General features: G+C 39.4%; 1 protein-coding gene across 3 annotated transcripts; it reads right to left on the reverse strand.

The window, feature by feature from the left end:
* Nucleotides 1-23,643: 23,643 nt before the first annotated feature.
* CACHD1 (cache domain containing 1) lies at nucleotides 23,644-232,985 on the reverse strand. 3 transcript variants are annotated; one of them, XM_081057954.1, is made up of 28 exons: nucleotides 232,597-232,849; nucleotides 200,336-200,422; nucleotides 153,029-153,091; nucleotides 123,175-123,323; nucleotides 99,310-99,416; nucleotides 82,447-82,573; nucleotides 79,865-80,009; nucleotides 78,783-78,999; nucleotides 72,820-72,969; nucleotides 64,597-64,830; nucleotides 61,482-61,631; nucleotides 60,709-60,832; nucleotides 59,778-59,895; nucleotides 55,751-55,919; nucleotides 51,249-51,391; nucleotides 50,396-50,577; nucleotides 49,388-49,498; nucleotides 43,945-44,067; nucleotides 42,737-42,836; nucleotides 42,521-42,637; nucleotides 40,393-40,553; nucleotides 39,958-40,044; nucleotides 38,630-38,746; nucleotides 37,262-37,413; nucleotides 35,599-35,760; nucleotides 34,293-34,370; nucleotides 33,551-33,652; nucleotides 23,644-25,866 (listed from the first exon to the last, which is right to left on the reverse strand). In XM_081057954.1, exons 1-28 carry the CDS (start codon nucleotides 232,840-232,842, stop codon nucleotides 25,628-25,630), a joined length of 3,960 nt encoding a protein of 1,319 aa, XP_080914080.1. In that variant the 5' UTR covers nucleotides 232,843-232,849; the 3' UTR covers nucleotides 23,644-25,627. The 3 variants fall into 3 exon arrangements, with proteins under 3 accessions (XP_080914080.1, XP_080914079.1, XP_080914078.1); XM_081057953.1 differs by lacking the exon at nucleotides 200,336-200,422 and having other exon boundaries at nucleotides 232,597-232,985; XM_081057952.1 differs by lacking the exons at nucleotides 64,597-64,830; nucleotides 200,336-200,422.
* Nucleotides 232,986-288,358: the final 55,373 nt, after the last annotated feature.

Below are 288,358 nucleotides of genomic sequence, written 5' to 3' on the forward strand. Positions count from 1 at the left end.
GAACAGTTTCATGAAATTGTCAGAGGCTTAGGCTCTGACCATGCTCAACACGTGTCTTCCATGTTATAGTCCAAAATGTCTCCTTAAGTCAAGTCACTATGTCTACATTCAAAACACAAGGAGAAAGAGGGAAGAAGAGCATGTCCTTCCCACTTAAGGATTCACACCACACTTCTGATTGCATCTTATTAACCAGAATGTAGCCAGCCACATGATCAGACTTTCAGCTATGGGACTAGGACATAAAGCCTTTATTCTGGACAGCCCTGTGTCTAACTAAAATTTGAGGTTTATATTATTAGGGAAGAAAGAAAGAACAATTGGAGGATATTTAGCAATCTATATCATAGAGAGTGTCCTTCCCATTTGAATAATGCCCCTCCAAAATTTATGTCCACCCCGAACCTCAGCATGTGGATAAAATTGTCCTGAATTTAGGATGGGCCCTAAATCCAATGACTGGTGTCCTTATTCGGAGAGGAAAGGACACAGAGACACAGAAGAGAAGGCCACGTGAAGATAGAAGCAGAGACTGGAGTTATGCTGCATCAAGCCAAGGAACCCCAGGAATGAAGAGGAGCTGGAAAAGGCAAGGGAAAATGCTCCCCTCGAGCTTTCAGCAGATGGGTGGCACGGCCAACACCTTCGTTTCAGATTTCTAACCTCCAGAAGTGTGAGAGAATACATTTCTGTTGCTTCAAGTTTGACACTACAACAGTGAGTTAAATATTGCTTGTAGCTAGTATTGAAATTGAGGGCTATCAGCACAAAGCTATAATAATAATGGTAGTCTCATTTTAATTATAATAGCTATAGTAATTCAGAGGCAGGTTGGCTTTTAGCTTGTTAGTGTATCCATCCCACAGAATCTAGTGTCTCACTATTCTCATCGTAGAACCATGATTTTCAGCTCCAGAAGAAAGATGGAGATATACCATAAGCAATTGCCATCTATTTAGCACCTTGTATGTAGCAAGTACCCAACATACATGTTCTTACTCAATTCTTACAACTGTCCTATGTTGTTAATACTACGTCCATGTAACAGATGAGGACACAGAATAATGCAGGTTAAGTCCATGGTGTACATGTCCTCAAGGGCAGGGTCAATGCTTATGGACTCTCAGGTCTTTCTGACTCTCCAGTACAGGCTGTTTCCCAAAGAGGTGATAACGCTGGCGAGTACCTAATTCGCCTACTTAACAGAACGTGTTGTGCTAAAGGCCAGTTAATTTGCAGAGGGGATGAAGCTGTCCAGTGACTTTGAGTTCACTTTCAGGCATGACTTTCAGGTCAAAACAATTCAACTCAAATGAACTCAACGGATCTTTATGTGCCAGGCACTGAAGGGGATATAATGATTGGTAAGACAATCCTTCTTCTCAAGTTGTTTACAATCTTAACAGTGGCTAGAGACTGGAAATCTATAATAGGACTATGTGAATATCTTTGCACACTGGCTCTTCTACATGGTTCTATAACAGAATCTGCTGGGCATATGTTTAGAAATTCACATTTCTAGGCTCCACCCTAACCTATAGAATCGAAATATTTGAGAGTGGGCCCTAGGACTTGGCATTTCAAAAAAAAAAAAAAGCTCTGGTTGATTCTTATCTAGCCAGTCCAGCCCCCATTTTAGGAATAAATACTTTTCTGATATAGTACCTTAAATATTAGTGGTAACTGAAAACACTAGCTATATATGATTATATATCATTTTTCTTAGTAGTAATTATATACTACTTATATAGCTGAGTAGCTCAAATATAGGAGCACGATTTAAACAATTTCTACATATATTTATAGTGCCCCATCTGAAGAAAGGACAGCATTTCTTATTCCTCTGAAAAATAGGAAAACAGATTACAAAGGCATCATATAATCTTATTTACATGCTATCCAAAGCGTCGAGCAATGACCTTGCTCTATGACATCTGGGTATTTCACATGGACCAAGTCCTGAGGAAATGGAGTTCTTCACTTAAAACTTGTCTCTGGGGAATTCAGAATTTGAAGAGACAGAAGCAAACAAGGTACACTGACTGCTATCATAGCCAGGTTCTCCACACATAAAGAAGTCTGAATCACAAAGTTATAATTAGACATGAAGTTCTTGCCTATTATAATAATATCTATTCACAACGAATCCAATGCACTTGAATTCTACGTAACCTCTTCACTCCCCAGGCGCTTAGGTTAGTTTTCTTAAAAACTCTTTCCACTTAGCAGTGAATGGAATGCTCTGAAAATGCACTCTATTTAATAGGCACAACAGCTGCCAAACAGGCCTCCTGGCAAACTTATTTAAATTTTTAATCATTGAGGAAGATGAACACAGAAGGAAAGAGCTATATAAATTCTCCCACTAGTGTAGCAATAAAAATATCCAAACAGTACGGCAAAGACCAATTTAATCAATTTCCATTTTGTAGAAATAGGTTTTGCTGGGTACAGGGCACCACTTCTTTCTTAAGTCAAAAAATACTTCCAAGGCATATATATTCCATCAGGTATTACAGGTTATATACGCAGTGTAGTATTATTATTAAAGGTAATATGTTTTTCCCTTAAAAACCATTTTCCACTAATACAAAAACGATTAAACTAAAGCAGGGATTTGATTTGGGAAAACAATTCACTGAAGGAACAACGTGACTATGGATGAATAGTGGGGGAAAATAGGGTTTTTCCTCCATCAGTGAGAAAAAGCAAAGACATGTTAAAATATTGAAACAAATATATACTAACTTGATCTTTTAAAATTCTACCAATGAAAAAAATTCTGATTAATGTTTTAATATATTGAAAAAATGTATTTCAATAGGAGGCCGTTTCTGCCTTCAGCAAATATTGGTCATGCTCCATCTAACATCTAGATTCATGTAGGGGCTTTACTCCGTAATAGGATGTGTTTCTGAGAGGTACAGAGAATAGTTGTGAAGAGCACAGACTCTGGTTCTAGATTATATGGGTTCATATGCTTCCTCTGCCGTTCAGAGGCTGTGTGACATTGGTCATCATCCTTAACCTCTCTGTGCCTCAGCTTCCTCCTCTATAATAGGACAATGATAGCACGCACCCCATAGGGTCATTGTGAGAAATAAATGATCTACTACACGTGATGCCCTTAGCAGTGTCTAGCCCAGAGTGAACACTCAGTAAGTCTTAGCTGTCGTTACTATCCTAACTTATTGGAGGGTTTTTATCTCCTTCTTACTGTATTGGAAGAACAGGGCTCAGCATGTAATTGATAGGCTGCTACGTGGGCTGTATAAAATGCACCCAATAATAATGGGGTAATTCAACAATAAATATTTACTATCAGTTGGCACTGTTCTAGATAAACACCCAGAATACGTCAGTGAACAATAATAAAAATCTCTGCCCTTGTGGAGCTTATACTCTGGTAGGAGCGGATGAAAACTAAATAATAAATAATAAATGAGTACATTCTGCTCTATGTTAGAAGACGGTAAGTATTTGGTTTAATAAAAATAGAGCAGGATGTAGGGAATTTAGAGTTCAGGTAGAGTAGACCACTTGCATTGAGAAGGTGACATTTGAGCAAAGGCGTGAAAGGGATGAGAAGAGTTGACATGGCAGGGTTATCAGGAGGGAAAGTGTTCAGCAAAGGGACCGGCCTGTGTAAAGACCCTAAGAGCACAGAGCCTGCCTGGCATGTTCAAGCGACAGAGAGAGTTGTGGCTGGAGTAGAGTGAGTGAGACAGGGACCCTGGCCATGAAGGACACTAAAGACAACTGGGGGTGGGTGAGTGTATGCATGAGGGGACGGAGATTGTGTGGGGCCGTACAGACCACGTGAAAACTTGGAGTTTGACTCTGAGCGGGGTAGGGAGCAATTAAGGGTTTGGAGCTGAGCAGTGCCATCCTCTGGGCTGTTGCACACACTCTGACGGCTGCGTGGAGAGCAGGAGATAAAGGAGGAAACAGGGGGACCATGAATGGTTCCTGCAAGTCACCCAGAGAACACATGCTGGTGGCTGGACCAGAGAGCAGCGGAAATGATGAAAAGCGATCAGATCTGGATATGTTTTGAAAACAGTGCCAACCGAATTTCCTGATGAACTGGAAATAGAATGTGAAGGAAAGACATGACAGGTGACACCCAGATGTTTGACCTGAAGAACGAGAAGAATGGAGTAGTCATCGACTGATACAGAGAAAGACTTCACGTGGAGTCGATTGCAGGCAGTGGATGATGAGAAGCTCGCTGCATAATTATTGCAGAGTTATGAAATAATTTGAGATGTGCGAGATTTGCCACTACTATCTCACTTTCAGAGAAGGACATGTAGTTCATTTCAAAAGTTATTAATGACAAATTATCCGTAAACTTACTAAATTCACCCACAGGTATCTTAGTTAATTGAAAAAATTGTTTAAAAACATATGGTCGCTTTGGGAAAGTGACACTTTTCTTCTGAAAATTAGAAAAACTAATTTTTACAAACGTTTCCCTCATTACAAATATAATGCATATTCACTGCAAAACAAATTTGGAAAATACAGTAAATTAGAAAGTAGGGGAAAGTAATCTGTAGTTTTACCACTCAGAGAAAACTATTTACTAACAATTTGGTATGTCTTTCCTCTCTCTCTTCCTCATGAATTCATCGACATACCTAGTCATATATCCATATCTATATCTACACACATATTACGACAATGGTGTCATATTTGTACATGATTTTGTATTTTGCTTTGTTCCCATGCATATATATATATATATATATATATATATATATTATATTCTGTAGGCTCTTAACATTCTTTAATGTCTTCACATTCTCTCTCTTCATGGATAACCATAATTTCCTTGTATTGATCAATTTTCATCATGAATGAAGATCCTTCTCCCCAAAGCTGAGTGCTTGATCATCTTTTCTCCATCTGTCACTCTCAACCAGTCTCATGACTTTAGATATCTATATGCTGACAACTCATATTTATATACCAACACAGACCTCTCTCTCCTCTCTAGACTTGTAGACCCAATTGTCTCTTCATCATAGTCTTTTTGACCTTGGTTGATGGCAACATCGTCCTTCCAGTTGCTCACCCAAAACTTTGACATCATCCTTAACACTTTTCTTTCACACTTCACATCCACCTTAGCAGGAAATTCTGTTGACTCAGCCTTCAAACTCAGATCCCTTCTTGCCATCTTCACTGCTGTCATCTCTGTTTGAGTGCCCATTATCTCTTGCCTGGATTATTACAGTAGTTGTCTCAATGGGTTCCCTTCTTCCACCCTCACACTCCATTGTATATTCTCAACATGGGAGCCAGAGTTATCCTTCAAAAACCTATCATGGCTCCCTTTTGCACAAAACCTTCCAACAGCTCAATGTGTCAGAGTGAAACCCAAATTCTCAAAATGGAGCATTGGGCCTGCCACAATCTGCCTCCTATTTCTTACCTTTAACCTGCTCATTCCTCTAATCTTGTCAATCTTTCCCCACCCTCATTCACTTTGTTCCATCCACACTGTCCTAGCCTTGATGTTTCTTAAATAACCACCCAAGAGCCCATCTTAGGGCTGTTCATTGGCTGCACCTTCTGCCCAGAAGGCTCGTCCCTCAGATACCCACATGACACTTATCTCCTCCAAGTCTTTGATCAAATCTCACTTTCTCAGTGAGGTCCACCCTAACCACCCCATTCCTTTCATTTTTTTCCCCTTAGCACTCACCATGTTTTTACATCTATGTACTTTACAGTGTTTTTTTTCCTCTCTTCCCCACTAGAATATAAGCCCCCCAGTACAGAGATCTTTGTTTGCTCTGTTCACTATTATATCCAAGTTCCCAGCACACTGCCTGCCACATAGTGTGCTCAACAAACATATGTTGAATGAACAAACGCCACAGTTGCTATTTTGTATAACATTTTTACAATTGTTTCAGTTTTGCATTCACCATATTTTCAGTAGTATATGTACTAATATTTCTCTTGTCAGTGTTTATCCTGATAATATTTTTTCAATTTTGATTATCTGATGACAATACATGAGTTAAGTGCTGCTTTCAAATGTGTCAAGGATTTTGTTTTTATTCAGGTATGGTGAGGCCAACAGGTCAAGAGATGACCGCCATTGAAAAGCTAGTTTGATGGATGTTAACTAAACTTATTGACGTAATCATTTTGCAGTATGTACGTATATCAAATCATCACGTTGTATACCTAAAACTAATAGTGTTATATGTCAGTTACATTTCAATAAAACTAGGGAAAACATTATAGTTTGTTACTCACAGTTTCCAAGGATGGTGGTGGGGGGATGGGGGGAATCCACACCACGCGTGGCCTCTTGGGGGAAACACTAGCTAGCATTGGTCAGGAAACAGAAGGAATGTTGGGAAGCCATGAGCACCAGCCTTTGTTGTGGCTTCTGTAGAAAAGACAAAGCAAGGCAGGGTAAGCAGATTTAGGATGGGTTAGTTTGAGTAATTTCAGTGGGCTCTAGGCTCTAGGGGCAATCCCTCACTGCACCTGGCCCTACGCTGATTTAGGGCAGCAGCCTGGACTGCAGGAGCCTGATAAAAGGAGGAAGGTAGAGGTATCGACCTACATTTGATTGCTTTGTAATCTCTAGGAACTAGTGGACCCTGGGAGGGGCAATCCCTCCCCAGGTTCTCAAGGCCCCAAGATGTCAAAGCATTATAAAATACAGAAAACAAAAAACATGATTAATATAGGTACATGTTTAAAACTATTACTCAAGAAGCTTTCTGTTTTATTAGAGCCTTCTAATATGCTCTTCCCTTGCCTGAAACATTTTTCCTTTCCTTGTTCACATGACAGTTACTCATCCTTCAGATCCTAACTTGAAGGTCATTTATCAGGATGGCCATGCAGGAACAGAGCTTGTCCCTTTCATTCATCACTGTATCCCCCGTGCAAAGCACAGTACCTGGCATGTGGTAAAGGCTCAGTGAACTTCAAGATTCTAGAGAGGAATTTAACACTGATATTAACCCTCAAACTATACAGCTCTGTTTGAGTGAAAATGACAAGTCTATTTCCTAAAGAGTTAAAGCTAATGCATTTAAAATATTTGGGTGGCTGTGAATCACAAGAGTTTTCTTTTTCTTGCTTTTGGCCCTACTGGCTCTTCCCTTCAGGTTTATATAACATATATAAGCCATAGTTGTGTTAGAAGAGTTTTAAATTAGCAGTTGAATTTATCAATTAACAGCTTGACATTGTGATTTGAAGGTAGTACATTACACATTTTCCAGAGCCGTTTGAACCTCCTATTTAAATGTAGTAGGTCAGACAACTTCATAAAGACTTCACATTGTTAACAACATTCAATAATGCTGTCAAGGCAACTGGTCTTTCAACTTTGAAACATAGGCTCTTAGTTCCAAAATAAGATTTTGGAGTTGTTGGAAACTTTAGAAATTTGACCTGGTTTCATCATTTAAAAAAAAACCCAACTTTTACCTTTTTATATACCGTATATATTTTGTCCAATTGCGTTGGGAGAAAAGACTCAATTCAAGTGATTCTGCACTTTCTCCCTGCAATTCACCATGATGTTTAAAATAGAGAATGGGCTGGTGTCAGGTTGCATACTGTAGCTGCTCTGAAATGTCTGACACATTATGTCTGTAGTATGTCTACAATCATAAGTTGTAGAAAGTGCCGTTTGATTACATTTATACATCAATTTGTCTTCTTTTCCTTTGACGAGAAATTTCCTATATTTTCCAAATGAAGCTTGTTGCACCCAAGCAATTAAGGAGAGGTTTTCAGCTATGCCCAACCTTTAATTACAAGTGAATTTGAGTGCCAAATGAGTGGAATTTAACAAAAGATGTCATTTCCCAGCCCACATACATTTTTCCTGTAGAAGGAGGGAAAGGAGGCTCAGAAACGTTCTTTTCACTACCCCTCATACAATTTTTAAATAGAAATGTAGAACAAGTAAGAGTAAAGGCTTAGCAATACATCATTCATTCTTCCCAACTGTCAGTAAGCATGTGTCAAGCACCAGCCATATGCCCAATGCAGGGCTACTTGATGGAAACCTGAGTTGTGAAATGCAGCCCTTGCCCTCACAAGTAGTATCACTTTGAAGCTCTGTTAGGGAGCTTGGCTTCTCTCCTGATGCTCCCAAAGATATTTGTATTAGATAGACCTTTTGGTCTATCTAATACAAACAGAAACAGAAGCCCAGTCATTTCAGATTCTGCACAAAAGAGGAATTTCTTATAAGGCGTATGTTTATCTTACTGAATTTAAGGGTAGCACTGAGGACCTCAAGGAAGGGTGGGAAGTGGGATCACCTACCTCATGGGAATCTGACCACACTTGGTTGCTGTCTTTCCCCTCTCTCTTTGCATGTTGGCAACATTTTTTTTTCTCATCTGAAGTATGCTTTTCTCTCTTCCTTAGTCCACAAAGCTGAAAAAAATGTTCACCCTGAATCTCTCAAGTTTCTATCTCTTCCATTCAAAAAACACATGATTTGAGAATCATTTTTACCTCCAGATTTTCAGGAAATGTAATCTGTGGGCCTTGCTAGGGTCAGGTACCCACCTATGGAGCCACCGACTATAGCTAAGGGGAAAGGGTCATTCTGTACACGTGAATTCATGAACTTCTGGATTTAGAGTGGGAATTTGAGGACACTTCCCAGACAAGTTTCTGGCTGGACGAATAATACAATGTGTGTTCAAAATAACACTGTAAATTAACTTTCGTAAACCAAAAAAGTAATAGTCATTGTTAAAAGTTTGGAAAATAAAGAAAAAAAATTGTAAATATTTGTAATTATGACATTAAAAAATCCACTGTTAACATTTTAGCATATTTACTTTAACTTTTTGGTCTATGCAAGTGAATCTCTTTCTTTATATATTTAATATAGAAAGAATATGTACATATTTAAATCTGGCATGAAACACAATTTTGTATTTTTTTCTAAACATAGCACTGCATTTTATACATTTCCTCATGGAAATATATTCTTTAAAAACAATTTTAAACGACTGCAAGGTATTTCATTGCATAATTTAATCAATTCTCTACGATTTTCTCATTTCTAACTTTTCACTATTAAATAATAAGATATGATAATAAATATCCTGGTAAATAAATCTTGATATATTTACTTGGTATACTTCTATAGTTATCACTTTTAGTTATTAAGAAAGGGACAACAACATAGGGTTTAGGATATCTGTAGTATTAGGGAAGTATGCTGAAAAGTCAATTGAACAAATAGGCTTAGCACCACCCATTAGCAACATTTCTAATATAAACAAGAGGAATGTGAAATAGTTGAGTAATAATCGCCATCTACCCACTCATCTCCTTTTTTTCACCTCCATGTATAGCTTGGTAAATTGTTCCTTATTTTTTCCAGCTCTCCTGCCTTTCTCCTGGGCCCCTCGACACTCCCTACTTGTGTACTTATATTACATGTGCGCTGGGTGTTATCTTTGTGATAACAGGTATGACATATGTTAGAGATATTTCAGTGAGCTTGTGAGTTCCTGGAGAGTAAGGGCTGTGGATTTCTGTCCTTGGAAACCAATGAATACGTAAGTAATGACCTGATTGGTCAATTTCCTAATTTCCCACTGAACGCAAGAATCTTTTCTATAGGCTTTCCTTGAATACCTCCAGTGCTCTAGTCTGTGGAGGAAATGCAATGGAGTGAACTCACGATGTATTTATTCACGTATCCAATAAACATCTACCCAGTATCTATTACATGTTACTGAGGACTCATTTCTCTGGTAGTTCTTACACCGTACACCTGAATTTCTGTAGGTTCAGAACTCTGAATAATGACTATGGCCTCCAAACATAACGTTTTCCTCCCTCCCCCATATAATGTTTACTATTAAGGCATTTCACATACAAATCTAAATCTTTGGCTTTTCTTTTAAAAACTGGTAACCTGTATGACAAGAATGTTAAAGTTGGCTGTGGGGATCATTTAGATGCAGGGATTTATTAACCTCTTCAGGTTGTCAGATTTATTAATTCACAAATGCAGGGAACACCTCTTGAGTGTCTGTCTTGTGCCTGTAGGCTCTAGGAGGCATTTGACATTATGACCTCTGAACTAGACTACTTAATCTGGGTAGCTAGAAATAGTTGAAGCAGAATAGAGTGTGTGGCAGACACAATCCCCCGGAGAAGGAGCCTGTCAATTCATTAATGCATGAGGCTTATGAGATGGTGAGGAGAGGGGAGAAGAGCCCACCGTTCAGCTTAGGCCTAACACTTGGGCGGTTGTGGTCCAAAGCTCCCCTCAGTTTTCTAGTCTGGATGCTATTTCACTGTCTGCCTCCCTCAGGGACGGGTGGGGTCTCCAGGCTGTGTACACCATCCATCTCTAACCCAAAGGAGGAAACTACCAGACCACATCCCCCATCCATCTGGACCATATTGTAAAATTGTTCTATTTCCTCTCTCTGCCTTTTCTTCCAGCAGGAATAGGTTGGATTACAACCTACAGTTGACTGAGAAATGTCTGCACAAAGCCAAAATAGGCTGAATTTCAGTTTGCTTCATAGTATTACTGCTTGTGGCAGCGGCTGCTACTTTTAGATAATATTTATCACTGCTCTATAATGCCAGGAATTTTTCCTAATTCAACAATTCATTGAATCCTCATACCAATTCCCAAGTCATTTTTATTTTTATTTTTTTAGGGAGGGCACAGCTCACAGTGACCCACGTGGCGATCGAAACTGGCAAGCTTTGTGTTAGCAGCACCACGCTTGGTTAGCAGCTCTAACCAAGTAAGCTAACCAGTCACCCCAACTCCTAAGTATTTTACATTTTAAACCTTATCATTCATTTGGTTGAAAGTTGTTCTCGCTTGTTGGGAATCCCAGTCATCAGCCTGGGAGGAGGGTATCAGCCTCATTCCTTATTCACCTTTCCGGTATAGATCCCATTTTTACTGAAATTCCACATTAGCATCCCAGTTCCTATAAAATATGAAGAAAAGACTTAATCTAAAAAGGCCCTTTGGAGGCCAACAAACAATAGCTCTAAGGCTTCCTTTTCCTGTCAAGAGCTCATGCCTCTATACTTTGTTTCTTTGCCCTTTCCAACTTTTCCATAATTAAAAGGCTGAACTGGTATCCTTTTCCTATTCAGCTATTCTGCTTCCCATCTCTGTAAACTGATTCCTGAACACGAAACATATGCTGATCAGTTAGCCCAGGTAAATGACTCACAATTTCGCTCCTGCATCTCCATCGTGGGACTGGCCATGCAACCCTCACAATGCACATTCTCCACAGATAAAAACACCTGCCAACCATTCACATTTAACACACGAAACATATTCCTCTCCTTCTCAAACCATGCTCCTGTGTGTGGCCAGAGCTGTCTGGCCATTGTTGTGTGGAGTCTGAGCTGAGCTTGAGTGACATAGTCAAGGAGAGGATGGCAAAGATGGGAAACAGAGGATGAGTACGTTTGAGGAAGAGCTGATTAGTTTAATGTTGGGCAAAATGAAATTTTTTTTTTAAATTTATTGAGGTGACAATTGTTAGTGAAATTACATAGATTTCAGGTGTACAATTCTGTATTACATCATCTATAAACCCCATTGTGTGTTCACCACCCAGAGTCAGTTCTCCTTCCATCACCATATATTTGATCCCCCTTACCCTCATCTTCCACCCCCCTCCCCCTTACCCTCTGGTAACCACTAAACTATTGTCTGTGTCTGAGTTTTTGTTTCTCATTTGTTTGTCTTGTTCTTTTGTTGTTTTGGGTTTATATACCACATATCAGTGAAATCATATGGTTCTCTGCTTTTTCTGTCTGACTTACCAAAATGAAAATTTAAACAGTGCATCGAGACAGAAAGCTAGACATTTACTTTTGACAATTTTTTTGAGATCCTTTTTACATACATTGAAATGCACAACTGTGCAGTTTTAACAAATGGATTCATCCACATGACCCACCACCCCTCCATCATTCTAGTCCCCCTCACCAGTCTCCCCCACCCTCAGAAGAAACCACAGCTTTGATTTTTTTTTTTCTCGCTATACATTGGTTTTACCTGTTCTAGAACTTTATCTCAATGGACTCACTCAGAATGCCATTTTGTGTCTGGTTTCTTTTGTTTAGCCTACCGTCTGTGAGATCCATCCATGAAGTACGTATCAGTAGTTTGTTTCTTCTTATTGCTGAGGAGTGTCTTACTGTGGTGCACCTCACATCAAATTATTTTAATAATACAAACAGTATATGATTACATTTGTCTTGCAAAAACTTGAAACATTACAGATAAGAGCCCTCAGGGTTTTGGCCGCTGTTGCCCCTTCTCTCCACTGGGATCTGTTGGTGCAGGTCCTTTTAGTTGTTTTTCCCCTTCACATTCACATACATGTGTGTTACGGGTATCACATTATCTGTTTCTCTCTGTAACTTGCTGTTTTCACTCAGTGATAGGTCTTGTAGATACAACTATGTTTTTGCACAGAGATCCACCTTAGTTTTAAAGCTGCTGCATAGTATTTCATAACATAGATATTCTACATTTTAGTAATTACTGAGATGGTATCCAAACTTTCCATTTCAACAAATGCTTCAGTAAACATATTTGTCATGTTTCCTTGTGCACATAGGGGTTTCTGTAGGATAGATAGGAAGAAGTAGAATTTCTGAGTCAGTGTGAGCGTTTACATTTTGATAGATTTGCTGCAGAATCTATAGCAATTTGTGTGCCCTCACTAATGCTTAGAGTGTTTTAAAACTTTGAAATTTTTGGCAATCTAAAGGGGAAAAAATCTTACCTCATTTTAATCTGTATTTCATTAATTCTAGAAAGGTTGAATATTTTTCCGTCTGATTACTGGCTATTTGTTTTCTTTTCACTGAAGAGGAACTCTCAGTTTGATTATTTCTATTGGGTAATATCTCCTTTGCTTAATAGTTTTATGAGGTTATTAATTAGTATTAATAGGTTAGTTTTAATGTATATTATTACTGTCAGTGCCAAGCCTTTGTCTGTTCTATTTTTACAATTACATTTTTGTTGGATATTTTTGTAATACAGAGATTTTAAATGACACCAATCTTATGGTGTAATTAACCAAAGTAAATAACCGAAATTATGACTTCTGCTTTTTCAGGCCCCGTTGAAGGAAGTTTTCCTTACTTCAAGGTCATAAGCACAGGATTTTATTTCCTTCTGATAGTTTCATAGTTGACAGGTTGATTCTGATGTGCTTATGGGACATTCTGATGAGGCAGTTCCAAGCCCCTCCAGTCTTGTAGCTAAACTTATTCCTATCACATTAGGCATCTTGAATTTTCAACTGTCTTTCTAGTTCCAATTTGGGAGGGGGGGAAGGACTAAATAAAAAATAGGGAATTATCCCATTTTAGTACCTTTTGTTCCTTTTGAAATCCACCTTAAATTCTGGTCAGAAAAAAAAAATTCACTCAGTAAATATCTTTATGTGCCTGCTTGAGCTAGGCCCCAGGATGCAGGATGAAGGAAGATAGCTACCCCTGACTGCATCCTTCGTCGGGTGGGGAAGGCAGACATAAAACAAATCATTGTAAGTGTGATGACAGAGAAGGACACGTCTCATAGAGGCGCCTCATCATCCAGATGTCAGCTGAGGTCAAACTGTCCTTAGAGATTGAAATACAATTGGCTTGGAGTGCTTAGCCCATGTCCTGTAGGAAATCCAATGACCTCCCCAAGATTTCTGTGAATTCCTCAGGGCTTTTGTCACCGCTGGCTCTGAGGCTTTGCTTCACTCAGCTGTTTCATTTATCTCTCACGCCTGTGACTGTCCTCTGCTTCCTGCTGTGTCCTGTCCTGGCCTGTCAGCCCGTGGTTCATTCTCCTTGATTTTCCCTGAAGTCACTCATTCAAAGCTTGTGTTATGAAACTCCAGTGAAGCTGTGGGGAGAGCGGGGGTGTGCATGCAACAGCCAGACACACTGGGGCCTTGCACGACTTAACTGGTCACCTTTGTCTGTGGGGACCAGAGCTTTTATGTTTGCTGTTTTCTTTCTGCCTCACGACTCCCCACATATCTCCCAGCTTCTTGCTTTCCAAGTCCCTTCAGAAGCTCCATTTACCCTAGTTTATTATGCAGATCAATTTCACACAATAGTCTCCTCCTTTCTCAGCACAGAAAAACTGGCAGAAAATTCAGAGTTTCAGTTTTTTTTGCTCCCCCCACCCCCCCCTGCCGTAAATGGAAGGGGCCAGTATAAACACGGATTTTCCCATTAAGGATTATGCCACCCTCTCCATTAGAAGGCAGAAGCAGCCATAGTTAGTTTTAGGTTTAAATAACTTTTTTCCCCCAGCAGAGGAATGTAACAGTGGGAGCTAATGCTGCTTGGGTAGTCACGGAGGAAGTGGCATTGAAGCTGAGATCTAAGGAGGAACAGTAGGTATCCATGTGAAGGATGGAGCTGGGAAGGGTGGGTTTGGAAACAAAGTATTCCAGGTCGAGAGAGCAGCACATGCGAAGGTCCTGAGGTGGACTACAGGAAGGCTTATTCAAGAAATTAAGAGAAGACAGCAGGAATGAAGAGACTGGGAGTATAATGGGGTTAGGGAGATTTTATCCTAAGGGCAGAATGAGGCTGGGTGCAATGGCAAAATATTAAAACATGTTAAGCAAGTAACACATTTTAATTTTACGTTTTTAAAAAGATTGCTCTGCCACAATGAGATATTACTTCACACCCACTAGGATGACTATAATTTCTTTTTAAAAAGAAAAATAACAAATGTTGGCAAGGAAATAGAGAAATTGGAACTCTTGCACATTGCTGATGGGAATGTAAAATTCCGACTCTAAAAAACAGTTTGGCAGTTCTTCAAAATGGTAAACATAGAATTATCATATAACCAAGCAATTCAATTCCGAGGAACATACCCAAAGAAATTAAAAATTGGTATTCAAACAAATACTTGTATACAAATACTGAAAGCAACACTATACACAATTGACAAACAGTGAAAATAACCCAAATGTCCATTGAACGATGACTAGATAAACAAAATGTGGTATATCTGTACAATGGAATATTATTCAGTCACAAAAAGAAATCAAGTACAGATTTGTGTTATAATATCGTTGAACCTTAAAAACATTATGCTAAGTTAAAGAAGCCAGACACAAGAGGTCACATATTGTATTTACATGAAATATTCAGATTAGGTAAATCCATAGAGAAAGTAGATTGGTGGTTTCTAGGGGATAGAGAAAAGGGGAAATGGGGAGTGACTGCTTCATGGTAGAATTACCCTCTGGGGTGGCAAAAATCTTTTGGAAGAAGATGGAGGTGATGGTTGCATAACATTTGAATGTACTAAACGCCACTGGATTGTATGCTTCAAAATGGTTAATTTTATGGTACATGACATTCACCTCACTAAGAGTATTGGAACCTCCATGTAGAGAATGAGAGGACAAGAATGGGAGATGGGAGAAGAATGGGGACACAGCTATATCTGGTCCAGGTGAGAAATGATAGCAATGTGGAATAGGGTAGGGAAGATGGGCTCTCTGGTGCTGGATTCCCTGAGAAACATCGTGTGAAGAATCACACAAGCAACTGGACAGCGGGTCCGGATTTTAGAAAGAAAGAGGGAGCATGGAGAGTCAGGGTGCAGCCTTGTGAGGAGTGCTTCTACAGCTTTTAGCTGAAGTCACAGCAAAGGATGAGCTCATCGGGGCAGATGTACTACAAGGAGACAGCATGAGGAGGCTGGGGTGAGGTCTAGACTCCAAAATTAGAGGTAAAATTTTAGATTAAAAATCTAAAAATTGTTTTACAATGTTAAAATATTGGTCCAGAAAGATAGAGGAATATCTAACATTCATCTGAGGGGAAAGCAAGTTTCAGGGAGGACTGTGTTTGTAGGCTACAGGAAAATTGAGTTTGCTTTCGGCTCAAAAAGAAGGAGCCACTGACGGGAAGTGGTACTAAGGTATGCAATATTTGATGCATCTAGATCAAGAGTATATGGGTTGGCTCTGGGAAGGAGTAGAACCATTTCTTCCTCTGAGAACAGAGAAAAAGGATCATGTCTGAGAGCAATTTTGATGTGAAAGGTATAAAAGTTGTGGGACTTATACCCAAACACGAGGGTAGAATGTATGGCAGCTGCTGAGTGGCTGTGTCAGGACAGAGGTCAGGCAGGGCTGGAGAATGTGGAAACATTTGGGAACAGATATTGAGGAGAATGTAACAGAGAGTAAACTGGGTCTGCATAAAGGATTGCCAAGGAGCCCTGAAAGTCAAGAACATACTTTTGTAGGGGAGCCAAGCTTCTTGTTATGTAATTTATTTATTTATTTTTTTCCAAAAGTACTAGACCGAAGTGAGACTTCAGGCAGTAATCCTGGTGGGTATATTGTTACACAAAACACTTTAATCAAGCAGTACTGAGAAACAGACTGGGAATAGTGTGAAAGAAATACAAGACGCTTTATGAGAAGTAGGATTTGAAAACCTTTCATATGTAAGCTCCTTTTTCAAAAGAACTTTTATTTAAAATTATATTGGAAAAGTATGCATTTAAATTAGCCAACAAGAATTATTTTTGCACTTAGATGTGTGTATATGTCACATAAATTATTATAATAAAATATAGGTAGCATTTTAAAGGGCTATATACTGAAACTATGTTTTAGGATGTTGTTAAGAATTTTTATATCAGCAATAATATTAAAAATCTCCCAAATACGTAACACTGTATTAATTGTTAGTACAAGGTATAATAATCGTTGCACTCGGAAAACAAAAACAAAAAAACCTGAGCTCATGGATATATGAGGTGTGATAAAAAAATACGGTGAATGTTTAAATTATAAAACATTTATTACAGTAAGAGACACATTGCCACTAATCCCCTTTAGTATACTCTCCCTCCCTTCGAACACACTTATCCATTCATTCTTGCCACTTTCTGAAGCAGTTCTGGGACTTTTGTGAGTGTCTTTAGTTGCTCTGTGGTGGCTGCCTCGATGTCCCGAATCAATTCAAAATGTTTCCCTTTCATGGTCATTTTGACTTTGGGGAAGAGCCAGAAGTCGCATGGTGCCACATCCGATGAATAATGTGGATGAGGACACACCATAATGTTTTTATTCGACCGAAATTGCCTTACCAGAAGCGATGTGACCTGAAGCCTTTCTGTTGTGATCACAAAATATGGTGAATGCTGCTGCTGAGTGGCATGCAACGGAAAGGCAGGGATCTTCAATACAGGAAGCGGTGTGTCAAACCTTAGTAACAGTGTGTGACAAGTTTCAACTTGTTCAGTGCAGTCAGTTGGGTGTGAGCTATGGTTGAGAGAAGGTGTGTGTTCAAGTGTGCCGGAAATCATCCTCCATCATGACAATGCTCCATGTCACACATCGCTTCTGGTATAGGGCAATTTCTGTCAAATAAAAACATTATGGTGTGTCCTCATCCACCCTATTCACTGGATCTGGCACTGAACGACTTCTAGTTCTACTCCAAAGTCAAAATAATTCAGGACATCGAAGCAATCATGACAGCATAACTAAAGACACTCACGAAAGAGGACTTCCAGAACTGCTTCAGAAAGTGGCAAGAGCGATGGGATAAGTGTGTTCCAAGTGAGGCAGAGTATTTTGAGGATTAATGGCAATATGTGTTTTACTGTAATACATTTTTTAAATGTAAACATTCACCGTATTGTTTGATCATATCTCATAAAGAACAAATTTGTGGTTGCCTGAGACGGGAGCAAAGGGTAGGTGAAATGGGTGAAGGGGGTCAAAAGGTACAAATTTCTGGTTATAAAATGAGTAAGTCATTTGGATATAATGTATAGCATGCTGACTATAGTTAAAATACTGTGTTGCATATTTGAAAGTGGCTAAGAGAGTGGATCTTGAAAGTTCTCATCATGAGAAAAAAGTTTGTAAATATGTATGGTGAAGGATATTAACTGGACTTTACTGTGGTGATCATTTTGCAATATATACAAATATTGAATCATTCCCTTGTATGCCTGAAACTGTTATGTCAATTATACTTCAATTTAAAAAAGGTAGTGTACCCAATAGCCAAGATATGGAAACAACCGAAATGCCCATCGGTAGATGACTGGATTAAGAAGCTGTGGTACATTTATACAATGGAGTATTACGCAGCCATAAAGAAGAAAGAAATCTTATCATTTGCAGCAACATGGATGGATCTAGAGAACATTATGTTAAGTGAAATAAGTCAGAAAGAGAAAGACAAGTACCATATGATCTCACTTATATATGGAATCTAAAGAAAAGACTATGTGAATAAACTAATCAGAAACAGTTTTGGGGACACAAAGGAAAAACCGAGAGTTGTTAGATGGGTGTGGGGGGGGGGTTGGGGATAAGGGGAAAGGTGAAGGGATTTGGAAGCAGCTGGTAACCACAAGATGGCCTCAGGGTTTTTTTGAAAATTAATTTGGGGAAGGTATTCAATAATGTTGTAAAGATTTTGTTGGGTATCCGATGGACATGCGTCCTATTTGGGAGACCACCTCAGGGATACTGTGGATACCTGATCATGGCATTGTACACCAGAAGCTAAACATTAATGAATGCCAACTATAATTTTATATATATAATGTGATGGTTCAGTGTGAGGTCGGAGGGATAGTGGATGGGGGAGGGGGGGTCACAGTGTGAGGGATATAAATGATGAACGTCTAAGTATTACCTTGTCTTGTACACCTGAAACTAATAAATAAATTAAAAAAAAAAAAAGAATTGTCAGGGAGAAAGTCACTTTCCTTAAGCCTTCAAGATACATAATTAAAGCTACATGACACAGATAAAAAAAAAAAAAAAGGTAGTGTATTAATTTAGCAAATATTTTGGAGAAATCAATTTGCTTTCTCTACTACTTGAACTATTGTATTATTATATGTTGTAACTAATTAATAATGGCTACCATTGGCACTCTAAAAATTTAATCTTTTAACAAACATTTAAGGCCCTGTGTAGTATAAGGCATGAGCATTACAAAGATCAATAAGAAATAGCTCTAGCCCTTAGAAAACTCAAGTCTAGTCAAGGTTATAAAAGAGTTCATATGAAAATGCAGCCAACATCCAAGTGAAGATGACAAACTAGAAGCTCATGACTGTTGGTGCAGAAGTCAGAGCTCTAGAAGATTCTAGGGCCAGAGCTCACTTTTTTTTTTTTTTTTTATCAGGCATAGGAATGGGTAAGTGAGATTAAGGGAAGAAGTCATGGAAGAAGTATTTGAATTGAGAATTGCTAAGGTGAGAGGAGCAGTTATTTCTCTTAAGAGTATTAGAGAACATGCAAGTAAATAAAAAAAGCATGAGCATTCAGCCATAAGAAAGAAGGAAATCCTGCCATTTGCAATGACATGGATGGACCTTGAAGACATTATGCTAAGTGAAATCATCCAGACAGAGAAAGACAAATACTGCATGGTATCACTTATGTGTGAACTCAAAAAAAAAAAAAAAAAAAGCCAAATTCATAGAAACAAGAGAGAGTAGCAAAGCGGTTGCCAGGGGCCGTGGGGGTCGGGAAAAGAGGGAGAGTTGGTACAGGGTACAAACTTCCAGCTATAAGGTGAATAAGGTCTGAGGATCTAAAGTAAAACATGGTGACTATACCTGACAACAATATTGTATAACTGAAATTTGCTAAGAGAGAACTTAAGTGTTCTAAACAAATAAATAATGAAATGAGTGAATGAATGTATGTATGTATGTGTTAACTAAATGGGGAAATCGGGGGGGAACCCTTTCGCAACAAATGCATGTATCAAATCATCATGATGTATAATTTAAATTTTATAATTTTAGACGCCCATTATACCCCAATCAGGCTGGGGAAAAAGTAAAAACCACACATGCATGAACACGAAATGTTCTCCATAACCATAACGCTCTCCATAACCATCCAAGCTCTGCTGTTCTTGCTTCCAAAACACGTTTTCCACCATTCTGCTTTCCTCCATTTATACTGTTGTGATCCTTCATTTCTTACCTAGACTTTTGCAATGGTTTCCTACTCATATTTCCATTTTTGCTACCTTATGATCTATTTTCAACTCAGAAAGGTCTTTTAAAAATATAAGCTCGCCCTGTCCTTTTATTATTTGTTTCAGATATACAGAACAACAGTTTAGACATTTATATACCTCAAATAAGTATTTTTTTTACTTAATACAAAGTAATAACCTCAACAAGTCTATTACTCATTTGACACTGTACAGTTGTTAAAATATTGACTATATTCCCTATGCTATAGTATATGTCCTCATGATTACTTTTTAAATTATAGTTGACATTCAATATTATTTTATATTAGTTTCAGATGTACAGAGCAGCAGTTAGATATTTATATAATTTTAGGTGATCAGCCTGATAAGTCTAGTACCCATCTGTCCCTATACCTAGTTTTTACGTTATTGACTATATTCTCACACTGTATTTCACATTCCCATGACTATATTTTGACTACCAATTTGTACTTCCTAATCCCTTCACCTTTTTCACCCATTCCCCTAACAACCCCATCTAGCAACCATCAGTTTTTCCTCTTTATCTGTTTTGTTTGTACATTTATTCTGTTCTATAGCTTCCACATATAAGTGAAATCAGATGGCATTTGTCTTTCTCAGTCTGACTTACTTCACTTAGAATAATACCCTCTAGGTCCATCATGTTGCAAATGGTTTCATTATTTTTTATGGCAGAGTAACACCCCATTGTATAAACATACCATAACTTCTTTATCCAATTATCTATTGATGAGCATTTCGGCTGTTTCCATATCTTGGCTATTGGGACTAGCGCTGCAGTAAACTTAAGGGTGCATATATTTTCTCAAATTAGTGTTATGGATTTCTTTGGATAAATACCCAGAAGTGGAATTGCTGAGTCATAAGGTAGTTCTATTTTTAATTTTTTGAGAAAACTCCATGTTTTCCACAGTGGCTGCATCAATCCTACCAACAGTGCACAAGGGCTCCCTTTTCTCCACATCCTCGCCAACAGTTGTTGATTTATTGATGATGGCCATTCTGACAGGTGTGTTACCCTCTCCTTTCTTAAAAGATCCCATTGATGTCCCACTTTCTTCACCCTCCTCCTTTCTTCCATGGCCTATAAACTCCATCTTCCTATCTCTTCATTCTCACTAAATTTTACCTTCCCTTTGCTGGCCAATGCTCTAGACATGTTCTTTCCTATCTGAGTCACTGTATGTTCTATTCCCTCTGCCTGAAATGTTAGCCTACCCACTGTCCCCTTGCCCTGCTGTCTCGCTTTCTCATTCTTTAGTAGCAGCTTTAATATCACCCTTTCAGACACTTTCCATGAGCATCTAAAGCAGAGTCCTTCTTTGCCTACACTCCATCTTTATGGATTATTTTGTCCATCATACTTCCTTTGCCTTTGCAGCAGAGCTATATTTGAAATTGTACTGATAATTTTGTATTTGTTTGTTTAATGCCTATATCAGAAGCTTTCAGGTACAGATATTAAAATGCCAACTCAAATGGTCTCACGGACCATTTAAGGACCATCTTAAGGACCTTTTATTATCTCCCTAGTGGAAATCCAGGGTTTGGGTGGGATTCAGATTAGGTCACATGTTCTGCCTGTCATCAGGAGTAATGTCTTATGGTGGTCACCTTGAATCTAAGCTCATGACCCAAAACGTAAGATGGGTCATGTTGTAGGGTCATTGTTGTAGGATTAATGAGAAATACAACTGTAGGATTGAAGTCAACTCCTGGAATCACATTCACTGCTACACAAAGGAGGAAGAGTGGGATAAACACTGGGGAGTCAACCCTGTTGCCCACTTCCATCTGTATATTCAGTTAGAGAAGGGATCATTCTGCTTAATTCATTCCTGTGTACTCAGCTCCTAGCATAATACCTGACAGGTAGTAGTTCAATGAATATTTATTGAATAAATGAAGAATTGGAGAAAAAGAGTCTAGAAACCAGTCTAGAGATCACTGATTCAGTGGAGGATGTAGACAGTTTACAAACCAGTGCCCCCAAAAAGGAAAGGGCTAAAGGAATACAAGTGATATTTTTTACTTAAGACTTTGGACTTCACCATTGACCAGATGTGAAATGAGAGAAGGAGATGAAGAAATCCAAGACAGTTCTGAGCCTGGGATCAGAGACTTTGGTTTTAGTTGCTGGCTTCCTTGCTTTCAAATTCAGTGCTTTCCCATCTCAAGCAAGTACTGAAAAAGGGACTAAGGTGCACATTCTCAAATGGGGGAGATACTGCTCACAAAGGGGTGAAAATTGATTTTTGGGGTAGAAAAAGAAATCATGTACTACAGTAGTTTGTAGCCCAACTTGACCAAAATCTTATCCCCAAGTATTTAATTTCTCATTAGGGTGAATTTAAATTAAATTTTCTCCTGGGGGTAGGGGCAATACGGAACTGAAAAAAAAGGTTAAGAAACACAGAATTAAGGGATGAAGAAGACACCCTGTGAGCAGTTTAGGACTGAGGGAGGTTGGAGAAAAAAACAGAAAAATTTCAAATTTATAAACATCCATATATACACTGACACATACCTTAGCTATTAAACAGACCATCTAACTGCTATTATATGCAGTTATAAATAGTAGCCATAAAATGTATTTGTCAACTTGATTTTTCACCGAAAAATAAAAAATTCTGAATATGGCATTGTATTTCTGCCAGGAAAATCATCACTCCTCCGTCCAGAAATAGACCAAAAAGGACCCAGATGAGACTGGGCTGGTCTGGTTTGATTTGATTATTCTACCAGATATACATTTTTAAAATATGTAACCATTAGAGCAGTCCATTGCCACAGGGAAACAAGCTTAAGTAACCTTCCAGGATTTCTTTCCACGTACCAGTCACTCTGACATGCAAAATATACCTGAGTAAATTTGACAGAGTTTTTCAAATAAAAATATTAATGAGGTTTAGTTGAGCATTCGAATTAAATCAAGAAGTAGAGGAAAGAAAACGACATTTTCCAAAATTTCTAAAATAAACGTATCTGAAAAGCAGATAAAGATAATACCACGAGAACTGGTATGGGTCTGCACCCTCTTTTATTTGGGCCACAAATAGTAAATTCTCTTTTCTAGCTACATAAAACGACCGGTGACACCCTTAGCTCTTGGGGCTTGTCAGCGCTGACAAGCAATGTTGGTTGTCGGCATTAAGAGGCCTTAGTGACTGAGAAGGCATGGATAGGACCTCCCTTCAGGAGTTTAGGGGAGACTCATGTTTAACACAGTCATGGTATTGCTGAGGCAAAAGGCAACAATACTGGCTGGTCATCATGATAAAAAAATTTCCAAAAATATCGTTTTCCTTTTAAATAACAAGAACATGAACAACCAATGTTTAAACAACATTATATGCAACGCTTACAAACGAAGACAAAAGGGAACTTAGAAGGTCAAAACTTGAACCCAAACTTCACAAACCTGTGTTGTCCTACTCTATAGGAACTATAAAACACACACGTATGTTTTCTTATTCAGATATAAGCATTCAATCGTTTTCCCCTAAAGTTGAAGATAAGGGAGATCCTTCTCACAAAAGACACAAATGCATTTCTGTTATTATATTTGAGCGTGCGGTAACAGACTTTATTTTTAAGCACTAAATTTTGTGATTCTTTTCTTGAAAACACAAAGCCCGCCCTCCAACCCCGATCAAGAAGCTAGTGTCATTACACAATGATTCTCAACTTTGGAAAAATAAAAAAACCCAGTATCCCACGGAGAGGTTTAATTTTCTGGGAAGACAGGAAAGTCATCCATTCTTTCCAGCAGTTAGAGAATAACCGTTTATTCATTATTAATTACACAAATTTAGATGCTGAGGAAGGGAAGCTACATTCCACGCATTTTGAAATATTTGCTTTTAATTTTGTCCCATTACATTCTTAAATTTCTTTGCATATTCAGGATGGTTGGGAAGCTCCTGAAGTTGACTACAGCCTTGAAAGGAGGCCTACTTTCAATTTGGCAACGGATCTGCGAGGTTACAAAATGAATGCAATTTGCCTTGAGGCACAAGACGTGGTACATTAACAAATCACTACAACCACTAAAACTGTCCGTTCATACAGTTTATTCCACTAGACTGCAATTTTATACACAGTACGAAGGGGTTTCCTGATCGCACACATAGTTTACTTCCTGGACTGCTGAAGAACCAATTGTTTTTTTTACATTATATCATAATACCCTATCATTAAAACATTATTCAGTGAATTTTTTCCAACTACATATAAATGGAGATTTACCACACACACGGTGCAAGAATGTCTTTATAATATATCGGAATCACAAAATGTGAATCTAAAATACATCACTGTAATTAGAACACTACTTTAAAATCACAATGCCCCATGTTACATCAGCCAGATTTGATTATTCTCTGTATACATCACAAAGCAGTTCGGTGGATAACTTCTCGGATAACTGTCAGCAGCTTTGAACTACGATTTCAAAAGAAATCTTTAACATACAATCAAAATTTCGAATTTTAAAAACTTCTATGCAATAATCTGAGAATCAAAATGGGACATTTAAAAATTTATAGTCTCTGAAACAAGGAGAATAAATACAACCCTCTGTTAGCTGGAAGGCTGGGGTTGTAACATTAGGTTTCGTAGAAACCTAAGAAAAGTATTGCATGGGGAGTGGTAATGTGTTAAAAAGAAACATAAAATTTCTTTAAAATCTTCTTAGATTTCTCTGCCCCTCCCCGCCTCTGTCAAACACAGAGAAAGAATACTGCATTACAAATAAAGATGTGTTTCTGTGACATGATATTCTAAAGAAAATGGATGTAAACAAGTCAGAGAGAAAGATTTCTTCATTTTCCCATTTTTTGTGGAGTGGGGCAGTGGGGTAGTATCAGTTAAATAACAAATAGAACTCCTTAGTCAAAGAATCACTTCATCACACACAAAACAGCTAGGGATAATTGCTGAAACATTTCTCCTTTTCTTTCCCCCAAAGTTTGAGAATGTTTGAAAGTTCAATAAATAGTAGAAAAATAATCCTTTACTTAGAAATTTTGAGATGCCTCCTTTAGAGCTTACTATGAGTTCCGTACAGCAATTGTGGTAGCGAAGTACCGCTAAGAAACCAAGTGAAATCTCCAAAGCACGCGTTTCTATTGCGCTGTGCCACATCCCCCTTCTCCCATGGAGCACATTTTTCTCTCTTCCAGTTTAGGAGAGCCGAACGTTTCTGGCTCCTCGCAACATTCCTCTGGCTCAGCTCAACAAAAGTTCGCCATGTTTCGTCTCTATGTTTGGAGGTTTGCCTTCTGTTCCATTCCGTTAGGATTATGGCAGGTTCATTAATCAGGCTAATTTCCCCTCCATTCCAGAACCAGCCTCGCACCTTCCCAAGTGGGACTGTGTTGTTGTTTCTCTTGTTGTCAAAACATGTGAACAGGCAGGAAATGAGTTAAACCACTCGAGACACAGCCTGAACACAAGGGGTTTCTTGCTGTGGGTTGTAGGCTGGCTCTTTTCCCCTCCAGAACGTTCTGTAGCTCCCAGATCCCGTCTTCTCCCCAAGGTGAGGGCACTGTTAGCACTCAGCATCCACGGTGTGGACCGTCACGGCCGCCTGTAAGTGGTGGCTGTGATGGAGTGTGGGGTGGTGTAGGCGGTAGTGGTGGAACTTGTTACTGAGGAGGGCTGCGGTCTGAGGCGGGGTGTCCAGATCCAAGTCCTCATCATGGTTCCCCACATCGACCCCAGCCGACAGGGGGTCATTGTTGCACGGAGGGTTTTCACTGTCTTCCTGGGGGCTCATGGTACTGTAGCCTAGAAAACAAACAAAACAAATAAGCAACTGAGAGCTTCACGCTGAGGGCAGGAGACGTCACTTAAGATTTCTAGGGCACCCGTGTTCCTACCTTTGTGCTCGAAGGTGTAAACGCTTGCAGGCTGCCAGTGGACGGTGAAGTGGCTTATTTTTAAAAGAGGTCTTTTGTGGACTGTGTCTTTCTTAAAACAATTACACAATAAATACCTAATCATTGTAGACAACTGAGAATGTAGGATAAGAAAAAAATTATATACAAGAACCCTTTCCCCAGACCAACAAAACAAAAACAAAAATGAGCTCACATCCCATCTGAGCCATAGGTAACCACCAGTGGCATTTGGGGAACTATCCTCCTACATGTTACCCTGAGATAAGAGGAAGACTCTTTTTTTATTTTAAAAGAAAAAAAAAAAAAGGCAGCTTCAAGAAAAAGGTCCTAATAGGACTCACATTAGCTGAGGGAGGGTGGAGAAAGTGGGGCTTCCAAACACCTGAATGTGATGCCACAGTGAGAAGAAAAACAGCAGCCCCTGTTATCTGTACACAGGCTCCACCACGGCAGGCACTGATGCTATGTCATTCCTGCATACCAACAAGGCGTGTCTTTTAATATCCATTTTACAGGTGAGGAAAACGACGGTCAGACAGGTTAATGAACTTGCCTGACGTTCCAGTAATGAAACACTAACGCCACATCACACCCATAGCAACTGGCAAAGGAATCAACTATTCTCTGTGTGAGTTGGCTCACTGTACTTAAAGATTAATTTCTTCTGGTATTCTAAGTAATACATGTTTCAAAAGAAAATGCCCTTGCTGATCAAAGGATTCCATTCCAAGAACCCTGGCATGTTTTTAAATATTGCAAAAATCCCCTTTAAAATTTTTGAGAAGTGACAGCTCATTAATATTTCCGCTGCATCTACCGTTAGCATCAGACAGCACTCACCCGTGGGTAGTGCTAGTCACACTTATGGCTGCAAAATTGATGTGCTTGCATACAGCCAAGCAGGAATAGTTGGTGGGTGAAAAATGTACGCCCCATGCAAAAATGAGAAGGGCAATTTTCTGTCCTCAATGAAACATTTCTCAAGTGGCAGAATTATTTAAGTTGGCCCAACACAACAAATATTTACTGGGCAACTGCTAGGCACAAGACACCATGCTGGGGATTGCAGGAGACACCAAGACGAAAACCTGGTCCCTGCACAAGGAGCTCCAAAGGTAGTGCTTGAGAAATAAAACAAGTGTAAACATTGCTCCATTCAATTATTCATTTATTGAAGACCATTATGGGGCTGGAGGGGGAGACTATGAAACACGAATACGAGGGTCTCTTTTCCTTAAGGATTTCACAACCAAGTACGAGACAGATACTCATGCAGCTAGGCTTAACTGTAATGCAGATAAATGGTAAGGGCGATAATTGAGGTCTCACTGAAATCCAGAACAGGGAGTCACTACTTCTGGCTGGGCGAATGAGCAAGTTTCATAGAAGAACTCCTATTTTAGTCGGGCTTAAACGGATGAGTAGGAGGTTCATAAGTGGATATGAATAAAAGAACAGATGAGCACAGCTAGAGGTGTAGAAACCTAAGGTGATTCCTGTAGCATGTGTCTAGGATGAGTGCTAGCACGTAGCTAGAGAATAGGGCAGATCTTAAGGGCTACGCCAAAGCTTAGAGAATGAAGGGATAATACAAGATCCTGAGGCCCCCTCCACCCCCCCGCAAATGGCATGATCTTTTCTTTGTTTTAAAAAGGGAGTTCTTGTGGCAGTTTGGAAGATGAACAAAAACAGAGAGAGGGCGACGTTAGAAGGTTATTGCAACAGCCCAGATGAGAGATGAAGAATGAAAACTAGGGGTATGGGACTGGACTGATTTAAAAGATACCGCAGGGGTGGAAATAATAAAAGTTGGTAGCAATTAGATGTGGGCGGCTGTGGGAGTTGGGTGGTTAAAGGGAACTGTGACTCTGAGTCAGGATAAGACAGGGAGACTCAGAGATCCCAAGTCTCAGGGAAGAAAATGAATTTTGTGTTCGTACACTTTGATTTTCAGAGTCTGTGGGTCACAAATGTGGAGATCTCATGAGACGTCAGGGCAAAAGAGGGAGAATTCACTGATGTAGATGATGTCATTAGTGAGTACCTTCTGGGTACCAGGTACCAGGCTAGGGGTTCAACAGAAAAAGGGGTGAGGGGAGGCCCCAGTTCTTGATAAGCCCAGTCAAGACAGGGGAACACAGGTGCTAAAACAGAGGCCTCCCAAAAAGAATACCAAAGCCGACTAAATTGGCTTTAGGAGACTTGAGCTGATGACACTTAAGGTAGCCCTCACGGGGTTCATTAGGGAACGAAAGGGCTGGAGGAAAGGTGCCGCGGGAAGGGAGATGAGTATACGCAAAGACACAGTAGCCTGAAAGGCTCTAGTGGATTTGGGGAATGGTGAAAACTTGGTGTGTGGGAGACAGACAGACAGACAGACGTGGGAGATGTGGCTGGATAGGCAGGCTAAGACCAGATCGGCAAGGCTGGTTGAAGCTAGTTCGGACATAGTAACGGGTGGGAGGGAGGATGGCAATGATACAACCTGTGCTTTAAGGTGGTCCCTTGTGGCAATGAGGGGGCTGAACATGAGGAAAGGGGAGTCAGACGCTCAGAGGACGGGGCTGGAGCCTGAGCTCCAGGGGACAACAAGGACCTGAAGAGGGACAGTAACAGTGTTTAAGGTGAGCAGCCACTGGCTTCAAGAGGCTGTTCAAGAGCAGAGGATGCTGAATTTGGCGACTAAATGGATTTGCCTGGTACAGATGGCAGGGGAGGTAACATCTTCGGGGAAGGTCAGATTTCTAGGTTCAGAGGCTGGGGAACTTGTGATGCCTTCACTCAAGATTAAGAGATCGGGAGCCAGAATGAGTTTCTCAGCTTTGTGGTTTTGGCAGTGCTAAGTCTTAGAATGGAAGACTGCATGGTAGGTTCTTAACCTCAGTTACAAAGTGCTATGTCTGCTTAAACCACCGTATGCTCTACATATAAGGAACTAAAGTGGAAAACATGCTTTTAGCCAAACCTCAGTGCCTGTGTTGATTATTTTCGGCCAAGCTTTAGCGCTAGGCTGTCTTCATCTTGCCTCCAAATACTCCCAGATCGCCTCCTGTCTCTGTCCATTTATATGCACCCACAGAAACTGGTAATTCATTTTCACATCCATGATATAAAATTCATGGCGGTCCTTCTGCCTGGCTCACCTTCCCACCTTCCCTCATCTTGCTATTGTCCTTCATGCTTCAGTTTCAAGGTCTTTCCTGGGAAGAATTCCCAACCCCCCAGTCCTGCCAATCCACATGGGGTCCGGTAACCCTTCTGAGAGTTTAAATGACATTCTGTGCACTTCTCTATCTTAGATTTTACTAAATTATAATAAAACATAGGGCTGTCCTGTTATTAGCAAACCCTTTCCGAAAGCACAAAGACTTACTTATCTTTGTACTCCGAATATTCAATACGATGGCTCACACAAAGCAGGCACTTAATTAAACAAAAAATTACATACCACGTTCCCAAAACAAAGGCATTAAATAACTTTTTTAGTTATCTGTGGTGACATTCACCAGTCTTTATAATAATGAAGACGTTCTAGAATTCACTGAGCCCTGTCCAGGGATTCTGACTTAGGGTCCAGGGATACTCTGAGCCCGACTGGTCACAGGACCACAGAGGTGGTAATGGTGCAGCTGTCCCTGAGGCAACTTGGTGGCACCCTCTTTCCCCTGATGCTTTCTGATGAGAACCCCAGCAGAAGTCCATCCAAAATGAACCCCTCACTCTGGGCCATTCTGTTTAATTTGTTCAACTCCCTCTATAACTCACTCGGGCTTGCCCCTATCTCAGTAATTGATGAAAATCTGGAGGGAGGGAATAGGAAGTTGTGGAGAAGCAGGAGAGAGCCAAACACAAAATCCCCACTTAACAAATTAATTGAATGTTTACTCAGTGTGAGGCAATTCTGGTGAGTAGTGGGAACAGTGATGAATAAGACAGACTTAGTCGGTGACTCATGGAGGAGGAAGCATTAGTTGAAACACAAAGGATATTTACAAACACTGCCAAAGGAAAAATTTCGTTACTGTCCAAAGGAATATGCAGAAAAATCTGTGCAAAGACGATCTCAAGCAAAAAAATAGTCTTCAGGAAGGAGGTCAAGTGTCCATTAAGAATAGAAGGACCCAGATTAGGCTTTTGTTCTTTGATATTCTGCTTATATATTTAGCTGATGGTTCCTAAGAAAACTCTCCTGATGGTTAAGGATGTTAGGTCCCTCTGGGGACTCACTCACCACCCTGTGGTCACAGACAGTAACTGCAGGACAAAATCTGCACCGCTGTGCTAGGTAGTTTTTGACCAGATTCCTAAGGTTCAGCATTTGCCTTTTGAATTCTTTTTGAATTTGCTTCACTAGGGGTACATTTCCCTTTTACAAAGAAAACATATTGCTTAATATACATATGCATAAGTTTTCTAGTGAGATGGTAAGCAAAACATCGATTCACAAGGAACACATATATATTGGTTTTTAACTTGAAAATAAACAGGTAGATGATTAGGCAGAACATGATATTTTAAAGACAAATAATAGGCAAAACGGGTATATAATTAAAATTATAGGTAGTAACTGTTTTTAACCTGCACTTGTGACAATAACAGTTATTATTGTTGAAAACAATCATTCTAAGTAGTCTCAGAATATTGACAAAGGTAATAATACTACTTTTCAAAAACTACTCTTACTTTGAGTAGAGGTTTTCTTAAGATACAAAAATTAAACTTAGATTCCTTTGAAATACAAAACTGTTGGCCACATGAAATAGTTCTAAATAAAAAATGCAGCCTGAAAGTTTCCAAGTTTAGCCTGGTAACATTTAGTGTTAATTCTAGGAACAAATTTGAACATACCACGAAAGTCTAGCCTGTTCAGTACTTACATGCTTATCTATTTTATTCCTTTGAGTTTTCTGTTGTATATCGGACCCAAGGACTCTCATGGAAATTACCGTCACTGTGTAGCAAATCGGGGCGCTACAGTCCTACCAGTTCAAGGGACAGCACTGATGCCAATTTCCCCCTGGGGTCTTCCACAATTTACCTGCAGATAAAACAGGACTATCTCCTCATCTTCTTTGTTCCACTTCTTTAAGGAAGCTGTCATATTCGGCCTTTTATCAGTTTTATGAATATATGCATTCATTTACCGCTTCCTCCTAGACTGTGAATTCCTTGAGGGCACGGTGGGTATGGAGGTGGGGAGGTCAAGCCTGAGCTCATGCCTGCCACACATTATTTCATTGAATCCTTATAACTTTACCGGGCAGGAATTTCTAATCCTGTTTTAATAATTAGGAAACTGCGGTCCAAAGTAATTTTGCTAAGGTCTCACAACTTATAAAGAAGGGGAAAGGCGGGATTCCAAGGAAGCTCTGCTAGACTGTATGATATAAGCTCTTCTCCACCACACGGCTTCGCAGAAGTGATGTCTGCCATTCTCCAACCCTCCCCTGTGCCTAGCGAATAGCAGACACCGAAGCAGTAACCAAACAGGATGAGCGAGAAGCTGCTGACAGAACAATTAGATTAGATCCTTGTTTTAATGTGTACATGAGGTTTATCCTCTAGGCATTACAGGGACATTAACTTGATGCCACCAATTTAATGACCCATCACCTGGGTTCAGGGAGATGACAACATGTAGTTAAATGCTATTGATTTTTGTGGTGCATTTGGAATTATGTGGAATGGCAATGTTTTCCACTCCTTTTAGTGCTGCATTCTGTCTGCACGAAAAACTATTTTTTATTCCTTGGGGATAACAGGGATCCAATTATTGTGAAAAATGAAAGAAAGCAAGCCCTTAGCTAGACTCCTTGGCTTTCAGATACTGACACTGCACTGTTCCTTTTATCTAAGCTGTTGCTTCATATGCCATTTTACTAAGACAATGAGAGAGCTAATGGACCATCGTCAACGTCACTCAGAATTCCAATCTTGTATTGAAGCAATTTCTGTGTGTGTGTGTGGGGGGGGCATGTAAGGGAAGGGAAGGGAGAGAGGGAAAGAGAGAGAGAGAGAGAGAGAGAGAGAGAGAGAGAGAGAGAGAGAGAGAGAGAGAGAGAGAGAAAGGACTCAGTATTGCAGCTGAATAAGAAATTATGTCTGTTGAACTTTAGTAGCCTCAAACCTGTTTTGTTATTCAAAGGAGAAGAGGCACAGAACTGCCTGGCAGAATGCATTTATGAATGTTCAAAGGTTTTTAGGGAAAAAAGGCAGAAAGTCAAAGAAACTAAAAAATTTAAGTTCTGCTTTGACTCTCCATAGAAACCCAAAGTTTCTATTTAGTTGGCGGGAACAATGTCATTCAAAGACCAAATTAACTCTCTAATTTACAAATCAGAGCTTTAGCTTCTCCTGTTTTCCAAAGGGAGTCTGAATAGCTGACTGTCGTGTAAAAGGCTACATTGGTTGTTTCAACAAATATCCACTCCTGCTTTTTTTAGCACAGGTGTGGGAGCACTCTGAAGACATGTATTTTTTCTTTTTTCTTTTTTGTCTTTTCAGGGTAGATGTGAAGAAAGCAGAGTCAAAAGGCAAAAATGCATTATTTATGCATTTAAAAAACCCTGATTCTGGGAAGAAAATAAAGATTTCTGGAGAATTAGCTATATGAAAAATAAACAGAATTTACAATGTTAGGAAAAGTCTTACCACTCCTATTATGTTTTTGTGGAACTGTGGCAGTGATACTTAGAGAGCACAATACATCTGCTGTACTCTGTGACAACAAGCCATATGGACATTGGGAAAGTGAGAAGCTATGTAGTGGCCAAGTCTTTGGCACAGCATGTGGACTTTTAATTCGTAGCTCACTTGGCACTTGGCATCTCTTCACAATTCAGCCCTAAGCCCTCCTGAGCATCTTACAGGCACTTTATACAACTCCACGACTTTGTACACACTAGTCCTGCTATTTTTTTTTTTTTTTTTTTTTTAAGGAGGGCACAGCTCACAGTGGCCCATGCAGGGATGGAACCAGAAACCTTGGTGTTATTAGCACCTTGCTCTAACCAACCGAGCTAACTGGTCACCCCATTATCTTTTCTTTAAATATCCTTCAAGGCCCAGTGCAAATGTTGTCTCTTTAACGAAGCTTTCCCTGAGCCTCACAGGCAAGGCTAGAGGTCAGAGTGGAAAATGCCAGAGGCCAGCGTGGACTCTTGCCATGTCCTAAAAGTACATGGCTGGCAGAGTCCTTGATGACGCTGATATTAGCCAACTAACTACATGTGATAGCAGGACCTAGGAGGATGCCAACTTACTGAGAATCAAGTGGGGCAGGAAGCAGGTTCCATTTAGACAATCTGAATTCTTATTCATGGAGAAAACCTAGGAAGCAATCTGTGTGCCCAGAGGTCATCTCACATAAGCCCAGGAGTGCTGAGACATATGCAAAACTACCCTGGGTTCTTATAAAAATGTCATGTTGGAATGAGTCCTTTTGGAAAACTATGCCAAAATAATTCACTTGAGCACAGGACAGGAAAGAGAGAGCAGGATGGGTGTGAGCACCGGCCCACAGGAGTCTACCAGGTTTCTCAGGTTCTCACATACAGGAAGCTAGACCTTACCGTGATCACTTTCTGTTCCTGACCGACCCCAGTAGCGACGCCTCCTTTCTGGACTGTGTGCGTGTCGTTCGATGACTGCGGCTATAAATCGAGTATTGCTGACTGTGGAAGGCAAGGATGGTTAGTCACTCTTATGCCAGTATCATCATTGCAGCAATTAAATTTTGCAATGGCTGATTCACACATGGGGGGTTATTCTGTGGAGAGCTAGAATAGGTAAGATTTTTAAAAATTCTGAGGATTAGAGGAGTTGGTTTTAGAACTGGGGGAGAGGTCCCTAATTACATATCTCCAACACGCATCAAGAAGATATGCTCTAAGCAGTTGAAGGCTAAGGTATCTTAACACTAATGGAAATCCCTTTTGTTAAGGAAATACTCCCCCACCACCCCACTCCAAGTTGTACACATTAATTATGGGATTGAAAAAAAAATGCATACTTGATGAATCCCTTTCTAAAATCCTATGCTGGATAGTAATGAGCAGGAGAAAAAAAGGGAAGGGTGAAGTATTTTTGCCAAAGCACTTAATGCAAAAAAAAAGAACATCATGAAATCTTTTGAGATTTTCTAAAACAAAGTAAATACTTATACTTATGCCTAATGAAAATGGGCGGGGGAGAAGCCCATCATGTCAAAGCTTCTTAAATTTTAATACAAGCCAAAAGGACATAAGAAAGAATATTTATTCTGGATTAGCCTCCTGCTGACACATTCTGTAGCGAGGCAGCTTGAATACTCACTGATGCCTCTGTCTTCGTGGCTGTCGTCGTCCCTTTCATCTCTGTCATTCTCCAGGTTGGACATCCTCACTGACATTTCTACCATCATTAAAAAGAGAGAAACATGACTATTTAATCAAACAAAATCAACCACTTTAATATCCTGCAGAGTGCTTGTTTGATGGCTGGGTGACAGCATTCCATCAAGAATGAATCCTATCTTAGAAAAGAAAGAACTGATGTCCGATCTTTTTCTTTTCTTTTCTTTTTTTTGGTTTGGAGGAGGAAGCAGGAATCAGAGGGAGAATAAAAAGTAAATAATCAAGAGAGGCACTTGAAATTGATTTTTGAAGAGGAGAAAAGTTGTCTAGAGGCTAACAGATCTTGAATCCTCTACTAAAGTACACAAAACAGAAGGAAGGGGGTGTAAAACCTCGGCCGTATTGATAAAATGGTATTACACAATCTGATAAAGGTCAGGCATGAGGCAACACTGATGGCAGGCTCCCTCAGTCTAACCAACTCTTACAAAGAGGAAAGTGATTAGCCCTGTTGCTAAACCAGGCAGCATTATCCCATGATCTTCCCACCAGGATTGCAGCCTTGGTGAAACATGCTAAAATCTACCTGTCTTTACTGCTGCAAAGGTGACTAAATGGCCCCTGACCTATTCCAGGAAGAATGATGAGTTATCCTTATCTCCATAAAGCTGAGGTTAACACATCCCTGGGGGCTTTTGGGAAGGAGGGGGGCAATCATTAAATGGTTTTGTCCCTTGCAAAGGAACACAGATACCACCTTTTACTCTTGGTATGGAAGCCATGATTCCAGAGTAATCATTTTGTACCTGGCTTCATTTACCTTTCCTGTTTTAAGAGGTGTGACTATTCCTTTGCATATGGGTTCATTCATGATATATAGTTACCAGCCCCAATAGAACGGTTCACAGTGACCTGGGGTATCTTTGGTTTGCCAGTCTTTTTGGAGCAACAAAGGCCAACACTTGTAAGCTGAGTGAGTGAAGAACAAAACTTCGCACTCAGCATTCCAGCTCCTCTGGCTGGCCTATTCCAGAGGCAGGCTGTGGCGGCGAGCGCTGTGTAGGGAGAGGGAGGAGCCGGGGATCTTCTGGGGAATCAAAAGGGGCTAAAGGAGGAAAGCAGGCTTTTGGGACTTCTGAATCTCCACGGGAGCTGAAAAAGCAGCACTGGTTTTATTATTGTTGAGAGGCTTGCTTACACCACTGGCCACTGCCCTTCCAGCCTTGAAACAACTCGAGGAGGGCTGCTGCCTCCTGGAGGAGCTTTGGGATTCACGTCGAGCTCACCTTGGGCGGCAAGAGGAGACATATGCTGATGGCTGCGGCGGTGAATCTGATGGCGGTAGGCATACACAGCGAGGACCAGCACCATGATGCATCCCATGATGCCTCCAGCCACGGGGCCCACAGGGGCACTTTTAATCATGTTCAGTGTGATCACCTCGTCACCTTCATGAAAAGAAACACATGGACATGCCTTGTATAGAGTTCCCCAGTGTGGTAGGAGGTGGGGAGGGGGTGGACATGGGAAGGAGGAGAGCGGGAAGGGGTTTGGTGATGACAAGAACAGCTGCTTTAAGCTCTGAATTCCTCAAAGAAGCTCCGCCAGAATGTGGGGGCGTGGCTTCGTTGAATCCTGATTCTCAAATGAAATGCTGGTTGCTCAGCAGAGCAAGAACACAGTTAGCAAGCTCTGGTAAAAGAAATGAGTCACTGATGAAAATCACGTAAATACGTGGTGTCTGGTGCTGAAAGCTGAGCTCCCTGGGGTGTGGGAAAGTAGGAAAAGGAGTCACCTTGTAGAGAGGTGAGGGCAATGTGCACCTCTCTGGGGGTCATGTGACTGATTTCACTGATATAAATGGTTCCATTAATATGTGCTAAAAAGATCACATTTCAAAGCTTATGGGTTCCCTTTAAAACATCATTTGCACTTTTTTTAAAAAAACTTATTTATTTTTTTAAGTGTGTTTTTCCAGGACCCATCAGCTCCAAGTCAAGTAGTTGTTTCAATCCAGTTGTAGAGGGCGCAGCTCACAGTGGCCCACGCAGGGATCGAACCAGCAACCCTGGTGTTACAAGCATCGTGCTCCAACCAACTGAGCAACCGGCCGCCCCATTTGCACTTTTAGACAGAAAACTGTCGGTGGGCATAGAAAGTGGCTTCTTAGGTCAGGTCACATCCACAATGTCCCATCCTGGTTCAGTAGTAATATGGGAGCTCAGAACCCTTCCTTATATAACAGCTTTTCTTCTACAGACAGGCTAACGTGGGGAGATATTAAAAATCAAGGTTATTACTAAAGATTTAAATATTTGCTTCACCTGCCAGCTAAGCATTAGAAATTTGTGCTAAATCTGGAAAAACACTGAGAAAATCTCACTGAGGGACGCAGGTACTATTTTTGAGATCTTAAGGCCTGATCCCAGAGGCATTCTTTCCTACAGTGTTCGTGTCCCCCACCCTAAGCCACTCCAGCTGCACTGGGTAGCTCTGGCTTCTGATGACCCCAAGGCCCTAAATAATGATTTGTAGCCACAAGATTTCTGCCTTTGCAAAAGTTGTGAGGGAAGGTTGTAGCAGGAAATGGATGTGCAGTGGTTACTCCGCCCATCACCGGCCGTGTGCTTCTGACAGCTGGGATTCACATTCAGACAAACTCTAGAGTTCAGCCATGTGGAAATCAGGCCTGATAGTTCTCAGGACAAGCTTTATGGGAATGAATTCCAGGCTTGCAAAATTTGGCAGGACAGATAGCTGTTCCTTCTGCATGGAATATCTAGCCAGCTTTGAAGGTAATTATCTGCATTGGTTTTGTAACTAAAAACTACTGGCAAAAGAATCAGGGAAGGAGAGGAGGGGATCATTTAAAAAGATTTCTGTCCTAGTATATAGGCAGGAAAATATGTATTAAAGAGTCAAACTATTATGGGTTCTCAACAAACATACCTATTGCTCCCATGTCATCAACGTAGGGACTTTTGGCTCCCACAATCCCCCCAAAGCATTCTTTCTGGGGTGCACAGTAGGATTTGTCCAGGTGAGTCTTTCCATCGCTGTCCACCATGCACCATTCACAATCCAGCACACCAAAACAGTCCCTGCCAGAAAGACGATGCTGAGTGTTCTAGAAAGCAGTGTTGGCAGGGCAGAGCATGTGGGCTTGGGCATCAGACAGCTCTCAAGAGTTCCATTACTTACTAGAGCCATAACTCCTTGAGCGTTTAGTTTCCTTTCCTTATAAAATGAGAATAGCAATAGTCTGCCAGGGGATAGCTGCTTTATGTCCCTCAACAACTTGGAAATGAGAGAAATAAAACCCTCTGTGACTCAAACCATGAAACCCACATATCATGGATGAGTGCAGCATTATTCAAAATCATTGTAAAAGACCAAATGGCCCCACGCTTTGTTAGACTTAGGCCTACCATCGCCTATGTGTATGGTCATTAAAAAAAAAAAAAAAAAAAGTAAGAACGGAAAAAATAGTCAGATAATTTTGGGAAATACTAGATAAATTACACAGATTTTCTTACTGTCAGTTTCTTAGAACTTTTAATAAGTTAAGTGCACTATCACTCTCCAAGAGAATATATACAGTGTTTCTCAAACTTAACTGACTTTAGGTTCCTGTCTAACATCTCAATTTATGGGACCCTACCATTCCTTTGCCAAAATGCACACCAAAAGTAAAACTGACTGCCCCTTCTACTCACTAACTGTTTAATCAAATGGCAACCTGCAGCAACAATAAACAAATCACCCTGCTCCCACCCCTTTAGGCTACCATAATGTCTAGTCCCAAACACCCAAGGGAGGAGGGGGATGGAGCAGGGGACATGTAGTTTTCAGTTCTAAAAACTACCATGATGCAAGTGTATCTGCTTTCTGAGAAAAAACTGATAAGCTACAATGTGTATCATACATAGAGCCTGGATTGCTGGGTTCTGGTTCTAAAGCCCACGAGTACTTGCCCCTGGCCCTTCTTTCTTCATGCCATATCCCCTCATGCATTTATTTTCACATTTTATTTCAAGAATAACTTTCCCACCTACAGACAAGGCTTCCAACATATGGTACAAATGCTAAGTAACTACTACAAGTGAATATGGGATAACCTTAATCCTGGTAGATAAAAGGCTTATGGAAATCAGTTTCGGATCTGGAAAAGACACTACTTTTTAAAACACCCAGAATGGGAATGCTAAACATCAGCTGGAAAATATCAATGAGGTTGCTTGCTGGTCACTATTCTTTACCAAGTTCTGCTCCCAAAGCCATTATGTTGATGTAATGTGAGCACAGGGCACTGCTTACCCACTTTCCATCCTCTGACTGCACCTGCTGTTGACACACTGGTGAAGAGCATCTTGCAGACCAGGGTCAATTGCTGTGTATGTCACTGGCTCCTGATGGACCTCGCAGCTTGGGTTTCTAGTCAGGAGCAAGGTGGAGGTTAGGACCACGTATGTGCCAAGCTCACCATGCCCCTGGCCCCTACAAATCTGGATTTGAATCCTGGCTTTGCCACTTAGCTATATAAAACCTTGGGCCAATCACTGAACTACTCAGAGCTTCAATTCGTTCATCTTTATGTATAATAGAAAAAAAAATAAAAAAAATTAGGAAATCATAAATATTCAACAACACAGGAATATATACATACAATCAAAAGTGGATGTTGTCTCCCCTGACTCACCATTCTAAATGTTACTTTTCAGAGGTCACCACTGTTAACAGTTTAATGAGGGTCCTTTTAGACATTCTTTTCTATGCCTGACCAAACATATACAGTTGACCCTTGCACAACCTGGGTTTGAACTGTGCAGGCTGACTTTTCAATAAATACCTGTACTGTTTTCCTACTGAGGCTGGGGGTCCACAGATGCAGATACCTGACTGCATGCATCGATCTATCCCATTTTATATAGGGGACTTGAGCATTGGTGGATTTTAGTATCTGCAGGGGATCCTGGAACCAATCCCCTTCAGACACCAAGGGGCAATTAAGTTTTGGGGGAGTCAAAGTTATATACAGATTTTCTACTGCATGGGGGGTTGGCACCCTGAACCCCTGCTTTGTTTAAGGGTCATTTGTACTAGTATGTGTACATACAACATGCTTTCATCTAGAGAAGGGACTTACCACAATTTATTTAACTGGTCTTAAAAATTTGTCACTACTATAAATAATGCTATGGTATGTGTGAGCATGTGTGTGTGAAAGGTACCTCCATATTTATCACAGGGTTAATTTGAAAACTAAGTGACTTAATGTGCAGAAAGTATCTGATACACGGTAGGCACTCAGTTAATGCTTGCAACAGTCTCCTATTTTTTGTATGCAGCACACATACTATTAATACTTTCACAGCATTTAAATTTAAACCAGAAAGTGGACTTCGTTCTAAGGTACTGCAGAACTTGAAACCTGGCTCACTGAACAGTTACATCGGTAGAATGAATCATCCTCTTATGTCCCAAACCAAAACAAATCTACAAACAAGACTCCCAGTATATTAGTATAGTATGTATATACTATTCGATATATTATTATATTAATTATATATTATCATAAATATATATCATTTATATTATAAATATATATATCATTTATATTATAAATATACATAATTTATATTTACCGGTTCTCTGCATTTGTGAGGTTGCCAGTACACTCATTGACCTCTAGAGGGCATTCACAGGGACATTCACATTCGTTTTGTTCCATTCTGAAAAGCAAAAAGAAGGTTACTATGCATCGGGTCAATAACAAACTATATATTGTACACGTACCAGGGGGAAGCAAAATAAAGAAAAGCCGAGCTAGAAAAGTGACAGTTAAAAAGGAATCAAGACCAAAAGTTTAAAAATACAATTGGACTCAATCCATTGCTCTTTGGACAAGGATACTACAAACAACACAGTTCTAATTGCTTCTGTAACCAGGACTTTCCTTTTCTCCGGGACATACCCAGCACTTTGTTTATTTTGCAGATGCCACTTCAGAATGACTGGTATCAGTTAAAATATTCAACAGCCCCTGGTTGAATAGAAAATATGACCCCATGCATTTTTACCGGTGACAGTTGAGACAGAGCCGGTCCACCATGCTGCAAGCACAGAAGGCAAGAGAGTCACACGTTTCATTGACAATGCCGACAAATGCATTGGTGCCGGGGATCCTCGCAAGTCTGTATTTAGAACAGTGGCTGCCATGCACAAGGTTCGTCAAATCCCCCTGTCGACAATCGAAATGTCAAAAGTGACAGACAATAATGCGAAGATTCAGCCCTACTGTGGTGCAAACAACCTTTCAGCCAGTTGCTCAAAACAGCTTTTTACAATAAAACTTTATTTCTGATTACAAAAGTAGTACATAGTCACTGCTAAAGAATTGGAAGGCAAAAATGTTCATAATCCCATCAGTCACAGATAATGCTCATTTAACAGTTGTGTATATATTATTTATTCTCTTATCTATGCTTATACAGATAAAATTTGCACAGCTGTTTTTATAATCTGTTCTTTCCTTTTCAACACATAATAATATAACATCAAACGAAAATAAATGCAAGAAGCAATGAAAGACACAGTTCAGGTAAGGAATAACTTGGAATTTATTCAAAGGCAAACCCAAACAACCAGAAAACATGCATTCCCCCTCCTTGGATAACAAAACCTCTCTTCTTCTAGAATAAAATTATTTAAAAACCAAAGACTCTTTAAGAGGCCAGTTTCCTGCTTCCAGAATATTTAAACAATCCAATTAAAGCAAGCATCCTTTTCTTCATTCTATAACAAGGAAATGTGATAGCCACTTTCTTGAATTGCCAAATTTGTCACCCTATTAGGAAACCAAAGATTCAAAAGTGGCATTGTAACATTGAGTATGGTCGTTTTTCTGCACGTGTGCCATATATAGTAGGCCCATTATTTAATCCCCACTTGTTTCCATGTTATCCCCTATATGTGCAGCCTAACTTTGAGAATTATGGCACTGACAGGGTTCTTAGAGGTCTAGACAAGTTTTCTACTGTCTGGAAGATGCCTGCCTTTACAGTATAAGCAAAATATAGGTGTAGTATCCTATTAGCTCCAATACTCAGGAAAGCTCCAATTCCATTTTGGAATACTCAGGCCATTAAGAAATTATTCTAATTTATATTCCACTAAAGCTTGCATTTCTGAAAAATTTCTACCTGAATATCCTGGCTTTGTCTTCTGAAGACTCAGGAAATTGTGCAAATGATAGAAGATACATAAAGTAAGATATACAGAAGATACACAGAGTAAGAGTAAGTAATATGACAAGCTTACTTGGCAGCCTCCCTCTGATTACACTCAAGTGTGTCAATGTCTTCTTTAAAGAGAGCACTCCTCAGAGTGCTATGGGGTGTGGACAGAGTAATAACGACTGCCTCTGCTTTGAATACACTATCCTATTAATGCATTCATTTTTAAAATTCTTGGAGTCCCCTAGACAATTGTTTTTGCAACAGCTGTTTTTTGAGACTAAGTTTAAGATTTTAATTTAACCTAATACATCTTTAAAATTAATTTTTAATTATACATCGAGTGATTATAAATACCCATTCTAAATAAAAAGCTTACTTCTTTTTAATAACCTTTTGAATATTGGTTCTGACATTATCTCTTTTAGCTCTCTCCCAGCTAGAATTATTTACAAATTAAAAAGAAAAACCTTAAGATCTTTGACCATATCTAGGTAAGTGTACAGTACCTCAACTCATAGAGTATTCTAAGCTTAAGAGAAATAAAGTACTTTTGAATGATCTACATGAGAATTCCCTTCTAACAGGGTGGATGACCAAGAACTGACCTAAGCTGGCGTTAGGAATTTCAGGAGAGTGAATGAACTCTAGAAGACAGGAAGAGAGGAACACACGGTGCCATATATATTTATACAAGAGTGTGAGAACGGACTTCTGCAGACATTTCAAAGGGCTTTGATTGGGTGAGTCTAATAAAGCAAACAAAACCAAAACAAAACACCGAGTGTGAGACCTTAAAACATTCACTTCTCTGCTCTGGGCTTTCTAGTCTACAATTGTCACACTGGGGAGTTGGGCTAAGGTCCTGTCCTATTATAATTCTAAGGCAATCAAACAGCCAGGAGTAATCTTCAGATATTAACCATTATTCCACAGGGCAAAAGTATATGCGAGTATTAGGGGATCAACTTACCACAAGGCTAGTGTTGAATTTATAAAACCTCTGGACTGTTCTGTCACTGAAGCTGTTGCACAGGTTTTTCTTTACAAAGTTGGGGTGGTTCAGGATATCGTTTGCTACCAGAGGCTCCTAACAAGGCCAAGCAGAACAAAAGACATACCATGTAAGCCATGTAAGTAACGGGCTGTCGGCGGTTGGAGAACTGAGCTCTCAGCTTTGCGCCCATACCTTGTGGGTGATGTGCTGCTGTTCCACAGGTGCGTGTCCTTTGGGGTCAATGAGGGTTGGATGTGCCACCAGATAACCCCTGTCCTCCATTATGAAGCATCTGTACCAAAACAAGTGACATCCCTCAGTCATATGAGCCATTTTTCTATGTTTTCGGAGAGCGTTTGTCATGCTAGCCCTAAAACAAATTGCCTTTATCTCAGGTTCTCAAAAAACATCCATGGGCAACACAAAGGACTGCTGACGGTAGAAAGATACATTATTCTGGAGGTAGTAGATAACTTTGCATACAGCTTCAAGTGAGAGATTTATACCTGCCTCTGAGGTCATCTACATAGTTCACAGAGGATGTGACACCCAGTCCAAGTAAGATGGACTCGAAGGTCTTTGGCCAGGTATGTAAGTGGGAAGTTTAAGTTTATTCATTTTTCTGAGGAGGGAGATTCTGAAAGAAGTGGCCTTGAGTATAAAGGCACCAACTATAAGTATATCATAAAATTTCTTTCAATGATAAACATACATAAAATATGACATTCAGGGAACATACAAAAATATATTTGATGGAAATACTAAGTGAAGCCAGAACTGTTCGAATCAAGACTATTTTCTGTTCTATTTTACTTTACATTCGTCATAACAATTTGCTTTGAATCCTGCATCCCCCACTAAGGGCCAATGTGAAATGTAGCAGGGATATGAAGCATGGGCCATGAGACTGAAACAAGAAAGCTATTTTTAAAAGTGGCCTGCATTAAACCAAGGGAATGCCCTTGCTTTGAGCAGGTGTGTGCTTTTGAAATTCAGGTGGCAAAGACTCAGTTCCATGAGCCTCTTTCTGGGGAAATGTAAAAGGAGTAGTCGACGTGTCTGGAAAAATCTCACAAAGACTTTGGTATAATAACTAAGTTAACATACAAAGTACTACCCTGGAGAACCCTCTGGTCTTTTTAGCACCCAAGATAAGGGAAACCTCTAATTACTGACTTCTAAAGAAATAAGAGCTTGGAGAATTCTGTGCCAGAGTTATTCTCCTTGTTATGAGCCAAGTTTGTTTGCATAAATGACATACATCTTAGAAAAAGAAAAACAAAAATCTTCTTCACAGAACACCCAGGCCATGGACACAAATTCTGGTCCTGTAGAGATACCTGACATCAGGTTCTTTGTATTTTGCAGCTAGAAAGGAAATGGTGTCCCTGAAGGCTTACCTTATTTTGTTGCCGCCATCTTGGTTACAAACTGGTAATAAGTCCATCAGAACTTTGTGGAAGTATCTAAGTGTGAAGTCAATGCCCATCACAGCCACAGTGTGCCCAGAAGACAGCTGTGTACTTCACGTGAAAAAGATAAAAGAGAACAAGAAGCAAGTTTATTTAAAGGTAAAAGCTATGTTCAATCATAGGACATTGTATGGTATCAGAAATACATGCCTACTGTTCCTCCACACTGTCCACCCCATAAAGACAATTAACTACATGACTGATTTAGCATAACATGGAGATTTGAGAGAAAAAAGTGTAACCTAAAGGTAGAACTTTGTAAATAAGACCAGCCCAAAACATGGGCAGCTGTGGACTATGGTTAGTCTTGACTGTACATGTTCAGACAATGGTTGGACTATTCTTTGGCAAGAGTATGGGGATGGGAGGGAACAGGCATTAGGAGAAGGTTGAATACAGAGCTACTATGGTTCCTTCTAACAAAAAATCTTTAGACAAGGAACCTGAGTGACTCCCTTAATTATTTTCTTCATTTTATAGATAGGGAAATTGAGATCTCCTAAAGATTAAGTGACTAGAGTAAGGTCACAAAAAACTTAGTAAAAACAATGTCTAGTTTTCTTTCTATAACACGAAGGTTGGCTTTACCCAAAACACAGCTCATATTCTAGAATAAGACTCTTGGTTTACAGGCCAGTTCTTTCATAATTCTAAAGTGCTACTCTCAAAAAGAGGAGCACCCAGGAAGGCAAATTTGGAGTGTATCACATGGTTCTAACCTTTTAGCTCTGGAATCAAGCAGATCAAATCCTGGGTCAAATCCTGGTCCTGTTGGTTTCTACCTATGTGGCTCCTGGGATGCTACTTAACTTTTCTAAGCCTCAGTTTTCTCATCTGAAAATGGGATAAATAGTATCTACTTCATAAGGCTGTTAATGGGATAAAATGAGATGGTGTGCTTAGCAAGCTGCCAAACATATCAAAAACACCCAATAAGGTGTTTTAGGAAAAGTTACTCTAAGGAAAACAATAGGCTTAAAGCTCTGTCCTAGACCGAGTGAGCTCATTACTTATTCAGAGATATTGCTAGCTATATCAGAAGCATGGCACTCTCGGTTGGAACCTAGGTTCTCTTTAATCTTATGTTCATGGGCAGTTGGAAGGGCTTGAGTTACTTGACGAATGAACTCCTGTACTTTTGTGGTCAGGAATTTTCAGGGTTTACCCAACATGAGACATTCCAAGAGTTCATCACCATCTATGCAGTTGATCTCTTTATAAAGAAAATACCAAAAGAAAAATGGCGCTGGGATTGACAAAAACTTTAAAAATAGTAATTGGAAAGCTCAGAAGGAACTTCCCAAGGGAAAATCCTCTTTTGAGAAGTCAGAAATTAGACGTGAAATTAGCTTTGCCATGTAGACGACTGCTCCCTTCTGGTTCCTGTCAACATTGACACTTGTATCTCCTCAAACCCATCTCCACCCCCCTCCGAAAAAACAAACAAACAGACCACTAGAAAAAGGGACCATGACCTATAATGAAACTTCTATCAGAGCTTTGCTGTCAAAATTGTGTTTGGCATGGGATAGGGGAGGAACTTGTGGGATTACATTTGAGAGACGACTGCCTCCATAAGAGCCCCTATTGTTACTGAAGTCATTCAATCCCACCATAGGAGAAATCCAAGACTCTGCTACCTTACACGGGATTGATGCTTTGTAGCAAACAAGGTTTTGGTGAAGTATCAGTCAAAAGAAGTGTAAACATCTCTAGGTTGTCCAGGAAAGAGTGATGAGCCTAAACAATAGCCCTCATTATGATAATAATAATAATGGTTTCCATTTACTGAATAGTCACAATTTATAGGCACTTTGGTAGGCATTTCAGTACATCATTTTATTTATTTCTCACAGAAACCCTTTGAGTATTAGCATGTCTAGAAAAACCGAAGCTCGGGAAGATTACATATGTGGCCAAAGTCACACAGTGAATAACTAGTGGAAGCAGGAATTTAAACTCAGTCTCGTCAACTCCAAAGCACGTAGCGCTGGCTAACCATTGGGTGACACCACCTCCTTGGATCTGCACGGCACTCACGAGTTTCTAAGCAATTTTACACGATGAAATTTAATGCCCTGTAAAGACTCAGGAAGGAATTCTAGTGCCCATTTTATAAATGAAAAATTAGGTTTAAAATGATGAAAAGACTTAAACAAGATCGAGCACCTTTCATTTATGTTCATTTACTGGACATAGAGTCCAGTATGCAAACCTGGCTCTTTTACAACACTACAGCTGCCTCAGTGAAAAACACAACTCAGGTTTTTTGGGACAAGTTAATTTTGTTTCTAAACTTCCCCTGTTTGACTTCCATCTGCTCCAATATGATCAACATGCTGAAGTAAAAGCATGCACATTGCCCAGGTATGTCTAGCATTCATATTTTTACCTGCAGTTCAATAATGTACACTGTTACCATAGCAACTCAGAAAGATTAACATAGAAAAATCAAACCCAGGCTACATTTCTGAGTACAATAGACTATATACTGTTTGCAGCACTCTTCTGAGGTTTTCACTGTCAGAGAGTCCTTGGATCAGTCCTGTAATCCTGACTGTACTTCATCATCTCTACCAGCATTATCTTTCTCTAAAGAATGAACACCTGGATTCTTAGGCCACTAATAATGCTTATGGAAGAAGCACAGCACCGTCACTAAGAGTAACTGATAAGTGAGCTCTGAGTCAGAAAAGCCTCTCCCCTCCAGGGCTATCAGCCTGTCAGCCTTGGTTACTGAAAACCAAGGGTAAAGGAGGATGACTCGTAAGTGGAACATTAGCTTAAATGCTCTCTTCTGACTGATTAAAATGCCAGACATTTAAAGCATGAATAGCATAATAAAATAACTGCCATTTATATTTTGGATTTAACATGTCAAGTATGGTCCTAAGCATCTCTCAGTCTCCTTATAATATTCGACACGGGAATTATTACCTCTGTTGTACATATGAGGCTCATGGAACATAATAAAAATAAAAGTATTTAACATTTATTGAGCCCATACCATGTATTATTTAATATAATCCTTAAATAATCATTTGAGATAGAACCTAATATCTCTTTCATAGGTGAGGAAACCAAGGCAAAAAGGAACTTGTTTATAGTCACACAAACAGTAAATGGCAAATCTACTTTTTCAGAGTGGAATCCCATCTTAGGAGGGAGTTACGTTCTTAAGTTGGCACTCGAGGCCAAAAATCACTAGCAATTATTTGAAAAAACTGCCTTTGCAGAGCGCAGCTACCAATATATCCATGAAAGCTACAGTTGCTTTGGTTGAAAACCAGAAGTGGTGGTTGACTTGCATTCTAAACTATGCTGACTGAGAAATATTTGGCTTTAAATAATAAAGGCATGCTCAGCTAAGGAAAATGTTGAAATGATGAAGCCCATATATGGGCCCACATATTGATCAAGGCAAGAGCAGGTACTTATTCCTGGAATACACTCTCATTGAATGGACAGAATCCAGGATTTAAACAGCCATTTAACTCTTGTTAAACTCAAATAACTAAATTTGTGTAGGTTAAACACATTATAAAAACTAACCAGATAAGGAAACTGAACCCAGATTTCCCTAACCTGAAAGCCCATCATATTTCCATCAAGCTTCATTGTGACTGACACCATGAATATTTATTTATAAACAAAATGAAAATTTTTCCACCCATCCAAATTCCAACAAAAACATGTGTATATGCATATGTATGCGAGCATAAAAATCTGCACCTCTCTGTGGCAGCCTGCCCCCTCCCCAACAAAAAGAATACAGTATAGAAGGGAAAGCTACTGGCTCTTGATAATCAGTGGCCATGTGGGAAAAGCCTGATGGAATACCAGCGACTACGGATCATAGAACACACGGACTATCGTTTTCAACCTGCCTCTCAACTATATCTTTACATTTAAAAAAAAAATTATTGGGGAATATTGGGGAACAGTGTGTTTTTCCAGGACCCATCAGCTCCAAGTCTCATTGGTTTTTTTTTCAATCTAGTTGTGGAGTTGTTTTCAATCTAGTTGTAGAGGACGCAGCTCACTGACCCATGTGGGAATCGAACCGGCGACCTGGGTGTTATGAGCACTGTGCTCTAACCACTGAGCCAACTGGCTGGCCCCAACAATACCTTTAAGAGCCCATTCCAGCCCATTCAGTGACATCAAAGACCAAGGTGACTGCTGTCCCCTCAAAGAAACCACCTTTGTTTACTTTTTCTCAACTGATTAAACATGTAGGAGGGATGACAAGTCTAGCCATTCAGACAACAGTAGGGGTATGCCTGACAGTCTATAATGAAAACCATTGAAAAAAATCTGTTCTAAATGAGCGTGTACTTGTTTATATGTGAAACACTATATTATGGGAGCCAGCTGACAAAGCCAAGCAGATACAATATCTGCAAAGGCAGGGCCCTGCTTTGCATGGAGACACAGGTCATGATTGAAATTCCACACAGTATTGCTTTTCAATTCTTGTTCTCAATGAACCTGTGTTAGAAGAATCCTACTGAATGTCAATCATTTAATATATAATGAGTACCAGTGAAAAGCATAAAGTTAAGCAAGAAAATCTGTTTCTCATAAATTTTAAGGCATCATTACAGGTACCAGTCAAAACAGGGTTTTTCGTGGTTGCTAGGGAAAAACAGCTATTTGTATAATGAAGGGATTAAACGTGTTCCACGTGGTAGACTTGCCTCTGCACCCAACATTTCACTGACATTTGTAGCTTAAATACTAAAATTTCAAAAGCAGGAAATATAAAGCACTACAAATATATTTACAGTGATACCGACATTTTATACCAGTCCTGGAAAATCAAATAAATGCCTTTTTATTTTTCAAGAGGCAGTGCAAGGACAAAGTCAAAACAACACACGCTCCTATATGATTCAAAAGCGTTAGACCCAAATTCAAGAGGTAGTAACTTTGATGTCTCGATACTTTTTTCTTTCACTAAAAATGCTCCTTTCCTTTGGAAAACACTCTCTAGTAATGATAATTGTTAGGCTCCTACTGTTATTTCTTTGGTTTGAGACTGGCATTTCTACAAACTGCTCTACTGAATCTCACAGCTTTCTTTTTCTTCTTCAAAAGAATCATCATGGCTGCCAAACACAGGGCTAAGAGCTTTCATCAACTCAACCATGATGACCTTGTGAAGTAGCATTATCCGCATTTTACAGATGCCAGAAGGAAGCCCAGGGAATCCATGATGACACAGCCAGAGAAGATATTCAAACCCAGCTTGCCTCACTTCAAAGCTCATGCTTTTGCCATTAATCTTTACTGTCTATTATTCTATTCAAATTTTCAAAATACCCTTGCTGTGTTCAAAACAAAATGAATCAAATTAATTAAATGTTACCTGGATGAATGAATTGTATGACTGATGGTCACCACATAGCCAGCTCCTCCAACGTCTAAGTAAGGGCCAGTCAAAGAAATCAAACCCGGATTCGCTACTGCATGGAGATACCTAATGGAGACCAAAGACAGTCATGTTCTTTTAGGGTATGAGCAACAACTCTGTAAATTTCAAAGAAAAGTGAGCTCGTAACTCTAAAAAGTATTTGTTATAAATTGGGCCTATGTTACATTCAAATTCAAAAGGATTCCTGCCTCTCATGTCTGACTGTAGCATTGACACAAGAGGTCAAGAAAATCTAAAGTTCTCGTTTTAAAAAGATACTGAACTCAGTATATACCTGAGTTTCTAATGAGAGCTATAGTATAGATGTTGTAGAAGCTAACATAGAAGAAATGAATGAATGAAGTAGAAACAAATCCAATTTGGCAAATAAAAATGCCCCCTGGATTGGTGAGGGTAGAAGAGGCAGTAAAATAATGGCCAACTCATTAGTGACTTAGTTACCAAGTAGCACAAGACTAGAAACAGTGGTTTTATGCCCACGTCACGCCCCCTAGTATACCATCTGACCAGAGTTTGTTATTAAAAATCAGAGTAAAAAGAAAGCCCAGAAATAAAAAAAGATTTTGAATGTATACACATTTTTCATAGGTCATACATGAGCTGTAATTTGATGCCACAATCCTGGGCAGTGACATTAAGTATAGCCCCTATAGAAACATTGCACACAAGATAGGACTCAAGCAAACCATTAGGGATTGAAATGGCCGAGCATAAAGCCTTTCAGTCTCAAAATTTCAATGAATAGATAAAAGCACTGTACACAGAGGAAACCCACAAAGCTGTTGTTAATACATTTAAAAAAACTGTTCAAAAACATGTTATCACTGCCATCGAAAGCATCTTCTTTAATGTGACTGCCTGAAGTTGTTTTATTATATGTACTTATCATGTCTCTCCAGGATTTGGGGGGAACCGTTGATAATGGAAGCCCCTAAAACTTACCATTGTCTCCTAGTGGGATCAAATGCTTTGTCCATGAGGGAACCAGGATAAATTCTGAGGACGCCATTGGGTGTTGCTATGTAACGGCGGACAATGTAAGTGTTCAGGCTACTCATTTCCATTTGTGTCATCCATTCATCTGTGACGTGGCTGGTAGCCATTACTTCATTTCTGACAGAGAACTGGGAAACAAAGGAAGACATAGCAGGGATCCTTTAAGACTCACATGAAAAGAGAGTGGACTGCTGGCAGGGCTTCCCAAAGCTCTCTTGCAGAGAAGCCAAGCCCAATTACTTCTTAAAAATCTTTCCACAGCAGATAGATACAGCCAAACTTAGTGAAAACAAAAGCTTACTGAACTATAGTCAGTGTATGTGTGAATGTGTTATTTATTCAATTGTTCATCCTAGTTAGGCTTTCTATGTGTATACAGGAAAGACCCCACAGTGAAGCATCACACACATACACATACACACACGCAGCTAACTGTCTTCTCCTTAAACTTCATCATATTTATCTCAAAAGAAAATAGGGGCACTTTACTTCTTTCCCCTGGGAAAAACGGGGCGGGGTAAATTTCCCTGGTCTCTAAACCATACCCCCCACTTAGAAAATCCCTAAGTGCGTCTACGGCCTGAAAGAGATTCCTCATGTGCCTCACAGAGCTTCTTAATCCATCAGACAGGTCATCAGTGACCAGCCTCCCCTGGGCCACATACTCTGCCTTTCAGGCTCTCCAGCTGAGAGGCACAGATCCAGGGCTGGGCTTCCCACTTCAACGGTTCACTGCCAGGAGCCCCTTCCAGGCCTATGGAGGGGTACACCAGAAATGCGGCCCCACGCCAGCACTCACTTTGAGTCCTGGGTTAGCAATGAGGCGGGTATTGTCGCTGAGATAGGCTGTGTAGTGTTCCACCATGCGCTTTGTCTCAGGCTGGCTGAGGTGTTCGTAGGGGGAGGAAAAGCTGCCAGCAGACAGCATGACGGTTGGACTTTCTGAAAGAGAAGCAAACAAAGCAGGTCTGAGAACACTGAGACGTCCTCTCAAGCCCAAACAAAAGCATCCCGACGGCTCTGCCAATCTGTCAGTTACAGTGGTTTACAGTCTTCCGTAAGCAAAGCAAGCAACTCGACACTGAGCTACAAAGGAGAAAAGCCCCATTCTCTCCCTTCAGGGAGCTTACAGTCATGAGTGAGCCAGAAGAGAACACGTACACACATAAACGAATGCCCGGAATGGCAATTGTTCAGAATACCTTAGACCCACACGTAGTATCTTATATTTATTAGGATCGAGGCGGTAGCATATGACATGGAGCCAGACTGGGGTGAATCTGGGTTCCTCTATTCCTGGCTGTGTGATGTTGGGCAAGTTGTAATATATGTAATATCTAGAACATCTGCAAAGTGCAGGAAATAACTGCGCCAACCTTATAGAGTTATGGTGAGAATTATGTCTGCTAATATACGTAAAGCGAATGAGTTAATAAATGTAAAGCACATAGAACAGTGCTTGGCACGTGGCAAGTGCTCTAAGTGTGAACTATTATCGTTCGTATTAGTATTATCTAGGAAGAAGGGAAAATGGAACACTGGAGTCAGTGCAAAAATCAAATTTAAAAACTTATTCTCACAGACGGGGACAGTCAAACTGGGCATAAACAAAAGCTTTGTGGAAATACCATGGTTACTTCTACATAATTGTTGGTCCTATCTGAGAGGAAAATCCCAGTTCTCTACTTAAGACAGAAATCCTCCCAGGGAATTACATTATGAAACATGAACACTGCATCTTTGGCTCTGAAATGTTCTACTGTGCAATCATATTTTTTAAAGCTTGAGAAAGCACCGTCACAAGTCCTGTCTCATTTAAATGTGTGGGTCATTTTTCTATTCCTTTTGTAGTTCTCCCCCGTGGTATCTTAGTTCCTTGTGGCCTAGCTATCTCTGACAGTGTTGGACATGGTACTTAAAAACAAATTTGTAGGAAGTGTTATAGCCTAATAGGATAGGCATACCTTCCTCCAGAGAAGCGTGTTGTTTGATTCTGCCAGATGCCACAGTCCCAGATGAGGCAGGATGGTTAGGTGGAAACAGTTCTCAATAACTGGCCAAAGTGCTGCACTGTGGGACTTTGGTATTCAACTAGTCCTTGACTAACTAATGCTTGAGGTTCCTTAGACTACTCAGATGGCAGGAGTCTTACTTAAGTCAAGGGCTGATTTATTTCTATTCACCTTTACCCTTTAGATGTAGTCCGTTAGGACCTCTGCTACAAGCATGTGGGTGTATGGGTGGTTAAAGTGAGTGGTTTCGTTAGTCTCTACCTTTTTGGGGACATTGGATTTGATTTTCTGCCTCTCTCCCCAGCCCCAAGAAGCTGCCTAAAGAGCAGCTTAATTTCACAGTTGTTTCTCCTGGATTGGGAAATATGTGCATTGCAAAAGTGGCTTTCTGTGTTGGCTTTCTTCTCTAGGTTCTTATATTCTTCTAGACGTTGACTCAGTACCTAATTATCATGTTAGTTCTTTGATGATTTTCAAGAAGACATTTTCTAAAAAGTTTCCATCCACGATTTTCAGTTATCCTCAGTAGGATGGGTCAGAATTACCTAGTCTGTCATTATCAGATGGTATTGCTTTTAGTAATGCTTTGTCTCATTTATTTCTCATGATGTCATCAGGGGGTAACCTGGGAGATTATCATTGTATTCATACCAAGGAGAAGAAAACCAGAGGTTTAAAAGATTAAGTTGCCTAGCAGTGTGCTGTGGATTCGGGTGCCTGTGCAAGGATGTGCCAGAGAAAGAGGATTATCCCTGAACCCAAAGGGCTTAGGAAACAGTTGGAGGGACAAGGGGGCGGGAGGGACAGGGAGAGGGAAAGGGGGAGGGAGATGGGGATAGAGAGGGGGAGAGGGCGAGGGAGAACAAGAATATAAGTATAATACAATAAGAAAGTCAAAAGGCAACACATAATATTTCAGGGTCAAAAGAGTAGGGCCAGAGGTAAGAGGAGGAGAGACACCTTGGGGAGTAGGTCTTTCCTGTAGTGACAGAGACTGGGCATTTTAGAAAAGGCTACTGCAGTAAGATGAACTGAGGGGCAGAAAGAACCGAGCCCGACAGACGACCCAAGGTTTTCTGTCTCGGAGGTAGGCATGTATACGTACATACATGCCTAACTGCAATGGGTGGTAATGCTCTAAAAAAGTCCTCTTTGCCTCCTCGTGTACCAAGAAAGACAATGTCCCTCCTTCAGCTCTCTTAATATATAAGACCTGGCCTCAAAATCCCTATTATCAATGAAATTAGATGGAAATCACTTCTTTCCCTTTCCCTTTTTATTATATTTTAATTATCCTGCTTCACTTTCAATACCACCTGATACCAAACCGCCCTTGACGACCCCTCCACCTTGTCCTGGGAGGGGCTTTACTTCTAAGGCACAGTGGAAAGAGTGCCTAGTGAAAATCAGACACTGGCCTAAGTGTGACATAGGATCAGTCCAGTAGTCCTACGCAAAGTGTTGGAGTTGACAGACTCTACATTTTCTGAGCATCTCTATTAGGCAGCACTGTGCAACTGAAATACAATGCATTCCCCGAATGTAATATAAAATTTAATATGTAATGTAATAAAATATATAATAAAATGTAATGTTTCTAGTAGCCACATTTAGAAAAGTAAAAACAAATTAATTTAAATTAAGGTTAAATTAATTTGATCAGTATATTTTACGGACTCTAATATGACCCCAACACTATCACTTTAACATGTAATCCACATGAAAAAGTAAGTATTTTACTCTTACAGTGAACCTCAACTTGGACTAGCCACGTAGCCACATGTGGTTAGTGGCTACCATATTGGACAGTGTAGCTATGAGGGATTATCCAAAGGAAATAAAAATCTAGGCTTGAGCTTTTTTTCATCTGGAAAAAAAAAAACTGCTGCACTTCACTGTCTCAAATTTCAAAACAGTGACCTCATATTCACCAGCAGTAGTGTTTAGCTTGCTCCCATAGCACTTAAAAGAAATCATGCACATCTTAACTTTCCAGTAAGCGTTGCTTAAAAATGTGAATTAAAGGGTGTACATACTCTTTTGTAAAAAAACGAAAGACAAATCCAAAACCTAAATTAAAACAAACAAACAAATGTAAACTCCAGCCTTTTTTCATTGACCTCTCTGGTCTTCTCTAAGCTGTCTACACTGCTGGAACCTGTCCTAGAAGAGACTACTCAGTCCGCTTTGCTGATCTTATATCCAGACAGAAACCATATTGGATGAGGAACCCAAGCTCAAGTGCTCCCATTTGGAATAGAGTCTGGTGACTTCTATCCTTGATCCCTTCCTCCCTATGTCTCCTCTATTCAGTTTGCCAGCTATCTAATGATTCTTAGTTATTCACTTTTTTCAACCCTACGTATTCTCAACAGTGAAAAAGAGAACACCTGTTTTACAATACTGTGGGTAAACTGTGGTGTGTCAACAACATACACGGCAAATGCCTAGTATGGGCCTGGTACGTGGCGACATGCAACACAAGAGGGGGCATGGTGGCATGGGAGGGGCATGAATCGCATCTCAACCTTGCTGCTGCTGTGTTACCTTGGGACATCATGTATTTCCAATAAACCCAAATGTCCTCGTCCGTAATAGGTCACCTCAGAGGATGAATGTAAAATACCTGGTACGTAACAAATGTAAATTCCTTTGAATTATTTACCTATTTCCTAAGCTCTTTTGAAGATGGAGCCTACGATAGGTACAGATATGCTATACAGGTATGTAGGTAATGCTACAGGGATGGTACCCTGGGTCCCCTTTTACTACTCCTCCACCTCATCCCCATATCTGTTTCACTCTAATGGCCCACACCTGCGACTCTCTGATGGACTGTCTTTGGACTACGCAACCCTCTTTGCCTAGCACTAGCAGAAAGCTGAAAGTGACTACGGAATATGAAAGTCCAGCACCTTTCTGGAGTCTGGGCAAAGTCTGTGGTGTAATTTACACTACAGGATTAAGCTAAGGCTGGAGAGCTTTACCCACAATTAAACTCTTGCTGCCTTTCTCCTCCTTCCCGATCCTGTTTACCTGACTTCCTTGCTGGTTTCTTGTGAGAGCCCATTCTGAATAAATCATCAACACACAAATCCTTATCTCAGTGTCTGCTGGAGAACCTGACACAACTCAAGGCCTCAAATGGTTTGTTGTCACGTTTGTATCCCCAAACTGCCACTGCAGGCATTCCACATCTTTTTTTTTTTAAAAAAAATTCAAACTAATATTTATGGTGAGCTGCTACGAGTCAGACCACAAAGCAAACTGAGAAGTGCGAGGGCTTTACCTAGAGTGGCCAGCTGTTTGAAGTGGAGGCAAGCACTAGGCTGGCCCAGGAGGTCCAGCCGGTGGTACAACAGCTTGCTGCTGGGGACAGTGTTGAGGTTCTTCAGCTGTTTGACAGGTATTTCTGGTTGTATCACCACAATACAGAGAATAAAGGAAGTGTCTTGTACCTGGAAAAACCAATAAAGAGTTTCTAACACAGGAAATGAAGGTTTCTGGGGACAGTGATTTGGCCTACATTATCTTTTGCTGTCTTGTCATCTAGCCCTCAGAAAAATACTTGATGAGTGAGTGAAAAAGATAGAGATGGGGTGATAGACAGTATCTCTGACAAAAGATTACATTTTCTATTTTCCTTTCTGAGAGAGGAACTAAATGTATCTAACAGAAAATCACGGAGCCAATGAAAGGATGAGAAAAATCTAGTCCCTTTAAACACAGTGACCCCAGCCCTCTTTTGCTTATTTAAGCTAAGGGATACAAGCTGGAATGAGGCATGACAATACAACCCTTATTTCTGTTCGGGTTTGAAATGCATTTTACCATACGTCGTTGGTTTTGCAATCAATGTTCCAAGAATTGCCTATTTTAAAAGCCAATGTTGAATCCACACACACAGATCACATAGAATCTGGTTTATTCATTCTATTCCCAACTTTCTCTTCTCTTTGGTGGAGCTAACCAGGCTCTCCAACTCCTAACAAGGACAAAGTCCATGGCTCCCTTGCAAAGCCTGCCTGACTTGTCATTTCAGACCAGAGTAAGCAATGTGCTGTCACACAGCCTAATTAATTAAGCTCACATGTGGAAACAGGAGTACTTTCAAATTCACTTTGCTCTTAGAAATGAATGCTTGAATAAAACTTGGTAGGCAAATGTGTCCACCAAAGTATCAAAAGCCAAGTCAAGCTGCTTAGTTCTCGCTTCTTGACTTCAGAATACAACAGAACTAAACTTCTTAAGTCCTACATATTAGGAGATGGACAGACTCAATTTTTTAAAAGATGGCTGGCAAATAAATGAAGAGTGATAGCCAGCTAAGGCAGAACTAAAGCAGCTAAAAGAATTTACTTAACGATCAAGGAGAAATTTTTAACTGGGCAGGTTAGAGTTTAGTATGATTTAGGATTTATGAAGATGGTTGCAGAATCTTTTTAAAGGCAGGAAAAATTTGCATCTTTCTGGAATTGTTTTCAAGTACTGCTGCTGAGGATATTCAATTAGATTAGCAAATTTAATCCTCTTTCTCCACCCACCAAATTAGAATATGACAGGGTGCTCTGAAGTGGCATTTATTATTTCCCCTCTTCTCAGCTCAATAGTCATCCTTTGAGTTTGTTTCCTGGAACCAAAAGGACTGTTCCAAGGAGCCAAAAGACAAAAACTTTACCAGAATATAATTTTATAATTGGGTCTATCCTATAAGAGAAAAATAAAGTTACCCTAAGTACTGGACTTACCAGCGTGATCACTTCGTAAATTGTATAGATGTCTAATCACTATGTTGTACACCTGAAACTAATATTGTATGTCAACTATAATTAAAAAATAAATTAAAAGGTTACCCCAAGCTTCTAAAAAGAACACGTTGTAAATATTTGCATTTATAAATTGTTCTTAGCTAGAAAGGAAAACAGATTCCAATACATGTCTTTCTATTATGTTCTAACATGAAAAAAGTGGTCTCTGCCTTCAGGAACTACAATGTATCCATCTAGAAGAGCTCTCCATGACTGGGGAGTCGTTTTTTCAACTGATGTCCCATGGGAATCACGTTTTGAAGCGAACCATGGCTGTGTCATACAGGAACATTGTAACACATTCTGATAGTCAATACTTCCTTCCTTCACACCATGCAGTCTCCTCAAACATGCAAAGATAGATGTGGGTTACACAGTGACAGAGCAGTAATCTCTTAATGCTCCTAACATAATTCCTCACATTGCATTTAAATGAATTCAGCGAAATAATCCATCGATATCTACTAGTATGTGTATGGATGCAGCTTAACTAATTATTCTCAGCATAAAATAAATCTATTTGGATTATATTTAGTAGAGGAATCCATTTTATCCCTGAGGACAAGATGAATCCCCTTTCTCTAAAGTAACTAAAGAGAGCTTAAAAATGTTTCATCTTACTACTGGGTTACCAGGCCAGCCTTTTAAACTGGTATCTCATTATTTTATCACCTCTTAAATTTTTCACTTAATAGCGATATTCTCGATAATTTCAGAATTCTGAGAAAGCTACCGGTTCTATCTGAAGTAACTATATGATTACATCCATTTGGCTAAGCAGAGTAGCCAGAATTTACCAGTAGTATCACTGAAGAAAAACTACCTGAACAATACTTCTTTCCAAAATGTTAACATTGGGTTTATTTCCTGTACAAAGAGGGTCTTAACGCCTACATTTCCTTCTTTCTCTTTTAATGCCAACATATATTTATTTTCCCAGGATATAATTAAGTTGCTTTCAATCAGGATATACTGGAAGTAAACAATCTCCAATTTCAAATATAAAAAAGTATTTTTCAATCAAGTATTCTAGTGTGTCTGGCTCACCCTTTCTGATGTGAAAATTAAGCAATTCATCTTTACTTAAAAGCTGTATAAATCTAAAAAATAAGGGCAGATGGTGCAATCATTCTCAAAAATAAATCTTGAAAGTGAGCTGACTCAGAGAATTTCAAAATAGACATTGACCTTCCTCAAAACTGTATTATCAAACAATAAAATATCACCAGAATTAGGTTTGTGGATGTAAGTTTCTCAAACATTTTCTTGTACTGCTTTGTTTGCTTTTGTTTCCATTGTAGAAATCACGGTTGCCATAATGATGATTTAAGAACCAAACAAGGTCAGAGGAGAGTTATGTCTAAAACCCAGTGGGCTACTTCCAATTCCTATCATCCTTATGCCAGATACACTGTATTGAGCTGTTCAACTGTCTGCCTCCACACCTAGGCTGGATGCTCTATGAGGGTAGAGAGAGTATGTATCCTTCTTCTTTGTTCTCCTTAGCTCACAGTAAAAGTTCAGTAAGCAGTTTGTAAAGGGATGATTAAATGGATCCATTTGGAATCAACGGGTTAAACACCAGATATGGCCATCCAAAGGAATCTCAAGTATGACTGCATTTGAAACTCAGGGATTAAAATTCGATATAAAAATGAAAGTCTACTCTTCTTTTGGTCAATTATAATATCAAAGGCCCCATAACAGCATTGACTGTGTGCTCGGAAGAGGAAATAAAGGACAGACACATAAGTAATATGGACAGTGTGTGTTAGGTCCTATGTCTCCACGATTCTTTGTAGCTAACTATCTGAATGAAGCTAGTCAAAGAAAGCTGAAGGGGGTACCACAAGTTATGGAGAAACTGTCAGTCCGCTTGTGGTGACTCTGAATAACCCAAATTCTAATCTGAACGTTTCTTTTTCTTGGAATATGTCAGTAGAGGGCATGTATGTTTTCATAGCTCCTTTTTAATTCCCAACATTCACAATCTGAGTTTAAAATGATAACAAAACTAACCCGGACATAACCTAAATGTGTATCAATAGGGGATTGTTTAAAGAAATTGGGTTCATCTATATAATGCAATACTACACACCCAATGAAGGTGCATGTACATCACACACACACACACACACACACACACACACACACACACACACACACACACATACCTGAACACACATCTGTGTGTGAATAAAGATTTTTCTGTAAATTGAGCAAAGTGGTTACTTCTGGGGAACGGGAAGTCAAAGGTAGGAGGGAGGGAAGGGCATAGTTCACTGTCTACTTTACAGCCTTTTATATAGCTTGATTTATTCATCATGAACAATGGCTGGCTTTACAAACAAAAAAGAAAAAAAATTATAAAACATCTGTGGATCTATTCTTTCTCCAATCATTTTGAAACTGATGGGTAACACTATCCGACTGGCCTAGGTTCCCTAGGATTCCTGCACAAAGAAGAGCATGGTACTACTTAGGCAGAGGCGACTTCCCCTCACTCACCATCTTCCAGGCATAGCTGACATTGTAGGCCTCCTTCCCAGTTTCTCTCAGCTTGTTTATGTGCCAGGATAGGGATGAATTCACAGGCACTGCGATAATCTGGCTGCCCAGAGGGAGGCTGCATTGGCAAACAGAATGAAGTATTTCAGGTAAAAGATAAAATGAAGCACTTAATTAAAGGCTGGGAAGAAGCTGTGAGTCAATGGCGACCGCCTGATTCGGAAAAGCAATGAAGCGCATCGCTTTTGAAAGAGATAATGGGGGACTTTTCAATTTTGCAAAAGCTTTATGTCAGCTCTGCCTTAAAAAGCATTCCTTACTCCCTACCCCTATCCCTCCACCCCTACTTCTAATTCTTTCCAGAAACTAAGTTGTCTCAAATCACTCAGTTATTACTTGACAACCGAGGAACATAAAGACCCGTTTCTCTATAGGTTACCATCTGCCAGAATAATGTATCAAGGTTGGAAAACATCCAATCTGTTCTTTATTTCAAGAGGAAACGTTGTATATGACTGTGCTGTTGATATGGAATGAACACTGTTTTACCAAGCGATTTTTTGGCATGCTGTGGAGCTGGTCCTCTTAACTTTTTATTTTGCCAACATTTTTCAATTTGCTATAGCGGGAGTATTTTTTTAAATGAGATAATATATATCTGATTTTACAATTGAAGGCAATGTACACATAAAATTTGATTTATAAGACATTTCCCCCAAATAATAGTTCTAAGAGACCTCACCTGTTACTCAAAGTAAACATATTTTTGGCTACTATTCTTAAGGAATAAATTAGTGCATATACTTTTGATAATGTTACACTAATTTACATCCTTGTTTTATATCCTATAATCAACACTCATCTTGACCTCAAAGGATCCTAACTATTCTCAGGGAAAAACATAATACTACGACCCTCACTTTTTCCTTACCTTAAGATATTTTGCCGAACCAACTCAAATTTGGGGATATTTTCATAATGAATGATGTCAGTATGAAGAGGGGGTTCTGATAGTAAATATGGCCTGGTAAGAGATGGGTGCATAAGTGTATATCCTGAAATACAAAAAACAAAAATATAGGCTGTGGGAAATATGTTGCAGGAAATACTGAATCTAATACACATGCCTATCATTGGTTGAAATGCAGAATACTCTGGGATGGCTGCCCAATACTTAACTTCTCAGTATGTAACTCACCAGTCCAATAAAAACTGAACTTGTTTTATGTGTTCTTACATAAAATTCTTGAAGTGCAGAAAGATGTCTTAGATTATCAAACATCTGCGTAATCAAGAATATTCAGGATGTAGTGGTCATTTGGTCTTTGGTTTATAAAATGTTCAGATCTGTCACATAAACCTTAATGCTAGTAAATCTAAAGGTAACCATATAGATACACACACACACACACACAAAATCCAAAGGATCATAGTCTATGTGTCATTCTATCCTCAAGTCTAAGTTCCTAATGTTATAAATGACGGTTAACTACCCCTGAACACAACACAGAAACACATGCGTAATTTTTAGATTCATTCTGTCATCTTTATGCTGGTCTACAGCAATTAGTAGCCCTAGTCAACAGTGTTTCCTTATAAATATTATCATTTTCTACTTTGTTAGTATCAGAATATCTACAGGTTAGTTTTTTTCAGGTTATTAAAGAAACTACTCGTTCCCATGATGAATTTTTAGCAGATTACCTTTGTCGTCTATGAGAAAAGTATAGGAAGCCAAAGAATCTTGGTAATACGTCACGTCTTCAAGGATGTAAGCCAGGTTAACGTCCACACCTACAATTCCCAGAAGTAGGTTTCCAAAATAACAGGGTTTACTCACAGTCATTATCAAACCTATGGGTTAAAACAAAAAACAAAATCCAAAGGATGGCAGGGAAGGACAAAGGCTGGAAATGTGGTCTACTAAGTTGGGAAGGCTAGTATCAGCCATCTCAATTTCGCTTGGAAGAAAAGCTTCCTGTGGGATCCAGGAACCCACCACTGCCTTTGCAGACAGCATTAAGTGAGCGAGAGTGTGAGGGAAATAGAGTCTTTTGGGAGTCCAGATAGCTCAGTTAATTTAAATTGAGGCAACCTGTACATTTCCCATTGTTTTTCACCTAAAAGGACATGACATTCCAGATCAGTGCAAAACATCCGCAGCACGTAATACATTATTCTACTTCCTACAATAGGGAAAATTCAGCTGAACTTGAAAGATCGCTGGCCAAGGTATCTAAAAATCGGGGTTCTAGCCCAGCTGTGCCCCTTATGTATCATACCTATGACATTGGGCATAACTTCTCTGAGCCTTAATTTTCACATCTGTTTAAAGGACACTCTAGTAAGTGCGATACTGATTTCTAGAGGTTCTTAGCTAAAAAGAGATTATGGATAAAGGAAAGTTTATAAGGTACGATGTCATTAATGTATCCTATCCCAAAACAGGAAGGTGGAGAGAAAAAACTTGGAAAGGCACAGAATCTTATTATCTGATCACTTATTAACTCTGAGTAGCTAAAGGAGACACTAAGTTTCCAAAGGAATGTATTTCCTGTCACTTGGGCCAGGAATTTATAAACTTGTGTGTAAAGAGACAGATAGTAAATATTTAAGGTTTTGTGGGCCATGTAGTCTCTGTTGCACATACTTTTTTCTTTCTTTCTTTTTAAAACAAAGCTTAAGAAAGATGAAAACCATTCTTAGCTCACAGGCCATACAAAAAACCATAGGATACTTAAGGGAAGGGAAAAGCAAAAGGGAGGAAAACGGCCATAAGGAGAGAACGTGAACAGGGGTGAAGAGGGAGACAATGTGAGGCCCTGAGCATCAGGACACCTGGGCTTTCCTCCTCGTTTTGCTACTGAGTTGGGTTAAGTTGTGCCACTTCTCTGAATGACTCTCTTTCACGTGTCAGATGGAGAGCTGAGACAAAATGATCTTTAGGACCCCTAATAATTCTACAATCCTACGGCTCTAAATAAAACTCAAAATAAAATGATGGAGAGTTTCTCTCCATCGTGCTCTTGTATTTTCCTGTGCTTGATGGCACATTCATGTCTTAGAGGCATATCAGAAAGCCGTTCTTTGATAATATAAACACGCAGGCAAGGAATATGGATACTCTTTAAAAGATTTCTACAAAAAATGGGCTACTACACAGAGAATTGTGCATGATGTCCACTCAGAGTATTATCGAGTGGCTGTGATTGCCAAAGCTAATTAAACGCATCACAGGGTAGAAGGAAGTGGAGACAACAGTACAAAACTGAAAAGTTATGCCCAGTTACAAGGTAAGTAAGGTCTGGGGATGTCATATACAGCATGGAGACTGGAATTAACAATAATACTGCATTGTATATGTGAAAGTTGCTAGGAGAGACCTTAAAAGTTCTCATCACAAGAAAAAGATTGTACGTATGTGAGGTGATGGATGTTAATTAAGCTTATTGATCTTGCTTTCTCTTATCAGACTGAACCTTCTGCTTGTGGAGGGTGGGATGTGTCACTGCCTGACACAATGCTTGGCTGGCACTTAATAATATTGGCTAAATGCATAAAAGGTCACTGGCATTTAAGACTTGACATTTATTTCCCTACACACACACAAAATAACCTTATTTACCAGCGGGAGTTTCTATGCTATACACATCTGTGGGCTCTGTCAGACAGAGGAAGGATAAAAAAGTTGGTGTATAGCAGCAACTACCATATTTCTTCTTTCTAGAAAGAAACTACCTAATTTCTAGCAAAAAACACTTGCTATGTGCTTGTTACTTATTATACCTGAGTTTTCTCTGAATATCTGAATCTGTGAGGGTACGTAGGTAATGGAACATGGAAATAAAAATCTTATATGGTGACAGTGTCTGTCTAGCCGGTACTTAGCTGCTGTTTCAATCTTTTCTGTCAAGGAAGAAGAGGGGGAAAGATGTGAGACAATGAGAAGGGAAAGAAAAAGATTGTCCTTTTACTGAGCACATACTGTAGGCAAGACATTATTCTACATGCTTTACATATACTTAATGTTCCCAGCTGCCTTGAGGGAAATATTATTTTTCCCATTTTATACACCAAGAAATTTAATAACGTGAAGGTTAAACATGTTACCCAACATTGTATTATGGGTAACTTGTGATATTAGAATGATGATGATGGTAATAATAGTAATAAGAACAAAAGTAAAATAATATAGCAAAACAAAACAAAAAATAAACAAGAGCAATAATTGTTATTGAGAGGTATGCCAGGCACTAATAAATCTTATAATCCTAATAACCTGAAGGATTACACGAAAGATAGTTTTACCCTTTCAACAGATGACCAAATGGAATTAATGAGATGAAATAATTACCGAGGACAACTGAAGTGTCAGAGATTTGAAATCCTCTGTTATGCCACGCCTGTATTTGTTTGTGCCATGTTGCCTTGTTTTTGAGGTTACATCCTAAGCACTTCTAAACTTTATTTATCACCTATGCAAAGTTCCTCTTTAGTTCCAATTCACTAATTTTTGGATACTGGGGAATCCTCACAAAGCCTCCTCCGTAGATAGAACCATTACGTTGACTGAGGCTAGGGCAGTGAGGAAGAAATAGGGCTGGGGATTTCTGCTCTAGAACATAGTACTACCAGACCCATGGCAGTGGGCTATGCAACCCTTGGACCAGAGAAAGACATGTCCACTACTTTGTCTGCCCAGAACCTCTAATGCTCATTGTGCATGTATTTAACAACAGTTAAAAATTACTCTCTTGGTGGACTCATGCCTACTCCTTTTACCCTTCTTTTTACAGTAGGAGGTTTTTCCCCAACTCACCATCTCCCATCTCATCAGAGAAGGGGAGGCTAAAGACAGCTTCATCAATCATCCGGTTGGGAAGGTTGGTATAGAACCTGCCAACTGTAGTCTCCAGGTTACTCAGCTGGTTCAGCACCATCATGCTGCCCTTCACCACAGGCAAAGCTATCCGGTCCAGCACACCATACTTCCCTGAGTTCTGTTCAGCCAAATCTCTCAGAAAAGCCAGCTCTTTCAAACCAGTCACCCCGTCTGAAATGGAAAGCCAAGGGAAGTCAATGTAAAGCAAAATGGTCTCTATCCATATAATAACCTTGCCATTTAGATTTAATAAATGGCATGGATGAAGTCTTGTGATAAGTCTGCCAAATGATGATCCCTCTGCAAAAGGGGTCTTCGCAGAGACAGTCTGGACTCAGGACACAGATACCAGTTCTGGTTAAGGAACAAAGCCTGAGGCATGGTCTTCCTTAAGTCAAGAAGGCAAAGGGATCCTTCGAGACGCAATGATGAAAAACACATAAAGGAACCCCATTCGGCAAGGATGTGTTCTCCCCTAAAAGTTTAATTATAACATTTAAATTATTTTCCTGCATTTAATATTTGAAAGCAAGTCATGATTAACACGTCTGCGTTTAATTTAAATTAGTAGATAAAGTTGTAAGAGTTTTAAAGGACAGAGGTTTACCATTTGATTTCTTACCTCTTTGCTTGTTAAACACTTGTCAAAGTCTCAAGCAACTAAATGAAAGAATTATGAATTGCATTTAGTGTTGCCTCCAAATCCTCTGACTTTAAGCTCATTTTAATTACAAATGTTTTCATGCTTGATATTGTTAGGATAATACTGTATTTGATTTATTGAATGTATATTTTTTACGTTTAGAGGGTTTTAAAACTTTGTAAAAGCTTTAGTCATACTGGGATGTATTGTTCTACAACATCTGTAATCTATAGCACAAAAATAAATTTAATAAAGCCTTTTTAAATTTTTGGTTTGCTATTGTTGGAACACAGTCAAAAGGATTAGTAACTGATCCCATATGGGTACCACTGTAAACAAATTCAAATGATTTCAATCACTACTGAGATTCTACCAATGAGTTTTAAAAAGGCTTTGCCTCAAGTTCTTGAACTATTTAGTCGTTAAAAAAAAATCTGAAAAGTTTGTGGTTCACCTACCTTATATGACTCTATCATTTCTAAGTAGGGAACGCATACACTTCTAGCCTTGGAAGCCCATTTCTAAAGTCATGGCAGGATGTAATGGATGCAATTTATTTCTTAACACATTGTACTTAAATACCTTGGATTTTACTATGCTCATGCAATGCAAAAGGAAAGTCAGAACCAGATTAATGTTCCCTTTGCTCAACAGAGTTGAAATGGGGGAGGGGGATGTGTGCATGGCACACTCCAGAGGAAAAGACAAAACACAACGCATGATTGATCTCTGATCTTACATGCTCGAGAAACTCAAGTTCACAGAGGTGAATGATAAAAGGAAACAACCCAAGGTAATAAGTACATTTCCTTTCTTTGTCATGTACTACTTGTAAAATGTAAAAATAAAGTAATAAGCAGGAACTAGGCAAAGAAGAACAGTGTTGGACGGAAAGTTATCAAAGATTGGGTTTTTACTGGGGAATATTGAGGAACAGTATGTTTTTCCAGGACCCATCAGCTCCAAGTCAAGTAGTTGTCCTTCCATCTAGTTGTGGAGGGCGCAGCTCAGCTCCAAGTCCAGTTGCCATTTTCAATCTTTAGTTGCAGGGGGCGCAGCTCACCATCCCATGTGGGAATTGGACCGGCAACCTTCTTGTTAAGAACTCGTACTCTAACCAACTGAGCTATCGTGCCACCCCTCTGGCAGCTCAGCGGTAACTCGCTGTCTTTAATCTAATTGTGGAAGGCGCAGCTCACTGGCCCATGTGGGAATTGAACCGGTGACCCTGTTGTTAAGAGCTCGTGCTCTAATCAACTGAGCCTTCCGGCTGCCCCAAAGATCAGGTATTTTATGTCACAGCATCATGAAATGTTATGCAGGGTTGGCAATAGGGTCCATAGGGTTATGGTAAGACTTATGGTAAGAATGCTGGATAGTTCTGTCATCAACATGGTCATGCTGGAAACTACATTTCCCAGAATCCTCTTTCCTTTACGCTTCCAGGTTAAAGGTAGCCAAAAATGACGTGTTTTGAGGTTTCAGAGGCAAAGTGAGAAATGGTGAAATACAGACACAGAGGGACCAAAATGTTCCAGTGTGTCCTACTCTTCTCTGATCTGCATTCATTTCCCTTTCACAGGTGCTGGTTTTTTCATGAAGGGCAATCCCAGGCCCAATCCAGATGTTTCACTGAGAGCTCACAGGATAGCAGCCATGAAGATCCAACAACCTCCCATAGACTTCTACACGAGACCTCCTAAGTGGTCTTTAATGTTCCTAGCTTCCAGACATCCCTGCCAGCTCCAACTTGTTCACCCACACCAGAGCTGGTACTACACTTAGAGTTGTCAACTCCTCTTTTTGAATCTCGATTGTTCCAGTTTTCCCCACAATTATGTACATTCTAATTCTGATAATAAATTCATTATGTCAACATTCTCATAGCGGTCTTTCCTATTTGAAGCCTTATTGATAGAGTAAGGAAATATGGCAACCCTAGTGATTAATGCTGAGATAGCATTTGGAGAGAGCATAGTAACCAGAGGTTTTAAAGAATGGAATTTTCAGAAGCACAGCAAGGTATATAAGATACTCTGGTGGGAAGATTTAGGACCAGTGAAGAGATGGATGATAGCAAGGAAGCTTCTTTACTCAGCAGCATCTACATTAGCAGGCCTTCAAATCTAATGAAAAAGAAGTGATCACTTCATTTTATGTTTCCTTACTCCTGTACTATTGCATTTAACTCATATGTCTTGACTGTCTTTCTCAGTGAGTTATAAACTTCCTGATGACAGGGACTTCGTATAATATAGAACCTTAGTATATTGTAGGCTCAACAAATTTTATTTTCCTCCCTCCTTCCATTTCTCTTTCCTTCCTCTTAAGAGTGAAAGAAGCTAAACCTTACGAAAAAAGAGCAACTGGCACCAGAGATAACACTGAAAAGTATGTGTCCCAGACAGAAACAGGCCATCCCTGTCCAACTTGTTTGTGCCCAGTGCTCAGAATACAAAGAAAACTAAGGAATTACTCATGTCTGAGAAGCTCACATTCTTGTGGAAAGTGGAGGGAGAGGAGGAAAGAACAATACATATATGAGCAGATCACTTCAATGTAATGGGCAACATGCTTTACAGCAACGATCATAATATTCTGGGAGACATGGAATACTGAACAGAAAGCAGACCCTGAACCAGAGTGGAAGAGAAATACCTTTGATTCTGAACTGTACTAACAAAGGAAATCACACAAAATTTCATTTACTCCTTCAGTTGGCATGAAGGACATGTTATTTATCAGGTCCTATGTTAGGACCTTTAAATACATCATATCCTGTTTATTACCATAGCAACCCTATGGAAATTTTATTATTTTCATTTAACAGATGAAACAGAGGCATAAAGAGATTAAGGAACCTGCCACAAACCACATGGATAATAAATGGAGACTGGAACTTGGAATCTCTAGACCACACACTTAGTGTTCTTCCATGTATAGTCCACAAAACATCTGGAAAAGAATCACACTGGCCAGAAACAAGATGGTGGAGTAGATAAACACTGTGGTTGTCTCCTCCCAGACCACATCAAAAGTACAGCTAAACTACAGAACAACCATCACTGAGAACAGCTTGAAATCTAGCTGAAGTCCTAGATTTCTATACAGAATCTATACAGTCCTAGAATCTATACAGAAGTCCTATAACTAAGAACACACAGAAGAAGCCACATGGAGATTGGTAGGAGGAGCAAAGGTGCTGAATGGTCTATTTCTATACCTTCATGTGGCATTTAAAAATTGGGGGGTGTATCTTTGCTGCAGAGGTCTCCGCCTCACATCAGGTTCCCCAGTTTCTAGTCTTGGGGAAGAGAAGTCCCTGCAACTTCTGGCTGTGAAAACCAGAGGAAATTGTGGTTGAGACAGAGGGTTAGTGGAGTCCCAGGCATTCCTCTTATTAAAGGACCCAGGCATGGACTTACTCACAAATTGACTCACTTGCTCTGAGTTCAGTGCTGGGGCAACAGCTCGAAAGGTGACAGGGACTTACAAGGAGGAACTGAATTGTCTGGCTCCAGGTTGAGGGCTGGAGGGGCAGCTTTCTCTCAGACAGAGTGCTCACAGAAGCCACTGTTCCTTTGTTGAGCCCTCCTCCTTCCCAGCATGCAGACTTAGGTGGGCATCATATCTGAGTCTTCATCAACCTGGCTAACACCATTCACTGCACCCTGGTGATTTCCTGAGACCCTCCTCCACCCAACTTGTGGGCCCACCCAAGCTGCTTCCAGTGGCTTTTCCACATACATGGACTGTCTTGGCTCAGGCTGTGGACTTTCCTAAACTCTCTCAAAGGTTCACAAACCCCAAACAAGCAGCATCTGGCCTCAGCATGCCCTGTACCTCTTCTTAAGCAGACCCAAGCCTGGCACTAGTAGCAGCTGACCTCGGTTTGCAGCTTAGCCTTTCCCAGGCACCTCCAAGCCCAGCACAAGTGGCAAACATTTGAAGATCACTTCGTAGCTCATACCAACTAGCCCTGGGAAGGGCACAAGCAGTGGCTAACCTTGGCTTGGACCAGAGCCCCACCCAAGGGGCCCCAGCACCAACACATCCAGGGCACATCAGACCACAGCAGAGCACCATCCAACCACCTCCACAAATGACACACCCAAAGGGCAGACTTGGCAGGCACCAGAGGGCAACTAAAGTGAATCCTGCTCTGTAGAGTCAGTCTCTGCATAACAACTCCTCCACTGTAGGCATGGTCAGTTCTCACAGCCATTCAGCCAAAGGGTCAATCTCTCCCTCTGACAGGCCAATAGCAATCAAGGCCCAACTACAACAGGAGGGTGCATACAACCCACACAAGGGACACTCCTGGAGTATCTGGCTCAGGTGAGCTGGGAGACTGTTCTACTGGGGCCCATAGGACTCTATATAAGGCCACTCTATCAAATTGGGAGACACAGCAGCTCTACCTAATACATAGAAACAAACATAGGAGGGTAGCCAAAATGAGGAGACAAAGAGAAATATCCCAAATAAAAAAACAGAACAAAACTCCAGGAAAAGGAATAAACAAAATGGAGACAAGCAATCTACCAGATGCAGAGTTCAAAACATTGGTTATAAGGATGCTCAGTTATCTCAGTGAAAACTTTAACAAAAGGATAGGAAACATAAAAACGGAGACATAAAACATAAAAAAGAACCAGTCAGAAATGAAGAATATAATAACAGAAATGAAAAATACATTAGAGGGAACCAAAATAGACTAGATGAATCAGAGGCTCGAATCAGTGATTGGAAGATAAGGTAGCAGCAAACACCAAATCAGAACAGCAAAAAGAATCCAAAGAAATGAAGAAGGGTTTAAGGGGCCTTTGGGACAACATCAAGTGTACCAACATTTGCATCATTGGAGTATCAGAAGGAGAAGATAGAAAGCAAGGAATTGAAAACTTATTTGAAGAAATAATAACAGATAACTTCCCTAACCTGGTAAATGAAATAGGCATACAAGCCCAGGAAGTGCAGGAATCCCGAACAAGATGAACACAAAGAGGCTCAAGAAACATCATAATAAAAATGCCAAGGGGTTAAAGAAAAAGAGAGAATCTTAAAAGCAGCATGAGAAAAGCAGTTACCTACAAGGGAGCGCCCATAAGACTATCAGCTGATTTTTCAACAGAAACTTTGCAGGCCAGAAGGGATTGGCAGAAATATTAAAAGTGATGAAAATCAACGGCCTATAACCAAGATTACTCTACCTTGCAAGGCTATCATTTAAAACTGAAGGAGAAATAAAGACCTTCCCAGACAAAAAAAAAACACTAAAGGAGTTCATCACCACCAAACCAGTATTAAGAAATGTTAAAGGGATTTCTTTAAGAAAAAGAAGTAAATCAAAAGATTAAAAAATATGAATAATAAAATGACAAGTACATATCTATCAACAATTACTTTAAATATAAATGGATTAAATAGTCCAATCAAGATATAGGATGTCTAAATGGCTAAGAAACAAGACCTTTCTATATGCTGCCTATTAGAGACTCACTTCAGATTGAAAGACACACAGACTGAAAGTAAAGGAATGGAAAAAGATCGTTCATGAAAATAGAAACAAACAAACAAACAAATCTGGAGTAGCTATACTTATACCAGACAAAATAGACTTTAAAACAAAGGCTATAACGAGACAAAGGACCCAGAAATTCCACTTCTGGGTATTTATTGGAAGAAATCCAAAACACTCATTTGAAAAGACACATGCATCCATATGTTCATTGTAGCATTATTCATAATAGCCAAGATATGGAAGAAACCTAAGTGTCCATTAATAGATGAATAGATAAAGAAGTTGTACATACATGCAATGGAAGTTGTAGATATATTACTATAAAAGATACTAACATATCTTTTATAGATAAAGAAGTTGTACATATATTACTCAGCCATAAAAAAGAACGAAATCTTGCCATCTGAAACAACGATGTACCTAGAGAGTATTACACTAAATGAAATAAGACAGAGAAATACCAATGCCATATGATTTCACTTGTATGTTGAATCTAAAAAACAAAACAAATAAACAAATAAAACAGAAGCAAACTCATAGGTACAAAGAACATTATCATGGTTGCCTGAGGGGCGGGGTGTTGGGGAGATAGGTGAAAAAGGGGAAGGGATTAAAAAGTAGAAATTGGTAGTTACAAAATAGTCATGGGGATGTAAAGTAGAGCATAGGGAATACAGTCAATAATATTATCATAACTATGTACGCTGTCAGGTGGGTATTAGATTTATCGGAGTTATTACTTTGTAAACGATATGAATGTCTAATCACTATGTTGTACACTGAAACTAATATGACACTGTATGTCAATTGTAAATGAAAAATTAAAAAAAAAAATGATACCGGCTAGAACAAAGATTCCTGGACCTCGCCCAAAAAGGTCTGAATAAAAATCTGAGGGCACTGCTTGGAAGTCTACATTTAAAAAAATAATCTCCAAGTAATCCTTAGCACATTAAAATATGAGAACCATTGTCCTTAAAGGCACGTGGTTCTACATGGCAATCTGGAAATGGACAGAAGAAATAAAAGGCCACAGGTGGGAAGGGCTGCCGGATCAAGACATGGCTGGCTTCTTAAAAACAAGAAAATATAGCCACCTTGAGTAGAAGGCAAAGGGCCTGAAGGAGAAGATGGTTTGGGAAAAGAGCAATGCATTCACAGGTGCGGAGACAAGACTTAGCAGAGAGGCCAGGACACTGAGCTGTCGTTAGACTGGAGGACAGGTTGGAAAGCAGGAGGAAAAATATTGAGTATTTCCTCAGATTTGTCAATTTACTAAACACTGTCATATAGTGTCTCATTGTACAGCAACAAAATCAACCTTAATGAGTACCCTGGAAGTGCCACGTACTGTCTTCGGTGTTTAGTATAAATTAGAGCTAATCTTCACAATAACCCTGTCATGTAGATAAAATTAGGTTGGTGCAAAAGTAATTGCAGTTTTTGCAATTATTTTTAACCTTTTAAACCGCAATTATTTTTGCACCAAACTAATACTTATCTCCACTATACAGCTAAGGAAGTTGAGGTGGAGAAAGTAACAGAAGAGGCCTCAGGTGGTGATTCTGCCAGGAAGTCTGGTATTCACAGTCTTGGTTATACCGAAGAATCTAGCTCAGCAGCTTAGCTTCCTACAGCTTAAATCAATGAGATAACTTAGATAACCTCTATGCAGTATTAAAATCCAAGAATAGGAAGAAGAACTGAAAACAATGGAGTCATGCAGAATTATCTGCAAAACCACATAACTGGAGAAGGTTGAGAAATGAGCAGTTGGCTGGAAAGAGAGATGAAGAGAAAGGGACATCCTAACACATGCCCTGAATACCAACATTAGGCAGAGAAAGATAGGTTTGGGAAGTAAGCTGCTTAGTTGCCCCTCTTATACTCTTCATCAAAGCACACGGTTATGGTTCTTTTTTATTTTTTATTTTTGAAAGCAGCACGCACTTGAAACTTTCATCAGAAAGAAGAACCTCGAAACACTACCTACCATTCATGAGGGCGTAGGTGAGAATCATTACGGAGTTGTTCAGAAAGCTATTTTCTTCATTGATGACACGGAGAGTTGCCTTTTTATCTTCTTCTGAAGAGTCCTTTGATGTAATGCCAGCTGACAGGTAAATTATGACCATGTCTGTATCTAAACAAAAACATACAAATTGTTACATTGGATTCTGGCTAAAGGCAACAGTTCAGTTTCTTTTTCATTTCCCCTGGACTTTCCCGCCTCAAGGACCTGCCTGGCCCACTGTTCCTACTCTCACATTTGATGCTGAGGCTTTCATCTCCCTGCCTCTGCTTCTCTTCCATCCTGCTCCTTATGGGCATGGAGGCCTCATTTACCCAGTGGCAGGTAAAGAGATGTTCCTAATAAATTTACCAGGGAAAAGGAGATTTTCTTTAGGCACCCACAGTCGAGTTAATTTAGCCATCACAAATAGAAATCTCTTCTGCCTTTGGAAATGGAGAATTCAGAACCTGATTTAATCTTTTCCTCAGTGACTCAGAGTCTTCACCAAGAACATACATTTTGGAGGGACTAGGCTTTAAAAATGGTGGTTCTTCCAGAGGTTCTTGAGACATATACGATTATTTTCCCCGATACTAAGTAGCTCCAGAGACATTTTTAAAACTCACCAGTGTAGAAGAGCAATAGAATGAGGACACAGGAGCCAGGCTGCCTGTGTTCAACTCCCAGCTCTGACCCTTACAAGCCGTGTCTGGGTGATTCAGGCAGATTTCTTAGCCTTTTTATACCTGTTTCCTTGTCCATAACATGGGGATAATGATAGTACTTACTTCATAGGGTTGCTGTGGGGACTAACAGGTTAATTTAAGTAAAGAACGCAAGCAAAGGGTGATGGCAAATACAGGGTAAAAGAGAAAAGAAAGAAACCACAACTCATACAAATACAAAACAAGTACAAAACTCTCATACTAGTGGTGAAGTAGCACCTACCAGTAAAACTGATCCCAACTAGGGCTAATTTAATGGGCAGAGTAATAGTCATTCGAGCTCAGGGTAAAGAACTCCTTTCAGGTGGATTTACTCCAAAACGAAAGTGGGGGGTTTCACTGCACTAGAAACATAGACGCAGAGGCTATATGACAGTACTAACCGAGGGATGGAAGAAAGAGAGCTGGATTTTTCATTATTTTATTAATCTGAGATTCTTTGATTCAACATATCATATATATGTGTAAGACTTCCTGCACACAAGTTTATCTTTTTATTGAGAAATACATATTTATACAATGTTATATGCTTCTTTCTTCAGGTCCTGACTGTCACTTAATTGAGGTCGCCTTGTAGTTACTGTGGCAGGCAGTCTCTAGGCTGGTACCCCAACGATCCTACCTCCTGATATTTGCATCCTTGAACAGTAGTCTCCATTTGAGTGTGGGCGGGATTTAATGACTAGCTTCTGGTGAACAGAATGCAACAGAGGTGATGGGATGTCAAAAGACAGGTTAGGTTACAAAAAGATGGTGGCTTCCACCTTTGGCGCTCTCTCATTCCCAGGGAAGCCAGATAACATGTTGCGAGCTGTCCAACGGACAGGTAAGGAATGGAGGCCCTCAGAATCACGTCCCGATAACACCCATGGGAGCGAACTTGGGAATGAATCCTTCCTAAGTTGACCTCGGAGATGACAGCAGCCTTGGGAAACAGTTTGACTGCAACCTCATGAGACACATTTAGCCAGAGGCACCCAGCTATGCTGTGCCCAGACTCCTGACCTATAGAAACTGGGATAATAAATGTTTATTATTATACTGTAAGTCACTGAGTGTTAGAGTAATTTGTTACCCAGCAAGAGATCATGAATGCAGTTACCCTTTTAAAAATTATCCTCACAATGATGAGGATACAATGCTTGACGTTCCTTCAGTTTGTAAATTTCCATTTATAGTTAGTTTATGTTGTATCAATATTGTAGACAACTGAACTGAGCTTAATAAAATCTGACTCAAAGAAGTATGTGCAAAATTGCTCTCTTATTAACTACCAAGATTTAGTATACAAGCAAGTCTTAAAGCCAATTTTAATGCTTGAATAATTCTCTAATAAACACTAACTACAAATTTATATCGCACTATTTATTTATCAGAACATCAGGAAGTAAATGTTGATGAAAAACAAAAAAATCCATTATCTTAGGAATATCCCTGTCTTAAACTAGATGGCAATATTTTTCCAATGTTGTAAATACACATCTGCAAGTTATCATTTTAGGAGCCTAACCATCTCACTTGAAGCTTCAGACTGGAAAAAATATACAAATATTGCTTGACTCCCTAGTGGAGGGAATACAGATAGAACATGAGGCTGATCTAAAGTCTGAGACAAACCATTGCCCAATAGCAGAGGTACCAGCTGTGACAAATTCTTGGACACACCTGTAAGACTGACCTAAAAGAGAACCCTTTGTGTTTCTTACTTAGCTTTATGCTTCTGGATAAAATACGCTGTCACTGAGAGCTGGTTTTAGGGCACAGGCCCGTATTTGGAAAGCCAGAAGGCCTGCAGCCTACAGGCTCCTTTAGTAGACAAATGCATTTTGTTTCCATCCCAGCAATAAGATATACGTTTTGTAAATATCCTATCTCCACCCAGCCCCTGACTCCACTCCTGTCCTATCCTCAAGCAAAATTATTTTTCTATTCTTGGATTACCTGACCTGCCAAATTTGGTGTGATTTATTTATTTACGTATTAGGAGATTCCCTCTTTAAGGGAATGACTTGTGATTAATCATGTTAGGGATGACTAATTATAAGCACTTGGGGCACAGCAATGGCATCACATGTACCTGGAAGAAAGTGCAAGAGACTCTCCCTGTCAAGTCTCCATTTCTCAAGTCCCTGTCTAAGACCCCAGCAAATCTTGGGGTCAATATCAAAAGGGAAAGAGCAACTCAAGTTTGGGCTTTGCCCAGTGGCATTAGAGCTCCACTCCCAATCATCTTATTCCTTCTGCTATCAAGTGACGCACCAACCAGTTACAAACGCAGAACAAACAACCCAGATATACTGACGGTATCAGTTATAGATTTACCATTGGATTGAAACAGAGGCAGCTCCTGGATATAAGTTTTAGATTTTCTGATTAGTGCAAAGCGAATCAGTGCAAAGCTACAATGACTTATGACATGTAGCTTCTGTTAATATGGCTACTACTGTGGAGGCAGACACTTTACTTTCATGCACAGATTAATCCTCAAAACAATCCTGCAGTGTAGGTCTGACTCATTAGAATAACCCCACCCCACGGCCTTAAAACAGAGTAGATGCCAAATAACTGTCTGTGCAATGAACAGAAGTAGTGATGTATAGTACAAGCTCCTAGGAGGAAGATACAGACCCCTCACTGGGCTGTGGCCAAGGCTACAAATGGTCCTCAGCCACCTGGAGTTTGAGGTCAATTTAGGATGCCTGGTGTGTCTGCTGTAGGTTAGCTGGAGCTAGAAGCCTTGTAGGAAACCAAATATCGTAATAACCACAGCTATATTTAGTTAATATTTATGATGGAATCCTGGACCTTATTATCACCCCCAGTTTGCAGATGAGGAAACCAGGCCTGCAGAGATCAAATAATTTACACAAGTTCACAAGGTTAGGAAAATTTCGGAGTAGGATTTGAAACCACGTTGGTTGAAATCCAAAACCCACATACTTCACCACTATGCTACATTGCTTGAGAGCACCTCATATCTCTCCTTAATAAACTGGACAATGCTGATTCCTGAAGTATTTCTTCATGCAACACATTTGGATTCTTTCTTCTTCTAACTGCCAGGAGAAGCTGTAAAGTGGAGGCCTGTGAGCTAAACCTTAGAAACATCTTCCTTGCCATAAAAAAAAAAGACTCTTCTGAGCATTAAAAAAAAAAAGTACTACCAAAAGTTGTCCACGTCTGTGATGGTCACTCTTCTTGCCATGTTTTTGTCTGCCAATGTTAAGAAAAACAAAAAACCCAGAGGAGAAATTCTTCCCATCAAAGCAGCCTTCTGCGAACGTGCAGAGCAGGACGATTTGTAAGAGGTTTAGTGAGGTCTCTCCTCACCCTTTTAAGGCTAGAACAAATGTCAACATTTGAAAATCAAGGGATTTCACATAAAAATCCAGATTTCTGGCTTCTTTTGAAATGAAAGATTTGGCAACATAGGGCAGGAACCCCTGCCTGGCAACCGTCGGCTGCACAGAAGAGCAGCGGCCTCTGGATGGAGCATGCACTCTCTAGCTAACTACGCTCCACAACCAGTCCTCATTACCTTACCTCGGGCTTGCTTGGCTCACATTCACACTGTCTGATCACTGCCAGTCTCACATTTCTCTCCATTATTTAAATAGTGTAATAATCAAAATTGGACTTAAACTCTAAAGATCATTCGATGGTTGAAAAATCAAGGAGAAAGAACACTTTTGGTGAGGAATGCTGACAGGTAGATGGGAACTGGTAGAAGGCACCTACAGGTAAATGGCATGGGCCAACTGGCCAATTCATCTTGAACACTTGAGAGGTCAGCCTTGTCCATAGGCCTTATTGAATTGTGGGGAACTTTACACTCAGCCATACTCTAATATTAGTCTGTGAGTAGCTGGCACTTGCCAAGGCTGGTTGGCAAAATTCTAAGATGACCCCAATCACCAATGCCCTTGTAAAATCCCCTCCCCTCTTGAGTGTGAGCATGACTAGTAATTTGCTTCTAACCAATAGAATATGGCCAAGGTGATGGAGCAACTTTTCGGATCTAATTGAAATCTCTAACAAAGTCAATCACAAGGGAGAGCAGTCTGACTAAACCAAAAGGGAGAATGGGCCTGATTAGATCAGGTGAGACTTTCAAAAGAGGGTCCAAGCCTTCCCTCAAGCCAGGGGCTTGAAGAAGAGATGCCTTCCTGCTGACCTTGAAAAAGAAGCAAGTGGACATGAGTTTTACAGTTGCAAGGAAATTAATCCTGTCAACAACTGAGCTTGGAAGAGGACTCCAAACCTCACATGAGACCGTAGACCTGGCTGGCACCTGCACTGCAGCCTTGTGCAATCTTAAACAGAGAACCCAGCCAAGGTGTACCTGGACTCCTGACCCAGGAACACTGTGAGATCATAACAACAAACTGTGACACAACAATAGCCAGAAACATACAACTAATATACCATCTACCGTCATTAGTTGCATAAGTAGACTAGCTTCCTTCTTCCAAGGGCCCACCATGGGCCAGGAACTGTGCTTTGTATTTACCCATGCTGTCACAGTTTTAATGCAGACACACTGACAAGCTTGAAGATATAGTAAGTTTATCTCAATAGGATACATTCATTAAAAAAAAAACAACAACCTTACAAATAGATTTTTGAATATGAAAGGGAAAATGACACAGATTCCTGTTAGTAGTTTCGAGGCATTTGTCTTTTTTCAAATGTCCTTTCCTTTCCTTTTGCATACATCCTCATTCCAGATTTTCTTCAACACATGAAAATTAAATTAGAGTGCCTTTGTACAAGTGAAGGGCCAGGCTCATCTAAATGACAGCTGGTTAGAAGACGGAAGGATCAAGGCAAGAATGCCTGCTGCCTGTTTATGTGCACATGAGCCCAAGCAGACGTCCACTCTAAGTCTATGAGGAGGCAGGTTGACAATTAGCATCAAAAAGAATGTGGACATCCCCCTGGGAAATAAATGGGGCCATGTTCTTCATAAAGGGGCAGAAATGAGCAGTTCTGGGAGTGAAGAAATTGTGCAGACTGAGTACCTGTGCATTAGAAAAGGTGAGAAAAATATAGCAAGATCCTAGTATCAGACGACCGTTATGACAACCCAGGAAAAATTTTATCCAAGTCAATTTTTAAAAACTCCCTCTAGACACAGCCATGGGATCGATTTACCATATATTCCTATCATCATCTTTTATCTATTTGTCGGTAAGTCCTCTGCCGGAGTGCACTTACTTGCTTGGAACTTTGTGTTATTGTTTGTGCTTCGAATCAGCTGAAACGCCTTTTGAAATCCCACTGCGTGCTGGGTGGGACTGTCCAAAGACTTGACACTGCTAACGAAGGTGGACATCTTCCTTTTTGTCTCACTGGTGGCTGGAGACAGGAATATCTTATAGCACTGGTCAAGAGAGCAAGTCCTGACCGTGTCTGCCACAGTCAGCACAGAGATCTGGAGGAAAGAAAACGAAAACGTGTTAGCCGCCCACGTCCATGTATTTGTTTTTTATTTATTCCAAAAGAGCCCAAGGAGTGAGGATGCCTACAGATTCCTGACAGTTTAAAAATAAACGCCGGGAGGCATGCATGTATTAAATTTGGAAAGGATTAGCTAAGGATTGGTAAGACAGAAGGATCTCAGAATTTGGTTTTTGTTCCAAGATGAAATCAGCAGTAGGGTGCTCATATGCAACATTTAAAATATTTCATGCAGAGAAAAATATTAGCCAAGTACTAAGCACCTTGGTTTTCCAAATGGAGGTGGGGGTGAGGGGAAAGACATGGGGTGTGTGTTTTGAACAACTACATTAGTGAGGAAAACTTCAGGAGTTGGAAAAGTCACAATGATGAAGTAGAAAATGTCCACAGGCAATAGGTTATAATGAACTGTAAACGTACCTGTCTCTGAGGTGTCCTAGAGCTTAGTAAACCTCTAGTGGCCTTCCCTTCCCCCTTACCTCCCATCAGTCTTGAAAGAAAGTCCAGCCATCTTCCAACATCCAAGCCCTTGTCCTTTTGCTCCTTAGCATAACTTCCAGTGTTTATGCTAATCACAGTGATTATGCTAATCACAGCTAATGAGATGTCTTAACAGGAGGCATAAAGGAAGTGCAAGCTGGGTGGGGGTGGTTTGAAAAGATCTGGAGTCAGGGTTGGCGGCTGCTTCCTTGAATACTAGAATAAAAACTAAACTACTCTCTTTTCCTGAAGTCACTTTAAAGATGAATTTAAAAACATATATCATAAAACATACAGTGCTTTTAAAAAGACATTCAAGGAAGATCCAGTGCCATGCGGGTCACTGGGAGAATGCTTACCTTATCGTGTTCGTCAATGGCGCTGAGGATGACCTGGGCAGCATCCTTGGCGATCTGAAGCTGGGTGTCCGTGACGGAAGCCCCGTGGTCCAGGATCACTACTATGTGCTTTGACTGTGGCCGGACTGTAGAGACGTAGATAGGTCTAGAGAGGGGAAAAGAGCTCTGGAGTCAGTCCTGGTTTAAGTAAAATGCCTCAACCTAACAGAGCTGTGAACACTATAGATGGGCAGGCATATTGGTGTCTATGTTTTTCCAGGGATGCCACAAGGATGGACAGACCAGCACAGAAGGAGAAACGAGAGAGATGCATTAAACACAACACCTCAAGACAACAATGTGTGCCTGCAGAACAATGTGTGTCAACCAGGAGAAGGCTTTAAGAAGCAAATCCTTTAGAAGGCTGGCTTTCGGGGCACACTCAAAAGTCCACCCTCTCAGCTGCTCGTGATGACACTGCTCAATGTTACCTACCGTCCCGCTAAAGGAAATGGAACTGGTGGCCCCTTAAGCTGCAGAGACAGCACCAGAAGGAGGAAAGGATCAGCTCGCCAGTGCGGGGTCCTCCTGGGCAGACTTACAGTGTGGGGCTTTGCTTCAATTCAGGCGGCCTATAGTCTGTGAGCATTCTGAGCAGCTTTGAATAGCAGGTTTGGGTTCTCTCCCACAAGACAAAAGCAACTGCTAACAGGGCCCTTTTCCTTTCAGTGCTGAAGCAATTCACACAGGTCAGCCACCAAAAGGCCCCTTATCTGAGCATTTAAAACTGTGCCATCAAATTTGTCCAAGCATGTGATGGCCACTCTTCTTGCCAGGATTTTGTTTGCCAACATTAAGAAAAGGGGGAGGGGGTGGAGCTCCAAAGAAGAAATGCCTCCCAGCAAAAGCCGCCTTCTGCTAGTGTGCAGTGCAGGAAGGTTTGTGAGAAGAGGTTTAGTGAGGTCTCTATTCACAGTTTTAAAGCTGGAACAAATTAGGGGGAGCTAAAGAAAGCAAACCAGTCTCAAGAGAATGCTCTCCTTCACTGATGCCCCTAAAACACTAGATTTTTTTGTGTGAAATGTTAGGTGCTAGTTGAGTCACAAAAGCCTGGGCACAAATTAAAAAATATAGGTAAAGTACCAAAAAACCCCTCAAAATTGGGTCAAGTTTATACTAACTCTTCTCAAGCCCAAAGTTCTGCATTAATACTAGCGAACCACTAGTCGATACCTTTGAGCCAGGAGGGAAATGGGATAAAAAGAATCCAGGAACTATGGCTACAGAAATGAAAAAGGGAACAGAAAAGAAGTAAATCTAACTATCCCAACACTGACAACCATGTTAAATATTGAACTTTTCAGGTCCTCCAATCTAGGTGAATGGATTTAAAAAAAAAAAAGACACATCTTCTTTTGAACATAAATAATAAGCAGAATATGTGTTCACACTGTCCTAATAAGTTGTTAAAAATTGCTTTAACAGGATACCTAAATATAACATTTACGGTAGAGATGCATGAAACCTTCCAAGTGTAGATAAATGTTGATTTGTGACAAGGTCCTGCTTTTCTTCTGGGCTATATCCCTTACAGGTGATTCATTAAAAGCAGCATGGCCTCTAATCTCTCTTCTGAGAAGCAAATGAAAAATTAGATGGTTCCCTTATTAGATGATGTCCTTAGCCTTTCCTGAGAGATGAGCCAGACTAGAACCAAGATCATGGCTTCTGGTACCATCTCCAACACACAGGTCTTCACCAGGACATCTAGGGAGGGAACAGAAGAAACCACGCAAACGATACAAATGTCCTTCTAGGAAACGCACAGAAGTACTTCCTTGGGGAAAATCTTGGATGCAATTGAATGTGAAGATGAAGAGAAGCTAAACTGATGGTTAATTCAGACCCTGGAAAGTGAGTATCTTGCACTAGCTTCAGAAGTTCTAGCATCAAACATTTGACACTGCAAAAGGGAAATGGGGGGGTATTCAAAGGGAAAGTATCTTTGCCTAAGGGGTTCTGTAAATTGATAAGGCTTGTCATTCAAATGGTCTCACCATTACTGCTCTTCTGGCTAAGTGGTACAATCTCAAGTCATTTCATGTGTTAATGATGGATCTTTAATCCAATGTTTTCTTAACAACCTTCACACTTCCAGCAGTTGAGAATTGCATGTAAATTTCAAAACGATGGTCAAGCATATTATCACAGAAAGCAAAGGGGAGCATCACAAACTACTCTGAGACCTGCTACAAACTCCAGGGCTGCGTGCGCTTTAGAACAGGTATTACCACCTATGTCTTAAGCCCACGAGGTCTGAAGCTCAAAACAGTTTGGGTGCTTCAATCAGTTTTAATTTCTTTAATAAACATCTTGTTTTATTTAGCTTGTCAGAGAGTTGTAGAAAAGCTCTGGGTTTTATCATTTGCCCTTTGCTAGCATTTCCACCTTCACCTACGTTCAGGGGGAAATCATTACAGAACAAGTACAAGATTCTGAAAGCACAACCTAGAGGCAGAGCCATGTGTGTAAATGAGCAGTCTATATTTCATACAGATCATTCTTAATCTGTAATTAAAACTTTAGCGAGTAAGTCCACATACCTACTGCGATGCTCATAGCTGCCCTTACACCGGAACTTGTGTGCTGGGAAAACAGTGAAAATTCCTTCTTCCGAACTGAAATACTGCCACTTAATTCCAGGGTTGGATTTCAGGTTGTCTGCAAGAACTGGAGAAGGGGGGCGGAAATGAAATATAACTGCTAAATCCACAGGTGCACGCAGGCACCACTCCTCAGGCATCTGTTTTGCATAAAGTGCTTGTAGTATGAAGACGTCCTGCTAGATAGAAGGCTGTAAATTTTTTATTCAACATTTTCTTTTTCTCCCTTAAAAAATACCCCATGATAGAAAACTTAATGAATGTTTCAGTCAACTGAAGCTATTACTCGTAACATTGTATGGTGACACTATTTGTCCTGGATTATTTTTTCCAGCATGAATGCTTCATCGGCACTAATCCCGCCCCTCTGTTGAGCCAGTGTACAATTGCTGGCTTGGGGTACACTCTCTAACTTTGGAAAACAGTGACGTTTCTAGGCTAGTCCCCAGAGGGACGAGGCCTGTGACCCTGACCTTGCTTACTCCACAATGTAGGAAATAGCATAAGTGGTATTTGATAGGCCAGAAGCATAATCATTCACTAATAATTTTTGGAGTGATTCCAGCATGCCAGCACTGGGTTAGAGGCTTTCCTTTCTGTTTTCTCATTTAATCCATACAATAACCCTAGGATGAAGGTGGGATCATTATTCCCTACTTTGGAGTTGAGGAAATATGCATCGAGAGCTTTAGTGATTTGTCCAAAGCCTCATCAGTAAACAGCCCAATTGGGATTCAAGCCCGAGTCTCCTGGTTCCTGTGTTCTTCACATCACGCAGGACTGCCTCCTTTCCTGTGTGTACTGCATAGTCGCCAATGATCTGCAGCTGGAGTGACAGCCACCTCACTGTGTGCAATCCTGTCGCCAAACCTCCATGAATTCTCTTACCCTCTTTTCCCTGAATCAGAGTTCTTGCCCTTCTCTGATGTCCTTTCACTCTGTTCCACACCAACTAAGTTATGTATTACATACTTACTATGTGTAGGGTACTGCTTTACATGCTGCAAAATACACAAAGATGCCCAAAAAACAAACCCTGTTATAAAGACCAGTATACCAAAAGAATTACACACAGGGGAATGAATGGAGCAGAAGGCAATTCAATGGAGGAGGAATCTGAGCAAAGGTGAGAAGGAAAGAAAGGGTGAGGTGTTTGACAAAAACACATATAAAGCTCTGAATGCCACGCGGCCATCTTTTGGTCTGGCTCAGGGGTCGGCAAACTTCTGTAAAGGGCCAGATTGTCCAGGATTCTGACTTTGTAGATAATTGCAGTCACTATTGCAATCATTCATCTCTGCCATGGCGGTGTGAAAGCAGCCATGGATATCCATCCGTAAATGAACGTGTGGGTGGATGCCAATAAAAGTTTATTTACAAATATCCGTGGCAAGCTGAATTTGGTCAGTAGTCCTTCAATTTTAGCATTGGTCCTCCAACCATGCTGTGTCAAAGCCCTGCATGGAGGACTTAAAGCATATTTGGTACCTCATGCCTTCAGTCATCACCCTGCCCAACAAATACCAACGGGCTGCAGCACATTTTATCCTCACAAAAATCCTAGGAGTAAAAAATGATCCTTCCTAAGTTATAGATGTGGAAATAGGCACCGAGAGGTTTTTGACCTGTTTGAGGTTTCAGTGGACAAGAAAGGAGTCAAGCCAGTGTGTGACCACAACGAGTGTTTCCTTTCCATTCTCCACTCCGGACATCACGTGGACTCAGGCGACCATATTCTCTCCTGAGATGTACAGCTGATGTGAGTGCATGTAAACAGGGAAGAGGTTTTTTTCTCTGCCTCATCTCCTGGGGGTCTGAAGCCTTAACCTTGATCTCATATTAGCACTGTTCCCCAGGCAGCGGTGCCAATCCAGCAATAAAAAGGCAAACATTGCCTTTGGAAGTAAAGGAAAGCTCAATGACCTCATTTAAAAGTAACATCTGTAACAATAAACAGGCTACAATGAGACTATTAAAAGGGGAGCCAATGAGAGCAAGAATGTTTTTAAAATAAATCAGAATTCATAAAGTGCATGATACATTTAGTCTCAACCACAAAAGATCATTCTGGTTCCTTATAATCATTGCAGCACAAGAGCTTAAGTATCAGGCAAAGTTCCTCAAACTGTCCCACTGAGAACTCCTTTGGCATTTGATTAAAATTTATTCATTTTTTGGTACGAGCAGAAGATGATGGATACGATGGTAATGAGGACCCCAGAGCCCAGAAGCAATCTATCATTGCAGGCGGGCCCCTCGCGGACCTAGATGTAGAGGTGAATGAGAGCGCTATTATCCGTGCAGAAACCCAGAGGGGGATTCTCCATTCATGAGTCAGTTGGGTGTTCTGGTCACTGGAAAACTTGGGCTGGGGTCCTGAACACTCACTCTTTCCTCAGAAAGGCTGGACACTGTCCAGAAAAAGCTGGGCAAATGCCCAACCCGTCAGCCCATGATACACAGCATTAGGCTTTCAGCTATCAACGGGCAGGGCCTGTATCTGTCTGAACTGCTCTGTGCACCTACCTCAGACAGACATTATGTGAAGGAGGCAATACATGTTTTTTTCCTCACTGCAGCGTATCCCCAAGACAGAAGTTATCGTACCTCTGCATTCCTCCAGCATTTTACCTCTTCCCACCTTCTAGTTAGTATGATTGTTGTTACCAGGAACTTTTCACCCCTCCCTTCCCAGATTCTAAGATCCTTGAGGGTGAGATCTATCTCTGCGTCATCTCTGTATCCCGGAAGCAGAGTTTCTGAGTTCTTTTCACATCAAGGCACACTCTCTGTGAGAGCTGCAGGGTTGATATACGCAGTGCACAGGCTGGGAAGAGATGCATGGAAGTACCAGTTTTCAACTGTTTTTCAATACCTTTGTTTGATAAATTCTAAAATCTTACTTTCCCCTAATGCTAAATTCAATTAAAAATGAATTAAATATCATGACTACATAAATATAGAGCAATGATAATGCTAAATATATTTTACAGTGATAAATACCTCCTCCCAACACCAATACAACCTGTACAGAATAGACAGGTAAATGGAGAGATAAAAAGCCTGTTCGTCTCAAGATTTCATGGGACCATACATGTCAAAATGTATCAACTGTATATGTTAAACATGTAAATGTATTGGATGTCAGTTATACTCAACAAAGGCGATCTGATAATAAAATAGTGAAAACTCATTGAGCATCATATAAACCAGTTTTATACATGGAGTGCCGCTTTTCATAACTACACTATGACTTTGTTATTATACCCATTTCACAGATGCTAAACTAACTTGCTTAAAGCCACGACGGTAGAGTCATGATTTCATTTAGGTTTGTCTGCCTCTAAAGCCCTTGTTTTTTCTAGAACACTACAGTGATTTTACATGTCAATAAGTACAGGCTGAAATGACTTAGAAATCAACAGATTAAAAGTGTACGGCTGGGGTAGGGGGTGGCGGATGGCTCAGTTGGTTAGAGTGTGAGCTCTGAACAACAGGATTTCAGGTTCAATTCCCACATGGGCCAGAGAGCTGCGCCCTCCACAACTAAATTGAAGACAACGAGCTGCCGCTGAGCTGCCTGAGCGGCGGCTGGATGGTTCAGTTGGTTAGAGAGAGAGCTCTCAACAAGGTTGCCGATTCAATTTCCACATGGGATGCTGGGCTGAGCCCCCTGCAACTAAAGATTGAAAACGACAATTGGATTTGGAGCTGAGCTGCCCCCTCCACAACTAGATTGAAGGACAACGACTTGGAGCTAATGGGCCCTGGAAAACACACTGTTCCCCAATATTCCCCAATTAAAAAAAAAAGGGCACTGAGTATTTGAGAGGCAGAAAAAGCATATATATATATATATGCATATATATATATATATATGCATATATATATGCATATATATATATGCATATATATATATGCATATATATATATATATAAACATGTTGGTGTTTCTCAATCAAAATAATCGGTTGCATTATACAATGTAAATAAATATAATTAAGGAGACATGGCGAAAATAGGTAGTCCAATGTCATGGGGTTCACCACTGACCCCACAGGCTGGCTTAACTGGAAAATGGCACAAGCTACAGTTTAGAAGGCAGAGTCAACAGTAATTACAACACTCACGACTCTGAGCGACATCAAACAGCATATTTTAAATAACAGGAGTTTTTATTTCCCTGAGAAACTACATAGCTAAGATCAATCGTTTTGTAGGTGTCTTTTTCTTTCACTGTCCATTTGAGTAAGCATAAGTAAGCCATTTGGACACAGGCCCAATGCTATTTTTCACTTTCTTTTTAAAATTCAGTTTGGTACTTAGGAACTAGAAGGAAGACCCTGATAAATCGGAATGGACTTAAGAGATGGGTTTAAATCCCATCGCTAAGACCAGCAAGCTAAGCTCTCTAACTTTCAATTTACTCTCTATACAGCATCCTAAGGCATCTTTCTAAAATGGAAATCAAATCCCACCATTAACTTGCCTAAAACTCTTCAAAGGTTTCCCACTACACAACACCGAGTACCAAATCCAAGCTTGATAAGGGCCTTGGTACCATCTGGCTCCTTCCTCCTCTCCAATCTCACTTTTCCCCTCTTCAGCACACCACCCTGTACATCATGAGCTATTTCTTTCGGTTTCGCAAATGTGCCAAGCTGTTTGCACAAGGGGATCCTTAGGCCCAGAATAACTCTTTTTACCTTCTCAGAGAGGCCTTCCCTCAACTATTGTTCTCTCTGAGGGTACCCAGTGAGGATTTTCCTTCATATTGGTAATGTTTGGTGTATTTACTTTTGTAGCTATTTCATTCATGTCTTTTCACGCAGAGGCGCTCTAAGCTCCATGAAAGCAGGAGCCAAACCAGTTTGGTTCATCACATTTCCAGAGCCTGCCACATGCCTGGCTTTTAGGAAGCACTCAGTCAGTACTTGCTAAGTGAACCAGTGAATGATGATCTTGGTCCAGGCTCTTCATCTATGTGTCCCATGGGATTTCACAATTTCCTCATCTATAAAGTCATGGATGTGAACAAGGTGTTTCCATAGACCCTTAAGAAACCAAAAAAAAAGTGGTAAGAGGACAAAGCATGAAGGCCCACAGGAGGGAAGTACATGGATTTTCAACTAGAGAGAAAGAACAAACTTCCAACTGGCCTTGATTAAGTTTATACATATATATATATTTAAAAATGGAGGGGGGGGGTGGAGCATCTTCATTTCCTATTGACTTAGAAGCTGTAAGTCAGCACTATGAGATTATTAACAGTGATCCAAGACTAAACGAAACGTTCAATCAGTACCAGGAAAAACTCAGATGAGAATGATGGAGAAAACTTGATACTTGCCTTTAAAGAACGAAGAGCCACCTATGATGGCTCCTTGAGCTTCAAAGGCAAGCTCTAGCCCCTCCATCCCCCTCTGTGTAGCCTTCAACAAACTATTTCTCTCTCTTACAGTTCCTATGCTAATCCTAAGCAAAGACAAACACTTTCACAATGACCATGGGCTTACTTTTCTTTAACCGTAACACACAAACTGTTACCAGAAAAGCAGTTAAAAATGTGCCTTTCCCCTTTTCGGGCATTCTTTACTTTCCATGCTTTAAGTCTCGAGATCTGCCTGCATACAGTGTACCAACCTGTCTGTGGATAATTCTCACATATGGGCCCCAGATCCCATGGCCCCCACACATATTCCTTTCAATCTCACCATCTCCATCAGATGAGTTCTTATGTCATTCGCCTCTCCAGTCAAAACAAAGCCAACCATGTTCCCAAACTCCTTGCCTGCCCTCTTTAATGCTTAAACCACCAGGCCGATGAGAACGAGATGGATTACAAACCGCTTGTAGTTGGGTTATGACTTTTGTTTTTCTCAGCAATATTGTACACCAGGGGTAGGGATGAAAAGAAAATGCTCTGTAACAGAAAGTTTGTTGCCTCCCACCTCAAGGAGCGCTGGGCTTTCTGATGCCTAGCCCAACACTACCAAGCAAAACAAGCAAAGCTATCTACCTCCCACAGCTTGCCAAATACAAAATACAAGGGCTGTCCTAAATACACAAAGTTGCAGACATATAAAAACACACATACTTCCCCAACAGACCAGAAATTACATAGCACCTTTCAGTAATATTCTGTGTAATAGCAATCATTTTGTAGGGGAATAAAATAAATTAACATTCTGACGACTCCTAACAAAATTTCTGGCATTATACCCTATCACATCTTTCCAATTCTTACTCCTTGCTCACATCCTGCGTATCGCGTTACATGCGTTTAGGAGGGGCTATATTTCATGGACCCCCAGACACTGCTTATACTGCTCCAGAAGTGGTAAACATGTTGAGCATTTAATCATGTACGAGGCACTTTGCTAAGTCCTTCACATAGATTATCTCAGTTAATTTTTACAACAATCCTATGAGGCAGATTTTACTTATTATTCAGGAAATCAAGGCATATAGAGGTTAATTTACGCAAGTCTATAACAGCTACCAAGAGCCAGAATGTGAAGATTCACCAATGATATATTATTATTCCCATTTTATAGGTAAGGGTATTCTGACTCAGAAAGGGCAGAGTGACTTAAGTTCTGAGCCTCGAATGGGATCCAGAACATATAGCTCAGTGATTCTTCCATCAATTGATCATACTAGCTAACGCCCATTGCCAAAGTAAGATTAATGGTGGCTGACCCAGCTATCTCACTGCGTTTATTTTAGTCTAATACTAAGAAGTTGTCCTGAAATCTGACTCTGTTCCAAGCTCATGGCTCATCATGTCTGTCCTAGGCTAATTCTATAATGCAAAAATAACCAGTCTATTCTGTTCTTCCTTCAGTTAGACAGCCTGATCATGGGCTAGAGAATCCAGAGTAAACGGGGGCAATCCAAAATCAGTATACGATCTACTGCCCTACCCTCTTCCTTTCTAGTAGACCATTCCCAGAGGACCCAAAGGTTCAGGTGATCTCCAAACATTCATGGAAGGAGTAAGAGGACATAACCGAGATGGCATTCTCAAGCCTTGCTGTTCATCACAGCTTTTGAGACCTACAGATTCCCAAGGTTTACTAAGCCAACACCTGGTTCACTTGGTTGGGGTCAGAGGCCAAAGAATAGAATTTTTTTTTTTTTTAAGATTTTATTGGAGAAGGGGAACAGGACTTTATTGGGGAACAGTGGGTTATTTCTGGGACTTTACTAGGGAACAGTGTGTTTTTCCCAGGACCCACCGGCTCCAAGTCAAGTTGCTGTCCTTTCAATCTTAGTCGTGGAGAACGCAGCTCAGCAACAAGTCCAATTGCCGTTTCAATCTTTAGTTGTAAGGGGCTCAGCCCACCATCCTGTGCGGGAGTCAAACTGGCAACCTCGTTGTCGAGAGTACACGCTCTAACCAACTGAACCATCAGGCCATCCCTCAGGTCGCTCAGCAGCAGCTGGTTGTCTTCTCGCTAGTTGTGGAGGGCGCAGCTCACTGGCCTATGTGGGAATTGAACCGGCAACCCTGTTGCTCAGAGCTCATGCTCTAACCAAGTGAGCCATCCGGTCGCCCCAAGTATAGGTATTTTTGACAAAGCCTATACCAGGTGATTCTGATGATCACTCAGGTTTGGGACAACTGGTCCAAGACATTAAACTTCATTGTCCTGTCTGTTTCCTTGGTTGCACTTTCTTTCTATACTGTCTCTTTGCCTTCAGCATATAAACATTTTCAAGCTTCCCTAACTTAAAAAACAATCAGCAGCAATATAGTCACAAGAAGCGGAGTACAGCATAAGGAATAGAGACAGTGGAAATGTAATGGCTGTGTGTGATGTCAGAGGGGTAGTGGATTCGGGGAGGGGGGTTTCACTGTATGAGGGATATAAATGATAAATGTCTAACTATTACAGTGTTTTGTACACATGAAACTAGAAAAAAACAAACAATGATTAGCAGCAGCAACAACAATAAAACCCTTCCTATATCCTAAGTTATCACTGACCTCTCTCCTTTTTACAGCCGAGCAACTTAGAAGAGTGGTGTACACTGATTCTCCATTTCTTGCCATTCCATTCACCTAGCCATTCTGCGGATGCCACAGCCTCTCTCCACCACCTGCTCCCACTGTTGGATGACCTTTAATACTCTGCACCATTTTCTTCCTCTTCCTACACCTCCATCTACACTTCTATCCATTCTTTCCAAAGCTCTCTTGTCAACCCTGCTTCAAGTCTGTCAGATGGTTGACATTAAGCTAAAAACAAGTCAATTCAAAAACCAAACCAAACACCAAACCAAACTCTTCAGACTGAGGTATAAAAGACCTGTTAAAATCTGGCCTGGCGTTATCTTCCTGTTCTGTTAGTTACTCCCTCTTACACAGTGATCCATGTGGGCCGCACTTTCTACAGATTCTGAAATGGAAAACGTGCTTGCCACAAGCATATCTCCTGGATAATTAATTCTTATTGACTTTTAAGATTCAACTCAACCTCACAATGTGGGTCAAGTGCCCTGGTTTACCTTTCTTACGACAGCACTTAGCACTGCATTGCAACTGTACGTTACGTCTGTTGATTTTTCTCCTCCTCCCCACTCCCCTAAACACACACACACACACACCTTGGTTGTGAGTTCTCTGAGGGCAGGAACTCTGTCTTAATTATTTTTGCGTCTGCCATAGTACTCTGCTACCATACTGTTGTCACGGGAGAGAAGCTCTTTATGAGGGAGCGTGAGGAAGAAGTCAAGGTTGATTCTAGGTCTCAAGCTTCGGGGAAAAGAACAGTGAAGATGCTGTTAACTAATATATGGAACATGGGCCGAGGAGGAGATTTGGGTGAGAAGACAGAAGATTCTAAGTTTAGTTTTAGACATAAAAGCTTTGAACTGTCAGTAGGCAGAATACAACAATGGAGATATGTCTCTTCATCGGAAGCAGTCTCTGTAGGGAGACCACTGAACTGGGAGTCAGGACAATTGTGTCCTGTTTAGTCATGTCAATACCAATAATTTGTTGTTTGACTTCAGGCAGATCAGTTAATTTCCCTGGACCTGTTCCTCCTCTATCAAACGGAGTGGATACTTGTCCTTGGTATCCATGGTAAGAATAAGACAGGAATATAAAGTGGTTTATGAGGTACTAAGAAGCGATGGGTTGATTTTCTTGTCTACATTGTGCATTTGGACTCAGTATAGTTTCATGTGAATAATATTACCAACTGCATAGTCTGTGTCAGTCTATGTACCTGCGACATTTATGAGTGCTGATTTGCTGCTAAGCTAAAGAGTAACTAGTACTACCTTACAGTACATCACAACCACATTTTTTTCTTCACTAAGGTCCTTCAAAAGTCTTGGTTATAAAAAAATAAATAAATGAGAAAACAAAATTACAAAGAAAATCCTAGTTTATTTCATTCATTCAATAAGTACTTACTGTGTACCTGCTACTGGGCAGTAGGTACACAAAAAATAAATTAAAAGGAGCTGAGGGACAAGTAGATGTCCAATATAAGTTAATATTCTATAAAAGAATGAGACAGAGAGAAAATAAAGAAGAGGTGCTGCTGGGCCAACACAACTCTGAAGGGGCCCATAGCCTCTCAGCTCCCCTGGCGGTGGCCAAGGATCCCACTGAGTCTGTACCTCCGTCTGCTCCCATTGCTCAATTCTGCTTTATTTCGTTTCCTCACAGGCTGCTAATCTCCTGGTAAACTGCCAAATCTCTTGGAAGCTGCCTCCTGGTCAACCCAACAAGCTACAATAGACAAGGAAGTTTTACCTATGAGTCAGGAAAGGTGGCAAAGAAATTGGTCCCCGAGCAATATTTCACAAGTCAGAGAAAGCAGGAGTTGTGTTTTAGGATGAAACAATAACATGAACAAAAGCATGGGGGCATAACAGAGGCTGGTGATTTGAAGAAATGGAAGTTTTAGAGCTCAGAGGGCTCAAGGAAGAGCAAGAGGAGAAGACGGAGTGGAGAAGCCTCCACCTTTATCTCAGAGGTAAAGGGGCCATCAGAGGTTTTGGAAAAGTGCAGCTACAGAGCAGGTGTTTTCAACATACTCACAGTGTGCAGACTATACTGAAAGAGAGAGCAGAAGCAGAGAAACCTTTTGGGATGTTTCTACATGAATTAGTCTTCTAGAAAGGCAACAAAGATCTAAGTTTGTGGCATTTGCAGTGAAGGGGATTCAGGACACATCTGTGAAGTCCGGAATCGGAGCCATGCGTCCCCTTCAGTGAAGACAGGATGATGAGACTGACGTCACAAGTCAGTGTAACAGCAAGAAAAGGAACACACAGATGGAAAAAGGCGAGGAAAAGTGCCCAATGTAACCAGGATGGGGGCACCGACCATTGGGATAGTGAACTGAGACAGTGGAGTAAGATTAGAGGAAAGTCTATGTTTTGTTTGTTTAATTTTTGAGTTAGCTACAGAATAATCATAGAGAGATGTGCATCCTGAAGTTGATTACACAATAAATAAATTCAGAAATAGGACCCAGCCGGAGATAAAGAGCTGCAGCTCAGCAGCATGTGGTGAGGGCTGAGGTGCTGACTAAATTGCGAACATTCAGGGAAATAACACTTAGTGAACAGTGAGGACGTGTGGAGACATCTACGCTTTGGAACAACGGAGTCACAGAAAAGGAGCCTGAGGAGGAAACTAAAAAGGACTAAGCAGAGAAGTAAGAGGATAAATGGAAACCAAAGGACAGCAGTGTTTCAAAAGAGAAGTTTATATGTCAACTGCCACCCACCAGCCAAGCAAATCTATGCAAGGGCCATTTGAAATCTTTCAAGGGAACATGACAGTAAAAAAACTGGGACAATCTAAATGTTGAACTAGAGTAGATGGGTTAATTCAACAAGATTACATACTCATTACTACAATGATAGGGAAGAATATTTATTTACATATGCACTAAAGAGTGTTTAGGATACATTTGTTAAGTAAAAAAAATAAAGGCTGTATCCATTATGATCATATGTGTTCTAAGAGAGTATATATATATATATGAGAATACATGTGGCAAATGAAATATTTTGAAATCAGTATAACAGGGTTGTTGTAAGAAACTATGAGAAAGACTAGATTTTGAAGTAGCTCGCAGCACAGGAGTAGAACTGTAAGAGGAATTAAGGCGAAAAAAAGGGCCCTTTGTGTACTTAATTTTGTCTCTCTCTCTCTCTCACACACATACACACACACAATGTAAACTGAATCACACAACCCTGAGAAATGCAGATTTCTAAGTGACTGAATACTTTTTATATATATAAATAATTACACATCTTTTACGGCACTAATGCAACCATGGGGCAGGTAATTAGGCATAAAAACAAACTAGAAATTCCTAATTTGGTTGCTTTTTATTCTTTTATTTTAGGTTTTTTGGTAGACCATAGCATTTCATTAAATTGGTATTAGCATACTTAACTGATAATTTTCATGGTATTTTAAAGAAAAGAGAAAAGCCTACAGCACACAGTCATTCTTTGTCTTTCACAGAAGGAAGGGATGAAGCCACGAAATTAGCAGCACAACTTATGGCCTCCAGTGCCCACCTGTATGTACCTCCTGCACATTTACTGCCGTAATGTGACTTACAAATGCCCCCTACACCCCATGAATCCTGCTTCTCAGTGAAGACTGCAATGCGACCAAGATCGAAGTTTGCAAGTTCAAATGCTCTTTAAATCAAACACAATAGAGAAAGTCTAGATACCTTTTCTTTTCATAAGAAAGATGAACTCCCACTTCCACTCTCGCCTCAATTGCATAACTCAAGAGAGCAAGAGGCAACTTTCCTTGGACTCTTCAAATAAACTCTCTTTAGGGATCAGGCTACGCACAAGAAAATAGCTCAGCAGGAATTTTGAAGAAAAAAAAAGAGTGAGAAACTAGGGATAAAAGCAGGAAAGAATCTGTACAAAACATTACTAGCACCATCATATAACACATGCATTGTCAAACATTAGTTATTTGAATGGAGTCAGGGACAAAGACTCAATTTAGAAACTAGAGATCTGACAGGAGTGGTTTTAAGAAAAAGAATATACATGTGTGTTGGATGGATGGACATATGATCTAGTTTTGGATAAATGAACCTTAGAATCGTTTACAACTCATGTGAGTCTGTTTCCAGCTAGTCTGAAAGGCAATCTGAAACTGTGTTATCAATTAGGGACTCATTGATGGATTATACACATTCTGTAAGAGCCTAAGGCTGGACATCTTACAGATGTAAATATCAGACATGCGATAGCCTAGGAAGTATATTAATTCTGCTCTGAAAAGGGACATGAGCTAGAGAGTAGGAAAAGAAGGAGCGCTGAGGTCACCCTTCATCATCTATTGCTCCTCTCATGTTACAAATGATTGTTCAAGAATGTGGGCTTTGGGATACAGTCACTGCCTGGTTTGGAATGTCACAAAACTTCACATGCAAGCAAGTCCATTCTCACATACCCGAATACTACCAAATGCTGCTTGTAAAGCCAGTTATGTCAACTGTGCCGAGAACAACTCTTATTAGGTAGTATATGATACTTGAGACGCGCTCTTAGAAATAGCAAAGTTCAAGATTTGATCTTTAACTATATACCTCTGCCCTCACCATCTTCTTCCTCCTTACCTCCTGATTTTTCAAACAATCTCTCCCTCAACCAATAAATACTGAAGTAAAACAGCATTATTTCAGGATCTCTAATTATTTGTGTAGCTGAGTTCTAGTCTCAAAGCTCAGTCACAGAAGATAATCTTAGAATAATTAATAGGTCTTCAACCCCTCTTCTCATTCTTGGCTGATGCTCTTCTTTCTAATTCCCTGAGAAAACAGTCACTAAGGAAATGTCTCCAGTGCCTGACATTACGTTAATCATTATGGGCATCTTTACTCTTCCTCGTCCCTCTCTCTTCTTACTAAGGATGAATGGCTCTGTGCTTCTAGACCCATACTTGGAATCCCACCATCTTTTGCCTAATCAAGAAAATGGCTCTAGCAATGATCTCCCCTCGCTCCTGTGTCATCAGCTTCTCTTTATGGGACCACTCCTTTTGGCACATAACCTTGCTGTAATTTCTCTCAATTTAAAAATAGTCTCTTGACTCCACATGGCTTTCCTCCAGATTTCCTTTCAGCCAACCTTAGGAGGTCATGGAATCATTGTCTCCAACTCCTTTCTCCTCTGTTCTTAAGAGCTTGAACTGATGAGAATCAGCCTTTCATCCTACTCTACTATTCCACCAAACAACCCTTGTCAAATTTACCAACAATCTCTAAGTTGCTAAATCAAACAGTTGGTTAGCCTTCCTTATTGGACCTACTTGTCCCAGTTGATCTCTCCCTCCTTTGAACACTTTCTTCATTTGGTTTCAGGGAGATGGGTCTTTTGGTTCCCTTCCTACCAGATTGACTTCCTTCTCACATTCTTTTACTGCTTCCTCTTCATTTTCGTGACCTCTAAGCGGTAAAGTGCCCCACGACTCAGGTCCTGAAGTTCTTCTCTTTCTTACCTATAGTCCCTTGCTACATGATCTCATTGAGTCTCATGATTTAAGTATTAGTTATACTCGTATATAATGAATCTCAAATTTATATCTCCACTCTGGCCCATTCCCCAGACTTGTATATCCGACTGCCTATGAGGTATTTCCACTTGGATATTTAATATGCATCTCAAACTTAACTTTGCTAAAACTGAAATGTTGATTCCCTGCCTCCCATACAACCCTGCTGTTTCGCCAATATTCCTCATCATAGTAAATGGAAACTCTGTCCTTCTCCTTGATAAGGCCAAATATCTTCAAAGTCCTTCCTGACTTTTCTCTTACTCTCACACACTCTGCCCCTCCCCCATCCAATGAATCAGCAAATCCTATTGGTTCTACTTTTAAAGCATATTCAGAATCCAACCATTTCTCCCCATATCCATTGTTACTGCACTATTAATGACATCATCTGCCACCAGGGTTTTGGAGTAATCTCCTAAGTGGTCTCCCTGCTTCCATCTTTGCCTTGCTATAGTCAATTTTTGCCACAGCATCTGGTAAACCTTTTAAGCTAAGTTAAAGCACGTCACTTCTCTGCATAAACCCTTTCCTTCCCCAACACCTCATGCCTTTGTATCTCATTCAGTGCGAAAGCTAAAGTCCTCACAAGGGCCAGTCAAGGGAGGCTCTTGGTGATCTGGCCCCCAACTACCTTTCTGGCCCAGACTTCTATTATCCATCCTGTTCACTGAATCACAGTTATAGTGGCCAACTTGCTGTTTCTGAGCACACAGAGTATTTTCCCAACTGAAAGCCTTTGACTGGGACATACTTCTCCAGTTATCCTTATGGTTTAAAATCCCCTTATTCAGATCTCACTGGTGAGCCCTTATATAAAATAGTGAGTCTTTTTCTCCCTCCTGCTTCCCACTCCATCCACCCCTTGAGCCCAAAGTATCCCCTATGCCTTATCCTTATCCTCTTCCTCCGTAACACTCATCATCATCTAACATGCATATTTGTCCATTTATTTAAGATCTATCTATGTCCTCAGGTACCCAGAATATAAGCTTTTTGTTTTGTTTTCAGCTTATCAAATACAAGGGAGAATGTTTACTACATAGAGGATGCTTAATAAATATCTCTTGAATGAATTTTTATTGTGCTTATTCATTCCAGTTAGTAAGTGGGAGGCCACTGCCTGGGAAAATGGCTTCTGTATTCACTAAGAAAAAGGTGCAATAATACTTGAGCTAGAGCTCAACAATATTCGTATTACTAGAAACAATAAACAGATATGAAATAAGGCAATGAAAATAGAGCCATGGCTGCAGTAGCTTCCAGATTCTTCAAGTTTTGGCCCACTGAGGTGAGTGATCCTGGCTCCCAATGAAGCATGCCACCCTCGGTCTACCCCCACCTACCCTTCTTACTGTCTCAGTCACACAGCCAGGAGGGTAATGGAGCTTTGTCTAGAACCTCAACCTCAGACTGAGGATCTACTATTCAAGACTTGTGAAGAAAGGGACTGTCTACCAGAACGGAGTGAAAATAAATAAAAAAGTAGTCTATAATTCCTTCCTGTTTTAGTTTCCCCAATTATAAAAGCAATGCATGCTTAGTTTAAAATTAAGAAAATCAGTAAGGAACTAAAAATACCCCACTGTTCCATCACTAAAAGATAATTATTAACATTTATGAGTGAGCCCTAACAGATTTTACATATTTAAAGGGGGAATGCACTGATTTTTTCCTTATTAATTCAAATAGCCCACAAGTTAACATGTATTAAAAAATTTTAACTACATATAATGTTGGATTAGATTGTGTATTACTGAGATACATTTAAATGTGATCCTATTTGAATATTGCTATTTCAATCTCAAGTCTTTTTATCCAGAAACATGTCTTGTGTTGGCGTGAAAATTTGAAGCAAAGGGGATAAGTACTAAATTTGGGAACCAGAGACCTCAATTTCCAGCTTTTTGCTCTGTGCCAGCTATGGATACATCCATAATTTATTTGCTTTGCCCATTCTATGCCCTTCTGTACTTTCTTCAGTTACTTTTTTTATGAAAAATATTTTCTTTTCACTTCCTTTCTAGCAGCAAACCCCACCTGCTCCAGAAGGCCTCCAGATTTTCAGGCCAATGAAAATATGACTGACTCCATTATATATTGGTCTAGACAATATGTGCAGGGCAGAGTTTGGTTGAACCATTTAGCTAGCAGCTATAGTTTTATGATCTTTAAGCAACATAAAGCTTACAGTTCTATCTTTCCAGACCTAATAGGTTACCTAGTTTGTGTATACAATTCCCAAAGACTGAAGTTTTTCCCCTGGACTGAGACTGGATGGGGCTGTAGAAATAAATATGCTGATCCTCTGGCTTCTCTCTTGGGTTTTACATGTCTGCAAGAGACCTGGAATTTGGGAAATATAATTCTTCATGCTTAAGGATTATATCCTTCCTCTCTCCAGCAATAAGGGAAGTCTTAGGACCCTTCTGAATTTCAGATTGTTCTTTGGTAAAATCCGAGGATTGAGTCTGGTAGGTGATTTCCAAAGTCCCTTCTAGCTATGACAAAATGAAGCGTTTAGGTTCTGAGGTCCATCAATCAACATGTATGTAACAAGACAAAAACATAAAAAATATAAATTGGGACTTGAGGGCAAGAAAGTAGAGACACTACGTCACTTTGGAGTTTTATTTATATATATATGTGTGTGTGTGTATATATATATATATAGCTATATAAATATATACTGTAGCTATATAGCTATATATACACAGGTACTCGAGTAGTTATTACTACTGCATATAACTAAGTTCCACTGAGACCAGGAAGAAAGTTCAACCTTAATATAAAGCATCATGTCACTGTTTACTGATAGAAAAACTCCCTCATCGTTCTTCCAAAAATCTCCCTAAAATAAATTAAAAATTATAAATAGAGAATACAAATAAAATTCAACACTTCCCACTGCAAAGACATAACTGGGTCTCTAAGAACACCTTTAAAATAACAAATGTAAAACTCCTAGCCAACGAGATAATAGATTGAAGAGACCAGCAAGGTAGTTGGCATGTGCAATATACATAGCTCTACAGTAAATGATTAACACATAGCAGCTCAATTTTCTTCTTCCTTCCTCTCTTCTGAGTGTCACCTTTCCAGCAAGAAATAACCAATTTTAAGTCTATAATATTTTTCTTCAAAACTTAAAGGAAAATATTTAAAGCAATATATTTATTCAACTGGGACGTGGTGGAACAGTGTTCATCTTCATAAAACGCCAGATTACTGACCTGAATTTAAGTCTCGTCCTGGATTGAAGGCCCGGCTATTAACCGTAGTAGAAAGTCGATCGCAACTAATTGTTCTGGATACATTGGTGTTAAAGTTTCCATCGAATCTGAAAGAACAGGACAAAATTAGCCATATTTGTTTGGTGATTACTGAATTCAGGAAAACAGACGAACAAGAATAGTAATTCATACTGTATATAAAATAGGTCAGCTCACCAACAGTAAAATTGTGATTTAGATTTTAAACATAGAACAATCACCAGAATAATGTGGGAAAAACAATACTTGCATCTAGGAGGCTTTGGGAATCAAGTTCCATTCTAAGGAGATAAAGAAATAACCATTCTTCAAACCAACTTTTCTCCCAAAAAATTTGAGTCAGGTACTATTAATAAAATCACGCAGAAAATAGATTTGACAAAATTGAGACTAGAATTACAAAAATTCAGACTTGAGTTCTGATATTACATATGAAATAATTCTGTAAGTGATCCTATCAGAAAATCAATGACCGAGAACAAAAACAGACAGTAGTGAAGGAGAAAGAACGGCTGCGGAGTAGGAAAGCTCTAGATTTGAATTTCTGCTCTGTCACTATTAAATGTGTGTTCTTGTAGAAATTGTTTAATTTTTCTAAGCCTCAGTTTTCTTATCTGGAATAGAAGAAGAAAGAAAACTTATTCCCAAAGCTGTCCAAAAGGTTATAAATAATATACCAAAGCTATTTTCATGGTATATGACATACAGCTTGCATCTTCTAAATTGTAACGTAAAGAAGGCCAAGGTTTGTTTTGATTTCCACTGGTAGCACACGTACAACGCTAGTACTAGAGCTAGAACTATGTTAGTACTCTGGCTAGTAGCTGGTTAATAAATACTAGTGTAATCAAGGATTCATTTGCTGAAGCTAATCATAATCTGCAAGACAATAACAGGAAAATGTACCAACTCTTTCGTCACTAAGAGTATTTTTAAAAGGGAATTTAATCCAGAAGCAACAAAAGAGAAAAACAGTTAAACTTCTAAGTAACCTATTTAGGATTTCAGACAGAGGACTCATGACATTTCGAAGATTCCCCCCACCCCCAATTAATTCAATCTGAAATTAAGCTTTTTTAAAACTTGTGTTAAAATGTGCACCTTAGATGATAAATGCCATTAATGAAATTCCATTACCACAGGTATAGAAACTTTATCACCGAGGAGAAACCGTCCTAAAAATCAAGATCCACTTGATTTTTCACATGAACTTTGATTATCTGGTGATCACATCTCCTCATACATAAAAGCTACTAAATTGAACTGATTATATAAGGGAACTAGGTTTTCACATGGTGTGTTGGGTTCCAAAGCAAAAGTTCAAGTTTTGTTTTGAAACATATCCTCTCAAGAAAAGGAGGTAACTGGATTTTAAGAGACCGTTAGTCTAGCTTCTAACTCAGTACAGAATCAAAGCAACATTGTCACTTGTGCCTCCAAGGACACAGTTGCTTCACCAATGCGGTGGCTCTTCCTTGGACCTACTCCAATTTGTCTAGACGAGAAGACTTGTGCCTTGGAAGCCACAGATGGAGAGAAAAGAAGAGATTAATACATCAGCAGCTGCCTTTGGGCATGCTGGCAGAGCAACAAAATCTCACTGTCCCTCCTGTATTAGCATTTGAACATCAGTGAAGCCAGAGCAGCATTATACAACTGACTCCCTTGCTCCCCATGCTCTCGGTGCCACATTAAATCTATTCCCTCACATGTGTTTTAATAAGACCAGATAATATGTAGGCTTTGTGGGCTCTATGGTCTGTCACAACTACTAAACTCTGCCACTGTAGCATGAAAACAGGTGAAAGCAGAATTCATAAAAGAATGAATGTGGCTGTGTTCCAATAAAACTTTATTTTCAAAACTAGATGGTGTGCCAGACGTGTTTTACCATCTTTGGTCTAGACCAGCGCAGTCTAAGAGAATTGTCTGAGATGACGAAAATGTATTATTTTTGCACTATCCAATATGGTAGCCACACGTGGCTACTGAGCATTTGAAATGTGGCTAATATAACAGAAAGAGTCATTTTTCTATTTTTGTTTAATCTCAATTTAAGTGTAAACAGTCACTGACCAGTAGCTACCCTATTGGACAGTTTGAGTCTACACGGTTCTCCTGACATCCTTCAGATCTCTGTTCATTTATCACTTCCCCAGAAAGGCCTCGGCTAAGACTTCCCAATCTACGCCAAGTGCTCCCCTATCTTCTCTCAGAGTATGTGCCATACAGTTTTTAATTTATGACTTCACTTGTGTATATTTTATGGATGGATTTTTACAGATCAGGCTATATGAACAGACAAGACCCCCTTGAGGGCAGGCACTGTGTCTTGTTGATTTTGTTCACTGCTGTACATATAATGCTTTGCATTGTTCATGTCAAAAGCAGAGGCTCAGGTGAACCAATCTTCTATTAACATCCACGTTGCCAGTGTCTAGGTCTGTTCTGAACTCCCCAGAAGGCTCCAGAAGTCCTAGCAAGTGAGGACCATGACTCAGATGAATGGTTCCTAATTATTCAGAGTCTGGCCATGTCAGAATCACCTGGGATGCATATTTCTGGGATCAACCCTGGAAGGTCTGATTTAGTGAGTCTGGAGCGAAGCCCAGGAATCTGACTTGGACAGGCTCCTTCTGTTTGAGAAGCCCTCCAATCCTGCCATACAGATTCCTTTAGAAATAAAACAGTAGAATGACTTTCTGTGTCAACAGAGGTACTTTCCAATATGCATCAAAGAGATCGAGGACAGAGGATCTTCCAATTTCAATCAAAAGACCAGAGTAATTCTTAGATATCCCTGCAGCTCACATCTGAACTTTGCGGTACAAATTACAAACCCCTTTAGATCTACCCATTTCAGAGCTGAGAACAGTGACACCAAGGATCGCCCAGCAAGTCAGGGACCTAAGAGAGACTTGAACCCATCACCCAACTCCCTGTCCAATGATAAGCCACATAGCACACTGCTTAATTTAAGTGGCACATGCGGAATAACTTGCTAAAAGGGGCAACTCAACAGTTACCGAAAATTTCTCCCAGGAAAAATGTAAGGCTGGAAAGAGCCCCTGTGTCTTTGAATGGAGTCTCCACAGCCAGGACCTGTGCTCTCAGTCCCACCCCCCGAGACGGCCAAAGTCCAGGCTGAGCGTGCACAGATTCCTGGGGCTTTTGTGAAATGAAAGCCTGCTCCTAGGGACTGGGGAGACCAGGGAATTATTTTTATAGGTTGTTTTCTGTACTGAAAAGATCACCTCTAAGAATATTAAAGAAAACATTTTTATAACAATAAAAATGGAAGTGACTCATTAACAAAAGTAGGTTCTAAGTAAACATTTGTCAGTCATAAAAACGTTTCACAATGTAGTTCTTGTCATCAATAATCTACCCAACCTTTCTCCCCACCCCAATCTCTCAACCTGTAGTTCTAACCAGACCAGTCCCCTCAGCTGTTGGATCTCAATTGTGATGCTCGCCAGTGTCCACTGCATCCATTCTACAAAGCCCCGCTCTTTTCATCCTCCTCCCTGAAATTTCTCCTGTCAGTTCCAGCCTATGATGAGCCCTACCTCCTCCAAAATGACCAGTGCCGTTCTGAGTCTTCGTTCCATGCTTGGGTCTCTTTTCCTACTTTTATATTGTTTTGAAATCAGGCTTAACATAGTGTCATCATATTAGACACCGATTGACTGGTTTTAGATTCTGTTTATAGCAACAAATGACTAATCAATACAAATTTAAAAATAAGATTTATTACAAATAATGAGCAAACTATTTTACTTAGTTTGCCTTCTCCATGAAGGGTGAGATGCCAAGAGATTTTGTTATGGAAGCCTTATTGTATAAACCCTAACACACAGCACTTGAACCCCCAGTTCTCTCTAAAACCTTTCACATATTTGAGAAGCCTTAGCTCCCCCAATGGAACTGTAAGTTACTTGAGGGATTACATTTCTATCTCAGGTCTAGCACGTTGGTGGGAATGTGTACTCCATAAATTCTCCCTGCTGACTGACTAATGAAGAAGGGCAGAGAGCTAAGTTACTGGAAACCTCTGGGTATTTTACTCAATCATATTCACCAAACATCTATGATGAACGAGGCACTGTTACCCTGGCAAAGCGTGATTATGCCCTTGTCAGGAGCATAGACTTTAGAGGTACTGAGACGTGGACTGGAGTTTGGGTTTAAATTGCTTATTGCTATATAGTTCTTGCATATTACTTACATTTTCTAAGCCTCTGCTTTTCTCATCTATAAAATGGTGATAATAACAAGATGTATTTCATAAGGTAGTGAGTGTTAAGACTTAAATCAGAAGATGGTTCTTAACAGCCTAGTACATAACAAACATTTAATAAATAATAACTAACTACTATTGCTGTACTAGTAATGATAACAGTTAATAGCTACGAAGTGCTTATCATATGTCAAGTATATTTTAAGTGCTTTACATAGATTAACTCATCTAATCTTCTCAAACCCTGAGGCAAATATTATTATTATCTTCATTTGAAGACCAGGATACTGAGATATAGAAATTTTAAATTAAGGAGCCCCAGGTTGATAGCTGGGAATTAGCAGAACCAAGATGTGAACATTTACGCGCTCGAGCTCTCATTCATAATGAATACATTATACTGTATCTAAAAAAAAAAAAAAATCAAGAAAGAAAGAAATCATCAACATTATCTAGAACAGTTGAAGCAGAATTCAATTCTTTCAAAGGAAAGGATTTACCCTGAAAGACTGTAGGGCTTACAGGAAATCTTTGCTTAATAGAAACTGATAGTAGCTAAACATAAGGCTTCACAATGGATAGCTACGGAGAAAGAACTCTATGGACAAGATGACGAGGTAGAGCAAGAGGAAGAAGATATTAAAGGCAGGTGTTCTCTTAATTACAGATAACTTAGATTTTTTTTTTTTAAACAAATGTTCACCAATGGCAGATCTACGGAATTGGCCATTTTGGATCAATTTTTATTATTTCATTCTAGAAAAGCTTCAAGCTCCTTTCCCATTCAACACTGAAATCTGAGAGGTTTCAGGATAGAAGAGCGAGTCTATGCATTGTGGGCCTGGAACAGAGATGCAGCAGAGCTGGGGCCAGTTCATTCTGGTTTTCTCCTTTTCCTGGTACCAGCTTTCTCCTTTGAGAGGAAGACCCTGGCATTCTGATCATCTGAGGACCTTAAAGAAATGGCTTATGAACAACAAAGACAATATAAAACAGAAATAAAACCCAGAAAGAGGAAATGGCACCAAGTTCTGAAAAAAATCTCACTTGGGACAATGAATAGAGAATGCTTAATAACACAATGGACAATGGCCACAACTCAAGTTTTGTTGCAAATGTGGGCAAGGTATATAATACGGAAACCGCGCAGGGGAGCCTGGGCTGATGTGCAAACACACAGCCTTCCAGAGATCAAACTTGATCCCAAAATAAAACGTAATATACCCGAAGAAGTGCTTTTCCTGAAGCAATCTGCAGAATTTTCCTGATGTTTTAGAATTAAATAACCACCTTGCAGGGAGAACCTTAGCCAGAGGGCAATCTGACCTACCGGCTCGTCAGCTCAAGGACATCTGGGTTCTGAAAATTCAGTAGTTAAGGGATGAAAGCGATTGTTACCTCATTTCAGAATTTGAGTTCTTGCTTCCTGAGTAATCTGCATGCAGTGAATGCTGGTGATTTTAAGTTAATTTACTCCTCTCAGGCCCCCACAGTCTGATAGGTCAAGAATTCAGACATGCCAAGCACTCTCCTTCCTCCTACTTCTTGCTTGGTGGTATTCCTTAAGTGGCAACAGCCGCACAGGAATCTCAATTGTCTTGAGTTGCCTCACGCGTGCCGAACCACAGCCAGGGAGCAGGCGCTGCCCAGCTGAGCTCATGTAAAATGCCTAGAAATAAACCTCGCTCTGATTCTATTCCTGCCTATGCCGCGGATGTGCCAGTCGGGGAGGGAAGCAGGTGTCAACAGGGGCTTAAGACAGACAGGAGAACAGTGTGTCCTAAGCTAGCGAGCCAGCGAGGAGAAATAATTACAACAGCAAAAACCCTGTGATTATCTCTCCACCCTCCACTCACCCACACTCACTAGTGCCTGTTTCTCTTCTGAACTCTGCACTCTTACTGGACTCCAAACACAGGAGTAAAACTTGCTTAGCTATCCTTGTTACATTAGCTGCTTCTGGGCCCAAGAGGAATGGTTGCCTTGCCGAAGACAGGAACACATTTTATGAATGAGTGCTTTTCAGATAACAATTAACAACAACAACAACACAACACACACACACACACATGCCATTCACCCTGATTTGGAGACAGTAAGAAATGTAAAGTTCATGCTCATGATACTTTTTCAAAACACATTAGTCTTAGGGGCTACCTAAAAAAATTTTCATTGGGAAGTATATTAGCTGCCAGTCACATTGATATAATTCCAGGTTTATGGAAAGGTCAAGAACTGGTATAATATTTTCATTAAAAAATGAGCAGGCAATTCAAATTACCTTTATATCTGTGCTTTAAAAAAGTAATAACAATAAGAAGAATAATCCTCTCTAAATGTTCTGTAGACCTTCCCTCTGAAAAAAAGGAGATACTAGATTTATGATTGCTTTCTACACTTATTTTCATAAGATAAAACCAGTGCCTGAAATTCAGTTTCAAGAGAAATAACTCCATCTTTCCTGCCCCCTTAAGTTAAAAAAAAGCACAAAACAAAACTTCCTTCTGGATTTACTTTCATGAACAACTGATCGAAACTGCATCCCGAGGGAGAAAACAGAACTGTGACTCCCACTTTGATCTCTTCCCCATGGAGAAATTCACTCCCTGCCTGGCTTGCAAGATGTTCATTTGATTGACGTTTGCTCTGATGTGCAAACTGCTTTGAACTTCAGACATTTAATTCCCATCAGGCTGCAGTCATTTTTATTCTCCTTCAACAGGATTTACAAGCAGGAGATCAGCAAATGTAGAAGATAAAATAAATTTGCAGAAGCTTTGAATCTTACATCAAAACAGTGTTCAAGTGAGTTCCAATTGGATTTCATTCAGCCTCGATTCACAGTGTAAATCAACTTTTCAGTGGCGTCCCAGTTTAGAAAGAAAAAGATATAAAGGAGAGAGACATACACACCAGTTGGTATTTACTTCTTGAATCTCTTTCTTGGTCTTTGTTTAAATTTCCTATGGAAGGTGATTTGCCAGGCAAATCACTCAGAACTCTGGGTTTTCCTCAACATTGCCAGAGAAGGCTGTCCCATTTAGCACACAGCGCACAAAAACCATACCCACAGTTCCAAGGGTGATGGTGAAATGCAATATTATTCATGGACACATTTTTAAAATAATATTTTAAAAAGCAAATCCCTGTAGGTATCCCAGAAGAGCAAGGCTTAAACTGATAGTTGACTCGACTCCATGAACAAAGCCAATATGAGGACAGCTAATGGGGTAGCGAATATTTTTTACTGGTTTGCTTGTTTCTAATCACTGTTAAAATACTGAGACAGGTGCAAAAGGTTAAACAACAACAACAACAAAACCACCATTTCTTCTGGAAGCAAAACCTGGTATCAGAACAGAAGCTGTTGTGGAGCAAATGCTGGGAGGCTTCCAATAGAGTTCGGCACAAATCAGGCCCTTGCTTCCAGTGCTGCTAAACTCCAGGTTCCATTTTAAGAATAGCACACATCTTTCTGGGAGGCAAAGTCCCCTGACCAGTAGCTCTAGGAGCCTTTAAAAGATCTGGATACTGAGAAACACCCATACCTACCAGACCCTCCATTCCTAGTAAGAGCCCAACAGTGTCTGGTTTACTATGACACCACAGGGAGGGAGACATACCGCTTCACCACCATTCAATCAGGTTCCTGCTCATTCTTCCTGGGAAGTGTCTGTTCTCCAAATATTTGAGCAACACCAGTTGAAAAGAATTAAACAAGAACCCCCTTATCTTCCACTTAACCACCCATGAGAATAAAGTTAAACAAAGAAAGAGCTAAGATAAAAATCAAACATCTGTACTGGCAAATATTTAAACTCTGTTTGAATGGTGGAGGAAGGAGCTAAGAGGGGATCACTTCAAAAAGGAACGATCACGTTCATAAAGTAAATGATACTTGAACCACCCCCAACTGCGTTTACTTATTCGAACACCTCAATTAATGGGCAAACTGAAAAGCTGTCAAATAACGCGTAATCGTGTTCCAAGAAATGGTTTTGCCTTCCATCTCTGCAGAGATTGGAGAGATAAGTCACATTCTTTCTGTTCTTATCAGTAATAAGGATTAAACCTTCAGGGTTCAGCAACTCAGCCAGAGTGGAAACAAGGGCTGCTGTCAAATGCCCTTGGAAGGTAAGGCTTTCAGAGCAATAAAGCATCTCTCTTTCCATGAAAGTCTAGGTATCATACAAACCAGGCGTATTTCTTTTTCATCATTTCTCCACCACAACAGGTCACTGAGAGGAGGCCCTGCTGTGATCGTGTGTCTCACGTCTAGATTTCAAGTGGTGGTATTAATCCATTTAATCCACTTTCTCACACAAGTTTGGGAGATTGCACCAGTGACATGTGGGGGAATTGGGAACGGATCCACAATTACGTTAAACATTTACCCTTATCTTGCTCATCACCAGGTTGGGGCAGGGGTGGATGAAGAAGAAACAAGGGTACCTGGAAAAATACCAGGAGAGAACATGCAGGTGGACAGAGGCCAGGTGGGGTCCACAGGCTCCCTTTGTGCTGTTCCATAGCCCTTGTCCATCCTGCCACGTGACAGCTATATAACACCTTAGCACACTTTACAGTTATTTATGTATATACTTTTCTCCCTTGGTAGTTAATATGAAGAGAGAGATCCTTTCCTATGTTTATCCCCAGGGCACAGCCCTGGGAAGTGTACATGTTTACTAAATGTCCGCTGAATAAGTAAATGCAGAAAACCTAAGAGGCCAAGACTTGCCAGGACTAGAGACCAGAGATTGTAAATTTGTTTGTTTTCTTCCTGTACATACACTGAGTAGTTAGTAAATAGCAGACAACCGTGAGTGGTAGGACACAGACATCAAGGAATAGCACTAAGAACTGCAGCGTTAGCGGATGACCTTGAAGATTAACTGGTCCAATCTCTTAGGCACATACACACTGGGGGAAGAGACCTGCTCAAAGCTCCCTGTTCTGTAAAAGAAACATGAAATACAAGATGTAGAATGCTTATGGCTAATGTCTCCTCAAAAGAAATTATTGACCCAATATTAGTAAGTTAATCAAGCTGTGAGTGTGAAGATAAATTGTACATCATTATACCAAACAAGCCACGTCCCCTGAAAGACTATATAGACAGAATGCTTTTTAAATCTTGGCCTTCTTTGAAAACACTTTGATATTTTTGCACATTAAAACACTTAAAAAGCTCAAGGGAAATTTCTTGTCTTCTGCTACAATAGGGTCTATTTCTTAAGGCTGGCAGTTTCTTTTAGAGGCCAGATTTTTAAGGAGGGAGGGGAAGTAGGGAGGGAGGAAGGAAGTCATAGGACCATCTCTCCCTAAACTGCGTAAAAGCCACTGGTGAAATACATATTTTAAGCAGAGTGGCAGGTCTCCTGCCCTCCCTTCAGTGAAGGTCACATAAGGAAAATCCAGAAAGCAGGATTGTCAGCAGACCCAAATGCAGGTGCTTTCTGCTAGGAGGGTGATCATCAATAGTTCTATCTATCTATCTATCTATCTATCTATCTATCTATCTATCTATCCTCTCTCTCTCTCTCTCTCTCTCTCTCTCTCTCTCTCTCTCTTTCTCTATCTATCTATCTGGAAGATACAAATTGCAGGAACATGTTTTTTAAGACTTAGAAACAAACTAACCAGACTATGGGAGAATTATATTCAATCAACTGAGACCTTCAGAGGATCATACAATAGCCTTAAGTGAAATTCCAAGAAGGCATATATAGTTCAGCGTTTCCATTGGCAGATAAGCAATTCTAATTTTACTACTGGCCAAAATATTTTATCGTTAAAAGAAAAGATGATTTGGAGTCAGGAAACCTAGATTCCAAACCCAGCTCCCTTGAGGCCCGACACAACCTCTCTGAGCCGACTTCCTCACTGGCAAAATGGGGGTGGGGGGTGGGAGACGATAGTGTCTACCAAACCACGGTTGTTGAGAGAATCATATGAAGAATCTAATGTAAGTAAAATAATGTTTACAGAAGGAAAAGCATAAGAGAGTATTTTACTGAAGTATAAACATACATAACTCTTTTACATAAGCAATGTTAACTGAGTAGACTTTCTGAAATGTAAAGTTTTCTGCAAAATCTTTGTTAGATTTTGAGCTCAACTCAAGTCCTTCCGGTACCAATAGCCATAAAGATTGTACCTATAACGTTACGCCTGCCTGCAGGTAATCATAATTTTTAAAGGGATTGGAGATGAAAGTTTGAGATAAAGCAGGGAGAATGACTTGAAAAACAGATTCACCATACAGTACTTTAAAAGCAAAGCCACATCTTACTGGGGAGTGAACAGGACCTGCAATAAAATCAAACTCGGTTGTCAAGAATCAAGCTTGTCATATTATTTGACCTTGTGACACTAAAAGAACAAGAGTCATAAGTGCAAAAGTGCCTAAGTCCCAGTGCTTTATTTTTCAGAAAAACAGTAATTATCAAAAATAAAATGTATATACAGTTAAATGTTTTACATCATTTTTTCATGCGCACTACCTTAAAATAGGGCTGGGAAAATAGGAGTTGCCCACATGTAGGTCAGCTGTTATGTCTAGAAACATAATTTTATACAAAATCATTTATGCAGTAGCACATTAATACTATACATTTCAACTTTGCCCTCTCTCCTGAACTGCCATGCACAGAACATGGTTATGTGGGTGAAAATATTTGCGGGATGAAAATAAAATAATGCTACAGGTGAGATGCTAATCTCAACTGCTTGCCAAACACCTCCCAAGAATGATCCACATGCAATTCAAAATTAAAATCAGCAGGTTTATACTGAATTCGTCATCTTCCTCTTAAAAATCTTTTGCTCTGAATGTCACTCTTTAATTAATAGATTCCTGTCCAGAGATGTTCAATTTCAAATTTAGAACCATCTATTAGAATCTTCCTTCCCACCCAAATCTCTAGTAAAAACTAGTGGGTGGATTCCATGTAACCCACCACCACGCTGGACATCTTTTGCTTTCTACAATCCTTCCTTGAGGTGTCATTACTTTTCTCCTGGATTATTAGGATGGCCCAACTTGACAAGCAACATGCCTTTCCACCACAAGTGCAGTGTAATTTATCCTTCACTTGCCAACTAATTAGTCTGCTCAAATCACAGACCTGACCACAGACCTTGCTTTGAAACATACTGTTTACCGAGAGAAGTTTGTCCAGTCGATTACAGATTTGGAGTCCACCATAGTGCATCTCTTGTCCACAACTCCAGCTGTGAATTCCACCTCCCCACCCTCAATGCTTTGGGGGTGCTTGCTGTTTTTCCGGTCTGAAGCATCTTTCCCCCAGATTTATCTGCAGAAGTTCCACTCTTCACGGCCTCAACTGCCACTTCTCCATCCAGCCAGAGTGCTCAGAAGCCTCTGTTCATAATCTTTCTCGTTTAAAAGAGTCTTTAGATTTCTTCCATGACGCTTGATACAGTCTGCCTTAGCTGACTCTAAGTAAGTATGTCCTATGAGCCCCGGAAGGTACAAAGTGTTTTAGTCACCCATGTCTATCAGACAGTTTCTAGTACAATGTCTTACACATGAACTGCCTTGAACACGACACAGACAAGTTGAGTTGGAAATGATATGCAGTGGAACAGTGGTTTCCCGCCCCTCCCCCCACCCCCATCCGTGGTTTGCTTTCTGCGGTTTCTGTTACCTGTGGTCAACTGCAGTCTGAAAATATTAGATGGAAAAATTCCAGAGATAAACAACTCAATACATAATTCATAAGCTTTAAATGGCATGCCGTTCTGAGGACCATGATGACATCTGTGCCTTCTCATTCCTTCCCGCCTGGGACCGTAAAACATCCCTTTGTCCAGCATGTCTACGCTGTAGACGCTACCTGCCCAATATTCACTGAGTACCATCTCGGTTGTCAGATCACCTGCCTAGTCACCCTGATTTTACGTGATAAGGCTTCCCCAAGCACATGAGTAGTGACGCTGGCAAACTGGAGAAGCCCAAGAGAAGCCATAAAGTACTTCCTCTGAGTGAAAAAGGGAACGTTCTTGACTTAATAAGGAAAGAATAAACATTGTGCTGAGGTTGCTAAGATCTATGGTAAGAACGAATCTTCTCTCCTGGAAATTGTGAAGAAAGAAAAAGAAATTCGTGCTAGTTTGGCTATCATATCTCAAACTGCACAAGTGAGGACCACCGTGCAGGGTCAATGCTTAGTTAAGATAGAAAAGGCATTAAATTTGTAGGTGGAAGACGTGAACAGAAAATGTGTTCCGACTGACAATAGTGTGTGGCACCAGAAGGCACTGCGCCTGTCTACGAGACTTCAGCAAGGGATCCCTGAAACAAGCAACCATGTGCACATAGCTTTATTATAGTATATTGTTATAATCATACTGTTTTATTACTAGCTATTGCTGGTAATCTCTGAGGGTGCCGTATTTATACTTAAATTTTTATCGTATTAGGTTGGTGCAAAAGTAGTTGCGGTTCAAAAGGTTAAAAATAATTACAAAAACCGCAATTACTTTTGCACCAACCCAGTATGTATGTATAGGAAAAAACATAGTATATATAGGGTTTAGAACTACCCTTGGTTTCAGGCACCCACTGGGGGTCTTGGAATGTTTCCCCTGCAGATTACTGTATACGTAGGTATTTGGACATTTTGTGTTTTTAAATTCACTGTGCATACAATCAATTATTAATATTATAATAATAATTATTCATATCCACTATTATTAATGACAAAATCTGATAACTGAGATAACTAAGTCAATATCAACTTCCGTTTCCTATCAGGCCTTACAACAATGGAATAACTCTTATGAATGGGCATAAACATACTTGAATTTCTGCCTAGAAGTAAAGTAACTCAGTAATTCTGACTTCATCGTAACTACCAGTCCTCAAAAAGTAAAGACAAATCAGATTTGCTACCATGGAGTAACTCCTTCAGCAAATACGAGGTGTGATAGAAAAATACAGTGAATGTTTAAAAATAATTCATTACAGTAAAAGACATATTGCCATTATTCCCCCTTGCTTCAAACACACTAAACCCATTGTTCTTGCCACTGTCTGAAGCAGTTCTGGAAGTCCTCTTTCGTGAGTGTCTTTACTTCATCCTGCATCATTACAACACTTTGTGTCACACATCGCAATTTCTGTCAAATAAAAACATTATGGTGTGTCCTCATCTACCTTACTTATCGGATCTGGCACCGTGCGACTTCTGGCTCTTCCCCAAAGTCAAAACGAGCATGAAAGGAAAACGTTTTCACTCAATTCATACATTGAGACAGCCCTTCCAGTGCAACTAAAGATGCTCAGGAAAGAGGACTTCCAGAACTGCTTCCAAAAGTGGCAAGAATGATGGGATAAGTGTGTTCAAAGTGACGGGAAGTATTCCGAGGGGGATTAATGGCAATGTGTCTTTTATTTAAACATTTACTGTATTTGTGATCACACCTTGTATTTATTGAGGACCTGTTCAAGCAAGGTATTAAACACAAAGTTAAATCCGACAGAGTCCCTGAACTTAAATGTAACTAAGAAGAATGATGAGAAGCCAAACAAAGTGAAAATATGCCTTAGAACCTGGTATCAACCACTGCCGTAGTTACTCAGAATCTGCCTTAGAAACCTTTGATTCCTCCTTCTTCCAGCACCAAGCATAGTGGGTACCAACAGCCAAGTTCAGGCCCCTTCTTCCTCCTTCCGTATTTAAATGAAATCAGACTCGCTCTTTTAGTTGTTACACGGCTGACAAGTAAAATCCTCTTAAAGCTCATGTCTCATCATTTCATTCCCTTTCTCAAAAATCTTAAATTAATTATCTCATTCAAGCAACCAATATTTATTGGTGTCTACTACGTGTTAGACAGTAAAGACATAGAAGTAAGAGAAGGACATTGTCCTTTACTTCATTTACAGAGCCTAAAGTCTCCTGAATAAACCGAAATGCTTCTATCTAACATTTGGACGTCTCTGTGATCTGGTATTACTCCAACTTCTCAGCTGCCTCTTCCATCACTTGCTCCAGACTTCTCGTGTATGCTTCGCTGTTCCGGGCCATTTCCAGCCACTGAGTTTTCTTCATATTGACTCTTCTCTCTTGGAAACCACTTCCTCTATATCCTCATATATTCAAATTGTTTTACCACTTCACCAGTTAGCTGAACTGATGCTCCCATTGACCATTCCACAAATGATCATTCTTTGAATGAATGAATGAATGAATGAATGAATGAATGAGTGATTTAACCTCTTTAGGCCTTGCTGCATAATATTTTTCCCCCCTCCTAGGTAACTGTCAAAAAATGAAAGCAAATTCCCTCATGAACTCCAGAATGCCCAAATTTGGGCAGCAGAAAAAGGTGCCTATAATGACAAATGGCTCTAGTGAAAAACAAACCTTCTGAGAAAGCTGAGGGAGAAAGTTAACGAAGCTTGAGAGTTTGGTCTCTGGAGTATAGTTCAAACTGCTCATTTTACAATTGAGGAAACTGAGGACCAAAGAGGTTAAGTGAACAGCAAAGTGGCAGAGCTGAGGCCCATCTAGGCTTAGTACTATATTACCATGATAAAATCTGCATCATAACTGAACTTCAACTGAAAGGAAAACTATCTTTACTGCTTAAGGTTTTTTTTCCACTATGGTAGAGACTGAGTTGATTAAAAAAAAAAAAAGAATTAAAGAAGCTTGCCTTCTCTTAAAAATGAAAGAAAGCTCATGTTTGAGTTTGAATTAAACAAAAGAAAACACGAAAGCCTGACCTGAAGCTAAATCCCTAAAGAGAGCTTAGTACAGGAATTTGAACATTATGGGTCAGGATGTTAATCATCACAATTGAAAATAACTCTCTAAGTAACTTATTTCTGGCTCCATGATGTCGATAATACTTAAAGACCTTCAAATGTGAATACAGAAATTTGCGCAACATCTAAATGATGGCACCCAACGCACAACCAATTTAGATGGAAAAATGATTACTCAAATGCTAAGATTCCTTTCCAGGTAGCCCATCAACATGAGTTTTAACTGTTTTTAATAGAGGTATAATTGAGATATAACATCATATTAGTTTTTAGTGTACAACATAATGATTCGATGTTTGTACATGTTGCAAAACGCTCACTACAATAAGTCTAGGTAACACTCGTCACCATACATAGTTATAAAATTTTCCCTGTTATGAGGACTTTTAAGATCCACTCTCTTAGGAACTTTCAGATACGCAATATAGTATCGTTAACTACATTTGCCATGCTGTACATTACACCCCCATAACTTATTTTGTAACTGGAAATTTGTACTCTTTGACCCCCTTAACTCTTTTTGCTGCCCTTTACCCCCACTAACCTGTTCTTTGTATCTATGAGCTTGGTGTTTTGTTTTTTTTAAAGATTCCACATAAGTGAGATCATAAAGTATTTGTCTTTCTCCGTCTGACTTATTTCACTTAGCATAATGTCCTCAAAGTCTAACCACATTGTTGCAAATGGCAAGATTTCATTCTTTCTGTCTGAAATACACACACACACACACACACACACACACACACACACACACACACACACACTCCGCAACTTCTTTATCCATTCAGCCATCTATGGACACTTAGATTGTTTCCATATCTTGGCTATTGTAAATAACGCTGCAGTGAACATGGGGTGCAGATATCTTTTCGAGTTAAGTGTTTTTGTTTCCTTTGGATAAATACTCTAAAGTGGAATTGCTGGATCATATGGTAGTTCTAATTTTTTTAGGAACCGCCATACTGTTTTGCATCGTTGGTGCACCAATTTACATCCCCACCAACAGTGCACAAGGGTTCCCTTTCTCCATACCCTCGCCAACACTTGTTGTTTGTTGATTTATTGATGACAGCTATTCTGACAAGTATGAGGTTGACATCTCTTTGTGGTTTTGGTTTGCATTTCCCTGATGGTTAGTGATGTTGAACGTCTTTTCCTGTACCTGTTGACCATCTGTATGTCTTTGGGAAAATGTCTGTTCAGATCCTTTGCCCATTTTTTAATCAGATTGTTTGTTTTATTGCTACTCAGTTGTATGAGTTCCTTGTATATTTTTGGATATTAACCCCTTATCAGTTACACGACTTGCAAAAATTTTCTCCCATTCAGTAGGATGCGTTTTCATTTTGTTGATTTAGTTTGATGTAGTCCCACTTGTTTATTTTTGCTTTTGGAGTCAGATCCAAAAATTCTTGGCTGAGACTGATGTCAAGGAGCTTACTGTTTATGCTTTCTTCTAGGAATCTTACGGTTTCAGGTCTTACATTCAAGTCTTTAATCCATTTTGAGTTGATTTTTGTGTATGGTATAAGACAGTGGTCCAGTTTTCCCAACACCATTTATTTAAGAGATTGTGCCTTCCCCATCTTTTGTCCTTGACTCCTTGATCGTAAATGAATTGACCATATATGTATGGTTTATTCTGGGCTCTCTATTATGTTCCATTAATCTATGTATCTGTTTTTAAAATCATACTGTTTTGATTACTAGAGCTTTGTAATATAGTTTGAAATCAGGGAATGGAGGCCTCTAGCTCTGAAAGCTCCAAGGAAAGAGTCTAGCATCCTCCAGTCTAAATCGGAGTGTTAATAAAAATTTAACTTCAATGGTAGGTTTTTGCAGCCCAATTTTCTGTCCTTTCTTTGAGAGGGTGTGATGACTAATTTTAGTGTCAATTTGGTTGGGCCACGGTACCCAGATATTTGGTCAAATACCATTCTGGATGTTTCTTTGAAGGAATTTAGGGGATGAGATCAGTGGATGGGACTCATCCAATTAACTGAAGGACCTAACAGAAAAAAGACGGACCTCCCCCAAGCAAGGAACTCTGCCATCAGACTAAAACTGCAACTCTTCCCTTAGTCTCCAGCCTGCTGGGCTACCCTGCAGATTTTGGACTTGCACCTTCACAATCACGTGACCCAATTCCTTAAAATCAATCTCTCACTCTATTGGTTGTTTCTCTGAAGAACCGTGAGTAATACAGAGGGTTATGACAGTAGCTATTCATGAGAATTGTAATCAGGGGCCTGTGTCCTTCGTCAGAACCCATGCCAGTTGCTTTGCCGACAGCACAATACCCCCAACAGTCTGACTGATGAGACCTGGCTCCTGAATCATACAGTTCTAATGGGCACCAGCTGGGGATGCATTAAATTTGGGTTCTCAGAAAATGAGATGAGTACTATCTGCCTTCCCAGTGACTGTATCAACCTCTGTGGATGTCCCAACTCAAAGAGCAACTTGTAAAATAACAGGAATCCAATTTGACAATGGTTCCAAGAGTTTCTTCATTTTGGAGAATCAGTGAAGCTTTGAAAGTCTCCTCTGAAGAATGTGAAAGAAGTCTCTGTAGAGCTACTTCCAGGTGGCTGGCTTCAGAGAGCCTTGGAAACAGGTTGCTTACTTCCGCTACCTCCACCAGCGTATCACTTTGCTCATCACCAACTTGGTCTAGATGACTTCATGCCAATTCCTACCATGATTAGCCAACTAATAAGCATTAACTGAGTGAGATTAACAGCACTGAATCCCACTTAGAGACACACACACAAATAAAAATCTAGTTTTATCTTCCCAGTATTTCCTCCCATAGTTTACTTCTTCTTAAACAGTGACATCTGTTCCCTTCTTCTTAAATAGTGACATCAAAAAATAAAATATAAGAATGCTACCAGGCAGGAACATCTGTAGAAGAGATTGGGGAAGGGAGGAAATGGATTAAGACGTGTGGAAGAAAAAATTATTGATTGGTTTATGTAAAAGCCAAGGGTCAACAGGACTTGCTGACTATAAACAATAGCTTAAGACGCACACAGCAGAATTCCATCTCTGTGGCAAGCCAGATTTCCGGGGTAGATATTCTTAGTGTTATGCATAAAGGAACTATATTTTTTAAGCTTGAGAGACTGAGAATGCACATGGACAAGACATTTTCTTAAGTCAAATTTATTAACATTATAGTCCTTTTAGATCGTGAGTTACAAACTCCCATGCTGATGTGGGCCAAGCAGGAGATGAAAGTCAGGGGAATGGGTCGGGTATCATACAACATGGACTACTGGGAACTACGGTGCATGGAAGAATGCATGCCTGTCTTCCAAAGGGGAGCTGCTCTTCACAAAAGCTACTGCCCAGAGCAAAGGCAGAGAAACCCACGATTGCCAGATCTTCTGATTTCAGAGAAGACATAAATTTCGATTTTTAACATGTGTAAGTCTCTCAATCTTTAAATGGTGGCAAACAGATTTTAAACCTTAGAAATTTAAAAACCTTTAAAACTACAGACAAACACATCTGTAGGCCAGATATAGTCTGTGAGTGTACTTCTGCGTTTGTGTGTCTGTGCACTTCCTGTGGGAGTGCCCCAGTTCTTGTGCACCCTCATCAGCTGACCCGATACAAAACAAAGGGAGCTGTTCATTAAATTACATGAATAAATTAACTTGTTCTCAATATTCTGTTATTTTAAGTGGTACCATTGAAAATGAGTTTGTCTTAGATTAAGCCTTAACCTGTGTATTTTTTCCCCCATAGTAGAGAATCTTCAGATCATTCCTTCAGCAAACAATGACGGAATGCCTAATCGCTATGCAGGGCCCCGTACAAAATAATTAACTTCTGAGTAAGAATGGTAAGAGCTGACTGGTCTGAAAAGGCAAGTATCAAAATCATCTGAAAAATCAATTTTCTGCTGCTTTGCAGGTTCTCTCTGTTGTCATCATAGCATAACCTTCAGGGTGTACGCTGCAGAATGCTCTATAAAAGAATGCTTGAAAGCCCCTGTCATGAGGGTTCTCTGGTCCTGTTCCCCACACAAGAACGCAGGATATGGTGAAGCCAAAAAGGAACACCAACGGAGCCATAGGTAGGGGGTTCATGCCACTATTTCTCGCTGGCGGCTGGTGGGAGACACAGGAATCAGGCTCCACACGATGCACAATCAGCCATCTGCTTCTCTGCCAACCAACCGACCCCCTAGCATAGCCACGGCAGTTATATTAGTGGCCAATGGCTAACTGGTAACAGCTGATGGCCAACCAGACACAACAGATGGCCATCTGATTACAGTTGATGGCCATCTACTGCCTGAGCCAGCACCTTTCCACGTGAGGCTGAGAGCCTGGAAACTGCTCTCTGGACTCTGTCCCCAGAGCCTCTCCCTCTCCAGCACTGGGCACTTTATTTTTTTTAAATATGCATTAATAAGCCTTAGTGAGAAAACCCAAATATTGATTATAAATCAGTAGAAATGAAATTCTAGGCATAAAACAAAAAGTGCAAATTAGCCATTGGTTAAAATCACTTATACAAATATTGTCCTAGTACTAACTTTTCTTCAATACATTTGGAAAAGCAGCAAGGTCAAATAGGCCACAGGCACTTAAGATGAGAGTAATGAGTAGCTAGAGTGCCACAGGGCCAGGGCTGAGTTTTAGAAAATGTTTACAGCGCCCGTATGTTTAAGAATGGACAAGATCCAGATGTAAGACTGGAGATCCTTTATCTCCAGTCCAACTGCTTATGTTTACTGTAATGGCTGTATTAATACATATGCATGTGGCCAGATACTTTGCTTTGTAGAACTATAAAATCTTATAGTTTGGAAGGACTTTAGCCATACTCTTGAGTCCATTTTTCATAAACTTCAGTCATTACATTACTATATGTCGCCTTCAAAATTCTGGTCACATTCACTTCATATAATTTTTATTTAAATGAATTCATGTTTTAAAAAATTTAGGTATATTTATTTTCAAACAGAAGCTATGTGATTGCCCTAAAAGAAAAAACAGGATCCCCTGACATAGAGGATAATATTGAAACACATAATTATCAAACAAAAACGTTATGACCTAAAATCATCTCCCTACAATGACCCTGTGAGGTAGGTACCATCATTATTCTCATCTCACTGATACGGAAACTGAGGTGCAGAATGAAGTGACTTCCCAAGGTCAAATTGTGAGTGAAAGAGGGATGGTTCAAAAGCAAATCTGCCTGGCATTTAAAACACAAATTATTTTTAGTCATGCCCTTAAATTGCTTCCCAAGACTTGAAATTTTCCCTGTTGTAATTAACTCCAACATGAACTCCCTGTGATTCAAAATGTAGACATTTTTGGAGGGATTGGAATATAGTAAAGAGAGAACCGAAAATGTGTTTGGTAAAATACCACCACAGTTACAAAATACAGATGAGTGTCTTATGAGGGACTGGAACAAAGGCAGCTCAGTGTTCTTACCCTGGTTTCCCCCAATAACTTACTATTAACTCTTTCCATCTTTGAATCTTCATTAAAAAGGTCAGAGTATTATAATTTTAGAAAGTGTGATTGCTCAGCCAATGGCTAGAAAAGCATCAGCATAGAGTTCCCTCCAAAAATTCCTATACACATGCCCCTAGAAAGTGAGCTAAATTCTCAGACAAGAAGACCCAGTTAAGGGAATGGTAGTTGTCACTTGCCACCTTCTGCTGCAAACAGGTGTCATCAGGTATCTCTTTAATATGGTGCCAGAGGGAACCTGTCATTCGCTCATCTGTATATCTTCTGATTACCCAACTTTATAGTCAGGACGGCCCTGGTTTTACAAGATTCGTTCTAAATGGCAGTTCTCAACTTTGTCAACTACTAGGGAGGGGAGAAGACTGCATCACAGCTCCAGAGACCCCATTCAACATTCAATGCAGAAGTCTAACCTCTGAAGGTGGAATAGCCTCTCGTACTTACCTGACTACTCAGCATGTATGCATTCTTCTAGTACAGTCAAAGTCTCTTGGATGTCAACCTGAGAAATTCTTGGAGGGTAGAAACTACATTCTATGTTTTACTGTTCAACAAAAGGTAGACTACTGGTTTTTGCCAAATACCTGGATGTCCACCTCAGATCTCGGCCCTTATCTCAGCATATCAGAAATCACTGTCTTTACCCCAAAACACTTTAATGTATGGATGTATGTACGTATGGAGGGATGGATGGCCATTTTCACATGTGAGCAAATACTTTTCTACAGCATGGCTGCTCTTTTTCATCTCGATTTTATAATATGATATAATTTCCTTAACTAATCCCCCTATTGTTAAAAATTGAGGGTCTTTACAATCTCCTCTATTTTAAATGGCACTACAATGACTTTCTTTACATGTTTATCTTTATGAACATAGATATGCAGAAAGCCTAACCATTGAAGGCATATTTTCTTGTGATATTCCTACAAATGACCAGATCCAATAAGATGCATACTTCTGAAGTTCCTACAGTCTTTTGTGATGCCATCCACCTGGCATATTTCTCTGCTTTCAGGAACCACCACATCTCTGCTGTGTCACATTTTCCCCTAATTTCTAATTAAGTTCAATATTTGCCCCCCCCCACCCAATAATTTTTAAACTTCTTGAGAGTGGACATCCCTTTATTCATCCCCATATTCAAATCAATTAAGATTCCAACAAATAGTAATTAAACCCAATTGACAAGTGCTGGGGTATAAATGGATGAGGTGTAATCCCTGCCCAGAACAGCAGGGGAGGCAGACTCACCAACAAGTTCTATGCTATGAATAGGTGCATGAGACTTATTGTGGGAACAAAGAGGAGGGAGCAATGAATTCTTCCACAGGCAAAGGAAAATAAGTAGAGAAAAAAGAGGTAATAGAAAGATATAGAGAGAGGCAAATGGTTGAGTTATTACTTGAAACACTGATAGAAATTCAGCAGGTGAGCAAGTCATGAAGGAGACATAGGGGATAGATTCATTAATACACGCCAGTCAATTTTAGCTTTTGGTTTTATCTAGAGAAATAGGTTCACTTAAGAATTCACAAAGATCTCCAATCTTCTAAACCATGGTTTTTCAATCGCTGCACTGCTAACATTTTGAGCCAGATAATTCTTTGTTTGGGGGAGGGGCTAACTTGCATTATAGGGTGTGATCAACCTCTAATGTCAGAAGAAACTGTTCTCACCTTCCAACTGGGACAACTGAAAATGTTGCTAGACATTGCCAAGTGTCCCTTGGGGAAGGGAGGAATCACCCCTGGTGAAGCATAATTCTAGTTCTAAGGACATCTATCTTACTATACTATCTTTTTCTCTCTGTCCTGCAAAGGATTTTTTTCTTCAGTTCAAAACCCAATTGGACGCCAAATTTCTTTTTAGATAAGAGATAAGCTCGTCAAAACAACAACAACAACAACAACATCAAGTTACTGATGCCAACTATATACATAAAAGTATACCTCCTTTCATTAAACCTAACAAAAAATGAAATGTTCACTATGCTATGTGAGTATATAAATGCCACGGCTAGTATGTGTTCAGAACATTACAAAGTATTTTCGCATTGGATTCCACTGAATGTTCATGACATCCTGTGAAGTATTTATTATCTCTTAGAAGTGAAGACAGGGTGACTCAAAACCATCAACTATCCAAGATGATCTGAGTGTTATGTGCTGTAGGTAGGATTCATATCCAGATAATCTCATTCCAAATTGTATATAATTTCCATTTAATTTAGTAAACAACTACTACGAGCTTCTTTAGGCCACAGAGAGGGTAAGCCAGAGAGAAGGATCATGTTAACATCACATAGATGGAGAAATAAAATATCTTAAGAATGCTCCACTACCTACCTAGCCTGGCCCACCAAGAAACTCTAATAAGTATAACCTTGCTTGTGGAAGCAAAGCATCATTGAACCACTAAAAATAACTACGCTGCATCCATCCTTTGCATAGCCTCAAGTGCACTTATTGTGCAAAGAGAGGAGTAATTATGGCAACATACTAATTATGGCAACATTTACACTCATATAATTTTTAAATTATGGTAACACCTTTTACTCATTCAAAATCGCCCTAGAAAATTGGTATAATAAAGATTGTTATCCACTGATAGAAAATTGTGCATAAAAATACACATTAAGTAACTTGATTAAGATCACAGCTAATTAAAGGCCAAGTCAAACATAAAATTAAGTGTTCTTTCCACTACAATTTCCAGCATCACATGACCCTACAACTCTTCCAGATATAAATATCACTAGCCCAATAAATAAAAATATCCTCAACCATACAGATACTAATTCTGTTTCAGTATTATCTGAAGCACATTTCCCTCTGTAGTTCTAAATATGGAATCTACACTAATGTAAGAAATGGAAATTTTTGCTGCTCTTATTAAAGACAAAAGGCACTCCCTTAAATTAGGCAAATTACCAGAATCAGTGAGACTATCTTATTCATGACTTATTAGTTGACATATGACAAAATATTTCCAATTTTCTAGACTTAGCCAACACTAAAACAATATGTGATACGTCTGAACCTGAATTCCAGCATGACAAAAAGATGAGTGGGGTAGGGGGGGAGGTCCAGAAATTTTCTGGATATAGAATATTGATTCACACTTCTTTAAAAAGTACTTGTCTATATAATGATAAAGGGCTTATTTAAGATAAGAGTACTATACACTTTGCAATAAACAAACACAGGTATTTGGAATATAAATGGAAAGCTATTCAATTTCGGTTTAAAGAACAACAAAAAGTGTTAAAGTCTTACTCCATCATGGAAGGTGGGATAGTACAGCAGTCTTGAATTGCAGTGAGGGGAGAGGTCAGGTGAGCCGTGTAAGATGCTTCTACAACTTGCTTGTTTCGGTTGACCACATCCAAATAACGGTTGAACTTCTCTCGGATTTTTTTGGCTAGCTGTGGGACAATAGTGAGCAAAATCAATTGAAAGTCCAAGACAATAACCCACTGTACTTTTTCTAATAAGCTAATTAATTTGTGTCAAATACTATTATGTATTAAACTTCAGGTAAAACAAACAACACACATCCAAATCTTATTCCACCGTGTACATTGAGATTAAAAATTACCAAATGCCTGGAAGTCACAGAAACAATAAAATACTATTTTCTGTCTTATAATAGATGATGCATTAAGAACTTCTCATGTGTTCAAATTCAAGAAGTAGAACAGAACAGATCAAAAAAAAAAAACTTTGCAAAAGAAAAACAAAATCTATTGATATGATTGTCGGTATGACAGTGGTCATTAGGAATTACAGAGCAACAATATGATTGGAAGAAAAAAACCCCACTTCTCATTCTGGATTCACATAGATTTTCATGGGGAAAATACATGAAGGAAGGGAAATGACATTCACTGTCTCCTGTTACACAACTTCAGGGGACATCATTCACAATCTTCCATGGGAAGGGCAAATCCCTGGAGTGTGCAATGCAGACATCCATATACAAATATATACAATTAGAAATATACTCCTGTTTGGTCTGTTACACCTTTAAGATGGACAAATGTCTTTCTTAACTGCTGTGAATGGAACACTTCATCACGATTTACTTTCATGTGGGAATAACACAAGCAAATTGATAAGCATACTGCTTTTTCCTCCATTGTTCCCATCAAATATCACAGCTTAATTACAGATCTCCAAGGAAAACCGGGTTGTTTTTCTTTCCCTTAAACAGAATGTCACCCCAATGAAATGACTGATAGAATTACAGCTAATTGGTTTTGTGGAGCTATTCATTATCAGCACGCGAGAGGAAAACTACTCATCTCCTTTGGGTCATGCATCTCATGCAATTTAATAGCTTACAGGCTAAGATCATGGAACCAAATCAAAATATCTTCATTTGTTATTTTCAAGCCAATTTAAAAATTTGATTTTATTCCAATGATATTTGGGAACTTTCACGAGGGTCAATTAAGTAACTGAGGCTCTCAGCCTTGCTAAGTATTGCACACACTATAATGTTTAAAAAAATTTCTGCACATAAGAACATGAATGTAATCTTTAATTTGATAATGGGTTATCTAAATTCATTTCAGCATTTTCAAAGGAGGAATGTGTGTCTCAAAAATTAAGTCCATCTGCAATTTGACTCCTTGAGCTAGAGTTTTCACTGAAACAAAAAACGTATCTTTTTTCTCGTTGGGGTGTTTTTAAAATAAAATGTCCAGACACCGTTTAATTTCCCATCTTAATTTAGACCCCTAGCGATTTTGCCCCGCCTAGGGGACATTTGGCAAAGTTTGGATACAATTTCGGTTGTTACTACTTGGTGGAGAGTGCTACTGGCATCTAGTGGGTGGAGGCCAGGATACACAGGACAGCTTCCATAACCAAGAATTACACAGCCCCAAATGTCAATAGGGGCCCATTTGAGAAAACCTAGTGCAGAGAAAAATCAAAGATAATTATCCCAATTTGTAACTCAGCCAATTGGTCTCAAATTGTTCCTCTAGGTTAGTTCTCCAGTTACCCAAAATAGTACCTTAACGGGAAAAAAAAAATCTACCAAATTCCAGTATTTATGAATTTTTACTTTGTTCTTTGTTTTTCCTTTCCCAAAGTAATGTGAAAGAGGCCTGCAGTTTTTAAAAACATAGCTCAAATACAGAAATAGGACTCTTCACTCCTTATCAGGAGATGTGCTGACATGATTTTTAAACAGCAGTTTGCACTAACATAACAAGCCTTTTTTCCCAGACTCTAATCTTCAACGGGTAGTTGGGGATGAAAGACAGAGTAACAGGTTCCAGCTTAAAACCTAATGTACATTCCCATATGCCCAGCATTCCCCCTCATAATTCATATTACACTTTAATACTATTATGTATTTAACATCTGGTTATCCCACTAGACTGCATGCTCTGCAAGGGCAGGCACTACATATAAGTGCTTGTTCATCTCTTTATCTTCAGCACTGAGCTCACTGCTTGGTATTGTAGGTAGACAAAAAATATTTAATGAATTAATAAAGGTCAAAAATATTTGACCCCTGAGAGTTATTAATCATTTGGTCTAAGGATCAACAACCTCTTTAAAAAGCATGGGATGCTTATTTTACAAATATACAACAATACGTATTTCTGGAAACTTCATCAAGACGAGGTTGTATCTTTTCTCTTTAGGTTCTGAAATAAAATACCATTAATTTTTCACCTACAAGTATCAAGAGTGTAGTCTTTCATTGTCCTTAGGAACAAATATTCTGTAACAGTATAAAGATAAGATGTACTTGAGAGACATGAACTTCCAAATAATATCTTCACAAATTCACTTCTACAGTGAAAATGGAATTTGTAATCATTTCCTTTCTCTCCCATACATAGAAACACACACATACAAACGCATGAGAAATACCCATGTGTTTCTTCTATAGTTGGAGAATTCGAACTTTAAAGACAGTCAGATCTGGCTAATGATACTCCAATCTGGCCAAAGCCTATTTTTGTAGGAGATAGGAATGACTCTTACTCTTTTTTAAAATTTATTTTTAAAATGTATATACATGTGTGTTTTTTTAAATCTCAATTTTCTTTACTAGACTATGAGATTCTCAAGAGCAGGAACTAGCTCTGATTCCAGGTAGCTTTTTTTCCCCCAAAACATTTTTTTATTTAAGTGTGTTTTCCCAGGACCCATCAGCTCCTAGTCAAGTAGTTGTTTCAATCTAGTTGTGGAGGGCGCAGCTCACACTGGCCCATGTGAGGATCGAACCGGCAACCCTGGTGTTAAGAGCACTGCACTCTAACCAACTGAGCTAACCGGCCACCCCGACTCTTACATTCTTAAATGACTTTACTTTAAAAAGCCATTTTGATACTTAACTACAGGAAATTCAAATGTCAGTTCATAAATAAAGTTTTATTGAAACAGTCATTTGTTTACATATCATTTATGGCTGCTTTCATTATACAACAGCAGAGTTAAGTAGTTGCAATAGAGAAGACTGCATGGCCTGTTTTGCTATAGGTAGAAGTCAGAAGACCTAACATGTCCCTAGATAGGAGCCATAATTCCAGTAATTTTATAAAAATTTGCTGCCATTCTTTGCCACTCCTTCCCACTGCGAGGTGAGGCTTACGTTCCTTCTACTCCCACTTCTTGAATATGGGTAGGCTCATAATGGTTTCTCCCAGCAGAGTATGGAGAAAGCAACTCCATGTAACTTCTAAGGCTAGATCATGAAGGGCCCTGCAGCTTCCACCTGTCTCTTTTGGAATGCTCTCCGCTACCATGTTGTGAAGAAGTCCAAGACACAGAGACCATAGTTCAGTGCTTGGTTGGTAGCTCCAGTTGAGCAAGGCTTCGATTCAATCAGCTCAGGCTCCAGATATGAGTCAAGAAGTTTCCAGGTCAACCCAGCCCTGTCTTCCCCGATGAAGCCCCAGACATCAAAGAGCAGAGACAAGCGATCCTCGCAGGGCCTGGCCCAAAAGCCTCATCCATAACATCCATAGACAAAGATATAGCTGTTTATGCCACTAAATTTGGGGTGGTTTGTTATGCAGCAACAAGTAACTGGCACACCCAGGACAGGCTGAATTCCATCCTAAGGTAAACACTGAAGCTAAGCTAAACAAAGCTGCTCAGATCCATGCACTGAATCTAAATCATCAGAATTATCCAGATTAGAGTTTGTGGATTATACAACTGTTGCAGAGATTTCAGGATTCTTCTGAAAATCATAATAGCTACTGTATAGTGGTACTGACCGTATATAGAAGGCACCAGGACCCCACAATGTCGGTATTGCCATCTTGTAACAATGAGGTTACTTTGTGGTCTAAAGCGACAAAATAAGGGAAAGAACCCACTCACTTTTTTAAACTCAGAACTGTGATGTCTAGCCTGTGTATTCATCTGCTCAGCTATGGAGCTTCAGATATACCAAATTTAAAAGAAGTTGCCATGGCGGCTTAAAATGAAAAATATGACAAATCACAGCATGTAAGGAATGGAACTTCTGTTAATATAATCAGCCATGGCACAGAGCAGGAGCAAAGAGCCCTCACCACTGGGCTAGCCATGGAACTAAGTGTTCCTTGGAAAGATGTGTTTGGGGGGGGGGGGGCAAGAGAGGGGCTGGTATTGGGAGAGGGGCACTGCCAGAAGTGGGTGGTGGGGCCGTGGGCATGTCTGCCTTTGGCTTCCTGTTTAGGGTGGGCCGCAAACTGCATTCTTCATCAGTGGGGGCAGTACCTTGCAAGCAGAGCCCAGACACACACTGACAATTGAGAAAAGGTCTGAAATGCAAACTCTCTCCACTTGGACTCATACCTCTGTCAGAGAAACTCCTCAGCTTTCATGTTGTGACACCCCACCTTGCCATCCTTACAAAAACATAATAATTGTCAATAATTGTTGAGTGTTAACTCTTTGGGGGGAACTATTCTAAGCACCTTATACGCATATATCAACTTAATCTTTAAAGGAATCCTATAACGTATGCATTTCCATTTTCCAGAAGTGGACACTGAAGGTTAAATAACTTGCTCAAGGTCACAAAGCTAGTAAGTAGTAGAGCTGGGATCCAAACCCAATAGTACTCGAACTTCAGAAACGAAGCTTTCAACCTTGATGAAACACTGCTTCTCTTTGTAATATACACAGACTGACAACCTACTCCCACATTCCTTTTCAAACCCATTTAACAAATGCTGTGAAATTCTTAGCAGAACACCATAAGCCATACACAGTCTCAGTACTTTACAGTAAGAATTAGAGTTTTAAAAATTAATATGATTTTATTTAGAATTCTTCATAATTCCAATGAAAATCAAGACATCGAGGAAGTTGAGAACTGCTGAATTCTTCTACCACCAGTATAAAAAAGGGGTAGGGCCAAATTTAAAACAATATACTCAAAAAACGATGCCTACTGATTATTACCTGACTACTGTGGTATAAATTATATCAAACTACCTTAAATTATTCTAATTACTCCTGGGTGTTTGTTCCTTTGTTCACAACCTATGAATAGAAACAGAACAGAGTGGATGACTATTCCTGTCCTTCAGGAAGTGAATTTCAGAATTTCCTATTTTCCTTTGGATTTTCACCTGAGTTTATCTGCCATCACAGGGTTAAGATGAAATTGTAATTCCCATTTCACAAGTGAAGGAACTGAAAGGCATATGGAACTTTAGGGGCTCTTCATTCAAAGGGGGTGCCCTGGCCTCCCTGGACCCCACTGCCTGAGATGACCTCTCTGTGCCCTTCAGACAAGGCATGCGATAGTGACTCACTATGGAAACCTCAACTCATGCTCCACTGCGGGGTATTTTTTCTCACTCTCTAAAAGCAATCTCTTTTGGCATGTCAAATCCAGGTTGCTTGGCAAGCATAACAGAATCTATTAAAGATAGCCTACAGAGAGATTAAACCCTGAATGTATCCGTTAAACTGAAGAGGATCGGCTACTAGCTCGGACCCTTCCAAGAGGCCAGAGAGATTCTGGGTCTGTATCCTACCATGATCCCTGCAGACAGAAGAAAACAAAGGACATTCTCAACAAAAAGCTACAGGTGGACCCACAATCCTCCTCAGTGTAATTAAAAACATTTTTCTTTCCACAGCTAAGCTTTCATCTTTTATCCTTCTTTATCCTCTCCCCTTCAACCCCTAAGGGGTTCCTGAATGCTGATGAGACAACGGGACTAAAACCATCTTGTCATCTTTTGGGTCAATTCTTCGGCTAGCCAACATCCAGCCATGGGTCAAATGATCTGGAGGTAGCGTGCCGGTCCCCATGGGAACGGATTCTAATTTGTCATCATCTCCAGTGACAACGTTTCATCACAACATCAATGAATTTCTTTCTTGCTGAATTTCACTTCCCTTAATTTTCCCATAGACAGTTCTGTCATTTGCATACTTCCCGGGGGGGGGGGGGCTTCTTTTTAAAGCTTTTTACCTTGGCTTTATAGTTCTAAAGATTGGGGGAGGGGTGGGCACACGGTTAGAAAAAGGTAAAAGGAAACAAAAATGCAAAGGCATAGTACACACTTTATGTAGGTCTCCTTCTTGAAAGGAAGGGCCGGAAGGAGTTTTGAATGTTAGGGAAAGCTTTATTTAAAATACATAACAATGAAGCTGACAGGCACAGACAAGAAAGGTACCCTAGGGGACCCAAGATGCATAGCAAAATTCCTGTTGGATGTAGAAGACTTTAACACTGACATTCAAAAACCTTTGTGCCGTGATAAGAATTTAATAGCTGATCCCCTTGTCCTTCAATACCTGCCTTATTACTAAAGAATAAACCTTTTTGCTTGCCAGCAAGTTTCAGGATTTGGTTATTTAAATGTTACATAGAAATAATTTTCAGTACATGCAAGCATAAATATTTCACATCTCTGAACATCACACTACTGCCCTCCAAAGTTCAAGTAGAATACATTTTCATTGTTTCCTGGGGCAGGCTTTATTTGGGATATAAGAAATGTTCTGCTCTTGCTATTTGTATTCATAATGTTGTCATCTCCCAAACAGCTCGACCAATTATTAGCTGGGACTTTGGGCAAGTTCTCAGACTTCCGTTAGCCTCAGTTCCCTCATGAGTAAAACAGGAATAACACTCTTTTCAAAGGCTTATTGTGACGATCAAATGAAACAATGAATAAATGAGGCCCAGATGAACTACAGGCATTATTCTTATTTTCATACCCTCGTGCCTGGACCAGAAAGCACCTGTAGTAGTGATAGAGAAAATAACGTGGGGCTCTATATTTTCCAACAATAGAGCTATAAATAAAAGGAGAGGTACTACTTGAACATTAACATTAACCATTTTATTCACCTGACTCGTCCTCATGCTTAATTGTCCATAGGAAACTTGGCACAAGGTCTGGGAGAGGAGGGTATTTTTTTTTTCTTAGAGTAATAGCAAAATGGCAAAAGGGCGCTTCAACTTCAAAAAAGGGGGAGTCAAATAAATTTGAGTTAAATCCAGTTCTATCACTTACTAGCAAATTATTTCTCTAAACCTCAACTTAATTACCTCTAAACTGGGAATTAATAATAGTCACCTCATAATGTGGTTTGAGAACTAAGAGAAATAATGTTTGTAAAATACTTAGCAGAGTGTCTAACATATGGTAAGTCCCAAATAAATGGTAGTGGCTGTTATTTTACTATTGTAGTTTTGCAATTTACTATTATTGTCGTTATTGTTACTGTTTGGAGGACTTTGTGTATTGCCTCAGGTAGTCTGAATGGAGATCCCAGGAACTTACTTTCGGTGATTGGAAAGGCATCAGGATGGACGTGTTAACACGGGTCTATGACCTCACTAGGCTGTCAGTGCCTCTTCCAAAGCACTGTCATGTAAGTCAGATAATAACAGTCTTCAGTAGCTCGGGATTCTTCTGGAATCCTGTCTTTCTAATCCTAAGGACCCATAATGACTTCACTCTTGTGTCGCATTTTACCATTTTCAAAGCATTTATACATGACTTGTCTCATGTGTGCCGTCCAACAACCGTGGGACTAAGCAGAGCAGGTACTCAGGAAATCAAGGCTCAGTGGTGTGCCCCAACTCATGCTGAGTAAGTTCAGAAAACAAAGAGACCATTTCTTCTAATCCCCACTCTATTTTCTTTCTGCTACAAGCTCCCCCAAATGGCAGGAAAATGTGAACTCTCCCAGATCACATTACTTAAGTTCTACTCATTCGTCTCAGTAGCAGCCCAATTTTTGCCTCTTTGAAGGCTTCTCAGACCCTTCTTTTCCAAAATTGCCTGTAACTCACCATCAGAGCCACTCCTATCCTACTTCATATTCATCTTTCCTCCTTCAAGGATTCTATTTTCCCCGATAAAACCAATAAGAGAATATTTAGCATTTATTGACTGCTTACTATGTGCCGGGCATTTTGAAAGTGAAACTTTACATGTCTTTTAATCCTCACAACTCTTGGTCATGGTTACATAGATGGTGACGATAGATTATTCATGATAGAATAATTAGATCAAGTCCATGCTTTTGAACCATTGCATTATGCATTTTCATTTAATACAGTGCCTAGCATCTAGAAGAAACTTAAAAGGGATCATTACTGTGTTCATTTGCTCTCACACAATATACTATTGTTTGCCATATTCAAAAAATTTTCTTCCAGTTCTAGAAAAGGGCAGATAACCTATGAATATTGCTTGTATTTGGTTCAAGCCCAACAGAATTTCTGGGCTTGTCTATTACCCTCTTCTGACCTGCCTCCGGGGTAATACCAGCTGCTCTGGCGTAAGTCTTGCCAAAAAAGAGAACACCAGCTCACAAAAGGTATTCTTATGGCAATTGGCCAGAGTGTGATATGGCTGCTCATCCACTGCTCGTTTGGGCTTCATGAAATCACTCAGTAGAGCAGAGCCTGGGCATGTCAGGCAATGATGTAGAACAAGATAGATGAAGACTTAGCAATAGAATAGGGCCAGTCTGAATTTCCAATAGCCTGCAGAGGCTCCAGGGTTCTCTGACGGATGTGTGGGAATAGCACATCCAGCGGAGAAGCAGGGCAGCTGCTGACAGACAAACTGCAGGTGGACCAGGAAGATTTATGTGCAAGGCTGTCTGGGCTCCAGGGTCACATACCCCCAATCCTGCCCAATCCTGTGAGAGGTGAGGCCCCTGTGACTGAGCTGGGGAAGAGTGCAATGGAAAAAACAGAAGGCAAGTGCTGACATGCCAGAGAACCCGAGGAGGCTGAGCTCCGAGAAATGGTTGAGAGCGGCAGCTTCTCTCTTTAAGCAAATCGCAAGGTTTGCTTTAGAGGTTACAGTGAGGTTTGGTTTGGACAGCAGTTTGTATTAGGTATTCCAGGAGAGTCATGGAAACCCACACCCAAGCCTCCTGAAAGCCAAGGTTATCAACTCAAGGGCTCAATGGGCTCTTGCCCTGTTTTTCACCCCACTCTACCCTTAACAACCAGATCATAACAAAAGAAACAAAGGGAAGGGCAGGCTTCAACCCACTTCTCCTCACTTCACTCTGTAACAGGAGCCTCTGAGCTGAGGTTCCTTTAAAACAAAATAAGCGAGTGCTCAGGCCTTGAAAGTTTACAGACTGTTGCTTCACAAGGAAAAAGAAGTTCAACCTAGACTTGACCTTACAAAGAATCAAGAGGCTGAGAGAATTGGGGAGTGGGGGAGGAGCAGGAGCCACAGCATACAGAATAACCTCTACCATTTAATTCATAACTTTTGAGGATAGTTTGCATAAGATATTAATCAAGGAGGAAAGGGGGGAAAATACTCCGTGGGTTCGTGAACTTAGGAATTCTCTGGTGGCCTATGAAGGTCACACTCAATTGTGGAAAAAGGAAACCCAATCTCTTTACTCTTACCATGTAAAGCTCCTACTTAGAGTACAAATATCTGTACATAACCTATAAACACCAAGTGTAACTTAGAAGCATTCCAAGTAACAGGAGGCCACTAGAGGAACTAGAGGATCAGCCGAGAGATCTCTGGGAACATGCAATTGCTCTCTAGCCCAGACTATTTTCCCCACACCCAATGCAAATAATACCTCATATTGAACCCAGCTTACAACCTGGTTCAGAGCCTGGCATCCTGAAGGGACTCAGGCAATGTTTTCTGTTTAAATGAAGGATGAAACCTGGCCTAGCCTCCAGTTAGAGGCCAACTGACCAGAACGCTTTAGGGTTCTTTGCAGGCTCTTTGATACGATACTTATCAAATATTTGCCAATAAGTATATCCATTAGCTCAGCAATGAGGTAGAACGGTGACACTTAGTGGGGAAACAAAATTCTGCTGCCACTAACCACTTCGTTACCCTCAATCTGTCCAAGGACTTATTCAATCCAATTCCTGGGAAGACAATCTTGAGACACAATGGGAAAACAAAAACAAAAACAAAACTAGATGTCTCTATTTCTCCTTTCTTAATAACATGTTAACCTGACTTACCTTTCCAATGGAAGATAATACATACTGTGTCATTTTATGACTTCATTGATACGTAGTCCTTCTAATGGCAGTAGAGCTCAATAACAGTAAGTATGTCACTCCTAGCTCCCCATTGCAAAAAAAATACTAAGTCAGTTCAAGACAACGCCTAACGCACTAGTGTTTTCCATATTTGGATAACAAATTTTCACAATATAGATTCCCTTTAAAACTAAGGGAAAACAATAGTATAAGAGAAAGCATCTTGTAACACTTCATTTTTTCAGCTGTTGAAGACTGGCCCTGCACATCCATAATCATCTGAGTCTGGAGTGAACATGCTCTCTCCTGGTCTTACCTTCAAACAATGAAGCCAGCATGTAATGTGCTTATCTCAGTAGATAGAAAAGGCCCTTCTTGGCTTTAGTTTCAAGATACTTGAGTAGTCACAAAGCAACTCCTGAGATCTAGGGGCCTTTAGAATATGGGCTCATGGCTCTAAGTAATCCAGAGGTACAAGGTTTTTGTTTTTCTATAATTAAGAAAAAACAACAACACTCACACACATCAATTAGATGAGGTGCAAATGTTGGCTGCTAGCAGGAAATGCACTGCTATTAAGACTTGCTAGAAACAACAACAAAAAGTTATGTTTCCCATGTGGGTTCCAAACCAGAGGAATGAGGATATTTGCCTCAACCACAACAATTTTATTATATCCTCTTCTGAACTATTCTGTGTGTTCCCCTGCCAAGCTGCATCTGATATCATTCTCTAACTCACAGTTGGATTTAGCAAGGTCCTCTCATCCCCTATCTGATGACAGGGAGGATTGCAAACAGAAAAACCAGGGCACGGCTGCTCTCCATTGGCTGTTTGTTTGTGGAATTCACTGCTAACACCTTCCCCTCGAGGGTGGTGCCTGACGAGGGTGTCAGGGGATGTGATGTGACAGTGACACTTCTCCATGACTTTGCAGAAGAACCAGCATGCACTTCACGGCATAGAAAAGGACTAACAGCAACTTAAGTAACAACCAGTGGAAATGCCCAGGAACAGCTATTTCAGCATAATCCCTACCTGCCCAGAGTCTTCAAATATTAAAATAAATTGTAATTTTTGGTAAGCTTCCAATTTTATCATACCATGTGTTATTTCATGGGTCCAGATATTCAAAGTGTTTAGCCAACTCAAGAGTTCTTGCTATTAGCAGCAATTAATTTCTTCCTATCATGCCCACAAGTGTTTCCTATTGCATCGAGGAATGTATTAGCGATGAGCTGGTCTCTGGCTCTTAAGTTTCTTGCTAGATTTTAAAAATACACTCTGAGTTGAGTTTCTGTTTATGCATCTTGCCAGTGCAGATGATTTCAAGTTATTTTATTTTTCTAGTAGGAGAAGTAGTTTTGGGTGGAGGGTGGAGTTGAGGTTGGGAGTGGGGGTGCAGAGATTTGGAGAAATACTGGCTGCTACCTTTTCACCAGCATTTCTGGGTACTATGCAACCTTGAGATCTTGGAAATATGTGTACAATGAGCACGTTTCCATTTTTAGTGGAATGTTCATTTCTTATGATGAAGTCTTCCTGGCTTTTAGAATGACGACTCAATCTATTCCCTTCTAGTTAAATGAAGCTTTGAGTGTTTGAATAAAGCGCTCAGGCCCATACTTTTCAAGGGTCTGCTTCACTGAAAGAAGGCATTTGCCCACATATGGATTGCAGAGCTGTGTGAAAAGCTTAAGTCCCAGCTGGAGCAGGGAGAGACATCACGGTGGGAGCTTGCATGTCTTTTCCTGCCCTGCCCCAAAGGCCATCCCCGCCCCTCTGCTGGCTGCAGCCTCATCTCTCCAGCTGTGCCTGCCTGCAACACCCCCTTCTCCTCTGCCTTTGCCTATGGAAAAACAGTACCAGCCCCTTCGTTTGTTCCATCACAAACAGTGGGAACCCAGAGTGTGGAACTAAGGGAAGGAAGAAGTGGATTATTCTGAGTTTTTGCCAAAACAATAGAAAAATACCTATCACCAGACTGTTCAAGCCTAAAGTATTAGGGCATAGTGGTGATGGGAGACAGAGATTTCCATTTTCTGTCATTGGTATTAATGTATATATACAAATGTAAAAATGAACACTATTATAAATACTATAAATATGTGCATAGAATACAATTCATGTAGGTAAACAATAGATATATACTGCATTTCTATGTGTTCAAAGAGAGTACATTGCATAAAATGTATGAGCATATTGGAGGGGGGTGTGTGTGTGTGCGTCTGTGTGTGTGTGTGTGTGTGTGTAAGCAAGATTATCTCTGTTTATGTCAATGCTAGGCACATACGTTGGCTAATAATGTACCATATGTACCACTGAAGTCATCTGGTCTATATTTAGTACAGGAATTAAAGCTTTCATGCATGCATACACACATACTTTAACTTCCAAATACTATACACAAGCATGTCAACATATGCTGTATATTCTTTTCCCTTAAAATGTAAACAAGATAGTTAAATACTTTAAATTCCAAATTGATATTTCTTCAGCAGTGAGACAGGTAACTGTTATGTTGCTTTCTCCCTCCTGGTCCAAGTTGCTTTTTCCCCAGGAAGCTGGCTGAACAATTGTCCAAGTATCCTAATTATTGTCAAGGCTTCATATTGGGAGAGGACTGGGAGTTCTGAGAAGGAGCTAAGGGTTTGCTACATTCTTCTGGGAAACCGCACACGAACAAAAGCTTTACCAACCACAGTTCTATGTTAAGAATGCCAAAAAGTTATCAACTTGTACTTGACAGAAAGGAAACTCACTATGTTATACTTTAATCCCACATGCTAGCCCAACAGCTGCAACTTTTCACTCACTCCATTAGTTAAAAGTTCTTGAGTAGGAGGTACTTATTTACAAAAACAAGACCAAACAAAACAATACCAATAAATCAATAGCCCCACAGAAATTCCAAAATGACAGAAATTAGCACCAACTGCCTTAGGTTATATTAATAATGGAATAATGATGAATTGTGAAAAAGATAAGTCTTCCCGTTATATAAATCAAGGGCTTCATTTATTTTTATATCTTGTTTCTGTTCCTGTAGGATGATCCATTAGCATTAGAATGCCCTTCCTCGTAAAGCGCAAGCTGTATCTTTTTGATTTACTAGAGCTAGAACGCTTGTCTCTGACAGTACAGAAGGCACTCCCCACCATTGTTTTACCTATGTCAACTGAGCTTAAACTCCATCTTTTCCTCATTTAGCAGCTAAGTTTTCATCATAGTACTTACAATGTTTAGACATATTATTCAAATTACTTAGGTTGATGTGCAATACTCTCAGGAGAGAATAAACCACCTTCATTTGAAAAATTGAAAACATATAGAAAAATTGGCAGTGGGAAAAGTATGAAAAATAACATAGCACGGTGGTTAAGAACATGGGTTTTAGAGTTAGATCACATTGATTAAAATCTTGGTCCTAACGCCTAATTCAAGAATGATTTGGGGAATGGATTAAAGACTTAAATGTAAGGCCTGAAACCACAAAACACCTAGAAGAAAACATAGGCAGCAAACTCTTTCACATGGTCTTAGAACTATTTTTTTGGATATGTCTCCCTGGGCAGAAGCAACAAAAACAAAATAAATAAATGGGACTACATAAATTACCAAGCTTTTGCACAGTGACAGAAACTATCAACAAGAGGAAAAGGCAACCTATTGAATGGGAGAGGATACTGCAAATAATATATCTGATAAGGAGTTAATATCCAAAATATATAAAGAACTCATACAACTCAACTTCAAACAAACAAACAAACAAACAAATAAGCAAACTGATTTTAAAATGGGCACAGAATCTGAACACACATTTCTCCAAAGAAGACATACAGCTGGACAAGACAAATGAAAAGGTGCTCAACATCATTAATCATCAGGGAAATGCAAATCGAAACCACAATGAGACATCACTTCACAATTGTCAGAATGGCTATCATCAAAATGAAAACAAATAACAAGTGTTGGCAATGTGAAGAAAAGGGAACCCTGTGCACTGTTGGTGGGATTGTAAACTAGTGCAGCCACTACGGAAAGCAGTATGGTGATCCTTCAAAAACTTAAAAATAGAACTACCATATGACCCAGCAATTCTATTTCTGGATATTTATCCAAAGAAAATAAAAACAATGATTTTAAAAGATATATACACCCCTATGTTCATCGTAGCATTGTTTACAATAGCCAAGATATGGAAGCAACCTAGGGGTCCATTGATAGATTGATGGATAAAGAAGATGTGGAGTTTGTGTATGTGTGTCTGTGTGTGTGTGTGTGCGTGCGTGTGTGTGTGTGTGTCTGTGTGTATTACTCTGCCATAAAAACAAAAAATCTTGCCTAGAAAGCATATTAACTGATAAACCTAGATAATATTATGTTAACTGAAATAAGTCAGACATAGCCAAATACCATACGACTTCACTTACATGTGGAATCTAAAAAACAAACAACAAAACAGAAACAAACTCATAGATACAGAGATCAAACTGATAGTTGCCAGAGGGGAAGCAGGTGGGGGGTGGGCAGAAAAGAGAAAGGGGATTAAGAAGTACAAATTTCCAGTTATAAAGTAAGTCACAGGGTTGTAATGTACAGCATAGGGAATAGAGTCAATTATATCATAAAACCAATGGATGGTGACAGATGGTTTATTGTGTTGACCACTTCATTAGGTATACGAATGTGGAATCACTGTATTTTACACCTGAAACTAATATGCTATTGTATTATATGTTGACTATAATTAAAAATAAATTTAAAAATATTTTAAATGAAGGCATCTGAGCCTTCTAACTTTTAAAAAAATAACAGTTTTAGGAAATTACTTAATATATTTGAGCCTCAACTTCCTCAGCAATAAAACAAGGAGAGGAATTTGATTTATATCACAGGGTTGGGGTCAAAATTTAACAGGTTAACTCCCATGAAGCAGTATTTGTAAATTAACATGAACTATTGTCAAATAAACAATTTTTTACAAAATACAACACAATCTAAAACACACATATTTTGAACATAACAAAAGCATCACCACGCTAAGTGGGATCCACTGCCTATGTAGACCACCATCGTGCTGCTCCTAAATGCCAAGGAGGGCATTTCTGTGCTTCAGGACATTACCTGCAAGAGATTACCAAGATATACCAGGTGCCAAAAACATGTACGCACATTTTAAGAAAGGGAAACACCATTAAAACTGTAATACTCAATATATACCAATAACAAAAGATGACTACAAGTCACGTTTGACTTCTGCAGTTACAAGAGATGCTCAAAGTGGTTACCATCAGTGTCTAGACACTTCTGATTACGGCAAACTATTGCTCGAGCTTAAATAACATCTCTTAAAAAGTGTATACATTTTTTTGGCACCCCTGGTATATGAACACATGTCATCTGTGATTTAACTGCGTCTTTGGGATAAGCTCTTTGTTTCTCTTCTTACAATGCCAAGTTCATAGTGATTCCTCAACTAACGTTCGCTGACTTTGTCAACTGCCGATCACTTACCAGAGGTATCAGGGAATCTAATTTTTATTTTTGGAATAAGTGACAAATGCCAAAACTTTTCTCTCTGCTATAAAAATGTTGACTTAATATTTTCTTACGCCTTCCAAAGTTTAAGGAGTATCCTCTAAACACAATATTTTTGCATTTCTTTTAAGACGAATTCAAAGTCAACGTTGCATGATTTTTTTTGGAAAGCATCCTGACGTAGTATAATGGTTTATAAATCTTTCCTTTTTTAAAGTGATACACAATTTTTAAAAAAGATATCTCATACTAAACTCTGATATATTAATCAAGTAAGGTGAATTGCTGGAGAAGAGAATAAGGACAAAAAAAACAGAACCTGGTCCCTCTCTTATGTTCTACACCAGACTCTGTAATACTCGCTCCACCCGCCCATCCAATATCTTAGGAAACAAAAGTCTGAAAATATATAGAAGAGCATTGAATATAAATACACCTGAATTCAGGCGGCCCGGTGGCTTAGGCGGTTGGAGCTCCATGCTCCTAACTCCAAAGGCTGCCGGTTCGATTCCCACATGGGCTAGTGGGCTCTCAACCACAAAGTTGCCGCTTCAACTCCTTGAGTCCCACAAGGAATGGTGGGCTCCGCCCCCTGAAACTAAGATTGAACATGGCACCTTGAGCTGAGCTGCCACTGAGCTCTCAGATGGCTCAGTTGGTTGGAGCGTGCCCCTCTCAACCACAAGGTTGCTGGTTCAATTCTTCCAGTCCCGCAAAGGATGGTGGGCTGTGCCCCCTGCAACTAGCAACGGCAACTGGACCTGGAGCTGAGCTGCGCCCTCCACAACTAAGACTGAAAGGACAACAACTTGACTTGGAAAATAGTCCTGGAAGTACACACTCTTCCCCAATAAAGTCCTGTTCCCCTGCCCCCAAAAAATCTTTAAAAAAATAAACAAAAATAAATAAATACACCTGAATTCAAAATCAGATTCTCTAACCTCTTTGACTTTGGACAAAATATCTCTTTGTGCATAGTTTTCCTTGTCAGTAAACCTTGCAGAGCTGTTTTCCAGAATTAATTATTCATGCAGCAAATATATACTGCGTACCTACCATACACTACTTTAAGATACTTTTTCATGTTACTGGGAGCATGTCAAGCAATGAAACAGACAAAAATCTCTATTCACGTAGAGCCTATACTCTGTAAAAAAGATATACAATGAAAAAATAGATACATAAGTCCTAGCTGATCAATTATAAGGAAATTTTTAAAAGCAGAAAAGGAGGTAAGAAGTAAAGAGAAATAAAATTCACTGAGAAGTAACGTTGAGCCAAGACTGAAAGGATATAAGAAGGGAACAAGCAAGTGGCTAAAAGAGAAAAGATTTAGGGACCGTTCTTAATTAATATATATTCAATAAATGATGCTGATTATTATTGTAGCCAATACAATATAAAGAAAAAAAAGGCACAAAAGTAGGATTAAAATTTTTGTCTTGCCCACTTTAGCACTCCCGTAAGGTCTTATCCACTTATAATGATCTCTCTGGGATACAGTTGTCTCATATGGAAAATGGATTAATACCTGTACTTTTTACAATGTCATGAAGAGGATAAAATGAGAAAATATACAGGGAAACACTAAGAAAATCGATAAAGAATCACATAAATATGACAAATGTCACATCCCCTCTTCTGCTATCTTTCCAAAATGACAGATCACCATCCCGTCATATTAACAAGGCATTCTAAGATTTGATGGACCGTGCAGGAAGAGGGTTTTCTAAGATAAAAAGTAACTTCTCCTCTGGGGAGTCAGACTAAGAACCATAAGAGATGAAACAGACCTAGATAGATTTCCAATCAAGGAAACCTAAACACAAACCAAAACCAGCCAAACTTGCTGGGGCTCTGGTTTGAGAGAACAGTCATCTGTTTGCTCTGATCCTCGGTTGATTCATTACAAATTCCCGATCTGGGCAGCTTCAATACATCTCAACCTTTCTTTTGCCTTCCTACAGATTTAGTGTCTTTTATTTACCCATTCAACAAACATTTAATGAACACTTACAATAAACATAGAGCCAAGTGCAGATTTGGGTAAGGGGGTAAACTAAACCAGGACTCAACCTAAAGAAACCCCCTGGGGGACAGATGGGGGGGGGAAGGTTGGGGGCAAAGAAAGAATGGAATCCTTCTACACCACCTCCGGGATTCCTCTAGTCTGGACAAGTCTGAGCCTTGAACATATTCACTAGGTAATTGTAAACAAAATGAGAGCCTTCAGGCTACCACCACACTAGATTATACTTGGCAAGGTAACCCCAAAACAAATCCAGATACTGAAACTATGAATACTGAGAGGCAAGAGTTATCTGCAGTCATTTTTTTCAACAAATATTTACTAAATGCCTACCTAGTACCAGGCACAGAAGGCAGAATTCAAAAACAAAATTCTAAGTGCTCAGCCATTCCACAGCTCCTCTTCTTGTCTAATCATTGTCCCTTTTCTGCCTGTGGTCCATTGCACAGTTCAACAACATTAACTAAACTTTCCTATAGCAGAAAGTTTCTAGGAGTAGAAATACAGAAGTAATGCAGATGCAAAGTCAATACAAATCCCATGTCTAGTCTCACAGTTCTCAATTAGCATGGCTTCTATTTAAAGGTCCCATTAGTCCCTTCCAGGGTCTTTCTAGGATCATTCTCTTGGAAATTCTCCTTCTAAAGAGTTTACAGATCTTTCCTTCTAGGTGTTACTTACCTGAGAGGATTAAATAACAGACTAACAATAGCACTCCTCTAACTAGTGTACCGTTATAGTTATACTCTACCACCCTTTTGTATTCTGAAAGTTATACACAAAATAGTAAAAGCCTGCTCTGAGCCAACCACAAAATCTTTTAAACCATCTTGCAAAATGGACTATATTCACATTTTATAGATAAAATTTATGTAGATACTGAGTTAAATATCATGACAAGAGTCAATCAAACAGTTTTTCAAATCAAAGATGAAGCTCTTTCATCCTTGATCCTAAGCTACAGGGGACTGTCCAAAAAGAACGGAGGGAAGTTTCCTAACCTTTCTGGCCTTGTACCCATGGCCCCTGAGTTTCCTTTCAGCTTTACAATTCTAAAACATCATGATAGTTAGGACTGAGTCTTTACATTTTAGCATGTAAAGTGCCATCTCTCTAAGACTGATTCTCTATTCATAATCTCTTTGAAGAAAGAGCTATTTGATGTTTGGAGGCCACAGGAAATTGTTCTGCTACAGAGTATTTTTCTTCTCCTATGAATAAAGGGATATGATTTTGTACAAGATCTATAGCTTGCTTTTCAGATGGGTCCTAATCCATTGCTTTGAACTGGTCCAAATTCCTCATGACCAGGGCATCAAATTCATACTCAGATAAAAGAATAATTTGGACTATTATCAACTAATAAGCATCAATTTCTTATAAAACCAATATGCTTCTCCTTGACTATGTTCTAGTTAAGTGGTATTTGGTGAGATGAAACATTAAACTTTAACTCTTTCAAGTAGTATTGTCAGTATCAACAATTTATAAAAGTAATTAAGAAAAAGTAGACTTCTACCAGAATGTATTTTAAATGCTAGAGTGTTTTGAAATACCTTTGGGTGCATAAAAATTCTTAGATCCCTAAATTATACATGTGTGGGGTAAACTACATCTAAATAAACAACTGAGCTGAGGTTTGACCTACTGGTGTAGATACAAATTAGCAGCTAGTGTCCAATCAACTTAATTGCCTACTAAAACAAACAAAATGATCAACACTCCTCACAGGGATATAATGGAATCCAGAGATTTTCAGAATCTCCAAATTTTTTTACATAAAAGAAAAAGCAAAGAGTGACCAATTCTCAAGAGAAAAGATAATCAACTTCAAACATTTGCAGATGTTGGAATTAGCAGACAGCTATGCTCAAGGATACAACGGAAAATATGGTTGCAATGAATGAAAGAGAAAAAAATCTCAGTAGAAAAAAATAGAATCTCTTAAAAAGAAACAAATAGCTTAAAAATACAATATCAGAAAATTTAAAAATATTTTGGGAAAGGTCAACAGCAGAATGGAGATAATAGGAGTGAAATTAAATATATATCAATAAAAATGATCTAATCTGAAGGTTAGAGTGGGGAAAAATTAAAAGAATGTGAGAAAAAGGCATCATCTCAGCAACTTGTAGGAAAAAATAAAAATATCTAGCATATTTATAATTTGAGTCACAGAAAGGAGAGCAGAGAATGAGGTAGAAAAAATATTTGAAGAAATAATGGTCACGAAAGTCCCCAAGTTTGATGAAAGACATAATTTACAGATTCAGAAGGCTCAACAAACACCAACCAGGATAAATATGAAGACTCCTATGTCTAGGCAGTCATAATCAAATTGCCGACAACCAAAGATAAGGAAAAAAATCTTGAAAGCTGTCAAGGAACGGTGATGAAGTGATGGAACAACTTAACCCCTCATCAAAAACTATAAAGTACACAGTGAAACATCATTAAAGTGTTAAAAAATAAAAACAAAAATAAAACATGTCAATTCAGAATTCAGTATCAAGCAAAAACATCTTTTAAGAGAAAAGTGAAATAAGTCAAACAGAGAAAGACAAATATCGTGTGATCTCACTTACATGGGAAACCTAAATAGCAAAATAATTGAACAAACAAATCAGAAACAAATTCACAGATATAGAGAACAAATTGATGGTTGCCAGCTGGGAGGGGATTTGGGAGGCTGGAGTGAAAAAGTGAAGGGATTAAAAAAATTGTTTTTTAAAGAGAAAAGACAATATAGAGACATTTTCTGAGTAACATATCATGAAAAGCAAATAGAGTTTGTCACCAGGAAATCCGCATTGCTAGTAAACATTAAAGGGAGTCTTCAGAATCAATATCAGTTTGATAGCTTTAGAAAGAAATGAAGAACACTGGAAATGGTAAATACATAGGATTCATTTTCTTTTAATTAACTAATTAAATTCATGACAATTTAAAGCAAAAGCAATAGCACTCTTGAGCAGTTTGTAATATTTATAGATATAATAGATATAATAACTCTAGCAAAAAGAATAGTCATGGGAAAATGGACCTATAAGGTTGTGCAGGTTCTCTATTTTCCATAAAGTGATAAAATATTAACTCTAAATAGATTGGAATAAGTTAAGGGTGCATATTGTAATTTCTACAGAATACAGTTAAAATATGTAAAGAAATACAGCTAAAAATAAAATATATTGAAATAAAATTTTTTTAAAAATTAAAAAACCCAAAAGAGGGTAGGGAAGAAGGAACTAAAAAACTAAAAACAGAAGAGAAAGTGGAAAACAATAAAATGGTTGACCCAAATCCAACAATCAAATTCAATATTAATTGACTAAATAATCCTAATTAAAAGATAGAAATTGTCAGAATAACTAAAGAAAAGTCTTAACTAAATTCTAGCTACAAGAGACACTTTTTTTTTTTAGCAATAGAGACATTGGAAGTAAATGCTTATAAAAGATACACCATGCAAATAGCAGGCACAAAGGCTGGAGTGACTACATTAATATCAAGTAAAATAGATTTCAAAGACAGCATTATCATCAGAGATTTTAAAAAAATTCAAGTTTCATAATTTCACAAGTAAACTCATCAGGAAGACCTAACAATTTTAAATATGTACCTGCCCAACAATTAAGCCTCAAAATACACAAGATACAACTGAACAGAACTAAAGGGAAAATGGAATTAGACGACAAGATAAAAATCAGACCCAAAATAAATGATCTGAACTATCCCCCAGCTTAACCTAATAGATATATAAAGAACACAACAACTGATAACTACATAATATACATTCTTTTCAAGGTTAGCACAGTATAGTCACCAAGATGGATCATATTCTGGGTCATAAAACCCACGTATTCATAAATTAAGAAGTATTTAAATCATATAGAGTATATTTTCTGACTACAATGGAATTAAATTAGAAATCAGTAGTAATAAGATATTTAAGAAAACCTCACGTTTTGGAAATTGGACAACATACTTCAAAGTAATCCACAGGTCAACGAAGAAATCACAAAAGAAATTAGAAAACATTTAAAAACTAAATGATAACGAAAATATACGATATCAAATTCTGTGGGATGTAACTAAAGCAGTGCTTACAAGAAAGTTTATAGCTTTAAATACTTGTATTTGGTGGGGAAAAGTATAAAACTCAATGACCTAAAATTCCAATTTAAGAAGAAAAAAAGTGCAAAATTAACCTAAAATGCAAGAAAATAATAAAAAACATAAATCAGTGAAGAAGAAAAAAGAGAACATTGATGAAGTCAAGTTCAAGTTTAAAAAATTTGTTATCACTTTAGTATCGGATGGGTACTGTTGAATAACTATGATGTACACCTGAAACTAATATTGTATGTTAGCTATATTTTAATAAAAATCTTTAAAAAAAAATACCAAAACAAAGTGTTATCACCAATTTGTTTTCCCATTCGTTCTCTCTGTTATTCTCTGTCAGTCTAGTTTATCCATTTTATTGACATTTTTCCCTCAAAGAACCAGCATTTTGTTTCATTGATTTTTCTCTATTGTTCTTATGGCTGAGAGATATTAAAAGGATAATAAAATATTATCAGCACTTTTCCGCCAACAAATCTGACAACTTAGATGAAAAAGACAAATTTCTTGAAAAAGATCAATTTACCAAAATTAACACATGATGAAATGGAAAATCTGAAAACAAAGAATTTTTAAAAAGAAAACCAAATACTCCCCCGTCCACACACATACATAAAATCCCCAAACCTATAACTATTCAAGAAATTGGATGATCAAAAACCTGCCAACAAGGAAAACTCAAGGTCCAGATGGGGCTCTACTGAATTCTACAAACATCTGAAGAAGGAATACCACCAACCTTATACTCCTTCAGAAAGTGAAAGAGTGGGGAATATTTCCAAACTACTTTTATAAAGCCAATACTAAAACCAAACGATGATAAGGGATAAGAAGAAAAGTAGAAGGTAAAGGAAAAATCAAGAGTTTAGGGCTCAAGGAGGGCTGCAGTTTTAAATATGGTGGTTACTTCTTTCAGAAGGTAATATTTGAGGAAAGCCTTGAAGGAAGTGAGGGTCACAGAATAGTGCCAATGCAAAAGTCCTACGGCAGGAGTGTGCCAAGAAACAGCAAAGAGGCAAGTCTGGGAACCTTCAGGTCCAAGTCAGGAAAGTTCATCAAAGAAGATAGAAGGGGTCAACTATTCGTTATCAATGTTAACCAAATACAATATGGACCCCTGGATGTACCAAAGTGGAGGTCACTGTAGACCTTGAAGAGAGCAGTTGTGTGGGATTGGTAGGGCTGGAGAAGGTTTTAGAGAGAATGGGAGAACTGATGGATATGATCCTGAAGAGATACAAATGGAGACCATAGAAGAAAGGGGGACAACTGCTAGCAGGAATGCCCTTGGCCCAATGTCAGGTACATCTCATATATAAGTAGTTCTCTTACCAATTCTCCTATTTCAAAAGAATTCTGATGTTTTCTAAAATTAGCTGCTGCCTACAATCAATAGTTTATGAAATACTGCATTAATTATGAAAATATGCTTGCTATTTCTTTGAATAAAAATTACTAGAGCATTTGAGAAAAAGTTACAGCAAACTCTTAAAAGAATATGTCCCGGGTGATGGATTCCTTTAGGGATCCAACCAAGTGCCCCAAGAGGCTCTTTCTCCTTTTGTTTTTTTCTCCACTGCTTTGTGTTTTATGGACTATGTTTTGCTATCTCCTGGGGTTCTTGATCAAAAATTTATTTTTCTTGATTCAGGTTCAATTTTATGTGATGCTCTTATATACTCACACAACTTAATTTGTAAAGTATTAAAAAATGTAGTCTATAGGAGGTGTTCCACACAAGAATGTGTGCGTGGGATTTTTATTTTCCTGAGGCTGTTGCCATAGTTTTTTTGGCAGCGAAACTACATATACAGAACTAATTAAAGATTTGAAAAACACATTGTTAGGCAATTTAGAACTACACTCTAAAGGTTAATTTAAAAGAAATAATTAGAAAAGGCAAAGTCTATACCATAGAGAGTTTTGTGGTGAGAGTCAAGAATCACAAAATGTTTTTTATTAGTTTTAATTACTTTTCTCTGCTAACCAGAAGATATTAACAACACGTTAGATTTAATGTCAAGTTGTATAGTATGTACAAGTCAGATCCAACTCTCAATAAGATTTGATTAGTAAGGAGGAGGGCAGGAACCCATGGGACTCTAATTTTCATTACCCCAAAGGAGAAATGACAGATAGAAAACTCAAGTCAGGATCCCAGATACTACAAAATACACAAACACATGCATAAAGAAGTAGTTCCTTTTCAACTAAAGATTGTGAGCTCAAATGAAGAGGTCAGTAAATCTACTTTGAATAACTAGTCTGTTTTTTGGCTTATCAAACAAATCTTATAAGCCGGTGTGATTGTTATATTGCTAAGAGGCTAGTGTTCAGAATGAAAATCAGAAACTACTGTTAAGGGACTGAGTCCCTAAGCAAGAGGAGAGCCAGAAACCTGGGGGGAAAGTGCCTGAGAATGTGGGCATAATCTGGAGCCCTTGAGCTTCCTCTTTAATGGTAACACAGGACACTGGGCATAGAAGAGAAACCTCAGGGCTTGACCAAGATGGGAAATCTGACAGGAAACACTGTATAAAACTGTAACCCAAAGAGCTGTGTAATGGGGAAAGGCAGAGCGGACAGCTAGGTAACTAGAAAGACTCTAAAGATATCTGGAAATTTTAAAACTTATTTCTAAGTAACTAACAGATCAAAGAAGAAATGAATCAAAATTAGAATATACCTAAACCAAAACAATAAACATAATACATACATATCATGACTGGCCATTATTCCCATATTTTTCTGTATTTCTGGAGGCCAGTGTAGCAAGACACACAAAAGAAAGAAAAGGTATAAGAATTAGAAAGAGACTCAAAACTGTCTTCCTTACATATATGGTTATCTATACAGAAAAGCCAAAGGAATCTACAGGTAGATTATTAGAACTAATATGATAGTGTAAGAAGGTAAACTAGATATAAAATATATAAAACTCAAATTGCAACAGTTAGAAAAATGTAATTTTTGAAGATATTATAATATAAAAATATCTAGAAATAAATCCCACATGTATGGATATTCGGTATGTTCACAAATTACAAAACTATGCTAAAAAAACATTGTAGATTAATTACTAAGAGATACACGATGTTAGTAAAGCTATTCTCGACATAGTGATCTGTAAATTTGTTGTGATGCCAAATAAAATCCCAATAGGATTTTCTTTCAAAATTGTACAAGCTGATTCTAAAATTTCTATGTAAGAGCAACTGGTCAAAAGTTCTTACGTAACATCAAAGAGCTACAGATGCTCTCAAGAAAAATAAATGAAGGGATGTTGTTACCCTACCAGACATGATACTGACACAATGATAGATAAATTCACCAACAGAACCAACTCAAACTCGCACATACATGGAAACTTGACTAATGACAGAAAACACACTGAAAACAGATTGGGGAAAAAGACAAATTATTCAATAGATAGTGCTAGAATATTTGGAAATACATATGGGGAGAAAAAAAGAAATTAGGTACCTACTTCACATCCAACACTAACATCAATTTCAGGTGGACAAAACTCAAATAAAAAAGGCAAAAGTTTTAGAAGACAATATAGGAGAACACCTTTTATCATTGGGGTAGAAAAGAATTTCTTTAATAGAACATAAAAAGCAGAAACAAAAAGGAAAAGAGTGACTTATAAAAAACTGACTTAATTAAAATTAAAACTTCAATCTTTTAAAGGTATCAGGAAGAAAATAAAATGAAAAGCCACAAATTGGGAGAATATATTTATGAAACATAATCTGCAAGGGAATCTAATGTGGGAACCACTGGCCACGCATGGTGATTTTAATTAAAACTGAAATAAAATGTAAAATTTAATTACTCAGGGCTCTAGACACATTTCAGATGCTCAGTAGCCACATGCGGCAGGTGGCTGCTCAGTTAGTCCCGATACAGAATATCTCCATCATCATAGAATATTCGCTTGGACAGCACTGATCTAGAACATGGATAGAACCTTTAAACCTCAAAAATAAACAGGCAATCCAGTTTCTAAAAATGGACAAAGGACATTAGTAGACATTTGAGAGAACAACAAAAAAAACCCACAAAAATATATCATAAACATGTAAAAAAGTCATTTCAACCTCATTACTAATCAGAGTAAAACAAATTAAACTCATTAGATACCATTTCGGATACTCCTAATTGACAAAAAAATCAAAAATCAGTAATACCACTTTGGAAGAGGGTACAGACCAGCAAATTTCTAACATACTGTCTGCAGGAAGGTAACCCATGACAACCACCATGGAAGCAGTTTGGCTGAACACTCCGGCACTCAGCAATTCTACTCTCAAGAAGGGATTCTCCATCTGAATCCCTTCTCCCCACCCTCCCACCCTAGAGCATTTTGGAAATTGTATGCACATCCACACACCACCACCACCACCACCACCACCACCACCACCACCACCACCACCACCACCACCATCATCACCACCATTTAACTGGCAGAGGCCAAGGATATCTAAGTTCCTTTGATGAAAAGAATTACTTCATCTAAACTGTGTACCAGGAGATATAAACAAAAATAAAAAAACTAAACACTAGAAACAACCTAAACATCACCAACAAAAAAATAGATAAATTGCATTTAATGGAATACCACAGAACTGAAAATAAACATACTTCAGTTATAGATCTCAACATAGGTGATTCTAAGGAATATAACGCTGAATGAAAGTGGGAAGATATATGAATACAAACAATATACTTATAATTTATATAAAGAACAAAAACAAACTAATTTGGGGATATATATATATATATATATATATATATATATATATATATAAACAAATCAACAACACATACATACACAAAAGGTAAAAAAATCAGGGTAGGGTTATCTCTGGGAGAAGGAGGGAGATATACGCTTGGAAGGTCACACAGAGCTTTCTATGCACTAGTCATGCTTTATTTCTTTAGATGGGTAGTAGTAGGTTGAGATATCATTTTAATTTTTTACTATCTATGTATATGGTTTATATATTCTTACCGTTTGAAGAAAAGTTCAGAATTTTAAAAAATCCGGCTTAATTACATATTAACTAGAACCCTTGACCTTTCCGAAGTTGGTTAAAAAAATAGTAACTCCACCTATCTTACGGAGTGGTTCTCTGAAGTTCAAAGGAAATATTACGTGTGAAAGTGTGAGTAACTATGATGGGGAGGTTTTATACAATAGGAAATGTTAGGAGGTGAGCATTTGCTAAAGATTTCATCCTGGATACTGCCCAGGATCTCAGGGTCCGGAGTTCCTGGGCAGTTAGTTATTAGTCAAGTCAAGAAGGTATTACAAGTCTCTGTTTCCTCGCTATCAAATGGGGATAAATTCTGTCCAGTTCAACTCATAGGAGTACCATCATAGTGGAGTGACAGCAAAGTATTCAGTACAAATAAAATATGCAAATATAAGCTTTTAGTGTTGCTGTTGTTCTTAGAGTGACCAGAGGACTGAAAGGGAATGGAAATCATGTCAAAAAAAGAAGAAATTGGAGCGGCCGGTTAACTCAGTTGGTTAGAGCGTGGTGCTGTTAACAAGATTGCCGGTTCAATCCCCACATAGGCCACTGTGAGCTGCGCCCTCCACAACTAGATTGAAACAATTACTTGACTTGGAGCTGATGGGTCCTGGAAAAACACACTTAAAATAAATAAAAGTTAAAAAAAAAGAAACACGACAAAATTATTTAGGGCCTGTGTATTTTTAAACTTAGGCTAAATGATAATGACATGATAACTATCAAAATACTGGATATTTTGGACTATCAAAATACATCCAAATACTGGATATTTTGGACTATCAAAATACATCCAAATACTGGATGCAAAAGAGGCCTAAAATCCATTTGTTTAAGGTTCTTTCCAGAGGGTAGACTGGAGAAAAGTTAAAAATTAAAAGTACATTCTGGTTCAATATAAGAGAGAACTTGACCATCAGAGAGAGGAAACGCAGAACGGATTATGTGGTAATTCTCCTTCATTTGAATTATTCAGATAAAGACCGAGTTTAGCAGAGACTTCTATTTTGGATGAAAACACAAAATTTTAAAGTAAACTGTTAAAATAAAAGTACATGTAATATAACTTTGTGTCAAATTAATTTTGAAAATTAGCTCACTTAATAGTTATAGTTATGAGTCTACAGGTTACTTAATCATTTGGAGCTTCACTTTCCTTATTTATAATAAGGATAATATCTTCCTTTCAAGGTTATTTAGAAAAATCAATGCGATGACATATTGAAATTGCTTAGCACCAGTTTTCCCTAAGTACTCAAGCAGCAGCTATAATTTTAAAAAATCACTATTGAACGCTTCCAAACTTGTTCACAGCTAGATTAAAAAAAACAATAATATCAGTCCAAGAAAACAAAACAGCTTGCATGTTTGAAAACAGCTGAAGGAAGAATGTCTATCTGTTACTTAAAGGAAAGCAGCAAAACTGATATCCCTGGATCAGTTTCTTTAAAATGTTATCAAGTGGCCATGGGCCTCCCCAAAAGTTTCCTCAAACATGCTTTGTGTAGAAATCTTCCCTAGCCTCTCCCCCATCCCCAGAAAACCCTTTTAAATTTCATGATCCTAAAGTACTTTCCAGTTTGCTGTAATAAAAATAAGACAGGAATTATGAAGATAAGACTGACACAGCAAACAACTTCCTATTCATTATAATTTCAGGTCATTAGTTTTTAAAAAACAAAAGCTAAGAAAAAAAGAGTACATGCATAGCTGCTTACACCCTTTAAATTTCATGCGCAGAAACCAATAAAAAATTTTAATGTCTATAAACAGGAAATGCTGAACTTCAAGACTAAACCTCAGTCATTTATTATAAATAACTAACTTTCCTATATATAACTTCACTCCAGTGACACTTGCAAAGCTTTTTCCTCTTGTATGGCACGTCTGAAGTTCAGATCAAGTCAAGCTGTTTTCTGTGAATAAAATAAAGGCAGCATCCCAGAGAAGTTAAATTATTATGAGTTTTACTGTAGTTACTTTTTATTCTGTGGAAGTACTCTGCTACACTCTGGTTTTTAGCTTGGTCCTGTCTATTACTTAAGTTTCCAATCTAGCTTCAAATTACCAGTTGATGGTCACAAAGTGTAATGAAGTTGGTGGATTAGCTGAAATTAAAACCCAGAATCCTCTTTACCACCCTTCTTTTCAAGTGCAGATCAATTATTTATGTCCAAGTTCACCAACACTGTTTTACTTTAGGAAGCAGTCAATTTGAAGCCAGCTATAAATAAAGTGAATAGAATCTGGCCTCAGAACTTTTTGACCCCACAGAGCATGGAAAGAAGATGGGAGGAAAAAAGCAAAGGAAGAACACAGGAGGAAGAAAAAAATTTAAAAGGACAAATGAGACTAGCATTCACTGAACTGTTTCTATACCAGAACCTTCCACATAAGGATTTCACTTATACTCAGCTAATTTGACATTATTTCATTTATTTCTCACAATCTTTTAAGGCAGATATTATATTCCCTTTATTTAAGACTGAGAACCTGTAGCTCAAAAAGATTAAATTACTTCCTGGGAGTCACAGAGGAAATAGGAAAACCAGAATTTGACCTGTGGTTTCTCTGATTCCAAAACCTGGGCACTTTTTCCTATATCAGATGAAATAATCTCTAATATTTTTAAATTTGAGTGGTTTGGGAATTTCCAAAATAACAAAAAGGAATTAAATACTATTTCCAAAGTATAATATGTATAAAAGAAAACCATCCATATTTAGCTATTATTTCAACTGCCTGTAAGAACTTGAAGTGTGAAGTTGTCACTATTCTGTTTAAGATGTATATGAAATCATATACAGAGAACAGGAAACCTCACAGAGATTGCTGGGAAAGAGTAATGAAGCCACCTCCAAAAGCAAGACAAAGACAGAAAATGTCCAGGCCTAAATAACCTCTTACCTGCTGTACTTCACTTTCTCCATTTGAGATCTTCTCAGTGTAAACAAAGGAATTGAATATCCGCTGCAACAAAAAGAAAATGAACACACATTAGGTTTTCTAAATAAGACAGCCATTTTCTATGAGTGTGTGTGAATAATTTGTTTACAAGACAGAATCAAGCAGAAAAAGAAATTAATTAAAATACAGTTATTTTACACAGAGAAATCCAAACATCAGCCAAAGTCAATCACACTTACATAAGCAATACCCAGCACTTCCGTAGTGAAATAAACCAGATGTTACACTATATTTTTCATTTTCAAAAATACATTTAATTATAGATTTCCGGAGCCCATGCCATTTTATCCGACTGGTATAATCTGACAAAGTTGTGTTTCTCATTTAAATCCTGAACTCCCTGAATGCTGTAATTGTTTACAGACACCAAAATCCAATGTAATAAAACTCTTTAAAAAGGATTCTTTCCATATTCTCTCATGTCCCTGTGTCTAACCAGTACCTACCCAATATTATCCATCACCTTCGTTACCCAAGCACCCCCTCGAGAGAGTAACATAACAGGGCTTGTCAAGTATGTGTGGCCTTCAGAGGAGATCCAGTTCTTACATGCCAGGAAATATGACAGCCATGCCAAGACATTAATCTACACTGTGACACACAGGCACACATTCTTCCACTGGTCTCTGCTTAGCTAGTATCCACTCCTCCATACGTTGCCTGCATTTAAAACATCTCTGCAGACTTAGGACTTTCCCGAATCCTGGCATTACGAAGCAATCACAAGAGATTAACATATAACAAACCAAAAAAATGAGAATCCAAGATATGCATCTGTTAGAGGTACCAAAAAAAAAAAAAAAAAAAGGCAGTCTCATCATTTTTCCTAAAACTTTAAAGATACCTCTGGAACTCTCCAGATGAGTAAGGAGTCAGACCTGGAGATGTCAGCCAAAACTTTCCTTTTTCCTTTCTATCCTACTGCCAAGCGTTTGTCAGCATCTGGGACAGCTTCCCAGACAGCCTAACACACCTGCAAGGTGGTGATGAGGAAGACAAGTGTTGTGCAAATGAAGAAAGATAAAGGTGCTGGGGCAGGTGGTGGGCATGAAGCAAACAAACTTGGGAAGACTTGACATGGAATGGGATGGAAATACATTCTGGAAAATTTTAATTATTATTACTTTCCAATGTGCCACTTATTCATTCTTTCTTTGCTAAAAATGACTCTGAGGATAGGAAAGGTACAGGTTTTCCGTAATGGTGATAATCATAATGACATGGGCCTCTATTTATTGAATGCTTACTATGGGGCAGACACTATCCTAAGCACATTACATCTATCTATTTATTTAAGTCTCATAAAACACTTCTGAAAGTCACTATTATTATCTCCATTATATAGATGAGGAAACTGATGCATATTTTTTGAGTGCCTAATGCAATGCACACATTGTACTTCATATGCAAATGTTATTGCATCTTTTTCAGAACATTACTGCAGCTTAAAAGATGAAAAGCAAAGACCCTGGGAAGTTAAAATAATTATTCCCAAAGTCACTTGGCAAGGGTCAAATTTGAACCCCGGCTGTGTGAGTCCACATACAGTGTTCCTAACTCTACTGTCTCATGACAATTTGCTACCTGGTGGCTTGACACATATAAAAGAACACTCCCCAAACATAATGCAGGTCAACAATTCCTTATCTGGAATTCCAAATTTCAAAAGGAATTGAAAATCAAAAGTTTCATTGAACACATTTGTTAGCAAACTATGACGTGACCTGAATTTATATGCCAGTAAATCTAACTTGAACTGATGGGTGTTTCTACTTAATGTGAGTATTCATTCATTTTGTTGTTGATGTATATTAATGCATCTGATTATAGGATTCTGCTCCAGATCTCACTGGGGTGTTTTAGCATCAAGGGGCATGAGGATTCTGAATCCTGAAACAGATCTTATTTTGGGAAAGGGACTTTGAAGACCTCCATTCCTACAACTCTTAAGTTCCCAGTTTTCTGGGGATCACCTTAGATCACGAGGTTATACCACTTTTAGAGGCTGGGTAATGTCACTGCCACCCACCTTGCCAGACCATATTCTATACTTTTATACAATTATACAATTTGATCCTATACTTTTATACAATTTGATTTTCTAAACCTGCTCAGTACCAAGGAAACACTTTTATTAAAAATCAACATAATTCATGTAGTGTCTCCATATCTGGATGAGACAGATCTTGATGAGTATGGTCAGTTTATTTCATTTGTGGCAGTGATATTCCAGGGTTAAAAGAAAGGTGGATTCCTCAGTAGTCATAAGGAATAAATGCATATGTCTTAAGGAAGTGGTCCTGTGCCGGTTTCAGTTCCTGTTTTACTCATTTATTATCTTAACAATTATGAATAATGATTGCTCTAATACTTTACGTAGATCTTTTTATGGCTTGTGAGCATTTCTATATTCTCTATACCTAATAAATGCAGGTGGGTAAAAGAAAATTTAAAGAGCAAGAAAAAAGTTTTAGATACGAGCATAGTGATTCTGTAGACTACCTATTTTATACAACCTTCTAACTCCTCCCCTAGAAGTGAAAGATGACCTGCTAATAGTTTGGGACTATTACCGAAGCAAAAAGTTTTTTGCCCTCGTTGTCTTCTTGGTGGGAGGGGTGTTAGTGAGAGGCCAATAACACCCAGACAAGTAACTCATGACTAAATAGGTCAGCCAGCCACGGCTGGTGCAAGATTAAAAGTTCAGACTTACGTGTGTGCAGAAGATCTCAGGGTACAGAGCGAGTTTCCAATACACTCTAGGTCAATGGACAGTAATTGTCTTTCTTAAAATGCAGGGACTGCTAAGTCCAGCTCTTAAAGGCTTACATTTAGAACTTCTGTAGTTTACGAACTCACATAAATGATCACATTGGATCCCCACAACAGCCCTATGTGGTAGGCAAAGCAAGGATCTGAAACCAATTTTATAGATTAAGAACTGTGGCTCAAAAGTTAGAAAATGTATTACAGGTAAAACAAATATTCAAGTGCTGAGATCTGAACCCGGTCTTGAGTTAAAAAGAGGCATTGCTTTTAGCAAAGCCTTTAAGTTTATTCACTTCACCTTCTTGTTCAGGATACTCTAGACATACTAATGCATGTAGAACAAAATGACAATTTGGGTTTTTCCTATCCATTTTATTTTAAGCAAGAAATAATGTGCTGGCATAACCTTATATATACGACCAATGTCGGGAGTAATTAAGAGTCCCAGACAAAGGTTTCATTTTTCGTTACTTTCTATTTTGATGTGAAACTGTAAAAAGGAATAGACTACAGGGTTGGGGGAGCGGGGGTTGTTTTTAATTTGAGCTAGGAATTCCAAATGACATACCTACCTGACATTTTGGTGACCACAGGGTAAAGAGTTTTTTGGTTGCTACAGGACTTGAAAAATGGAAATGGAAAAGTTTTCCTGAAACATGAAGATGAGGAGCAACCTCAAAAGATCAAATTGTTTAGTCTTCATGGATGATTTACTCACAGTAACAGGGCTAGGGAATGGGTGGGTCGGGTGGGTATCCTGCATTTTATTTCCAAGTTGTCACTTTCCCTTATCCCAGTTCCCTGGAGGACCGAAGGAATTCCAGAAATTTGAACTCTTAATTCGAGTACAACCTAGAGGGAGTCTGAACTCTCCTCAGTGTACAAATCCCTTGAAGTAATGGCAAAGATATTGCCCACTACTCTCTCACGCTTGTCAAATACTAAAAGTAAAAATATGTTTTATTGCATAGTGAAAAGTTCATTAAAATGGGTGAGGAGTTTTAAAAGGTTATTTTAACCAGAAATATTTCATGCAACCCTCTTTATTAGCTAAATGTATTTCCACAATCAAAAGAAAACAACAATAAGATGCCTTACTCTTATGCTCATGAGAACTGGGTACTCTGACCTAAAGACAAATTGACCTTTCTCTCACTAATACACACACTTTGGAAAATTGGCAGTATTTTCCAAAGTTAATTATATGCATAATCCTATGACCCAGCAGTTCCCATCCCTGCTATATACTGAGCAAAACTGTGTTCATGTTTATCAAAAGAAAAGCATAAGATTGTTATAGCAGCACTACTCGGAATAGCCCCAACCTGGAAAACATCCAAATGCTTATCTGCAATAGAATAGACAATTGATTTGTGGAATATTCACACAATGGAATCTTTGGCGATGAGAATGAACACACAATTGCAACATGCATCAACATGACTCTTACAAACATAATACTGAAAGAAGCCAGATCCTAGAACACAGAATGTATGATTCCATTTACATCAAGTTCAAAACCGGGCAAAACAAATTTGTCTGGTTAGAAGTCAGGATAGTGGCTACCCTCTGTGGGAGAGTGAACAGAATAGCACATGAAGGCTGCTTTTGGGATGCTGAAATGTTCTATTTCTTGATCTGGGTGCTGTTCCAGGGATATGTTCACTTTTCTGAGATTTCATCAAGCTATACACTTACGACTGTACACTTTTCTGTATGTATGCCATACTTCCATAAATTTACTTTAAACATACATTTTAGGCAGTCTATTTATAACCTAGCCAAATGTTTTCATATGTTTTTAAAACTATTTATGCATTTTTTAAAAAAGACAAGAATCTATTAACTGGGCTATGATAAATACTCAAAGAGAAATTGACACTCCAATCTGTAATCCAGATGAAATTGGGACTGTACCAATTGGAGACTCACATAGGAATTCACAGAGAAGGTCTCCTGAGCCTTCCCTAAGGCTACATATTAATTGCTCCCTCATATTCTAAGTACACAACATTACTTAGTTCTTTAGCTTCCCATGCAATGGTACTGTACTAACCTGAATTTTCAGCAAGAAAAAAAAGGTGTCTTTATCTGAATTTCATCCAACCTGGATATTCTAAATTTATATGACACAATTTAATCAAATCTCCCTTTTGCATATTCTGTTATTTTATTCCCTAAGCATTGCCATTCTCTGCCTCCTCCAAAAGGAAAGTTCAACCCAAATGAAGTTAGAAATTGAAGTCACGTCACAATTAAATACAGTTCCCCCACCTCTACTGCAAGAGAAGCAAAGACACCCTGCTGTGTGTACGTGTGTGTGCACACATGTGTCTGTGTGGTGCGCAGCCTGCTTGCCACCACCTCCTAAGGGCTGCACCATAGTCCTTCCCTGTCCCCCGTCCCCATTCCACTGACCCACCCTCCCTACCCACTGTCTCCTTCCCTCCCAAATCTCCCTATTTAATTGTGTCTGCTTAACAGATGGCGAGAGAATCCCACTTTGCTGGAACAGGAACAATTACATGAGTGTTTAATAAGATGGTCAGTCCAGTTGGCCTCACCTTCACTCTTCCAGCAGCTCTGCCAAATTTTAACTAGATATTTAAATGAATGGCACAGCACAATACCACCGTGAAGAAATAAATACCTCTACAAGCCTAATGAGATTCTGTTGCGCTCTCTCTCTGATCTTTGCTAAGAAAATGCAGGGCTGAATTTTATTCAAACGCTTATTCTCTTGATGTTTACAGGTCTCTGTCCTAAGCCAATTTGGCTGACAGTTCACTGATAGCTTAATTCTGCTCTGGATTTCTTCCTATGATCTAGGAATTGTGGTCAAAGGGAAGGAAAAATATAGATCACCACTGTTATCTCAAGAAGCTGACCAATATTAACCATTAAAAGAGAAAGTGCTATCATTAAGACTCCAACAGTCACTGGACAGGGAATGAAAGGCAACTTAAGTTAAGTGTTTCAGGAAAGAAAACATATGCATGACTTTATTCTGCCCTAAGCATCCCCCATGAATAATTTTTTACTAGGTTTTAAGGGATCCCTCCTGCCCAGATTAGACACTGTCTGATTTTTACCAGACTATTTAACCTCACACGGTTAAACATATGGAATGTCCAGAAAAATGACATTCTCTAAGGAGCTCAGTTATTTTTAAATACCTCTGAACTTGCTCATTCTGGATATAGGTGGTTCAAGAAAATAGTTTACCAAGAATATTGAAAAGCTTACCACTGAAAAGAAAAATTGAAAATAACCTAGATGCCCAACAACAGGGGTCGATTAAACTATTCTTCATCCAATCAAAAATACAGAGGGTGCTAAAAAAATGTATACACATTTTAAGAAAGGAAAACACTGTATTAAAATTGTAATACTCAATACTCAATAACAAAAGATGAATACAAGTCATGTGTATACATTTTTTTGCCCCTCCTGGTATATTGTCCAGATATTAAAAGTATGCTATAATTATTTTTGCTATTGTTAATATTTTTAAAGTAGCATTTAAATATAAATATTGTTTTAATCATGTGGGGGGGGGGGCACATTACACATAATAATGTTACCATGTATATTACCAAGGGCCGAGAATGGATCAGAAGCTTTACAACACATTATCTCATTTACCAGTCACAACAACCTTTCACTGTAGTTACTCTGGCCTCATTTTATAATGAGGAAACTGGGGTTCTGAGAAGTGTACTTCACCCAAAATTGAACATTAGTAAGTAAGTGGCCAAGTCTGGATGCAAAATTTGCCTTACTCCAAAGTTATGTATTGTCCTCTATGTAAACACCATCTTAATAGAGAAAACTTATGTAAAACCTAGAAAGTGACCAAAATAATAACAAGGCTTGCCTATGAATAAGAAATCCAAAATATATTTTCTTTCCTCCCCATGTCCCCATCTCAAAACAGAGCATGCATTTCCTTTATAACAGATAATGACAAACATTTTCAAAGAGTTATTGCACTCAAAAAAAAAAGGGCATACATTTGGAGTTACAACTAAACTTTACAAAAGAACCATTTGCATTAAATCCTCAACTTTAGAGCTTTCAGAGGAAAAAAAATGCAAGGGCTTATGCATGATCTTCACTATAAAAATTATATCTTGAGTAGCATAGTGACTTGCAAGAAACAGGGCTATTCTAGTTTCATGACAAAGGGAAATGCTTTGGTACTGAAAATCATGGCAGAGGAAGACATCTAGATTGGAAATTTAAAACAAAACTAACCAGTACACAATAGATGACCTTGTGCAAATGGTATCCTGGGTACACATGTCCTGGCCTAACAGACTTCCTTGTTCTGTTTTAAGGTTGCTATATATATAAAAAAATGATAATAGCTATTGCTTATATAATGCTATCTGTCTGGCACTAGGTACTTTACATATATTAACGCACTTAACCTAGTAATTGTGAAGATGAATTTATATAGAGTGCACTAAAAACATTAGGAATGTATTTCACACACCATTATGATAGTTATTCAAACAGCTTTGATAGTTATTCTATTATAATTATTCTTGATACTTATTGTTCTATTCTAGTATTTGTTAATCTTTTAAGAATGTATACATATTTTTAACTGGGGAATGTTGGGGAACAGTGTGTTTCTCCAGGGCCCATCAGCTCCAAGTCATTGTCCTTCAATCTAGTTGTGGAGGGTGCATCTCTGCTCCAAGTCCAGTCACTGTTTTCAATCTTAATTCCTGGGGGTGCAGTCCACCATCCCACGGGAGAATTGAACTGGCAACCTTGTTGTTGAGAGGTCGCGCTCTAACCAACTGAGCTATCCGGCCACCCCTCCAGCAGCTCAGCAGCAGTTTGTTGTCTTCAAACTAGTTGTGGAGGGCGCAGCTCACTGGCCCATGTGGGAATCGAACCAGCCACCCTGTTATTCAGAGCTCACGCTCTAACCAACTGAGTTGGCCGACCCCAAGAATATTCTCTTAGTGACAGTTATTTTGTGCTAGTTGGAGGTATGGGGAAACCAAACATACCTGTACAGATGTTTACCAACTCCAATCCTACATCATTCTTAATAACCTCCCACAAATGGTAATCTCTCCCTTCTCTGAACTTCTGTAGCAAAGACTGCCTATGCTAAAGTTAAAATAGATTCACTGTAGAAAATTTGAAAATATGTAAAGGAAGAAGAGGGGAAAAAATCTATTGTCTGACTACTCAGTAAAAACCAACAACTGTTTATAATTTACTTTATTCCCTTCCACTCTTTTGGATTTCTATAATATGTTCTAACTTTGTTGTAAATTCTCTGACAACTGGTCCATAAGCTACAATTCCTTAGCACAGTACATTGTACATAGTAAGCATAAATAAGCATTTGTATATCCATTAATCTAGGTATTAAATCATTCAGATCATTATTTTGGTTGGTTACTCAATCAGCTAGCAAAAAAATGGAGGAAGGTATCATTTCTCTTTAAGATAAAAAAATGTTTTCCCCTCAGCTCTGTTTTTCCTTCCCTGCCCTCTTTTGGCTCTAAGTATACATACACACAGCTGAAGGGATACTTCAAGTTCACAAAAGAATCAAATTATTAATTCCTTAGTCTGATGGAATTCAATTTAACAGTTCAAACCAACATGAGCTCTGAATAGTAAGAAAGCATGTGGGAGAGTCACAAGTCGGTAACAAGTGTCACCTTCACAAACGGCTGTCTGTTTTGGTCCGCTGTATTCCTCAAAAGAAATTACAGGCAAAAAGGAATAGCTTGCAGTCTGATTTAGCAGAGAAAATCAAAAGCAATAATCTCAGCAAGCAAAGTTTCTAGTCTTGATCACTTGATTTCCTGTTGTAGCTTTCAAAATCAGGAGATCGGGTGGGTAAATATGAACCCAGAGAACAAAGACAGGCAAAACAAGACGGAAACACTTCCCTAAATGCAATAAAGCTTCGGAAGGGTTATTGGATTTTTTTTTTTTTTTGTCGTCGTTGTTTTGGCTTTCAAAGGGGGTAAGAGGGAAAAAGGCAACTAAATCAGTTCCACATGTTGGAAAGATTCAGTCTTTAGCCAATGTAACTTGACTATAAGTAATATTCATGACAATGCACATGGCAACCTCTCAGAAATGGAAAGTTGAGTTGCCCAAACGCTTTGCAGATGGTGCCAAATTTCCACTCCCCTAACTCCTAATTCCCCCCACTCCCCACCCCGTAGATCTCCATTAAGGCTTTTTTTGTTTCACCTTGAAAGAAAGAAAAAAAGAGAGAGCGTTCTTTAATGGCTGTGCATTTATTCTTGGGGTGGGGAGTGGCGTTTTAAGTATATGAGCCTTCAATATTCAGTGTTCTGTGCGTGCACAAACCCACACAAATGCTGAGGTCTTTGAGAATCCATCCATTAAGGACAAAGAGAACTGGAAACCCTATAATTCTTAACCTTCCACACCTAAGTGATGATGTTTAATTAATAACTCAGTCAATCAATCACGTCCTTTCTGAAGGAGTCAGAAACCATGTAAGGAGTCAGCCCCATATTCGTAAGAAGCTCACTCTCCAGTTGGGAGAAGAAATTAAAAATTAAAAAGTAAGAAGTAATAGTGAACAATGCAATACAGACTTGGTATGAACTCAGTATATTTGGCACAAGCCCAAGGTGCTGTCAGAGCTGGAAGTGGGGTGAGGGGAGGGAACGACAGTTCCGAAGAGATGGGACGTGGGCTCAACTTAAGAGGTCAATTTTAAATAGGAAAAGAGAAAAAGAGCTTGGGTAAGAGCATTTCAGAGCATTCAGAGAGGGGGTCTGGCACACAGTACTTAGCACAAAGTACTCAGTACTCTGAACCAGGCACTAGTCTAGATGCTAGGGAAATAAGAATAAGTATAACACAAGATCCCTGCCCACGTAGACCCTACATTCTAGGTCTCTTGGCCTCAAGAAAATCCCTGTAAAGGACTTAGTAAGCACCGGCCCATATACTTGGAAGTGTGTGTGTGGGGGGTGATCAAAGACAAGGATATTGATTTTTCTAAGAAAAGCTCACATTCTAAAGAGAGACCCCAAAGTCAATAAATATGATACAATGTCAGTTTCATAAGAGGAGCGTTTGGAAATAAAACTGAACTAAATGGAATAGAGAGAATGGGACTAGAGAGTGGAGGTACTTTAAGTCAGAAAGAGGAGTTGGATTTTACGCATATGGTAGGCACTTAGTAAATATTTTTTGAATGAGTAAATGAATAAATGTATATTCGCCAAGAAATAAAGAGCTATTAAAAGGATTTTAAACTGGGAAGTGACATGATGAAATAAGTGCTTTAACAATGTTTATATTCCACATGCTCAGAACCATGCATCCACTTTCCTCAAACTGTGCCTTCTCACAAAGAAAAAAATCGAGTCCATTTAGAAACCAGGTACAACCCCAAGGGTCTGTGACAACGTTAAGAACCAGATGAACTGGATCTGCTTCTAGTATGACACTTGAAGGACCTTGACTTGAAGTTTCCCAAGTGTCTTATCCCCTCTGTAAAATTATAAAATCCTCTGAGGGACTGTTTATGCAGTTTTGCATAAATCCCTGTAGCACTTGCGGGGAGCAATGTTGTGGACCGAGACTGAGAAATCCTTGTTAAAAATAATTGAAGAATAACATAATGAAAAACAACTGTTGTGGTTGAAAGCACAGTTGCAGTGCTGCATTAAGAGATGAAGACTAGTTTTTGACATTTTAAAATATGCTACTGTGAGGCTGTTTTGGATGGTTTTCAGATGAAATGTTCATTTATGTCATATCCAAACAGAGAGAATTTTTACAAATGCAGTTCTGGTCTATTCTTTTATTTAAGGAGATGCGTTTTTAGTACAATCATTAGGTACAGAAGCTATAAAGCAAAATTTCATCACAAAATGAATAATGTCGAATCGCGACTGTACAAACGAACTCCCTGATTAGTAAAGTCATTTAGGCCCCCTAGGCTTAGTTTCCCTCACCTGTAAAATGGAAAACTGGGTTAGATTACATCATAACTCAGTGATCCTAAAATGTCCACTCTACTATTGTGCTAGAATTTTACTGAAACACCAATTGCTGGACTTTTGAGAAGCCACTAGTGCTAGGTCTTTCTGCCATAAGGCTGAATGTTTCAAGAACATTGTATTTGTTGACATAATTTGACTTAAATTGTTTTTTTTAAAAAATGTCATAAACATATTTGTAAAGCCGGCTGCAGGAGTGCCCAAGTACCGAACGGATACATTTTTTAAGATGAAGATTTAAACAGAGAGAGAAAACCACTCTTGAGACAGCGGTGAGTTTCACCGTGGACATTTAAGACATGAATCAAAGCAGTTAGTCTTTATGGAATAAATGTGATGCTAATATGAATACATAAACGTCTCCCAGGTCCTCCTGACTGTATTGTTTTTTATGCTCTCACAGCCAGGGTTCCTGTCATGCGTATCGAATGCCATGGTAACAATCCTGGCCCGTAATGGCTCCAGCAGGACCTGCCATGAGTCTCAACAATAATTAACTAACACTTTGATGAACGACGGTTCTCTGGGCTCAGATTCACAATATCATTTTAATGAATAAATAAATACTGGTCAAAATTTTTCTCCAAGTTTCTATGGCAAACATAGAAGAAAACAGAAAGAAATGTGAAAGGGGAGTTAAGAAAATCCAACAAAATCCTGCTATTACCAGCTGGGAGGCCTTGGAGTGGTTAGATTTGCCCCATTTCCTAATTTGTAATATAGAGGTGATAATGATAGCTACCTAACAGGGTTTTTTGTGAGGTTCAATGCATGTACAGCACTATGCCTTACATACGATAGGAGCTCAATATACAGTAACTTTTAAAACTCCTTCAAAAAAAACCACACACACAACTATTCTCAGGAATAAAAAGTCATTTGAGATTGTCCGTGTCCCCATCCCAATGTCAGGAACTTTTCCAAGTCAGCATTTCTGAAGCCTTCCAAAGTGACAAGACTTATTAAAAACTCTGTATTTCCAGGAAATGGCTTTCACATTAGCTCCCAGTGCCTTTATAAGCTTGGCTCCCAGTCTCAACAAACCGGCTTCCTCAAGTTTCTTTAGAAAACCCACAGGCAAGCTGGGTCCTTGAGAAAGTGACTTTTCGCCTTGACTATTAATAGGACCTGGTGGGGAACATCCATCTGAGCACACCCCAAATCTCCTGTTTACTTGAGCCCAAGATTTTGCAAACATGCCAAGGCAGCCGAAAGAGTAAACTGAGGTTGAAAAATAGGTTGCAGAAATGCTGGTCCCTCCCAATCTAGGATTGCTCAACAAACAGGGTTCCCAACCTCCTGCAGAGCAGGGCAAGGACCATGAGAGAGCTAAGCAGTCCTAAAAATCCAGCCTGCACATGCTAAGCGAATAGGGGCTGCAGGAGAGGGGCAAATGCAACCATCAGCTATACCTCCCACAGAAGGCATGGGCTCATCTGAGACACCTTCCCAGACCTACCTGAACGGAAGCAAAAAAAATTAAATGCCCTTTCGTGCTGTCATTACATACTCACTTTCACATTGTATTGCAAGTCTTTGTTTATAAACATTAGTAATGACCTTAGAGAAGGCAAGGGCAATTCCTGCTCACCTGGACACGAGTGTGGGACTAAGTGTGGGACTAAGGTCTGGGCTTTGGGATGATGGAGACCTCAGCTATCTCAGTTGCATGAAGAATTATTCAAGCCTTCTGAGCCTAAGTTTCCTCATGGGCATTTAAGCAACATACTGTGTTTCCCCGAAAACATGACCGACCCCGAAAATAAGCCCCAGTTAAGATCTCAGCCAGACGGACACATTCAGTACGTTATGACGATGTTCCAGAAGATGACATGACTGTAATTGAATAAATATAGATTGTTGTACATGAAAAAAATAAGACATCCCCTGAAAATACGCCCTAATGGAGCAAAAATTAATATAAGACCTGGTCTTATTTTCGGGGAAACATTGTACCTCTAACTCCACAGAGTCCAAGGGATAATCACCACCTAGTAGGTTGGCTTTTAAAATTGAGTGAAATCATCAAGCTAGGACAGTGTCAGGCATATTGTTTTTGCCCAATTAAGCATAGCTGTACTCAAATTCTTATTTTCTCTGAAAATCTAGCATCCAGTGTAATCACCATTCAATGTCCAATAAATGTTTAATGAATAAACAAAAGATGTGATACAGCGTCCTCATGTGATAGAAGAACCAAGTCTCAAAGAAGGAATATGATAAGTCAACAACCAGAGAGAGAACCAAACACTGGATCCTTCCGGCTCTTAGTCTCCCACTATTATATTTTTTTAACATGCTGATTTCTCATGTAATTTAAAAAATCTGTTTGCACTGGATACTAAACTAAAAACTAAACCCTATTTATTTACCCCACAAAGCCAGTTGGAACAGGAAAGGAAACTATATTATCTAAAACTACTGAAAAAGGATAAAGCCAGAACATCAAATTATTCTCCCCACCAAGTAAATATTTAATTTGGCTTGAGTTCCTGGAAGGGAGCATGGTACAGTGGAAAGAGCATGGCTTTTGGAAGCAAGGAAGTCAGACCAGGGCCCTCGGCTCCACTACTTACTGTAGAGTTGGAGGCATGTTGCTTAAATGTCTCCAATTAAGCAGATCCTCCATTTTTCCTGTCTCTAAAGATGGCTGTGATAATAACTCCTTTTGGGCAGTGACTACTACTGGGTATAAGCTTTCTTTAAGGGATGATCAAAATGTTCTGAAATTAGATTATGGCTATGGTTCCATAATTCTGGAAATATACTAAAAACCATTAAATTATACACTTTCAATGGATGACTATGGAATGCAAACTATATTTCAATAGTATCTAACTGATGGTCATAGCAATGAAGACTTAGTTATTATCTACGTGAGGAATATAATGGAGAAAACACATAGTAGATGCTCAATGAGTCATGTAAAGCAGATTTCCATCATTAAGGTAGTGGTCATCAAACTTGAGAGGTACGATACAAGTCCTGGTTTGCTTGTTATGACGCAGACAATGAGTCCACTAACCCCAGGAAAGCCAGTGTCCTGATGGAGATGGCCAACTAAGCACTGTTTGAAAAGTCCTGTACAAGGGAACCTTTCAAATCATAACACTTCTACTGTGAATCTCCTTGACATGTCAGTAATGGTCCCCTTATATTGAACGTCTGTATACATCCAAATTTCCATTAAGTATATTTTACAGTGTGGTCTGGTTAAAAAAAAGAAATTAAGAAAAAGAGGGAAGGAGAGGGGTAGAGAGATACCCACTGTTGCTGACCAATTAGAGAAGAAAAAAGGGGCATTTCCCACATCTTCAGGCCCTAACGGCTGCTCTCCACTTGCAGCCACCATGTTTGGAATTAGGAATGAAATCAGCTTTGGGCGGCTCTTCCTGAGATAACAGAAGGAAGAAAAGCTTGAAAGAACACTGTCATGCCTCTGCCTTACCAGCACCCAGAAAGGTGTGTGCATTAAGTATCCTCATTTTACAAATGAGGAACCAAGGCTCACCCGTGATGAAGCCACTTCCTCCAGTCACACACCCATCCACAAGGTGGGGCTGCTCTTTCCAAAACCTAGGCTTCCCTGGAGGCCATGGCTCAACTCCGGGATCAAGATCTCTTGGTCACTCATGCCACTGGAACAGCTGGTGGGCTTCCTTTGTCCTAGCTTTAGCCTTCTCCAGCTGAATGTTCTGGAGAACATTTAGTCATGGCCCCACAGACTCTGGAGGATGCAGCACTAAGATGGTTCTACCTTTAAGGAGCTGACGGTGCAGGGGAGACGAGGGAGGTCTAAGCAGATGTGCGAAAGTTGTAGGTAGTGGCCAGCATGAGGAAGGGACCTCTGATCCAAACACAACAAAAAATTACCTGGAAACATCAGTCTCAGCCTCCAGCAGGGAATACGAAGGCCAGATGTTCAGAGCAGGGGGATAGCAGGACGGTTGGTTGATTGGTTTGGTTTTCTGGGTTTTTTTGGCCTGAAATTCATATTCATCAAGAACCCCAAACTTATACTTTTGATCTTCTCTCCTAAGGAGACTTTATACACAGTCACAGACATACAGTGAAAGATTAGAAAGAAAAAGGTATCTACCCGTAAACTTTGAACTTGGATTCCATGAATAGAACATACATGCATATATAGTATTCTCTAACTAAATTTTTAAAAAATAAATACTGAGGGGTGGCAGGATGGCTCAGTTGTTTAGAGTGCGAGCTCTGAACAAAAGGGTTGGTGGTTCAATTCCCACATGGGCCAGTGAACTGCGCCCTCCACAACTAGATTGAAGGACAACGACTTGGAGCTGATGGGCCCTGCAGAAACACACTGTTCTCCAACATTCCCCAATAAATTAATTTTAAAAATCAATCAATACATACTGAAATTGGCTCAAAAATGGCACAATTATACTGTATTTTCATGCTGAGTTAATTTTTAAATTGAAATATTTAAAGTATAACAGTGTTGGTAACTGTTTGGCATTTCCTCATTTATTAAGACATGGCTTTAAAACTGACTGGAGGTGGGAGGGTCTGTTCTCAGTCGCTGAAAGGCCCAGCTGCTTTTAATACACATGATTGATCCCTGGCTCCCCGAGTACCTGCACTATTCCTCACCTATGGCAACCCCGTTTCTGCAAGTCCTCACTTTGGAGTTCTGTTCGGAACTCTTTTCATACTCAACTGCCCTCACCCTGCTGTAACCGGAAGTGGAACCATCTCTGATTCACAGTCTCTCTCTCTCTCTCTCTCTCTCTCTCTCTCTCTCTCTCTCCAAGTAAATAGGAACAATTCCTCTTCCTGTTTTCTCTTACCACCACTACGGTGTTTCCCCGAAAATAAGACCTAGCCGGACCATCAGCTCTAATGCATCTTTTGGAGCAAAAATTAATATAAGACCCGGTCTTATTTTAATGTAATATAAGATCAGGTCTTATATAACACAAGACATAATTATATATTATATAACATAAGACCTGGTCTTATGCTAATTTTTGCTCCAAAAGACGCATTAGCGCTGATGGTCTGGCAAGGTCTTATTTTCGGGGAAACACACGGTATTACTACCTCCTCATTACATCATCTTTCAAGGTAAGAATAATAAGCCTCATGTTACACAAGAGAAATCAGGGTTTGTAAGTGACAGAGCTGAAATGTGAACTCCAAGGCTGATTCTAAGGCCAAAGGCTCTTGTCACTTCCAGGCCCAAACTTTCTAGTAGCTTCCCAACCAATTCAGAGTAAAAGCTCAGGGCCTGGCTCTGGTTCCGAAGCCTCTACCACGGCACGTACGCCCTTCGATTTCCCTCCTGCCCTCACCTCACCTCACCTCAGTCTCCTCCAGACACACTAGCCTCCAGCTTGCTACTCAGACCTAATGAGCACTGTCCAGCCACAGGGCCTTTGCACTCCCATTTCCCTCTTCTGAAACACAGATGCTCTACATGGACTTGCTCCCGCCCTGCCTCCAGGGTTCTGCTCAGATGCAATGTTATACAAAATAGCAACCCAGCAGTTCTTGTCATCTGATGTGTCCTGCATTTTACTCTTTGCTGTCTATCTCCCCATTGTGGTGTGTATGCCACACGAGCACAGGGATTTTGTTTTGTTCCCACAGTGTCCCCAATGCCTAGATCCATTCATTTAATGAATTCACGAGAGGGTCAGAAACTGCACGTCAACCATGACAGAAACATACCCACCCTGGGAATTTATAACAGGGAATCATTTAAACAGGTTAGTTCCCCCTGCCTGGAATGTACTTTGTCTCTAATTCACCTGGTGAGTTCATCATTAAGGCCCCTTTACTTTTCATCAGCTCCTTGGAAAGTCCATCCTGATCTCCATGCAATGAAAGCATCCCACTATTCTAAGTGCAAACGCATTGCAATACTTGTTTGCATATCTACTTCCACCCCTGATTATCTTGTGAGTTTCTAGAAGACAAGGACAGATTCTTATTCATCTTGGAACTCCCAGCACATAGTAGGTGTATTATTTTTTAATATATGGTGCAACGCTACTTTTGAGTATGTTGAGTATTTAGCTGTCAGTATTCAGGGTATCAGTATAAAAGTCTGGCATTAACCTAACCTGTGACAAGGAAGATTGCCCAGCCAGGGAGACCAGTGTCACAAAGTCCCAGTCTGTGGACGAACATGCTCAGCCTGTGCGGGGGTAGCAAACTGTTCTCTGTGTTTGAGCAACAAGGAAACATCAGAAGTCACAGGCAAATTAACAAGCTGAGAATCACTCTGAACACCTTTCTGTTTGCAGATATGAGATCTGCCAGAGTATATGTTCTCGTTCACCCTGTTTACGTCCCCAAAAGAAATTCTTCAAGGCAGTCTTTTCTGTAATTGTTCTAGTTCTTGTCTGGCTCTCTCTCTCATGTATACATGGGTGCATACACACGTATGTATGTGCATTTTTACACCCTGTATATACATCCACATTCACCCCAAGTCACTAACCAATGAAAAGCAAAGGGACAGAAGAAGCATAGGTATTGTCTAGGCACCAAGAGTCCTGGGATTCAGTTCCTGACAAATTAGATGTATGCCCAGATTCGTCCCTTTTCAATCTCTTCATCCATAATTAATAATCGAAAGATTCCATAAACACTATAAAATGTAGGCAGGTGAACATTTTGCCTAATGTCAGCAGAACTGCATCAGAATGTAGTAAATTGGATTCCCTGTAGCTGTGTGATTTTCAGACCTCTGTAGTGTTTCCTTTCAAAGGGGGTTGGGGCAGGCATTAAATAAGGGTGCTTTCCATTGTGTCCACAATGCATTCATTCCAAGTTTAAGGACCTAAGCCAGAGGAGAAATACCCCATGCAATGAACAGACTTGCTCTGCATTATAGAACTAGCTGAATGTGATATACAATTAGTTGCCAATAAGATTTCCTCAGACTTAAAAAAAAAAAAAATCCTGCTGGAGAATGAAGCTTAGGAAAGAAATATGTTGTTTTTACTTCCTTCCTTCCTTTAGAGAGAGAGAGAGAGAAAGAGAGAGAGAGAGAGAGGATGGAATGTTTACACAAATATGATCTCATCCTTACAATTAACTATTCAACGGGAGAGTCAGTCGACGCATTAACAATGTTAGAAAAATCCCTGTATCACTTTTTACCTTGACTAAGTAAGTGAGGCTTAATATATGTTTCACTTTGTATTTTCACTTTTGTAAAACTGGTCTTTCTCTAATTAACTTTTTTTTCCAGATGTATATACAGGGATTTTTAAGATCTTGTCAATGACTGATTTTCTTCTCAAATGTCATTTCCTAAAGCTAACTTTTCACTTATTTAAAAGTTGCTATTCTTAAACTTCTAGGAAGGAATGTTGAGACTCCTTCAGGAAGCAAGACTAGGAAAAGTCAGGTGACCCCAGGTAATGCTAAATTGCTCAGGTGCAATTTAGGCTTCAGCACTGAAGCACCCAGTGTTCTTCCAATTGAACTACAGGGCAAAATGTTGAACATAATTTAAGTTTGAAAGGCAGAGTTCTGTGCTATTAGATACTGACCACAAAGGACACCTGACTCTCTTATTGCCAGGCACTGTGCGACTTTAGGAGACACCAAATGATCCTCATTAAAGAATCCTACCAATGTCAGTCTCAAAGGCATCTTTTTCTTTTTTCTTTGTGTTCTTATTCTAGCCAGTCAATCCTTATAAACAAGGACAAGGATGAAAAATAGATTTGGACAAAATCATGAAGGACCCAGAAGCAAAGCTGTGAAGACGTGGAAGTATAACAAGGAAACAATAAGCCTTTGAAGCAATGTTTTAGAGCAGGGGAGTGAATTGAACTGATTTGGACACATCGTAGAATAATGTGGCAGTGACAGAAAAGCTAAGACCCACTACTGTGTTTCCCCGAAAATAACACCTAATCAGAAAAGAAGCCCTAGCATGATTTTTCAGGATAACATCCCCTGAACATAAGCCCTAATGCATCTTTTGGAGCAAAAATTGATATAAGACCCGGTCTTATTTTTGGGAAAACACGGTATTAGCAAATTAAAACAACAGTGTTGAATATTGACACCAGGGTCAAAGGCTGTTGTGGATTCAAATCCCAGCTCGGTCATTTACTGACTAGCCCTGGGCACATTACCTACCCCTAAGACTCCCTACTTCTGCCCCCAATTTTCTACTTCATAGGGTTAGTTTTGGCATTAAGGTAATTCATTTATAACACAGTATAAATGTGGTAACATAGTAGTCAACACATGGTGTAGTCAATAAATAACTTTTGTTGTTGCTACTGTAATAAACCAGAGACCAGATAGAGATATGGAAGGCTAGAATAAGTTGATGGTTCTAGAACTGAAAAAAGGAAAATGGATACAAGGGGTATTTTTGAGCTCTCGGTTGCTGATTGGTTCTGGGGTATTGAGAGACGCATCAAAAATGCCAAAGAAATTTGAAAGCTGGGTAATTACAGGACCAGCAATGATAGGTTCTATTTTTAGTGTGTTAGTTTTACCTAGTCAAAATGAAAGAAACAGGAAAGAGAGAGAAGCAGTATTCTCTACAATCACTGCAACGGCAGAAAACATTAAAAGCATAGTTCCTGAAAGTTACGCCATCCTCTTCAAACAGGAAAAAGACATTAAGCCATTTTTTTTAGAAAGGAGTTTCTCAAGAAAAATTCATGGAATTTAATTTAAAACATTTTTTGGAAACATACGTAACTTACACTCTTTTACAAAAGGAAGCACCGAGACTATAGACTCATAAACTCAAATCCTATTTTCCCAATTCATAACTGATACCTGGGACAGCATGCAACTAGAATAGAATAGAGCCCAATGAAAGGTAGAAAAGCATGGTAAGAAAATACAGGTAAAAAAAATTTTTTTAATGTCAGATGTCAGCATTGTGAAATAAATCCAAGAGTTTCCTATTTACTTTCCATGCTGGTGGAATTCCATTGATGGTGGAATACCATCAATTATTAGGATTTTTTTTAGAAAGAAAAAATACATGTGATTACAAAAATCAAGCAGTCAATAAAGTTATTCTTAGTAATAGTAATAATGATAATGTTCTTTTCGGAGATCTCACTAAAATGTTTATAGTACTCTAAATCTCATGAGTCTACAAAAACAAAGAAAGCACTAGTTTCAGCAAACCAATACACCTAGGAAAAGGTTTTTTCCAACAAAGGAATTTTCTCTGGTCATTTGACTTTAGTCTTAACTTTAAACAAAAAAGGGGCAGAGTTTTGTCTCCAGAGACACAACTAATAATTTATACAAAGTAAATCTCTGTTGTGATGTTATTCAGAAGGATCCTATTTATGTTAACTTCATCATTTACGATTTCCCCAGCAGATCAAATATACAATGTCATCTTCGTTAAAAATAATTAAGATTCCCGAGGCACACCCTCACAGTTGAAAGGGGATGGGGTGTCTCAATTTTTTTATACCACTGCAGGTTTTCTAAAACTCATTCATATTTAATTTTTAAGGATGCTTTGCAGCCCATTAAATATTTAACAGTCAGAGGGATTTCAAACCAGAATGCTAAATGTCAACCTATTCCTCCAAAATACTTTTTATTTCATTTGCAGTAAATTAGCTGGACCTCCCTTTAGAAACAGGAAAGGAAAAAAAGCTTTCAAACTTAACTCACATTTAGGACACTGAGATAATAATATCTATCTATATAATTAAACCATGTAAGAGATTGGGTTTTAAATACCAGGCTTATTAAGTATTGTAGAATTCTAAAGTAGGGCGGCTCACATTATAAACGGAGATAATCTTTCACAAACTCATCTCCCTCTCCTTTCCAGAATTCATTCTGTGTTGTGCAACATCCATTAACACCGAGAATGGAGGTGATAAGTCAGTCCTAGCAAGAGGCGGTAAGATTCCCCAGCACTGGGCCAATTAGCAATACAAAATGACAACTGAGAAACACGGCTCACCACTGGACCCTCATTACGAAGGAGTCTTAGAAACCCATTTTGAGTTTTGTAAGGAGTTAGGTGACAGACCGTGTGGTAACCAGTACTTGCTGACCTCCCCGACAAAAAATAAAATAGAGTCTTTTTATAGGTTTGTATATTCATTCCAATATAAGAGATAGTAAAATCGGCTTTACTTTAAACAGAAAGGAAATTGATTTTAAACCACGATGAGAAGGAGACCAGAAGAAAGGTATATTTTTAAAAACAGGAAGATTAGAAAATCTTGTCGGATGGTTGCTGGACTTACCCTGGTGATCACTTCTTTAGGTATACAAACGTTGAATAACTATGATGCCTACCTAAAACTAACATAATATTATAGGCTGGCTATATTTTCATAAAAATCTAAAACAAGAAAATCCCCAAGCCTCAGAGAATCTATGGGACTGGACCATATCAGGTCAAAATTCAGTTCCTCCGGGCCTGAAAAACCGGGCAAATGCCATGACACAGAACAATTTCACAAGCACTCTGTGTGAAAGTGTGTTCATACTGTTGCCACAGGAAACACATGATAATGAAACTTCATGAAGGAAGGGCTGCTCCATCACCTAAAGGCGAGGGGGGGAGGCGGGGGGACAACAGATGTGCTGTGATGGCCCAAATCAAGAGGACTCGAGCTTCACAATGTTTCAGTAATGAAAAGTAAATAGCACACCTTAGAAATGCCAGCAAGGCGTGCAGTCTAGATGTCACATGGGCTGCACTCAAGGATTCCAACTTCTGGGTATCCTTGATCTACAGCCATGTCTCTCGACAGGGAAAGGCAGACAGGGAAACAGTATCCCATTCCATGAATGCAAGGAGGTCTGCATCCATGCCCACCCTGCTCCACGGTCCCGCACTCACCATTTTATGCCATTTAATAAGAATCAAGTTATTTTTCTGATCATTTTTTAAGATATCCTCAAAAATCAAAGGGGCCTCTAACTCCCCATGTTGTTTTTCCTGTCTACCCAACAAGAAAAATCAGGCGGGAACTACTGACTCCCAATTGCTTGCTATAGCAAAGGGTTCCCAAGTGCCTAGAAAAGCTCCACTAATGAACCCACTCATGACCCTTTGGCTAAATGACTGGTGTGGCTGTCCTTTCGCTTGGAAGTTTTGAGAAAGAATCACGGTGATCAATTGAGGACTACTATATTCTACCATCCAGCAATGTAAATCCAAACCAGAGGTTGTCATGGAAGGATGGGAGAATGAAGAAATGGTCTCCACAAGAGCTGGGGCTCTCAAATAGCGAGGCTCCAGACACCCCCTAAGGAAAAGAACAGGTTTCTGACTTACATAGAAAAAATAAATAAATCTGGAGAGCTTTTTGCATTAGCAGGAATGGGAAATTGCTTCACTTCATCAATTTTGAAACTTTAACTTAATTGCTGCTTTTCCTAATGCCCTCCTCCCACCCCCAGTCTCTTTAAACTTGAGAGTCTAAAAGAAACCCTGTTACAGAGCAGTCAGCCCTCTCAGGAGTTTTCAAATTCCAAAACAAGTCATGGCAGGCTGGAACTTTCTTTCCTTCCGGGAATAACATTGTTATTGTTATTAACTACATTTGTTTGTCTCTTTCTCAAACTGCTTCAAAAAAAAAAAAAAGTCACTTGAGGTTCTCATGGTCCCCACAGACAGGGGAAGACGTGAATCATTTCTTACAGTTTTTCACTACTGGAAGATGAATGAAAAAGAAACCACCCATAACATGGAATCCTGCACACACCTTAAGTGTGGCTCAGGAACTCATAGCTTGTGAGTCTTTAAAATAAAAAGACACGACAGTTCGCATTCTGTGAGGGGCCAACACCATTTTGCCAACCAATATACCGGCGTTCTGAGGCATTTGTGGATTGCCCCAGATGAGTTGAGCTCAGACACAAACTCCCATTTTCTGACCCTAAGTCCCGGGTAGTCATACAGTTAATAAATCGAATAAAGCAATGCTGGGGCAGATTTTTATGTGGCCTTAAGAGTAGCACTTCACACAGGTTCAGTTCTTCCCAGTTTGTACACCATCTGTCCATTCAAAAGCAATAATTTATAAAAGCACACACCCAGAACAAAAATAAAAACACTGTTGCTTACTCCATTCCTCAGATTTTTATAACTATAGGAACATGAAGTAGGCAGTGTCCTCATCCTCACCTACAGTTTTCTGGCAGCGCCATAAGATTAGTGATGGTCAGGGGTCCACCAGAAGGGGTTCTCCATTCTCCAGGTCTTCTCTGCACATAGGTCTCTCCATGTAATCTCACAGGCTGGCTGAAGAATGCAGTGTTGCCATTACCTAATGAAAACCCAGAGTGACCACAGGGAGCTCTAACCAGTTAAAGCACACTGCACATGTGGGATCAATTAGGTGGACATGACCTTTATATTTAGGAAAATGCTAAAATGCCAGCCAGTCCCCTAATGTCTGACCTACATCTGAAACTAAAGAACAGCAATAATTCTGAAGATTTAAGCACTTCAGGCTACTGTATTTGGTCATCAGCAATACAGCGTGGTAGAAAAAAAGCCATGATAAGGAATTAAGTGAGCTGCACTGAGAACCAGGAATGTCAAAACTGGACAAGATTTTTCAGAGTACCTAATGCAACCCACTCATCTTTAAGGAGAGGAAAAACATGTCCAGATAGGTTATTCATTTTCTGGATTTTGGATAAATATCTAGCTGACATTCTTTGACTATGTATTAATCATTGAGAGACTCTTCCCTATTTCTGTCACTTTAAATCCTTGGGGGATATTTTTATCTCCTTTCTGATCGTGAATACTAATTTCTCAATGCCATTCTTGACAGGAGACTTAATACCAAACTTTTTTTTGTCTAGACTTTTAGGAGTTTCAGAAGAGTTATAGAGCAGAGTACACGATAATATTATGGTTTTATAATATGACAGTAATTGTTAATGGCAAAGAGAAATGAGTGGGGGGACATTTGCAGACACTGTCCACCAGTGGTCATGCTATGGATGTACTAGGTATAGACATACGGAAGAGAAGTTAAGGCTCTTCAGTGGCATAAAGTTCAAATTCTGGTTATCCACTCACTAACAATGAAAACTTGGGCTAGTTACTTGGCTATTCTTGCTCATTTTCCTCCTCTGAAAAGTAGGAATAGTAAGTCTCTCACCCATGGGATTGTGGTATTTAAACAAACACACACACAAACAAAAACCCCCCAAAAACAAAATATGGAAATCAATAAGTAGCCAGGATTATAATAAGCACAATAAATAAAGCTACAATCATCACCACCACCACCACCTGCATCATCACCCTCAGTGTCTTTGGTTCCAGAGTTTCCTCTGCAGTGAACATGTTATTTTTGTAATTTAAAAATATGATTACAAATACTTCCATTTCCCCTCAATTCTGTCATTCAGTTGTTCTCACAATGCAGAAAGTCACCTCTGGAACCATCCTTTTCTAGAACACCTGTCTGGATTTTGAACTACTAGCTGTCATTACTATCACAAATTCACCTAGGTGGGTAGGCAAACACAGTGTATTTAAATGACTTTTTGCATAGTTAGGTGCTAAACAGTGTATTATTCATATGCCCCTCCCATGAGCTAGGAAATAGGCCAATAATTTGGGCAATGTCATGTAGCCAAGAGTTAAAAAATCCAACGTATGGTGCTGTATGATTTTGAACTGTGTTGCACAAAAGCAGACATGGAGCCAAATACGACAAAAGGCTAAGTGGGTGTCCTGGAAAAAGGTGAAAATCTTCCCACATACAAATTATTCACATAGAGGTCAACATTCGTTCTTATACTTGCTTATCCTTACTCAAAATAGTACAATAATCTAGAGCTGGTCAAAGCTGCTCCTTTCCTCTCAAAACAGCACAGATAGTTTCATTGAAAATATGTAAAAACAAAAAAGTCAGCACAACCTTTACAAGCCTTTTCAGAGCCTGGCACCATTTACATCACAGAGTTCACCAATTACGAGAGAAGTTGGAATGCTCATGTTTTATTATACTAGCAAAACCAAGAATAAAGCATAGAATAATTTCCAGATGGCGTCCTTTTTTTGTACAGATTTTTCAATTCAACATTGTTCTGAAAGCTTTAGTCATCTGAATACAGAGCTGTAACAATTCTATGCAAGAATCTTTTCTTGGATAAATAAAGACTCATATACTACATTTACTGGGGTTCCTAGCCATTAAAAAGAAGGCAAGAAAGAGTAAGTAAAGCATGTGAAAATCTCTTGTACAAAGAGAAGAATCAGTGATTAGGAAAGAATATAATCCAACCCCCAAGTGACCAAATTCTCGGACTTTTTCTAGTTATCATATAATATATATATATATATATATATATATATATATATATATATATATATATATATATCCCCATAAACGTACATTTGATATATAAACTTCCATTTAAAAATTGCCAAGATATTCAGAATCACGGGTTTAAAAAGCTTCAGAAACAATAAACTTACATAGCTATGAAACAAAGGGCATGGCAGATTAGCATCTATAACTGTACAGAGCCAAACGAGCCCGGTAAGCAACAGATGAATTCTGTTAAGGCTCTGCAGACCTCAGATGGGTCCCGAAAGCCTCTGTGACCTCCGCTTTGCCTCTGAGAAGTGTTGTGTTCCAGGAACTTCTCCTAAGTGCACCTCTACACCAGTTAGGCAGGGTCAGCCAAATGCAGAAGAACCAGTTCTGTGTAATGCAAATGCAGCTCCAAATGAAGATGCCTCCAAATACCTCACTGCTATATCAGAAATGAACAAACCCACCCAAACTATGTTTTTTATTATAGAAACCTATACAAGAAGACAAAACAGTATGACAAGCCTCCACATACCCGTTGTTGAGCGTCAACCTTTACCAACTCAACAGTCAATCTTGTTCATCCATAATGCCCACTTTCTCACACTACAGTTTCCAGAAATAGTTTATATACAACTCTAAAAGGTAAAGATTCTTTTTGTAAAAATAAAAATCACAATACCATTGTCACGCTAGTAATTCATGAAATCAAGTATCCAGTCAGGATCAAATTCAATGGCTATACTTTACAAATGCTCTACTGGGAAGAATGGGGAACAGCAGTGAGGAGCAGGACATCACAATAATTTACGCTTCTGTTTTAAAACTGTGCCAGCACTTAAGGCATAGCATGGTCTCGTTCCTTGGACTCAAATCATTCCAAACTTACTAAGGGTCCTCTCTTTCTCTTGCAGCCAAGATGCAATGTTCTTTCACTTGGAGAAGAGGCTACACCAGAATAAAATACAAGAAGCCATTTTCTTCACTGGTATTTTCATGATTCGGAGGAAATTACTAAATTAGCGCAAATCTTCTGAATTTTGCCTATGCCCTAAGGACATTTTTTAAAATGTTTCCTTTTGAAAAATATTTACAAGTTGCAAATACAATACAATGAGTTCCCATGTACTGTTCATCCAACTCCCCAAAGGTAACATTTTACATAACAGAACTTTTAAGAGCCTGCACCAATTCATACATCTACGGCCAACCGGTTTTTAGAAAAGGATGCCAAGATCATTCAATGGTGAAAGAAGGGTCTTTTCAAGAAATTGTGCTGGGACAATTGGATAGTCATATGCAAAAGAATGAAGTTGGATCCTTATCTCATACCCTATATAAAAATTAACTAGAAAATGGATCAAAACCTAAGTGTAAGAACTAAAACTATAAAACTTTTAGGAAGAAACAGACAAATCTTCATGACCTTGGATTTAGCAAATACACACACACACACACACACACACACACACACACACACACATACATACATATGACTTCATCAAAATTTAAAACATCTGTGCTTCAAAGACACCATTAAGAAAATGAAAAGACAGCCCATAGTATGGGAGAAAATATTTGTAAATTATGTATATGATAAGAAACTGGTACCTAAAATATAGAAAGGATTCTTACAACTCAATAAGAGAAATAACTTTAAAATAGGCAGAGGATCTAAATAGACATTATTCCAAGGAGGGTATACAAATGGCCAATAAGCACATAAAAAGATGCTCAAATCATCAGTCATCAGGGAAATGCCAGTCCAAAGCCACAATGGGATACCACTTCACATCTACTAGGATGGCTAGACACAAAAAGTTAGCTAACAGGAAATGTTGGTGAGGATGTGGAGATACCAGAACCTTCACAAAGTGCTGAATGTAAAATGGTGGAACACAGTCAGGTAAGTTCCTCAAATGATTAAACAGAGTTCCCACATGATCCGGCAATTCTAGTTGTAAGTCTATACCCAACAGAAATGAAAACATTTGTCCACACAAAACTTGTACACAAATCCTTATAGCAGCATTATTCATAGTAGCCATAAGGTGGAAACAACCCGAATGCCCATCAACGGAAGAATGGACAAACAAAAGATGGTATATGTATACAATGGCATATTATTCAGTCATAAAAAGGAATCACATACCAGTACATGCTACAACATAGATAAATGTTGAACATATTAGGCTAAGTTAAAGAATCCAGTCCCAAAAGATCACATATGATTCCATTCATATGAAATGTCCAGAATAGGGAATTCTATAGGGACAGAAAGTAGATTACTGGTAACTTCAGGCTGAAGGAGGGAACAGGAAGATAGGAAGGTAATAGTTGAACGGCACAGTTTCCATTTGTGATAGAAAAAGTTCTAAAATTGACTGTGACGATGGTTGGCAATATTCGTGAACATACTAAAAACCATTGAAGTGTACACTTTAAATAGGTGAATTATATGCTATGTGATTTATATCTCAATAAAGCTGTTTAAAAAAATAAAATCCACAGATAGATGAAAAAAGAGTCTGCCCTACTGGCTTTCAGTCCTTAATTCTGTTGTTTAACTCGTCTTTCCTGGCCTTGATCAGGCACACATCAATTCCCTACAAAAGAAGGACCAGGGAAGTGCAGATGGCTCTTGGAGCCATCAGTGCTTTTCACAAGTTCCAGGGAGACAGCCAAAGGGCAACATTAAAACATCTCATTTACTACCTCCGAAAGGAAGAAGTGTCTGGAGCACAAAACACTTTATTCTTTATATACTGTACCGTCAGATATAACAAAAATGCTCTGCAGGGGGGAAAGCGACAACGCTTTCTCCACTTGCTTCAAAATCTCTGTTAAGAGTGACATAAGTGATGATACTCAATAAGTACTCAGTGGGTTTGATGTGATTAATTTGGGGACAAAACCGACTTGGGATATAAAAGTACCAAAGGGTACTTCAGAATCTTGTGCAAGAAGGCTTTCTTGTATATCATGCGGCCTTTCAAGAATGGTCTACTTGGAAGCCGTCTGGTCCAAGAGTACAGTATCCTCTGGAAGCAAGAGGACACAAGTAGTAATTAGAACTCTGGGTTCTCCTGGCTACACAGATACGAAGTCCTGAGATCTCCTTGCTCTCAGTCTCCGTTCTCGCTGTCTGTGTGCCATGAAACTGGGAAAGGGCACGAGGGAGCCTTCCTTCAGGAGTGCTGCAAATGTCTGTTCTCTTGACATAGGTGGGCGGGTTACTCAAGGATCAACACAGGTAAAATTTCACCAAGCTGTACATTTAAGATTCATGTACTTTAATGCATCTTTTAGCTTAATTAAAAGTAAAATTGGAAAAAAATGGTATCTATAAATTGTCAGGCACTATGTAACTGAAAGACATTATCACTTTAAGAGATTGTTTTTAAAAAAGGTAGTAGATGTCTAAGGTAGAACACATATTAAATAAGGAAGTAGTCGTACATTCTAACAGTCCTTATTTACCATGCAAAGATTGTGCGATAGGACCATGTAAGTACTCGAGATACAAAAACTACTCTTCAGCACTCTTAAAAGCACCAATCATATCTAGGCTGGTACCCTGCTAACCACAGTACAGCAGCAGGTCCTCAAATAACGTTGTTTCGATATAACAGTGATGGGATGCCATGGGAACTTAACTCTTGTTCACATCAATTAACCTGGGGGAAAACCCTAGGCTAATTTCATTACAGTCATTTCACTTAAAGTCGCAGAACCTATTTATAGCATTAAATGAGGACTTACTGTATGAACTTTGTGGAACAAAACAAAACCCATCTTATATAAGCAGGAAACCAAGCCCTCTTCCCCAAAGAAGATTCATTTGGTTCATGCCCAGACCACATTCCAAGGTCTGTTACTATGTGTTGGTTTTCAGGGTCAGATCTAAGCAAAACAGTGAAGCAAAAAGAATTTATTGCCTTAGGTCCCCATATCTAGGCACTGCAACCTCAGGTTGGTCCCTTCCCTTCCTCATAATTAGGACCTCCCACTAGGGCACTAACCCTGAGTAGAGCTCCAGCATTTCTCTTTCTTTCCCTTTCCCTTCCAGGGCAGAATTTCTGAGCAGGGTTTGGTAGGTAGACTCCTAAAATGGCCCCAAGGTTTCCGGCTACTGTTTGTACATGCCCTTCATAATCTCTGGGATTAAAATTTGAATCCATCATTAAGTTATGTTGATACAGTTGACTTTTACAAAGCGGGGAGGGGGAGATTAGCCAGTGGGCCTAACCTAATCACACGAACCCTCTAAAAGCAGAGTTTTTCTCTGGCTAGTGCCAGAAAGGTAATCAGAGAAACAAACCAGCTGGGCTAGAGGGAAACAGCACTCGTGCTGTGAACTGCCTTGTGAAGCCATGTGGCAAGGTTCTGAGTGGCCAGTCAGAACTGACAGTGACCCCCGGCCGACAGCTAGTAGGAAAACATAGACCTTGTTCCTACATCCATAAGGAAATGAATTCTACCTACAACCAGTGAGCTTGGAAGATGACCTCCAAGCCCATATGACAATCACAGCCCTAGCTAACACCTTGATTTCAGTCCAGTGAGACCCAAAGCAAAGAATCTAGCCATACCATCTCCACAGTTCTGCCCTAAGGAAACTGCACTATAATACACTGGTGTTGTTTTAAGCCACAAGTTTGTGGTAATTTGTTATGTGGCAATAAGAAACTGATATATGGGTGACAGAATTGCCCTACCTGCTGAGACAGACCTATGTTTAGATAAAGGTCCCCTTGCCTCTTTCTCTTAGCCTCAGTTTTCTTTCTATGACATGGAGCCAAATCTCTACTTCACAGAGTAGATGAGAGGATAAGTAGAGACACTGTACATACAATACTTGACGTGTATGGTTTTCTACCCTGTGACCAGAGATGTTTTGGAGTATGTGGAAGTTAAGCAATGCTTTTTGAACCAAGAAATCCTGGCAAACCATCTCAAAGTCTAACTCCTACAGGGTACCATTAGTGACTGGTTTCCACCATAGGGTTCCCAGGGCAGTGTTAAGATGCCTAATGAACTTAGCAATAATTCAGTATAGGTAATGTGATATCATGTGTGAGTTAATTAGGTTAAAGTATAACTGAAATGCATTTGGCATTATAGTCAGGAAGGCACTCTCCAGGGGTATGCAGCTCGTGTTCTAATCATGAAGCCCGTGCTCCAAAAAGAGGCCCTGCAAATGTTTCTGTTATCCACGTTAATCAACACCAGACCCCTTGCCAATTAGCAAAGTCAATGTTAAGAGGTAGATGGTGGTGGGGGTGAAATGATTGGCTTATGAGTAGGCATTATAAATGTGAGAAATGGCCTTCACTGGAGAGATGAAAGATACATTCAAGTTATAAAAACAGGCCAAAATATGTTAGAGCTATCTCTACCCTGTGCCTGAACAAGAGTGCAGCTCTGATCGGCTTGTTCCCTGAACGGCCCTGAGTCCGGTCACAGTTGGAAGATTGCCAGGTGCTTGAAGCTGATTATTAAGGATAAAGAGAACCTCCTCTGGAATGTTGTCACCTCTAGGAGTGCAACTTTCATGCAAGGTGCTGATCACGGCCACTCCAAGAAGAGAGCTGAGACTTGATCAAGCACACAAGCAATTTTGTGTGAACTGTGGGGTGCCGGCTCGCTGATCGATGCCTGTTAATCAATGCCTGTATGTAGAACAGAATCACGTCTCAGACTCGCTTTAGTTATAACCAGGTGCCAAGGTTGGGGGATAGTAGGTAGCTACACCTCACTCACCTTGAATAATTTGGAGGCTATCAAAATCCACCGCATCTCCCAAAAAAAACCCTAGGAGTTGTGCATAACCAAATTGGTTTAGGCCAGTTTACAGGTGGTAATGATTGAGCACTGTTTGCAATTTTCTTAAAAAGTCAAGATTTGCTTGTCATAAGACTAAACCATCAACTTTTCTGATTTGCCCTGGAATTATACCAACTTAGTATTATAACGGTTTAACTCGAGCTTGTCAGAGGATCTGATTGACAGTTAATGGCAGTCAACTTTTTGCTGGCAGGAGAAAAACAAGTTAATTTAGATTTAAATAGTTTGGTAGGTATTTTTAAAGTATTAGAAATATTGAGCTCCTTCTTACTGAGTTAGTCAATCCTTTCATTTTAGAGATAAGGAAACTGAGGCCTGGAGCAGATGAATACTAATTTTTCTAAGGTGTTCCACATGTTTCCAGTTCTGAAAACAGACCCCCTTAGGGTATCTGATGTGACTCTCTCTAATAGCAATTCCTGGCTGTGACTCAAACAGAAGGTTCCATTGCCTTAACCTGCTGGCCCAAGATTATCTGGAAATTTCCCACATTTCCATTGCTGAAGGCAAAAAGTATATCAATCAGGCCCCCAAACCTGAGTTTCTTTGAGACTTTGGAGCAAAATCTTCCATTAAGTCTGTTATCGAATGCTAACAAGGAGTTAATGAGATAAAATACTGTTCCTGCTAATGAGTAACCCCTCGATTGTAAAGCTTTAACTCAATTAAGTGATGCCTATCTCGGAAATTACCCCAAATAATTAACATAATGGGGAAAAGATAGGGTATTGTGAGGGGCAAAAGCGATTAGTAGGACCTCTAGACAGAGGGCAAGTCTTGTCAGGATGTGGGTTGGAAGGTGCAGGCTGATAGTCTACTCAAAGCCCTTGTCTATGGGGTTGTAGAGTGCAATAGTTTGTAAATAACCTGTAAGAATGCCAAAAGCTTCAACCCCCAGGGAACGAGGCAGTGGAGAAATATCCATGCTTGACATGTTGATGTTCTCTCCATAACCATCCCACCCTCTTTTCTCTCCCAAACAATAAGTTCACCAGAAAAGCTGTTCCCAACATTCAGTGTCACAATACTAGTGACTCGGTGACAACTATATATCTTATTTTGTTCTATCCTGTGAGGCAGAATAGGCACTTAATCCATGTGACTTAATCCATTTTGGAGAGGAGAAAACAGGCTCAGAGATGTCAGTTGCATTACTACTTTGACAAAACTGGGCATGGAACCTAGCTTCTTGGACTCTAGTCCCATGTGGTCTTGTGTTAAATTTTGCATCATGACCCGCTCCCATCCCATCTACAATTCCCTAATATCATCATATTCCCATGCATGCATTAAAAAAATAGATTACATATTAATTTGGTTGAGAGCAATAGGACACAAATGGAATAGTGGAAGACAGCCTTGGATGTTGAAAGCCAGCTTTAAGAATCATTGATTCTCATGGAAGACATAGCACAGAAATGTTTTCCCACTCGTGTGTGCTGAGAGCATGTCTGCTGCTGTTATCTTGGAGGAAAGCAGTTAAGCATGAGCTAACAAATGACTACACTTAAGCCCTTCTTCCTACCCCATAATGGATCGTCCTCACCATAGAAAGATACAAACATTTAAAACAACAACCAACACCTCCCAGGAAGCTCTAGAAAGGTTTCCTCATTCGGCACAGGAAGCCTGGAAGACATCAAGTCCTGTTCAAAGAGGATCGCAAGCTGTGTTGCCACAGGATTCTACTTCCCTTCCCTCTTAAGAGCTAATCACTTCCTTTGTTTCCCAAGGAATACAACCATTCCAGCCACAGGACTGCAAAGTTCAATCAATGACAGAACAGGCAGGGCAGCTACCCTGGGAGGTGGAATACACTTCCCCCCCACACACATTTAAAGTGTAAAATGTTAAACTAACACGTGACAGAGGAGCAAGGACCTACACCGCCCAGGTCCCTCCCTCCCGAGAGGCGGGCAGCATGAAGATGAAGATGATGATGGTGGTGACGATGAAGATGAGGACGATGTCATTCCTCTCCTGAGGCCTGCCCCGATGGCTCCCCATTGCTCTCACAAGGGCCTCTAAGACCTTAGTGACCCCTTTTACTGTCCCCTGCTACCCTGGCCTTATTGCCATTCAACCCCACCTTAAGCCTTCTTCCAGGCTCCTCTCAGAGATCCCCATGGCCAACTCCCTCACCACCTTCAATGCTTTGCTCAAGTATTTTTCTCAAGCTGGCCCATAGTGAATACTTTAATGGCCACCTCAAAGTCCACCCCAGGCACCCCCAAACTTTCTTGATCCTCCTTACCCGCCTTTACTTCTCTTTTTATTTAATAGCACTAGCCACTCTCCAACACACAATAGAATTTAACTTGCCAATACTCATTATGGGTACTGCCTAGCTCTTCCCTGCTGGAATGCAACTGAAATGTAAATTCCACGCAGAAAGCGTTTTTTGTTTGTTTTGATAACTGATGCATGGGTAGGACAGGACCAAGGGTGCCTATCAGATAGTATGCACTCAAATATTTGCTGAATGAATAAAAATGTACCTGTGTGCTAATAATAACAGCAGGTGGCATTTGAGAAATTATGTCTCAGAAATGTAGCAAGTGCTTTACCTGCATTAGCTCATGTGATCCCCACAAGCCTATAAAACAGGTACTAATCATATTCCCAATTTACTGATGGCAAAACTGAGGCCTAAATGACTTGCCCAAGATCGCATTGCTAGTAAGTAAAGAAGCCAGAATGAAAACCCAGGTCTTTCTGACTCCAGTTAACTCCAGTGCTATTTCCCATTCCAGCTCTGCTAGACAAGTTTCTGTGGTTGTGTTTTTGGTAGATACCAGGGCTTATTAGGGAAGAGGGTTTGAAGGACGAAAAGAATTGCTCTAGTACGTTGAAAGAGAGAAAATTCTCAAAAAAAAATTCCCTAGAAATAGTTCTGTATTAGAGATTATCTTCCAGAACAATAACCAGAGGACAAAAACCTGGGTTCAAACCCAGACTCTTCCTCCTAACCAGCTCTGAGATTAATGTGGGGGTAATAATAGATGAAACAGGGATAATGATACCTATTGTGCGAGATTGTTTTAAGGATTAAATAAGATAACGTTCATGGAAGTGAAAAAAAGAGAAATCTGGCTCATTATTTAGTCCTTCCTTATTTCCAATGTTAACAGCACTGACGGAACCTTTTGTTTGTTCATAAATAAACATGTATGAAGCACCTAGTATGTGCCAAATGCCATGCTGAATGTTGTGGTTACAAATACAGTAAGATGGACGGTTATACAGGAAGGCTCTCAGTCCAGGGATGAAGCAGATCAGCCAACCAGCTATTCTAGAACCACATGAAAAATAATGCCACAGAGTTATGTGCTGGACAACGTGGGACACTTAAGGCTGACGTGAGCTGCTTTGGCTCAAATGAGAATACAGAGATACTGATCGCTGGTTGCCAAATCACTAGGAAGAAGAAAAGAGCATAGGAAAAGGAAAAAGTATATTAAGAATTGGGACTACATTGCTGAATGAAGGACCCATGTAACATTATCCTTAGCTTAGAACCGAAAATGTTCAGCATCAGTCTAATTTACATGCTACTGAACAAGAAAAAGACTACTTGAATAAACAAGTATTTTCTTAGATATTTGTGGGCTGTATGTGAGAATTCTATTAACAATCTCTTCCACCACTCCCCTATGAAGCACACTTTAAATTCAAAACACCCAAAGATCTCAAAATCTTAAGCTGCATACATGCTTTAAGTTCAGGAACAGAACTAGGTAAGGGAAGGGGTGAAACCAATGCCCTTCCCAGTTTTTAAAATTGGTTTTAAAAACCAACAGCCCTGGAACCATGAATCCCAGTCACTTTTCCATCAACACAGAAAGATTAGCATGTTAGCTTAATTTCTGCACACCACTTCAGACCACCTGCATCCCCAAATAGTGTCAGATAAGCAGGCCTTTCTTCATACATTAATTTTACATTACCCTCTCTCCCAGGCAGCTAGGGAGCTAACAAGCAGTCCCTGCGGCTCAATCTGATCAGAATTGGCATGTGTTCAGGCAACACATCTACAGCTGTTGCATAATAGCATTTTTCCTATGAGGAAGCCATGCCACCACAAATACTAATAGTCAAAAATGATTTAAGAAGGGGGAAAAAATGCTTTGAGATATTTTGAACGTATAAGGATAGAAACTCATTTTCATTTTTAATTGTATAAGCTTATATGCCAAAGGTTCTAGACAAATGTCAAACCAATCAGACTGGAAATGCATCCGGTTTGAGGAGACTCGTACTTTAAATTCAGTCTCTCACACAAAGTAGTAGTAGGGTCTGTATTCACTTCCTATCTGTTTTCATTATAACCTGAAAGTCTGCAAATTCCACAGCTCCCCAATTATGCTTTACCATATATATCCCAAAGAAATTGTGTTTAGAAGTATGTTGTTTGTTTAGTTAAGGTGAGTAGACATTGTTAAATTATTAAACAGTTTGTATTAATGAGAGTTAAGGATTCATTAGAAAAACAAAAGAAAAAAAATCTAAGAATTCATATCATCCAGATTAAGCTAGAGCCCTAATTTTTAGCCGTGTGTGTGTGTGTGTGTGTGTGTGTGTGTGTGAGCGCGCGCGCGCACGCGCGTACTCTCCTCCCAAATCATTCTATACTGTAAAGTGATAAAAATCACATGGATACCAACATGTCAATTAAGAGATCTGGAGAGCGTGAACATGGGGAAAATATCTTCATATGACCAAGGAGAAACATATGAACTCCATAGCCCGTGAACTAATCAACTTCATGCTCTTTCTCAACATAATTATAGAATAGATTATTTCATTATAATTACTAAAGACAAATAAGAATTCTATAAGAACAAATCAGGTCAAAGTACACCATTTACTTCACTATACAGATAGAAACTGTATAAACTACATCTATCTTGATTTCCTCAAGGCATTTCACCACGTATTTCATGTTTTGTCCTTGAGAACAAGATAGTGCACTGAGTTATAGATGATAAGACATGGAACTTGGGCACCATCATAAAAAGACTTAAAAGAACATAAATAGGGGTTGTAACAAGGCTTCGTGCTAAGGTAAAAAGCAATAATCCTATGGCCAACTATGAATCTGTCTCTGCTGCCTATAAGCACATTTCTTTCCTACACCATAGTTCGGTTTTTCAAAACCTAGGAGTAAAATGAGGAAGAACGCCTTCCCAATGTTAAAGCTAAAAGACTATTATGGAGGAGGAGGAGGAGGAGGAGGAGGAGGAGGAGGAGGAGGAGGAGGAGGAGGAGGACGAGGAGGAAGAGGAGGAGGAGGAGGAACAGGAGGAGGAGCTGGAGGAGGAGGAGGAGGAGGAGGAAGAGGAGAAGGAGAAGAAGGGCGGAAGGAGGAAGGAGAAAAGAGGAAGGAGGAAGGAGGAGGGGAGGAAGCAAACTCACAGTCCAGCTGGCAAGAGGCCTTTGTAGCTAGATAGTCATACAGACACCTCTTGAAAAAAGCCATATGGTTATACTTGTTATTTTTGGCCTCTTTACCTTTAACTTCTTTCTTGTATATAGAGGCCTCCAGTTATTACCACCAAGTGATAAATCACTTTGAATTTCCAAGGCTACAAAAGGCATTTACTGGCAGCCATTCCACATTTCACTTTCAGCTGAGGACCCTGGAGAATTCTTAAGTGAAGGATGCTCACATTTTCCAAAAATTTGTTGTATTTAAACTAAGTCAAATTTTTAGATCTTAACTTTATCTTGATAGCTAAGATTCAAAAGGAGAAAATAAAACATGGGTGGAAATGAATAGTTATATAGTAAGAAGGAACATATTAATTTAACATTTCCTCTAATAGTTTTTTAAGAGAAAGACTGGGAGAAGCCCTCCCCCACTAAAAAAGATGACCTGGAACAGAGGTTGCAAACTGGCAACCTAACTCAACTTGCATCAGATTCTGTTTGACCACCATAATGCTATTGTTGTTTTAGATAGAGCCAATGTTTAAAATTTGGGAAATTTCACAATTTACAAATATCTTTATTTTCAACGTCTTTTGAAAAACTGGAAGCTCTGACCACACCAGCATAACATTCCTGCTGCCAACAACGGACTTCCTTTGATAGCAACTCTCCTTTACGTCGTCCATACAATCTCCAATTTGCTACACACATTTAAGGCCTACTTCCTTCATTTCCATTTTCTGACTGGCAACCTTTCAAAAGAACTGGTTCCATCTTGGAGTCCTTCCCATCTCTAGCGTTCCCTTTAACTATAATTTAAATACCAAATGCCACCTTACCTTTCATATATTGACTGAACCTCGCCGATTTATCAAATTCTACCATACATCACCTTCCCTCTCTATGGCTGCTCGGAAGCAGGGATAGTAACTCCCACATGTGGTTATTGGCCCTGTTCTCCATAGCACTTAGCGCAGTGCTTTACCTGAAGTAGATATTTAATAAAAGGTCTAGTGGTTATCTTATAGCTCTTCAGCTTGCAACAGGCTTTTACATATTAAGCGATGTTCCATCTTAGAACAGTGTTTCTCAGCTGAGGGTCAATTGTGCCCCCTCCCAGGGGACATTTTTGGTTATCACAACTGGTGTGGGAGAAGGGGGAGCTGCTGACATCTAGTGGGTAGAAACCAGATGTTAAATACCTTAAAATGAAACAGCACCACTGAACGTCATTAGTGTCTAGGTTGAGAAAACCTGCCTTAGAACAATCCTAGGAAGAAATATTACAAGAAATAGTACAACAAACTTGCAGATACCGTGTTTCCCCGAAAATAAGACCTAACTGGAAAATAAGCCTTAGCATGGTTTTTCAGGATGATATCCCCTGAACATAAGCCCTAATGTGTCTTTTAGAGCAAAACTTAATATAAGACCCAGTCTTATTTTCAGGAAAACAAGGTAGATAATCTCAGGGTAGAAATCAAATGGCTTACTCAAGGTAAACCAGCTTGCCATGAAATCAAGTTTTAAATTCTGGTGCCACGCTGTCAGAATCTGATAATAGCAATTGATAACAGAAAAACAGAACACATTAAGGGTGGAAGTCTGTGCCTCTGTTTGGCATGAATTTGTGTAAGAACGTTAACAGGTCAGAGATTAACATTCAGCTAACTAACATAAGCTCTCATCTTTTGTAAAATATATAATGTGGCCTGATTATGTTAGAATCAGGAAGCTAATTGGTGGAAACAAACTTAATGATATCTCATGTTACATTTACTATATACATATACTGAAAAACAAAGTTCTACTCCTAAAAAGAGACTTTTTTATACTAGCTGTTCAAAACAAATATATGAAGTGACACCTAACCCACGTGCTGATAAATTCAAATGACTGAAATAACAGTTTCAAAGGGAAATTCCTCTTTATGAGAAAGAGGAAGGTACAGCAATTTGAGATGTGGAAGTATTGAATTTAGGCCACAACTGTCATATCTGCAGGATGTTTTATTTTGTCTCAGTTACTCCAGTTGGCCAGTAGTAGACTTTCTCCATTCAGAGCAGGGGAGTGGCCACCATGTATAGATGAGGAAATCAGGGCTTAGAGAGGTTATGTGACTTGTCCAAGGCCACCACTAGTAAAACCAAAGCAATTTGATTTTAGACATCTGGTTCATGAGCATTTGGCTGCCTAGTTTTAGCAATCCAAAGTACTAACTATTATTTTTAATTACTAAGAGGTTATTATTCGTTGATAGGTAAACTTGGAGCTAAAGAAGACCCTGGGGTTCATAGAGAATCATTTCCTAATTGCCAGACCTGTCCACAGATGAAACAGACCACCTAATGAAGTAAGATGCTCGCCATCACTGTAACAGGGTGACCACTTTGATGGAGGGGTGATCAGCTGGACAGGGTGATGTGTTTATTCCTTTAAGGTCCATTCTGATCTTGCAATTTTACGATTCCTTGTCCCTTGATTTCTCAATAATTTATCTCTGGAACCTAATGATTGTTTGTTTACCTAGGTAACCTCTGTTCATTTCTCTGGTCTTTGTCTCTTCTGCTGCATTTTAAATTTTCCTTTGATCTTAAAATGAACCGCAAAGAAAGAGCCTACGCTTTGAAACAGAAAAGTCCTGAATGTGAATGTTCACTCTCCCATGTAATAGCTGATACTGGGCAAGTTACTAAGACTTCTTCTCAATGAGCAGCTATAAAATAAAGGAAGTAACATCAAATGAGAAAAAAAACATTAAAATATAGTGCCTTCTCTATAGAAGCTCAGTAAATATTAGTCTCCCTAATTTGCAATGTTCTCTTAACCCTACGTACTATACTGTCATATACTCACTGTCAGATTTAGTGTCCTGGAGTGCCTGCAGAGATCAAAGGTATTCTAAAAATAAGTAGTCACAAAATATCTATGCATTTTACCTACCACATAGTTACGAGCAAAAGGAAAATACCTGCATTCTCTGGCTCAATGTGGACTCTCCACTGCTGTTGGGTTTCCCTGAAAATAAGACCTAGCCAGACAATCAGCTCTAATGAATCTTATGCAGCAAAAATTAATATAAGATCCAGTCTTATTTTACTATAAGACCAGGTCTATCATATCATATCATATCATATCATATCATATCATATCATATCATATCATATCATATATCATATCATGACTGGGTCTTATATTAATTTTTGCTCCAAAAGACACATTAGAGCTGATTGTCTGGCTAGGTCTTATTTTCGAGGAAACAGGGTAGGACCAGAACCATTACCAAATCCTGTGCCTTTTCTTTGACATTCTAAATCCCAGCTGTACCCGTGGCCATATTAATCTCATAGATCTTTCCCTCATCAGAACCTCCAGGAACAAGCTATGAATGCACAGAACGTTCAAGGTCCCACAGTTCCACCATGCAACATTCCATTTAAGTCATATAACAATCTTACAAGGGAATTTACAAGGGCACTTAGCATTTTCTGAAATTATCTGAATCTCTTAGACCCAGGGGGTCAAATCTTTCTGCCAATTTCTGTTTTTCTATAGTTTAAAAGCTATACAATGCTGGATGATGGTGTGGGGGTAGATCCAGGGGCGCAGTTTCCAGGCTCTTGCCCTCACGTGGAAAGGTGCTCACTGGGGTAGTAAATGGCCATCAACTGTGATTGGATGGCCATCTGCTGTGGCTAGTTGGCCGCCAGCTGTAACCAGTGAGCCACTGGCCACTAATATAACTGCTGTGGCTATGCTAGCAGCAAATGGCGGTTAGCGAGGGCGGAGTGTGGCTTGCGGATCCTATGGCTCCTGCTTCCTGTGTCCCCAACCCAGATGCCAGAGAGACGATTATCGTGGTATGACTCCCCTACCTATGGCTCCGTGGGTGTTCCTTTTGGGCCTCACCATGTCCTGCGTTCTTATGTGGAAAGCGGGATCAGAGACCCCGCAGGCCACCCTGCATGACAGATGGGTACCACCAGAAAAATGTATCAAGATACAAATAACTTAATCGGAAAAGGAATTTGTTAGGAAGACATTAGAAATGCAACAAGAGGCAGAAATTTAGTGAGGTTAGATAGCTGAAAACATTCTCCAGATCAAATCACCCAAAAATCCTCGCTGGAAAGCCCCCATGGACACCTGGCTGCCCTGCCCCTGGAATCTCTTCTCCATAATCTTAAAATCCTTAGCTGTCCTTATCTATTGCTGCCTGACTGTCCAAAGCCCCAGATGGGCGTCTCTGGGAGTCCCCTAGTCCAGGTACTACACCTATCGCCCTGGCTGTTATGGACCATGCTTTTCCTCAGAAAGGGTGAGTAAGATGCAGGGCAGCCCAAAGAGCCACAAATGGCCAGAGTCACTGCATGTTCATTACAATCCCATGGGAGCGAGTCTACTGTGTCTTTTCACTCCTTTTATTCACAGAAGGTACTGACTTTGTCAAGTTCATGCGGCTGGTCAGGTGCTAGTACGAGAATCCACTCAAAACTCCTGGTACTTGACTCTCAGTGCAAATCTATTTTGAAAGCCTCTTCAACAAGCACCCGAAATAGTTTTTTTTTTAATGAATGTTCTAGCCCCTCCTTACTATATTATGTCATAAATATGACTTTGTGTGTACGTGGGACATGTACTGTCCAGGTTGTCAGTTTGTCCGCAAAGTTTTAAAAAATATGTTTTTCTGAAACCTATCATCCCTTCATAATCTTGAACTTAAAAAACTTACCCGTAGTTGTGCAACACAAAACACATCCAAGTCTTTGTCTGAGAATCCTTGTCTCTACTATGTCATGGATTAATCTTTCCTATTATTAATAAACTGAGAAAGCATGCAAATGTCTCCAATATTAATGTATATGTATATATATATATGTATGTATGTGTATATATATATATATATATATATATATATATATATGGTTTTGAAAAAAAGATGTTTTCATAAAATCCACCTGATAGTTTTAACTTCACATTTATATATAATGTCGTAGTATTTTAATTCTACCCTTGGAGATTTAACAAAACTTCTCTACTTTAAAAAGCCCCCTAGGGCCAATTTCATGGTCAAAGAAAAGTAAAGCCTTACAAAATAACTGAATAACTTCAGTGTTTTACCGTACTCATTTTTCTAAGCCAAGAAAGATAAATGAACTAAAGCAGTTCATCTTTAGTTGATTTAAATCTACCTTTTTAATAGCAAGTGTCTGATGCCAAAGAAAGGATTAAAGATGGTGTTCTTTCAACAATTCCTTATTATGGTCTGGGATTTGCTTTGCAATTAGTCCCCCTCCTGGACAGAGGCGAGGCCAAGTGAACTTGTTATTACCCAGTCTGGAGATCTCTGAAAAATGAAAACTCCACCCTTGCTAAGGGCTGGGTACCACAAGAAAGAAAGGTGCCTGGTGAAGGAAGTCATGACACCTTTGCTAACAACAGTTCAAAGAGGTGAAAAGCCCAAACCCTCAGCAAGAAAAGCAGAGAGCATTTTCCATCATACATATAGTTAGGAACAAAGTAAAAGAGAAAGAGCATGAACTAAAGTAAATTTTGAATCCTGTGTAAGTCTGAGTAATCTTTCTGCAATGCCCCATTGCTTTCTCTCTTATAATTAACAATAAAAGCCTTAAAAGGGGACAAAATATCTTTTTCCTTTGTGTTTGTCTTCTGGGCAGCCGAGATGGGGGAGCAGCAACCATTGAAGGGAATGAGGGAGAGGGAGGAAGGTAAACCAGTGTCAGACCTAGGAGTATCAGGTCAGAAACTGAATATGGTTCTCTAAACAAGTCACATCTCTGTTTTATCTAGTCTGCCATTTGATCACCGAGAGAAGCAACAAGTCATGGACTTAGTAGGAACACGTCAATGTGAGAGAGCAGCAAGCATTTAACGGCAATCACTGGAACAAGTTTTCTAGAATAGTCCCAACTCGAATATGTTCTCTTCCTGGTAGGTCCATACATAGAAGATAGGCATCACTACCCTCATTTTACACACGAGGAAACAGGCGTGGAGAGATTAATTTGCTCATCTGAGGTCATAAGAAAGACCACATGCTCTTAGAGGTGAGTGCACGTCCCGCACTGTCTTCTACAGGAAGTGCTCTCTCACCAGTACGTGTGCCGTGCTTTACATTTAATACAAGAATGCTTCTATGGGCATCCGTATGTAATTCCTACAGAACTGTGTTATGAAGGAGATGGGATACATCATTTCTCCCATTGTGGAAAAAATGGAGTCCCCGACTTTAAATGACTTGGCCAGGAATATACTAGGGCAAGTCTTCTGCCTCTTAAAGGTTTGCTCTTTTCTTTAAATACCACATTTTTGACATATCAAAAAGAAGTTATTTTCTCAGTGCTATTTTCAACGCAGCTCAAGTTCCAGGCTCATTCCCAGCTCCTGAAAGCTCATCCTTGTCTTATTTCTGGCTCATCTTCCTAATTCAACCTGAGTTTCCACATTCCCCATCTCCTGGGTTGTCAGCAGATTCTTACTCCAATTCCCCCATTCTCCTACCCCACCTTTCCCCCAGAGGCCTTCAAGCCTTTGCTTTCTATATCTATGCAAGATGTTTCTTTTCTATCCCAAAGAGTAAAAGAATGGCAACAAAAACTAAAACCATGACTTTTCATCTCAACATTAACCTGGCAGCCCATTCACTTCATGCAATTGGCATGTGCTGTGTGCAAACTCAGAAGCAGAGGTGAGTAGAGCAGTACCTGGCCTGAAGAGCACATAATCTCGTGTAGGAGGCAGAAGTGCCTATAACTACATGTAATGCAAGACTCTGGTAAGTGGTATAGAGGGAAAGGAACTCTTTCTGGCTGGAGAAACTTAGAGAAGGCTCTGACCCTAAGAATGTGTTCTGGTCTGATCCTAGCACATCAGGAACAACCTTGAGAGCAAGATACATGCAACAGTTATTAATATATAAGTAATGAGCTTCCAATACCTTTCTGTCTAGGACCTCAAAGGACTCATGTCTAACAAGAAAAGACGGTAGAGTTATTATTAACCCCATTACATAGATGAATAAGTTGAAAGATCATGAAAAGAAGTAAAAAGCAAATTCAGCTATCTATCAATAGTTTTCAACCAGTTAGAACTGTATTTTTCCTAATTGCTCCAACAGATCATGCTCTAATAGGAAATGCTACTCCCATAAAAAACAGGCAATGTTAAGTCTTTATTCAGGGAAATTCTAGCTAAAATACTAAACAGCTTTATCTCCATTTTAAAACATTTTCTGGGTACCCTTTGAGCTTTGTTTATAAACTAAGTACAGTGTGTACCGGGCAAGAACACACCATGATAGAGAAGATACACCAGCCACTCAGCATAAGGGTCACCTCCTCTCTGAATCTTTCTTGACACGTGAATCTCCCCTTCCAAATACAAAAAAAAAAATACCTTCCTCCCACTGCACCCACTTATACCCTGCCAGACTTCGACTTCTGGCTCTGCTGTCATTAGGAGGTGGCCCTGAGAAAAGTCATTTCATCTTTGCCCCTCCATACCCTCCTCTGTATTAAAATAATAACAACAGTACTTACACCTCATTGGTGGTTGGGAAGACTAAGCAAATTAATATACACTGTTTAGAACACTGCCTGACACATCATAAACACTGAATACATCGCACTACTTTATTAATCTTGTTTGGTGTACTGGTTAAGAGTACCTGGGTTTAAATGCTGGTTTTTCCATTCATTAACTGTAATTAGGGGGTCGATCATATTATCTACCTGGTAGTAAGGTGGTGAGGCTTACATAAGATAATGCAGGTAAGGGTATTTAGCACTTAGTAAGTGTTCAATAAATGATAGTTACATAGTTACATTACCTGTCTGCATTCAGGAGCTTTTTGGCCTCTGTAATTTTTTTATTATTATTATTCCTAGAGCCCAGCACAACACCCAGCACAGCGTTAAGTACTTATTAAATGCTATAATGAATGAGTGGTGGGCAGGTGGCAATTTAGTTCAGACAGGTGAAACCTATCACTGGTTCCTTCTTGGCCTTATTTGTCCGCCAGAGAATAGCCACCACCTGGCACTTAACAGAAGAGAACGAAATAATGACACACCAGTGAAGAGCCACAACTATCCAGCAGTGCCTCAATATATCGTCGTGTTCTGCGTGGAAAGTCCCCTCGCATTTGAAAAGCAGCCTTTTTTTTTTTTTTTTTAATACCACCTCGGTAACCTTGGTTTAAGAATAGAAAATGCAGCCCAAGGCAGGTAGGAGTGGCAGGTACTGGAGAAGGTAACACCCCAGGAGGGGCTGGAGGGGGGGTTGGCTGGCAAAGTCCAGTGGGATCCTCAGGAGAAGGGGCGAGCGAGGCTTCAGCGTGGAAGACAAAGGACAGAGCACCGAGGCGAGAAAGGGGTAGGACGGCTGGGAGGGCAGGGGGCACGGGGAGCGGGGAGAGCTGCACAATGCCCGAGGGAGGGAACAAAGAGCTGGAAAGCAGGACCGGGATCCCCGGCGGCCCACCCGGGAAGCCTGGGCGGGGGGGAGGGGTGGCAGAGGGGCGTGGCCAGGAGGGGGATGGGCGGCGGGGGGGCCTGGAGGCGGGTCGATGGGCGGGGCCAGCCTACAGTAGGGAGCGATGGAGGGGGGAGGCCGGGCGGCGCAGGGGTCCTATCTCGCAAATAGCGATCTCTGCATCCGGTAAGGCCTCTGAGATAACTAAGACCCTTTCCCGGTTCACAGAGGCCTAGGATAACCGAGTTTCTGGAGCAGCCACCGGGGGTGCGGGAGAGAAGTCTCCTGGACCCTCCCCACGAGACCCCGCCGAAATACTCATGGTTGTGACGTAAGCAACAGTTCGGCGGCTTTCATTTCTCCAGCTGGACTTGACTCCAGCCCAAGAGGAAAGGAGGCAGCCTCCTGCTTTCGGGAAGAGAGGCCAGACGCCCTTCTCAGTGCGATATGGGAAAGAGTGTGTCAGACTGGTGTTTTATCAACGTTCAGTCTCGCGTCTCAGCAGCCTGCAGCCTCCCTGGCAGTAAATGCCTGTGGTTCTGTAGGCGGAGCACATACCTGCCTACAGCTCACTAGTGGCTCTTGACTGTCCTCCTGTATTTTGGCCCTTTCCCTTTCCACTAGGAGTGAGGACCCCTAGAAGACAAAAGGCTATTCTTTCATGGACACTCAGCTTAAAATTGAGTGGTGCTAATAAAAAGTTATGTCTAGTTTCACACCTAGTTAAAATGCTGGTTTAGAAGAAATGTGACCCATATTTGCTCAAATGCTCTTTTAGTTGAACCAAAAAATGCATTTGCACAAATGCTCTTTTAGTTGAACCAAAAAATTTGTCAGGAAAAGGTCTCAAAAAATGACTCTTGAGACCAACAGCCTCATAAATTATCACGTCCTGGGAATGACGCTGTAAGTGCTACTACCATTTATTGAACAGCAAGTGTGTGCTTCTGGGGTACATCATCTCACTTTGTCTTCACAGTCCATCCATTCAAACACCTAATGGGTGTCTTCCATGAACAGGCACTGTGCTAGCTGGCTGGGATTATACATGTGAGGAGGGGGGTAGATCCCAGCCTCAAGGAACTTGCAGTGCACCCAAAAGGGGGTACAAGTTGCAAAAGAGGAAATTCACAATGGTCAATGTGCCCTTGGTCGTGCCCAGATCAGTCTATCTTTCCACTACCACACCCTGCATCGTAAATATAGTAGGATTTCATTGTTGACATCTGCTTTACCCTTCCACTTAGGGAAAACAAAATGAAACCAAGGACTGGTAACTAGAGCCAAAGTGAAAGAACCCAGCAGGTAAATCCAATGGCTGTAAAACTGACAGAAGGAGGATTCTGGTATACCCAGACCAGCAAGGTTAAGAATTATAGATCACATTCCTTAAGATTCATTCAAATGTAAGGAAACAGAGTTCTAATGTATACCACTAGTTTCCTGTGATAAGAGTAGTGTCTCTTTTAAGAAATATAGATGTTTTCTCCGTTTTTAAATTTTAACCTTTTTATATGCACTTTTATTATGCTCATCACTATTAACCTCTAGGTTAAGAGGTGTCAAAGCTTAGCCTACATTTCAAAAGTACACAGAATGAAAGAGTCTTAAGGGGCTACCTCCAACCTCTTCATTTACAAGAAATATGGAAAGAGCCCTAGGGAGGTTCCCATCACTGGAGGAAGGCTAGCAAGGCCAGGAATTAGAGCCTAAATCTCCCAACCAATGATCTTCCCAATAGTATACAGGAACTTGTACATCTTAGTCTAACAACCCCCTGGCTTATTCACATTTAATTCTCCAGAAAAGCTCTTCAGCTGCAAAATACAATCAAAGCCTAAATTTACATGTGTAGGGAGGACTGGTCCAGGAAAACATTTCTAACTGAATGCCTCAATTTATTTAATGTAAGTTACAGGTATTTTTGATCTAACAAAACCAGCAGCTCTACCAAGTATGCTACATAGAAACATGTTTAGAAAATGTGGGCTGAAAAAAATAATACAGCAGGTAGTCTCTTTTTGTATACAAGAGTGCATGAAGACATCTTTAACAATATGAAAATCTTGATGATATGAAATCATCCTTTGCACGACAAAGATGATTCCTAAAAGGCATCATTTAGAATCTTGTCTCAGTAAAATTTTTTTTCTTTTTTTTCCACATACATATTTTCTGTATTTCCTCTCAAGTAAACCAGTGCGTTCACAGATTTCAGATTTTTTTTCTCCTTAACTAAAGGCACTATTCAATTTCAATGTCCTTGGAGTGTTTTATCTGGGGATTAGACAACTGTACCAAAACACAGCTGTTCCAGTTTTTTCTCCTTTATTTTTCACATTAAGAAACTCTCCCACTATCAGCCAGTCCAATTAGTTACTCACTATCAAAAGCCGGCTTTGGTCTTTCATCTTCTGGAAAACTGGATCCAAGTGACAGGGTGTCATGGAAACTGTATCTCGGGTCATTTCCTGTTTCAATTGTTTAGCCACAAAAAAAAAAAAAAAGTTCAGCTCTATCAGATGGAAATTAATGAATGCTTGCTGTTGCCTTTTGAAAAGCATGCAACTAAATAAAAAAGTAATTATCCTTTTTGACCAAGTTTTCCCATCAACACCAAGGAATAAGGGGAGATCAGTGCACCCAAAATGGGAAAAGTACTGTGATTGATGCAATGAACCCAAGCCTTTTTCAGCTCACTTTCCATAATTCAGTGGTCACTTTTAAGGCTGTCACTTGGGTTTGGGGAAAGTAACTGCAGGTTCAGTGCCTTTACATGTAGCTAACTTTGTTCTTCCTTTTCTACTTCCAGCAAAAAATTTTACCTTTTACCTACTCTACTTCACCCCAATTTTGACATTAGATACAGGTGGTAGTCTCCTCCTTAACCTGAAATACTGTCACAATGAGGGAATGTGTAAATGCAACACAAAATTGTAATATAATCTAAAAAGATTTGTTGCTGTACCTATTCTCTGCAAACAAAAGAAACATCCACACACGAGGGAGAAGGAGAGCTTAAGGCCTACAAGCAATACCAGACAAGCACATGTGTTTAGGAAATGAAGTCCTGGCTGGAATTCAGTAATAATGAGCCCCTTAGTGATCTAATGTACACCAGTGTACACTGTGAATGGAAACAGAGTGCCAGACAGGACAATAGGGAACTCAGCCCGTGTTTAATATGTTTCAGCTCTGTCTAAATAACTGTTGGCAAAAAAATCGGGGAAGCTACACAACAAATCAATTTTAGGGCTCAGGAGGATTCACTCAAATAAGATAGCTATGAAGTGTACATTACAGGATAAGCTCACATAGCTCCATTGTGGGAAAGGCGCCGACTTGCAATGCTTTCTGTCCAGTTTAGGTTATGATGATACAGCCTTTCTCTTCCAAATGAGGAAGTATCTGTGTTGCTCTTTTTCTTACCGTGTTTCCCCGAAAATAAGCGTGGGTCTTATATTAATTTTTTGTTCCAAAAGGTGCATTAAGGGCTTATGTTCAGGGGATGTCATCCTGAAAAATCATGCTAGGGCTTATTTTCCGATTAGGTCTTATTTTCGGGGAAACACGGTAGATTGAAAGAAGAAAACAACTGGAAAAACATCCAAAACAAATTAGCTTTAAATATTTAAATATTACTAAAGTAAGCTAAGCCTTGTATTACTTATATCCAAATTACTATTTGGACAATTTCTAGAAAGAAGGTGAAGGGAGGAAAAAGGACACCCGTTAGCAATGACACCTGATTTCTAGACCGTTTATCTATCATAGTCACTGCATTTAACCAGTGCCAGCAAAGAGGAATCTAGGTCAAGCTTGTCCACAATTTCTCTCCTAGTCACTTCACACATGCTGCCCAGTTCCTCTCTCAAAATCTATACATATGCTCCTGAGACACTATGCTTTATTTAAAAATATGATGGAGTTTATGATTTCGAACTGGAAATCGCTTCTATTTCTTTTTTGTTAACCTTTGAGGAAAGCAGAACATCCATCCTTCTACACCTTTCAGGGAGAAAGTCCCTAATTTAGGAGAAAGTCAGTAGCAGGCAATCTTTCTAAGTGTTTATATTATATTTACTATGGTTTGGTCTTTATGTGCACAAAACTCCAGAAGTAGAAGAAATTTCATCAGAGGTAATTTTTGCCAGAAGTAGAAGTAATTTCTAGAAGCCACTCACAGAGTATTTTGTTATAGAAAAACTAGTTAATATATGGAATTAACTGCTGAAAGCATCAACACAAAAAGGCATAAATCAGTTCGAAGAGGTAGTGAACCTAGACTAAAATGAATCCAAGAATACAGCTACCAACCAGACTTAAAGGCCTCTGGTCATGATAAGTGAAGTTGGTTTTATCCCAAGAGAAACAATACATAAAATAAAGATGGAGCTGGTACAAGGGGTTGTGAACTCTAAGCGAGGCAAGCAATACAGTCAGTGTTATCAAGACAGACCAGTTTTATATTCTGGTCGTAACTATTTTTCTTTTAATCTCTCTTCTCTAGAAAATGCAATAGTAGTGAGCTCCTTGAACTTTCTACCTTGTTTATAAAATGGAGGGGGAGGAAATAGAGAATCAGGTTATAAGCAGCAACTCAATTACAGAAGAATTCTAATAAACTCTGTCTACATAGGAATAGGTTGAATTCTTGTCATTGGTGTATGAACATCAATAGTGGATTTGTTTTTTAATTTATTGGGGTGACAATTGTTAGTGAAATTACATAGGTTACCAGAAGGTAAGGGGGGTGGGGGGAGGGAGATGAGGAAAAGGAGGATCAAACATATGGTGATGGAAGGAGAACTGACTCTGGGTGGTGAACACACAAGGGAATTTATAGATGATGTAATACAGAATTGTACACCTGAAATAGTGGATTTCATGAAATTTCAATTCCGGCGTATGTTTGGTTTGTTTGCATGCCCAATCATGGATACCACTGAGAATACAGATATTAGGCACCTTCATTGTTGACGATCCAATGCTTCAACACTTTTGCCCAATGAAAAGCATTCTACTGTGAAACAGATAAGCATGCCGCTTGTTGGACAACCCCAAGTGCTCTCCCCCAACCCCAGGTCCTATGGGGTCATATGACCACGTATGGCCTACAGGTTGTAATCAGAAGTGACCTGTCACAGCGGGTGGACACCCAAAACTTCAAGATGGCATCAGTCATACCAGTGAAGAAGAAACTCGTGAACTTCAAAGTAGGGGAGCTGCCACACTGGATAGTGATGCAGGGTTTCCCCCCTAAAGGCATCGCTGGAGCATCTTAAACCTGTTGCTACCGGTATTATAAGTATGTCAGTGTGAAGAAAGGGAGTATCTCTGGGGCATCTAAGGTAACTTACATGCTTTAACTGCTGTCTTTCTTATAAGGCTCTCCAGTGTGAATGATTATGCAAGTACCACTGAAGAGGACACAAGTGGAAAAGACTGCTCTGGATTCCTGACCATGACCTTCTTTGCCTTCACACCCCTCCTTGAGGAACATGATCATTACTGAATCCTTTCATATCCTAACTGAAAATTAATGCCCCCCAAAAGATGACTGGTATCTTAAAAAACAAAAACAAAAAAGGCAACTTTTGTCATCAACCAGCCAAAGCCTACAAGAATGAAGGTAAGTTCTCCGGGCTTGTCTTACCCAGTTGAGGCAAACCTGGAAGTCTCAAGTTGAGATGTTAAGGTCGCAAGATAAAGGAAAGCCACATCGACACTGGAAGACAGTAATTAAACAAGAAATATGTGTACACTGAGACATACGGATTCTTCTCATTGCTACAGCCTATCCTAGCCCAGGGATTCTTAGTTTTTGTGTCACAGAACCCAGGGACAGTACAATCAAGTGTGTGAACCTCTTCTCAGAATCGTGTTTAAATGCATAAAATAAAACACACAGGATTATAAAGAATACCAACTATAAAATGTTTCTTTTTTTAAAAAAAATTTTTTTTAAGATTTATTTTTTTAATTTATTTTTATTTTTATTTTTTATTGGGGAATAGTATGTACTTTCAGGACTTTTTTCCAAGTCAAGCTGTTGTCCTTTCAATCTTAGTTGTGGAAGGTGCTGTTCAGCTTCAAGTTGTTGTCCTTTCAGTCTTAGTTGTGAGGGCACAGCTCAGCTCCAGGTCCAGTTGCTATTGCTAGTAGCAGGGGGCGCAGCCCACCATCCCTTGAGGGAGTCGAAACCGGCAACCTTGTAGTTGCGAGGACGCGCTCCAACCAACTGAGCCATCTGGGAGCTCAGTGGCAGCTCAGCTCAGGGTGCCGTGTTCAATCTTAGTTGCAGGGAGAGGAGCCCACCATCCCTTGTGTAACTCGAGGAACTGAACTGGCAACCTTGTGGTTGAGAGCCCACTGGCCCATGTGGGAATCGAACCGGCAGCCTTCGGAGTTAGGAGCATGGAGCTCTAACCGCCTGAGCCACCGGGTCAGCCCTATAAAATGTTTCTTTAAACTTCTGAGACAGTAATGTGTGCTTCTTTATTAATGCGTCAATCAACAAGATCCAGCAGTGTGTCTAACAACAACTGTAATTTCAAAGTAGTGAGGATCATGTTATTTCAACTTTTTGTGATACCTACAAGTTATGAAATTATCTTTCATTGATTTTGATGACAAAGTCCCAGGAACTACTAATACTATTAGGATTTATTGTCTACATCACAATGGAAAGAAATGCTAAATTTCTGTTTGAGGTTTGTGTTGTGTTATAAGTTTTTGACTCATTAAGTTGATGGACTCCCTGAATTCTGTGGAGCCCAGAATAAGAATCACGTGAGTTTTACCATTTTTCCCACTCAGGCAGAGTTCTACAGCTGTCTAGAGTTGAGTGTGCTGCAGTATGTGTGGCCATGTTCCTCTGTGACTTTTTTTCTGCCATTGAGTTTCTGTCACTTATTTTGTGTTCTCACCAACTGTTTTGAACACAATGGCAACTGCCTAGAGTATCCTTCAGGTTGTTAAAATGCAATATTATGGAGACTTAGGTGCCTTCAAGGGAATGGTCAATACAACTGACAAAAATCAGCCCATAATACAAAACTGGTCAAGTCTTTTGATATCATAAACATTAACCCTCTGGGAAACTCACTAACAGTTGTACAAAAGGCAACTGGTAAAACACTGTCCAGGGACTTATCATGACTTCAAGAAACTTGTGGAGATGGTATGCAGTATGCTAGGATCACTGGATCACAATGCCATCCAGTCCTGAGCTGGTCAGCACTACTTCCAGGACTCTGTATCCCAGACTAATCGGGAAGTCAAGTCTATTTAATAAGTCTAGAAGGTTGAGTAAAACAAGACTGAAATAATTCACACTTCTTAAGGTATTGCTCCATTTTATAAGTTGCAGGGGGGGGGGGGGGAATATGATCGAAATATATTTACATAAACCATTATTGCACTTTCTTAAATCAGCCTAGCATGGTAGTCAACACCTTACTCAAGAATATACGTGACACAGACAACTGAGCTCTCGAGTTTTTGACAGGGAGATGGGAATCAGAGAATCAAAAAAGTATTTGAAATCAGGTAATACACCCTGCGGACTGCAAGTTGAGGCCTGGAAATCCATCTTGTTTCACATTTCAAATACGAAGAGGTGGTAGAAGAACCATTGCATGGAAAGTCAGCAGACCGGGCTTTTAATTACCTGAGCCCCATCTCCAATTACCTGAGCAAACGTGGGCAAGAAGCTACATTTCTAAGAGCTTCAGATTTCTTTAAAATGAGGAAATTAACTCTGAGGGCACCTTTCTACACACACAAAAACAAAGATTTGGTAACTTTTGAAATCAAGAAGACAATGATAAAATAAGTAGAGTATTACTGTAATATAATACAAAATGTAATCAAATACAGATTTAAATGGAATGTTTTATAAAACAAAGAGTATTTCCATTTGAAATAGTGGGAACAGCGAAGAAATGAATGAGTCCCATGTACTGTGGCAGGTACTTACTCCATTTGGTCCCATATATATGTGAGTTTACAAGTGGCACCACTCAATATCTAGACACTACTATGAGGCCCCTGTACTTTCTCTCTGGTAGCCCTCTCTGTGCTACACCTAACCACTGGTTTAAGTGTCTATTAGCTTCTTGAAGGTTTAGTAACACTGTTTTGTTTTGTTATATTACCCCCCGGCCTTAGAAAAAAGGAGGGAAAAGTCTTGTGGAGAAAAGCACGCATGAAGGCCTGTCAAAGGGTTTGAAATCTCGTCTACACTCACTCTAGGCCCCTCATAAATTCCCCCTGCCCCTTTCTGCTGTTTCTCTTCATCCTGTTGATATTTTGATTATTTTCTCCCCAGCGGCCCACCCATTTACAAGGAGCTGAGGGCTCTTCAGATAAGCAGAAGAATCAGTCAGAGTTTAATGTCTGCTGACTGCTGACTCCAGGCTCCTTCCCAGGCCCTGTTTTTCTGAACTGAATGATTCCAAATTGCCTCAGTTCTCAGAACCATCACAGTATTTTCACCAGCTTTGGAAACCTCTTTATTCTTCCTGGCTAAGGGTCTCGTTCCCTGCCCTTCCCTGTTGTCTTTGGCAACCGCTGCTGTCTATCCCTATGGAAGTGAAATTTCACAACTAAAAAGGACTCGCAGATTTCACCCATCTCACTAGCACAGTATGAGGCTGCATGGCCTGTATGCGTCCTTTTCTACTTCTACCCAGGCCTTCCTGAGGTACTGTGGAGCACAGTAGAGGCTAAAAAGCATGTTGGCTACATGAATGGATGCTCAAAGGACCATGGCTGACCAAAGCCATGCAGATGGGAGGTGGGGGAGAGGAGGAGGAGAGGCACTATAAAAATCAGATTATTTCTCTTTCTTACTCTCTCTTTACTGCAAAGTTAGTAACTAACCAGTAGGCAATGGGCAGATTACTCCTCGACTCCCAACATTTTGCAAGAAAAGGTAAACTTGCCCAACAAACAAATAAACACAAATGGGGGCGGGGACTAAATTTCCACTCTGCTTTGAAACATACATCTTAAGGCCCCTCAGGTTCAAATGACAGCTAGAGTCCTTTAATCTTGGAAATGCTCTCTCTCTGGAAACCTTAAGGACAAGAAACCATTTAGGCACAGCTTCTTTTTTTTTTTTTTTTTTTTTGGCAACTTCTAAGGAAAATCTAGGATCTGAGGAAATTGGGCTCCCGTGCACAACTATCCTGCAGAAAGGTAGTCCAGATCATGAGATCATGATTTCATTGACCCATAAAGGTTTCCCAGTTTGGCTCAGCTGGAAGAGACTAACTCACTCACCTCTAACAGATTCTTGCTCTTAATTCCCAGTGTACCATCTCCACTATTACCATTCTAGTTAGGTAGAACGAGGATTCTATACTATGATCCACTCCATTTTCACCCAAAGCCACTGAATTTTGTAAGGTGTGATTTTCAAGGACAACAAGCACCTACATGTGATGCTGTGACTACAACAGACTGGAAAAATTTGGGTTAGCACATAGCCCTAGAAAATTAGACCTAGAAGAGAGTCTAATAGATTACAGGAGGAAACTCTAGCACAGAAAGGTTAAGCAACTAGCTCAAAGCCCCGCCTAATGTAGCATATAGTTTCCTAACTCAACAATTGCTAGACTGCTTCTGACTTCCTAGCATACCACCTCTTAGATAGTCTAGACTGGCTAACCTTAAAAATAATAATTATTAGCTAAAAAGCAATCAAAATATTTTCAATAATAAGGTGAGGGAATTGTGTAAAATCCTGACATCATTTATAGAATCTTGAGCCTATTAGCAGGAGTGAAATATCCCACATATTTCAAAGGATAGGACTAAAGTAGTTCAAACAAGCTCCAAACATCAAGTCACTTTCACAACCACCCAAGTTCCAGGATGCTTTGTCTGGGACATCAGCCAGGTTGGCAAACAAATCATTATAAAGTGCAAAGGTATTAAGTGCCCTCTTGCCTTTGGCAGTACACTCAAAGCTACTCAAATATATTATAGTAAAACTAAAATACAGCTACCAACATCTCAGCCAAAAAGAGGGAGTGAAGTCTAGGCACTTTTTTTTTTTTAATTTGTTTAGATATTCCAACTTTTGTTCTATTTCCTTGTGAAGACAAACCTAGGAAGAAATGGATAGGGGGAGACCCAGCCATAAGTTTCTAGAAAAAGAAGGAAAAAAGGTAGGCCTAGATGAAAAAATTGGAGGGCTTCAGTGCTAGGGACGCTTTTAAAACTTATTATTAACAACTCAGGTTTTAAATAGGTTCCCCCCACCCCCAAAAAGCTAATTCTCTTTGGTCTGAGTAAATAAAAAGTAAACTTTACTGTCTCTCTTTCTGTCCACGCATATCTTTTCATCTCTCTCCCAATCAACAACTGAGAGTTGAAGTTCTTCCACCAACCTCAATCCAGGTGATCAGACCAAGTACATTAGGAACACACCCTTTTGTAGGGAAATCACCTGGAATATAATGGAGAACTTAACAACCTTTCAAGTGTATGAAGAGACTGTGTGTACAATGACAGCAGCCACTTTACCTGTTTCACCAAAGAAGGCCAAGAAGAAATCAACTGAAGATTACATAGGAGAGCTTTTTCGAACACATCAGGAAGGAGTTCCAGAATGTAGGATAGACACTGTAATATTACTATATGAGACGAGAATTTGGCATTCTGTTCTCAGGTCTTCTTTCCTTTTCTCCCTTCTTTCCCTAACGATGATGGCAATAACACTTGACATAGGCATCATTTCCAGTTTTTATATTACTTCTACATATATTATATTCTCTCCAAGGGGTGGGGTTCCCATTCATGCCCCCTTGGGACAGAGGAATGAATTAAACAAATGTGTCTTCAACCACTGGATCTGTTAAGTATTTCCTGTTGACCAAGCTACAATAACACCAGTTTCTCCCATAAACCACTCTCATATTCTTTCTAGAGCCCACTACAAAGAAAACAGATTTATCCAGACAGCAAATATTGAGGGGCTCATTAAATGCTTGATCAATTAATGGAACTAACCTAAGTCTCAGGCAGAAGCTGACATGGATTTGAATCCAACCTCTTCTACTTTGTGACTTTCAAAACTTGGACAAGTTGTTTACTCTTTCTGAAGTCAGTAACTTTTTGCATTTGAAATAGAACTCTAACCCTTAGCAGAATGCCTGGCATATAAAAGGAGCCCCAGAAAATTGTGCTATTTTAAGTCCTAGTTATCAATAAAATATTGTCCTATGGGGATATTGTTTTTTGTTTCCTAGCAATATAAGGAACCATATCAAGTATAATCCTGTGGTTTCACTGGTAGTGAAAAAACAGCAGCTTCCACTGGGTTGAATTCTAGATTCGAGCTTACAAAATAAATTGGAAGAAAAAAGAAAATGTAAATCCTTTGTCTAACAAAGCTTTGGGATGTTGTTGTCTGGGAACTCCAGAATTGCTGGCCTTTATAAGTAAATCCTCTTCGTGACAACTGCTCACGACATACGTCACTAATACAGCTTGACTTGTCCACAAATAAGAATGTAAAAAATCCCTTCAAATTAAGAGAAAGCAAGGAAAGAAAGATTGTTGGAACAGATGAGAAATTTTCCTGTGTCTTACCAGGCAAAGCTAGAGCCACCACGCCACTTTACAAACCCCTACCTGGTATGAAAGAAAGTTATCTAAAGCGTTAACTAAGAGGATAAAAAGCCACCATTGTTGCAGGCTTAAAGTGATCCACTTTCACTAGGGCTCAGGGTAGTGGGGCCCTCATTGAAAATGCAAAATCCCCAGCTGGAGGTTAAGAAGAAGAGAAAATGTTTAGATGCTCAGCTCTGGAGGGCCAAGCCCAAGGGTCTCCACATTCCTGAACCCAGGGGTCCTCCTTTCCCCACCCTCTTACCCTCCCTCCCATTATTCTGGAGCAGGTCCTTTCCAGCGCTGCCATTCGGTGTCAGGGAGACTTGGGAAGTACCCCCAGGAACTGCTGAAAGATGGAGAAATACACAAAGGCTCCCTTCCACAAAGCATTCTTTCACAGAGGCAGCCGTGTCTATTAAATGTGTCTCCTGAACGTGCATACACTTCTTCTATAAGGAGATTATGAGGACCACGAGCTCACTCATTAGCCTCACGAAATATGTTCAAACCCACTGCAGGGAGGAGAAAAAGGTATGTGTGGCAGGGGGCCTTCCCTCTCCTTAGTAATTCCCAGGGGAAAATAAGGTGTACACAAAACTGCCCAGTAAGGCTACTGCAACTCCTGGGTGGAGCTAGCTGCATCAACACAATTCCTTTTCTACTCTTGCATTCTCCTATTGTCAGCTATCATCCATAACACACTCAAAGTATTCTTTCCTATATAAGCCATAAGGAGACAGGCATAACAATTCCATAGTACGGGTTTTTCAAACTACTCCCCAAACCTTTGGAAGTAGGAAATACAAAACACAGTAAGTAATTTTCCAATAAAACTTATGATACATTTTCTCAGAATATATAACAGTATAAGTGAGGTACCTAACTATATACACGGAAGTTATTAAACCACTCATGGGCCATCATTGCCTTAATGAATGATTAAACTTTCCACCTCATTATTTCTTCATGCTTACTTCTTCCTGGATAATGAAGTAGTTGCACAAAGAACAAGTCCACCCACAGTAATAAATGGAATGTCCTTTTAGTTATCTAGATATATGAAAGATAAAGTAAGACATCTTTCATTCAACAAGTATTTTTGAGCTTACTGTAATATGTGTTATTTTATAATGCCTAAGGGATTTTAGAGACAGTCATTTGATATAAAAGCTCTGTGAACTATTATTTATTTACTGTCAAGTTACAGGTCGAGAAAGGAACACAGAGGTATTAAGGTAGAAGCCCTGGGTATTTGCTTCCTCATCCATCCATCCATCCATCCATCCATCCATCCATCCATCCATCCATCCATCCAGCAGTTACTGAGGACCTACTCTTGTCCTGGGCACTATACAAGGCATTGAGAATTTAGGGAAAGCAGACTTAATTTCTTCCCATGAGTAGCTCATAAGGGCAAGTACAGAGTTTCAAGGGGTCATAAATGAGCAGTACTCAACCCAAAAAGAAGTGTAAGAAAACAGAGATAACATTCTAGTATTAGAACCTAGACTTAGTATAGACAACTAATTCAATGAAAATAATTGAGTCCTCAAGGACAAACCCAATGTTCTCTTCACACCACAATGCCTTCTATCACTCACCAGTATTCAGCCACGCTAACAAAACAGAGCAAAACAATGGACCTGAGGATAGCATTTGTTCCAGATGATAAATAACCACACAGTCCACACAGATAGTTCCAGCAACAGGGCTATCTGGTACGCTTATGTTAAATCTAAAGATAAGGTAAGTGAAATCAGGTGGTGAAGTGCCAGCTCAATGCCACTGGGTACTCCATCAAAGAAAGCTTACAATTCTTGTGTGGCAAACAATTTCAAAACAGGGGAAGTTACCTCTTGTCAGGAGCAGGGAAACACAATCCTGTGAGATGAGATTGGAGAGATTTGGAGTCAGGACCCATCTGGTCCAAAGGCATTAGATGGACACATGAAGGAAGACTGGGAAAGGGCGGACACAGAGGCCAGAGCTGCTGCTCAAGGCCTGTTCTAAGAAACTAATGGAGAACCTAAGTCCATGCTGTCAGAACAAAAGCTATCCTTCCCCATGTTTTCCTCAAGTTATAAAAATGCCCTTATTCCTCAAGCAACAAAGGTTTCCAGTGGCCTTTCCCTTAAGGATAAAACAGCCCCCAATTACAGGTTGTTTATACTGCAGCTGTAGAATATCTGCTTCAACCCTCATCTTTCTCCCAAATGAATGCTTCCCAGACGAAAAATTTTTTCTTCTCTTATTCCAAACTTCTAAAAAAAGGTCCCTATCTTTTTAAACTCATGGAGAAATATTTTGAGAGTCCTAGAGTTTCAAACCATCTTTAGTCAAAAAGGAAAATCAAGGAAAGATATCTTCTTTTAAAGAAATAAAAGATAGTAGTATATGATTTTAATACACAAAAAAACTAGTGTCTATTTGTTCATTTTTATTAATAATTGTGTAATAATTTGCAAAATTATTGATAATTTTGCAGTTTTTGAAGAAAGGTACCTCATTTTCCACTGCGTTGGGTTAGCATATTGAGGATCTTGACATTCATGGACTGGTCATGTAAAGTTTGGGACATTTGAAAGCAAACCCTGCCCAAACCAAAAATAAATTTGAATCATTACTATAGTCATATCGTACTGATCTCTATGGACTTAAGATAGGTTTGATTATTGACTTACTTTTTTAAAGTTATTAAGCAAAGTTTTCCTAGATTTTTCTTTCAATTTTTACATGCAGACCTCATAGGATTAAAGTTAAACTGAAAATATTAAGGTTGGTGCAAAAGTTAATTGCAATTTTGGCAATTATTAACCTTGTAAACCACAATTACTTTTGCACCCACCCAATAAATAGCGAGGAGCTTTCAGTCCTACATTTTGAAGAGGGACATGTTATTCTGCAGCTATAATCCCACCACCACCATCTGTGAGCATTCGTTGAGAATAAGCGGTTACACTTGAAAAGCATGACAGAAAACAATGTTATATACATGCTTTCATTTGGTCTTCACCACAGTCCTTCGTGATAGCTGGTACTCCCCATTTTACAGATAAAGAAATTGAGGCTCAGAAGCCAAGTCACTCAGCCTATGTTCAACTACTGTGTAATTGTTCTTGAAAGACAAGACATTTTTGAAACTCACTGAATGGAGACACAAACACTGTGGGAAGCCCAGGGCTCTGCTAACACAAAGTACACTCCCTCCTCCCCTCAGATGTCTGAAGGGCACACACATCTTCTGAGAGATGGAAACTCATCAGCTGGAGGAGAAAATGCCAGGTTTAAAGTGAGGCTTGTTAGAGACGGAGCTATCACAGATTATTAATTTAGCCTTCTCTCCCAGCGAGTGTTTGATGTAAATGGCAAGGGTTCAGAGGTCAAAGAGGAAGAAGTATGTGCTTTAATTTCTCCCCCCCAGAGGTGCATGAGTGTTTTCTATTAACAAAAACCCTGTAGCCAACAAAATCCTGGGCTTGGATCAAACGAACCTTCATCTTTTAAGTTATAACATCACAGGGAGGCATTTCAAGAGGAAACCAGGCCCAGTGAGACCTGCAGTACCAGGGAGAAGGTTGTTCTGCCCTTTAGGAATTTGAAAAGCATCTTCCTTTTTTGCTGAAATTGCTTAGTGGTGGACAAAAATGTTCCCAAATAGTTATTCTTGATCTAGAGACAGGGACTAAATTGAAAAAGAGAAGTGGGCAGGGGCTGAGATAGAGCCATTTGTATGAGGAAGAACCACCCCCGTTAGCCAAAGCTATTAGGAATAGACATTTTGGCAACAAGTGTAGTCCACTGGGCTATGTCTGAGTTAAATAATAGCCAATATTTCACCTGTACTACAAAATGTAGCACACAATAAATGCTAAATAAATAGCAGCTAATAATATCATAACGTTTCCTTTTTCCCTTGCCCTTTATAAAGTAGAATATTCATCCTACTCATTTCTCATCCACACGCAGCACCCAGAACCCTCACTGCTGCTCAAAACCTAGAAGTGACAGGTGGAGCATTAAATGCTGAAGACCCAGCGACCTATCCCTTCCTAAAGAAAAGACTAACACTTTGTGAGACATCTGACATCAGGCATTGTGCCAGAATATTCTCACAGACCTTCTCTTATAACTCTACAACCACAAACGTACCCCCAATTTTCACAGTGAGAAACCTGAAGCTCAGAAGGACAGTGAGAAAGCTTTCGTTAAAAATCTTGAGTTTCTCAAAACAGCCTTTTGTGAGTTGGCCTGGGAACTGGGTCTGCTTTTGTTAACCCCTCTGGGTGAATGTTGTTCCCAACAACAGACTTCGAAATGAGCTTTGGAAAGTAGACTGTTGTAAACTGAGGCTAGCTGGAATGGTGTCATCTCTTGTCACCTTCCGGGAAGCTCTCTGCACTACTGAAAAATGGTTTTTAGTTTGAAGCAGATCCACAAAGCCTCCAAGAAGATAAGCATCCACCCCCAGCTCTTTTCCTGACAGGACAGTCCAAGGAGACTGGTGAATGGGGTGAGTCTCGGGCAGCTCAGTTAGAAAAAAGAAATAAAAATCCAAGTTAAGAGTTTATAGGAAACATGCAGAGGAAGAGTAAAGCATAGTAATTGTTTATAGGTCACTTGTGAGTCTTCTAAAAAGGCCATAAATAAGAAATGCAACTTGGGAGAGACTAGCTTGAAGAGTTTATCACTCAGACAATCCTTCCAGGCCCCATGACCCATCCACATCCATCAAGGAAATGTCCTGACCATTGTATTTGCATAATTTCTTTGAACTGACCCTCTTCCCACACTGTTCCCGCCTGTGGACTAATCGCCCCAGTAGAATGTCTGCTCCAGGAAAGCGGGATTGTATTTTGTTGACTACTCTGTCTTCAGCATCTACAAGAATGCCTAGCTAGCAGTAGACATTAAATATATGCAAAACGAAGGATAACTTATTTTATGATTTACTTAATTTTCCTTGTTAAAGTGTTTAGGTACAAGAATCATTTCTAAAGTTTAACGGTGTTTTATAGTGATGTGAACGTTTTGAAGAAAAGGGCATTTATAGAATTCTAAGGTAATCGTAAAACTAAGAGTAGTCCAATGTCTGTCTATACAATTTTGATCTTAGTCTCATAACTAAGAACTACTGTATAAAAATCAAATTCTAGTAAAATGGAAAATACTCAAAAATTACGTACTAAGGCACACAGCTTGGTAGATTATATGCACATTTTAAGTGTGTTCTAAGAATGGATGAAGGAACAATAGCACTTATGGTTGCAGGCTTCCCATCTCCTGGTTCAGTGTCAGATATTTTGGGAAATGGCACCACAAACCCTTACTTCAATAATTTATGAACATGCTAAATGAAAATTCAGCAAGAAATTCACTCTGCTACATTCAAATCCTATAACTTTTGAATCAGATCAAACAGAAGACAAATTTTTGGAAGGTAAACTAAAAATGGATACTTATCATACTTCACCACCTTGGTAATATTTTACTATGTCATGAGATTCCCTAAACAATGAATTCTTGATAACTTTGTCCAAAATAGGCGATAATTGTTTTTGTAACTATAAATCTCTAAAAACATCATTAAAATCCAATAAAATGTGTATCTAGGTTCATTTGCAAATATAATAACTGTTATTTAGTTTCAATCACTAAATGAACTAAATGTAGGCTGTTTAATAACCACATCCTAAAGTAACAATTCTCTTCATGACTCTTCTAAACATGGAATAGAAACAGCCAAACAAGATATTAGGGATGGGCAAAGAGAGATTGGTCATAAAACAAAATTTGCAAAACACAAATTATAAAGTATCTGCCATTAGATTCTTAGAAACATGATTGTGTCTGAAAAACATTGTGTCATGAAACATATTATGTCATTAAGATGTATCTGTAATAATGTTTACAAAATATAAACTATACTGGCACGGGCAATTCTAAATTATAATCGCCTCACATAAAGCTAAAATTATATTCTACTATATAAAGTATTAAAATTGCCTTCTACACTAATTGATTTGGATTCTTTCACGAACTAAATAGATTAAACAGTCACAGCTTATCATGTTAACATGACACCATCAAGTACTTCCTATGTTTTATGCAGGGGCTCAGTAAATAATCAATTAAATTTTTTTAAAGGGGAGTCCAGCATAATGAAGACACTCGCCAAAATGATCAAAAACTCATTCCTATGTCCTACTGCCATTCAAATAACAGTAATAATGGTAGTGAACATTTGTTATCTCCCTGCTGCCCAAATCACTAGATTATGCAACAATCACGAGATGCAGGTGGAATTGACCTCACACCCAGCTCCAGCATTATTAATGTAATTCCATCCTTTGCATTCCACTAACCACAGTCAAGTCCAATCAGGGTGATCCCAAGGCATCCTACAATGAGTGGAGGAAGAAGGCATCTTCTTAAGAGCATGCTGTGCCCCTGAAAGGCGTGGAATCACTGCACTCATTTTACTACAGGCAACACCAGCCTGAGGACTGGCTAACACCTAACCAAGAGAGTAACAGGGGCAAAAATTGGAGCCAGGGCTCTGATCAGATGGGGCATGAAGCTCATACTATTTGTAAGCCTTTAAGTGATGGAAGCCAACAAACTCTCTTTATCCTTGAAGGCAATTTGAGTTGGGGTGGGTTGTCACTTGCAATCCAAAACATCCTAAGAGAATCAGAGAGAATGATGATGAGTCTATGACTCATTATACACACAATTGCAACCCTTAACAACCCACCCAGGGTTGAGGCAGGGATTATTTTTCTGTATATGAAGTGAGAAAACTGAAGCTCCAAAGGAGAAAAGAGGACTTGTCAAAAGTTACTTCGCTGGGAAGCTAAGACCTTGACTGGGTTTAATAATCAATCTCTCGACAGAGAGTATTTGTAAGTATGAAGGAGATGATCAATGTTGCCTTGGACTTTCCATATTGAAGAGTCTTATTTTCTTGAAGCTTTATTCTATTGCAGCAGTCCTGCTTTCTTTCAAATCACAGCCTCAACCCAGTGGACCCTTGTTGACGTAAACCATTCAGTTAATACGGTTGCATCATATTTAAAAGAAATCACAAAGGTCCATGTGGCAATACCACCTCATTACTCTCCCTGCCTCTATTTCTTCCTCCCCATCCCATTCCCACCCTAGCCCATACAACCAGAGGGATATTTCTACAGCAGAAATCAACCACTGTCACTCTTGTGCCTAAATCCTCCAGTGGCTTCCCATGTCAGCCAGAATAAAAACCAAACTCTTGGTCTCCACAGAGATCCTATCCTCTCTCATCTTCCTCAACTCTCTCCCTCCTTCAGCACCTTCTGTCAGCCCTTTAAACACACCAACCTCATCCTCTTCTCAGGCCTGTGCTTCCGGCTCCTTCCTGCAGCTCCTCCCAGGCTGCCTCACAACATTCATGCCTTAGCTCAAAAATCAGCAACAGCCCCCTTCCCTGCCAGGCCTTGTCTGAAGACCACATTAACCTACTGCCCTGTTTCCCCGAAAATAAGACCTAGCCGGACCAGCAGCTCTAATACGTCTTTTGATGCAAAAATTAATATAAGACCAGGTCTTGTATTATACTACATTATATTGTATTGTATCGTATCATATCGTATAAGACCCGTTCTTATATTATAGTAAAATAAGACCGGGTCTTACATTAATTTTTGCTCCAAAAGATGCATTAGAGCTGATGGTCCGGCTAGGTCTTATTTTCAGGGAAACACGGTGTTATTTCCTTCATAGAACTAAGCAGGGTCCAACGTTATTATCTTGATTTAATTTTTGCATATTTAAATATCTATCTCCCTCTTCTAAAAGGTAAGCCCCTCAAAGGCAGGGTCTCTGTTCGGCTCACCACTGTCCCCTCACACCAGGAATTCCATCAGTAGTTACTAACAGATTGACTGACTAAGTAACACTAACAATCTACACAGGCAGCTTTAACCAAAACTTTTAAATAATGCTTTGTTTTTGGCCAAAAACAAAAACTGCAATACTAACAACTCTCTTTTAAAGATTTTTATCTGTCCTGGATTGCTTTATTCTTTCCAACCCTGGCATTATTCTTTAAGTAATGAAAGCCAACTTCTTGTGAGGACAATGCCCAATGTCTCTCTCTCACACACACACACACACACACACACACACACACACACATCTTTCAGTAGAACTCAGCACTCATAAGGAAAAAAGTAGACCTGAATTAAAAAAAAAAAAATCCATCTCTCAGAACGCAACAATAAACAGGCACATAAAACGGTTTGGGAGTAATGGAAATGTTATAAAACTGAATGGTAGTGATCACTGTACAAATCTACAAACTTAATAAAATCAGTAAATTGTTTTTTTAAATCAACAATAAGGAAACAACCCAACTGAAAAATGGGCAAAGGTTCTGACATTCCCCCCCCCAAAAAAAAAATATATATATACTATTAATGGCAAACAGACACATAAAAAAATGCTCAGCAGCATTACTGATTAGGAAAATGCTCATGAAAACCACAATGCGATGCCATGTCACACGTTTTACAATAGCTACCATTAAAAGGACTGATCTGATCAGGTTTTGGGGAGGAAGTGGAGCAGTCAGGACTCCTCACACATTACAAAAGGGAATACAAATGATACAGCCCCCTTGGAAAACAGACTGGCAGTTTCTCACCAAGTTTAACATACACTTAACACAGACACAGTATTTCCACCCCTAGACAGAGGCAAACATATATTAAAACAAAAACTTATACGTGAATAAACATATAGGATTGTTTATAGATTTATGACCTCAAAAAAATTCACATGTTTTTCAGTTAATGAATGGATAAACAAACTGCGGTACACCCACACAATGTAATTCTCAGGAACAGAAAGGAACGAACTGTTGATACACGCAATATGGATGAATCTCAAATGCATTATGCTACATTTATAAAGCCACTCTCAAAATGTATACCATAATGCATCCATTTTATTTTACATTCTGGAAAAGGCAAAACTATAAAGCTGGAGATGGTTTTCAGGGGTTCCAGGTGAGAGAGTGGGGGAAAACTGACTACAAAGAAATTTTGTCTTTGTCTTACAAAGGACTGACTACAAAGAGAATTTGGAGGGGTGATGAAACGGCTATGTATCTTGATTGTGGTGATAGTTACATGACTGTACATTTATCAAAACTCATGGAATGCTACATCGAAAAGAGTACATTTCCACACTCATTAGGATGGCTATTATTTTTTTAAAAAGTGTTGGCAAGAATGGGGAGAAATTAGAATTCTTATACATTGCTGATAAGAATTAAAAAATGGTGCAGCCACTATGGAAAAGAGTATGACCATTTCTCAAAACATTACACATAGAATTATCACATGATGTAGCAGTTCCACTCTAGGTATAGACACAAAAGAATTGAAAGCAGGGACGCAAATATTAGTACACCCCTGATCATAGTAGCATTATTTACGGTAGCCAAACGATGGAAACAACCTAAGCATCCATTGATGAATGGACAAACAAAATACGGTATATTCATACAATGAAATATTATTCAGCCTTTACAAGGAATACAATTGTGATTCATGTTATGAACTCTGAAGACATAGCAAATGAAAAAAGCCAGTCACAAAAGAACAAATACTGTAGGATTCCACTGATACGAGATACCCAGAGTAGTCAAATTCAGAGACAGGCAGTAGAATGGTGGTTGCTGTAGACTGGGAGGAGGCAGAAATGGGGAGTTATTGTTTAATGGGTACAGAGTTTCAGTTTGGGAAGAGGAGAAAGTTCTGGAGATGGATGGTGATCGATGGTCACACAACACTGAATGTACTTAATGCCAAAGAACTGTACATTTTAAAATGGTTAACATAGAGAATTGTGTTATACATATATTTACCACAATTCTTTAAAAATGAAAAAAATGTTTGATACACTTCACAAGATTTTGGTTCTAAAGTTTCAAAGCCATATTAAAAATTGATCATTGCTATTTTCAGGGACTTAAAAAGAGTTCATTTTACTGTATGTAAATTTATGAATCAATCAATTAATAAATGTAATACAATGGTGGGGGGAAGTACATCTGAATCATTACTGTAAGAGTTCATTACAGGCACACCTCGGAAATATTACGGGTTCAGTTCCAGACCACTGCAATAAAGCAAGTATCACCATAAAGCAAGTCACAAGAACGTTTTTGGTTTTCCAGTGCACATAAGAGTCACTGTACTGTAGTCTATTAAGTGTGCAATAGCATTATGTCTAAAAAAAAAAAAAAGAAAAAAAGTATATACTTTAAAATACTTTGTTTAAAAATTCTGAACACCATCTGAGCCTGTTAGTGCCCATAGACTTGCTCAATGAAGGGTTTACCACAAACTTTCAATTTGTAAAAAAAAAAAAAAAAAAGGAATATCTGAGAAGCGCAATAAAGCAAAATGCAAGGTTTGCCTATATTGTATTCAGAGTTGGCTCTACAAGTTTTATTATTCTGCAAAGAAAAAGAAGAAATAACATGGGAAGCATGAGTCTTTTTTTTTTTAATTCTAGATATGGAATGATGAAGCTTCGTTTTAATACTTTCTCCATGATATATTTTAGTGAAGCTGTAGTCACCCTTCTGTCTCTACTGGAATAGAGAAACAAATGACCTGCCACAGACTATCCAACTTCCAGTCCTCTCCTCTACAGATCCAGGACCTTTCACTGTGTATCTTTACCCTTCTTTATCAGAACAGGCATGACTATAAGAGTTACTAGGATACAATTATACTTGCATTGATAGAAATAAGAATCCAAATTCCTCTCTTGCATCACCCTTCTGCTGGCATGTTAAGCTTTCTTTCAGTTCTCCAAGTCTGCCAAAGTCCTGTCTCTCAAGCCCTCCAAGAAGGCTCGTCCCTCTGTTGGAAATACTAGTCCCCCAACTTTCTCTTGATTCTGGATTTTTCCTCCTGCTAGCCCCCCAAATGCTCTCTGATTGGATCTTCTTCCTTCTCCCCCCAATTCCTCCCAATTGGCTCATCCTTCTTCTGTTAGCCCCCCAGCTCCACACCTGATTGGCTCATCCTTTCCATCACCTCCTCAGATTCCTTCCCATACCACCCAGTCCAGAGCTGTCACTCCTACTCACGCTTGTCCAATAAGTATTTATTGAGTAATTCTTAGTGTCAAGCACCATACTGCAGTAAAACAGCACTGAACAATACAAAGCTTACCTGGGGGCAGGTATGGGCTTGGAGTGTTGGAGGAACAGTGTCTGAGTGTTTGTCAAGGGTGGCAGCTTGGAGAGGGAAGAGATGAGGCCACAAAGGTTTCAGGGGCCAGATCACATCCAGCTGTGAAGGCCACTGTAATTTGGAATTTTACTCCAAGTCAAACCAAAACCTTTAGTGAATTTTAAGCACATAAATGACATATCTGACATATTGTTTTAAGTCTCTCCCGGGCACTCTTTCTAATAGTCCTTGTTTCCCTCATAACACTATTCAAAATTTATAATTCTTTCTTTAATGTCTATTTCCCCTAGTAGGTGGTATACTCCATAAGAGCAGGGATTGTGTCTCTTTTTTTAACCACAAACTCAAATCCAAGCATCGTACCTGGCATATAGTATGTGCTCAACAAATATTTGTTAAGCAAATTTATCAAGGAATTTAAATTCTAGGATAAAGTAGCTCTAAGTACATAATTTACAAGTGCACACACACTTTTATATGTTTTATATTCCTAAATGTCCTCAACATTCATACCGTACCCCTAACTTTCTCTAACACAAAGAAATTAAACATCAGAAGCACCTGATAAGAGTTCTAATGTGCTTGATACTCTGCTAGACACTTCCACTCATCTGAAACATTTTAAATCTTTAGTAGCAAGTAAAGGCTCGAGTCATTTTACTCTAAGTTTAGCGTAAATAATAAAATTAACACATGAAACGTAGTGTAAATAATGAAATTATAATAAAATTAACACATGAAATGTAGTGTAAATAATGAAATTAACACATGAAACATAGTAGTAAAAGTTAGGAATAGGAACTACTGGAAAGTTACAAAGTCTACTGTTTCAAGATGAGCACACAATTTCTGTAGTCTAGACATTTTGAGTCCATATGCTGGAGACAGTGCTAAGCATATCACGACTATCTAGGTAAATAAACCTGGGCTCTTTTTTGCACGAGCTCATGCTCTAGTAATTCTTATCTGTACAAAGCTTTACTGTTTGCAACTATTCCCCATGTTGTCTGAATATACATGTATGCAAATAGAAATATCCAGGCCTTCTTGATGGTCACCTGAATTTACACTATCTCCAAGGATCTTAACCCATCACAAACAAGTTTGGCTCACAATCGGCAAGGGGTTAGTCCCCTCCAAGGCTACCGAAGAGCAAATATTGCCGTTTCATGTATGTAGGGTCTGTGAAACCAACCTTGGATCCAATAACCAAAATTACCAAAAACCTCAATTCTCCCGGCTTTCTCCAAAACTGCCCAGGGCAGCAAACAACCCAGTGTCGGGGCGGGAGTAGAACAAGCAGCAAAGAGCAAGAAACTGGCTCTCCTGCATTGGCCAAGGGCAGTTCTCATTCAGAGAGGATACTATCCAGGCAGGACGCAGCACGCAAACCACTTAGCATTTCCTGTCTCTGAGCTGCCAGGAGAGGCACTGGCCTTGGAGAAAGCCAATCAATTGGACTTAGGACAAAGGCGTCCGGTATCATGGCAGCAGCACAGGGAACAGTCCAAGGGGACAAGAAAGTCCCATGAAGTTTCATTTGAGTTAGCAAATGACTGAGGATGGACAGGAAACCCAACAGGTCTTTCTACACCTCTCACTTCCCAGAGACGAATGTGATGATCACAGAAAAGCTTTTGAGAGCATTTAAATAAACACATATTCCATCAATAAGGCCACAAAAATATCCTCAGACCATTGATAAATATTGTTAACATTTATATGAGGAAGGAGATATACTTCAAAATTTCTTCTTCAAATATCTTTTCTAGGCTATTATTACACAGCACAGTAATTGTCAAGGCTTTATGGCTCCCCTGTGGGTTTTTTTTTTTTCCCTACATAGAAGTCTCACTTTATTTTCAAGTGACATGGACATACGAAGACTATTTTAAGCTGGTTAATTATTTTATATATGGAGTCAGAGCAGACAGATGAATCTGTACTTCGGTGTATTTGTGGATCATTCATTTCTGGCCATTCCTCCTTTGAATTAAGATTTCTAAAAAGAGAAAGTTGGCCATCATATACTACACTCAGTTTGTCTTGTTTCCTTAACATATGCCTTATCAGCTCTGCCACAGCTGAAGTGATTCCAAATTGCTTTATGACACACTTGGATTTTCTCCCGCTAATAATTCCTCCTTCCTGCCCATGACTGGCAGGCTTCTTCCACACTGCAGCAATGTGGGACAGCTAATTATCTACCAATCCACCTTGCTATTCTGCACTTGGCAACTTTTATCTGCACAGGACAGCTGCACTCTCCCCGTTTGAAGTAAAATGTCAGTCTCTGCTAATGCAACAAGACTTACATCACTAATGATGTCTCCACACTTTGAAGAAACAACTCAAAGCCTAATTAAAAATTCAGATTCTCACTGGTTTATGGATTTTCACTGCCCTTCCACCAGGGCCTCAGAGTAGCTTTGAAAATACGCCATTCAAAAATAAAATTTAAGAAAATATCCAAGGGGAATCAAGAAAAAAAAATGCTGCAGTCTTGGTCTTTGACAGTCTTTAAAATAACTGTTATGGTTGGACTAGAACCAAGACATTATCACGTACAACAGATAAAAATTTACTCCAGTGGCTTCTATTCTACAATTACAATAAAGCACACTATTTCCAGAGAACTATGGACCATAAGATTCTCTTTAGTTGATCCATTCTGGTATGCAGGAACTTTTCTAACTGTACCTAACTCAGAAATCATTTGGCTGTGGAAATCTGAAGGAGGGGAAATTTGAAGTCAGGACAAAGAGGGCAAGGTAAAGACACATGCACATGATATCCCATTTTGTTTCATTATCAAATCAAACAACTCCTCCAAAGTAATAATACTATTGCAATTTTCACACACACAAAAAGAAGAAATGGGAGGAGGAAGAGGAAAGAAAGAAAGAAGGAAAGGACTTCATATTTCTAGTGACCTATGAATGACAGTAGAGAGACACAGGTCCTAAAATACAATTCCAAAGCAGAACTCTCCCTGAAAATTACAGGTGGCATTTCCTTCTGTAGCTTTTACACAAACACCAAAAAACAAACAAACAAACAAAAAAACAACAAAAAAACCAACATTGTTCCTTTCCTAAAGTTTTATTTTCTTTTTATTCTTTACCTTTCTAATAAAAAAGAAATATTCGGTGGTCTCACAATTATAAATAGCTACTGACCATTTAAATCTGCTCTTTAAAAGAAAAACCTAAAAACATTGTAGTAAGTCAGAATTTTTGTATTTAGTGGCTTACTGACTTCCAGGTATTTAAATAACATTTAAAAAAACCCCAATCAGCTGTCAAATTAGACTATCAGATTTACATTCTCAGCTATAAAGTAAGCCAAACATTTTAATTTTTTTTTTTTCAAGAGGAATGTAAAGGCTCTTAATTAAGTCGATGTTGCTTTCTATTTTAAGGCAACCTTCTGTTGGAAAAATGGATCTCCCACAGGATGGCGCCATATGGTGAAAAGGGTCAAAAAGCAAGAGCCCCAAGACCAAGACCTGAGTTCCGTCTGCCACTTACTACTGGTGTGATCTGCAGAGACCCTGTCCCCACAGGGCCTGTTCCTTATCTATAAGATGCGGGATATAGATTTGACATTCTCTCTGGTCCCTCCCAGTTTTCAGGGCACCTAGTGACCTGTGGATCTGCGAGGTCAGGGAGGAAACGCATACCACGGGCAGGCCTGCTGAGCCTGGATTTGCACAACTCATCAGGGCAGACTACAAGAGCAGAGTGGGAAACCAGCCAGCCTTTCCGTGAGCCTACAGCAGGGAGACCACAAAGCAGGCCCTCCCTGAACTGAACTTGGGGAGGCAGAGCCTAGACACGGGGCAGATCCTGGCAGCTGGCAGCTGCTAGTGGCGTCGGAATCCTAAATCATTACAGCGGAGTTTTATAGGTACCAAGCTTTTGCCAAATTCCTAGGTCCTCACTCCCAGAGCACATCTCCTCCAAATACAAGGGAGTCAGGCACAAGACGCTACTGCCAGCCATGTTGAAATAAAGGGGGAGAACCTATTTAAGAAAGTAGGCTTACAAAGAGAGAGAAACAGGGTACTGGTCACATTATCTAAGCCCTAAGCTAGCCCTGCCCAAAGATCTTCCTCAGCTCTTCAATCACGTAACGCAGTTAGGTTCCTTTCTTCTTTAAGCCAGTATCAATTGGGTATTCTGTTACCTGCGGAATAAGAAGTCTCAACTGACAGGAAGCATCCAAGGATCTCACAATGTGACCTCTGTCTACTTCTCTGACCTCTTTCTGCACCATTCTCCCCTCTAGCTGGCTAAACTCCAGACTGTAATGCCACCTTGCCATTCCTCAAAGGTGCCATTACAAAGGAGCCTTCTGGGAAGGCTACTCCTTGACTAACCAACTCCTGTTCATTCCACTTTTTTCAGGAAGCCTTCCACCATCCCTTTCCACCCCCACAGAGGTTAACATCCCTGACTCCGGAACCTCTCTCATAACATTCATTGCATCAGAAATGAACTGACGATGGATATCTCAGGGCTAACATAGTGCCCGGCACCAAATAAATATTCAACAACTATTTGTTTAAGTCACTATAATGACAGGGAACTCATCTCCCAAAGCCATCCAATTTAGAAACTCATCTACCAGAAAGTTTTCCTCTCGCTTACACAGAAACTTGCTTCCCCAGAACCTTTACACGAATCTTTACCTCCTGGAGCCTACTGAATAATTTTAATCCAGACACTGCAAATCAGTGGCCTCCGGCCCGATCCTTGTTTGGTTTGGCCCACACAGTGTTGTTTGAAAAAAAAGAAAAAAATCTGAATGAGTCGCCAACATTTTAAGAATGAAGGGATTTCACCTAAAAAGCAGATATCCAGCTTCTCCTGAAAAACACGTGGCAACACTGGACCCACAGTGCCAATGCCACCGGGTGACAATTGGAGATGCTGAGTAGCACCTGCCTCCTTTCAGCCCTGGCAAGTACCCTCCAGTTTACAATAGCAAACACCATTCTCTGCTGACCTACACCGGGCCCACCTCTGACTGTTGTCTAACTGACCTCTGTAAATGTCAGATTCAGCAACCCTGGGTGTAACCTAGATTCCATGTTTTAGCATTCTTCCTATATTGTCTTGACCTATACAAATTGGTTTAGCCTCCCTGATAAGACATGAACTCAGAAGAAAAGCACTAGATGTGGATAGTCTATGCTTCTCCTGCCCTTTCCCATCCTCCAGGTCTGCAAAATGAGGCACTCAGTGAATATTTGTTAACAGACTGATCATTAGACAAATTTGTATACATTGCAGCTTTTCCTCTTCAACCCTCCCCACTTAATGCTAATCTGGCCTTAGCCCTTTTGCAGTCCTTCCTTTTCTGGGAAGAGGAGAGGACCGCAGTAAGGAGAGGACCTGGTCCATGCTGCATGGCACTGAGAAAACATAGAACCTCACAGCCTTGTGGGGAAAGCCAAGCATGAAAATGAGGACCACATGGCATGTATAAAGAGGACTTCCCAGAGGACTTCCCAAAAGAAGCTTGGGCATTACATATGGAAGGTTGGGGGGGGTTGCTGGGAAAAGATACCAGCTATTTTTAAAGGGCTAGGGGACACAGCGACAGCACGTCATTATAAAAAATTGTTAAGTATATACCCTCCAAAATATGTGTATTTATTTATGGGTTTCAAATTCTACATATCAGTGTACCATATATTATAAAACATTTAAAACATAGAAATGAAAGTAGGATGCAATAAAAAATGCTATGGATGAAATTATGTGATACCTGGAATTTGCTTCAAAATATTGGGGGGGGAGAGGAAGAGTGGGTGAAGGCCGAGATGAACCCAGCAACTGTTTAAGTTGGGTAAGAGATACATGGACATTTTTATGTTATTCTTTTTACTTTTTAATATTTTTCAAATCTTTGTAATAAAAAAGTTTAAGGTAAATAAGTAACTATGAATAGCAGGTCTAATATTTTCTTCATAAAGCCCAAAGGATGGTTTTGCACCACATCCCTGAGGTCCATGGACCACAGTTTGGTAACCCCTAGGCCAGAGGACTGACCACATTGAAATCTGCAGGTGCTAAGGATTAGATTCCGGTTTCATTCAGGCTTGGGACCTACATGTTTGTTACCTTCCAGGTTCTGTGCCCTGACACTATACAGACTGTCCCATGTTTATTTCTGTTTACTGACTGTTTCTATGTTAGACCTTGTGCTAGACACTTATCTTTTAAAATATATTTCCCTCTATTAATCAGTGAAGCATGACACTAAAGTACAGAGCAATTTAACAACATGCTGGATGTTAGGTAGTTAATAACTAGCTGAGTCAAAACTGTTGTCCCTGAATGTCAGCTGTAATTTAAAAAAAAATGCTTTAAACTGTTGTCCCTTCATATTTTGAATTTCAACACATTTTTACACCAGGACCAAGGAGATCCAAAATAAATCCCATTGCACATAATACCAAAATTCCAGAGTTCTGCAAGGTTCCTGTCTGCTCATCCACTTAAGCTCAAGGAAGGAACTCCTTAAATAGTAACCAGAAATAGCACCAAGTTATAAAGTGTGAAACCATCTCCTTCCCCTCCCCCACCCTCCTCCAGACTCAAGTATGATTGGCAGGAAAAACATAAGCACAGGTGAGCATGCCAACTAAGACAGGTATTAGTAGAAAGGAAGTGAAGGAAATCCTAAGCACATTAAGGAGAGTCCATAAGAAATCATTCAACATGCTTTTCCTTGAGCTCACTCTTACCAACTTCAACTCAGAGTCATCCATCAACGGTCAATTTTCTTCTACTCCAAATATTCAATTTCAGAAGAAAGCATGGCAGCAGGTTTTCCACTAGGGCTTATCTTGTACACAAGGCACAATCCAACCACTTTACTTGCAAATACAGGTGATTCCCCCCCAAACATTTTATATTGCCTAAATACACATTCAAAGCATCCTAAAACATACCATTCATGGTATGATGGACACAATTTAAGGGAAAATGCAAACCTTATCTAAACATAACTGCATATCAGCATGCAGTTATAGTAGAGCCACCAAGGTGTTTAAGTCCAATAACCACAGAAGCTCCAGGGGTGACAGCCAGAGAAATGAGACAAGACATGGGGCCATATGAAGAGGTACAAGAGTCACATCCACGCTCTATTCAGGCATTTAAGATACACCAACTACTTTGCCCAGTGCTACCAAAGGGAATTAGAAAGTCTGGTGAACTACTGATTTGGTTACCCTTCATGTTTGAGCTGCTGCTGCTTTCAGGATTGGCCTGTGAGTGTGGACAATTCACGGAAAAGGCCGAGGGAGGAACAGCCACCCTCCTTGGCCTGACAAGATGGGCTTGGGCAACCCTCCTCTATACTCCCATAATGCCCTGCTCCTCTCTCTACCATGGCACTAACCCATTGCATTCTAATGTCTCTCTCTCACTAACCTCCTATATCTAACACCTTTTTGTATCTGTCTCCACCATCAGTTGAGAGCTTAAGGGAAGGCCTTATTCACCTTACCTCCTCAGCTTAGTCTAACCCAAGGCCCCTCATAGAGCAGAAACCCCCACTAAAAGTTTGAACATTCATTGCAAAACTGAGCAATGAACTTAGGCAATGCTGTTCTATTGCACACAAAGAAGGCCTCCCCTTTTACTTTCAGCTGCAGCCACCATTTACAACATTGCTCTATATTTTCAGCCAACACCGCTCCCCCATTGAGCCCTTCAGTTCCTCAAATCACATCTTTCCTGACTGCTACTCTTTCTTTAATTTGCACTGAAGTTCTAGTTTGTGCTTCTGATATTTCTCCTGGCCCTACTGGAAAGACCCCCCACCCCCTTCCAGGCTGCATACAGCAGCTGTCTGACCAACCTGCTGGTGTGTCTGCCAAGTTCAGTGACTATGCCCAGCAGAGCTGTGTTAGAGCTAACATCAAGGCGGGCACGCTGGCTGTGTGCCAGGCCCTTGCTGTTAGGAAGCCTGTATTGTCATATAATGTTAAATGGGCCTTATAAGTGCCTGGTGAAATGGCTCCCAGAGCCAGATACACCTTCTAACAAGCAGGAGTTGTTACTTAGCTGTTTCACCTGTGCAATCTTACCCTCTCCTCCAGATTGTAAACATGAGGGATTGTTCTGGAACACTTCCTTGTAAATCCCCTAAATACCTCGCGTAGTGCTCTGTGCACAGTAAGCTTTCAAAGACTATTTCTCCATTTAAGAACAACCACATTCATCAACATTTCCCAACCCCAGCCTCACATGAACAGGTGCCTTCACATGTACTCTTTCCATTAGGTCCACAGAGCAAATCTCTGGGAAGAATAATCATGCCCAAATTTGCTAATGAACATCACCCAGCTTGTAAGTTGCAAAGCTGGAAACCTGGCACAGAGTTATTCCCACTCCATGGTGCTGCCTGATAAAAACCTGTTGCATGAATGAATAAGCACAAGCATATCTCCCTGGACACAGCCACTCCCTGTTTTCCACATTGCAACATAGATGGCTTTCCTCCACCGGACCCCTGAGGAGACAACGATTAGGTTTTTGACTTTTACCCATGATGTATGACGTCTGCTGCCAGGGGGGCAGTATTCAGTCACAGCTTTCCCAGGGCACTAACAAATTTAATTGGGGCAAATCACTTAAAGATTTTTTCTTTTTTTAAATTTTCTTCATTACTAAAACGGAACACCAAAAAACCCAAGAACAGGCAGCCTCCATGAGAAAAACTTTTCAAGAAAAATCTTTAAGATGGACTGCTTTTCAAACTGTCTTCTCTATCAGCAAGCACAAAAACCATGTCATGGGAAACTACAGTGCTGAAAGAGGGCCTGGTTTTTGTTTTCGTAAAATTACCCCTTGCAACCTCCTGTGAGCAATATCTGCTGCCATTCCAACGCTGCAACAGGCCTCGATTCAGGACTGCGTTGCAATTTCTCAAGATTAAAAATTGTCTTTGGATAATTTCAGCCACGGAAGCAATTTAAAAGCCCCAAAATGGGCTTTCTGCATATATACTGACTTACAGAAAGTTTCTCATCAAATAAGATGCTATCCTGAAAAGGCTGCAGTGAGCTGGAAATGCCAAGGTCAAAGGAAAGGAGACAATTCCTTAACCAAGGGAGGACATTCTTTCCCTGCAAAGACCGCTCTCCCTAGTGCCCTCATACAGAAGTCTGACCAGCTCACCTTAATGTCCACATGAGGCTTCCTACCTCTGAATAACAGATTAGCTCTACTGTTATAAAACCCAACATTCCACAAGGGAAGACTGTAATCTACACGTTAAGTAACCAACTCCACATCATTTCAGGCCCACTGAACAAATCCCAGAGGTTTACAGAGGAAAATGTGAGGCCCAAAATCTTTGTTCTGATGGTTAAACATCTAATCTGCTGTAGATTTTATTTTACAAGTATTCTCCCCCTATCCCCCCCACCAAAAAAAAATGCTGGAAGTCTTTTAAAAAATTAAAAAGAGACTCTTTCCCCAATTTTCCCAGATGGAGGCAAGTGGCAGATCAATATACAGCTCAAGAAGAGGAATTTAAATACAGTATGTGCTTCTCCATTCACAAAAGAAGAGAAGCCACTTCACATTTTGCCAGACAAAACCCTGTCCCCAGGAGGCCAGTTTCCACAATGAGGTTGCAAAGGTGTTAGAAAGAGGCCAGTTGGGAGGAGATAAAGGGCCATTTGGGCACAAACCCCCCACCGATCAGAGCTTTTTTTCTAAAGTGTCTCCTTTTCAACAGCGAAGCCTTTTAAAACTACATTTGCTTTGGACCCCTACCTGAATGACAATGTGCTGGGATCCAATTTCACCTTTTGTCAAGGATCGGGTGAGAAACAGTAAAACTGCTGTCAGCATCTTAGAGAAAGCAAGCCCTTAGATTACAGAGAGGAAAACAACCCCTAAGATCCCTTGTCCAGCCCTCGTGACGGGATGAAGATGACAAATGCCTACTAATCTTACAAGCACAGTCCAACACAGCAACATGTTCAACTTCCTTTCTTGAAAGAGGTGTCTCTATGCAAAAATACAATTGTTTGTGCTCAGAATTGAAACATTCACCACTGGAAAAAAAAAAAAAAAATCCTAGTTTTTTCCTAACATTTTAGTTCCATTTCCTCCAAAAGTCACTTCACTCCTAAGAACTCTGTCAGCAATCATCATAAATCAGAAAATACATATGGAAAAAATTATAACTGAATCTGAACCAGAAAATCTGCATAGAAAAGGACAGTTCAATGAGGTAACTTTAAAAAGCTTGTCTATTATTATGCAAATGAAGAAGAAGCCAACTCTATTGCACTTCAGGCAGGGCCCGGATTCTGCATATACCTATAGTACAGAATTATCTTTCAAGCAAACCATTTACTCTTCAACGTCGTTTCACTATTAAAAACAAAACAAGTCCCAATATTCTTTCACTACAGTGGAAAAGGTCTGCGGAACTTGCTTTAGGAAAATTGTATCATTCTGGGAGGAGACTAGGGAGGGAGGTAAAAAAAAAAAAAAAAAAAAAAGACGTCAGAAACACAAATCCCACCAAAGTGACTCAAAACAGCTTTCCTCCTCAGTGGAAAGTGGAAGGGTGGTCACAGTAAAATCGAATTCAGAAACCCATTACAAGAACACATTCTTGGAAACTTCGCTCTTTCGAAGACCACATTCATCACCATTTTTGCTGTTAGAATGCATAAGAGAATGAGGTTTACTCGAAGAAGGTCATAGCAAAGGTTTCAGACTTGTCATCTCAACCTCTCCTAATCGAGGAGGCCTTTTCGGCCAAGTCGGTTAAAATAACAGCGGGATAGAATCTCCCGGCGGTTTGCTGTTTTGCAATTTTTACTCCTGTGGGTTACTCGTAACACCTTCAGGATTCCTTATTAGCCGCGCTTCATTTTCCTGAAGCCCTCTTCCTCTCCTGAGGAGGACGGACACTAAACAATCTAGAGAAATGGGAACCTTATTCACTGCTCCCTCCACCCCCCTTTCAACTCCCCCCCCCAAAGGCATACACAAAACAAAAATTGTACAGTGGACAGCGCGCAGACGACAATGGCAACAGCAAACAACAACAAAAAAAAGTCTCCCACACAAGACGCGAGTCTGGAATCTACAGGGAATCTAACACGCCAGCCCCTCCCCCAATGCACCCGGGAGGGGAAAGAGAGAACCGAGTCAGCTCCCGGGGCAACCCTCCGCCGGGACCCAGGTGGCCCGGGAGCAGCTGCGCACGCTCTGCTGCCTTCCCTCGATGCGCTTCGATGGGGGGACACGAGAAGGTGACCAAGGGGGTAGACTGGGGGCCTTGGACAATCGTCCGAGCCAGGCGAAGCCATCCGCCCCAGGATGGGTACACAAAAAGGGACGGGAAGCTTGCAGGGGTGAGGGGGTACAAACATGACTGCGGGGAAATTCGTGCAAATTAGGGAAGGAGGTGCGAGGGAACAGGAGAATCCATGCCGAGATTAAGGAGCAGTGAGTGGGGGAAAGTGGGTTCCGTACAAAGGGCAGGGGCTTCTGCAGAGGAGAAAGGGAGGGGTACCTGAGTGCAAGGAAGAGATGGCATGTAGTTAGGGGCTCCTAACCTCAGAGAACAGAGGTATCCGACAGAAGAAGAGGGTCTATGCATGCCAGAGAGGTCGGCGCACAGTCAAAGAGGACCAGTACTGGGGACGGCTGGGGACGGGCTCTGCGCAGAGGAGACGGACAGGATGCCTGCAAGTTCGGGACGCACCGGGGACCCCTTACCTGCATGGTGACGACCCCCAGTTCCTCGGCCGCTAGCCTCCGCATCTGGCTCGCCAGCACTTGCGCCTCATCCAGGATGGAGAAGTCAGCGTCCGCCACGGCGCCCAAAAGCCAGCACGCGACCACGCAGGCCAGCCAGAGGGACGGCCGCTGCGCCCCGGCCCCAGCCCGGCCGGGCGAGCCCGGGCAGCCGCGGGCCAGGGCGGCCGCCCCCGCCGGCTCCTCTTCCTCCGGCTCGCGGGCCATGCCGCCTCCCCCCACTCCCCGCCGATGGGCTCCGGGCGCCGGGAAGCGGGGAGGGCGCCACGGGAGGTGCGTCCAGGGCCCGCGCGGCGCACCCCGCAAAACTTTCTTGCCCTCGTGCAGACGCCTCTCCGCTCCCCGGCGGCTCCCAAACTTAGGGGGCGCCCCGCTACAGCGCGCGAGCGCGGGCCGCCACCATCGCCGGGCTCCCGCGGCGCACGGGGGAGGAAGCGGCGCGGGAGGGGTTCCCGGGACCCCGGCGGCGACACAGCCCCCGCGGCGCGGCGGGCGATTCGGGGAGAGGCGGTCCCTGCCCCGGGGGCGCGGGCCGCGGGCGCAGCGCTGACAGTCGGACGGCCGCCGCCGAGCTTCCCCTTCGCGGAGTCCCCGGCCAGCGAGGCGGCGGGGCGGGCGGGGGCGGGCGGCGGCACCCAGCGGGGCGGAGCGGTGACCAGGCGGCCGGGCCGGGGCAGCCACCCGAGCGGAGAGGGAGAGGCGGAGGCTGGAGGAAGAAAAAAACTGAAAGAAAGAAAGAAAGCGGTGGGGGGAAAGGGAGGTGTCTGGTGCCACCACGCTGCGCTCCGGCTCCGCGCACTTCCCGGCTCGGCCGCCGCCGCGGCTGCGGAGATTTATGGCAGCAGAAAGAGGCGGGGAAATTCCCCCGGTCGCCCCGCCTCTCTCTCCCTGGTTCCCGCCCCACAACCGGCCCCCGGAGACGCCGGGGGCTGGAGAGTAGGCTATGTTCTCGGGTACCAGCCCAGCCGGGGGTGGGGTCACTTGGATTTTCTGGCTGCCGGGGACAGCCACCCACCCCAGCTCTCACCGCCTCCACCAGCGCGAGGGACTCCGGGATCCCACCCATTCAAGGTTCCACCCATCGAAAGTCCCCTTAAGTTCTGGGACGCTGGCTTTCGGCCGGGCATTGATTTGGGAAGGAGGGGACTGCAGTTTGTGCGTCCACTGCTTTTCTTCGACGGGAAGAACAATAGCTCAGCACCGGTTGGATCAACAGATTTCTGTTTTTAACCAGCTGCTCTGTGCCCGGAACTGTGCTCTGGGGTTTGTGTACGTTACCCTTTAATCTCCACCACATCCCTATGAGGTACACAACTTTATCCCAATTTTTTAGGTAACAAAGACTGAGGCTTCAGTGGTGGAATAAATTGCTGAAGGTCATCCAGGGGATAAGAGGCAAATCCAGAATTTAAACACAAACCTGACTCCAAAGCTCTTGCTCTTCAATACGACATAGTTCTTTCTGCCTTTGAAAAAGAACCATCTGATCCCATCAAAAACAAAAACAGACCCACAAAGCTGCTGAACTGGAGTTCGCCCCACACGTCTCTTCTCTGCAGCATGGGGAGGCAAAGTTAACCTTCCTATTTCACCCCCTGACTCCTTGGCTCAGGTTTTCTGAGAAACCACCTGTTGGAAGCACCTGGAAAGAGTGGATGGGGGAGGCGGTGGTGGTAAAGCCACCATTCTTCCTTCCAAGCCTTGCAAGGTTGCTGCTTGTAGCTTCCTAGAGAACAGAGCCATGCCCAGGAAGATTAAGGCGACCTAGCATAGGTGGTACAGGACTAGAACCTAGATTTAGGGTTCTCTTCGCTTGACAGCAAAACTTTCTGTTTTACTTCTTTGACAACATTGCATTCAAAATGCACCTCCTGTAAGCTTTCCCTGATCCATTGTACCTAGTGTTTGTTTCTCTATTCTGAAGTCCCCAATCAGTGTTGTCTCTGCTATACTCTGCTTTCATTTTGTGACATGCTCTACTTTCTGCCCACCTGAGAGAAGCATGTTGAACTCTTGCAGCACGATCGTTTCCTATCTGTTTTATGTAACTGTGTTGTTTTATATAACTCACACATATGGGAACTAAGGTGAGCCTGTTGATGGCAGGGACCAATCCACCTTTCCATCATCCACAGTACCAAACACAAAAGTTGGTGCTGTTAAAAATGATTATTGAATGAATGGGATAAAAAAAAAAAATCTACGTGTCGTCTTCCATCCCCAGAATTAAATTGGCATTTGATAGAGAGATGATCCCATAACACCTGGTTGTTTATTGTTATACCATTGCACATGATAGTTAATCAATCAGTGAAGCAAAACATATTAGTCCATATGTAAGTGGAAGAGAAAATAAAAATAATAATAATGGCATTATTTTTTGTGTGTTGGAATCTTCAAGGTTACCGTCACCAAAGTTGTCGCACATGTCTAAGCTATCCTTCTGAAACTCCTTTGGCTTGTTTTTTGCATATCTTTTGCATATTGTTATTGCATGTGTGGGGACAGAGCCAGGAGTGCAGGTTCCAGGCTCTCGGCCTCACATAGAAAGGTGCTGGCTCAGGTAGTAAATGGCCATCAGCTGTGGCTAGTTGGGCGTCAGCTGTAACCAGTGAGCCATTGGCCACTAATATAACTGCTGTGACTACGCTAGCAGAAAAATGGGGGCTAGCAAGAAGATGGGGGCTGAGCTAGCAAGCGGAGGAGTGTGGATTGAGGATTGCAGAGAGGCGGATTGCAGCTAGCAAATGGGGAGTCGGTCGGATGGCAGAAAAGCAGACAGCAGGTCGCACGTCGTTGTCGTGTGAATCCAGCCTCCAGTGAGACTATAGTGGTATGACTCCCCTACCTATGGCTCCGTGGGTGTTCCTTTTTGGCCTCACCATGTCCTGCGTTCTTATGTGGGGAGCAGGAGCTGAGACCCCACAGGCCGCACCGCATGACACCATGGAGTCCTATTTCTCAGGATTTTAACCCTATGTTCCCTTTTTAAATTCATTTTCAGGTTCTTTTTGAGAACTCTCAAGTACGTCCGTGCCTTCAATTATCAGCAAAGACATCAGAGTTTTGCAAACTTCTGAACAAAGCTCAATCTCTCTTTTGAGCTGGATGCCCACTTTTCCAACTGTTGACTGGTTTCTACTGGATCTACCTGAACTAAAACTCATTCCTGCTTTCTCGCATTATCCACCTAAATCTGTACCTGACTGCAAATCTGGGTGGATGTCACCCACTCTTCAAGCTAGGTACTTCGCTTCTTACATCCCTCCCGACTTCTCTCTCATACCTAACCTCTGCTCTCCATCTGTATCCCATTGGCTGGCTTCAGCTCCTCATCACGTGATTATCACCACTGTCTTGTCTCCATGCAGTCTCTCTCGCCCCCAGTATTCTATTCTCACCTCCAACATTCCTTCTCATCCCAACATACTATTCACACTGAAATCAAAAATTACCTTTCTAAAAGTTAAATGTGAACCTGTCTCTCACTAACCTAAACATTTCTGATGCCCCATCACAGTGAAACAAACTTACAACAAACAAGGCTCTCTGTGCTCTGGATTTTCTGCCACTCTGACCCCCCAAATCCTCCCCACCCCCAACAAACACTTTTGCTGGCTGTCTTGAAAGCCCTCCCCTTCTCTTCACCTGGCAAGTCCCTACTGAGCTAAGATGTCACCTCGGGGAAGCCTTTGGCACCACCCCCCACAGTATTTATTGCTCCTCCTCTGATGCTCTAAAGCTCTTGGTTCTTCTCTCACCACTTAATGTCCTCCAGCAGGTAACAAGCAGCACAGTGATTATCCATTTGAAAGTCTTGTTTTCTCCACCCTAATGCTTCTCATTAAGTCCACCTACCACCTATAGCCTTAGGGCACTCTTGATAAACTGCCAATCCTGTGCTCTATCCTAGGTCTACTGAAGCAAAATCTCTGGAGGAGGTCTGGATTCTGGAATATGCATTTTACAGACCCTCACCTACTCCCATGAGTCTGAAGAACTACTGTTAGGGACAGATGAGTGGCTCTGTTGGTTAGAACGTGGGCTCTCAACCACAAGGTTGCCGGTTCGACTCCTCGACTCCTGCAAGGGATGGTGGGCTGCGCCCCCTGCAACTAATACCGGCAACTAATACCGGCAACTAATACCGGCAACTGTACCTGGAGCTGAGCTGCGTCCTCCACAACTAAGACTGAAAGGACAACAACTTGAAGCTGAATGGCACCCTCCACAACTAAGATTGAAAGGACAACAACTTGACTTGGAAAAGCCCTGGAAGTACACACTCTTCCCCAAGAAAGTCCTGTTCCCCTTCCCCAATAAAATATTTAAAAAATAAAAATAAATAACTACTGTTAGACTGCACATAAGCTCCCTAGGAAGGTAACTCATTCATCTGGGAGCTCTAGCATTTTAGCCCAGTGCCTACACCCAATAGATTCTCAGTACCCAGGAAGGGCCATGTGACCTTTCCTATGTTGCCAATAAGGAAAAGTCTCAGAGACCTAGTCATCTGCTCAAGGTAATACAACTTTTAGATCACGGGGACAGTGTGCAAACCCAGGTCTTCAAATGGCAAGCTCTGAGCTACTAGTCGGGTGTTAGAAAAAAATGTTTACATACCTATATACTGGTTCATGATACAGGAATAAAAGTTTCTTGCCTAATAAACTACTAACCTTAATGTCCCCAGCCCATATAAGAGAAATTGCCCCAGCATCAACCCCTGCTCAGCACTAGATTGTTTTCCAGAGGAGTGATTGATTGGACCAGGGTGGGCATGTGACATGAAGTTAGCCAATCTATAGCACTCAAGGCATGACAGAAAGATTACCTGGTGAAGAAGCAAATTTTTGTTCTCGAGCTAAAAGGACATTAACTGAGAGAAGCAGAATATAAAATATCTATGATTGTAACTAGCTAAATATAAGAAATGGAAGGCAATATGCAAAACTTACACAGTTGTGTAATAGTGTTGCGCTATGATATGATTTCTCTAAAATTATCTTAAACGTATTTACTGTTTCTAATTAAAAATGAATAAAAATTAATCCTTGCTACAAAAAAAAAAAAAAAGAAAAAGAAAGAAACCAAAAGGACATAAGAAGGAGTCACAGGGGCTGTGAGTCTCATAATACAAATAGCAGGGAATATATAACTGTATATCTCTGTGCATATATATGAGTATATATATATATATAGCTATATATTCCCAGGTGTGTGTGTGTGTCTATAAGGGTGCCAAAAAATGGATACACATTTTAAGAAAGGAAAAACTATATTAAAATTATAATAAAACAAATGATGCTAGCATTCATTGGATTAACGCCATCTTTTGAGTGAATATCATACTACACATTGTTACCGTAATTCAATTCAACTTTAAAAAGTAATACATAGATAACATCTCTTAAACTGTGTACTTTTTTTGGCTCCCTCAATATGTATATATGTATATATACATATATATTAATATATATTTTTTCATATGTGTGTGTATAAGTAAGCATATAGCCATATAGCATGGTAGTCAAGAGCTGAATTGCGGAATCAGAAAACTTGGGTTCAGATCCCAAGGACAATAGCTATGTCATATCTGTAAAGCTTAACTTCCCTTAGCCTCAGTTTTTTCATCTGTACAATACAAACGATAATACCCAGAGTTTTTGTGAAAAGGCACATAAAGCACTTAGCACAGCAGCTGCTACACAGAAGCACCCAATAAACAGTGAGTAGATACTGCACATGAGGGAGCAAACATCACAAATAAGCTAAGACAGCCAATCTGATCGTAGAACGTGTGGCCTGTGAGAGATCACCACCAAGACCCAGAACTAACGTTTCCATTCCAATTCCAGTGTACATGTTCTATTGATAACAGACTCCTTTTCTCTCCCTTTTGTCTTGATCTAAGGATCAAGTTTAACTAACTCTAAGGATCAAGTTTAATTATTTATTCTATACAGAGAGGACACTATTGCCTGTGTAGCTATTTGAACTACAACATGATAAAAACACAGGTTAGTGGGCCACAGCTGTCCCTAGAAGGCTATAGACCATCATGAACATTCTGATGGCTTTATCTTCTCCAGACAGTACTTCTGTGCTTCTTGCTTGTGACTGAGTTAGACAGCTGTTCGTTATCTGTTTCCTCTCCATAAGCTCCAGCACTTGACATGCAGCCTGTAATTGTCCATCTATAAATCTGTTGTCTCCATCTTAGTATTTCTCAAAGTGTGATCTACAACCACCTACAGCAGAATCGCCTGTCAGGAATTGTGTCTGCTTCATTCACTGCCACAGAATCTAGCAGAGTTCCACGCCAGAGTAGAAACTCCAAAAATGTTGGATCAAAGAACTGAGAAAAAAAAATTAAGATAATCCATGAATCCTTAGCACTGCAAAGAGGGGCACAAACAATTCTGTTCCTTGAATGTGAAAGAAGCACAGACCAAGATTCCTTATCAAACTGGCTGCTCTTCCATATTTGGGGGGTAGAAATCCACGTTGGTGATAAACCACCTCATAGTACTCATTGGTCAAGATTTTCATCGCAAAGAAACTCCATGTCAAACTGCTTTGAGGAACTCTCGGTCAGATTTCCAAAAATGTGGCATGGAGTTTCCAAGCCACCACAATTCCCCTGTGCATGCTCTGAGGTGGAAAGTGGGCCAAGTTACCAACAAATTCTCAGCCTAATGCTGCTGGCAGGCCTCCCATTCAAAACAATAACTGGCTGCAAACTCTATTGAATGTGTGAACTCAGGGAGCTCGGAAGAACAGAACGAGTGACACCAAGGGCAGAAATTAGTGCTTCCTCATTGACTTCCACAAGAATTCAGACTTTAGCAAGTGTGCTTTATTGTTAAAAAAAAAAAAAATGGAAACCACTAATGGTCTAGACAAAATCCTAGAACACAGATCCTCCCTGTTTTTCCTATTCCTCCTGAGGATTTAAAAATCATCGGATTTCCCATTCCCCTTCAAATTGGGAGCTAGCAAAGACAGAATAGGCTGTAATCGATATACGTTTCCAACACCCTACCATGGGTCAGGTACCATATGTCAACACATCATTACTTGAACTCTTAGTGTGTTTCCTATATTCTATCCTTTAACCATCCACCACAGAGGAGACAAGATTATTACAATTCCCTACATAGGGAAACTGACGCTCAAGGTTATAGGCTAATAAGCAGCAAAGCTGGGATGGAGACCCAGGGTTGTTTTACTCCAAACTCAATTCTTTTGCTGCTCTACCATGTGCTTCTCTCTGAATGGGAGAAAAGAAAGAAAATAATAATAATTGGCACCCATAGATCCCTGCCTAAGAAACATTCTTGTTTCCAAGACAACAACTATTTCCTGTTAATTCCAACAAACATCTATTGAGAATTTGCTATGTACCAATAACTTTACTGGGTGATAGAGATGCACGGATGAATACGGTTATTTGTCCTTAAGAACTTTACAGTTATTGGAGAAGTCTGAGAATTTCAAGACAGATAATATCACACATAGCAAATGCTTCCAGGCCTTTCCACTTGCTGTTCCCTGTGTGTTGAATACTCCTCTTCCAGATATATGTACTTCACTGTCAAGAACTGTGAAGGCTGAGAAACTGTACCTAGTTTGCAAGCCAATAAGTCAGCCCACCACAGCCTCGCAGATGCTGGCAGAAGACGCAAGCCTCCTGGGTTAGAGACAAAAGACTTTATTACTCACCGCACCAGCAGTAGGCAGTGTGTCAGCATTTGGGCCAGTTCCCCAAGTTCCAATTCCCACTGACAACATGATGAGGGCCAGGTGATACCAGCAAACATCGGGTAGCACTGAAGAAGAGGAACCCCAAGCTTAGATAACCCAAATCTTATTTATAATGAAATGCAGACATAATTTTTATTTGCCCCAGAGGGAGGTATCTTTAACACATTGGACAGAAAACAAAACTTCCCCTTTGCTCCAAGGAGAGACACTATTTCTTCTTGCCAAGGCTGTTCACTAAACAACCTCCTTGAAAATATAGTGGAGAACAGTAGGACTGTTCATCCCTTGTTCACAAGTCATGCAAAAATTCAAGAAACGCATGGAAAATCGTCTCCCCACATCAGCTTTTTCTAGTCTGGACTCAAATATGAGGGGAAGCCTTCCCCGACCATCCCATTTCGGATTATAACCCCTTTAACCCTCCCTCCAGGAACTCTCTGTACCCCACCCCTCTATTGTACTTATATCAGCTAACATCATGTATATTTGCTTACTTAGTTTGTTTATTGTAAGCTCCATAAGGGCAATAATTTTTGTTTTGTCAACATATCCTCAGTTTCTGAAATAGTACTTGGCACATAGTAACTATTCAAGAAATAGTTGTCAAAGTAATGAATATGATATGGAATGCTCTAGAGAAGGAGGTTGTGCATCAGATGCAATAGGAGGGGCATTTGATCTAACCCCGGGGAGAGGTCAGAGAAGGCTCCCTAGAGGACAGGTCACCTGAAGAATGTCACCAAGAATAGGTACAGGTTACACAGGCAAAAAAAAAAGAAAATCATCTCTGGAGGAGAGAAAAACATTTTTAAAAAACAAAACAATGTAAAGAAAGAAACTAGAAATTTAGGATTTCCACAGCATTAAGTGGAAGGGGCAGTGGATGAGCCCATGGGCCAAAGGAATTGGAGTTTCTCTGTGATAGATGGGGAGCCAAAAAGGGTTTTAAGAGCGGGGAGCGACATTTTTGAAAGACTACACTATTTGTTGTGTAGAGGATGGCTTTAAGGTAGGAACTCTTTACTCAGATTCATTGATTGAACTAAATCGCATCTTAATAGTATCTAAATATTTCTATTTAGGACATTGAGATTTCTAAGAGAAAAGTATATATAGGTTCTCAGTTTGAAACACCAAAAAAAAAAAAAAGACAAAAAATAAAATATAACCAGAGCTTTAGTAAAATCCCTTTTTTAAATAAACATAATAGTAATAAACAAAGTAATAAACATTTGTGAATCTTAGAAAGCCAAGAGCAAGAATTGACTCTCAGCTAGTCATCTCTTTATACTGAAATCAGATGACCCTTTCCTTGCATGAGCTTGGTAACCCCTTAGTGGTCATAGGAAGCAATATAATTTTTTCCATTTTACCAGAAGTTTAATTTGTAAAAACTGTTTCAGAGCAATCGAATTATCCATAAACTAAATCGAAGTAACTAATGAGTGAGCATCTATTGTATGCAACAGAACAGCTACTTGCTGAGTTTATACTCTAGCTAGGGAGACAAGACTTAAAAATATAAAAAAATGAAATAGCAATGAGAGTTTTAAATTACAGATCAAGGCTGCAATAAAAGAGAGGAACAAAACAAATGAATTGCACAGTTGTTTGCTATGCATGGTTATGTATGGAAATAAATTAATACAAACACTATCTGTGTGCTTACAAGGTTCTAGGCATGATGCTCTCTCTTTTAAGTGGAATTATCTCATTTAATCCCTAAAACTATAAGTCATAACAATAATTGCTAACATTTTTTGAGTTCTCACTAGGTTCCAGGCACTGTGTTCATTGTTTTAAATTGATTCTTTTATTTTATCTTTGCAAAGACCCTATTACTAAATAGTGATTAGTAATTATATACTATAATTAGTATAGTAAGTATAATCACCCCCATATTACAGATTAGCAAATGGAGGTTTAGCGAGTTCTTTGCCCAAGATTTCACAAGTAGTATGTGATGGTGCCATGATTTAAATCCAGGCCATCAAACTTACTTACAGTGCTCTTCTGCTTCATAATAACGAGTTGGTATTATTATCAAATCCATTTTGCAATGAAGGAAACTAATACTCAGAAAAGTGGAGCCATGAACATGTCTATATAAAAGCCAAAACACAGGCACTTAACCACAAAAAATCTCGAAGGTGAGGATTTTATATTTTATCATGTCATCCAGCTGACTTGAACTTGAATTCGTATATGCGTAACTTGGTGGTAAATGAAGCAAACCAGATTCAGATTTAAAATCTTTATCATTCACTCACACCAAGAACTTTGTTATATGCTAGTGAGCAGAAATCTAACAGGCACATTTCACACACTTAGGCGCTTACAGTTTGGTGGCAAAGACAGATACTGAACTAGCAATTGCAAGAACAAGTAACTACAAATGAGGAATTTTATACAAGGCAGACACTTTCAGATCAGTGTTCTTTTTGTACTTCTGTCCCCACAATGCTAGAGGATTCTAGCATTCCTGCTGCAGTGGATGTGTGTAATGAGCATTGTAATTTCACCCTATAGCCCCCAGGGGTCAGAAACAGGGAAAAGATAGGAACATACCTATTTTCCTTCACTCTTAAATGCCATGCAAGTCCTTGCTAGTGTCGTACTAAAAACTTGCAATGGAGGCCTCTAAAACAAATTAGAACTCTCATTTCACCTGCAGTTTGTCACTCTAGTTTTCCCTGGTCTATTTAAGTCCATTCTGGACCCCATATTCTCTCCTTGAGGGTCCCTGGGTGTGATGAGCTGTGTTGGACCCCTACTTCAGCATGTCACCTCAGACACATTTGGACCATTCACTCTCTAGCACTAGGCATCTTAACATTGGGTTAAGACACCCTCCAGTCACAACACTGATGGGGCAGACCTGCTTCCTGCCTGACCTCAGAGGAGGGTATCACACAAGTGCAACCTGAGGGTGCCAAGGTTGAAATGAAAGAGCCATCCTTGAAGTCTCTTTTTCTGAACCGAGTCAAATTATTTCATTTCTGCAACATTTATTAATTGCAGTTTTTGCAATTATTTTTAACCTTTAAACTGCAATTACCTTTGCACCAACCTCAATGATCAATGATCCCACATAAGTTTCAGGATGAAATGAAAATTCTGAGCACACAAGGGATTTGCATGATCTGGATGTAGACACAGCTCTCTGATTTCCCCACTCCCCTCCTCCCAGCACACCCCTACATCACCAGCCAAAACAAGCCACTTGACTTTCTGACACAATCCCTCATCACTCTATTCTTCCCTGCCTTTGCTCTTTTGATTTCATCTACTTGGAATGGCTTTCCTCATCTTGGTAGCTGTCCGAGGCGGTCTTTTCAGGTGGAATCACCTCCTCTTAGGAAACCTTTCCTGACCACTCTGCCCTCTACCCAGGTAGAGGCAGATGCCTCTTGATGTTCCCTCAGTCTATTCCAGTCATCAGCTTTATCACTCTGCAACTTTTAGCTCTTGACTGTTTTTCTCAGAGGGCAGCCACTTCATTTAGGGAAAAAGCAACTTGTTTTTTCCTTTTAATATCTTACTTCTCAGCAGCAAATGGCACAGAGTGGGAACTTAATAAACATTTATTGAATTAATGAACACATGAATCTAGCACTTCCTACTTCTTACTCATTTGGAGACTATTACGTGTTTGTAGAAATGTCACATTCAAATGCTTCCAGGGGCCAGGCAGATGATGTAAATGCATTAATTAGCCATGCGGGACACATGTCTTGTCTAAAGGGACCTCTGGTTTAGGACATGATATTCCTTGGAGCTGAAGAAGGATCCTGGGAAAGTCATCTATTTTCTCCTTCTGCCAAAAGATGAAAGTTTATCTTTTTTACGTATTTCCAAGTAAAAAGTTTTCACAACGTTCCCTGAAAGTACTATGCCAATAAGATAAATATTAAAACATCAGATTCACCTTCAGCCTTCCATTGAGTTTTCTACCAAGTTTCTCTGCCCAGCACCACGAGAGCAGAAACACTATCGCGCACATATTCTGTCTGTTTACCACTTAACACACGGTGGGTTTTAGTGTCAACAGAGTAATCATAACAGGCAAAAGGTGAAAGAAAAAGTTATGTATTTTTTTATGAAAGAGTGTGACAATTATTTTCCCTTTGAATATGTATTCAACCTAAATGTGATCAGCAACAGGCGAGAAAAAAAGTAAGTTTATGTCACTGTCTAAAAAGTATTTAGCTCCCATCTTCTCTATTTGTGTCCATTCACTCATCCAACAAATAATCTAGGCCCACTATGTGCCAGGCACTGTGAATATTACTCCAACCTTCCTGGAACTCTGGGAGGTGGTTTTAGTTCACCCCTCAACTTTCTTTTTTAAAAGTCCCAGGTAGCCCTGCTGCTCCCAACGTTCCTCATTGCTGGCTGATATCCCATTTCTGCCCAAGGACCAGTTTGCTGCTCTGAACCAGAGTTCATTTGCCATGAATTTAGCAACTGCTTCAACCTCTGAAAGGGTGTTGGCTGGAAACAGTGTACTTCCACAGCGGTGCCCACCCTTGTGCTCGGCTTTTGGGCTCCAATGCTGACATCTACACCCAACACCCCTGAGCTCTTCATGAGTATCACACGATCTGCGAAACAGTTGACTCTCATCCTCATTCAGCCCTTCCAAAAACATGATGAAGGAGACTCTACTGTTATGAGAAAACTACATGACAAAGCAAGATTCACATACACACCGTGTGGGTCCAAACTTGTCATCACTGTGCTAAACTACCAAAAGTCACCCTCTAAGTGACATGGCTCTTTCAGGCAGTAATAACAGTCAATAGAAATAATAATGAAAGAGTATGACTATTATTTTCCTTTTGAAAATGCATTCAACCCAAATGTGATCGGCAGATAGTAACAATGACTCTGTGTAGGGTAGACTCCTAGTTACCCTTGAATTGGCACTCCCTTTCTTTTATAACATTAAAATCCTTAGCCAGGCAAATGGCTGCCTATAAAAAAATATATTTCCCAACACTTCTTCCAGTTCTCTATAGCCGTGTGACCAAGTTGTAGCCAATGGGCTGAAACAGAAGTGGAGCAGTTTCCAGGAACTTTTCATTGCTTTGAACTTTTTTGACAGCATCCTACAAAAAGAACTACATTTTATGTTTTATGTTTTGTTATCATATATATATATATATATATATATATATATATATATATATATATATCGCATATACAGTAATGTATAGTTCTGAAACAAGTTTTAGGTAGAAATACTTACATTTATTATATAGTAAATATTCTGATATCTTCTGTTCTATTTTTCAAAGTTATCCTTGAAAGTGATTCTATGACCCACAGTTCAAAAACCATGGTTCTGTCAGACAATGTATGTGTTCCTCTCTCTTTGTTTTTTGTTGTCCATTCTACCGCCCTGACGCCTGAAACACAGAGGCCTCCACTTTGGACCATGAGATCAAGTCCACACACAAAGGAGTATCAAGCTAGAAGACTCCTGAGGCTCTGATGTTATAAAATGTCATACTAGCCCTAACTTACCTATCTGGGCTTTTAGGTACATAAGAGGGACATGAGATTCTAGCTTATTTAAGCCACTGTTATTTTGAATAGTTTTTCCCTCATAGCCCAAACGAATCCTAACTTATTTGTGCAAATGAATTGTGTTTTTGCTTTCCGATCCGATCCGTTTCTCTCTGTTTTCCTGCTTTGCTTTTTATTACAAAGGGGCTGAGCCCTATGTTTAGTCAGCAGGGAGTGCTGATAAGAGACAGAGGGCAGAGGAAAAAGAAGCGCAGGTATTTCTCCTCGGGCTCTTTGCCTTAGATGGTGTCTTCTCCAGCACCAGAGGTATCTTCTCTGTCATTCCAGTTCCCACTAGACGTGGTTTCCTTTTCTGTTGGGTGACCTCAGCTCTTGGTCTCTGGTAACACTATCCCCTCCCTTTATCTCTATAGCCTGGAGATGGTAGTTGCTTCCAGCAGTAGCTGATGTCTGCATTTCCTCACCTTCCCTCTTCAGCTTTCAGTACATCTATACCACATCTAATGAAGTCCCTTCATTAAATTTCCTTTGTCCAAAATACTTGAAATAGTTGCAGTTTCCCCGATTCACACTAATATATAATACAAAACACTTCAGGTAAAATTTCTCATTTCCTCCTCACCCTGTAAGATAGGAACTATTTGCCATGACCACCCTTTCTTTACAGGTGATAAAACTGAGACCCGGAAACATTATGTGATCTGCCAAGGCAATGTAGTAAGTGGACAGGTGTCCAAGTTCAAAGCCATTACCTATATATCCAACTTGCAAAGAGACTGACCTTTGTTTGGATTTTTCTGACTTTCAAAAAATTAATCATATTTTATCATGTTAGTTTCCAAAGGTCTAGACACAAAAGCTATTTGTATGACATCACTCGATGTTCCCCAAGTAGGTGGTCTCCATCCCCTAAGAAACTTCCCAAAGCAAGACAACGTCCTCAACTTCTCTCTGCCTTAGAAAAAGGTACCAGCTTTCCTCAAAGCCCCTTCCCACCCTTGGTTAGGGGTGTGCTTTCCTATCCCTTCACATCAAAGTCTTAATTATAATTCAAGGGCTGCATTTATTTCTTCATAAAATGTTTATTGACTGCTTAGTATGTGCCTAAGGGCTAGGGTCTGGTGCAGAGCAAACATCAATGAGAGACTCAGTTCCTGTACTTAAAAAGAGCTCATTGTCTAGGAGGAGAGACAGGTATATAACATAATAAAAGCACATGTATAAGAAATTCTTTAGTGAAATCCAGCACAATAGCAGCATAGTGGAGGTGTGGGTCTGGAGCTGGTTCTCAAAGAAAAAGTAGGAGTTTGGGAGGCAAAGCTTATTGGAAGAGCATTTCAGGCTGAAGGAACTGACATATGCAGAAGTTCAAAGGCATGAGACATTTCATTTGCATCAAATGTGGGTAAGCAAGTTATCTTTCAATGTGAACCTCCGTACTTTTCTGTTTACCCAAATGCATACGTGTGTGTATTTCATACATATACACACACCCTTAACTAAATACCTATATTTTATATAGACATTATAAATGCTATGTGTTTGCATATAAAGATATACAGACATGCATACATATATTTGTACGATTATGTGTAAATATAGATATACATATGGTCTTTGTTTTTCTTTTCTTTTCTTTTCTTTTTTTTTGCCATTTTATTAACCTAACTTGCTGCATAAAAGAATAAAGATGGGGCAGCCAGTTGGTAGAGCGCAGTGCTCATAACACCAACTTCATCGGTTCAATTCCCACATGGGCCAGTAAAAAACAATGACTTGACTTGGAACTGAGCTGTGCCCCCCACAACTAGATTAGGGACAATGACTTGACATGGAGCTGATGGGTCCTGGAAAGACACACTGTTCCCCAATATTCCACAATAAAAATTAAAAATAAATAAAGATGAACAGAAGACAACATATTATTAAAATAAAGAAACCTAATTGCCTGGATGATTTCTGTAACTTTATTTACTACACTAACAAACGCCCAAGACCTCGCAGGCTCACATTCCTTTTTGGAATACTATTAAAGAATGTGTCATGTACTTGTTATGTTTCAGCTGAAAGTAAAATGTGAATAATAAAAAAATATTTTCCACTGGGCTGGAGTTAGTTCACATTTATCAGTTTGCAAAATGACAGTCTGTCCAAAATTCCTTTTGCTCGAGGCAGTACGACTCAGAAAGAAAAAAGGAATGAACTTAAAATCTAATGCTGCCCAGATTTCTCTAAGGACCTTTAGCTCACCTACTGCATTCCTACATGATTTTCGCATGGTCCCTCATTGCAGCAGTGTTTAGGGAGGGGGCTTCTGATGCTGCACTTCAACCCGCTGAGCCAACCTCTGGACAGCCTATAACATCTGTAACACTGGGTAGCTTTTGCATTACTTTATTTTTTTACATATTGTCTTACCTTTCCAATTAGCTTATAAGGTCCCTGAGGATAAGCAACCTCTTATGTACTCAGTTCTTTGGAACAAACAATTGTTTTCTAAAAAATGATCTCCCAATGGGTTTCCCTTCTTGGTTTTTCAGTTTTCTATTGCCATTCTGGCCTCAAGAAAGGGAATATATAAATCATCTTGCGGAGGAAGAGAAGATGATATAGGGCAAGGCCCTTTTAGACAGGAGGTAAGAAAAAGAGTCCTTTTAACACCAAGGAATCGGGCCTTGGAGGAGAGAAAAGAGTAAGGAGGGAAGTGAGACATGTGTGTGTTCTCTGGCCTAAAACCTAAGTGGGAAAGGGTGAATGAGTAATTAGAAAACAAGCAGCTACATTTGACCTCGGTAACCCTGCACTGATCACAGAACTACAAAGCTGGAAGTCAGAGATAGCAGAGAGTCTTAGCAAGGTGGAAGAAGACAGATCTGTTGAGTTTCTTAAGGAGCCCAGCTTGGAAAGGAGGGGATTCCTAGGTTTGCTTAGACCCAGAGAAGGCTGTGGAAGACAGTAGGAGCACGAGCCATGTCCACCAGCTTCCCAAGAGATTATGGGATGGATCTGCCACTAGGAATCAGAGGGCTAATATCTAGAGGTTGGGGAGGGAAGTCCCAAGAAGGCACTTGAAAATGGGCCACATGATAGAGCTGGCAGTAAGATATCACCAGCACCAGACACATAAATATGTGAAGACACCAGCAGCTGAAGCCATCGTTGAATAGCCCAGATGTTTCTTTAGTTGCAAACTGTAGCAGTGGGTGCCAGCCAGGTGCCAAGAATGAGAGCAGAGTGACCACACTGCATCAGAGGCTGACAGAGAACCAGAGGACAGGATGGAGACCAGGAGCCCTTCTGTGAGCCAGGAGAACAGGCAAGTTATCTTCCAAACAAGACTGAACTTGAGAGAAGGGGGAAAGGAGGACAACCTTGAAAAGTGAGTAGTTACCCTCATGAGAGCATGTTTAAACTAAAGAAACAAATTTAACTGAAAGAGATATTGTTGATTGCTACATTTAAATGTATTTTTCCTTTTTCCCAATGTGATGGAGGCTACTAAGGACTTTTCAATTCATCAAATAAAAATTTTAAAGTTATAGATTTTTCACATATTCTGAGTTTTGCGCTGTGAAATATTTGAATCGGATACATTTTCTAGTAGGGTTTGTGTCAGAGGACCTTACACATGGTAGGCATGCACTATTTCAGTAAACGACTTGGGTGGATAACTAGGAATCCATAATTCACTTAGCCCAAGTAAGTGTAAAGTGGATTATCAAATTTACTATTGTCACACGGGGCGGCCTGCGGGGTCTCTGCTTCCACTCCCCACATAAGAACACAGGATATGGTGAAGCCAAAAAGGAACACCCATGGAGCCATAGGTAGGGGAGTCATACCACTATATTCTCACTGGCAGCTGGGTTGGAGACACAGGAAGCAGGAGCCACACTGTTCGCAACCCTCACTGCTCTGCTTGCAGGCTCAGCCACCATCTTCTTGCTAGCTCCCATTTTCTGTTAGGGTAGCCACGGCAGTTATATTAGTGGCCAATGGCTCACTGGTTACAGCTGACAGCCAACTAGCCACAGCTAGTTGGCCATCTGATTACAGTTGATGGCCATTTACTACCTGAGCCAGCACCTTTCCACATAACCCAGAGAGCCTGGAAACAGCACTCCTGGCTCTGTCCTCACAACTATCTACAGCTAATGAAGTTTCCATGGCTAGAAGATTCCTAATTAACCAAATTTTAATGTCTGAAGCTAATCATTGCTTAAATCTGTATTTGAACCTACAAATGTACAAAGGCTGTGTTTACGTACACATCAGTTCCATTTCTAAGATCTGCTCTGCATGGATTTCAAACACTTGTCAACCACTCCTAGCCACTTCCTATTAAGGCACAGAGGCAAAAAAAACAAATAGCTATTGTATGTTCTTAAGATTTGCCTCTGTCAAGATCTGCCTGTCATCAACTGACCGTCTTTATCTACCAACCATTCACTTATCTACACCAACAGGCCTTCGGTATTAAGGTTAAGTACGTTTTACCATAATGATTAGTCGTAACAAAATTATCGTCCATATGTCACTTTACAGTTCATAGAACTCTTCTAACATTTCATCTCTTCTACTTTCAACAACTCCAAGTCTCTCTAAAACCCATTCTAATCAAGACTTTTAGCTACCACTTTACTGATAATGTTTTGTCAAGGTGGTCAGTGACCTCCATCTTGCAAAATCCAGTGGTGAATATTCAGTCCTTATCTTATTGACCTCTCGACACCACTCAAACACTCTCTGAAAACATTTCCTTCACTTTGTTTTGGGTCATCTACTTCTTATTTTTTCCTGATTTAGGGGCTTCTTCTGTTCAGTATTCTTCACTTTTTCTTTGAGAAGAAATTTTAAAGGGCCCTAGGCTTCAGTCCTTTGCTTCTGTTTATTTTCACGTTCTAGGGGATCTTATTCAGTGCCATGTCTTTTAATACCATGCTCATAAGTGCAAAATTCATTTCTCCAGTTCCAAGTCTCGAATATCCAAGTCTACTTGGCATTTATACTTGGATGTTCAGGAGTCATCACAAACTTAATATGGCCACCTTTGCCAGCCTTCCCAAATGTGTGTTTTTGTGTTTCTAACCTATCTTCCTAGTTTTTGGCCTAATGACTATCTTGACTCTACTTTTTAAATATGCCCTGATTCTAGCTTCATTACATGTTCTGACTCTTAACTTTAAATTGATCTCCACTTACGGTGTTGTCTTTGCTTCAAACTGCTCTAGACCTATGTAGTCTTGCTTTGCCCATTAGCTTCCAGGTTCTGCTCCTTATTTGCTTCTTTTTTCTGATAAGAGGCTCCAACTTTCCTTAATCACACACTCTTTCTTCCCTATAACCAAGGCTCTGATTGCCAGTGATTTTGGTGTTACTGTCTACCTGACAGCTTATTTTCAATGAAAGCCTAGTGCCTTTTAATAACCAGTGAATCCAGATTCCTTTATGCTTTCTCCTTTAACAAGGGCTATTAATGGCAGAGATCACTCCACGCTGGCACAATTGGAGAAGTGATACTAGAGTTCAGTCTTGAATGCTGAGAAAGATTGGGAGGGACAGATGAGCTCAGGACAGCTGATTTGGGCATGGCAGGCCAGCTGGCCAAAGCACCATCCAGCCACTGTTCCAGCGAAGGTGCAGAAAGCAGCAGACACGTGGAAATGCCCTAGAGACCTGGCTAATGATACACTGTAGGAGGCAGGTCTACTTAGTATTCCAGAAAGAGGTTCTTTTCCTCCAGCTATTTTAGTGATTCCAGTCGCTGGTTTGCAGAATGCAGCATTCTCCTCATTAATTTTTATTTGCAAGTTTTTGGGCCATTGTTTCAGTTGTATTTATCTTCTTCTTGTCCTTATGCTCCCAACACAATGTTTTCTAAGAAACTGCTATTATTCTGGTGTTCACTAAAAAATATTCCAGTCACATCCAGCCAAGAAGGAAGCAAATGTCCTCATAAGCACAATCTGCCTGTATTGTTTCCCTCATACTCTTAGCCTCTGCCTTCACAAATTTGCTCCCAGATTCACTTATTTCTGATGGACATGCATACTTGTCAACAAATGTGTTCAAAATAGATTTCAGTATTTACTAAAAGTAACTTGGGCCTGGCAAGGCAGCATCAAAGGTGTTTTTCCCACACAATCTGCTACTGAGCAAACTATGAGGCACATGAAGCTTTTCAGAAATCTGAAGAAAACAAAAACCCCAAATCTTTCCAATGGTGAAACTGACTAAGAAGAGCAGAAATAATAAAAACGATTCTGAGAAGTATTCTTGCATTCACCAACGGTGTACTCAAATATCTTCTGATTTATTCTAGCCCTGCGATGATCAGAATGCTCAGATCAGGTCAAATGGAGAACTAGATCGAGGTGAGAAGTTCTAATTTTCTGTGAAAGAAAATTTTAAACAACTAGTAAGCGAGGAGGGAATATAACTGTTTTCTGGCCCAGCTATGTATCTATCAGACCCTGTTCTCAGCATTTTTGCACATGTTTTGGGCCTGTCCTTTCTGTGGGTTGTCGATATCTGCTACCTTACTTATGTAAATTTACCTGTAGTCATATGCTAGCATGTGGCACACATTTATACCTCTCCACACATACAGCTCCAACCTGTTCTCCTGCCTTCTCTACTGCCTCCAGCCTACCTCCTTTACACCTGACAGCATATCCTTGGATCTTAAACTCCTTCTCCTTTAACCTGCGTCATTCTGACTCTCTTTGCTAATCCTTCCTCCCTTTCTTGCTTCCCTTCTGGCTTCACTTATCTTAAGCCAGACTCCTAGAAGGAATTTAAACATTTGACAGCCTCATTGTGCAGTACCAGTTCTTATACCAGGAATTATCTGGGTGGGGTATGAGTTTAAAGTCTATGCACCATGAAGGAGAAATCTACTTTTATTCTTGAAATGTGGACAGGCAGCCTGGCTTAAAGACTCACTTTCATTAGATAGAATTTATTATATCTAATTTTGAGAAGGTTAAAAAGAAAACTAATTGGGAAAAAAACAAACCTAGAAAGATAGCCAAAGCAAGTCGGTAACATTCATCTCTGAGTATTGTAAGCCCTACTTGAATTGTCAGCCATTCATTCTCTTTATGTCATCTCATCCCAACTTCCCAGCTACATTAAGATCAATTTACCATGAGAAGATTCTCAGCTATTTACCTTACTTTTTATAATGGGATAAAAATTATTTCTATCTTGCCATCAGTCATTTGCTGCAGGCAGACCATTAGATTCTAACTTTCTCCTGAATAGTTATGCATGTTCCAACTCTGTGTTTTTACTCATGTCTATCCTCTGGGATTAACCTCTCCCTCTTTTCCATCTCTCCAAATCCTTCCTATTTTAAAAAGCTTGTTTGAATCCAAATCCTCTACAAATCCTACGCTGACCACCCAGCAAAAATGAGGTCTTCCCCCTCTAACATTGCTTGAATAAGTTGGCAATTAAAATTTTTCAATGCAATAAATATTTATTGAGTGTTTACCATGTGCAAATTACCATATAAGGTATTATATGGGACTCCCAGATAAATAAAACATTTTTCCCCTAAGTAGAGTATAAAGTAAGTACTCAAATCATAATCAAATGCAGAACATGCTATGTACTATGAGGCATGGTAGACAGAGCGGTAGGGGTGTGAACAAGGGAGAGGAGAAAGGAGCGAACATTTGTTGAATGAATATTACAGGTTAGACTGATAATGATGGATGCTTTGTGTTGTTATTTTACCCTTACAACAACTCGTTTTATAGGTGTGGAAGATAGGGTTCAGAAAAGTTAAAAAAATACAAATAAATAACCAACATTGCAGACCTGATTAAGTGGTAATGTGGAGTCAGAATTCAAATCTAGGTCTGTTTGCTTCAAAGTCCCATTCTTTTCACTATCTTTTATCTAGATATACATTTAAGAAAGTTTTCATCAAGAAGGAGACATTTGAGATGAGACTTGAATCATGAGTGGGATTAGATAAATTGGGAGAGGGGGAGAATACAATCCCCAGTGCTTAAAACACATAAACAAAGTGCAGAGGCAAAAAGAACAAGATGAGTTCAGGTAACAGTGAATAGTCAAGGTAGACTGGCCTATAAACTATGTGGAATGGGCTAGTAATATAATAGTAACTGCCTTGTATTGTGTCAGACACCATTTTATACACTTTCATGTATACAATTTCTTGTAATACTCCTGACAACCCTGTGAGGTGGTATATCAGTTAACTTTTACTGTTTAACATACCACCCCAAAACATAGTGTCTTCAATTAACTCACACTTATGTGGGTTGGCAGTTTGGGATAGGCTCACCTGGAGGATTCTTTGGCTAATCTTGCCTGGGCTTGCTCAAGCAGCTGTAGTTAGCTAGTAGATTAGTTGGAGCTTGATGGTCTAAGATGGCCTCCCTTACGTGTCTAGTGGTTAGCAGTCAGATCAAGGGCAAACTGAGGGGCTGTGGTTCTCTTCCACATGGCCACTGCAGAATGCTAACGAGTTTATTCACAGAGTAGTCCTAGGTTTTTAAGCATGGAGAGTGGAATCCTTAAGGCCTCTTGAAGCTGAAGCACTTAAATTGCACAAGGTCACTTCCTCAGATTCTATTGAACCAAACGAATCACAAGTCTAGACCAAATTCAGAGTGGGGAAATATAGTTATATAGTCCAACTTTTAATGGGAAGGACATGTAAAGGCTCTGTTGTTATCTCAAATGTACCACAGAGGAATACTATTATTATCCCTATTCTTATAATTTTCTTTTTGTAAGGAGGGCACAGCTCACAGTGCCTCATGAGGGGATCAAACTGGCAACCTTGATATTATCAGTGCCAGGCTCTAACCAACTGAGCTAACTAGCCACCCTATTCTTATAAATTAACAACAACAAAAAAAAAGAGGATTGAAGAGATTAAGCAGTTTTCCTAAGGCTACATAATTAGGGAATGAATGTGAGAGTCAGAATCCGAAGCCAAGCCTGTGTTAGTGTAAAACCCAAACTGAAAAGGTACGTAGTAGCTGTGTGATGTATCATCTAATGGGACTGATAAGGTGACATGTTTTTGTAATTCAGAAAGATAAACTGCCATCGATAGGTTTTGAGTAGGAAAGTGAAAAAATAGTTACGCCTTAGAAAGTTTTTCCTGGAAAATTATAGTCTTGTGAAGGGAAGGCTAAAGGGAGCCATGTGAGCACAGGAACTTATATAATAGTCAAAACGAGAAGAAAATGTGTGTCAGAACTAAAGTGGCTGCTATTAGAATGGTAAACATGAAAATAAATGTGCCTTCCATTAGAAAAGAGGTAATGAATTCAAGAGACATTGTGGAGTTAGAATTTATAGGATTGGGCAATTAACTGGATATGATGGAGAAAGAGTGAAGAGAAAAAGGTGCCTCCAAAGTTATAATCCTAAATGTCAGTGTTAAAAATGATGTTGTTAATGGAGTTAAGGAAGTCAGGAGAGAGAGTTGGGTTGGGGATTAATGGAAAGTCTGATTTGGGACTTGTCCAGTTAAAGTGTCAGCAGAATAGCCATATGAAAGTGCTTACTAGGCAACTGGTAAAAGAGGATTACAGCTTGGGAGAGAGATTGTTTCTGCCAGGCAGGTTTAGAAGTCATCTGCAAAGAGGTGGAATTAGGAGCTCTAAAAATAGATGAGTTTGCCATAGGAAGAGATGGTCAAGGAAGAGGTAGTTGGAATAAAAAGATTTTAATGTCATCCACTTTCAGAGGTTATCCAGAGAAAACAATACCAGGTATAGAGGTAGAAGAATGGTCGAAGTAGATGGAAGACAAAGGTAAAGGAAAGATAGTTTCAAGATGTCAAGGAAAGGCAGCATGTCAAAATGGAAGAGGTGTTTGGCATACAAATGCTACAAAAAGAATCTGATTATGTTTCTGGGGCAAATGGTTTGTATCATGATGATCAGAGTTCGAGGAGTGGTGGGTTAGAGAAGTGACTGGTGATTGGATCTAAGTCAGAAATTCTTAATATTTGAGGGGGGGCGGTTCGGGATCCCTTTGAGAATCTGATGAAAGCTATGTATGCTTCTCCCAGTGAAATGTATTTCCATAAAATACTCCACATACAATTTCAGGAGGTTTGTAAAGTCAATGGGTTACAATGAGTAAGACATGGATTTCAGATTGTGAACATGTGATCTAAGGGTAAACACTCTTATTCACGTTGGAGGGAGCAGAATACTAATTGATTTGAGAAAATGTGAGAGCTAAATGTAGTGTCTAACTCCTCTATGCATACATATTCTCAAGTCTAAAAAAGGCACAAGTGAGGAGAGACAGACAGAAGAGAGAGAGAGAGAGAGGACCCATTATCGATCAAATTAATATGAGTCATAATGATAGCAACAACTACATTTTTATTACAATTCTACTATGTATCAGGTATTTTATATATACAATTTTGTTTAATGCTCACAAAACAACTCCAAGTTAAGAATCATTACTCCAGATGAGAAAAATTGAGATTCAGAACAGTTCAACAGAAACACAGTGGGGTCACTGGCTGAAATGGGATTCAGTGTAAGACCTGACTCCAAACCCTTGCTTTTTCCAATATGCCATAATATTTCTCAAGAACACAAATTAAAAACAAAAAACAAAAATAACAAAAACTCCCAGCTGAAATGTTAGGAGTAGAAAATAGTTTATTTTAGGCATCATCTAATACAACCATGTAGTAAAAGCAAGGTTAAAATACCAAAGGAAAACATGAGCCAAGGGAATGTTAACTGAAAATACCGTAAGAATCATATAAGAACCTCAGTGTATGCTGGGAAGTTACCCAGTAAACTTGACCCTTTGTTCTAGAAGCAAACTTTTTAAACTTGGTTTGGAAAGTGTATTAGAGAGGTTATGCAATCACTATGACAAACAACTCCCAAATGCAGTGGCTTAAAGATTTATTTCTGGTTCACATCACACTTGGCATAATGTGTGTTACTAGGGTGGGAAGGGGGATGGGCAAGGCTCTGTTCTACTCAGTCATTCAGATGGCCACTTTTATCCAGTGCTCTGCCTTCCTTATGGCCTCAGATTCCGCTGCTGGATCGCTTGTATTCAGCCAGCTGGCAAACCATAGAAGAAAGCATGGAGGATCACACTAGTGCTACCCACATTCCATTGGCTGAAGTGCATCACATGACTCTATGTAGATGCAAGGGTGCTGGGAAATGTAGTTTAGTTGTGTGCCAAGAAAAGGGACTCTGATCTAGAAAGTCTGTGCCATTGAACTTCTTATTATACCTTTTACCTTATTTTACCTTTTACCTTATTATACCTTTTACATGGTACATATTTAAAACTGAGGTCAACACTTACAGTTAATGTATACCTGACAGATTTATTTCCTCAGGAATGAATGTAAGAACAAATTCTATTCCTTGTCCTACTCAACATACTATGAGATACTAATAATAATTATTTGTGAAGAAAAATAAATGAAACTTCAGACAAAACCAAAACATTCACATCTACAGATGACATATTTTAAAAATCCTCGGAATTCAAACAAAACTATAATAAATTATGAATAATTCACAAATGATCTCATTATATATTTAGAGTACAAACTACATATCTATTGCAGATCAAATCTTGTGCACTTCCTTAGGTGCCCTGGAGGGCCTCTTTTTTCTGAGGATTCCACCTGTCTCCCAGCTTGTACCACCTTAGCTGATGCCACTCGCCACTCTTACCTGTGCCACACATTCCCATGATGAATTACTGTCTTTAGTCACCCCTTCCAGACTTGGATGTAATGCTGCTCTGTAGTGTGAATTTTAACTTCCTGGGCTCCCACCACAGGGCTGGATGACACAACTTTCCTGTGGGCTGAACCTTGACCAATAGGAAATAACAGGCTGAAGAGATCTACGCAAATAAGTTTCTCTTTTTTTCCCCCCTGTGGACCATTCAGAGGTACAGTTCCTCCTTGCCTTTCTGGAAAGATCCTGAGTATGAAGCAACATGCTTTGCAGCCCAGTGTGAAGTGGCTTATTACATTGCATTGCCTCTTTCCTTACTTTATCTACCCTTTTCTTTACTCTCTAGGCTTGCACCTCCCCCAAATTTCAGCATTTTATCCTTACCTAAGGCTCTGCTTCCTGTCAAAATTTACATTTAATCACAGATAAATTACATTGTTATGTGTTAGAGATATATCTGGAAAATGGAATGAAAAATCATTATCTTTCAACACAGTAATTAAATATCAGTTTGGCTCAGGTAGATTTATTTAAAACATTATAAAAATATTATGGGAGAAATAAATGAAGAAACAACAAATAGATATAGAAGCTGTGGTTCTTATTCAGGACCTTGGGAAAATAAAATATTATTAAAATAAGAATTGTTTCTAATAAATATATATTTAATGGACCACCACTTCAATTTCCCATAAGATACATTATGAAACAACATAAACTGAGTATGAAAATTCCACTGGAAAAACAAAAAGTAAAGAATACACATTTTTAAAAATGATGATACACTCTATTCAATTAAAAACAACCTTAACAATATGAAAAAAATTTTGGTGATTTACAGTTTATAAAGTACTTCCACATACATTTTTTCATTTATTCATCACATGAGATTGATCAAAGAAGAATTAGTGTTATCTGCACTGAGAGATTATTTACTTTTTGGATTTAGTTGTAGATGGCTTCTTTCCAAAAAAGGCTGAGGTGCTTTATCTCACAGTTGAGAAGTTTGAAAGTTGGAGAGCTCCCAATTAAAGGGTTAGTAATGGGATACTGGGACTCTAAACAAGCATGATGACTCCAGAGCCCATGTTTTTTCCAACTATACTTTACAATCTTCTGTTATGAAATGACAATGAATCAAAATACATGGATTTAGTTTAAAAGCAGAAAAAATTTAATGGAATGCAACAGAATTCAGAAACAAATTCAAACTATTATAAGAATTTAGCATATTTTCATGGTCCTATGTGTTCATGTCTTGTAAAATGATTGAGTTATGTTGGGGAGTGGGAGGAATATAAACAAAAAAATGAATGAATGAATAAAGTAAAGGAATGAATATTCCAAACTTGAAAGAACATAATAATTAGGGGGAGAATACATTGATACAGTTTGTTGGGATAATCAATCACAGTACAGTATTAAAAATTAATTCAGTCACCCATATTTCACATTCAATATTGCAAAATATTTCCAGGAAAGATAAAGTATAAGCTTTGTTCATAGTAGTCTCTCAAGAAATAGTTTTTAATCGAATGAGTATCTAAAAAATAATTAGAGGCCCAGATACATAAATTTTACCAAACATTTAAGGAATAAATTATACCAATTCTCTACAATTGCTTTTCAGAAGATAGAAGCGGAGTAAATACTTTCTAACTCATTCTATAAGGCCAGCATTACATTGATGCCACAACTAAACAAAGACAATATAAGAAAAGAAAACTACAGACCAATATCTCTCATGAACATAGATAGCACAAAAATCCTCAACAAAATATTAGCAAACAAAATACAATAATGTATAAAAAATATATGTATACCATAACCGAGTGGGATACAAGGCTAGTTCAACATTCAAATATCAATTAATGTAATTTATCATATCAACAGGCTAAAGAAGAAAAAGCACATGAGCATATCAATAAATGGAGAAGTATTTGACAAAATCTAACACCCGTTCATGGGAAGAACTCAGTAAACTAGCTATAGAGGAGAATTTCCTCAGCTTGATAATGTTATCTACAGAAACTCTACAGCTAATATTACACTTAATGCTGAGAAACTTGAAGCTTTTCTGCTAAGATTAGGGACAATGCAAGGATGTCTCTTCTCTCCATTCCTTTTCAACATTGTTCTGGAAGTCCTAGCTAATGCAATAACACAAGAAAAGGAAATAAAATATACATTGATATGGAAGAAAGAAATAAAACTGTTCTCTGATAACACGATTGTCTATGTAGAACTAATAAGCAATTATAACATGGTTGCAGGATACAAGATTAGTATATGAGTCAATTACTTTCCGATATATCAGCAAAGAACAAGTGGAACTTGAAATTAAAAACATAATACCATTTACATTAGCACCTAAAGATGAAATACTTAGATGTAAATCTAAAAAAAATATGTACAAGACATACATATGAGGAAAACTAAAAAACTCTGATGAGAGATATCAAGGAAGAACTAAATAAATGAAGAAAGAATTTATTTCATGGATAGGAAGAGGATATTTAGGGCAGTGAAAAAACTCTTCAAGATACTAAAATGGTGGATATATGTCATTATAAATTTATCCAAACCCACAGAAAGTATAACACCAAGAGTGAACCCTAATGTAAACTATAGACTTTGGGTGATAATGATGAGTCAGTGTGGGTTCATCAGTTATAACAAATGTACGACTTTGGTGAGGGATAGTGATAATGGAGGAGGTCATGGGTATAGAGGTAGGGGGCATTGGGAAATCTGTGTACTTTCTGCTCAATTTTGCTGTGAACCTAAAACTTCTCTAAAATATAAAATAAAATTAAAAATAATAATTTAAAAATTATTAGAAGGAAAAGAACCTGTACATCTATCTCAAATGTGGAAGAGAGATTCATGAAGATGATCAGAGACAAGATGAATTTGAACCTATGTTTATTTTAAACATTTATGTTAAAAAATATACTCAGTCTTTGCCCCCTTATTAAATCCTCTACAATTGTGTGGGATTTGCTACTCTGATTAGTTGGACTCTAGGACAGGCACTGAACCATGATCTCCAGTATGTAAGGTTACTGTGTAGGCCTGTAGTCATTACTTTCAGCCCTTGTTTCCAGCCCTCTTTTTCTCATTCTTTTTTCCATGTCATTTATGTAGTAGGGGGTCAGCCTTTGCTGGATACACCAAGTACATCTCTTCCAGCATGCTGCGTCCATATGCTAATCTTTCATTCTCATACTGCTCCCTTGTTCTAAGCACACTGTGGCAGAGCCTGGCCCTTAGTGGCAGATCTAACCATTTCCTACCACCACTGTATGAACGAGTTGTGGCCACATCTGTTCTACCTATGTGTTCTGGCAGTAATCTTCTCCCTGGCCAAAGGAGTGGGCACACAACTCATGCTTGAACAATTATATGCACTAGGCACGTTCTAGGTGCTTTATATAAATTAACTATTTTAATCTTCACAATAATGCTGTGAGATTACTACGTCTCTAAAGATAAGGGTACTCAGGCATAGATTAAGTAGCTCCTCCCAAGTGACACAGTAGTAAGTGATTGATTGAATATTTTGGGGTCCAATCCCAGGCAGCTTGGTTCTCAACTCCTCCTGGCCTCAATGATTCAAGCTGGATCCGTCAGAGTCCTTTCTAGGAAAAATTTCAACTTGTTCTGGGGCACATAATACTTTTACATCCTTAAGATATTAGGATGTGAATCTAGGGCCATCTGCAATCACGTTTCCTATCATGTGTCTGCCATAGGAGAAAGTGAAGTTGACAATTGGAGACAAGCAGAATAGTTTGACAGGTTCTTAGAAACACCAAGACACAGCTTCTAGTTACCTTCAGCCTCTCTCAGTTTTGTGACAACATGAAGTGTATCAATTTATTTTGTGTCTTATGCTTTTTAAAACTATCTTTCTGTCATTTGCAACCAAAACTATTAGAGAAACTGGAACCTAGATTGAGCAGGATCATGTGGGAAAGTAAGCATGGTTATTAAAATAGAAAGTAAGGTGGGCTCAGTAGTCGCCGTTAGAAAAATTGCTAAAGGAAGATCTCAGATAAGGTGAATTAATTATAGGTTCACAGGAATAAATTTAACAAATGACTCACTAAAGTCTTGATCTGCCTTACCCCAAACATATCACATCTGGTAAATCAAGGCTTAATGTAAGCCACTACACTATAGGGTCACATCCTCTAATCCATTTGGAGACCAGAGTAATCTTCCAGACCTAGAACCCTTGAATGAAGAGGAGAGAGAGAGTAAAGCCAAAGTAAAAGGAAACAGGTAAGGACCCTACTGTAACACCCTGTGTGCATATTATGAATCTCCTTTTCCCAAAGGGACTTGAAGCTTATATGGCTATTCACTCAGGAAAGAGAAATACCCAAATTTAGAGGTTTAGGGAGCTCTATTAGATTTGGGCTCCAAACTGGTTCGTGGCTACTCACAAATACCAACATAGGTGTTTATGGGATCAGATGATCTGAAGTGGAGTTCTAATCTGAGTTCACCTTATAGAGGGTCCGGTGAAACCTGAATACATTTCTCTGATCATTTCCCTAGTTCCTCATCTCAAATTTATATCCTTGTCTATTGAACCCCACATTGGATCCCTAACCTATGAAATAACAGCAATCATGAGAGGAAAAACTATGTAGAGGAGATTGGAGATCCTCTTCTACATCCAAGTACTAAACTAAAGCTATATGCGTCCCTTGGGAGAGTTACAAAGGTTAGCAACACATCAAAGAAAAAAAACTTAGCCTTGTCACTGGGCTGAAAGTTGATTACATATTTTTAGCTCTTCTACAATCATTCACTTATTTTCTTTTCTTACTTAAATCCTGCGTTTTTAAACCACATCAATCTCCCTTCACTTGTTTTTGATGTTGTTTTAGTGTATTATTTATGTCTGGTATTTGTTTATGAGCTAATGGTTTTAAGGTTTCTTTGTCTATTAAACTACATTTGAAAAACTAAACATGCATGAGAAAATCTTCTTATTCCCACATTTAAACAGAAGCTGGTCAAACAGAAAATGTTACCCTTCCTGACGAAGGGAAAATGACTGCCTTGAATATTTACTGCTCTGAGTCTGTAGGGATCATGAGAGCTAGCTCATGGGAACGAAGCAGCACACATTTCTTATTTCTTCAGTTGTGTACAGTGAACTTCTGCCTGCTAGTCATTTTAATCTTGGGGACTGTTTAGAAATACAGTTTTGAAATAAGTGCTTAACATAGAGTGTGAAGAGAGAATAAACATCCTGTTAAACGTTACAAGTTTTGGAAAGTTTTATTGACTTAGATTTCTCACCTGGATGGATAGATCAAGTGTGTTAAAGAGGGTAGTTTTTCCCAAATGATTTTGTAGGTTTTATAACATTTTTAACCAAAATTTCAATTGTACTTTTCAAGAACTTATCCAAATAATTTAAAAAATTGTCTGGGGAAAAAAAGAGATAAGAATAACTCAAAAGTTATTGAAAAAGGTGACTGTTTAATGGAAAATTACCCACTAACATTTAAAGTGAAATAATTAAAATGGTATGGTATTGACTGGAAAATAGATAAAAAGTCAATTAAGTAGATAAAAAGCCCAGAAGCTGACACTGCTTTGTGTAAAAATTTAATATATAAAGAAAAGTAATGAAGTAAAGGTGTTATAGAAATTGGTAACTGAAGAAAACTAAGGTTCTAACCTCATGCTACATATTAAAATAAAGTTACATTAAGTTTAACTATTTTAAGAATGGTAGAGATATTTTAAAGTATAACTTTCTGATCTCTGAGGAAAAAAATAGAAATACTCAACTTAAAAACAATGGAAGAATAAAAATTGCAACTTGAAAGATTTGATATAATGTTTATATTATAAATGAAAAAGCAATAATAAATATAACCAAGGAACTAATATGCTGGGGAACACAATTTCCAAAAACATGACAGGTAAAAGATCAATGTCAAAGATAGAGTTCATAGATGTTGATGAGAAAATGCATGCACTATCAATTAAAAGATGTGCCAAGATCAGCAGTCAGTTCATGTACATATATACATACATGCAAAGAAAAGAAAAGAAAAGACAAATGCTTAACAGTATATAAAAATACTTAATGTTATGAATTATGGCAGAGATGGCTAACAGACCACTAAATTTTATGCTCTGTCTTTATCACAGCCTTTAGTTGGGAAGCGTATTTCTCAGGCACACTTTTCTCCAGTTGGTCTCTGTGAATGGAATGTAAGCGAAAAGTGATGTGTGTCCCTTTTAGAGAAAGACTTTTAAGAATTGGGTTGTGCCTTTTTCACATTCTCTATTCTTCCACCTTCTGGATGCAATTAACTATGATATCCCAGCAAATGTTTATGACTTAGCTGCAATTATCTGGCATTTTCAGTTTTTATAAAGTGAGGTGGTCTCTTTTCTTCTATCAAGATTACTAAAATAGGAAATTCTCTAAACATAGAAAGGTTCAGAAAGTGGGTATAAAACAAATAATTAATGTTACTACAAGAGAGTATTAAGACTATACTCAGAAAAGCAAGGAAGAGGAAGGCATGGGATATTGGAAACTGTCAATCCATATCAGATAGAATTGGTTAGGTTTGCTGCGTGTAACAGACACAAAAAGCAACAATAATTTAAATGGGACAGAGATTGATTGCTTTCTTACATTAAAGAAATTTGGAGGGAGGCAATGTAGAACTGAAATGATTCTACACATCATCGTTTTGGACTTATCTTTCTGTTCTACTGTCCTAGCATTTTGCCCCCATTCACAGGGTCTCGTAATGATTCAAGATAAATAGTATAATAGAATGCTAGCCATCATTGTGTAGGTTTGAGGAAGGAGAAAATGCAGAGAGCAAAAAGCCTGCTGAGTCAATTTCCTTAAAGAGATCTGTGATAAGTTCTATACTATACTTCTGGTTCCATGTCATTGGCCAGAAGTGTGTATGGTCAGACCAAACTATAAGGAAGGCTGGGAAATGTGTTTTATATCAAGTGGCACTATACCACGTTAAAACTTGGGGTTCTCTTTGAAGGGAAATGGTAAAGATGATAGGCAACGGGCAGATCTCTCATAGGACTCATGCTACACAGTGATGGTGAAAGGAAGTTCTAGAATGGTGATTGCCAGCAGCTGTTGGAAAACCTGAGCCATATTGGAGGAGGAAGAAACTCTTTAAGAGGAAGTTCTTTGGAGGGCGGGAAATGGGGACTCCATGCTTTATATAATATGCTTGAGAGGGCAGGACAATTTGAGAATCTGATAAGGACTATTATTTGATGAACGAGGGGAAAATGGTAATTACAAACTTTAGGAAAAACAAAAGCAGTACAATAAAATCATGTTGAAAAATGAAACAAAAAAATAATGGTGAAAAAAATGGAGTTCATTGAATATTTTTATTTTTTTTAAGGAGGGCGCAGCTCAGAGTGGCCCATGTGGGGATCAAATCGGCAACCTTGGAGTTATTGGCATCATGCTGTAACCAACTGAACTAACCGGCCATCCTTCATTAAATATTTTTAACAAAGTATATTCTCTTTTAAGTGGCCAGGGAGTGAGATAGTGACCATGTAAAGAAAGATGTAATCTTGGCATAATTCTTGAACCATGCAAGAAAAATATTTACATAGGTATAAATATTAAATTGTATATGTTAGTTTTTAATGTTTAAAGTCAGTCTTCAGTCAAGATATGGATCAGTTGTAGCAGCAAAACAGAATAAATGTTAACATTACAATGTACAAGTATAATTCACAGAGGTGGAAAAGGGGAGGAAAGGGAGGAACATAAAGAAAAGGGTAGGAGAACTCATTTCTTATTTTGAGTTGAGCCAGGATACTGACTGATATGGATGGAAGGAGAAGTAGAATTTTAAATATTATTATTTTTTTTGTTTCTCAGTCTAGTTGTGTAGGACACAGCTCCCTGGCCTATGCTGGTGTTATGAGCCTTGCGCTCCCTCTGGCTGGCACAATCGGTTGCCGGTCGATGGTAGGTCACTCACAGCAGCTCATGGCAGCTCTCACCGGCTGCCGACCACTCACACTGGCCACTGGCCATCATGGCAGCACACGGCAGCTCACAGCAGCCCCCCAGCTCCAGGGAGAGCCATTGTTCACAATCTTAGCTATAGATGGTGCAGCTCACTGGCCCATGTGGGAATCTAACTGGCAATTTCGGCGTTAGGAGCATGGCACAAAACCACCTGAGCCACCAGGCTGGCCCTAAATATTATTTAAGATTATAAAGATAATCAATAAAAGAACCAAAAATAACCTATTGGGAGGAGGAGTGGACAGACAAAAGTATCACATATTCCTAGAGAATGAGTCTTTAAAGGTTAATGATTGTAATGAAGTTTACATTTTCTCATAAAAATAATGTTTTAATTGGGAGTTAAGTACCAAGTAAATTTCATGAACAATATGTCAGGCATGCAAAGAAAGAGCTTTGATAAATCTATATATTGACTCAAGAGTTTATTTGTATTACAAATGGATACATTTTCATTAATGGTATTTATTTTTCAAAGGTTTTAATGCAATGAACATTATAAATAGTTAAAAGTTGGACCTGTATATGCTTTTTAAAAGAAACATGAATTAGACGTTTTTAGCTATTAGTCAGTATGCTGTCTCAGAATTGTGAACATATTTCAGTAGCTTTAGATGGTTCCATTTAAGAGCTGTTTCCAGAAAGATTAAGATAATTATTTCTCTTTCTCTGTATATAAATTTGCCGATAGCAAGAGAGGATTTCAAAGTAATTTTGCCAACCTTACAGAAACTCTCAGTTTGAGATGACTGTTTGAGAAAACTAGTATGAGGTTTTGCAGTCTTTAAATATTTGAGGACTCCAATGTGCACTTTGTAAGATCTGGGACCCAGAATTCCCCTAATTGTTTGCCTTCTCTTCATTTGTTTCTCTTCCCAAACCCACTGTGATCAACATAAAAGGCAGATTTGAAGAGAAAAATAAGTCATTAAAAGATAAAGTTGGGAGCTAATGGAAAAGTAAAACACTGACTTGGATGGACAAAATTCTTTCCTTTTGTGGAATACAGATGGGTGGTAAGTGGGGGAGGTTGAGTTACCCTCAGGCAGATGATAAGACTCCAAATATTTTATACATCCCCTGATAGAGAAATCCTTGCACTTTCCTGAACTGGTGCCAGCAGGAGTGCTACTCAGAGCAGCTAAAAAGTAGAAAGAGTAATACTACTATAGCAACTATGAAATAACATATACAGAGAGTCCATAATTTTCCTGGACTTCAAATTTTACTTTTCTGGAAGCTATATATCCAAGTATTAGTGATTTCTAGTTGGCATGATATAAAGTGACTTACTTTTCTTTTTGCTTATTTGCATTTTCTATTTTTTCTACAATAAATATGTAAGACACCTATGTAAATAAAAGGGGGGGGAGAGCTGAATATAAAAAGTAAAAATTATTTGAACGTATGTCCTTCTTTTCTTGATCTCATTTTCTTAACCTTGTTGCCATCCTTTTGATATCCCTGCCACAAAACAATCTATGGACCAGCTGAGCCACAAGTCAAGATTCCAGGAATTGTGCTATATACTAGGTTGGCGATTCACAACTCTGAAATGTGTGAAGAAATTTGGGTTATTCTTTCTCACAGTGAAAAGTAATAACCAACTTAAATGGTCCATCAAAGAGGCGTTTATAACTGAGCTATTCCATTCACTTGATGGAGCCACTAAAAACTGTTATATGAAGATTCTATTAACAGGAAAAAACATTTAAGGTACCCGTGTTATATTTTTAAAAAGCAGTATACAAGTTATATGAACAATAAATCTACATTCATAAGAAAATTACAACAAATATACCAATGTGTAAAAAAAGTTTTTTGTTTTTAAGATAATGCATGTAAAAGCACCAGAGAGAAGCCAGTTAGTAAGTTGTAAATCAATGTTAGATGAATTTTAATTTGTAATTTCACTTTCAAAGAACCTCATATAAAGAGATCATTCAAAATGGGGAAAGGGGCAATTTATATAAAGGGGTATTTACCAGACCCCTAACCGAATGAAAAACTGGAAACGAGCTAAATATTGAAAAATAAAAATATGGTAAGTGAACAAATTTTATTACAACTATGAACTAATCTATGTATGTATTCACGTTAAGCTAATCGATAATTTATAAGAGATGAAAATAGAATTTTAATATTAAATAGATTTTAAAATTTCCTTTGCAATCTGTGAAAACATCTACATGTATGCAAATAATTTAAAAGTGTATCATCAAAGGAACATTTGTTTAAACCATTCTAAATAAAGTGCACTGAAAGATTACTGAGTCTGTTTTGCTGCTGAGCAGTTTGTAACTACTAGATTAGTAAGGATACTTGAAAGAAATTAAAAAAATCTGTTTTTGTTCTCTATGGTCTTAAAGAGATTTTCACAATTCCCAGTATCTCCTGTTACATGGCTTAGATCTTCACAAAGTTTTGGAATAACCATTGGAATTTTTTTTTACTAGATTTTAGTATTTTTTTAAAATTCCATTCTAAGGGGTTTTATTATGAGATCTGGGCTACCACAGGGTCTCAGTAAATTGGTTCTGAATGTGGTGGCTTAGCAAAGACTTACATAATGTTTTTCTCTCAACAGCATCATACTTTAAATACGCTTATCTTGTAAATTCAGAAAATATGGAGATTTCCATTTGAAAGCAAATAATGGATATTTCTATGTCTTGAGAGCAAAACCGAGTTAATACAGTTTTTATTATTAGCCAAAGAAAAGTTATAAATACGGTTTTGTTAGTAACTGATTTAAAGATCATCTCAAGTCAGAAATATTTTTCTGCCAACATTTATCTTAACTTGTGAGTAAAAAATGCCATAATTAAAAAGAAAACTGAATCAGTAACATCTCTATTTTTTCTGATACTCATAAAAAGGCTTTTATACAGTTTATAACATTGTAATCAGTGGGTGCATTTGATTTTATGTCCTGTTTTTTCCTATTTACTGTGATTTTAAATATTTATTTCCATATATGAGGATTTCTCATATTTGTTTTAAATCAACATTTTAACTGTATATAAGTATTAATTCTTTTTGAAGACAAAATGGATATATACTGTATTTAATTGAAACCTCATATCTTACATTTAAAAAATGCAGAGATAAGGCATTTATTTCCATCAATGAGAAATATTTTTATGAAAAAGTCTACATAATCAAGAGCATCTTCTCTCCCCAGCCAATATCCTACTAATCTTGCTGCTTCACCTATAAATTCAGTGGAGATATTCACGAATCTTTCTCTGCAGCTCTGATCTCTTTTTGGAATTTCAATCATAGATCCCAGACTGTCTCCTGGATATGTCCATTGAGATGTCCTGATATAAATTAATTTTTTTAATTAATAGATAAAATAGACTCCATTAACAAACAAACAACTGTTTGTCCTTTAATATTTGTATTTTCTTTGTAACAAAAAACGATTCTCAATTACCTTTATATTAATACATTCTCTTCCCTGAAGGGGAGAAAACGAGTCTTTTAGAGAGGAACTCTTAGCAAAGCATGCCTAAAAGTAACAACAGGAGAGGCAATCAGTATTAGCAACAGAAAGGTTTGCTGTCTTGTGGGTATTCCCACTGAAAAATGTCAAGATCCATCATCATCCTCTAGGATGGAGCCAAGAATATATGGTCCTTCCCATGGTGACAGGAGGTGGCAGCAAGTGTAATGGAATTTGGAGTTTGAGGGAAGGATAAAGAAAGAATAAGGAAAAGGGACTTTAAGTCTTTTCTTTTCTTTTTTTTTTTTTTGTTAAAAATTTTATTGGGGAATATTGGGGAACAGTGTGTTTTTTTTCCAGGACCCATCAGCTCCAAGTCAAGTTGTTGTCCTTCAATCTAGTTGTGGAGGGCGCGGCTCACTGGCCCACGTGGGAATCAAACCAGCAACCCTGTTGTTCAGAGCTCGCGCTATAACCAACTGAGCCACCTGGCTGCCCCAAGTCTTTTCTTTTTCTTACCAAATGTGATTACCTTCCGGACATGGCATGAAAGACTTTATCTTTGCTGTGATTTTTCTCTAGTCTTTTAGAACTAATAAAGCATACTGAAATGATAAAGCATGTGCATTGGAGTCAGATAGACCTCAATTTGCAACCTATCAATGAGACTTGCTGGCTTTGCGACCCGGGAAATCACTTTTGCTTTCTGAGTCTCAGTTTCTTCAGCTGTGAAACAGGGGTGAACATAACCACCAATGGTGTTTCCAAGAGGATCAAGGGAAATAATTCTTTGAGGCATAAACCTCAGTGCCTTACACACATCCAGTTCAATAAGTAAGTGTTCTCTATTCGTAGACAACTGAGTAACCCAAGAGGAAAATAGCTACAGATACAGATATTTGACAGGCGAATTGTTAAATGAAGTCTAGGACAACACCAAGGGAGCATCCAGTCTAGGTAAGAGAAGGAGAACAGAAAGATACATGAAGGATGGCCCCTCATTGAGATAAACGACCTGACAGATGACCTGGGGTACTTAAAAATATGGAGAGAAAACTTCTTAGTTCTGCCTGAGAATTCTGGGATAATTAAGAGAAATTTGGAGAATTTTCATGGCTTAGCTGGAAATAACAAGTCATAGTCTTAATAATAATTTAAGCATGAATGTAACTATTTTGAAAAGATGAAGAAAAAGGAAATGTGTCTTCTGCAGATTAGAGACCTAAGAGTCTTCCATAGTTGGTAGGAAATATTTAAAATGGAAAAAGAAACACCCACAAGAGACAGCACTTAACATGTAATTTAGAAATATGGAGGTAAATACTGGAAGAAATGGCTAGAAGAGTTGGAAATGGTTGCCTCTGGGAGGGGAAATTAGAAGTGAAGTGTGGCAGGACAAACACGTGTTCTAAAATAATGTGTATTTAGTTGACTTTTAAAACTATGTCCTTAAATTACTTTAATTACAAAGACAAAAAAAAGAAAAGAAAGAAAAAGAGAAAGAGAATTGCAGTGCTCACCCCCCTCCTACCTCATAGATGATACGATATTTTTTATCAGCTGTTTGTTCATGGCTTAACATGAGTGGCAATGTTACATGTTCTTGAAAATTGAAATTCATAAAGAAGGTGGTAAATTGTAGGAAGAATTTAAGAGAGGTCCTAGAAGCCAGAGATTGAAAAGGTTTAGTTTGATGATTAGGAGGACAATATGGGTTGGAGCACGTTGTAGTTCAGATATCACGCCTATGATAGGATTTTAAAATAACACCAGCATAGTGATACAATGAAGCCAGCTTAGAATGCTGCAGGCGACATCTTCTAATCCAGCTCTCACTGGGAGCACCTCTCTCTCCTTCTTTAAATTCACATCGTATGTGTCTGAGGACTTTCCAGTTTTTCCTTCTAGAATGCCAGCTCCTTTGAACTAAGATACCTGGTTTTCCAGATACATGCCTTCCACCCCAAACTTGACATAGTATTTGACACATAGATTGTGGTAAGAAAACACTCAGAAAAGTGGTAGTGTACTAATTCCTTATAAATTTTATAAAATCTGTTTATAAATTCCTTGTAAAATTTACTTAATCTGTTTTTATAGCATTAATATTTTTATTAGAAAAAGTGGGAATATTAATTATTTCATCTTTTTTCATTTCTTTCCTTTTTTTTACATGTTGAGTTTTATATTTGTTCCTCCATACTACTAGCTATGTTAGACAATTATTTGCAGTACTTTTATGTAATCAATCGCTTTAAAATTATTCTTTTGCTTATTCTACAAATATGTGTTGAGGATATTCATTGTGCCAGGTCCTATGCCAGAGGCTGAGAGCAGTGAGCAAAAGAGAGATAGGTTATAGCTATCTAGAAAAAGAAAAACTTAGAAAAATAAAAAGTCATACAATTAATATATGATTATTAATTGTTCTTAGAGAGGTTTAACTGAAAATGAAAAGAGAGGTTCTCTTATATGTCCCTGGGTTCAGAATTCTTGATCCAATCTTACCAGCTTAGAAAATTCAATTTCAAAAAAGCTGGTGTATAGACTGGCTTTAATAAAAGCACAATAGTGTTTCAGGAGGTAACAGACACCCATTATCCACATAACTTTTTAATCTTTTTTATATTAATTCTATTATTTATAGCCACTCATGTAAATTGCAGCTGCCTGTGTATTTCTCCTACATGTAAATGACACAACAAAGTCTTAGCTTAATTAAAACACTATAAATAGGGGGGAAAATCCCAGCTTCTTTCTCTTTTCTTTTGCTATCAATAGGATTAGAATATTTCTCCATCCAACTTTGTCTTCAGATGCTTATTATAGGCATTCTCTAAACTGCCAGCTAATGAGAGGCATCAGCAAGTCAGGGGTTGGGAGAAAAAGGCTTATTTTCCAATTATATATGTACTGATTCATTAACACTGACTCGAGCATTCATTTTAGATTCAGGTTGTCATGGACTTGCAATCAAACAATAGTGGCATGTGGATCTCTGCCATCTTTCATCGATGATGCATCGGGATGCTATTGAAGAAACAGCAGAAAGGGGAGCTGAAAAGGAATATAACATTCAAGGCCAAATTCAAAATTATATAAGCTTGCTGAAGAAGCCCAATTGGTTTTACTCATCATTGGCAAATCTCAAAATACATTACAATGATAGCTTATTCCACAAACTTGAAACTAGGCCTTAAGAAATGCAAAGTAGAGAGGTCATTTCCTGATCCAATGTTACGACTTACCTAAAGTATTAGTTAAAGCATTAAGTTATAACAGTTTAAATATTAACTCTTACTATTATTTCTCCATATTTATGAAAGTACCCAATATTTTTACAAGACAATACCTCCTTACTGAAGCACCACCAAAAAAACCCAATTTTTAAAAGACAGGATCATATTACCTTAATTGTTTGTTATTGTTCAAGTAACCACTTCAAACTAACTCTTTTCTTTAACCTAAATTTGCTTTGAATTTAGGAGAATAATCTATTCCTCTATTTATCATACATCAGTGACTTAGATACCATCCTCAGAAATTTTGTCCATTTCCAGGCATCAATTGGACTATTATTTTCTTCATATTCTTGTTCAAATTGACTAATTTTATTCTAATTAACCTGACTTAAGTAATAATGTGATTAAAATCAAGGGATTCGTATGATAGTTGTGTTTTTTCAAATAAACAATAAAATAAAGCTCAGTGTCTAGAATATAGAATTGTTATCAGATGAGTGTTAGTTCAAGGCAAGCTTTAATTTTTGTTTCTTTTAAGCTACTGAAAACAGATTTTTCTGGTTGTTTATTACAGAATAATTTAACCTATCCTGAGTGATAAGGTACATAACTTATCTTAATAATTGTGTACCACCCATCAAATTCTGCATTCAAATTTCCCTCAGTTCCTTTAATAACTGCAAAACTGTAAATGCACAGAGTGAGAATTCAAGAAGCCTAGCAAAAAGTCCCCACAGAACTGGGGAGAAAGAGTTTGAAGTTCAAGTTCTGCTGAGTTAGAAGGGTTTGGTAAATCTCTTAGACTTTTCATTAAAATTTCAGAAAAGCCACACCTTATACGTAAGCTCAGGACTAGAGGCACCACTCTGGACCTAAATGTGAAATAGAAATAAATCTACTGTAACAAAACCTAAAACAAACCTCCCTTTAAGATTAATGTGTCCACCAATAGCTTAACTGCCTGCCATTACAAACTTAACTTTCTTTAGAGGAAAGTTACAAAAATACAAAATCTCTATAAAGTATCACCCACAACATCCAGGATAAAATAAAATACTACTAGACATTTAGAGAAGCAGGGAAATATAAACTGTCAATCAAAGAGAAAACATAGTCAAGAGAAGCAAACCCGTAGATGACCCATATGTTAGCATTGAAATAGGGATTTTAAAACAACTATAATAAATACATTAAAGGATTAAAAAGAAAAGGTGAGAAAAATGAGTGAACAGACAGGGAATGCCAGAAGAGAAGTAGAAACTATGAAAGAACCAACTTAAAATTCCAGAGCTGAAAAATACAATATTAAAAAGAAAACATTAATGGATAGATGTTAAAAGATTAGGTACTGAAAAGAAAGGGTCAGTTAATTTTAAGACAAGTGAATAGAAAGGGTCCTAACTTCTTATCTATTGTAGTTTTTCTTTTTTGGCTTTTGTGACTTTCAACCTTGTGTTCTACTTATTGACGTGCATATCAAATTTCCCCTACTGGACTATAGCTTCCCAGAGCATAGGGTTCAGGTCTGATTTAACTTTGTATCCCCCACAAAACCTACTGGAGTGCTGGTACTGAGTTGGGCTTAATACATATCAAGAGAATGGACAGGTAAACAATTAGAGCTGCCCCTGCTGGATAGGTCACTTGAAACATGGCTCAACCAGACCTTTTAATACCCCAGGTTTTGCTGATTCTGTAGCCCATGTAGAAAACACATTCATTCATGTGCTATTTACTCAATAAATATTTTTAGAGAATTTATTATATGTCATGCACTGGCTAAGTAACTGGAAATAAAAGAGATATAGCCTCTACCCTTTTGGAGTTTAGTGAAGGTCAAGGACAAGACTAGACTACGTAAGCATCTACAGGGAAGCTGGAAATGATGTAGTCACTTATACTCAGATGGAAGCAAGAATTCACTAGTGTGAAGCTAAGTGGATAGTATGAGGGTAGGTGGGTAGGAGTGAGAACATACTATTTGGGGCAGGAAGTGGAGTTCTCCCAAAACACAGTGCTGGATCTAAGTCTTATAGCCAGGAAAAGAATGGATTCTTGGACATAACAGCAGCCCCCAAAGGCCAAGACACAGAGCCCAATGGAGACGACAGCAGGTCATGAGGTTGACAAGCCAAAGGGGCTGAGTGAAGACATGAGGAGTAGATGCCAGGAACAGGGCTGGGTTGGAGCTGTCTTGGGAAACCATGTGGAGAAGCAGGGAGATCTGCTTTTTCTTAGAGTGGTCAGACAAAACACTTTGTGACAAGGAACATCTCTTTCAGATGGCTGCGACAGAGCTGTCTCAGCCGACAGATGAAAAGTCAACACCAGATGGCTCCAAGAATGATGCTTGCTGCTTTTCCCACCTTCGGAGGAAGAAAGTTGAGCAATAAAGCAATGCCTACCCTCCAACAAGATTTTGAAATCTGTTTCATGGAACACATCTTGAAAGATGCACAACAACAAAGTACTCTGTGGTCCAATACATTTTGGGGAAAAAAGCTACATATTATCTTCTTTGTGATTTACAATGTATATGAGTATATTAAAGAGTCCGAAAAGTCCTGCAGCAAAGAAGTCTATTTAATGCCATTAACTTTGGTTAATGCAGTATTTTTCAAAATTTCTTGACTCTAGACCACTTTTTTTTTTACATAACATCTATTAATTTCTTGAGACACCATTATTCTGTGCAGCACACTTTGAGAAATGCTTTTCTAGAACTTTTGTTGCATTTGTTCTGTGCATTCAATTATAAAGACAAAACCCACCTTGACCCAATGCCATGGAGATCGTAGAAAACACCTGCTTTCATAGTATAAATGAAAATTTATTAATACCACATGTAGATGCATTATCCAGAGAAAGCCTTTGTTATTTATTTTAAATACCTATTTCCAAAAAGGATTTGAAATGGTATGTGTATATTTGGTGAATTGTCATTTGAGTCTGGAAAGAGATGGCAAGATAATCATTCAGTTACACTGAATTCTGTTTTTAAAGTGAGAATGACATGAGCAGTCATGATAAACTAGGTAATGGATACCACGTAATTTGAGGATAAGTTATGTCATTCTTTAAGTCTGACCATTAGATGTAGAGTAATGAGGCAACATGGTGGTTGCTTATACAAAGGTGGATACAATTTCTCACTGTAAATCCATCAAACTCAATGTCTGAAAAATGGAGATCTTATTTTCGGTGTCTGGCTATCTCTGTGTTGCAAAAAACGGGTACAGAGTTGTGATTGTGGTGACAGGGTTAGGTGTAGAACCAGCAGTTCTTAAAGACTTTTAGAGATAGAATTGACCTCAACACACAGTTTTTGAGTCAACTGAAAGAATCAATATGGGATTTTGGGTAGCTTGGCATGTGTTACACTCTTCTACAGACTATTCAATAATTGCATTCTCTGTTTGAAGCAGATAACTTAAGCTGATATGGAGGGCCACAGGTCTCTCTCTCCTGCCTCCAAACAGAGGAGTTCTAGTTGCTGGGAAGAAAACAAGGACAAAATTGTATTGTGTTTGACCTACCTCTTCCTCAAGATCAGGGTCATAGCTTTTGTGTGGAGGACGAAGGCATTGGGGGTAGGGGTGCCCTTTCCAAACAGGGAGCAGAGTAGCACTGAGGACAAGATGGCTGCTGAGCTAGTTTAGGTCTGACTGAAGATTAAGCTTTTGCACTGTGACAGAAATATGTTTGGTATTTTCAAATCCTTTTCTGAAGCCTTGTACTTTCAATCATATTTAGCTAGAAGCGGATTTTTTGTAATGCATGCAGATTGTAAAGGAGACACTCTTTTATCATAAAAATAAGGGGAGAAAGGGATGAAGAGACACTGAAGACAGAGAAGTTCTAACGTATGTCTAATTGGAGTTTCAGAAGGAAATAATAAAGAGAATGTGGAGGAAGCAATAGTTCAGGAGATAATGGCCAAAAGTTTCCAGAACTTAAAAAAACAAACTGAAAAAAACACACATTTATCCTCAGATTTGGGTAGTCCCAAAAATCCTAGTCCAGGATAAATAAAAAAGAAATTCTTGTCTAGATGTAAATCATAGTGAAACTGGAAAACATCAAAGCCAAAAGTAGACCTGTAAAGCAACTAGAGAGTCAAGACTTTCCACAAATAGCTTGATTGAGTGATTTTTCTACAACAATAATGAAAACCAGAAGACAATGAATTATGTCTTTAAAGCACTGAGGAAAGATAATTGCCAATCTACAATGGAATATGTGGTAAAATGATCTTTCAAGAAGGGGGGGGGGAAGAACAACATATCCAGGCTAAACGAAAACAAGACAGCACAATTTAACACCAACTGATTCTTATTAAGGATAATTCTCAAGGATGAGCTTCAGGTAGAAGTAATACCAAATGGAAAGTCTCAGATGCAGAAAGGAATGAGCAGCACAGATTTCTGTAAACATGTAAGTAAATCTAAACAAATATTCACTGTACAAAATAATATCTACTTTGTTAAATTAAAAATAAAAACCAAATACTGGACAACACTAGCATATAATTTTAAAGAAGATTGAGTAGGTCTGAAGCACTAGTGTCTGTATTTGGGAAGAAATAGAAAGATATTGATTAACATTAGACTTTTAAAGCATTCATGTTAAAGTATCTAGCACAACAACGAAAAGATATGGATATGAGAAATACAACCTTAAAACTCATGGAAGGCAAAAGAAAAAGGAATAGAAAACAAGGAAGGTAGATAAGCTAGCAAGAGATTAACCTCAGTATAAGAAGCCTTTATTTTATATGTATAAATACTGTGGGTGCAAAAAATATGTATACACATGAGTTATACTCATCTTTTGTTTTCAGTATATATTGAATATTACGATTTTAATATAGGTTTTTCTTTCTTAAAATGTGTACACATATTTTTGGCACCCTCTGTATACATAAATCAAGACCAGATCATTATGAAGAATTCTTTCCTGTCATTTCTTCCAGATCTCCTCGGGTGCCCAACTTCATGTTATTATATAGACCAGCAGCACCTGAGATAGGAGCGGATGACTCAGAACCAGGACACCAGAGGAGGTGGGATATTGGTGAAAAGGAGCAGGAATGAAAAGAACTGAGGAAACTTTGGAAGGTTTGAGGGAGGGAGGCTGAAGGAAAAGATGCAGGAAGAAGGCTCTATACTGACAGAGACGTTGGCTATGTGCTGTGATCCAAGATCAGCAGTTCAAAGACATGGGACAAAAAGGTTTCCGAATATTGCAACTGCCTGAGGAAATGTTGCAAGGTAAATTGGGATCCGTGGTAGTGAAAGAAATAAGTCAAAGCCCCAAATAGATACTTGGGCAGTTGAATAAAAGAAAGTCTTAAAGACGGAGGAGAATCCAGCTGTGCAGGGAGGTGACATGGGATAACTAGACTTCTCCCTTGTTTCCATTTAACACTTGTTTGCTGAGAGCCAGGCAATTTGGGGTTGCACGTACAACCCCACACTAAGCACTACATCCCCATGATCATTTAACATAGCCGCTGCTTTCTTGGAGGGAGAAGATTCAAGCCCAGAAATGGTAGAATACAAGATAGTGAAGAAAGGGTGGTTTTGGAAAGGGAGGTAGAGGTGGAAGAATTTGGAGAATGGGTAGTTGGGATGAATATGGACATTGAGTGTGAGTTGAGGGGGACGTGACCAGCTGCAAGCGTGCAAAGCTGAGCACCGCTGTTAGTATCTCAATGGACATTTTTTTTCATTGAGCTCTAGCAAGAATGGAAAAACGCTTCACACACACACCCCATAAAGACACAGTTATTTATGGAGTCATGGAACTTCTTTCCTCTGCAATCACAATACAGAGAACATTCGTGATTCTTTTTAGCTTCCCAGTGTCTGAACCTCCTTCCTATGTTTAAGAATTTCTCACATTGTGAACCATAGCCCATATTCCATCACAGACACTAAAATAGCAGGCACGTTCTCCCCAGCCTCCATTGTAGGTAGGGTCTTTGGCACATAGTCTAGGCTCTGCCAAACAGGTTGTTAAAATGAAAGCTGGTGATGTGAAGCAGTGGTGTCTGCCCAGAATCCGTTCAGGTGGCAGCCGTGGCCCCAGAGCAGTGAAAGTGGCTGTGGCAGTGAGGACAAAGTGCAGGGATGGTAACTGGGCAGTGAAACCTCTGCTGGTAGTAGTGATCAGGGGGGCCATGACGGGCGTGGAGGCAGTCACGCAATGGGTGCATCTTGCTAGAGACAGCAGGAGCAGTGGTTCTAGTGGCAGTTCTAGTGTCCAGTGTCTAGGCACGCTGGCTGTGACAACTATGGCATTGAGTGCCCAAAAGTAGCAGCAATTTTGCATTGGGATTTTGGGTATTGTACCTGGCATCATGCCTTCCAAACCTAGTTCTCTGGTTTTCCAGAAAACACTGTAAGCTACTCAGTATCTGTTTCTGCTTAAATTAGCCTCCGTACATCTCTGTTGCTTACAAATAACGATCCTGATTGGTAAATAGAGCAAATTCTTTAATAAAATGTGTACCGTTCTAGTGGACCAAGCCAATAATGCCTCAGAGTTAGTTTTTTATTCATTCAACAAATATTTAACAGGCTCCTAGTTTGTGTCACACATTGTGGCAGACATTCTGAATATAGCAGTGACACACACAAGCATTGTCCCTGTTACTCTGGCGCTTATAACCTAGACGAAAATGCAGGTAGGACATAAAAAATGGAAAAATATAACGACTTGAGTTCTATAAAGTGGTAAATGTGGCTATATGCTGTGGGAAGCTTAACCTAATTTTAGGCACCAGGAAAAGCAAAAAGGGAGACACAAAGATTGGTAGGAGTTAGCAAGGTAAAGGGAAGTACAATGAGAAACAGCATTTCAGATGTGGGAAGAACGTGTTTGAAGACACCGTGGTGAGAGATACAACGGGGATTTTGAGATTCTAAAAGAACTCTTGTCTGACTGGAGAAGAGAAACTGAATATGGGGAGGATTGAGGAAAGTAATTGGAAAAGTTAGTGAAAGATTATGAAGAGCTTTGTAAACTATGAAAATTGTGTAGATTTCTGAGACCCTACCCTCCCTCCACCATCCACAACCTGTGTTTATTTGTCTCAAAGGAAAGAGAATACAAAACAACCCAAAGAAAACTTGCAAGTCTACTGAATTTCTAAATAGATTATTTTGTGCTGTGGGCTGAATTGTGCCTGCCGCCCCCAAATTCATATGTTGAAATCTTAACCTTCAGTATATCAGAATGCGACTATTTGGGGATGGCACTTTTAACAAGAATTAAGGTAAAATGAGATCACAGAGTGGGCCCTAACCTGTAGACTGTTGTCTTTATACAGAGAGGATATTAGGGCACAGATAACACACAGATGAGTGGAGGCCACATGAGGACCTAGTGAGAAGGTGGCCATCTGCAAGCCAAAGAGAGAGGCCTCAGGCGAAGTCAACTTTGCCAACACCTTGATTTTGGACATTTAACAGCCAGAACTGTGAGAAAATAAATTTTTGTTATTAAGTCACCCAGGCTGTGGTATTTTGTTATGGCAGCCTTAGCAAATGAGTACATTTTGAAACCTAAACAGAGACAATAGTCTTGAAAAATCAAAGAGCTTTTGATTTGTAAGATCTGGGATTTTTGAAAGAGGAAAGCTTTTCCGCATTCTCAACACCTGGCCTTGAAAATTCAGAGACAAATGCTGTAAGAGTTAGTACATCACTTTAATACCAGAGATAAAGAAGCTGGAAAGAAAGCATAATGATTTTAAAAGATAATTATCTTTAAGATAAAATAAATGTACAGGAGGGAGCAGAGAAAAAACAAAAGCTAGCCATCAGAAACTCCCTCAGAGAAGAAATCCTGTGCTCCTATTCTGCTTTAGGCCAGTGGAAACCCCAGAGGTGTTTGGGAATAGCTCAAAAACAGTGGACCTAATCTTCACCTCCTCACATGTGGTTTGGAAGACTCAAGCCTTTCCGACAACCCTGTATTCAGCATGGAGCTGAGAACTAGACTAGCAATGGCCAAGCGAAATAACTCTGTAGATGGATCTCAGGCAGTCTCATAAACTCTTAAGCACACAGTGTGAAGCAGGAAGTGAGTTCTGTGCGTGTGAAAGGGGTATAGATCTGTCAAACAGAGACCAATAGACTCAAAGGAGCCTTGAGAGTGGGGTAAGGAGTACATGAAACGGTCAGCTAGAAGGTGTGGTGAGACAAAGGTAATCTTAACAGATGTAGGTGGACATAAAGGCCAAGGACCAAAAAAATGATGGGGAGGGTAGACCTCATCTTGTCTTCTGCTGGTGTCTAACCAGCAGAAGACAAAGGATGACTATGGACCAGATGCCTCTCCTAATGAGAGCAACCAGACAAATATGAGGCCTCCCCGGCAGGCAGAAAGGAGAGGGATAAAACAGAAGAACATAACACTGAATTTGACTGGGTAATCAATAATTTGATTCAGAAACAGAAACCACATTGAGATATAGAAAATATAGGAAGTCTGCAGCCCATGATATTCATATTTACTGTTCACTAGCAGATACGTCTAGTTCTAGGACCATAAATGAGGAGGTATCGGTTATGAGAAATAGAAGCTCAAGTTTACTTTATCCTCTAGCACAGACTCAAAAGACTGCAACCACTTGACATTCTGAGAAAATGTCTTCATGGGGGTGACTCAAGTTCACACAGTTATTTCATAAAGCCAATTAAATGACTCAGTCAGCTCTTTGAGACGAAACAAGAACATGGTGAGTATAAGTAGTCCTAGAAAGGTTTGAGAAATGAATTTGGTTGGATTAGACCATTATGCATTACAAATGCCTGTTGTTTGCTGGGATAAATAACAAGAATATTGATGCAGTAGCCTAGAATGGCATTGGTAGCCCTAAATTCACATTTCAAGTTTTTTCCACTTGGATATCTAATTGTAAAACAACATAGGAAGTTTTTCTGTGAGTTCATTTCCTATTGATTTCTTGAATATGATATCCCAGAAACACAAAACTACACTGGGGAGTGTAGAAACCTAAATCTGCTCAAAGCATTGGAAAATTCCAGTGTGATACAAATTAAGAACTAAGAGGGGACTGCTGGTAATTTAGACATTGTGGTGAGCTGTTAAATTTGGAAGAAGCCAAATTTTGCAAAGGAAGTTTGGTAAGTTGCTGATTTGCAGCAAATACTAGAAATAAACTCCTTATTAATAGTTATTTAATGATTTCTCAAAAGTCTCATTTCATTTTGGGGTTACACAATTGCCATAATTTTGTTTAAAATATTACCAATGTTTAAGCTCCATTTCTCTCTCTCTCTCTCTCTCTTTTTTTTTTTTTTTTTTTTTTTTTTTTTTAGTGCCAAAGATGTTTCAGGATTTCAAGTGAATCTGGGTGAAATGAAGAAAAAGACACCTCTTCCATTAGCTAAACATACTTATAGATCTGCATTAGGGTGCAGGGCTCAGATTTCTCTATTGGGCCTGGTATGTCCAACAACCTGTAGAACTATCTATTTTGACTGCTTTCTATTATAACTGGGGGATTTTGTTGACATTTTTAGTGGTTTGGTCACTAATAAAATGAAGACCTCAGGCATTGATTCCTAATGTGAATCACTTTCACCCTAAGAGGTCTGTGATAGTCCCCAGTGATCCCCAATTCCTTGTATTCATGCCCTTGTATAATCTCCTCTAGCACAGAATAGGGCCGACTTTGTAACTAAGAGAATATCACAGGAATAACAGACTTCTAAGGTTAGGCCATAAAAGATCTTGCAACTTCTTTCTTGCTCTCCTGGATCACTGCTCACTCTGGCAGAAGTAGGCTGCCATGTCGTGAGGCCTCTGAAGCAGCCCTACAGTGGGTCCTACCAATAACCACGTGAGTCAGCCATCTGGAAGCAGATCCTCTAGTTACAGTCAATCCTTCAGACAATTTCAGCCCGGGCCAACATCTTGACTCATGAGAGATCCCAAGACGGAACCACCCAGTTAAGCCACCTCCCAAATACCCGACCCACAGAAACTATGTAAACTAATACAGGTTCATTTTTTTATTTCAAGCTTTAGAGTCATGTACCGTGTAGGGTAAAGTAGGCTGGTGAGAGATGACAAAGGCAGTGATGGAGAATGTTGGGAGTAGTTAATAGTGGGAAAGAAGGCTGCAGCACCCATTGACAGGGACATCCTGAACCCACTGGAAAAATTCACGTTAAAGAGTACTTCCCCTCTTACATAAGATGGGGACTTCGTCATGTTAATTAGAGAGCTTTAAGCATACTGAACTTATTCTTTTTAAAGAGAGTAAATCATTTCTCTAATGGTATATAAGAAATAAGTTTGAGACTTAGTAGCTTAAAACAAAAACAATTGCTTATGTCTCATAAGGCTGTGATTAAGTAGGATGCTCTATTGGTTCTGCCTGGGTTCACTCATGCATCTGTGGTCATCTGGCAATTCAGCTGGGGTGAGTTGTCTAACATGGCCTCACTCGCATGTCTAGGGCCTCATCTTGGGATTGGCGGGACTATCTCTTCATGTGGTCTTTCATCTGGAGCTTCTTCAGAGCATAATTGTCTCAGAGCTCCAAGAGGGTGAGCAGGGAAATCTGAATGTACTGATTCTGTTGAGTCCTATTGGTCAATGCTAGCCAGGAATTCAGCTCAGGTACAAAAAGTGGGAGATAGACTCCATTACTTGGTGAGAAGACCTGTCAAAAATTTGTGGTCAATTTTAACCCACTACAGTGATTATGACCCCTTTTTGAAAATTCAAGCAATACAGAAGAGTAAAAGAAGAAAGTTGTAGATCACCTCCCAAAAACCTCATTATGCAGAAGTGAATAATGTTAACATTTGATTAACACCATTATTTAAGATATATCTGTATGCATATATATAAGAGGATGGATGAATGGAATGATAGATGGGCAGATGGTTGGCTAGACAGAAAGAAATAACCACTAAGAGGTAAGAGTCATTTATTTTTCCACCTACACGTTACAGTTTTAGACAAGATGTATTGACTACTTGTTAAGAAAGATGAGGAAATGAGTTTTCTGATTATTCTTCCTACCTCTCTTTCCACACCTGTAGATGTATTTTGATTTGGGCAGAGTTTATAAATTTATTTAGTTATTTTTTAGTCATAATCCTTTTGGTTCTTTAAACATTGTTCTATGCTTAAATAAATGCAATGATCACAGGTGCCCCTTTTACAGTGGTTCTTTTATTATATTTGGTGGGTTGTTGAATAGTGTTCTATATTTCCTTAGGACTTCCATGTATTAGAATGTCTGTCACTTGTCTTTATCTTTGAATCATCATTTAGCTAGGTATAACATTTTTTCTTTTCCTCAGAACATTAGAAACATTGTTACACTGTCTTTTGGCATTCAATGTTTTTAACAGCAAATGAGGATGATAATAGCCTGATATTTTTCCTCACTTGTAGACTTGATTTTTTTGTTGTTGCTGTTGTTTAGACTTTCAGAGAATTCTAGAATTTTTTTCACCAGAAAAATGCTTTTACATAACTGTTCATAACAGTTTCTTGGGATTTATTTAATCTGTAAATATAGTTTATCCTTTATTTCAGGAACTTTGCTTGCATTATATCCCCAAATACTTTCAATCCTTTATTTGATTGGTTCTAATATCATGATCCCAATTGTTCTTATGTTGGATCTTCATTATTTTCCATATCTGTCATCTTCTAGTTACCTTAATCACTTTGCCCTTTTCTTTTGTATTCATGTTGATTATAAAAAGCCCTTTAATATTACATTAATTTTCTTCTTACTATTTCTATTGTTGGATCTCTAGTGGTGTGCCTTGGTTTCTTAATCTGTTTACTTAGGTTTGAATTCTCTCCATTTACCGTTTCTTATTGTGAATTATACTGCCCTCAAGTTCTTTCTTTATTGAATCCATAGCTTTATTAAATAGTTTACTGGCATAAAGCATTTGTAGAACATACAGTTATGTTGTTTAAGTTTTCTCATGAATGCTGTATATATTTCCTCTTTTGCATAATATAATCTTTTCTTCTTTCATCCATTTTTGGTGATATCATGTGTTTACATATGTACCATGCCATTTTTTCCCATCAGTTCTTTATCACCCTTTCTACCTTCTCTGGTATTGTTTCTTTGAGCTGTAGCTTAAGGATGAGGTTTGCCTTCCATCCACTTTGCTGAAACCTGAGGACTCAGGAGAGCAAGAGTAGCAGAGTTTAGTGGAGACTGATTATAGACTTTCTGTGGGGTCTAAGTTCTCCTTTTTTCTGGAATCGAATTAATTATTCTGTGCTAGGGCCCTCTTTGTGGTGCCAGAGATATATCTCATTTCAGTGTCCTCTGGCTCAATTCTTCAAAGATAGTGAAATCCCTGAAAGATAAAATCCTGGTGGACCTGCCTACCCCATTAATGTCCCAAAGTCATATGCAGATAGTGAAAACAGAATAATATAAACCTCTGCTTTGGGAAAAAATATATTAAATCAGAAATATAATGTCTTCAAGAATAAATCAGCTATAATTGAAGGAAAGCTCTATTGCAAATCACTTATATAAAAAATACTTTTTAATGAAGCTACTGTGCTATAAATTGCTTTCTCTGTGCTGACAAGAAATGTGAAGAATGTAGAATATTTAATGTCCACATTGCTGAACAAAACAACTCAAATGCTGACTAGTCAGTTCTAGAGTAAGATTAAAATTGACTCTGTTTTTACTTTTATCATAAGTAACAAAGCCTCTTCATTGATTTTCTTGATATTCAATGTAAAATGACAAGGACTTTTTGTTGACAAGTTATTTTTCTATGGATTGTCTCATTACTCATCTGATGTGTAACCCTTTAGCCTCAGTGTTTGAATAGACTTCAAGATGTTGAGAAATGTTTTATGTAATTGCATGAAATCATAAAATATGGCTTGTGGAAAAGGTAATCATGGTTCATAAATATACATATTATTAATCATTTCAGTTGTAACTAAACCTTTAATGAATTCACTATGCTTTGCTCCCCAGTCTTTTTTTCCCCATAGCTCTCTTGGTCTTTGTTTTCTAATACTATAATAATCATGGTATATTTTCTTGTGTTGAGATATTAATTTACTCAGCTCATTCTCTTAGAGTAGTGGTTAATAACAAGCTTCTTAAAGTGTTTTTGACAGTTTCTAAATCTAACGCCATCACGAAGCCAAGATGAATCAAAAGAGACAGTGTTTGAAGAGAGAAAGAATGTCACATAAAAGATAACTTTGACTCTTCTACAATTAAATGGTGCTATGGGTTGCATTAAACACACACTATCGCACTGCCAGTCAAACTCTAGACTGAAACTAAGCTGATCTCTGGTGCTGCAAAATCAGTCAGAACCCATTATTTGAGAAAAAGAAATGTGTAGGTGGTATTGGTAAAGAAATAGTTAATTTGCTGTCAACAAATAGGCTCCCCAGTGTTTGAAATAATTGAGCTATGTGAAATTTGTTCTCTCATAAAATGTGTGTATTCTAGTAAAAATGGATTTTTCACCAGGTTAAATTGCGTCTGAATAGGTATAGTATATGAATTCCCCACCTCCATCTTTTCTTCTGATAATGAAGATTTGGTGTCAGTCACCCTGGGTTTTTATGTTCCTGCTAGGCAGTTATGGGTAATACGACCTGGGAGAACTTTTTGTGTGTTGATGTTCTCTTTTGAATGGGTTGCAGTAAGAAATAATAGAGAAATACATATAATAAAAATGCTAAGAACAGTTTGTAATATATGACTACTAATACTCCTGAGTTTCTTTCTTTCTAGCATATTTTGAAGACATAGGTAACATTAGAAGTTAACAAAGCTCGGCGTGTGCACATATAAATAAGACATGGACCCTGCCTCAATGAGCTTACCATCTAAAAGGTAAGAGAATACATGACAGTCAACTGTCATGTTTATGATATATTTGATAAATATATCAAACGTGTTTACCCAAATCAATGTCCTTTTACCCATGACCAAAAAGTTTGTCTAAAGTGATAAGGATTCTCTCTTCTATGAATAATTTACATAATGATAAAAAATTACTAGAGGTGACAAAATGGTAATAGAAGAACGTGAGGACAAAGAACAAATATAAAGACAGTAGTGGTGGTGGAAAAGGCCAAATAGTTGACATCAACTGTGTGAAGCTGGACTTCATTCTTTGCAGTGCATTTGTGAGATTCTGGGCAAGTGAAATTCTCTTTGGACCTCAACTTCCTAAAATAATAACAACAAGCTTTTATTGAGTGCTTACTATGTGCCAAGCACAATGATAAAGGTTTTTCATGCATTAAAAAAAAAAAAATCTTCACAACTGCTCTATTTGGAAGGTACTATTATTTTCCTTATTTTACGATTAAGAAAACTGAGACTCAGCAAGGTTAAGTAACCTGCCAAAGATCACACAGCCAGTAAATACTTTTGTTGTTAGTTTTATGAAAGCAGCATGACTCCAGAATCTGTACTCCTAATCTAAATAATATAAACTTAAAAGATATATTTTCCTTTAAATTCCATTTCTGATAAGGTGAAAATGCAGTTGGCTCAAGGATTTTCATTGGAAGACTTTTGGAAATTTTGTTGACTCAGTCTGTGCCCTGGGTCTACACAAGGGAAGGTTCAGATCAGAGCCCCTTCTCTTGGTTTCTGTCCCCTCTAAACTTGAAATCACATTACTGTCAGGATGTGATCTCAGCATGGAGAACTTTGCCCTTAGGTACTTTGCACAATGAGATGTGTTAATTTATGCTCATCTGTACTCTCCTCGCACTAAATGACCCCCAGAGGAAAAATTTACTTTCTTTTTAAGGTTATGTAATTACTCACTAGTTCTCTGGCACAAACACTTACTGATGATACCCAGGTGACTTCCCAAAGTCACAACTTGCTGTTATTTATTTACATTTTTCATAGTTCTGTACTGTCCAATAAGGTAGCCATTAGCCACATGTAGCAATGAGCACTGAAATGGAGCTAGGCCAAATTCAGATGGAGTCTTGTTTTCTCCTTATTTTGACCACCATTAGTAGAATGTTTCTTCCTAGACAGTATTTCAATAATACCCACAAGTGTCCCATTGACTAAGTATTGTTAATATTGCCTATATTTTCAAATGAGGAAACTGAGGACCAGGGAGGCTGAGTAACACAGATAACTAAAGACATAGTCTCTCCCTAAGGAAATTTACATTCCATGAAGATGTTTAAGAGTTATCCCTAAATCTCCAGTCATACAAGGTCTGACAATTAAGTTTGCGAACATGTTATAAGGATGTTGCTAAACTTTTTTTGACATCAGAGGGATTATTCATTATGAATTTGCACCAAATGGACAAACAATTAACCAAGTTTACTATTTGGAAGTGCAGACAAGGCTGCATAAAAAAGTTAGACAACCTGAACTTTTTGCCAACAATTCATGGCTCTTGCATCATGACAATGCATGAGCTTACACGGCATTGTCTGTGAGGGAGTTGTTAGCCAGTAAACAAATAACTGTATTGGAACACCCTCCCTACTCACCTGATCTAGCCCCCAATGACTTCTTTCTTTACCTTAAAATGAAGGAAATATTGAAAGGAAGACATTTTGATCACTTTCAGGACATCAAGTGTAATATGCTGACAGCGCTGATGGCCATTCCAGTAAAAGAGTTCCCAAATTGCTTTGAAGGGTGGACAAGGCACTGGCGTCAATGCGTAGCGTCCCAAGAGGAGGGCTTCGAAGTGACCGTAGTGATATTCAGCAAGGAGGCGTGTAGCAGTTTTTCTAGGATGAGTTCGCGAACTTAATTATCAGACCTCATACATGCTCACTGCTTTATTTTGCTCCTTCTACCATGAGCCCTCATCACTGTTGGCTGTATTAAATGGTATAGGAAATACAGGTGTATCTGTGACAT

This window comes from Rhinolophus hipposideros (genome assembly GCF_964194185.1).
Source record: "Rhinolophus hipposideros genome assembly, chromosome: 8".
NCBI lineage: Eukaryota > Metazoa > Chordata > Mammalia > Chiroptera > Rhinolophidae > Rhinolophus > Rhinolophus hipposideros.

Bases quoted from the DNA above. Each gene is read 5' to 3' on its own strand.
- CACHD1 (XM_081057954.1), bottom strand. From the start codon at position 232,842: ATGGCCCGCGAGCCGGAGGAAGAGGAGCCGGCGGGGGCGGCCGCCCTG. The intron at 72,970-78,782 runs GTAAGTGCACTC...GTTTTTGTTTAG, and splicing joins TAACACAAAGTTCCAAGCAA to ATACAGACATGGTCATAATT. The intron at 50,578-51,248 runs GTGAGTGCTGGC...TTTGTTTCCCAG, and splicing joins TTGCTAACCCAGGACTCAAA to TTCTCTGTCAGAAATGAAGT.